General features: G+C 37.4%; 22 protein-coding genes and 3 long non-coding RNA genes across 43 annotated transcripts; 12 read left to right on the forward strand and 13 right to left on the reverse strand.

The window, feature by feature from the left end:
* Positions 1-7,833: 7,833 nt before the first annotated feature.
* LOC103980415 (calcium permeable stress-gated cation channel 1) lies at positions 7,834-29,682 on the reverse strand. Of its 4 annotated transcripts, none has more exons than XM_065149116.1 (13): positions 29,542-29,682; positions 28,939-29,400; positions 27,649-28,002; positions 26,765-26,914; positions 25,029-25,164; positions 22,543-22,644; positions 20,836-20,955; positions 20,634-20,714; positions 18,777-19,117; positions 14,577-14,822; positions 11,474-11,798; positions 9,383-9,616; positions 7,834-8,373 (listed from the first exon to the last, which is right to left on the reverse strand). In XM_065149116.1, exons 3-13 carry the CDS (start codon positions 27,960-27,962, stop codon positions 8,116-8,118), a joined length of 2,307 nt encoding a protein of 768 aa, XP_065005188.1. In that variant the 5' UTR covers positions 27,963-28,002; positions 28,939-29,400; positions 29,542-29,682; the 3' UTR covers positions 7,834-8,115. The 4 variants fall into 4 exon arrangements, with proteins under 4 accessions (XP_065005188.1, XP_009395094.2, XP_009395095.2 ...); XM_009396819.3 differs by having other exon boundaries at positions 28,939-29,071; positions 29,542-29,681; XM_009396820.3 differs by lacking the exon at positions 28,939-29,400 and having other exon boundaries at positions 29,542-29,681.
* Positions 29,683-34,326: 4,644 nt separating this feature from the next.
* On the forward strand, positions 34,327-35,682 carry LOC103980414 (protein MIZU-KUSSEI 1-like). The gene has a single exon (XM_009396816.3). It carries the CDS (start codon positions 34,605-34,607, stop codon positions 35,385-35,387), a length of 783 nt encoding a protein of 260 aa, XP_009395091.2. The 5' UTR covers positions 34,327-34,604; the 3' UTR covers positions 35,388-35,682.
* A 3,428-nt stretch (positions 35,683-39,110) lies between these two features.
* On the forward strand, positions 39,111-49,802 carry LOC135634572 (uncharacterized). Its single transcript, XM_065144949.1, has 7 exons — positions 39,111-39,293; positions 39,416-39,596; positions 41,365-41,488; positions 42,078-42,436; positions 47,510-48,806; positions 48,989-49,188; positions 49,299-49,802. Exons 1-7 carry the CDS (start codon positions 39,208-39,210, stop codon positions 49,371-49,373), a joined length of 2,322 nt encoding a protein of 773 aa, XP_065001021.1. The 5' UTR covers positions 39,111-39,207; the 3' UTR covers positions 49,374-49,802.
* Positions 49,803-51,822: 2,020 nt separating this feature from the next.
* On the reverse strand, positions 51,823-74,570 carry LOC135636275 (DNA ligase 6-like). Of its 9 annotated transcripts, none has more exons than XM_065147920.1 (20): positions 71,999-74,567; positions 71,780-71,897; positions 71,615-71,696; positions 68,815-68,917; positions 68,643-68,730; positions 66,086-66,188; positions 65,254-65,382; positions 63,113-63,160; positions 61,976-62,073; positions 61,834-61,899; positions 57,022-57,181; positions 56,825-56,932; positions 55,012-55,061; positions 54,737-54,771; positions 54,552-54,613; positions 54,162-54,323; positions 53,973-54,061; positions 53,760-53,859; positions 52,309-52,426; positions 51,823-52,233 (listed from the first exon to the last, which is right to left on the reverse strand). In XM_065147920.1, the coding sequence occupies exons 1-20, from the start codon at positions 74,247-74,249 to the stop codon at positions 52,043-52,045; spliced, it is 4,161 nt and encodes a 1,386-aa protein (XP_065003992.1). In that variant the 5' UTR covers positions 74,250-74,567; the 3' UTR covers positions 51,823-52,042. The 9 variants fall into 9 exon arrangements, 6 of the variants coding, with proteins under 6 accessions (XP_065003992.1, XP_065003991.1, XP_065003993.1 ...); XM_065147919.1 differs by having other exon boundaries at positions 68,643-68,739; positions 71,999-74,566; XR_010495852.1 differs by having other exon boundaries at positions 52,203-52,233; positions 52,309-52,445; positions 68,643-68,739; positions 71,999-74,569.
* Positions 74,571-77,760: 3,190 nt separating this feature from the next.
* Positions 77,761-83,735, reverse strand: LOC135636277 (threonine synthase, chloroplastic-like). 3 transcript variants are annotated; one of them, XM_065147926.1, is made up of 2 exons: positions 81,958-83,735; positions 77,761-78,137 (listed from the first exon to the last, which is right to left on the reverse strand). In XM_065147926.1, the coding sequence occupies exons 1-2, from the start codon at positions 83,579-83,581 to the stop codon at positions 78,118-78,120; spliced, it is 1,644 nt and encodes a 547-aa protein (XP_065003998.1). In that variant the 5' UTR covers positions 83,582-83,735; the 3' UTR covers positions 77,761-78,117. The 3 variants fall into 3 exon arrangements, with proteins under 3 accessions (XP_065003998.1, XP_065004000.1, XP_065003999.1); XM_065147928.1 differs by lacking the exon at positions 77,761-78,137 and adding an exon at positions 80,214-80,511; XM_065147927.1 differs by lacking the exon at positions 77,761-78,137 and adding an exon at positions 80,214-80,511 and having other exon boundaries at positions 81,936-83,735.
* Positions 83,736-85,083: 1,348 nt separating this feature from the next.
* LOC135634892 (NRR repressor homolog 1-like) lies at positions 85,084-85,440 on the reverse strand. The gene has a single exon (XM_065145607.1). The coding sequence runs from the start codon at positions 85,438-85,440 to the stop codon at positions 85,084-85,086; it is 357 nt and encodes a 118-aa protein (XP_065001679.1).
* A 4,068-nt stretch (positions 85,441-89,508) lies between these two features.
* LOC135636278 (uncharacterized) lies at positions 89,509-90,743 on the reverse strand. Its single transcript, XM_065147929.1, has 3 exons — positions 90,350-90,743; positions 90,204-90,249; positions 89,509-90,111 (listed from the first exon to the last, which is right to left on the reverse strand). Exons 1-3 carry the CDS (start codon positions 90,430-90,432, stop codon positions 89,845-89,847), a joined length of 396 nt encoding a protein of 131 aa, XP_065004001.1. The 5' UTR covers positions 90,433-90,743; the 3' UTR covers positions 89,509-89,844.
* A 9,272-nt stretch (positions 90,744-100,015) lies between these two features.
* Positions 100,016-105,128, reverse strand: LOC135636270 (endoglucanase 10-like). The gene is made up of 6 exons (XM_065147911.1): positions 104,570-105,128; positions 103,796-104,103; positions 103,032-103,490; positions 101,652-101,787; positions 101,400-101,572; positions 100,016-100,679 (listed from the first exon to the last, which is right to left on the reverse strand). Exons 1-6 carry the CDS (start codon positions 104,952-104,954, stop codon positions 100,281-100,283), a joined length of 1,860 nt encoding a protein of 619 aa, XP_065003983.1. The 5' UTR covers positions 104,955-105,128; the 3' UTR covers positions 100,016-100,280.
* Positions 105,129-110,121: 4,993 nt separating this feature from the next.
* Positions 110,122-113,456, reverse strand: LOC135635883 (uncharacterized). The gene is made up of 3 exons (XM_065147306.1): positions 113,434-113,456; positions 112,351-112,873; positions 110,122-112,214 (listed from the first exon to the last, which is right to left on the reverse strand). Exon 3 carries the CDS (start codon positions 112,151-112,153, stop codon positions 110,453-110,455), a length of 1,701 nt encoding a protein of 566 aa, XP_065003378.1. The 5' UTR covers positions 112,154-112,214; positions 112,351-112,873; positions 113,434-113,456; the 3' UTR covers positions 110,122-110,452.
* Positions 113,457-120,008: 6,552 nt separating this feature from the next.
* LOC135634894 (chaperone protein dnaJ 49-like) lies at positions 120,009-121,115 on the reverse strand. The gene has a single exon (XM_065145610.1). The coding sequence runs from the start codon at positions 121,113-121,115 to the stop codon at positions 120,009-120,011; it is 1,107 nt and encodes a 368-aa protein (XP_065001682.1).
* A 4,053-nt stretch (positions 121,116-125,168) lies between these two features.
* LOC135582544 (GTP-binding nuclear protein Ran1B-like) lies at positions 125,169-129,012 on the reverse strand. The gene is made up of 8 exons (XM_065145700.1): positions 128,873-129,012; positions 128,715-128,784; positions 128,058-128,114; positions 127,854-127,971; positions 126,549-126,638; positions 126,275-126,454; positions 126,112-126,189; positions 125,169-125,472 (listed from the first exon to the last, which is right to left on the reverse strand). Exons 1-8 carry the CDS (start codon positions 128,873-128,875, stop codon positions 125,403-125,405), a joined length of 666 nt encoding a protein of 221 aa, XP_065001772.1. The 5' UTR covers positions 128,876-129,012; the 3' UTR covers positions 125,169-125,402.
* A 794-nt stretch (positions 129,013-129,806) lies between these two features.
* LOC103980404 (uncharacterized) lies at positions 129,807-134,982 on the forward strand. Its single transcript, XM_065146302.1, has 7 exons — positions 129,807-129,964; positions 130,053-130,231; positions 132,057-132,142; positions 132,951-133,097; positions 133,585-133,708; positions 134,274-134,560; positions 134,652-134,982. Exons 1-7 carry the CDS (start codon positions 129,831-129,833, stop codon positions 134,742-134,744), a joined length of 1,050 nt encoding a protein of 349 aa, XP_065002374.1. The 5' UTR covers positions 129,807-129,830; the 3' UTR covers positions 134,745-134,982.
* A 1,587-nt stretch (positions 134,983-136,569) lies between these two features.
* On the forward strand, positions 136,570-137,938 carry LOC103980403 (probable 2-oxoglutarate-dependent dioxygenase AOP1). The gene is made up of 3 exons (XM_009396802.3): positions 136,570-136,952; positions 137,030-137,366; positions 137,475-137,938. The coding sequence occupies exons 1-3, from the start codon at positions 136,588-136,590 to the stop codon at positions 137,751-137,753; spliced, it is 981 nt and encodes a 326-aa protein (XP_009395077.3). The 5' UTR covers positions 136,570-136,587; the 3' UTR covers positions 137,754-137,938.
* Positions 137,939-138,224: 286 nt separating this feature from the next.
* On the reverse strand, positions 138,225-145,899 carry LOC135637159 (katanin p60 ATPase-containing subunit A1-like). The gene is made up of 7 exons (XM_065149639.1): positions 145,697-145,899; positions 143,315-143,774; positions 142,146-142,343; positions 139,955-140,199; positions 139,559-139,717; positions 139,310-139,397; positions 138,225-138,852 (listed from the first exon to the last, which is right to left on the reverse strand). Exons 1-7 carry the CDS (start codon positions 145,813-145,815, stop codon positions 138,571-138,573), a joined length of 1,551 nt encoding a protein of 516 aa, XP_065005711.1. The 5' UTR covers positions 145,816-145,899; the 3' UTR covers positions 138,225-138,570.
* Positions 145,900-149,381: 3,482 nt separating this feature from the next.
* LOC135637066 (tryptophan aminotransferase-related protein 4-like) lies at positions 149,382-152,547 on the reverse strand. Its single transcript, XM_065149431.1, has 5 exons — positions 152,200-152,547; positions 150,600-150,897; positions 150,218-150,507; positions 149,865-150,151; positions 149,382-149,786 (listed from the first exon to the last, which is right to left on the reverse strand). The coding sequence occupies exons 1-5, from the start codon at positions 152,487-152,489 to the stop codon at positions 149,578-149,580; spliced, it is 1,374 nt and encodes a 457-aa protein (XP_065005503.1). The 5' UTR covers positions 152,490-152,547; the 3' UTR covers positions 149,382-149,577.
* A 4,594-nt stretch (positions 152,548-157,141) lies between these two features.
* On the forward strand, positions 157,142-159,585 carry LOC135636621 (uncharacterized). Of its 2 annotated transcripts, XR_010495976.1 has the most exons (3): positions 157,142-157,349; positions 157,428-157,928; positions 159,350-159,585. XR_010495976.1 is itself a non-coding variant. In XM_065148488.1 (2 exons), exons 1-2 carry the CDS (start codon positions 157,239-157,241, stop codon positions 157,869-157,871), a joined length of 555 nt encoding a protein of 184 aa, XP_065004560.1. In that variant the 5' UTR covers positions 157,142-157,238; the 3' UTR covers positions 157,872-158,047. The 2 variants fall into 2 exon arrangements, 1 of the variants encoding a protein (XP_065004560.1); XM_065148488.1 differs by lacking the exon at positions 159,350-159,585 and having other exon boundaries at positions 157,428-158,047.
* Positions 159,586-163,105: 3,520 nt separating this feature from the next.
* On the forward strand, positions 163,106-165,983 carry LOC103980540 (polyadenylate-binding protein 7-like). Its single transcript, XM_065145614.1, has 9 exons — positions 163,106-163,383; positions 163,540-163,658; positions 163,766-163,965; positions 164,461-164,720; positions 164,798-164,904; positions 164,995-165,184; positions 165,261-165,506; positions 165,603-165,769; positions 165,879-165,983. Exons 1-9 carry the CDS (start codon positions 163,131-163,133, stop codon positions 165,981-165,983), a joined length of 1,647 nt encoding a protein of 548 aa, XP_065001686.1. The 5' UTR covers positions 163,106-163,130.
* A 781-nt stretch (positions 165,984-166,764) lies between these two features.
* LOC103980399 (uncharacterized) lies at positions 166,765-179,559 on the forward strand. 3 transcript variants are annotated; one of them, XR_010495977.1, is made up of 10 exons: positions 166,765-166,892; positions 167,190-167,308; positions 174,843-174,925; positions 175,096-175,217; positions 175,943-176,107; positions 177,265-177,358; positions 178,395-178,569; positions 178,733-178,859; positions 178,987-179,243; positions 179,331-179,559. XR_010495977.1 is itself a non-coding variant. In XM_009396797.3 (8 exons), exons 1-8 carry the CDS (start codon positions 166,865-166,867, stop codon positions 178,763-178,765), a joined length of 819 nt encoding a protein of 272 aa, XP_009395072.2. In that variant the 5' UTR covers positions 166,765-166,864; the 3' UTR covers positions 178,766-178,948. The 3 variants fall into 3 exon arrangements, 2 of the variants coding, with proteins under 2 accessions (XP_009395072.2, XP_009395071.2); XM_009396797.3 differs by lacking the exons at positions 178,987-179,243; positions 179,331-179,559 and having other exon boundaries at positions 178,733-178,948; XM_009396796.3 differs by lacking the exons at positions 178,733-178,859; positions 178,987-179,243; positions 179,331-179,559 and having other exon boundaries at positions 178,395-178,632.
* A 133-nt stretch (positions 179,560-179,692) lies between these two features.
* Positions 179,693-185,080, forward strand: LOC135636622 (probable ADP,ATP carrier protein At5g56450). Its single transcript, XM_065148489.1, has 2 exons — positions 179,693-180,187; positions 184,220-185,080. The coding sequence occupies exons 1-2, from the start codon at positions 179,846-179,848 to the stop codon at positions 184,835-184,837; spliced, it is 960 nt and encodes a 319-aa protein (XP_065004561.1). The 5' UTR covers positions 179,693-179,845; the 3' UTR covers positions 184,838-185,080.
* Positions 185,081-185,781: 701 nt separating this feature from the next.
* LOC135635006 (small ribosomal subunit protein eS30z/eS30y/eS30x-like) lies at positions 185,782-186,413 on the forward strand. The gene is made up of 3 exons (XM_065145792.1): positions 185,782-185,888; positions 185,974-186,111; positions 186,193-186,413. Exons 1-3 carry the CDS (start codon positions 185,885-185,887, stop codon positions 186,237-186,239), a joined length of 189 nt encoding a protein of 62 aa, XP_065001864.1. The 5' UTR covers positions 185,782-185,884; the 3' UTR covers positions 186,240-186,413.
* Positions 186,414-189,523: 3,110 nt separating this feature from the next.
* LOC135635111 (uncharacterized) lies at positions 189,524-192,792 on the forward strand. Its single transcript, XR_010495553.1, has 3 exons — positions 189,524-189,613; positions 189,722-189,841; positions 189,931-192,792. It is a non-coding gene; the product is annotated as an uncharacterized LOC135635111 (long non-coding RNA).
* Positions 192,793-194,622: 1,830 nt separating this feature from the next.
* On the reverse strand, positions 194,623-196,543 carry LOC135634717 (uncharacterized). The gene is made up of 3 exons (XR_010495427.1): positions 196,406-196,543; positions 196,285-196,337; positions 194,623-195,096 (listed from the first exon to the last, which is right to left on the reverse strand). It is a non-coding gene; the product is annotated as an uncharacterized LOC135634717 (long non-coding RNA).
* Positions 196,544-196,568: 25 nt separating this feature from the next.
* Positions 196,569-197,900, forward strand: LOC108952679 (uncharacterized). The gene is made up of 3 exons (XR_001977767.2): positions 196,569-196,706; positions 196,814-197,141; positions 197,239-197,900. It is a non-coding gene; the product is annotated as an uncharacterized LOC108952679 (long non-coding RNA).
* A 1,543-nt stretch (positions 197,901-199,443) lies between these two features.
* On the forward strand, positions 199,444-206,877 carry LOC135582720 (uncharacterized). Of its 3 annotated transcripts, none has more exons than XM_065149004.1 (9): positions 199,444-199,604; positions 201,506-201,607; positions 202,334-202,749; positions 202,874-202,926; positions 203,035-203,072; positions 203,232-203,661; positions 204,035-204,323; positions 205,382-205,618; positions 206,453-206,877. In XM_065149004.1, exons 2-7 carry the CDS (start codon positions 201,576-201,578, stop codon positions 204,266-204,268), a joined length of 1,203 nt encoding a protein of 400 aa, XP_065005076.1. In that variant the 5' UTR covers positions 199,444-199,604; positions 201,506-201,575; the 3' UTR covers positions 204,269-204,323; positions 205,382-205,618; positions 206,453-206,877. The 3 variants fall into 3 exon arrangements, with proteins under 3 accessions (XP_065005076.1, XP_065005074.1, XP_065005075.1); XM_065149002.1 differs by having other exon boundaries at positions 205,387-205,618; XM_065149003.1 differs by having other exon boundaries at positions 205,387-205,618; positions 206,477-206,877.
* A 74-nt stretch (positions 206,878-206,951) lies between these two features.
* LOC135636878 (isocitrate dehydrogenase [NADP]-like) lies at positions 206,952-214,242 on the reverse strand. The gene is made up of 16 exons (XM_065149001.1): positions 214,091-214,242; positions 210,930-210,973; positions 210,693-210,802; positions 209,863-209,900; positions 209,698-209,775; positions 209,563-209,616; positions 209,385-209,486; positions 209,194-209,279; positions 208,979-209,082; positions 208,811-208,879; positions 208,621-208,736; positions 208,426-208,460; positions 207,791-207,933; positions 207,401-207,523; positions 207,209-207,294; positions 206,952-207,091 (listed from the first exon to the last, which is right to left on the reverse strand). Exons 1-15 carry the CDS (start codon positions 214,137-214,139, stop codon positions 207,213-207,215), a joined length of 1,233 nt encoding a protein of 410 aa, XP_065005073.1. The 5' UTR covers positions 214,140-214,242; the 3' UTR covers positions 206,952-207,091; positions 207,209-207,212.
* Between the last annotated feature and the right edge of the window lie 11,750 nt (positions 214,243-225,992).

Consider the following 225,992-nt stretch of genomic DNA (forward strand, 5'->3'; position numbering starts at 1 on the left):
GTGTGTTTGGAAATATATTTTGTATAAAATGATCCAATATATATTTTAAATATGAATTAATATTTAATATATTTTTTAACAAAAAAAATCATATCTAGCCTAGATCAGCATTTCAACATTTGTAAGAAGTAATGTAATTTTTAAATTATAAAATATATAATAACTAACTTTATCTAAAATTACAACATTGTCAAATTGATTTAGTGAGAAATTAATATGATTTATATTTTCTACAAAGGTAGAATTTTATTTATTTATTTTTAAAAACTATTATATATATATATATATATATATATATATTTGGGTCATATGAAATTTTTTATAACATTGCATGCATTCATTTATTTAATTTATTGTTTATTTATTCATTTAAATAAAAATATAATCACTTTTGAATAAATATTAAAAATATTATAATGGTAAAATTGTCATAAAATATTCAATGGAATTTGAAAATAAAATTTTACCAAACAACACTTTAATGTATCTTTAAAAAATAATTTTTATTTATTATTTATCAAATACTCAAAACATTTCACAATTTCATAGTCACTTTGTAATCAAATCTCTCAATTTAAGTACAATTATTTTATTTTTTTCTTGCTAATAAAATTTAAGAAATAAATATTCAATATTCTAAATTGGTGATGTTATTTTTGTCAGTAAATTAAATAAATATAAAATTTTAAAAATTATTATCTTATACGTAGAGCTCATCTATTCCTATTTAAGGGGAGAGAATCTCTCATTTTTTTCTCACTTATATCGGGTTGAGAAGAGATGGGTTCCCCGTTCTTTCCTAAAAAATAAATTTTTTATTCCTTTAAATGTCTAAATTTTTATTTTTTTATTAAAATATATTATAATTATTTATGCTATATGTAGTTTCTAAAAATTTTTTCTATTCCTTCAAGCATTTAAAATTTTATTTTGAAATTAAAATATATTATAATTATTCATGATATATATAGTTTTTAAAATTTTTACCTTATATGCATGAGTAATATTTGATTTCTATTAGATTAATATAATATTTAATTAAAAATATTCTTTTCTTATGTAATTTTATTTTTAATCTACTATTATTTATGATGTTGTAATGACTTAATGTTAATGATTAAATATTTTGATTATAATTCCATGATGTTAAAACTTAGATTTACAAGAATTGGTTAATATTTAGGCCGATATTAGTTTGTTGGCTAGACATAGCTTTAGAGGCCTAACTAATAGGCCAGACTTGGTCACCATATTAAAAACCAACCCGTAGGTTAACTTGGCTTAATCCAATATAGGTAGATATATGCGATGCATATACTAGTCCACGAGCTATGGATTGACCTAACTTAGCATAATTCATGTATAATTATGTGCAATGCATATGACCAATACATGGGTTGGCTTAGTGCTATACAATCTAGGTCATTGTCCTTATTTTCTTTTATTTGGATCCAAACATTGATTGAACTAAATGAGATTTGACTAGTTTATATCACGTAGGATGATTCTAGATTGATTTGACTTATTTAAATATATTTAACAAAAAATAAATTTAATCTAGTCTAAATTATATTAGTGATTTCAGAGTAGTTAAATAAGGATTAAAGACAAATACAATTAAGTTATAGTTAAATCTAGTTTAATCGGACCGATTGAGTTAAGATTTAAGTCAACTGAGGGCTAATTGATATTATTTGATATTAATAATATTTAAAAGATAAATTAAGATATTTTAATATATTATTTTATCCCTATATGGACATGACTAATATGAGATGATTTTATTTTTCTTCCAAGGGTAAGTAGGGTGGTTCTCTTTGGGAATTAGTAGGTCGTCGGATGTGGTAGGCAGTTAGATGATTATCTATTTGGTATTGGAGGAATATGTTCTCACTTTAGTGGGTGAGATACTGGTCTCGTTTTCATCTATTCTCGTAGAATATTATCAAGATGTATATCCAATAAAACTCTTTGAATGGTTAACTCAATATCGATTTGTTGTGGATGAAAATGGGTTCGTAGGAAGTTTCACCTGTTAGTTCAAAATGTTGATGTGGGATTTAGTCTTGTTAGTTCAAAATGAAAACATTTATTGAAAAACTTCTTCGTAAGGTATTAGTCTTATAACCATTTTTAGTTACAAAACATTAAGTGGATTAAGGAGAGAATATTTCTTTTAACTTTCATGTTGATGTGGCATATCTGGCACTTGGTAATCTCCTTGAGCTAGCATGACACGTAGATACCATGCTTTCTCGACTATGTTCCACATGTCAAAGTCTTCATTAGTAGAGAATAGTTATGTATGATATGATTGGAGGAGTTCAACTACAACTTAAGAATTTATATTATTGATGATAATGGAGATGATTTATTAACCTTTAAAAACTTATTAAGAGAATAAAAAGAAAAAAAAAAAAAACTATGGATAAAACTATGCATAAGTACAACTCTCGAAGGCCACAAGATAATTGGTGTTAAACAAGTATTCAAAACAAAAGAAATGAAAAAGAAGAATCCAACTCCATTCCAACCATTAATTCAAGCAACTCCCTTTTTTATTTGGCTAACTCAGCTGGTTGTAATAATGTTATAAAGAGTAAATAATAATTGGATTTCAACAAATGCAAATGAAAAGATTAAATAATTTTAAGGAGAGAGAATATTAAATGATAATTGTCATGATCTAAGTTTAAAATCACTGATCAAAATGATTAAGTTGATGTTAATAATAATATACTCATCGAACCCTTTTAAGTCAATCTTAATCTTGTCGACTTCCTATGTGGGACTAACTAGGAGTGTTACAATAATAATTTTATTATATAATAGGCTTTCGAGAAAAGTTTTTTTGTGAGGCATGTTTTACGCAAAGAAAATTTAAAAACTCGAAAAACTATAGTTTCAATACGCGTAACAAAAAAGAAGAAGAAAATATTGGAATCGGCTAATCAATTAGATCAATTATTGTCTTATTAATAACTTACGGTGAATCTTGTCTTATATAAAACAATAGTCTCTTAATTTTACCTTTATTAATGACTTACATTTGTACACTGGAATAATCAAACCAAACCAAAAGCTACATCATCATAAACTAGAAAAAAAAGAAAAAAATCTTCCGAAATTCCAAATTAAGAGAGAGAAAAAAAGTTTTTAGCTTTGCAGAGTTCATGTAAAGAAAGGTTCACGATGACCTCTTTTAACCTTTTCCTCCTCGAGAACACCAGTCTCCCTCATCCACCTGAGAATTCGCATGATGCCCACGCAAAACGCCCCGCCCTCGACCTCTACGAGGCGTTGAAAGCCAGAAAGATAGATTCTTCCTCAGATGGCGAGCTGTCTTACACCCTCCGTCGTGCATTAAAGAGCATATTACAATTCCCATGCATACGTGGAGGACGTCAACTCCTAGTCCAATAAATAGGTACAGTTTCTGAATTCTTTCCTCTTCTTTCTTTTCTTGCTCCACTTTGTTTCCTCAAGATAAAGAGCAGAATAAATCACTACATTCACACCCCTCTTCTCATTGGCAACAAGGAGAAGATGCAGTTCATCATCATTCATGTCGTAGCTACAATGCACGCATTGCTTAATAAAACCCACCCAAACCCTCCGTAGCGACCGACTTCTTCTCTTGATCTACTTCATCTCTTGCAGCATGAATGGCGGTGGTGGTGTGCCCCATGGCAGCTCCACTGCTGCGCCGGCACTCGGCACTGAGCCTCGGCTCGCGTCACATGTCTGCTCCTTCTGCAGGAAGCACTTTGGAAGCCTGCAATCCTTGGGAGGTCATATGACCATGCACCGGCGCGAGATGGAGGAGCTGCGGCGGCAGCATGAGGCGTACATGGCGAGCCATCGCCAGCCAAGGCCTGCAGTACCAACGCCCGCGGCGCGTTCGAGCATGCGGATGCTACGACCTCGCCATTGTCGCCTGCAGGAAGCTCGTGGGATATACATGACGCCGCTCGCCGCCAACCATGCCTTCTGGGCGGCGTACCGGAGCACCGATCGGCTTCCCCCTTTTATCAACTTTATGGGGGTGATGGAACCCGAGGCGGCGGCGGCGGCGGCGGCGCCACCGCTCCTGCAGCTTCCTCAACAAGAGGTTCGCCAGGTTGAGTCATCCGAGGATACCCTCAGTGATCCATTGGTTGCTCCTTTGAGAGAAGAAGAGGGTGACGAAGCGAACTCCTGAGTCTCGATCCGATCTCCTCCATGCTCTCAACTAAAAAGGTCTGGTGATTAGCGTCCTAAGAATAAGCAAAAACCGGCATTGGATATGGTATTGTGCTGTTCGTGTTGTTTGTCGATCTCAGTTTCGAGTTTGTGTGTTCATTCAATCTAATTCGTCTTGAAAACACATCTAAATACTCTCAAATTTGCATCATATTGCAGGTGATATGATCAAACATTTCTATCAAAACAATTATGCTCTAACTTTTGTGCACGCAATACAACTACTGACTCAACCAATCAGTGCTCTGAGTTGGAAACATTGTTCTTTTAGCAGAAATTCTTCTTGGCAAACCCTAGCAGATGATCAAAACCACCGATGTTCAAAAAGACCTTATAAATTGCAGCAGGAAAAGTCTTGCGGCCATTTGTCTTCCGCAGACCTCTCCTGTAATATGACATTGAATGATGATGCTTATTATTCTTGTTTTGCCAGTAACATCTGTCATTTGCCACTATCAGCATGCGACAGACGAGTGTGGATTACACGTTGGGTCACATGATCTAAGAGGTTTAGGACAAGAACGATCAAGAATCTATATTATGATGTAACCTGAAGAATTGGTGCATTATGAAGATGACCTTATTATTGTTGTTGTAGTAATTTATGATCCATTAGTCTTTAAAGCAGATTAGAAAGAAGATAAAAATGTGAAAAGCTATGCATAAAACTCTAAATGAGAGATTCACTACAACTCTCGAAGAACACAAGATGATCATTGGTGTCAAACAATTCCTCAAATCAAAATCAAGGAAATGTAAAAAGAAAAAAGAAATCCAATTTCATTCCAAGCATCAATTCAACTCCATCAAGATAATATAGTGACTAAAAATGAGCTACAAAGAAAAAGCATGTTACAACAAAAGTTCAAAGATTCCAACCGCAAAAGAAGAAACTTGACATATTAGATTAAATAAGTTTAAGATGAGAAAATATTGGAAATTACACATGTTCAATTCTCATCATTATTGTCATCGGCTAGAGCACTTGTGTCGTTCGTTAACTTTGCTCAATTCCATTGTTAATAACTTACAAAGTGACTCGTCTTATATAAAACAATTGCCTCTTAATTTTAGCTTTGTTGTTGTTACTACTTAATCATGGTACATTTTGTAGCTTGTTTGATCCACTTCAATGCTATGCGCATCCTTCCGAATAAAAAATCCAAATGTTTATGTTTTTCGTGTCCATGTATGTAGATTACTTGAATTGAAATGGTAACGATATGGAAGGACCAAAGAGAGCTATTTATAGTCTATGGTTGAGTTAGAAAGATAGAAATATGCTTCTGTTTAATGGGTAAGTGATAATTATGGATATCCTAAGTAGAAAAACACTTCATGATGACTTCTTTTAACCTTTTCTTCCTCCTCGAGTATGTCATGTCTCATGTCTCTTCTCCAAATAGATTCTCATGCCGCCAAATAGATTCTCACCTTCTTCCTCAGTTGGCAAGCTGTCTTATACCCTCTGTCGCCCATTAAAAAGCATATACTCAAACCCAATGTAGTATTAGAATCACAAATGCAGGTAACCATTTCTTATTCTTTCTTTCTTTCTTTCCTACGAGCAAACTAAATCACTACATTAACACCCCGAAGGTTACACAGTTCATCATTCATACTCACTATGTATAGCAACAGAACTCTCCGTTCCCTAAGTCTACTTCATCCCCTTGCAGGCTTCCATCGTGAGCCATCATCCGCGAAGACCTGCACCGGAGCCTGAGGTGGTCGCGAGAATGACAGCGCCCCAACAGCTTCTGCAGCCTCCTCGTCAAAACTATAGCAACAACAATAGCAGCAGCGTGCTCTTGCCCTACTCATGAAGCCTCTGGCTCGTAAATCATTCTTTGCGTCGATCCAAGATTGATATCCTTGACGGGAGTACCATCTTGCGGGGGCATGATAGAAGATAATATTTCCCTCAACAAAATAGAGAGATTTTCTCATATAGTTGGGGAAATATTATCTTCTATCATGCCCCCGCAAGATGGTACTCCTGTCAAGGATACCAATCTTGGATCGACGCAAAGAATGATTTACGAGCTAGAGGCTTCATGAGTAGGGCAAGAGCACGCTGCCGCTGTTGTTGCTGTTGCGATGGCGACGACTGCAGTAGAGGAGAAAGCAAGTTGTAGTGATGTTACAGTGATACTATAGCAGAGGAGGAAGCTACAGCATGCAATAGAGGTACCAGTAAAGGAGGAAGCTGCAATAGAGGTACAGCAGAGGAGGAAGCTACAAAAGAGGAGGAAGCTGCAACGATGCTACAATAGAGAAGAAGGCTACAGCAAAGGAGGAAAAGTGGGGTAGTGGTGGTGAGCGTAGCACTAGAGACGCCACAACATAGAGACGCCAGCGGAAAAAGATAGTTGTCGTTCGCCGCGCTCTAGGTAAGTGGCTCTGATATTAGCATATCCCTCTCCTATTTATAGGGATTAAGAGGGAGGATTTTTCTCAATAGAATAGAGGATTTTCCTCAACAGAATAGATAGATTTTAGAGGATTTCCCTCAACAAAATAGAGAGATTTTCTCATATCTGAACCATCGATTCATATCTTGGAATTACTAATGTATCGATAATAAATCTTCAAGGTTTTGCATAATATAGAAGGCGATCCTAACGTTTGTAAGAACTTGGTTCTCCTCGCTCGACATAAGACTAAGTATATTTATCACGCAACATGCATTTTTATACATTTGCGATATAAAATGTATCGGCCGGCAGGCTGATTTGGGATTTAGGATTCGATGACACTAGGTTGACCATGAACTCCAAAGTCCATAGTCCTACCATAGCTCCTTGGCCTTTGGGCTAAGGGGGAGATCTTATTGGCGAGCGAACAAATCTCCTTGTGCCTAATTCGCCAATAGCTACTTGAGTTATGACGGTGTCCAGGATGATGGATTGATTGCATCACTCTCACCTGGATTTTTTTTACCTGTTAGGCCGCCAACTGATAAAACATCTCAGTTAATATAAAAAGACTAGTAGATAAAGTTTAATGATGTTTACATATCAGACTCTACTATATAAAGAGTATATATACAATAGCGGTGTCGTTTCGAGTGTTCTCCTCATCAGGAATGCAACAATTTGAGTATAGATGATGTTTCACATAGTGCTTTCTTCACCATCTTTTGGCATCAATTTGATGAGGTCAAGTTCTAATTGTCCATCCGGTAAAAGGGGATGGAGACTATGAAAAAATCTATGTACCTATGACTCTCAAAGAATTTCTTCTAATATGTATGAAAAGATAGAAAAAAAATATGACTAAATAAACAAAATGGATGCTGGTATAAAATTATTTCCTTTAAACACCAAGACGCATTCCAATAACGCAACTATCATCACCATGGTAACTAATTTCAGCCGGAGTAAGACATTTCATGAGATAATAGGAAAGCTTGGTTTCATCTAGTAGAGTATCCACAGCATTAGCTGCACAAGAAATGATGAACATGACAAATGATTTATCAGGCATGTGACCAACAACGAACTCCATAGAATCAATCAATTTGGAATGCTTTCACTCTGTTCACTATATACATACAAAAGGAACATGCAAGGAATAAGAAATATATAATGGAATCTTGGAACAGTTTAGCCTCCGCACATTTTCAAATATCTCGAAAAAAATTGACATTGTTAATTTTGCTACCGAAACTAAGTGCATTGGATTGTACAACATGACATGAGTTCGCGTGGATCTGTCTTCAGCACTTGCTGATGCCTTCTAAATACATCACACGTCTCGTAGTCTCGGTGAAGGACAAGACAGATTTAACAACATGGGATATCCCGCTCCTTATGGTACCTAATTTACAGGGGAATTCACATCACCGAGCACATGACCATGCATGCTACATTATAACTGTTCTTTGACAATGTCAGGAAGAGAAGGTGATGATGAACCGTTGTATTTACTGGGCACTGGTGTGTTCTTCCGGGACTGGCGCTTCGTGGGTACTAGTTTAGTTTCATACTCTTGCTCCCCACCACCCGAAAAGCTATCATCGTCATCGTCATCTTTGAATAGTGGGTGTACATATGCATTCAGGAGGTATGCTCTCAAGTCCAGGTTAGGTTCCGTGGCATGCTCTAATGTGTCTTTCATCATTGCTTCCTGCAAGTGAAAAAGCATAAGATCAAATTTTTATCAAGAGAAAAATCATACTCAACAGATATGTAACTACTTCTCATTTCAAAACACCTCTAGCAGCATCTTAGTAAACGGAAAGCATATCTAAGCAAGTTAATGTTGAGGACTCATACAATAATATCAACTAGCTCCCAGTAATGGATGCAGACGATGCTACGATTCAGATTTGGCCACTGCTGACAAAGGCTATCGAAGATGCATGCCAATATAAGACATGATTTGAGCAGTAATATGATGAGCCATTTTTTGGAACTGATTACCTATTTGATTTAGTTTTGCAGAGAAGCAATTATAGTTATAGTGAAGGCTACGATGTAACAATCATATGACGGATAACAGCAGCAGCAGTTGTCCGCATTTGATTTATCAATGTTGTCGTTATTCAAGTGCAAATAGCTACAAGACCTACATCCTTGCAGTATCTCTATTGTGATGATGAAAATAGCAACACGTAACATCACAATTTTTGAGGAAGATATGTGATACTCCAGCTATTACTGATTACAATTATAGGAAGAAACTGAAACTTTGAGACTCTAGGTATAGAAATAGAAAAAAAGAGGAAACCTACTCCAGACCATTCAATAGGTAACAGAGTAAGAAAGCATCTGATCAACTTTTTTTGCTGCCACAATAAACATGCAGAATATTTTGGAAAATCTTCCATTTTTTCTTTATTTACTGAATTATGAGGAACTACCAACATTTCAAGCACACATTATGCTTTAAGTTGACCTTAGAATTAAATCTGATTACTGACGAAAACAATAGAAATTTCAGTACAATATCCTATGTGACTCGTGAAAATCTGACAAGCAATCATGCAGACAAGTCTATCATTTAAATAAAATGAATATGAAATTAATAATAATATAGACTTACAATTTCAATATAAAATTAAAAAAATTGAAATAGCATTCATATATTTAGTCTTTTTGTTAATCTTTCTAACTCATCTTTAATAAAACATTACCTGAAGTGGATATTTAACAAATGCAGGTTCATAACGGTTCTTGCAAAACCTATGAAATGATATGGTCAATACAGGAAGAACTAGTAGCAAAGGCGTCGAGTTTGCAGCATGCTTTGTACTTAGAAGTCCAAGTAGAAGCAGCTGGGAAATAATCAGAGCAGTGATGATACGACCATGGACATCTGGCCAAAATGCTGCTCCACTTTCGTATTCTTGATTGTAGACATTAATAATCTGAATCATGAGAAAAACTGGATCAGCAAAAAATACTAGATTTGTTAGATGCAAGTTGTTTGATGGTTAACAGAGAAGTGACAAACATGAATCGAGTATTCCAGCATTATGTTGCCGTTATCCTTTATTACATGCAAATTATTTGATGGACAAGGAAGTAAGCATATAATATAAATTATTATTCCACAAGTAATTTTAGCTATTATTAACCTGAAATAAGCTAGCACAAGAGAATACAAGTTATCTGATGGACAAAGAAGTGAATAATATGCAATATGATTATTCCACAGTAGGCCACTTCAAATAAGCCAGCACAGACGTGGTAGTATGGAAACCTAATTTGGAGACTCTATGTCTTAATTCCTTTTTGTTTCAATGCAATGTCTCTTTCACTAAGTTTACTTCCCTAATTATTTATCTCCACAGGCATAGAAGTCATCCACCACAAACGGCACAAAGTATTATCCTCCATTTAGAAATAGATGAGAATATAACAAAAAGCTTGAGGAAAGAGAAGTCAAGTGCTTCATAAATGATAAAACTAATAAACTCTCACTCTAGCCTTTTAGGACCACTATTCATACTAATGAACATGATTGCGAAATTCAAGGAAATTTAATAGACTTTGTATGTATAGGTTTCTTTGAAGTTCATGAACAAATATTTGAGATCTTCAGTTATTATGTTTGTGCAATTCTCTAGCAATTTCTTCATTTCTATTTTTATTAAAAGAGAGAATTCAGTTTTCCAGTTTGATTAAGCAATATATAAAAGATGCTTCCCTTGATCTATAAAAAAATATAGGAAAAGGAAATCATGGATGCCTCCTAAGGACCTTGAAAAAGTAATCTCTTCTTTAGGCTATTTAGACACTAACATTTCCAAGAAAGGATTTAAATCTTGGTTTGATGTTGCTTTCAGTAACTGGTTGGATCAGCCTGTTTTCAACAGACTAACATGTATCACCCAGTATCACCAGAAATTTTTTTTTGAAAAAACTTATTATGAATAGTACCAACCTATATGATACTGGTCCTTAGTCATACTAGTAAATAAGAGTCCATATTGCCTGGTACGCCCAGTCCATAATGTAGGAACAACTAGATGTTACACAATATCATGACTTAACAGGAAACTATTCACACACCACCAAGGAAAGCAGTATTTCACTGCATCATACTTGTCATTTCTCCCATCAAAAGATAATCAAGAAGAAGATAGTAGTAACATAGAAGGGATTGAGAAGTATTAATATATTTGATCAACTAGATCTTACTTCTACAATGTGATTAGACCTTAGTTCTCATTCATATTTGCAATAACAAGGGGGCAAAGCAAAGATTCTCTCTTTCAGCAATGAGACAAGAAATAGGGATATAGGAGAAAAAAGAGCAGAAGACATGACAGATGAGTCCTCAACCTCGCCAAAGGCCAACTTCCCGATCACAATTAACAGATGAAATGGCCCTAAATAGCCAACAAGAAGCATTAATGCAAGTAGTTATAATTCATGGATAACAAACTATCATTTAACCACATTTTCTCCTTTTCCAACATAAGACTCATTCTCTAAAGATCAACTTGTTATTCCCAATATATCAGGTGTTTAGCAAACAAGTACCTCATTTCGTTGGGTTTACCACAACAAATAACTACTAGCATAGCCTAGATGGGCTTATACTGTTGGAACTACATAGAAGGGTAAGAAAGAATATACTCCACATAACCAAGCTCAAGGCAACTATCACATGTTATTCATTGAATCAGACATGGAAATGTATCAACATAACACAATCTTTTTATAAAATATATGGCAACTCTGAATGATCAGGATCATTAAATTCCTGAGGTTCTTACCTGATGACGAAAGACAGCATAAGCCAAGGCAAAGAAAATTATTATGAAAGGGAGTAAGAATGGTGTGACCACTGCATATACAAGACCAAGCAGAAAGTAAAGCTGTATTTGAGGTTCTGATGAGGCAAAATCAATGCTTCCAGGATCCATTGCCTCTTCCCTGTCTTTTTCAGTCTTCACCAAGAAAAAATTCTTCAAATGGTAGATTATTAAAGGCTTCAATCTTAAGATCTCTCCAGCAATTCCAGCCCAACCATCAACCATGACGTAAGTGATAAAGAATGTTGCTTTCTGGGGAATGGATACACCTATTGTCTTTGGAATTCTACATAACAGGACAAATTTCAAAGTATAAAGACTTTATTACATAACTTACTAAATTGATGAACAATTAATTATACAAGTTAGATATAGATAAATGATCATACGGAAATATTCAACCTTGTACAATTGACTAGTCATGTTAACTATAAGATATCTCATTTAATGTTAATTTCTAGCACAAAAGAATAATAAATAAAATGCAAGACAATTAGTATACTATATAGTTATAAAGAATAAAACCAATTATGTAAAAATGTTTATGTTGTGTTTCACCCAAGGTGAGTTGTCATGTAATCCTTTTCCAGCAGGTCATTAATCTGGTACTGCTACTACGATGCCACACCATGCATTGTTACGAGGTGTGTGAATTTATTTTATATGCTAGCATGAAAACCGGCATTCATCTTTGTAGCATGCTTGTTAATCTTCAAGGCAGTATGTACTTGTGGTATGTACTTGTGAATTAGTTTTGCTACAAAGATTGAAAAGTACTTATAAACTATGCTTGACAAGTACTTGTGGTATGCTTGTGAATTTAGTTTTGCATTATGGCCTATTCACAAGTATTTTAACAAGTACTATCATAGCCTAGATGGACTTATAAATGGTGGTATGTCCTGAAAAGATTAAAGTATGGCCAGCAAAACTAAATTCTTGGTCTTACCACAAGAAGACAACTGTTAATTTTTCAAAAGCATAAATGTATAATGAGAAAATTCTAGAAGTATAAGGGCATAAAATAGATACAATAAAAGTGGAAATGAATAAAAACCAATAATTTATGATAAGATGAAGCCAAGATTAATGGACCAGAAAGACTATAAATTTTAATCATTGTTACATAATCAAATAAACATTATAATGGATAAGTAACAAACTAAATGTTGATTTGAGGAGTAAATGAGTAGACAAAATATTGGCAATTTAGTTCTATTCAAATGTGAAAAACCCTAAGATGTCATAAAGCTTGAAGTAATGGTGAATTAAGAGCCCAAACATAACCAGAAGACAACTGTCTGAAAGAACTAAAGGAGTCTCATAACCTAGTACAAAAGAGGAGAATAACTAGTGACAGGAGGTTGAAGTTGAGCACTTGAAAGTTGAAAGTACAGGAGTTAAAAATAAATTATTATTGTATGCTCACATGCAACCATATAACCAATACTTTGGGAGGTTCCAGCAAAGGGACTATTTTAATCTTTAGAGGGTAGACAAATAACAGGCAGTATCAAATAGGAGGTATCTATTAACTTGCTGTCATGTTAACAGAATTGTGTGAATGATGACAAAAGGGAAAAAACAAGACGAAGAGGGAAAAGGATGAGAGAGTTTGTGGGTGTGTGAAAATATCCCATCAACCCTTCAGTTTGGCAGTGTCAAATGACATAAATACAAGAACTCTTCCCCTCTCCTAAAACCTCCCACCCAGAATAGATAAATAAATGAAAATAATGCATATCCCAACGATGTCATGTTGTCCACATGGATTGTTTCCCACCATTGGTTACTCTTGAAACCAACATCACAAGTAAAACTAACAGCAACTAATTTTTTTTTCTTAGTTATACTTAATTTGTTAAAAGACACTTCTACAGTATATCAAATATTCTCTTCTCCCCTTTCGAGGCAAATCTATATGAGATGTTAATAAACTGCAAAAGTTATTATTACTATATCTCTCATCCCATATATATTTATTAAATGACTTGATGGATCTCTTTCTTTTTCATCATTGCAATTTGCAACAAAGTTTACTTGTCGGCATCAGCACCATGCCGAAATCGTACTGGACTAATTCATATTGGTTGGTATAACATGGTTTGCCTTGGTACATCAATGAAAAGACACTAAAAATTACTTAAGATATTGGAACCAACCAATATGTTGGCACACTAATATACAAGTACACAATTGGATAGGTACAGCCAGTAAACCATAAACTTTGGAACTAGGTTTGAAGTACACTGCCTATTTTATGTGTTCATTTTTTTTCCCAACCACTACATCAAATTTACCATCTAATACATAATTTTAGGTTGAATCTCACAATAATTTATTTAGAAATCAATAGAACTGTTGCCCATCTGATCATACGTAACTACAACTTCTTTCAGTCAATCATACTCCTTTACGACTCTTGTGAAAAGATTTAGTTGAGAAAAACTCCTGATTTGAATGTTACATTTATAATTCACCTTTTAGACTTGCTTTACTATTTTCCTAGGAGAACATTTAGCTATTTAATTTATATTTAAGAATTCGTTCCACATCTAACAGCAAATAACTGTCAGCACAGCTTGAAAATTGTAACAGGCGATATATTATTTCATTAGGTTTACAGATAAAAATAGTAAGAAATATTTCATTGAATGCTGATGTCCATAATAAACCAAAGAGCTCAGAATTGCTCAGTATACCACTTCTTTTATTAGTTTTTTCAGTGATATTGGGTGATATAGGCCTATATATGGTTTGGTATCTCTAATTATGCCAGACTAACATGTAATCAAAATCAATATAGGACCAGTATTTAAAATCTTGTTCCCCAAAAATTTGATGTTTAGCTGATATTGATAAAAACATGGATCAAGATTCATGCATAAAACATGGTGTCGACATAGATGTATGAATTTCTGAGCCAATGGATTCATCAACCATTATGCACATCCATGCCCAGATGTTGGTATCAACAATTTGTAAATAAGTGAATTGGTTAAAACTCTGAAATAATTATTCTGCATAATTACTTTCAGAAATCAGGATAAGTTGCAAGACATACTCCGTTGCTGACTGGTGAATGAAAGAATTGAGTTGTTGGAATGCTGTTCCAGTGATTATGCTCCCTAGAAATACATTAACAAGTATGAAGAGGTAATATTTAGATGCAGATCTCCTCTGCAAAACCGATAAGGATGTAAATCCTTCAAACTTCGACATAAGCATCAATATTGTTGGGAGCAATATAAGAAATATCTTCAGAGCGATTCCAGGAAGAAAACCTTGGATGAATGCCTTAATAGTTTTTCTGTAGAATTATATGACTGCTTGTCAGTAAAAAGGCAAAAGAATGCTTAGTGTAACTGCAAAAATCCCCAAAAAGTAATGTCATAACATTATGACACACTGATAGTTCTTTTTCAAATAACTTTCACTTTGGCAATTCTCTGGGACAATCTGAATTTTATATTAGATAAAAATACAGATCCATGATATTTCATTTTCAATTACATCAGATATCTAAAAAAGCTTCATCAAATGAAGTGACTAATAAATTTAAATTTTTCAATAATTCATTTTCAAGTTTCCTATTTCTGATTTAAGATTACAATACATTCTCTAATTGATGTAGCATAAGAAAACACATTCTTAGCCACAATATTTGAAATAATCCTTCAATTCCTGGTTATATGAATTCAGGCCCTATTTTTTCCAGAATTCCAATGGTATAAGGTCTGATGATTGATACAATGCTGATAATTATTTTTTTATTATACTTCTATTAGATTAAGCACTTTGTTACTATGAAAGATTTTAAACAAACAAAGCATGGTTTAGCCATAAGAGCAGTCTAGGTCTCAATATTAAGTGTTTTGAGATATTTATGGAAAATGCAAGGACAGGAGTGGGGATAAAATATCAAAAATTTGTTTCTTTTAATATAAGGATTTCATAATATTGCTCTATATCATAACTATAAAGAAAAATATTGCAGAAGATGTTTTATAATTTAGACTCTTAATCAGAACTAATTTTTATCTGACTGTAAATTGTCATTCAAAGAATTTGAAGGATTAATAGGATATTTATGTTCTAGATATATGCACGAAGAATGACAAGCAATTACTACCTTGTTTTTCACCAAGTACTTTTATTAAGCAAGGGCATTATATCATCTTTTTAATCAAAGATATCAATAAGATGTGCATTTTTAATACTTCAAACTTCAAAGTTCAAACTTCCTTCCAATTTAGCTAATATCTTTAATATATGGTTAGAAGTTTTGTTCTATGCCACAGTCACCAACAAGATGTACAACCATAATGTAGAAACTGCTCCAAGAACTGCCAGTTCAAGGATACATTACTGGTACTAGCAGTGTTGTTTTTTACTCTCATTTGTACTAATACACTCATTTTCATTAGTTTGTTGCAAACATCTAATAAAAAGAATAAGAAAACACACCAGTTATCTATATAAGACCAATTAAAAAAAAAACAAAAAAGCCTCGAGACCAGTCAACTGGAGAATCTCATGCCAAAGACCCAAGGAGGCTGCATGTAGCCCAATCAATCTCATTGATACTACCCGTTTATCTTATAGTTCTTTGGATAAGTTTTTGGAATATTAAAGGAAATATATCAGTTGGTTCGCTAGCTAACTTTAGTAGGCTTCATGGGGCTAGCAATTGTTCAAGAGGGGATTGGCCCCTTGAACTGAATGTTTTGCTGAGCTCCAATAAAGGGTCATTTTTAATACTTGTCTGACAAATTAATACATTTTAGTTGGAAAAAATATTCATAATATCCATGCTTAGTGAACCAATAGATTAATCAGGTATAGTTGGGACATTACAACTTGTTATTTTTGGTATAATAATCACACTGGCTAGCGCAAATCAGTTTGTTGACCATATGTGATTCACCGTGTTTTCAATGGTATTTAGCAAATCCTTCTCTATTATACTTTGAAGTGAAACGGTGTTATTTACAAGAATTTAAATGTCAACTTGATATTGATTTCAGTAATCTATCATACCAGTTTGATCCCCATACATAGGAAGGTACACTTACCTAAATGAATAAAACAACAAAAATCAAAATGAATTATATTTTTGCACTAAGATTGAGTTACATTTTCTGATATCATTATTTAGTTGGACCAGTAAATACAGGTGGAATTGGTTTGCAATTTCATCATTTCATGTATCAGTACTGTATCAGTCAGGGCTCAGACCAGTATTGTACAGGTCCATACTGTCATTTCGAGTGCTGCTACACCAGTACATTCTGAGTTTCCAAAAAAGCCCAAAATGGGATGGAAAAACAGAAAAAAGAAGAAATTGCTCAATACATAGTCTGTAGACTTTGTACCACCATGTATTGGTCTGGTACATGCCCTGTATAGCTCGGTACAGATCCAGTATCGAACTTACCACCTAGTTTACCTTGGTTTATGTACTGGTAACCTTTCGGACTGGTAAATACCATCCATACTGAACCGTAACATGAATCAGTTAGGTGTTCTGTTATAAAATTATCCACCTATATTTGGTTTCTACCAATTTTGGTTAAAAGCTAACTTAATGACACAATATACCTGGAGCGATACCAGAGAAGAACAAAAAGAGAAAAAACAAAGAACATCAAGAAAAGGAGAAGAGGAGGCTCAATGACTTAGACTAAGTTGAATGGTATGCCATTGTCTGTGTTGTATCATTTAACTTTTCAATAGTTCCTATATATACATATATATATGTACATATATATATACATATATATATATATATGTACGTATATATGTACATATGTATATATATGTATAGAATATATGTATATGTATATATATATATATATATATATATATATATATATATATATATATATATTTACATATACATACATATATATATATACACATACATATATATATATATATATATATACACACATACACACACACACACACACACACACACATATATATATATATGATTGGTACCAGCTGCCAAACCAGTCTTGTGCCTAAGATTCTACATTCATGTATAAGTACTTTTCTATATTGGAGACTTGGAAAAAATATCAATAATTTATCCTACAAATTTTATGATTTCTTCAGTAAAGGCACTTTATCCACCCAAAAATCCCCTTTGGCCATCATTTAGACCGACCCAACCACCCTAGAAACATAGGTAGTCAGAAGTTTACTTTTTTAAATCAAGTAATGAGCTATTTACCATACTATATCATAGTGCATGTTTGCTATGGGACAATTCGTGTGTTCTTTTATAGCTCAAACTAAACAATGTTGATCAAGCTTCTTACTTCTTGTCCTCATTTCTTCCCACCCTATGCAACAGCTATAACCCTCTTGTTTGTGAGAATTCTACACCATTTAATAATTGAAAACACCTCATTCCTCGTTAGAATACCTACTAAGGCAAGGTGTGGCTTTCAGCCTCCATGAATACTAAAATCCAGAGGTTTCATCGAAAATGGCACATAAAACAAATAAAAGAGACCAGAAGTCAACAATTTTCTTTTATACAGTACTTTTTTCTAGCATAAAATGAGAGGAAGTTCTCTTGTTCATTTGTTCAAAATTTTGAAGGGAGTAGGTAAAATTGGTTAGATATATGATCTATCCATTCAAATTATAGCAATAGTTGAGATTTGAAATATAAAATTGAAAAATATGTTTGGACATTTTTTAGTGTTGTTATGATGTGCACTACCTGCCAGCATGGAATGTACCATGCTCACAGTTACCAGTTCAACCCCATGTTAAAGAAAATCCATGGATGCAACAAAGCTATTGGAACTAAGAATATGTTACTTTCTCTTTGATCTAGATTGGGCTCAAACACAAACTTACAGATTACATAAAACAATGCAAAAGAACTAGTTCATCTCCCTATGTTTTTTCTATAATATTTCACACTCTAAGAGTCATCTGATGGTCTAACATATAATCAATCTTATAGGTAATCCTAACTTATTACCGAACATGTTTTATGTAAAAGTTTTAGGAAGACTAAATGAATCTATAAGTGAAATCAAGTTCATTATTACTTGCAATAAAAATATTTTGAGCCTGCAACAATGTCTTGTCAACAATTTGGTACAAGCATGAAATATATAGAAAAGAAAGCATAATCCAAAGATGATAAAGGAAACTTTAATTAAACAATTCACGCATAATTAGAAACAAAATAATGAATAGTTGTAATAAAGTAGAACCGGAGATATTGTATAAAACTTACTCTTCAATTATGGGCTTCAAAAATGGAACCACCTTTTCAATTCCCTCAATGTTAGCAAGAGATTGTACAAATGCGATTGGTATCATAAAGAAGAATGTAAGAAAGAAGACGGCAACTGCTACAATCAACCGTCTGACTGTGAGGGAAACAAATGGAATAGCCAAATTCTGCCAATATACATCACGAGGTTCTGGAGCCCACTCAGTCAACCATAAAGTTGGGTTTTGAGTTTGTTGTGTTTGAGCACATACGGCTGCTCCCCACCGTGTTCGAAAGGAAACAAATGCAGCTGGCATGATGGATTTCGAATTATTTTTTATCATTTCACGTTCTGTAGCCTCCTAAAATATATTTATCCACACAAGAGCATACTTATTTTAGCATGAAAAATATTTCTTCCGAAAGAAAAGTGAAACTAGAAAAGTGAACAACAAGAGTCCAATAAGAATTTCATATACCATCAGAAATAGGAATTCATGACATGATACAAAAAAACATGTAAAAAACTAATGCAGTTATGCGAAATCAACGCTAGCAATGCTGACCATTAGGCTACATTTATTAGGCATACGCAAGAGTGCTTTACAGGAATTTCATATGGACTATGAATGTCATCACATGTCTAAAATCGAAATAGCTTTAGTGTTCAAGGACCTGATATAGTTGTCTCATCAGACAATTAGAAGAAAGAAAAAAAAGCTAATAAAAAGTTATGGATGATGTAAAATGAAACAGGTGATGATAGAGGTGAAAATATATGGGAAAAAATGGTCTGATCAATATTATATAATACATGGATGTCCATGGACATATATTCAGACTTGCAAGCTTGTTCTTTTCTGACCAATAAGAGTACGAAAGAATAACTGATAGTTCAAGGACAATTATGATATTAACTGACTTCCACCATCTTTGCAAGTCGTAAATCAAAATCTTGGAGCATATACTTTTCTCACAATCACAACCAAGTTCTGAAAGAAAAAGGTTTTGGCTGCATTCAGTTTCTCCAAGTCACTTGTTAGGATTTACTCAGAATATGGCTACTGCATGGTTGAAAATTATTCTTGATTCTATGAGGTGACTATGTAGTTGTGAAATGAACCTCTCGTAGATTGGAATATACAAAGATGTTTTGACATAGAAAAGTGTAACTCAGTGCAATATTAACCAAGGATTGTTGTTTTGCAGGATGAAGAAGACATGCCAATATCTTTTTCACATGGTATGGCACTATGTTGTGCAAGTTGTCATGCCCTTGTGCTGACAGGCACAAGCCAATTATTAGCCTATGAATGCATCAACATTGTTGACAACTTGACATTACTACACAAAATGAAGAGAGATATTGGTTTTGCACCGCTAATGTCATCCCATGTCAACTGGCACAGCAAACCTTGTTCTCAACTTCACACCTAAATTTTACTACTATAAAGAAAGTATCATCAATACCTTTTTAAAATTAAAACAGCACATGTTATTTAAGTTTTAAACTAAAAGCATAAATGAAATGACATGGAAAATTAAGGCTAGCCATGATCAACATTCTAGATCTATTGATTGTTAGTCAGTGACAATAATGCATTTACTAGATGTTCATTTGAAACATATTTAATTAATCTTCCAAAATTTTGATTTTAAACTTAGATAATACCATAATCAAACCTAAAGAATGACAGAGAGTAACTCCCAAAAGTCACGAGCAACTCGACCTTTTTAAATGTATATAAGTTTGTATGCACTATACAGTTCCAATATCTTACAAAAAAAACTAAAATGTTTTCATTGAATAAAATGATTAATTGCTATGGTTAAAATTGGAATTGACTATTACACAAAGTATGAGTAAGTAGCACATACTTTTTCAGAGAGCTCATCAATCTTAGATGTGTAAAATTCAATAGCATCCACCTCATCACCACAAAGTCCAAGAAATCCAGTCTGTTAAAACAAAGAAATCCATCATAACATGATTTTTTGAGAGGAATGACAAAAGACATCACAAAAAAGATTAAATTTTTTTTATCACAAAACAAAGTTAAGGTACAGAGTTCAAAGTAACCTTTCGAGTAGGTCTATTAGATGGATCCCTATCATATTTTAATTGATAGTAATCATGCCAATTCTGCATCTGCTTCTTTGTTTTGACCAGCTTAGCAAGTTTGTTTGCATTACAAACAACCTACAAAACATTTGCAAACCAAAAATTGTGAGAATGCAGATGTTGAACCTACAATTAAAAACATGCACTCTCCTCATGAATCTGAAGTCAATGGTTATGATATATTTCAAGGTTCACCATATCGTAATGTATTGCTCGGTATAGACAGTACATGCCGGTCCAATAGAAGATTGGTACAGGCAATCCATATCGATATATTGGTATATCCCAGTATACCATATGTCGGTACGTCAATACGGCTCAGTTTATATCATATCGATAGCCAGTCGGTATACCGATACAGACTGATAAGGCGAACCTTGATTTATTCGATAGCCTATTTATGACTTTTCTAAAAAGAATTTCTTTCAAGGAAAATTTACAACAGAGTTCATTTTACAACTGAGTATTTTACAAAAATGAAGAGAAAATACCAATAGAGAAAAAGAAAAACTAAACTACTTGAATATAAGAAATAATATCATATGGCTGTATGGCCCACTATTACTGTATACATTCATAGATTAATTACAAAAAAAAATTATATCACCTAGATTTGAAATCTAATCATTCCAGGCAGACTGCAATCAAAACAGTGATCAATCAGTATGAAGTAGGGGCATATTCTAAAACACTGGGCATATAGATTTGCCTGCATTTTGATAATCCCCCAATCCCTCTATGGTTGAAACATGAAAGTTTTTATAATACTAATTAATGATTTTTGTATCATATAAAAGGGATATAGCCTCTAAATGTTATCTTGTAAAAGAGATACTTGTTACTCGTAACTAAAAGAAAAAAAAAAGAAGACTCCTATGATAGGAACTTCTGGCAAACTTATAATGCAGTGAGATGAATACTTAGATCAAACTTTTCCCACAAGAGAGAGGACCACCCAAAATTGGGCAGTCCACATGCCAGTTCATGCTTAGACCAGTACAAACAAGGGAGCAGAATTTGCAATCCATGCCTTCAATTACACAGATGTGATCCCATCATTTCTTCAAGTTTTTATATTCTTCCCTTGTGTGAATGTAAAAGGAATTCATGATTTCTCACTATATCAGTAAGATCTCATTGAATCATCCTGGTGCATATCACCTTCACCATCACTCACCACCATCCTATATCTATCTATCTATCCATCTACATGTACACTGGAATTGAAAGACTTCATCATGGTTAAAAATGGAAGTACATGTATCAGACCTCGTTATTGGAAGGTATGCTGATGTAATAATCAACATCATCAAAATCAGATACTCCTCTATACCTCCCTTACTCTTTCATTGACGATCAACCTAACACAAATAGGTAGTGAAACCATACAGGCCTAATGTTTTGTTGATTTGTTACTCAACATTACTCTAGAGCATCATAACAAGGATTCAGATGAAGAGTAAATAAATATCCTCGGAGTAGTTTTACATGAGAACTCATGAATAGAGCATGCATAGTTACGCACTTAAGCATATTATTAAGATCACATTCAACATACTATCAGTCAGTCATTGAACATTAAAATAACAAATTAATCTTATGAACATAAGTCCTTTTAAACTGTCATAAAGCTACATATCATGAGATCAACAGAAGGAGAAAAACCTGATGAGTTAAATAGTGATCACGATGATTGACAAGGAAAAAATGTTCAACAAGCTCACTGACTGATTCATCGGGATCAGGTGGCACATTCCTAACAAGGACCTGAAATAAATAAAAAACATGTGTTAGTTTGACACAAGTCAACAGATATAGGACAGTCAACAAGCGTATTAGTCTGATCATCCCAATTTTATTAGTAATCACTGTCTATAATCTGTAAGTCAAGATGATGTCCGTGCTTGCATATACATCATTACATACATAAATACTATGACCTTTTCTGTGAAGGAAACTGTCTAGATAAGCATGTATGATCTAAAATATGAAACCTTCCCATTAAGCCAATTAGTTGGTGTAAAAGATCACTGACAAATGCAGCATGTCCATCATCATCAAATCCTGTATTCCTCTATTATAAGATCACTGAGGAATGCAGCAAGTCCATCTTCAAATTACACCCGAGTTCCTCCATTATATGGATATTTTAAATTATATCATCACTAACGAGTAACAACACTGATAAAATAAAGGATATGTGTTCCGGTCCTAGACTCGATGCCTGTCCTGATCAAACTGATTCAATAATAGAAGTACTGGTACCAACTGAAATATGTAGGGACCTCACAAACAGCCAACTGGACAAAAGTAGGTCTAGGTTTTGGAGAAAGAGGGACTGGTGGCTATCCGGACTCTGGGTGATGTTGTGGTGGGAGAGAGGGGGTAGAGGACAAAACTGAGAGAAACAGAGAGGGGGCCCTTGTGGTATCACAAAGTAGAGGTATGATTAGCCATCAAGGCTTAAAGACTTGAGGTGGATGTTTTAGATATTTAGTTTGACTAAAACTAGGTAAAATCCCATAATATTAGTTGGTTCCAACCATGGATTAAAATCTCAGTCTAATACCCATACCAATCAATAGCTAGAGTGGTACGATATCAGTATTGATCGGTAGTCGTATCCGAACAGCACCAACACTCGGTACGAGTAGATAAAGATGGGAATGGACAAAAGAGAAGATGAGATAGAAGAGGGGAGGAGGTGCCAATGTGTACTGGTAGGAGGAGGCTGGCGACACAAACAAGGAGGAGAAGACAACAGCAATGTAAAAGAGGTGGTGGGGGAGGAGAAGAAAAGGCATAGGCGATGGCAGAGAAGGAAGAGGAAAAAGAAGCAGCAATGGAAGATGAGAAAGACAAGAGAAAGAAAAATAAAAACAATTGCCAATAGCTGTTAGCAGATTATAAGAACAGAGAAAAAAATGACCCACTAATCATACCACACACACTTATCACTTGGTATAGCTCTCTATCAATCAGCTTACCATCTGATAAACCTGACACAATGAGCTTCCTGGGACAATATGAACAGTTCCGAATTCCACCTGATCCGTGTATCATTCAGCCATTAAATTAGTATATATCGATCCATACCAACCAGTACAACCAAAATTAAAATCCATGGTTTCAACTTTAAATAAAACCCAAACAAAATGTTGGGAAACAATTAGTATCATCATGTCTTCCCTTTAATGTTTAAGTATCCAATTTAGAACAAAAGAGGGTCCAATTACCAGTCTATGTAAAGAGAGCTCGGTGGAACGACATTAATGGCTTGTTGGACCTTTTTTGCCGACTCTCATGTCTGTTCTCCTCAAACTGCAAGCTTTTTCTTCTAATCAGCATTATGACATCCCATGCTTCTTGCCCTTTCACTAAGACCCTATTGCCATCTATAATGTTAGTTGAAGCATCGCATTCTGACCTTTAAATTGTTTTATATTACTTGCTTTGGAATTATGCTGCCAGGAATACAAAAGAGACTCACCTACACTTTGGCAATCCCTATCTACCTACCAACCATGGCAACTGGTTTGATCAATAAGAGGTCATGAGATACAGTGCCTACAGAATAGTTATATACCTTGAGATTGTATGACATTGTATTGTTCAAGTTATTTTGTACTAAAATGACAGGAAAAGATCAATGTAGCAACCCTTAACAATTGGGTTTTCATGTTTTGTTGTTGTTGCCATTATTATTATTGTTGTTTTAAACTTTTAAATTCTTCTATTCTAATAATTGTTTCCTGAAAAAAACTACTAAATTTAAGGATAACAATCAATTCCAGAAGTTACCAATAAAAAAAACAAAACAAAACAAGTAATCATTATTTGGATATAAAAATTAACAAGGTACAATTTGAATCTTGTATATTTTTCCTAACCATATAAAATGCAAGATATCATGAACCCCGATGATTATTCAATTCTCAGATAGAAAATCATGAAGATGCAAAAAAAAAAAAGGATCATGTCCTTTGCAATCATTTAGGAAATTCAGATTGCAACAAGCACGAACATTAGAAAATCAAACTATTTCAAATTCCAATAAATTAGAAGATATTAGCAGGTTTACAAATATGACATCACAAGAATTTGGTAAAATTTCTTTCAATGCCAGTTTGACAAGATCAAAGAAAGCTTACTGTAAATTGATCAGGACGGCGTTTCTCAGATGCAAGAAAATGCAGCCTCATTGATGCAACAATTTCATATTCCTTAAGAAGCACATAGCATGTCCAAAATGTAAAGGCATATGCCACAACCAAATGGGCCCAGAACCTACAAACATAAAAAAGCAACTAATGCTCATGAACACAGAGAACCTACAACAAGAACTAACATATTCAACTAGCAAAACAATTGTTGTTGTATTATTAACAAGGAATGCAAAGACGGTGAGAAAGATTTCAAGCCTAGAGAAAATTAAATAATGCATTAGGTCTAAAGCAGCACCGATGCTAATGTTCATTAAATAAATTTACCAGCAAAGATGAACTCCAATTGAACAGGTAACATAAATAATTCTAGGTTCAAACATGACAGTAACAACTCATCTAAATATCTAGTATTAAACTTATAACCCACAAATATACTAAAGATCCGATAAGCCAAACACATTTTCCAGTAAAATTGTCCATGAACTCTTCAACAAGGAACAATTTTGTTTCTCAAATGCTCCACTTTCATTTGTGCAATCAGAGTAATCTTAAGGTTTCCAACTTCCCGTTACATATGTATCTCATTCAGTTGTTAAGCATCTAATGCTGAGTCGGACTACCACCTATACGTCAATATTCAGACAAACTTTTCCCCATTTATTATAATTGATCTGTGTTTAGATGCTATTTATTTCTCTACACACTAATAAATGTTATATTTGTCTTGGTTTAACTTTTGGTGACTTAGTTTAAATTTTTAGGGAAAAAAAAAAGGCTTGTTTCAAATTTCAAACACATGCAAAGAAGAACAGTCATATTGTCATATGGACTTTAACGAAAACAAAAAAATTATCGAAAAATCAATCTCACAGGTAAAGAAGGTTTGAAAGCAAAGCACCATATAGCAGCATCAGAAACTCAGAGCCAATATATCATACTGATACTGTATGAATATATAGATAAGATCATCCTCAGAAAGTTCAATTCCTATGCCAAAACAGGTGAATAAGTGGCCATAATATCAATCATCTGGATAACTAATGGTACTTTGAGCATACCGTCTAGTTCGGATAGGTTTTGGCTGATCTGACAAGGGACTGACACATGGACTGGTCCAGTCCAAGATAAGTTGTCTTTCCCAGTGAGCTCATTGTGTGGAAGTTAACTGGCGGTAAAGTAACTGATACCAATGGTTACTGGGTAGTAAGCCTACTGCCTGGTACTAGTATCACTTTATTTTATTTATGACTGCTGTCGCAGCTGTCAATATTTTTTTATACTTCTCTCTCTCTCCCATTGTTGATCCATCTCTTTGTATCTCCAACTCTTACTCTTTTTCCCCCCTCCGCTTGTTTCCCCTCTTCCCTCCACCCTCCTCTTCATACCAAAACTTTAAACCTTAGCCAAACTGGTTAAGTCTAAAGTGAAGTGCCATTTTTCTTTTCATTTCCATTAAAAGCTTATGTCAATGGCTTTAAGGCTCCTTCCTTTAAGGCAGAGATATTACAGAAATCAATAGACCAATAGCAATGAACCAAAAACCAAATGGTGATGCTTGATCTGTCTAATTACTATCTACATGCTGGATCTTCATAAGCTTGCCCTCAAAAAAGTTCGAAATTTCAGAAATTTACAACAAGCATTACGTGAAGGCTAATAAACAGAAATTACAAATTAATCAATCCAGTAAGCAGTCTAATTATAAAATTCTTACAGCTTACCTTTGTGAACCTGAAGGAATATTTGAAATAGAAAGCTTGTCTATGTCACTGTACTCCACTTTTGAATTTTCCAAAGTACCACTATTCGTCCAGTTGACCGGCACCAAGATTGCAAAGGAGAGGATTGCCATTGGAACAAAGAGCTTGAGTCTAGTAAGAAAAAGAACAAATATACATCACTAAAGTATAAATTTAAAAACATCAATCGATACTTGTTATGGAACAAAATTAAACAACTAATACCATTGGTTCAAGGTTACCATTTAATGGAGAACTATTAACGATAAACACAATCTAATGCATGACGCATACATTTGTTCTGTGAGACGATCTGCAGCTTCCAAGCTAGACTGTTGCACCTTGAAAATATGTACATGCTTCAAAAGAACAAGTTGAAAAATTACAGAGAACTCTTTTTTTTTCCCTTTATCTCATCTGAAAGCAAACTTGACTTTACCAATTGGATTAAGAGCCTTATGAAAATGAACATCCTAATGTCTTGCCAATAAGAGGAATATAAATCCCACTTGATCAAAAATTGCATATTGTTGTCTCAGGATGTTAACAAACATAAGCAAACTATTACTTGAAGCTTCAGCATCTTTAACTACCTTGTTGGATAATCACCTAAATCCTAAAAGAATAAAGTTCAAAAACTGAGAGTGAAGAGATAGTGTTTGATATGAACATACAGTCCCATCCTATAAATTAATTCTAAGTAAAACCATTTATTGCTTCTCTGGATTTACCAGTGCTTCTCAAAAGATAGTTTGTTCAGGTTCTGCATTGCCCTCTTCAACAAAAGTTGTGACTATAGTAAATGTGCACAAGAGAAAGAAGCAGAATGATTAATGAATTGAGCTTCAGATACAGTGGTAGAATACCCAATCAAGTATATCCTCAAGTAAACAGCAGAATCAAGTCCTGCATGGTCTATCAGCTCAGGTTCTGGCATTCTGAGAGCAGCTGGCATCCATTCCAGAAATCTCAAATATGACCTCAAATTTAAGTTCACAAACTTGTGTACAAACGTCCCTGAGCGTGTTGGACTGCCTCTCACACCTTTAAGATACCATTTTGGAAAATAAACTCTGTCGTTTATTGGTTGTAGTCTTAGGACAGCAAATGCTATTAAGAATGCAATGGCACTTAATATGTTGATGGCTGCAGCAAGCCCTATGTCAGTAAGCGTAGCCATAACTGCCTCTTATAACATAAAAGTTTTCCAAATGTTGACCCTGCACAAAAGCAGGCTTATAAGAGAATAATAAAGCTGAACACAAAACAATTGAAAAAAGAAAAACGAATTAATAGAGCCGATACAAATAATCTAGGGAAACAAAATGCAATTATCACATAGATCTTCCACATTTACAAGAAAGTTACCATTTTGAGGTGCATCAAGAATACAAAACCAAAATTTCAAAAACTGACATGGTAAGTTAGCAAAATTTGGAGCAGCATAATTGTCAGAGACAATGAAACTTATTTGCATTGGTATACTGGTAAAGTAAACATAAAAATAGTGCATTTTGCGACCAAGGAGCCTAGAGAACAAATGAAGCAGATATCGAGCTATCATCACCACCATCAGACGTTCAGATTTACTTTTCAATGTTCTGGGAACATCTCAAGCATCTTATGATCCATTTTTGCTAAGTTAGTGAAGCTAAAAATGCAAAATCGCGGAAGCAAGTAGGTGGTTTGAGGGCCAAGCAAAACCACGTCTGGTTGTCACATCAACTTTTAGAGCACTAACGGTTGATCATGCACTAGACAAGATGCAGTAAAGGGAAGCACAAACAAATTGACATGTCATGTAGTTCTTTATCTAGTCCCTAAATTGGTCGATCAAAGCCCTATGGCTTTTTGGATTAGATTTAGCTTTTGCATCATTATTAGGATTTTCACTCAACTCCTGCCTTATTTCTAGGAGACATTGGGGGTAATTTCAACTTCTAAGAAAGATAAAGTTAGAAGACCAAAGTTTGGGGGTGTATTAAGAAGTGGAAATTTGCAGAGCCAAAAAGAACACAACGGACTAGGACTGATCAAAATCCAAAAAATGAGAAAATCAATTTTTGCCTCGCCCTTCAAGGAAGGATAAGAGAGAAAAAGAGAATCCGATAAAAAAGAAAACAAAACGAGAGCAGACTCAAATGGCTACGAATTACCTTTGGAGAAGCAGCAGGAACACCAACCAACCAAAGCAGCAAGCGATCAGTGTTCAATCCGATGAAAGAACATACAAAGTCTTGATGTTGGGTCGATTCCTGGGTCACAGGGTAAGGAAGAAAGCGGAGTAGGCTGGAATATGGAGAGAGAGAGAGAGAGAGAGAGAGAGGAGCAGAGCTGTCAGAGATCCAATGATCGGATTATCACTAAACAAAACAGAGGACATGTGTAAAGAAATGCTTCACTATTATATCAGTTAAAAGAAGTAAAACCCAAACTGGGCTGCGTAAATAAATGTATGCAGATGAACGTGGAGTAGATTAGATTGAACGCCGAAGCTTTGGGATGTCGATGAATGGACGGCGAAAAGGCAGCAGATCACTGCAGGACATATCATTATTCCTGCACACCGTTCACAGCGTTGAATGCCACCATGTGATCTGGTCATATCGGTGGGAGAGCTATCCCGAGTAGATTCAGCAATAAGATGCATGTTTTCAAGAAATTGATATTAATAGCACGAGGAATGGATCAATCTGTGGCGATAATTATGGGAGAAGACAGAACAGTAATAGAAGCGAGTGAAGGTTGGCTAATCATACCAAAGCGCAGGCACTGTGCTGCCTGTCGGCGAGGACGGCGAAGAAAGCCACTCCAAAGCTAGTGGGTAAAGGAAGACATTTTTGGTCTCTGTGGGTGGGTGGGTAGATGCCGTCATGTGAGCGTCCGCCATCCTCTCTCTCTCTCTCTCTCTCTCTCTCTCTCTCTCTCTCGCTTTCGCGTCGTGCTGCTTCTGTCGTCGTCTTCTCGCGCTCTATCATACGCATGCGTCTTTTCTTTGAGACGGGAGGGATAAGGTGAAGTAAGCCTGACAGCGAAGGCTGTCCACAAATGCGGAGGACCCCACCGCCCAAACTGCATTGTATTTGTGGTGCGTGTATCAATCAGCACTGCAACATCAGATGCTGCAGTCTCCTCCTCCTCCTTCATTCACATGTGTGGAAATTCCTCAGCCACACAAAAAAAAAAGAAAAAGAAAAAGAAATTTGAATGCTTCGTTATAATATCACTCGATATTTAAATAACCCGTGAAGCACATCTTGCATGTGATGTGTCGAGATCTTCCGCCCACTTCTATACCGGACAATCATTTTCATTGGATTGATTAAAGCCCTTTCAAACTGTAAATGTCATCACACGTCGAAACCCTTATATTCTATTCTAAAGTTGCCTACATCGCTATCCTTACGTGTTAGCCTCGATCTACGTCAAATTTAAGTTGATGCTGCTGATCGAGCAACCAACTCGCCCGCATGTCAAATTCATTCGCATTTGTTAATTTTAATTTTGAATATTGATCCGTAATTGCCTCGAGATTAGGAAAAAAGTACGATTCTGATTTAGCTAAATTGATCCATGACCAAAGAAAGATCCAATGAGTTCAATTCTTATTTATGGAGTTAAAAAAACGAAAAAATCAAATCAAATCAAAAATTAAAAATTAAAAATTAAAAATAAAATCAGTAATCTTATCAAAAATATGCCAAAACTAACTTGGAAGGACATTATTATATACCGAATTATTTGAATGAAGCCTCAATTTCGTTTCCCAATCTTAATCTTTCATCCGAGTACAATGAAAGTCTTCTCGAAATTTATGTTGGAACTCAAGGAATCTAATTGTTATTTTATCTCATCATGAGATGCAGCAAAAATCAGTCGCAAGAATATGTTGCATTCGAGAAGGGAAAACTCAAATTTTCCCTTTCCTTTACTCCATCTACTTTGCTTAGCTTTTGATCAGTTCTCTTACCATTTGAAACATAATTTCACTTGACTAATCGATTGAATGTTTTAGCCATTTTTTGAATTTATTGGTCAGGTGCATTTTGTAATATATTTGAAATGTACATTAAAAGTTAAATGCATATTTTAAATATAAATAGATATTTGATAATTTTTTTGACTTAGATGTTATATTGCAAATGCTCTGATGCTATAGCATGAGCAGAATGCTACTGTAGTTTTTCAAAAATTTAAAATATCTTATGATATTATCCATGATCATAATATTATAAATATGACTTGGTGAAAAAACTACATGATTTATGTTTTTTTATAAGGTAAAATTTTATTTATAAGATTATTTTATATTTATGTATATAATTATATATAAATAAAAGACTCCATAGCGATGCTAAATAATTGACTTGTAGAATAAGATGATCTTATCGTGACCATAACTTATGATCGAGATTTATCATGGGAATAGATTCTCTTGATATTTAGATCTTGTTTGGTGGACAATTAAAAGAGTATCATATTCAAATAAGAGATTAGTGAATTGTACTAGATACAAAATTACTATATTTAGAGAGCTTGAAAAGAATTAGAGTTATTGTACCGATAGATATAAGTCCTATAGGTTGAGATGAACTTTAGGAAATAATAATTGAAGCATTAGATGTAGAGAATGAAGACATGCTAAGAAGATGTTGTAATGCAATAAAAAAATTCCAGAATTAATTTATGATTTAGTTTGGATACATAAATGGTAGAGATCTAATCTCTCGGATGAGATCAGAAATGAAAAATGCAAAGGGGAGGATCTGATCTAAGATGTGTTAATGAAAACAATATATTTCCTCCTCTCCTGAGTCCTTCTCTCGATCATAAGTGTTGATGACACGATCAATAGAAAGATGGAAAGTAATAGACTATTATCGAGAGGTCGATCATGGATCCGAGATGCTAGTGAGTTTGACGATTAACGAGAAGGGGACAAAAACACCAATGAAGATGTTGGGTAGTAGGTATCGATACGGGCAGAGGGAATGCACACCAAGTAGAACTGAATAGCGATGGAGGATCCTTGGAGAAGTGCATCGATCACAATATGAGGTTGATAAGATCAGCAAAGTAGAGTAGATTTGCTACAGAGCATATCGCGTTAAGAGATTGATAGGGAGAAGTTGCACGTCTTCACCTTTGATGTAACGTCAAAATCCAAAAACAAAAACAGAAATCAAAGTTATAAAGCAACAATAAAATAGACTAGAAAAAGGAATAACTGTCACAAAAAATTTATCAAGATAGTGAAGAGGAGTTTTGCTTAAAATAAGAAAGCTATGATACGATGAAGAAGTAAAAAATAAAATTATGAAATGGATAATATCATTCATTCATTGTGTATTTATACAGATTTTTTAGGAGAGATTTTTCTTAATCATATAATCAAATCATATATTGATTGATCCTAAGTCCTAAATTGATCGAAGATTAAAATATGTAAAAAATTTAAAATTACTTTTCATATTAATCTCTATCATAAATTTTTATCAATTAGATTCATAATTAAATAGCACAACTAGCTTGAATAACTGTAACATGTCGGACAGGAATAATTACAAGTAATAGGGTGCTTGTAGATGGAGTTAGATTGATCTGTGCCCAATTGGTAAAAGTAATCAACTCAATCCGTGTAGCCAATGTACCATTATGAGTGAGATAAGAGAGGCGTGCGATAGATTGGCATAATAATGGTTTCCAACTTCGGGTGCAGGCGAATTAAATTCACGAGTATCAGCTAGTGAGAAGAATGGATTGCCTCTGAGTCCTACAAACTGTATCGTCGAGCAATCAATCATACATAAATCGACCAACATCCCAGCATAAGTTCTTCTGATGCTGAGGCTCTTGCAAGTTGGAGGATCTGTATATTTAGTTGCCATCTAATCTCAGACCAACTGGGAATTTTAGTTAGTATTGTGTCAACTAAATATCACCGATTTGCCAATAATATATTAGTATTTGCAATGCCGACGACGTCCTTTGACCGGATAATATGAGGCCTGCATGGCTTTTCCGTGCCGTAATCGTTCGACTCGGGAACAATTACCACCTGCTTCGCGGGTGCCTCGAGCGTCACTTGCCTTTCACTTTCTCATCATGCTTGTGTCACTGTTTGGTCAGACACTGACCCTCCTCGGCTCCACCGCTGGTTCCACCATTTTTGTTTTTTTGGGTCTGCAAATGTATCACCTTGTCCTGTGAGACATATTTTGGTATTTGTTGGTATAAACAACTTTATGTCGTGGTCTCGGAGTCGACGCGACTTGGTCGGGGGTCCGAATGACGGAGATCTCACGCGACATCCCTCGAGATCTCTCAGTGGCCGATCACGGTGGTCCGGTCGGGATGTCGCGTCGGGGGGAAAGCTTTTGCCCCGGCACCGGGAAGAGGTGACCCCGTTCTCGCACCTGCACACAGGTCGGGTCGGAAGCTCGACCCGACCCCTCCGACGATCAAGTCAGTGGATGTGAAGGGGATTTTTGTATGAAGATATGCCCCTATTCATTTAGAACTCTGGGGTATTTATAGGTAAGTTTAGTGTTACCTGATGTGCCCGCCTGTAGGAGCAGGACCGTACCTCTGATGGTGTCTGACGTCGTCGTTGGCGTTGTGTGGAGAACCGAACCGCCGTAGGGTATGGGCGAGCCTCGGTCGTCGTCCTCCTCTGTCTCGGCCAAGCGTGCGGGGTCAGGCAACAATGAAGTCGTTATCTGAGAACGGGTGACGTCGAAGCATGTCGAGTCGATATTATTGCCCTCTTCCTCGAGCATAGTGTCGTCCAGGCGTGGCTGACGTCGTGACGCGTCATATCGTCATTATTACCCTCATAAGTAATAGCAAGAAAAAGTCATGCCATCCTCTAATCATCAACGCCCTTAATTTGACTGTCAGTCTTTTCTACAAATACATAGCTCCATGTTTTATGAAAATGTTATGTTATTTAGTTTAATTTAAAGATCAATTAGAAGTCCAAGAATTGTTGAGTAATACTCTACAATTTAAAGACTAGAAACCATCTCTTGAATTGTTCGAAATCATTGCGGATAGCTCTACTCTTTGCAGGATGATGGCTCGATATTGATTTATCATTAGAGATCATGATTGATTGACGATGTATGATTACGAGATATTAGTATAAAATAATCTTTCAATCCGAAATCTTAGCTGTGAAAAGATATGTGCATTAGACATCAGATATGTTCCTCATGCGTTAACATCAGACTGCCACTACCGTGTCAAACAAACGGAAGGGGGTCAGTGGTACCGGCGGTGCTTTGTCTCCCCGACCCTGGTGGTCTACGTCCCTGTTGTGTCCTTCCCTTCCCTGCAACCTCAACTCTTTCCCATGCACCCTTCACCCGGTCAAAGCTTCTCCTGTTAAGTTCTTCTCGTCTGCCTGTCCCCACACCACGCCTCTCCCCCCATCCCAAGGCTTCCGCACCAACGGTCTCATCTCCCTTTCACTCACCTTTCTTTTCCTTGTCCATCTCTCTCTCTCTCTCTATTTTTGTTCATCGTATTCTGTATTTTCCTTCTCTGTTTTTCTCCGGAACAAAACAGTTTGCTGGGCTTTATCCTCGGCCATTCCCAGTGTGCTCCAGTCATCCCTCAGGTATTAAAAATATGGAGGCAGCGGCTGACACAAGGACTATAAACATGGAATAAATGCGCCCATCGCTCGAAAGCAGCCACAACAACAACAAGTGAATCTCTACTCTCTTCCATAATTACCATCGGAGGTCTTCCTGTTACTCCAGTCCCTTTTGTCTTCACCCGTCCGCCCTCTCTCGCACTCTGCTTCCCTCTCCCACAGATGCGGACCATCATGGCCAGAAGCCCCAGCGAGTCCTTCTCCTTCTCTAAGAGGCACTTCCAGTGGATAGCTGGCAAGGGTGGTGACGACAAAAGGCAAGAAGGAGGGAAGGCGGAGGAGGAGACGTTTACTTTCTCCACCATCGCCTCGTCTTGCGATGATAATGCGCCCATGAAGGTAGAGGTAGCTCCGCCTCCCGCGAGGAAGAAGGGGCCGTCACCGTCCGCGGCAGCGGCGGCAGTCTCTAGGTTGCGGTCGGTGCTGGCAGCGGCAATCGCCGGCAGACATCGACCGGTGGGCATCGGACCCCGCGTGACGGGCACGCTATTCGGGCACCGCCGCGGCCACGTCTACTTCGCATTCCAAGTCGATCCGCGCGCTTGCCCGGCGGTGCTGATCGAGCTCACCACGCCCACGAGCACGCTGGTCAGGGAGATGGCCTCCGGGCTGGTGCGGATCGCGCTGGAGTGCGAGCGGCGGGCCGGCGGCGGAAAGAAGCTGCTGGAGGAGCCACTGTGGCGTGCGTACTTCAACGGCAAGAAGTGCGGCTACGCGGTGCGCCGAGAGTGCGGCCCGGCGGAATGGAGGGTCTTGCGGGCGGTTGAGCCGGTGTCGACGGGCGCCGGCGTGCTCCCTGGCGACGGCGGAGCCTACGGGGAGATGATGTACATGAGGGCAAGGTTCGAGCGGGTGGTAGGTTCCAAGGACTCCGAGGCCTTCTACATGATGAATCCCGATAACAGCGCCGGCCGCGAGCTCAGCATATACCTGCTCAGAGTCTAAACAAGCTATTTCTTTCTCGGGAGGATCTTCTTGTCACTTCATTCATTGTCTTCCTCGATCTCCTTCTCACCTTCGTCTCCTACTAGTAATAATTAAGTCCTTTGTGGTTGCTCTCATCCTGGTCTGCTTATTTTCCTTCTCTTCTTCTGCTGGCAATGCTTCAGAGCATATCGGTTACGTATTTTTATCGTACGCATGTATAGGCTTTGTAATTTCACGTTCTTGGAGAAGAGGTTCGACGTAATAGAAACTCTTCATTATTATTATTATTATGGTCATTCACAATGTAATTCCATTAACCCCTGTGACTATGATGTTTTCCTATCACTGTAGTGATCATGCCTGTTGTTATAACTCGAGCATTGCTTGCAATGGCCGAGTACGGAACGATGACGCAGTGGAACACGCAAAAACCGGGAGGTGCCATGCGAGTTGTCTTTTCTAGTAGCCCAGCCTCACATAACGGGTGTGGAAGTGACAGTGGGTGACCGAGAGGAGGTACCACTCTTCCCAGTGGATGATGCCGTGATGGAACTTGAAGTGATGTGCGTGCATATTGTTTAGGGTCCATAGCTCTCCTACAGGACGAGTCAGGAAAACATTCTGCTTTGCTCTTATCTTTTTCTTTAGATTAAAGCATGCTTGGCCATCGCGTGACTACTCTCAGTATAATATTAATACCCTTAGGAGGATCGATCGGGAAACATAAGCGTTGTTGCTTGGGAATTGGAACTATCTAAATGAGTCTGTGGGTCTCTCATAATTGATGAATCTGGCAACAGGAAGCTTTGAGTGATCTCAAGGAACAATGTTTAGCTTTTGGTAAATCCCAGAAGAGAGATCTTACAAGGTGGCTTTTCACTTTAATTTGTCTCGAGAGATCCTCTCCATCTTCGATCCTTTACTTTCTGGCTTGCTCCCAGACTTTGCCTTTAAAAAATTCAGCTTTCAGGCTTAAGAAGGTCTCAATTGGCTCTTGGTGGGGAGAGAAAACCAAGAACTACTACTAAATTTGATTCTGGTGCCGGAGCAGATCCAGGAACTGCCATATTTAGACGCACAACTGACAGAAGATTAAGAAATAAGATCTATAAGGACAATGGAAAGATTGTGATGCAAATTAAAGGGAATGAAACCTTGATGATTAAGAATGGAAAGACCTCCGGATACAGGGACTACTCCAAGCTCTCTGGATCCGAAGCAATGGAATGTAGTTCTGCCACACAAGTAGAACTATGCAACTTGTGTGCACCGCAAACCCATTTCCCAAGGGAAGAGAAGACAGCAAGCACCAAAGAAACACTGCATCTGGGACCAGAGTCCTGGTTGCTTAAATCCTTAGGAGGGAGCCCCTAGACCCGGTCAAGGAAAGCGGAAAAGCTAAAGGCAAGGGGACACGATCTCTGTTGCTTTGGGAATTTGAGCTCTCGTTCAGGGTTGTCATCCCGAGGAGAGAGAGAGAGAGATTGCAGAGAGTGTTGGTGACAGCTGGGACATGGAAATTTTGGTCCGATTGCCGCATCGATCGCCGAGCCTCGGGGGGTGTGGGGGGAGGAGGAAGTCCATGAGGCTCACCTCGTCGGCTGCTGTGGTTCAAAGCTAAAGAATAAAGAGGCTTGTGATGGGAACCCTTTTCAATCTTGGCATCATGAAACTCCTATCATCGTCATTATTATCACGACAACCTTAGGAAGGAGCTTTCGCCATTAATGGCCAAACGAGATCTTGTACTGCAGTGACTTGACTTGTTTGTTGCATCCACGGCAGCAGTGTGTCAGAATGGTGTAAGAACGATGGAGACGTTAACATGAGCATGCATGAACAACGGGATATCTTGTGAAATAAAATTCATACAAAACAATGTCGTCAAATACCTATTTTGTGAGCATTTACAAATAGGAGTCATTAATCGGCCCACCTCATACCATTTATTGTACCATCGATGAATCAGACGTCTCCCGACCCAGTGGAGCATAATAATGAATTGGCATTCTCTCGCCAATCCCTTCGCCTACTGCACATTCAGTAGTTTCATACTCACAATCTCATCGCCATGTTTTTCTTTGTTAGTGTCGAAAATAATTCTTAATTTCATGTGATATTGATTTGATTCTTCATTCTAATCTTGCTTTCTTAGAAACAAACTCCACAGCAACAAGACAAAAAGAAAATGAATCAAATTCAAAGAGATTAGATGCAAATGCGTTCGTTCTTGGAGATGCCCTTCTCATCATCTTGTGCTAGAAGGATTGATTACATGAGTGATTGCCCACTGAATTTAGTCATATCACTCGAACTCTTTAAGCTTGAACTTGTTACACGCGTAGATCCGATGCTTAGTGGAAAGACAAGAGCCAAGTCAGCTCCATCAACCTCTGCTACGCAGATGAACAAAATGATGCATCATCATTGTGACATTGGACGAAGGGTCCTTTCCTAAAGCAATAGAAAATGCACCAAAGTAAAACTATTCTGCACATTTAAGTATTGGAAATGGATAAAAGATTATAACACCATGATTAGTTTCACATCGAAAATGAATAAGATTAAGATTGACTTATAAGAATTTGATGAATGTATTATTATTAATTTCAGTTTAAACATTTTGGTCAATGGTTTGGACCAAATAAAATTGATAGACCAGTTAAACCATCATGACATTGCATGATGAGGGAACGGACTACCCAACCTTTGAGTAGGAGTGAGTGTAATACCTTTGATTAGTCTCATATGGAAAGTGGACAAGATTAAGATTGATTTATAAAGGTTTGATGAGTGTACTATTATTAACTTTAGCTTAAATATTTTGATCAATGATTTAGATCAAATAAAATTAATAAGCCAATTAGCTTATGCCCGATAAAAAAATATAACTCATATACATGGAATTTCTTTAACAATCTAAAAATATTTTTGTGAAAAAGGAGTCATGAAGGCAAACTACCACCGTTTCCAAATAATAAAATAAAAAAAGCTAGCCGGAATGACTAGCTTACCTCTCGTTACAATACAATCTAGTTGTATGACGTGTGGGTTAGGTTCGGAATTACTCGATATTTATATTTGGGTTCATGTTAGGCTGACGTGTTAAGAAGTTGGAGGATTCAAATCAAGATCCTATAAATAACTTATTATTAAATAACTTAAATTTTAGGTGTAGATTTAAAATCAATTAATGTCCTTTTATGAGGACATACCTAACAAGACTTACAAAAACTATACCATGACATACCTAACAAGACTTGTATGATTCTTAAGTTAATTTGAATTCAAATGATTTAGTCAAGTACCGAATATAAAAAATGTAACTTATATTAAATAAAGTTCAATGATCAATAAATATCTTGGGGCTTTTTTTCATAGTGTATATGTGATTATTGAATCTAATATCATGGTTAATTGTCGAAATGGCTGCATACATCACTCGATCATAGGAGGATTATGGAGTCATGTGTCAAACTCAACGAATACAAGAAATGTATATATATATATATATATATATATATATATATATATATATATATATATATACATATAAATAAAAATATATATACATATATATTGTCCTAAGTTTTAATTTTCACATCCCTCACAAATGAGTTTGTTATACGTGCTAATCATGTTTAGAGTCGGAATCAGGTCGGGTTTACGGATGAGTCGATCCGGGCCAAATCATCATATTTATATCCGCTATCGGACCCGAACCCTGGCGACCTCTGTGCCCACGGCGTCGCCTGGAAGGAAGAGGAAGAAGATAGAAGAGCGTCAAAGAGGGGATCCTTCGGTCGTTCTCTTTCTGGTCTCTTCCGAGCGAGCATCGATGACGGCGGGCGATCCCGAGAAGCGGCTTCAAAATGTCATGGACAAGCTCTACCGTGCGCCCAAACCCAAACCCTCTCTCCCCAGGTCTCTTCCACCCGAAACCCTAGAAAAGATCTTACAATTTTTTTTTCCTTATGTTTATTGAAATACTAGTGAGTCGATCCTGATCGGGGTTTTGCTTGTGGTGTGGTGGCGGTGGGAGCCAGTGGCAAGAGAGCGGAATCGGGTTGGACAGGGAGCTTCGAGAAGGGAATGAGGGTTCCGGCCGTGGCGGCAGCGTCGATGGGGCCCCTCGGGCCGGCTCCGCCATGCCGGCCGTGGGATCGAGGGGATCTCATGAGGAGATTGGCTACGTTCAAGGCCATGACTTGGTTCGGAAAGCCCAAGGTTTGGATTTTCTGTTTTTTTTATTCTCTTCCCGATGAAAACTATTTCTTTTTAGTTTTATACATTACACTGGTCATATTTGCTGCTAATGATGTTTTATTTGAGCACATTTACAATTACATAAGTAATGGATAAGTGGAAGTTTGGGGCTTAATTTTCTCTTCGCTACTTTTGGATTTCTGCATATTAAATTTCGAATTTTAGAGACAGATATGCTATTTTAGTTTCTTGATGATTCCTTGTATAAGGAAAAAAATCATTTTATATGGCTAGGAAGTGGATTTTTCTTCTTGAAAAACTAGGAAATCATTTCGTGTAGTTATGGAATTATTGTAAGAAAAAAGATGTCTATAATTTGAGTTGAAAAATAAAAAAAAACAATGGACAAGGAACAATGATTTTCCTGTTTAGGAATCTAAAGTTTTAGGTTTGACATTTAAGAAATAGAATTGGCATCTTCCTTTTTTATTGAAAAATTCTCATTTGACTTCTTTTATTTGGATGGATTGTGCATTTTGATTCTGACACTATTGATGATTCTTAATTGAGTCTGAAATTTCAAACAAGTAATGACCTTGTGCTGTTGGAAAATCAGGGGCTTAAATGCCTCAACTAAATAATATGATGTCAAAAAGTGGATGTATATGAACAGATGTCTAGCACTGTAGAAACAAGGGTTAGATGTGGAAATCTTTTTGGGAAGTTTACTAACATGACACCCTACTTTAGTCCCACATCAGAAGTGAGAGGAAATTCGAGTTGATTTATGCGATTGGAGTGGGTCCATTATCATAACACTTGGGTTTAAGTATTTTGGTTTAGTGATTTAGGCTCATCAAGTTAATGTGTTAGGCATGGGCTGTCATATCGTGTCAACTGGTGCTATCGATCATTGTGCAAATTGGTACAAACCAATCGGTCTTGACATATGTATGTCGGTACACTGTGTTGGTACGTTGATACATATCAATTTTTGAAAAGATTGAAAATGATTGAAAATTAAAACAAATAATTTTTAGTGTTCTCAATCCTAGTTTAATGGTTTTTTATTATATTTAAATGAGAATAGAGTAGATATAAGGCATAAAGGAATAGAAATTCTAGATTACACAGATGAGAAAGACACTAATCATCCTTAACAAGCTCTGATTAGGCCTGAATTATGAAAACCACTATTCTTCAGTCTTAACAGTCTATGAAAATCAAATAAGAACTTCTCTCAATTTTTTGAATTGGACTTAAAATTTGTAGGAAAGAAAGGTATATTGACGGACTTATACGTATCGTCTGGTACGGACGGTATTATTTGAAATTAAAATCCTTGGTATATACTGTAGTATCTTCGAAGTTGTACTACTGGAGTTTTGGTGGAATTGTTAATGGGTCGTTACATTTAATACAAGCAATGAGACATATATTCTATATCTCTTTTTATTGATTCTAATAGCATTAAGAAAATAAAAGAAAAATAAATTACTTACCAAAAGAAAAAGGAGGTGTGCATTATAGTTGTTAGAAGCAGTTTCTTTCATGTATTGCCTGTGCTTTCAAAATTCAGTTTTAATTTTTGAAGCAACCAGATATACATGGTGGCTAAATCATATTGGACTTGTGCACATTTCTTTGATTTGAAAAGTCTGGAAGCTTGTAGGTTTAGCAGCTTTCACAAGATATTTCTCATCTTTTATTTACATGTAATTTGTTTTCTACATTCTCTTTTATTACCTTTATTAGTTGAATCTTTATTGAAACTTTTTCTCTTCTCCAGGCAATTAGTCCTGTAAATTGTGCAAGGAGAGGTTGGATAAATGTGGAAATGGATGTCATAGCATGTGAGGCATGTGGAGCACGACTCCTCTTTGCAACTCCTTCTTCATGGCCATTGCAACAAGGTTTGTATGCTTTCTATTATCATTCCATGGTTTACAATTGCAGTAATGCATCTTGGCATGGGTTTTAAATCTCGGCTCAGTACTAATGTTGGTCCTTGGTTGACCAGTGTGATATCAGTATATATGATGGTGTCCTGAACTTTACTGCTTGATATTATTGAAGAAAAAAATTTTTAATGAAAAAATATGAATACTGAGGAGCACGATAGTATAATAAGGTTTTGGTCAGATAAGAAAATATTGACTGGTACATACTAGTTCAACTGATATTTGAAACTATGCATCCTGGACTGTAATAATAATTGAGTCAGTTTCAAAATCTTCATGCTTTAATCTTTCCCTTAACAAATTAAAAGATCACTGAGGTGAATCTTTTGACTCGCAATTCTAGATTTACAGTTTATGTCCATGTTGTTCTTTATTTTGGTTATTAGACATGTATGGTATGTCTTGTGGAACTCTCATTATTGTTGAAATATCATGTCTAGCAGGTATAAATATTATATATAGTCATCAAAATATTGATTTCTATAGTGTTCTTTTTCACTCCCAAATTTTCTGATGGTGTTTCAACTACTTGTTAATCTAGTTGAGAAGGCTGCTGCTGTATTCAGCTTGAAACTTGATAATGGGCATAAGCTTTTGTGTCCCTGGATCGACAATGCATGTGATGAGGCATTAACTCTGTTCCCTCCTTCACCTCCTCATGCTTTATTGGAGAGCTATCGTGAACGTTCTCTTGCACTCCTGAAGCTCTCTGCCCTCCCTGTGATTTCATCCTCAGCCATTAATTACATGAAAACGAAAAGTCCTCAGTTAGAAAACTTCCTCTCAGAGTCATCTGATTACCCAATTAACTTGAGCAAGGGTATTAAGATTGTTGATAGTTCAATATGCAAGGACATGGATGGTGGCTATGGAACTGTTACAGCTGATTTATTTGACCAGGTTTGCTTCCTTGTACAGTTTCCTTTACGGCTCAAACTAAGAGCATCTTATTCTGCAATTGTTCTTTTTATATGCTACATGTCTGATAGTTGCAGTTCTAGAACTTTGAAGCTTTTATTTTCTTTTACTAACTTCGCTTAGCTAAATCTTATGCTTGCTATGATAACATCTTAAATTATTTTGATTTTGGACATTGCTATAAGATCTCTAATGAGAACATATGGATTATTTTGTTTGAAAACCAATTTATACCTCAAATAACAAAAGTTTGTTTGGAACCTACCTCATCTAGTGGTGTACTAATATTAAGATGTGTTGCCTTTTTAGATGGAATGTTTAAGAAGATGGAATAGACAAATTTTGCACGCTTGAAGGGAAATTTTATTGTTAAAGATATTAAAATGAATGTGAAATTAGCCATATTTGGTTACTTAGTTTCATAGAAATGTATTTTGCCATAAATATTAATTTTGTAATTCTCAAAGGATCATAATTGGATTTAAGACTAACAGTGGTCCATATTGGTTGAATTTGCTGAATTGTATTGTGCAATTGGTTTTTCTCTCTCACTCCCTATAGACAATCAAAACTTGACCCAAATAGGTGGACTCTGAATATTGAACAGAAATCGGCTAGAAATTGAATCAACTTAATTAGTTGAACACTTCCATGGATCAGTGGGGTTTTGTAAAAAGTTGGCCCATATTGGTAGGATATATAATTCACTGTAGGATTGGTCAATTCTGATTGTTCAGCTGACCTAACTTCAAATAGACTTGGGATATGCTAATCACAAACCATTTTTTGGAATCATATTAGCAAAACATAGGCTAGCTAGCCTGATTAATAGTACTTGGGTTTTTTGAACACTATCTTGATTTTCTATAAAGTAAATATTAGTGGCCAAATGGATGAGGCTCACTCCACTCAAGAAGCTGGGAATGTTCGAACATCAGAAGCCTTACCAACATCTAGGAGGCTTTTTCCATGATTTGATGGCCTAATGTCCAGTAGTGATGGAAGGCCAGGGAGCCATCTTACTGTTTCACCAACCATCAACCTTAAACTGAAGTATGAAAGACGAAAAGGTGCTATGATTTCTCAAGTGCTTTTTTTTTGGTAAATTTGAAATCATGATTTATACCTTTGGCATCCATTATGTGAGACTAGTGTATTCATTAATTTTTACTAACAAGATAGATATAGTGTGTGTATTCCTTGTTGATTGTTCATCACTTCATCGTGGGAGAGTTCACATGCCTTTTGAAACAAATGCAGTAATTCAAAGGGTTTAGACTTTTATCAGTTTATGTGAGGTTTTTCGTTGGTGCATGCTTATGAGTAAAATTGTTCAGCTATAGATTATTATTTTATTCTGTGGTGTACTGCACTTTTTTGTTATTTTGCATTTTTTATTCAAGTTTGTCTAGTTTTGTTTCCTTAAAATGAAACAAAATTACTTGTTTGCATTATATGAAAGAGCTTGTTTTATCTTGTTTCAAGTCAGCTTTTTCTTTTTTAGATGTTATTTTGTGAGATAAAATATATCTGTCTTGTAAAACAAAGATATCACTTGTGTTATTTGGATTTTGCAAGCAAAGGGGGTGGTAGTTTTAGATAGTACATATTCGACCCAGGATGTGTGCAAGTCGTTTAAATTATAGCAGAGAGAATTTCAATTTTTCGAAATAAAAGTAGTTGTTGGATGGAGAATATAATCCTGAACTATAAATATCTTGATTTTGTTCAACTGACATGATTTACTTTTAAGTACTTATTTGTAGTCTTATTTCATTGGCTTATCTACTATTTATTTATTATTTTTCTTACCACAGTTGTTACTTGCTTCTTCTGCCAGCAAAGTGTTCAAGTATAAAAACATTTGTTGTGAAAGCCTAAAATTATGTTGATATCTGCTCTTTGAGCTTAGTCTATTGTCATTGACTTGGATATGTTATTACTCTGGCTGAAACAAATGGAATTCCTCAGTTTTTGGGTTTTCATCAGTTTGTGTGATATCAATTTTTTAGTGTCTGATGCAAAGTTTCAACCTGGTCTATTCAAATTTGTAGTTTTCTCTTATGTACATCAATTATTTTAGACAAGGTCTGCCATACCAAAATGTACCATCCGGTACCGCTACAGTGCTACTGTAGTGCTGCTGTAGCACTGTAGCAGTACTACAGTATAAAAATATAAAATTATTCGGCACACCAGGGTGTACCGCTCGGTACACCCTGATGTACCGCCCGATACACTGGTACCGTACCATACCGAGCTCGGGTCGAAACGCTGGTACGGTACGATATGGCGAACCTTGATTTTAGATTTAGAAAGTCACTGTATGATGTTGATGAGAAAAACCAAATCTTAACTCATTAGAGCATTAGAGTTGTCATTTGGCATTGAAAAAATTACTTATTTTTTCTAGAAACTGAGGCTTTTAGTGGTTATTAACTTGAAACAGCTATGTTGGCCTATTACATGATAGACTTTCTAGATAACCATTTGATTCAAATTGTTCCGACTTTGAGCAACAAAACACATGTATAACATAGATGTTAAAGAGCATAAATTAGAATATCAATAATTCAACATGTATATAAATACAAATTAAAATTTGGCAAAACACAACTATAATTGGGATAAATACATGATTTTTATATTATTAGAACTTATATAATGTAATTGGAAACTTATTATGAAGAAGATATATAAGACAAATAAAAATTTTTGAAGCTATAATTAAGATGATTGATACACAAGGAAATAATCTAAAGTATTAGAAGAAGAATCAAATTGTAAGCAAGGTCTGCAATTTCGTACCGTATCAGAGTTTCGACGTTCGCTCGGTACGGTACGAAACTCAGCGAACGTCGAAACTGTATACCGAGCGGTATACCGCTCGCTGTGTATATATATATATGTATATATGTATATATGTATATAAGATTATATATTTATATATATATTATTTAAAAGGCGATGTCGCATCGCCTTGGCGACGTCACCTTTTCCTTCCCCACGTGGGGCGACGTCGCCTCGTTTATATATATTTATATAATATGAAAAAGGCGACGTCGTCGAACGTCGCCGTTTTCTAAAATATTTGTATATATATATATATATATATATTATTATTATTATTATTTTTTTTTCCGCCCGGTAGCGGGCGGTCTGCGTACCGGTATGTCGTCGGACCAGTACGTACCGACATACCGGGTGATATCATTCGGTATTGCCTACCTTGATTGTAAGCATCAAATTATAGGAGAATACTAAGATTAACTTGTATACAAAAATATGCTAGGTAGCTTAGCCGATAAATACTCTTAGATCTAAGGTTTTTAATTTCGATGTGTACCGCCCGGTACGAGCGGTATGTATCGATCCGAGAGCTTCTCGGCACGTGGACCACCTGTTATTGGGCGGCACCAAAGTTTTGACCCCGTATCGGCGAAAGCCGAAAGCTTGGTCTTCCAGCATGCAAATGCAGGGAACACCGATGCAAGCATAGTCCTGTCGTCAAATTCTCGACCCAAATTGCAATGGCGGAGAATATTAATTGCAAGAAAAAGGGGATCAAATCCAAGGTAGAGAAAGAAGACCGAGGTTGAGGAGAGATTGTTGCGGCAACGTCGGAAGGAGCCCCATCGATCGACTATAGGGTGTGGAGATGCTGTCGCACGACGACGATGACGAGAAGTGGTTGGCAGAGGGCATCGTCGGCATCCAGCACAATGCCTTCTACATGCACCGTGCCTTGGTTGGAACCCAATCCCATTACGATGCCCTAATTGCTAAACCTAACCTTCACTATTTGCCCAACGTTGTTCTGCTTCTCGTCTGACCTCTATCTCCTATCCTGTGCTAGGATTCCAATGACTTGAAGAATACGCTTAGGTACTCGGTGCAGATGCTATCAGAGCTACAGACCTCTTTGCTCTCCCCGTACAAATACTATGAGCTCTGTGAGTTGGGATATCTATTTGATCTTGCTTGTAGTGAATGTTGCTTGTGTAGAAGCTAGATCTTAATATGTTTCTTTTCCAGGGACTAGGAAGATATGTGGGCCTTTCAAGTATTTTCAAAGGGTTTTCAGCTATTTTAGGCGTACCGGTATGCCCTAACATACCGTTGGTACGTACCATACCGAGCAAGGCTCGGTACGGACCGAAATTGTGCACCTTGCTTGGATCATTGCAAGATCGTGGGTTAGAAATTTGCCTTCACCACCTATCATTTGCACTATATATATATATATATATATATAAACAAAATATATGATTTGATAAACAAATGGCAAAGGCAAAATATGATTTGGAGCTGAGGTCCCTGTTTTAAACTATTATACTAAAACAGTGGTTTCATGATGGATGCATAGCCTCCTATACATACTTTTAATTCATAGGCAACTAAATTTCATGCACATCTGTCACAGTTTTTTGGTTCATTATGTTAGGTACATTACTTCTGTGATCCTATTCAGATTAATCATCTAAAAACTAGTTAACAAGACTGATTGCAAGTAAACCTAGTAGATCAATATTAATAAGGCTGCATGCGTTGATCCTGCCTATACACCAGATTGGCAAGAGTCTCATGCATTGCTTCACCCTTTAAGTGGCAATTCATGTTTCTCTCAACCTCGAGGTCATGGGTCAATACCTAACAAGGCAGTTTAGGGTGAGCACATTGAATCCAAAGGAAGATATGTACTTTTTGTTGCCAAGTCAGCAGGGGCATGTACCCATCCAGGCCCTCGTGACTCTGCCAACGGTGATAGGCATGATAACTTATATTTAACAACCTTGTTTTGGGACAACTTTTCGAAGTTCATTTAAAATAGTCCCATGGGTTATAAAGCGTTCAATTCCTTGGTTCAAAGCTCATTGTTTTTCTTTGCATTTAGAGAGTAAGAGGTATTAAGGTTTTCTATTGCTTTCTGGTTTCTTCTGTGTTTCATTTTGCTTTCTGAATCCTTTATCACTGGCTTGTTAGGCTTTAGACAAATACATGAAATTTCTGGGTCTTCAAATGCTGAGATTTAGATGTGTTCACATAAAATTGCAGGTTTGGAAAATTATTTGCCTGTGTGGGTGGGAACCTAGGCTACTTCCATATGTTGTTGACTGTGAAGACCGATCAGATCTGTTGGGAGAAAATTCTCCTCCATCAAAATCATCACCACCGATACACCATGAACAGAAAGATGGTCTAACCATTTACTCGAGTGGAATTGGTGATATTGTGTCGAGAAGTACTGGTGTTACTAATGATGACTATGATCCTGCATCTGTTGTCTTAGACTGCAGATTTTGTGGTGCTTGTGTGGCATTATGGGCTTTTGCAACTGTTCGACGCCCTTTAGAACTTTACACCATAGTTTCAGATTCCAGTAATCAAAATGAAGCAACCACTTCCAGAGTTCTAGTTTGTAAAACGGAAGCTTCTGGAGCTGTTAATTTGGACTTGGGGACTTATGATTCTAGTAAAGGAGATACTGATACTTGCCATGGTGGTTCAGCAATGAAAGAAAAATCACTAGGTTCGAATTTGTCAATTGCCGGTGGTCCTCCACCAAGAAGACAAAATTTCCAACCACGAGTTTCTTTTCCCATTGTTAGCCGACATTTAAGAACTGAACTCAGTTCACACAGAAACTGTGTATCACTTGAATATTCATGCGAGAACCAAGTAAATAATGAGTGTTTACAAGTAGAAAGTGATCCATCTTGGCTTCAAAATGATACAGGTGGGGCTCTTGTTAGATCACATAGTCGAGGATTGTTGAAGCGCAAAAGAAGTGAAAATGAAAGTTTGTTTAGAGATGGTGATGCTAATGCTCTATCCCAACTGGACAAAGATATTCATGGTGCAAGCATTACTGGTGGTGGCAGTGCCTCCATGGGTGGGAAGGAAATCATTGAGCATGAAGCTAACTTGCTGCGTCAGGACAGTAATCTTCAAAACCAAGAAGTTGACACTCAAAATACATTAGAGGTTACCCATGGAGATAAAAAGGATGCTGAGAGAGGAGAGGTATCCCATGAGATAGCAGAGGGTGGAGGGGAAACTACAACTACAAATGCTCTCCTCACCATTAAGAATCTTGATGACACAGAAACTAAATCTGCCACTGAAAAAGCAGACATCTGCAGTAAATCCAGCAATGAGACAATACATCATGGTGGAATATCAAACAACCATGGTGACTCTACTACCTCTGCTTCAGATATTGATGCAGTTTTATCTATTAATTGTGTAAATGCAGAAAAAGGTGAAAAGGATTGTGATGTTAAGATGAATATAGACAATCTAACTAGCAAAGGATTATGTTTCAAAAATGGAGATGCAAATGACACAGTTGGTGAGAATCTTTTTTCATATTATTAATATTATTTTTATTTAAATTGTTTCAAGTTATTTAATCATTTGTTAGATAACTACTAAATCATTTCTTCCTCCTATGACAATTTGTGTTGGTGCTGATTTTGTATTTGTGATGCTTCTTAAGCATGAATTTAAATGGTGTTTTTTTGTGTGATTTAGAGAAGGAATCGACACGAATGCTGTATAATAGAACCAGCCAGTTTGATCCAATCAGGCGACACAGGCCCTACTGCCCCTGGGTTGCTCCGGATGATGGTGAAGCTGTGCCTGGGTGGAAACTGACTCTCTCTGCTGTGGTTCATCACAAGAAGGATTCTTCTCTTGCAAGTTTAGAGACCTCATCAACCCTGCTTGATGACGTAATACATTTGTTTTTTTTTAGTGTTAATTAATCAATGCTTTGCATATTGTTTTCTGGGTATAGAAGCTGAAGACAATTGCATACTCATACTTATTTTACATATTGCAGATGGATGATCCCATTGTTTCAGTGCGGAAGCTATTTTCATCCCCATCCCCAAAAAGGTTGAAGGGTAGCCGTTGATAGCTTAAAGAGGCATGAGCCCAAACATATGAACTGAAAACTGCACTACTAGCAGAATGAGGATGCACTTAATGACTTCCAATCAGAGCTGCTCAAGTTGCCAGTGCAAGTACTTATGTCAACCTATGTGCCAATATCATTTTGATATCTCACACACACACTCTCTCTCTCTCTCTCTCTCAAGATGAAAATAAGCTTCAGATGAGAGGGATGTTGTAGTAGAATTGAAGGTGTGGTTTCTGAACCAGTGAAGAACATTCTTCGAGGTGAGATGAGCTTGGAGGATGCATGTACAGAGAATGTAGGTAATGAAGTCTCTTACATTGAAACAGTGTTTGTCACCCTTTGGACCATAAAGGATACTTATTTTTCGGCGCTCGTTTCAGCAACTGCTTTAATGATTATGTATATAACCAGCATAGTTTTTTTGTTCTGCTGTTAGCTACTTGTTTTGTTTGTGAGCTTTCTGAGATTCTCTTGGGAGTCTTCCCTCGGTACGGGTTTGTGTGCCCTCAGATCAGGAGGAATTGTGGACATGCAACAATTCAAGAATTTGTAGGTCATTTTGTTTATTATCAGTAAAAAATTGAGGAAAATTGTGTGAAATCTCGAACAGGAGCTAGTGATGAGTTGTTGAGCATTTTGAATGGATGATCTTAATATTCGAATCCGTAAACATTTTTAAGCTAATTCTTTGCATTTGATCCAAAGGGTTATTCGTATCATTTCAGTTGCAGTTCTGAGTTAGAGATTTTGGGACAATCTTATATTACTTTCGGGAGTTAGATTTTTTAGTATCTCGATTTTTAGATTTAAAAAATTTATATTAATATTTTTATAAATATAAAAAAATATTTGATTTTATTTATTCTTAATTTTATCGATGAAAATAAGATGATTGATTTTGTCCATGATAAAATGTTAAATGTCGAGGAAACCAACGGAACCCAAAGTTCTCTTTCTTTCCCGACTGCAAGCAGCTGTTGTCACGATCTCCAGGTTGAATTCCCTTCTCCAAGAAAGCAGTCCTGTTGATTGCTTGTTTTCCATCAGACAGGCAATCCCAACGGCAACAGATAAGCAACCCCAACATCATCAACAGCACGATGCAAAAGCTGAACTCGATCTCCGTCAGTAGCAACCCTGTACTTAGCTGGTCGCCGCATCCTTCACCTGGATCCCCCTCAGGTACCCTACCAACTCCCGTGTGCAGTCCTTCACGCAGCTCGCCATATCCGTGATAGGATATTCACGATCCTATCACGTGTAATCCATCCGGTTTGACTTGACATGTCATGAACTTAGTTGGAATTATCTAAGTCGTAAGGTACCCTCATAGCAAAATCATAAACTTAACTGAAGTTGCCTAAGTGATGAGGCACCCTTGCTTCAACTCCTCGGACTTAGCAGAGATTACTTAAGTCATGAGGCGCCCTTGTGACATATGCGTCTGCAAAGGTTTACCCTAGTTGCATATGCGTCCGCAAAGGTTCAGCATAGTTGCAATCGTGTATAAGTCCCGAAAGACCTATAAAAATAAAAAATTAATTAGATTGAAAACGAGCGACGGACAAGTCCCAACGTCTTGCGAAGAGGGAAGCTTTATAAACAATTCAGTAAACACCTTAAGTGCAAGAGAGAAAAGAGGAAGGAGAAAACAATGACTTTAGAAGGTAGAACGAATAGTTGTAAGTCTATAAACAACTGCTCACTGGGTGCCAGGTGCCAAGGCAAATTTTCGTCAAATTAACGTGCAAATTTGTGAAGATTGTTCAACGCCTGACAATATATCGAAGCCCCATCCAGCCCTGTGCCACCCGTTCAGAGTGCTGAGATGACTGACATTTCACATGCAATTGTGATGTGCAAAAAACAAGTTGTGACACACGAAAACAAAACTATTTTTGGACAGTTTAGCTTGGCATAACGAGTGATCGCATTACAATACTGCAAATTATCGTTGCTTACATTTTCTAAGCAAAAACACATAAAACCAAGTCAAAACATATTACCATGTCTTTGTACAAGTATGCAAAAGCGATAAATGATTCATTGAACGAAATTGTTATGGATGCGCGCCAACCGTTTGTGACAGGACAACCATCGCCTCATGAAAACACTTGTACAGCCATGAGGCGATGGTTGGTCAAGATGATGCTAAAACCACTCGCAAAGAGAATTACTGCAGCCGCCACAAAGATGACGAAGCCAATCAGGAACCACACCAGGCTGGTCAAGATGATGATGGTGCGAAAGATGAGGGTGAGAAAGCCGACGACATGGAGGTGGACCACTGAGAAAGCCGAAGCTGTTCAGGAATCTGATGTCTAAGTTTCTTCAGAGCGTCAATAGTCTGATGGCAAACACATCTAAATGTGATTAGATCCTGAACTGAGAAACTGCATGTTCAAGCAAAACACATCACACGCAGAAAAGGCCATAGTGAAGGTGCAGCAAAAAAAAACTTTACAACATTTATATCTCATTTACATAGGTTCATAAAAAGAAAAGTTCACAGTAATATCATCGATTATAAATGGAAACCAAAGAAGGTCGGGTACTCATATTGCTTACAGAATTAACTGAGGGGCAAAGCTATTTACACAACTAAATGCTCAGATCATCACCATGCTGTACAAAATACAAGCTGCATGATCTTCCGAAGATCCCTAATCTTCCTTGAACACCTCCATCTTTCTCGTTTGAGCCTTGTACATGCAAGCGATATCAGCTGCAGTGCTGCAGTCTTCGGATTTCCTGTCCGACAAAGAACGTATGTATCTTGGAAGTCTCACTGAGATACCTCGAGAAGGGTGGACTAAGCCAACAGCAGCATGGTGAACTGGTGAGATTGTGAGGTCTGCCAAATATTTTTCGATTGTCATCAGAACATACAACTCCATAAAGTTCTATAGACCTTGAAGTACAGACATACCCGCGCCTCGTATTTCCCACACAAGCTCAGGGGGAAACCATAGATCAGGTGACTCGTCTGTTCGATAGTAAGATGGCTTCTTGAGCAATAATCTTTCGCCAGAAAAGAATTCCTTCATCTGTAAGTCAGTTAGGAGACTGACATACAGTCAACATCAATTACCAAAGTATCAAACAAATAGGATCATCAGAAATGGTCCCATTAGATATCTCGTAGATGTTTCATCACCAGATGACTTAGCATGTAACCCTAGGTTTTTACTCAAAATGTTATTTGGACATCTTCTACTTGTCTGGACTAGTAACAATGTGGATCCAATAAATTATATTACAGTAACATGAAAGTCAAACCTTGCAAACCACATCTAGACCTATTGTTGGGAAAAACAGGTCATGTCCAACATAGTCTCATGAAATAAGATTAGTTTTGTGCATAATGCAAGTCTAATGTTAGTATAAAAAGATTAATATGCAATGATACAATTAAAGGACAGTGAAAAATGCTGCCAAGGCAACAGTGGCAGTGCAACAGTTCTATTTAGAAATTGTAAAAGGCCCTGGCATCTCTCGTATGAGATCAGATGAAACATGCGACTTTGAGAACTTGACATTCATATCAAATACGGTGCAAAAAATCATAATCTATATGAATCAAATGATAGCATATATATGAGATTTTCATAATAAGGGTCTCAAGGACACAAAGCAATTGGGAAAAACACAAAAACCAAGAACATAGAAACACTCCAATATGATTGAATCTAAAAAAATGCACAAAAAACTCATTAACAGTGGACATAGGAACTCGTTTATGCAACCTATACATAGGAAGGAGAAGCTTAGTTCATTAATACATCTTTGCTTAGTCCATATTTGTTTAAGGTGGATGCTAATGAGATGATTTAAAGTACTTATTTTTCACTTTAGACCTGTGTTTCTCCTTATCTGCAATTAAGCACCATAAATTGTTTTCCAAATGACCAAATAATTCAAGAAATGCATTTAGTACAGTATTCATGAAAGCCAAATATGAGGAAATCTCAGCTAACATAGGATGTTCAAATGTATGCAAGGAACAAAATCAAGTGACCCCCACTTAATTAAAAGAGTAAAACTGTAAAAGACAATCAAAGATCTTTTATCTCAACACAAAATAAGCTCCGCCATACTTGCAATGTCTGCCATCACAAGTGATCCAGTAAACTACAGCTTCATTATAATTTTTAGTAGAAAAGCTAGCTCTATCAACTGGTGTGCAAAAGTAATGGAAGACAGACTTTGAACATTTGAAATGTTTAAATCATACCGACACTGATCTGAATATGTCGAATCAAATTTCAAAGTGCTATTTTGTGTTGGAATAGGTTAGCCATAGGAACAGACGGTAAGCAGACCAAAATACCAACAAGATTGGTTATCTATATTTCTATGATCGAGCATTTGGACAAATACCTCTAAATAGAAGGAATCCGAAAAACCAGACATAACACGGCAGATACTTTGATATTCTTCCGTATCAGGATTGTAGCATGCCATAAGGAAAGGACTGTACCTGAATTATGATATTAAAAAAGGATACATAATTATCCTCCTGCGAATTGGTGAAATATCATATATTGTTGCAACAAATTAACAAAATAGACATAAAAGCTCTACAATTCATACCATCCAGCTTTTCTACCATTTCCATACCAAGCACCAATAGGAACAAGATCAAAACTGTCACCTAATCCTTCAATATAATCACGTTTTACCTGTAGCAGTTGGTAGAGATGAAAAAAAAAAGAAGGGCAAAACAGATATATCTCCTATTCCTATATTTAAAACCCATGACTCAGAATATAATTTAAATACCTTTAACCATGCCTCACTACGTTTTGATGCAGAATATCCAGCATCAATATCCAAAGTCTTCACCATTATTCCTTCACAAGAAGATTTACATGCATCTTTGAAAAATAAGTTTATTCTAGACAATGTGTTTTGATTATTCAGACATGCTTCATCTGCTTCCACCTATAAAATAGCAGCATTATAGATAAATGTGTTACAATAGTTAGTGACTCAGCCTGATCGAAGAAGAATAAACAAAAAATGTTGTCTAAAAGAGGACTAACAGAGGGAACAGCAGAAACTATATGCATATGTCTATACATGTAAGCACTCTGGGAGATACATGTATACACATTTGTGAAAGTAGAGAATGGAGAAAGTGGAAAAATAAGGAAAGGTGGGATATTTTACAGTTATTTCCTTAGCAAACTCCAAGTAACCCATCTTTTCCTTATAAAACAAATCCTTCACATCTGTTATGTTGCAATTCAGACAGAAAATTAGAGTGACTTAATATGAAATAAGATGTGATTTCATATGTTCTTAAGGACATGGTAGATGTAAGAGAGAGAGATGTAGACTAAAATGACACATACACTTCCTCCTTTGACGAAGTGGAAAATCCAACAACCTGGAAAACAGAAAATAACTTAAAGACCTGATGCTGAAATTAATAATATCATGCTTCAGAATTCAAATAAACAATGACTAAATACTGAAAGAAATATTCATCAATGCAAGTTGTTGGTGCTAAGCAACTATAGCAATAAAATATACAAATGCCAGTATTTGCTAGGTCCTAGCTACCTGTGGAGTTGTTAATCTTGAAAGGTTTAAGAGAATTTAAATCTGCTGGAAGGTTGGGAAGTACCGTTCTCCATTGCAAAACATGATATCAAAGATGAACACGCAAATATCAACCTGTAAAACCATGTCTAATGTAGGAGAATGAGGACAATGATTCAAACTCCAAAAAGCATTAATAACAGAAAATTCATATGTAATGCTCAGTTAACAATCTTCATCTAATGATGGAGAATATATAATTTAGGTTGCAACAGTCACCAGCCAAAAATAACATAATGGGTTTACAAATTGGTACTCGTCAGCACATAATCAAATGTACAGTACAAGAGGTACCTACAAAAATCATGGCAACCCATGCAGAAGGTGCATGAATATCTTAAAAAAGGACTTATTAAATAACCACCATGAATATCTCAAAATCTCTAAAAGAAAAAAAAGATCCATTATATTTCATCACTTGATAGTAGACATTATATTCCACTGAATGACAACACAAGACTTTAGAGTCAGCAACACAAGTATTTCAAATCTAGACCTACATCTAATAAAAAATGCAAAAGCAAGGTTTCCCATCTGGTGCCAGCCCTGGCCTGGACTGGTATGTATCGACAAACACAAAAAAACCTTAAAAAATACCTGAAAATTCAAAAACCATATTTTAAGCCTTTTAATTATAATTTAATGCAATTTCAATTAAATTTCAATAAGAATAAGAGTAAAATTAAGAATTAGATATCAAATTTATTTTCGTTGTAGAACTAGAGGTCAAAGGGATCAATCTTTGGCTCCTTTAATTGAAGAGATCTTCCACCAAATGACATGTTTGATCGCTTTAATCCCTCCAAAGAACCTCTAATCACCAATGAGAATGAGAGGGGAGTTGTGTGAGTGAGGAGTGAAAGAGGGGAGTGAGGAATGATTTAGAGAGTAGAACCAGCCCCAAAACGGGATCCAACGATCAAATTGACCGTCAGACCAAGTTTAATCTCAGCCATTCATTTGGTACGATCGAGATCCAACCGTTACTGACCAAAACATTTTGGTAACGACCATGTTTCAACAGTATTGCCAGAGATTTGAGAAGTATCTGGCGGTACACCCTGCCTGCTATATGTCATCTGAAACGGGACGGTCCACATGTCAATCACTGGGTGGATTGGTATGTACCACATGTGCCATACCATATCAGGTGAAATTGCATTCCTTGAGCAAAATTATCCAGAAAATAGAATCAGTTTACTGTTCAGGTATAGTATTCACAATAGCATATTATTTATACAAGTACATTCAATATTTGAGATTTTAGTGCATCTTTGGCACCTAATGTCATCATACAGTGGATATGCCTTTTCTTTACTCCTAATCATACAGTTACTTTCTCTTCTAGTTTCTCTTTTTGTCAAATGATCCTGGTAATCACAGTGTAAGAGTATGGTGTAGGAGAGATATAGCAGACTAGGTATAAGTTGAACGAAGTTTCAAGTCATGTTAAATTGGAATTTTCTATTCCAAAATATTCTTATGATAATTTATATCATTAATTTGTTTTAGGAAGCATTTAGTTTGACATTTATTAGTATAAGATTATAAATACTTATGTATCAAAAATTTCTAGAAGCCTTTCTAGATGTACTATTGTAGATTACAGGTTTTCTAAAGAGGAAAACTCATCTCACATGTTTGACTAGTATAGTAAAAGTGTAGGTATAAAAAATCTAAGAGGATTAATGACCCTACTAAAATTGGTGCTGATGAATTTAACAATGAATAGTTGGAATTAAAAATTAAGGCACATAATCATAGAAACAAATTAAGTATACTCCAGCATCCTAAACAAAGTGAAAAAAAAGAGAACAAAGAAGAAACAAATCACATACTCTGATGTTATCAATTTTTATCGAGGAATCTTTATTTCCTCTCTCCCGTGAAGATAGTTCTTGAAAAGACATGAGTTTCCCACCATTCTTTCTATCCACAGCAACAACCTGCAGAAATAATCTTTACAACTAAGAATCTGTGTAACAATAAAATAATATATTTCTTTAGTAAAAAAGTTTTTGGTTGTAAAAATTACCTCTGCATCCAATATAAAAGTAGAAACTTCATGTTTACATGATTCTTTAATTGTATCTATTAAATCCGGGAATCTAGACGTTGTTTCCTTCATTTGTCGGGAAAAAACTCGTATAGATCCATCAGCTGCTCTGTGAATTTGAGCCCTTTGACCATCATATCTGAAATTAGAAGTTATTCATCAATAAATTCTTCTATTCCTTAATCAGGTCAAAAAAGCAAAAGATACTAAGATTGTTAAAAGGGAAAATGTCCTGACAAATAAGGCTTTTTTGGTAATATCCAAGTGACGGAGAACCATCGAGTTTTACAAAGGATTCAAAAAAGTTTATTCAGGACAAAGAAATCAACAAAAAGTTATCGATTAGTTGGCCTAGAAATTCTAAGAGTTGTGTTGAAAATTAAAAAGTTTTTTGGTCTTTGTAGAGACTCTTGTATTAAGTGCACTCATTTACTATTCAAGTATTCTAGAAGTCACATTTTGGATTTCTAAAAGGCATACTAATTCCTTAGGAGATTATACTTGGGAATCATTGTCTTTATTGACTATACTAAGGCTCCTAAACCCCTATAAATAATGGAGTTTATCAATGGATGACTTACTTTATATTTAAATGAAAAGAATCACATTTTCTCTGGTCTCTTACTCTCCTCTCTTATCTCACACTTCTCTTTCTTTCTAGTTTCCTACTTTGTTCTACATTAATTTGGTCTCAGAGCTCATCAAGAAACATTTCCTATACCTCATTGGGCCCCAACTAGTAGCTTCAATCAACAGTGATGTCACTCATAGATCCTTGCACCTCCAATGTCAACCCCTTGCATGTGGAGTTGGATTTTGGGGCGACTATTCCTACGAAATTGGTGGACCACATAGCTCTCAATGCTAGGTAAATTTTTGAAAACTTTACTAATATTTTTTTGATCGAAAAGAAAATTCATATATCTTATTAGATCATGGTTTTCATCGCTTCTCCCCTTGTTTTCTCCTCTCTTTTTTTTCTTCTATTTTTCACCCTCTCTCCCCCCTTTAGCTACAACTATAGTACAACTAAAATTTGAACCCTTGAAAGTTATCCCAAAAACCAAAACAAAAAGTACGAAAAAAAAAAGTAAACTATTTGAAACATTGCATTTCTACCTTGTACATCGCAACAATTAACAACCTCATTACCAAAAAGTAATTTGTTGATAGCATTAGAATCATGACTCGATGAGGTGAAAACCCAATCAATCTTGATGAATCCCTAAAGGGACCCTTAGGACCAAACTAGCAGATCATGACACAATGTTGAATCAGTTATGTGAACAAATGACCGAAGTCCAAAGAGTTTTCCAACACATTGAAAAATGACCCATGAATGAGGAAGTTGATAAGTCGATTATGTAACATATCCATTCTCCACAATCCATAGCTTCAAATCAAGGAATTTTACCTACTCCCGAAGCCTACTCAAGTGACCAAAACAAACTAGAAATTGAAAATGCTTATGTTACTGTTGTCCTCATTATTTTCTCTACTGCTAGTAATTCCAATGAATGGAAGAGGACAAGTATCTTCCATATTTTTATCCGAAGTAGAGAAAGAACTTGCAAATTGGGTATTGATGGGGTAGCACTATAAACATAGTCTCAAAATCTGCTATCAAAAGACTAAACCTTAGGCAAAGTCATATCCGATCCCATTCAAAGTAGCCTAGGTTGACAAGACCACTCTACCCGTGGCCGAGAGATGTTTGGTACCAATCAAAATGGCCGATTACCAGAATAATATTTACTATGACATCCTACCAATGAATGTTGCTTCTTTTAGGTCGGCCTTGGTAGTATGACCTTGATGTTACCAATCATAGGAGAGAAAACACGTGTGCCTTCGATATAAAGGCAAAAACATTATCCTATGACCAGCAAAACTATCAGAAAATGACAAAACAAGAACTCCCAAGTCTTTTCCACAAGTCCCAACCACCAAAGGATACTTATTGAATCCTAAATCTTTTGAAATAAAGAGCCTAAACAATAAATTTTGTGTGACCATCATTGCTAGAGAGATTCCTAGTCCTTGCACTATTCCTAACCTAACTACTGAGGCTAAATCTTTATTAGATAAATTTTCTGATGCCATACCCTTGGAATTACCTAGTGAGCTGCCACCCTGACGAGAAATCCAGCATGCCATTGACCTCCCAAGATCGCAACTCCCTAATCTCCCATATTATAGAATGAATCCTAAGGAGTGAGTCGAGTTAAACAAACAAATTGAAAAACTTTTGGCTAAAGGCTTTGTATGAGATGGTCTTAATCCTTGCGCTATTCCTGTCCTGTTAACCCCTAAGAAAGATGGGTCGTGGAGGATGTGTGGATAGCCGAGCAATTAACAAAATAACAATCAAATATCCCTTCCTGATTCCTTGACTTGAGGATATGCTAGACCTTCTCGCTAGTTCTAATTGGTTTTCGAAACTTGACTTGAGAAGCGGATACCACCAAATTCCTATTAAACCGGGTGACAAATGGAAAATAGCATTCAAAATGGAGAGTGGGGAGGGAAGAGGGAGAGAGAAGATAGATGAGAGATGATGGCAATGGAGGACAGTATAAGATAAAAAAAGAGTGGGATGATAATAGTGATGACTATCATTGGCTTGGGATAGCAGACTGAGAAGAGGGCAACAATAGTTGTTGTTGGTGTTGGCCATAGAGAGAGGTGAGCGTAGCGGGGAGAGGGCGAGAGGAACAGGGAAGAGAGAGAATGGGCTGAATGGAAAAGGTGGAAGAAAAATGAGAGAAAAAGAAGAGAACAGGAGAGGAGTGTAGGAATGTAGGTGTGAGACGATGCACATGTAGGGAAGACCAATTGGGTTGCATGGGAGATAAGTCTGTGTTATGGAAGAATTGGATTTGGACCAAGTTGAGGGTTTTGGGTCAAGTTGGATGTTTGGGTCATCCATATCAGCCCAAGAGAGCACTTGGGATGTCCGGCACCTTAGTTGAAGTGCTCAACTAGGTGGCCAAGTTGAAGGCATCCTTGCCCAAGGACCATGAAGTTGCTTGGGCCTTGCCTCACCTTTGCTGATCTAGGCAAGTGCCCAAGCACCTCTTGACATCGCTAATCTTTTGTATGTATAAATATAATACTTATCTAAAGTGATTAAGAATTAGTATGATGAACCATGGTTTGTCTTACTAGTCTGTACCGGTGTACCGACTAGTTATCGATACGGTACGCACCGAGCTGCACTGAGCCATACCTAGCATATCGACACACGACACATGGAGGCATATCGATGTACCGCCCGTACCAGTCCCTCATTGAATCGGTACATACTACCCATACCGAGCAGTATGCTACGGTATGATGAACCTCAGATGAACCTTAACCAATAAACGAAGACAGACTTTGGGATATGCAGTGAAGTAGTTCAAAAAAATCAAGTAGGGAACATGAAAAGGTCTCACCACGTGCAAGGACTAATCTACATCCATCCCCAAAATTCTGTGATCAATTGAGTCTAGGGTAATAGGCTGCCCCTCTATTGCCATGCAGCTAACACTATGATAATTAGTGATACAAGGCACCTTTAGTTGCCAATTATACACAATATATCCAACCCACATAGAGAACTCAACTCATCATGTTCTTATGCTTCATGTCCATAAGCAAAGGTACTTGTGAGTTACGACAAGTTGCAATCCAATTGGTCCCTGGTATTACTTTGGAACCATCATGCTGAAACATAATATCTATGAGCATTGTTGTTGACAGAAACAAGTTTCTATAGTTCAAATTTTCTACCAACATTAAACCTACAATACCTGACATATCAAATAAGATCCAAATGTCAGATGACTAACTTTATCACCAAGGATTCACATGATTTTGGGAAAAATATTTGTGTATCATATGCAAGTTAAAAAGGATAATGGTTTGTGCAGCCTCATGAGCATCTTGACATGTCAATGATTAAGCTATTGTTATACCCATGCTGAAAATGATAACAAGCTAGATCATGCCATACAGAGCTGCACCATACATGCCTCGTAAACATATGCAAATGTGCACACTCGAAAGGAATGAACGATGCTGGAGAAGCTACATTTTAAATATCGAGACAAACAAATGTAACAAATCATGCAAAATAATAGACAGGAAGATGGAAAGTGGGGAAGCCCTCAGGCTCTACAAACCCATTCAATATTCTAGGAAACAAGTTCACGACAAGTCAATCTACATAAAATAAGAGCAAGAAGAAGAGCATCTGTTGCCAGATTTAACAGTGAGCTGGCATTGATGGTGGAAGGACAAGGTTTTTAGTTGAATTTGAACAGAGAGACCAACTACAAAAAATTGAGTTTCACTGATATTAAGAACATAGCCCAACTTATTTTAGCAGGTTTAAATAGGTTCATGTTAAGAACTGCCACCCTAGGTCGTTACACTAGTTCAGAGTCCCACTGTTTCACGTTACATTCGAAATTGTATGAAACACTAGTACAGGTCCATCCATGGACTGATACCACCAGTCGGCATGGTAAGGTGGTCCATGGTTTAGACAATTTCACAATATCACTTACAGTAACTTCCCAATTCCTCCCATCTCTTACAAATATAAAAAATGTGCCTTGCAAGTAAACAAGTGTTCTCAATTTGAAGCCCTTACACCTAACTTTAGCATTTGAAATGTGCTAGGAAAGACTTCATTTATATTATCACTGTACTATCAGTCATCCAATATCTTGTGCCACAAATTTTATCACTGAAATGTTAAATTACTTAAGAAGACAAGAACAGGCTTATCACATGACAACATACTTATATTCACAGGTGAAAGCTCTACCCTCAAACAATTTCAGCACTTGCATAGCACCATTGGTAATTCTGCCAAATTTTAAAGAAAACCATTTAGGCAAATGTGAAGAAAAGAAATATGAGAAGGACAAAGTAATGGATTTACCTGGCAAGCATAGGTGGAATAGGTGTGCCAGGTGTCATTTGCAGTGAAGCTGCAGAAAAATCTATGCCTTTGCTCAAAAGAGAAGGAATAAGCAAATCCTGTTTGACCAACAGAAAAGGTGAAATGTTGACGCATAAGCGAGGATCTAACATCTGTAAGCTTGTCACGAACACCTTAAATAAATTTTATATACAACAAAAAAATTTCCCAATTTCAGCTGGTTGAGAGTACTTGCACCATATTTTTTGGTCCTGTGCCTCTATTAATCCAAAGTGCAGAGGACAAATGCCCAAGGGCATCACAGAATAACACATTTACCTTATTATTTCATTACATTCCTTTTCTGAACTTCAACTTGGCTTATAGAGAGTGATAGGCAGCCTACCCGGTTTCAGCCAATTTAGACAAAAAACAGACTATTCAAACCAAAGTAAGATAATTTTGGAATATTTCAATGACTCAGAAAAAACATGCTTCATTGATACAAAACTACAGGATGCTCCAAAGATCCAACAGGAGCATATTCAAGTAACCACAAGATGAGCAACCTCCAAGTTTCAGGGACAACTCCATATTTGATAACTAGTAAACAGGAAATAAACAAATCCTACAAAACAAAAAAGGAAATGAATGACTAGTTCCATGAAAAAAATAACACTGACCAACTTCCTCCAAAAGAAAAACACCTTTGTAGACAGAGGCAACCATAAGACCTTGTTTTTGTAGTGGCAGATCAGTTCATGGTTCTAACCAAATGGTCACTCACTTGAAACTTTTGCTTCTTGGATATGAAATCTAAGGTTTTGTTTCTATGGTGGAGTATCATTTACTTTTACGATGTCTTTTATATCATATGAAACAAAGTCAAATACCAACATATAGTTTATCTAAGGACATTTGTTTCTTGTTTTCTTATTTTATAAAAAATCATCTAACTGTTGCTCCTGCACTGTGGTTACCAGTAATTGAGCATAATTTGAGATACAGTCTTAATCTACCGACTAGTTGGAGCCCATGCTATTGTTCAGTAGAGCTACTTAAGCCAATGCCATTCTATAACATGCAATATATATGTTGCTGAAATGAGGAAAATAAATTTACCAACAAAAACAATTAATCAATAGTCAAAGAAATTACCAAATTCGGAAGCACATTGTATGCCTCAGCAACTGCTGCAGAAATACCCTGAAAAAAAAAAGGCCATCACCTTGAAAATTTGCCCTTATACACAAGGTTTGCTGTACCGTGGCATACCGATATATACCGGTTTGATAGGGAACCGATATAAGTGGTACATTGGTACACTCTCATGTACCGTGTGTTGGTATACTCAATATGGCTCAATACAATTCGGTACGTACCATACCAATAGTTGATCGGTACACCGGTATGGACCGGTAAGGCGAACCATAATTATGCATACAGTGATAACCATGGCTAAATAGCAATTTCCAAATACTGACAAAAGCAAACAGTAATGCAACCATCAAATATCTTTCTCATATCAGAAAACGCTGTTAAATAATTATAAGAAGTAGAAGAACTGAATATAATTTGATTGATACCAATCATAGTAACAATGTTCACGAATTGTTATTTCGTGTAGGACCATATCATTACCATTTTGGCAATGTGGAATAGTTCCGGAATTAGCCTGGGAATGTCAACATCATTCACATGACTCAACACAAGCATATTGATAGGACGGCGCATGCCGACCTGTGCAGACATGTGTTTAGCAGCAAAGCAGTTCCACTAGGCCATTAAATTTGTTTTAAGCAAATGAAGAAACATGTGCATGTTAGTAACAAAGACAACTAGCAAAAGTGACAATTAAATGATATCAAAAGTTTAGTTATAGTGGCTATTGACTAACAGCACATGTGAAATCCAAGGTTTCAAATTTCCACCATATCGATCAATATGGGCCAGTATTTACTAGTTCAACCAAGCACTGGTATAGAAACATATAGTTTGATACCAATATAATATAATTCACTTTTGAATTATTTTATTCAATGATGTTAGGAGGTAATAGTCTGGTATACTGGTACCATATAGGTCCGGTAGATCACAGAAACCAGTATCAGATCCAGATTTAATACATAGTAAATCAATCAAAGATAAGTTAAATCTGCATTAAATTAGGCAAATATCACCTTTTAACCATTAGCTATTTTAAGCATCATAAGAAGCCAGCTGTGGATACAAATATTTCTTAGCCACATTCATGACCAATTTGAAATCATAAAAATAATCAAGGAATAGATAATAAGATGCATATACAACCAATGGTGTTTGCTCAAAAAAATATGCCTCAGTAATGTAGTCATATTGTGATGAGCATCTCTAGCAGACATGCACATTCACAAATCACAGAGTGTCTCGAGACAGGCACATAACATGCATGTCTTTCACATGGCACATGTCCAATATTATATTATACAATATCTCCAGTGATTCTACAAAAAAACCTTTATAGTGGCAGAGCACACATGGAGACCAGCATGATTGTGAAAATATGATATTCAAGCTAACATGCAAGTATAAGTGTTCAAATTGAACCCCATGAGCCCCAAATGTCCTGTAGGATGAGATTCTGGATTGTATGTGGACCCTGATAAATCATCATTTAAGTGGGAGAGATTAATAACCCACAAAAATGGTAGGCCATAGAATGAGATAGTACATAAGTCACTAACCACTCCCAAAAGGCAGCTTCTCAATAATTCTTGAAAATAAAGCCCATATGATTTCACACATGATGGTAGGCTTTCCACGTGGAAAACCCACGGAAGTTTCAAGACTATATTTGGGACATCAGCCAAACTCTAGTGGAAGATAATGCGATCAATAAATAATTCCACATTAGGACTTCACAGCAGAGAACTTAGAAATGGGAAAGCATAAACCTGCTAGCAAAAGTCAATAGTGTCATCATACAATTCTGACAATATTGACACAATTTTAATTCTATTTTATAGGATCTTTGATTCATTATTCTTTTAAACTAACAACTATAAATTCCCACCTAAATTATAGAGAAGACAATGCTAATATTGTGCTTTAATCCCTATTTAAGAACTAATTCATATTCCATAAAAACCATTCCAAAAATGTAGTAGTGTTTGTCTGTGCAGATGATATAAAGTTTACACTTTACAATACTAGATTTCTATAACAAACTGTGAAGCTAGAAGCCTAGAACAAAAAACATATATATTCAAAAGCTTGAAAAAAATTCAAAGCTAGGCTTCTGAAGAGACAAAAGATCAAACCTGAAGCTGCAATCTAGTGGTCTCAGAAATTCTCACACATTGTAAGGGGGAGTGACTGTTCAGAACCACTGCTTGTGCTAGTGCTGGCAAAATGGTCTTCATCATGGCTCCAATACGCAGATTACGAACCTGTACAAGCAAATAAAAGTGAGAAGTAGGACAAAAGGAGGAAAAGGAGAAAAGAGAAAACATAAAAGAGAGAAGAAAACAGAGGTGAAAAACTCAATTTTCCATACGAGTGTTTCATAGTTGACAATGGTAAAAGTTCCATAATAATCATTTAACACGGTGATTTCAAATGGCCAGTCAAAAGCTACATGACAACTTCTGTTTCTAAATACTTCCATGTGCCACTAGTACATTATATGATAAAAAGTTGCTTTTTAAAGATATTTAAAAAATTATACAATCTAAGTTCTATGACATTCCCTTCAAACCTGATTGATTAATCTCAAGCTAGTAGGAAACGCCAAGGTTCAAAACAATCAGACCGGTACCTACTGACCAGTATTTTATCAGTCGGATCAGGAATCCACACTAATTTTTAATTTTTTTTAATCTGAATATTTGTTGAAAGCTGCCAAAAGCTGTTGGCTGTCAACAGCCCTACTGTCCTTTTCCTTCTCCTCTCCTCTTCTCTTCTCTCCCACTTTCCCTTTATTACATGTTGACCAGTAAGCCGGCATACCCTATGCCAGTACACGGGCATGTACCAAAACTGTGCAGACCAGTATGGATTACAAAATGAAACTTGAAACCTTGAGAAACATGCAAGTTAGATAAACAAATATTATGAAACATAAAACTAGAAAAACAAAGATAACAATCTCACCAAGGTTCTGACAAGAAATTTTATTTCCATTTCTCTACAAGAACGCATGAGATTTACAATAAGGTTTTTCCTCCGGACAGCACTTCCAGTACCTGTGATCATACTAATCAAGGCAGGAACAAACATGGAAATTATTCAGTTGCTGTTTTGGAAGTAAACCTAATAAATATGGATACAAAATTAAAAATGTAAGTTAATATGCATCCAAAGATTACAATATCACAAAAGCAATAAAAAAAGTTTCTAATTTTAATTTGTGAACCAGTAGAGATGGAAAATCAATAGACCACAAATTTTGACCCAACAGTTCTCAATCATCAGATGTAAGAGGCAAAAGTTTTCAGTACCAAAACTTCTGATCACAACTTCAAACTTGAATAGTTGCACTATGAACTTAAGTTTAAGATAAGGGACAAAAGGTAAAAATGACTATTAATAATTGAAGTGACAATATGATGTACTAGGTGAAAAATTAACAGCCATGGAGCCAGTAAATATGATCAAAATAAGCAATTTAACCACTCTTAAAAGGTACATTCCTGAATAATTTCAAGGTAAGTAGTCTATCAAATCCACCCAAGGAGGGCCTTGAAAATTTAGGTAGTATGGGTAAGCCATTCTTTTATCCAAGTATTGCACAAGTGATCTTTGCAATACAAGTAATCATGAATATCAACTCAATAGCCTACTATACCAGGCTCCTGCAAGTGCAGGATATTGAATAGTCAATGTACATAGCCTACACCTGCATGTAAAAAGACTACTTCTATCTCCAATGCTGATCAGCCAAGAAGAAAAGGAACAACCTCACCATGATGACAAGCCTTGCCCTCAAAAGCAAAACCAACAAAAAATAACTTAAGCAAGGATTTACAGACAAAACCATACAGCACCCAGTACAAGGTACACTGACCATACTGAGCCAGACAAGTTCAACAATTGAGTACTATTTGTTAGAGACAAATATTCAAAACTTTCATTTAAATGTAAATAGAATATATACTGGTATGATACCAGTTTTGATATTTGATTGAACTGATATGTTACCAAAATATCTAGCATACCCACTTACAACATTCAGTATCACTTAAAAATGGAGTATAAAGCAGTATGAAACCATATTACTGTTATGGTGTTTTAAACCATAGTAAATAGTTCATATTGTATTTTGGTCCCTGTTTGGTATCAAGGTCTGTAGCAGGGTCTGCAGTACCGAACTGTACCGCCCGGTACGGGCGGTACGTATCGGTCCGATCGGTTGTCGGTACGTGGACTGCCTGTTACCGGTTCGAGTGCACTGTAGTACTGTAGCACTGTAGTGGTGCTACAATACTCGGCACACCTGAGTGTACCGCTTGGTACACATGGATGTACCGCTCGGTATACCGTACCGTACCGGTACCGAGCCCAGATCGAAATATCGGTACGGTACGGTATTGCGAACTGGTTTGGTTTAAGTCCATCGAGGGCTTGATCTCATAAACCTAAACATCTATTTAGTCTCTTCTATTGTGACTCCATCAAATCCTTTAGCATACTTATGCTAGATCTAAATACTGGGTTATATATGAATGTTGTATAACACAAAAATGTTCAAGCAAAGAACATATGGTAACTAAGTCTAATATTAATTTCTTTCATGGTTATGAGTGAAACCAACTTTTAGAAGTTTCAGTGATTTTTACTAAACATGGATATGAATGAACAACTTAGTCTTCAAAATTTCTCTAGTGTTGTTAGCTTACCCTCTAGATTGTCATAATCTCCATGTTATGTTCTTGATGCTTCAAAATTCTCACGGGCATCAAGACAAATGGCATGCATTCACAGGTGTTGAATTCCAAAAGTTCCTCTATAACTTAATCATTGATCTGTTTAAACAGGATTTGTTAAACAGTTGAGTTCAGGTCAAACAACAGAAAATCATGGTCTACCTATAATTTTAACTTTCACTTATCCTAGCCAGGCCATAAATATTTCACCAAGTCATACTTAGACTATTCAAGTGGCACTGATGAATTTGACTTGCATTTATTACCAACCAACCCATAAATGAAAGCAACATTTCATTCATGCTGGATTACCAACAAAAGAATGATAAATAGCTAAGTTTTGCCATAGATGATCACAAATAAATGGTGTTAATATGAAGTCATGTTCAGAAAAGGTAACCCAAAAAGTTGAACATATAATGATTGTTATCACCAAAATGTACTAAATCTTACAGATTAAAACACTTTTGCATACTACGAGGAGGATGCTTTTGTCTCCTTCCTTCAGGGACTTAGCTATGAATCCTAAGCACATATTTTGCTAGACCCTACCTGTAATTTGACCACAGAAAGACCTGGCAATGGCCAGTAATATAGCCAAAGAAATATCTACAATATTTCCAGAAAGACACACATAAAAAGGTGAGTAAATACAAATGTTATCAAAATTAAATAGTGGCAAAAGATTTATTCATTGGAAAGATTATTATAACTGAAAACAAAAAGCTTTCCTGAGCTACAAAGGCCAGATCAGCAAACTGAAATTGAATTCACCAGACTGATACCTGATCTCTCGAAGCATACAAAATAAATGATGAATTGAAAGTGTACGAGGAGCAGCAAGTAAAGACTGAGTTTGCCGGATTTCTTGTGCTACATCACCTTTAAAATATTCTATCAATCAATACAGCAAAAGATCATAAGTTGATAATTACCAATATATAGCAATGATCTTACCAAGATCACCTAATGTGTTGTACATTTCTTTGATTCTGGACCTGTTCATGCCACAAGCCTCTTCCAGTGCAGTTACAACCAAACTTCCACCAACATTCAGTTCCTAGGTTCATAAATTTATACTCCATTACTTGTTAAAGGCAGCAACAAGAATGAAACAATACAGCATATAGAAATTTACAAGTCATGAACATAAATAAACAGATAATATTTAACAATGACATCAGTGTTGAAACTTATTTCATATTCAAATGTTTTAAATTGATATAAGAAGGGAAAACAATTCTTGTCAAAATTTGAATAAAATTTTGGAAAGTTGTAAAGTATTCGGCTTAGCAAGTTCCTTAGAGAGAAGATAAGACAACACTGTCCAAAGATTCTAAAGCTGACAGAAGACACTACCCTGTTCATTCCAACATTATCAACTCAAAGCAGGCATCGAGCATTTTGTCAACCCAATAATCTTAAATGGCATTTAACCAATATTGCAAGTGTAATTCAAATAACATAGTCAAGATGCAAGGTGTTAATCTAGGCACTCATCCGAGCAAAGAAAAACACACACATTATGAAAATATAAAAATTATAATTAAGGATAACAGATAATAACTCAAACAACAAGGAGTGGAAGACAACAGGCAGAGGAGAAAAGAATAAGAGGAAAGAGGGTAAGAATGAGGAAGAGGGAAGGGCAGCTGAGAAAGAAGAGGAAAGAGGGACGGAAGAAAAGAGGATAGGGAGAGAAGAAGAAAGGAGGTTTGGTTTGGATTGGGTTTGGATGAAACACAATACTAAGACATGACACTCGCCTAGGCAACATCCAATACAGGCACTTTGCTCAGATTCCATCAAGGTTCTCATGTGAGTTCACATGATATCACCGATAGAATCCATCCCTAAAACCATAAAAGGGTCTCCCTGATACACGACAATTTTTTTTAGTGAAATGACAGATCATTGTGAAAGACTACTTGACGTCAACAACTTCACTAAAGCCCTTCCAATAGGGAACCAAGATGAACAAACCTTGAACTAAAGCATCATAGACTCAATAAGGTGTTCTAAAGTCATATAGTCAAAGCTAGTTTAAAAGAAAATCAAATTTAACCCATTGTTAATGAGCATAAAAAAAGTCTGCCCATCAAAATTTGATAAATTGGTCATTTCTGGACTGGTTCTTGAAATGTGCAATTTCAGCGAAATACACTAACCCAAGGACCTGGAGTTGATCAAGATAGACAATCCTAAGAGATACCTGTCCACTAAGAGGTAATGGTCCAGAGGCAGAGAGGTGCTGCCAGATTAATGACACGTGAATACTGCCGGTGCTGGTCACAAGCCTCAATGAGAAAGACAGAGGGTTGTATTAGGTCATTGACAACCAACATAAAACTACATTAGGTCTGATAATCATGACTTATGGTTTTGTTGTTGTTGTAATAGTATTTTATTATAATATTATGGATACACATGTATTGTTGACTTTGTAGCATTCTTTAGCTAGATCCTTTTTGTTTCATGAATTTCTCAGTTTTCTTTTTTTTTTTTCTGTGTCATTTATTTTTACCCTCTTTTGACAGAAACAGCAATCTAACAATCAGATTAAATCCGTTAATGATGAGCCAGAAAAAGGGAAATTATTCCCAAACATAAATTATTGTACAAGCTTCAATCTCTTCAAACTATGCTGCCTACTGCTTCCCTTGTTGCTTATAATTGGAACAACTACCACCCATCCTCCCACCCCTCAACAAATTCACAATTATTCCTTCCGTAAGCACCAACAATGAGGAGGATGCATATTGAGTTTCTATGACAGCTAATTTTCTAATCTAATACTAAAATCCATTCATAAATGGACATCACCAAACTTACCTATCATGATTGGAACTTTGTTGTGCTCGTTTAACTTAAAGGAAGACTTTTATCCACTTAAACTCCATACCTACAATTCTTGAAAACATGCAACTTGGAACTTTCTAACATCATCAAATAAATCAAATCAGGACAACAATGATAATAAACAGGGCATAATGTCTCAACTATTTAAGATCAGCTACAGAGATTTTTTCCTTCCAATGAGCTTCACACAATTACCTAAAATAAATTCCCAAAATAAAATTAAAAAATCAAAATTGAACTGAGATCACTAAGATCACTAAGAAAAAAACTGATTAATTGCGTGCATATGCGCTACATATGAAGTCTAAACTAATCCTCTAGATTGATTGTTTGCTTACGGTGGTTTAGAACATCGGGTATTGGTGAAATCATTTTTAACCCTTATGAGATGGCAATGTTTCAGTACATGATATTCAACTAAGTTATTGATAAGGACGGCTTTGGCTGCCCTTCAACATCTTCACAACAAATTCAGGAGACAGATTTCTATCTTCCATCTACAATTAGTTGAAACAATTTGCCTCGAAATTCACCCTATATATCCAATACATTTGCATCTTTAGTAATCAGTACATCATGTTGCTTTTTGTATGGTTGTTCCAACGAATAAACAAGGAAAACACCTTCCATCTTTATATCCACTTGTTTAAGCTTGAAGCCCACTCCGAACCCAACGTGTGCATGGTAGCATAAAATGCACCACACCATCTCTCCGTGGTCCTATAACTGCCCTAAATAGAACTTTTGTACTGTCAATCAATCATAAAGCAACCTAAATCGCTTGCCATTCTAGAACAGTTAAAGGAAATATAGAGTGCAAAATGAGGATATTTTTTTTACAAGAAAACCATTCGTCCGAGTAGTCCAAAAAATACTAGGCCCTAGAATAAAAACTCACCATGTTTTCATGGTCAGCAGCAATCTTGTTTGTGCACAGATATAAAGCAGGCAGCACATCACCAGGAGACAAAGCAAGCAAGCTGCAAGAAATAAGTTAGTAGCCCACCAACTGCTTGAACACTGGTTCATTCCAAGACCGACCGAGAGGAAATATCAAGTGCACCTTCTGAACATATTACTCAGCATAGATGTGGTCTTTATCTTGCCTCTTACTTGTTCCACTAAATCAAAAGTCAGTGCCAGGTGCAAGTAGGGAGCAGGTTCTCCAGCTTTCCAGCATGCTGAAATAAAATTGCAACACTTGTCATGTAGTTATGCATGCCACCAGATGCAATATAAAGATGGCTCCCAACTGACTTCATTAAGAAAATGCAATACAAACCATGCTCAATTGGAGAATATTTTTCAATAGGTAATGATACATTAGCTGGAGTTTTGTCTTCTCTTGAACTTCCCTGTAGATACAATGTTGGCAAGCTTATTTTGTCTTCAGAAGAATTGCTTACCTTTTTGGTACACTTATTTACAAGAACACCTGAGACAAGAACTTCCGAGAGTAAATTCCCCTCATTCTCTAATATATTACTGGAACCACTATAATACATATCAACTGCTACGTCAATATTTCCTCTAACCTTCTCCAGCAATAAGGCAGCAGATTTTCTTGGCATGCCATTATTTATGATCTGGAGAAACTGATCCAACTCTTCTTTATGTGTTTCAATAGTAATCTGCTGATTAGAAGTAACAGCACAAGTATCACTGGAAGAAGCACCCGATGCAACTCTTCTGAAAAAATTTGTGATGGTAGATTGTTTGCCTCCACTTGATTCTAGATTTGAGCAACCTTTTGCTTTCTTTTTTTTCTTGTTTCCACCACCTAAACCCCTTTTTTTGGCCAGAGATGGAGTAAGCAGGCGTAAATTTTGGTTGGTTGACTGTTTCACTTGATCAAGGAAATTCTTTCTACCAGATTCAGGGGCTTCACCGACAGACTTCAAAGGAAGCAACGGCTCGAGGTTAGTGTTAATGCTTTTACAAGAGCTAGCAATAGAAATGTTACCAGCATTTGCTTGCTTATAGAATTCTGTTTCATGCTCAAAAAATTCTGAAACTGCACTAACAAGATCCCCATTTGACCTTTTCAGCAGATCTAAAACTTGATCCTGTTTCACCCAAGACGGCAAGCAATCTTGAAGGTCCTCAACTACTCCTTCCATTTCTTCATCATTCACCATATGCAGATCCTGTGAATCAGATTGCTGGCATGACCTTATTGATGTTGCAGTTGGATTGTCCACCATGTCCACATCCTCTTGCTGGTTTCTGTTACTTGTCATGTCATTCCCAGCACTTGTATCAGCACCCTCTGACTTCCGGTGGAAAGCCATTAGAAAATCATGCTTGTTTGCTGTCTCATCAACCAGCCCTGCAAAATGCTTCCTCATGGCTAAAGCATGCTTGCTGTCTAGCTTTTCAACATCCATTCCCACAGTTGGGATGACCCGTTTTGGCCTCAAGAACCTCACGTATTCTCTTAATTCATTATAGTTTGAATGTTCGCTGTATGGAACTAGATGAATCTCGAGTAGATCTTTAACCCTCACTGCAAATCCATCCCTCTTTGTCTCGTTCAGCCACCCTGTTGAAATGAAACCCACCGCCTTGTTGTATCCTCTCTCAGCCATGATCTCGTTCATCTTCACAAAATTAGGCCTGAAGTAAGGCCAAGTCTCACCCAACACATTCCAACCAATCACGTGGATGTCACTGGCTGAAGCATCCTCCGTAAAAACGCCTGAACCAGCAAACCCCAGAACAGACAAAACCTGCATCTTCCTGTTATCCACTTGCAGTAGGCAACCACACCGACGAGAAATCTCAAGCAAAATCTTCTCTTTCCCGATGACATAAGTTGCGATCAAGAAGAGAACCGATTCACCTGATCCCTCATTTTGTTCCTTAAATCTTTTGACTGTGTTGACAATGTATTCCACTGACTCCTCTTGTGAGGGGAAGACAAATTTGGGGTTGCAATACGTTGTGTCAAGGAAAACAGCATCCGCGCCAACAAAATCGCATAAAACAGGGTCCAATCTCATCTGTTCATGGAAACGGAAATCGCCTGTGTGGATAAACCTCTCCGGTCGCTGCCCTTCGCAGACACGGGTCCTGAAAAGGAACTGGACAGCGCCGGGGCAGTGATTGGCGTCGACGGCGGCCACCTCCCATCCGTCGATCTCCGTGAACTCGCCTAAGGACAGGGAGACGACGAAGAAAGGCGACACATTGAGGATCTCGACGAGGAGGCGAGCGGTGGTGGCGGAGCAAAAGATAAGGCCTTTGCACCAGGCACTGCCGAGGCCGGCGTAGTGGTCGGAGTGGAAGTGGGTGAGCAAGTAGGAGACGGAGAAGTCACCGGCGGAGCGGAAGCCGTCGACGACGAAACGGGTCCGGGGGATTAGCTTCGAGAGCGGGAAGTCAGAGGGGACCGGAGGGAGCTGGGAGCCATCGGAGAGGAGGCGGAAGGCGAGGGGAGGGGAGGGTGGAGGGGAAGGGAGAGCGGCGGAAAAGGAGCGGTAGGAGGAGAGGAAGAGGGAGGATGTGGAGAAAGGAGGAGGGGGAGTGGCCATGGGATCATTCGTGGAAGAGGGTTCAAGAAGGAAACAGAACGGAAATCGGCACCAAACACGCGAAAGATTTGAAGACTCGAATAAAGCGAAGGATGAGAAGGCTTATATATTCGAGCTCTATTTGCATATCAACCCTTGAATTCCAGTCTTGCCTTCTCTGCTGCTGCTTCCTTCTCTGCTCTAAAACCACATCGAATAACTACATGTCTATAATAAAAAATAAGCCAACTCTGGGAATGATACAATCCTTCTATATATCTAAAGCTGCTCTAAAATCACATTGAATCGCTGCATGTCTGTTGTCTATATGAATAAATAAGCCAACACTGGGAATGATACGATCCCTCTATATATCTAATGCATGTCAAATTTCTTGGATCACACATCTGATTCAGAAAGACCCAAAGTTGTCTGAGAATGTAACCCAACAGCAAAAATGTGTTGTAAAGCAAATAGTATTTTAAAGCAAACACTGTTTACGGATAGTTTCTCCATATCAAACCTGTTTGGTGAACTCTCACAGTGAATTGACGAGTTAGTAGCGACCTTGATGTTTTTAAACCTGCTGAACATCAATATAATGATGCAATTGCTGAACATCAATATGTAGACAATCCCTCTATATATCTATCAATTAGACGAAAAAAATACACAGAAACATATTGTTTCAATGAGATAGATATAGTGCCATATGGTTGCGAAGAATTAATTAGATCTCAACATGGCAAAGAGAAAAGGCACTCGTTAAGTGTAGCATAAATGAACGGTGTGTACAACAAGTCCACTGGACATATGCTTCCGGTTAACAAAACTTAAAATTGTTTTATAGCTCAAAACAGTTGAGATTGCAACACTCAGAATGGTGTTTATCAATTCCATGTATGACATCCTTTCCCAAAAGAACATTAATTATGTAGCAACCGATTTTAACTTGTTTCAAAGACATTACCATTCCATAACAAATAGGACAGACAAGAAATGCATAGAGCAAGTGAAGATGATCACTCAACAATGACGGTCAAAACTCCTGTACACAGCATACCATCGGAAAACATGAAAATTGGGATATCAAGAATGGATTGGTATCATGTTGAGCTTATTTCTCTAACACAAATAAGATTGGCTATTACAAATTCCAAGAAGTTTTTGAGAGTCAGAAACATCAAACGCTCCAGTACAAAGTTCTGCAGCACGCAATGCACATCACTGATCCAGTCACTTCTGCTTTGCAATATTTGATCATCATGAAGTGAGTGAATCAACAATCAGGAAATGTTGTCTCCGAATGACAGTGACATGGGACTCGGATATGCCAATTAACAAAAGCTCGAGAAAATGGAGCATCTAAGGCAACCCCAACCTTAGTTCCATAACCAAATAGATCCAATAATTGGAGAGGCAAATTTTAAGAAGTCAAAACCATCCATTCTTTTCAGATGTTAAGAATCTCTTGTTGGTCTCATATCAACATGTAAAAATTGCTGAAAGAGCAACTAAAAGTGCTAGAATTAATCCTTCAAATAAGGTTTTCTCCAAGTCGATGAGTAGAAAGACCTCACATGGATCTCAAATAAAGAGAAAATTGAATTGCCTAATATAATAGATATAAAATGACCAAAGTGATCAAAAAAGGAATTGCAATCATCTACTTGTCGTTTAGGGGGTGGACTACACAAGGCTCTCGATAATGTGTGAAAGGACGGTCAATGTAAATAGTCTTACACTCTTACTCCTACAAGTAGAGTAGAGAGTTCCTTTTCTATAACATGAACCGGGTCACCTAGATATCAATGAAACAACCCTATCATGACACCAATGCTCACCCTCCATCTGTTATACAACAGTCTTATTCCTACAAGCAGAGAGTTTCTTTTCTATAACATGAACCTGGTCACCTGGACATCAATGAAACAACCCTATCATGACACCAATGCTCACCCTCCATCTCTATTTATACACTATCAATATACAGTCTTACTCCTACAAGCAGAGAGTTTCTTTTCTATAACATGAACCTGATCACCTGGACATCAATGAAACAACCCTATCATGACACCAATGCTCACCCTCCATCTATTTATACGCTATCAATATACAGTCTTACTCCTACAAGCAGAGTTTCTTTTCTATAACATGAACCTGGTCACCTGGACATCAATGAAACAACCCTATCATGACACCAATGCTCACCCTCCATCTATTTATACACTATCAATATACAGTCTTACTCCTACAAGCAGAGAGTTTCTTTTCTATAACATGAACCTGGTCACCTGGACATCAATGAAACAACCCTATCATGACACCAATGCTCACCCTCCATCTATTTATACACTATCAATATACAGTCTTACTCCTACAAGCAGAGAGTTTCTTTTCTATAACATGAACCTGGTCACCTAGATATCAATGAAACAGCCTTATCATGACACCAATGCTCACCCTCCATCTGTTTATACACTATCAATACACAAATCCTAACTACTATAGTCAAATTTATCTAGCACTTGAAATCCTCTTCTTTTTATCCTGCTCCTAATTCCTTTTTAATAGCTAAACAACACTAAAGTTTCTTTTAGTGTTGGTGGACAACATTCAGAGTCAAACAGGAGTTACTCAAGCCTATGGGCCATGAAAACCTTGGTTAGATAGCGATCACAATCCCTATCTTGATAGGGACCTAGGACTCCTGGGCTATGTTTCCCTATTCTGCCTGAGTCCTCCTGCTGGACCTGATGAGTAAACAAGGAAGAGGGCCCAGTTCCTGAATTGTAGCCACAACATGGTAAAACTATATAAAGATGTATTGCACAGAATGCAGCATTGCTCAGCTCCTGATGACCAGCATAAGATTTTGACTTTGCTGTAGGGTTATTTCATATACCAGGTAAAGAGAAAATAATGAGTCATGAACTCAGCTTACTAAGGTGTGTTTTTTCATGTGTTGAACGAGTCCTACAACTCTACTTGTCTCCAGATGTTCAAGGTTGATGATATGCACAAAAATCCAACTTGAGAAAGCAACAAAAATATCACAATCTTTTTTAGCAGATAGAACATTGCGGAAAAGATAAACATGGGACAACAGCCAGCAGAAAATAGATGGCAGATAGAACAACTTAATGATGAAAGATGATTCCACTAATTTCCTACAGCTAAAAAGTTTTAGCATTAATTTCTGGATCAAAATACCACAAAAGGAATTGACATAGATGCTTCTGTATAGTCAAAATCATGACCAATTCCCAGAAAATTTTCTGCTGCAAATTTATATTCTTTCATCCTAAAAACACAACAGGGAAACAAGAAAGATGTTTCCCAAACTTCACACTATTAAGCAGAAATCACTACATTGGACTAGGAGGATCAGAGACTTCAATATTGCATCTGCCTTTTCTTTTGAGGCTGCTTCTAGCCAGCAACATGAACGATGGTCCAACTGGTCAAGAGCCGAACATAATTTCAACAGATTCAACCTCAATAAGAAAGTTAATCATATCTAATCAGTGAATTTTGCACCAATTGTCAAAAAATCACATTGAATCTCTACATGTCTATATGAATAAATAAGCCAACACTCGGAATGATACGATCCCTCTATATATCTAATGCATGTCAAATTTCTTGGATCAGACACCTGATTTAGAAAGGTCCAATTATAAACCGATGCAAAGTTGTTTAAGAATGAAACCAAACAGCAAATTGTGTTGTAAAGCAAATAATATTTTAAAGCAAATACTGTTTATTGAAAGAGAATATAGTCTCTCCATATCAAACCTGTTTAGTGAACTCTCGATGAATTGACGACTTACTAGCAACCTTGATGTTTATAAACCTGCTGAACATCAATATAATGATCCAATTGCTCTTACCGAGTCCAAGGGAACACTATCAATTAGACAAAAAAAGTACACAGAAACATATTGTTTCAATGAGATATAGTGCCATATGGTTGTGAAGAATTAATTAGATCTCAACACAACAAAAACAAGAAAGCAGCAATAAATCAGCAGTCAGACGAGGCACTCGTTAAGTGTAGCATAAATGAATGGTGTGTCCAAGTCCACTGGACATATGCTTTCGTTAACAAAACTTAAAATTGTTTTATAGCTCAAAACAGTTGAGATTGCAACACTCAGAATGGTGTTTATCAATTCCATGTATGTAATTTTAAATCTGTAAAAACTAATTTTATATCAAAACAGAAAAATAATTTTAAATCAAAACAACTTATTATATTAATAAACAGAAAAAAAATGAGAAAAAAAACTGTAATTTTAAAGCAAAACTAATCAAATCAATCATCTCACCTTTCATTTCTAAATGATCTTTAGTTCTATTTTTGCTTCAAGGGATTATCAACCTTATTAACATAAACTGTAATTCGGATTTGTTCCCATCGTTATAAAGTATATCTTCTTAAATTAACAAAATCTCCAATTGGAATTCTTTTCCATCCTTATAAAGCATCTTCAAACAAAGATATTTTCAAATATGTTTTCAGCTCAACTTCCTTTTTTATTCTTAAACAACCTTAGTAGCTAAAAAAAGAATTCATAAGATGATTCCAGGTGACAACTTATTATATTAATAAAAACTCTTGAAATATGAACTTACTTTTAAAATAAATTAAACTAAATAAGTTCCTGCATCATAAGTTTATGATGCATGGGAACCCATCTTGAGTTCATATGACCAATTTTGGACCAATCTCAATAGGACATCTTCGATAAATTAGAAGCTCAGGTACCAATTTGATAGGATGAATTGTTTTAATGACAATATAATGTAGAACAGTTTACTCCAATACCAACATGTTATAGGACAAAAACATAGATAGGCAAAGGGATTCATATGCAAGGCCCTAAATCCGTAGGCTATATATACATCACTGACCCTAGAGAATGAATGTGGCAAATGTGCATAGATTTTTTGACATGTTCTTAACAGGACAACAATTAAATATAAATCCTTGCTTCTAGTCTTGATGCAATCCTCAATATCAGCGCTTGGTTGGTCATTGGTGGCATTTTCTGAAATATGTAGTCACCACAACATAATTTCATTAAGAGGACAACAAATAATTTGTACCAAGGGTGAGACACTACTAATCAGTCATAGTCGCAACTCGCAAGCACATTTTTTGTTTGAAGGTGTAAGCAGCTGCATTTAAACATACAGTGCTAAATTGTATCCTTGAGTGGTTATTACACATTTTTACTAAACATGCATTTAAATCATGATGTTTAAGAAACAAGTTTAATGCCCTATTATAGACAGTTATCTAGTTGTCTATCTCAACTACTTTCTTGTCCAAACAGGTCTAGATAAAGCAACCTATTACATTGCTTCGGATGTTTAAGGTACTCCACAATAATTTCTAGAAATGAAGCCATATGCAGGATGCCTAAATATATACATGCTGACACATAAATGAAACATAGGTGGCCCCTCTTTATAAAAAAAACTTTACAGAAGGTCACTAAAAACCAAAAAAATATTGGAAATAAATTAAAAATGAAAAGAATAAAGAAAACTTCATATCTAACTATCAGTATTATAACATTATTAGACAAATTATTTGTCATGAACAAACATATAATATGATGAATTCAGTGAAGAGGCAAGTCAAAAAGTACAGATGAAAAGGCTAAGAAAAACACAGATGAAGAAATAAAAAATAAAAATAATTATAATATGTAAATTAAGATATTTATTTATTACGGTAATTTGTTCCTCGATAGAGGCAAGGTTGAATAGTGCATACATTGTTCGTCAATAAAGGTAAGGCTACTTCCATTATTAGGTAAGGTTGCGTACATTGTTCCTCAATAGAGGTAAGGCTGTATACATCGACTCTTCCCAAACCCCACAATGGGACCAAGGTTTTATTTGGTTAGTAGGTAATTGAATAAAGATGAGCCAAAACACATTATGGAGGCACATTTGGTTAGTAGATAATAATAAATGGAACCAAGATTTTATTTCAGTACCAGCACCTGAATCAGTCCCAGGTCAGCATGGTATGCAACTAGCAAACCACAAGTTTGCCACCAAGTTCCCATATGAACCAGTACATACCGCCAGTATACTGTGAGATTGCATTCCACGGGCATGCATGCACACACACAGACACACAAAAGAAAAAAGAAGATATGAACTGAACATTGAAGGATCTGGGATAGTTTTTGCTTAGGATCAGACACTTCTGCACCCCAATATAAATGCATGGCAGACTAGGATATCAACTATTCGCCCATTCCTGAAACAAGAGAAGTAATGAATCACATATCAATGTGCTTGCTATTTCAAGATTTTTTCCTTTCCATTGAAAGAACTCTGAAGATGATAATCTGATATTGATACTAGGTGTTATGATATATTCCTGAAAGAGTACAAAAAATTCTTGAATCAAAAATTCAATTAGAATGGCATCATAACAGATCAAGAGAAGCTCAAAGGAATTTAGCAGAGTTGTTACTGTCTCCTGTACATGAATTTCCTATGACAGAATGAACCTGCAAGTCTAGGCAAATTTTAAGCCTACAACAAACACTTGATATTAGTTCAGTCAAAGTTTGAATAAAGGCTTAGGAACCAACTTGGAGTGATCTTGAATGGCAAAATACATGCATCTAAAGAGATTAAAATGGGCATAAAGCCTTTCGTGTCCAATGCAATGACCCTGGACCCACAACAGAAAACCATACATATATTTTATTGTAACTATTTTAAATAAGTTTAAAAATATAGCCCTATAAATGCAGGAGACCGAATCAATCTCTATTCAACAAAGTCAAGCCACATTACACAAGTGCTAAAGAGATTGCAATGTATAGCATGAGTCACTCATCGATCATATAAATCCCATCCAATCCACAAAATTGAAACCTTCCCAAAGACCATTAAATTCATTTGATAATAGGTAACTATTTGAGACCTAAACCACCTAACAAAAACCACTAGAAGTCCAAGTTGGTCAGGGACTTCTGAAATGAGAGAACTGAAAATTTAAGATACCAATCCAATAAGCATATTTATAATACAGTGCCCATTTAACAAACAATAATGTCAAACGTCATTCATACTGTGACAATTTACACTCTAGTTTCACAAAACAAGTAAAAGTCACATCCCAATATTAATATAACCCAGTAAGACAATATATAATATGGAAATCTAATGCAGTTAGTCAGATCGTACTAAGTTTAAGTTGGTACTAGGTTTAAGTTGGCCGACCGATATTTGTTTCCTATTTTTGTACGGAGTTTCGGTTTATTTCTGTAATATTCTTAGGCAATTTTTGCATAATCCTAAAAGCGCTAGGAATACTTGTTTTAGCTACTTAGGAAACCATGATCATGTCTATTTAGAAAACTCTATTGGTCTTGAGCTGAGTTTTAAATTGTTTCAAAGTCCTATTTTTGGGTCAACATCTCTCAACAATAGCCAAAAAGTTATTATTGGAAAGCACAAATACCTTTAAGTGTGTAGTTTTTACAATAGAAAGTAGCTAGCGTGCACTGATTTCTACGTGCAACAATCCAATTCCTTGCCTTGCCAGCTAGGAAATAAAGAAAGATCTGAATGCATCAAATGCCTTGGATTATTTTGTCTCGTTCAAAAACATGACCAGAGGCATAACAGAGTCAAATCAAACTGAGATTTGAGGGCGAGTAGGCTTACATTGATCACAGGCTAAGCTTACCTTCCAGCTTCTTCTTCAGAACATCCATCACGGCACCGAAATTAGCCTTCACATGTACGGGTGGGTTCGCGTACTGGCAAGCCATGTTGGCTATCTCCTTCGAGTGATAGGCCACTTTTGATTGGCTGAATTTGAGCCCATGAGCGGTGCTGACTACTATGGTGCGGTCATTCGACTTGATCACCCCCCTCTCCCTTAGCTTGAACAGTGCAGCAAGAGCAACCCCGGTGTGTGGGCAGGCAAACATGCCCGTGCGGTCAGCAAGAGACATGGCATCCATGAGCTCCTCCTCGGTGGCCTCCTCGACAATGCCGTCCGTGGCCTTGAGAGCAAATACAGCACGGTCAATGGAGACAGGGTCGCCGATTTGGATGGCGGAGGCAAACGTGTCTGCCGCCACCATGGGCTTGAAGTCAGCCCAGCCAGACTTGTAGTAGAGGTAAAGGGGATTGGCATTGGCTGCCTGTGCGCAGACAAGGCGTGGCACGCGGTCGACCAGCTCGAGCTCGCGGCACATCTCGAAGCCCTTGTAGAAGGCGTAGATGTTGCCCAGGTTGCCACCAGGGACGATGACCCAGTCGGGCACCTCCCAGTCGAACTGCTGCAGGATTTCTATGGCGGCAGTCTTCTGACCCTCAAGGCGGAGGGAGTTGAGGGAGTTGGCCAGGTAGATGGGGAGTTCGGCGGTAACCTCGCGGATGAGGCGCATGCAACCGTCGAAGTCAGTGTCGATGGAGAGAACGGTGGCGCCGTTAGCAATGGGCTGGACGAGCTGAGCGAGGGAGATGCGGTCAGTGGGAAGGAATACGATAGCGGGGATGCCGGCGGCAGCGCAGTAGGCGGAGAGCGCGGCGGAGGTGTCGCCGGTGGAGGCGCACCCGACGCCGGCGATGGGGCGGTTGAGGGGGGCGCTGCGGAGGCGGTTGACCTGGCTGACAAGGACGGTCATGCCGAGGTCCTTGAAGGAGCCGGTGTGCGAGATGCCGCAGTGTTTGACCCAGAGGTCGGGCATGCCACCGAGGTGGTCGCGACCGAGGCGCTCGGCCCAGAAGAGGTTGGAGTTGCCCTCAAAGAGAGACACAATGTGGTCGGGGTCGATCTCCGGGAGGACAAACTCCTTCTTGGACCAGACGCCGGAACCGTAGGGCCAGGTGGTGCGGCCAACGCGGGAGTCGAACAGGGCGCGCCAGTGGGAGCCGGGGAAGCGCTTCAGGGCGGAGAGATTGTGGCGGACGTCAAGGAGACCGCCGGAGCGACTCCGGTACACCACGTCATCGAGCGAGTAGGTCTCCGCAGTGTCTGCGGGAGCATCAAAGGGCACGTAGCACGCCGAGAAGCCGTGCGACGCGTTCGCCTCGTCGCGCCGGCACGCCTCCTCGCGGATGTTCTCCTCCGGCGGCCTCCGGCTCTTCAATTGCTGGTGGTGGTGGACACCGGTGGGGTCCGAAGCGGTGGATGAGCAGGAGATCCGGGCCCCTCGGCAATGGCGGAGGAGGAGAAGGGAGCCAGGGTTGCGGAAGCGGTTTAAAGTCGAGATCACATTATCATTCTTGCCCTCAGAGTCTGTGATGGAGGAGAGGGAGAAGAAGAATGAAGGACAGAACGCGGCGGCGGCGGCGGCCATGGCGGTGTCGGGGGCGGCGACGACGACGAGAGAGCACGGATAGAGCAGCAGATTTGGGTGATTGTATTGTTGGATGGATTACCACTGCAACAAGAGAGAGAGAGAGAGCTACATGAATAGCGAATGGCGAATACAGAGGCAGACCCAAGTAGTTTCGGTCGAGCTTGTTGGTTTCGCATTGGTCTGTTGTCCGCTGAATCTAAAGTCCAACCATTCGGAATCCTTTTTATGATTCAAAATTATTATAAATAAAATATGATTATCTTGTAATCTTGGTTTTTTTATATCGTAAAACGTCAAACATGGTCAACGATGTCAAAATCATCTTGCACGAATCTTAAGGATGCAGGAGCCATCCATCAAAATTGATTGATGGCCATGTGTGCGCGTAATTTATGTTATTTCATCGCTATACTTTTTATTGTCGATTGGATCAGCTTCAACGCGATTGACCGGAGGCCTTCATGGGGCCCACATAGTGGGGCAGACCGCCGCCGCCTTCCATGGGCTTTCCTTGTCCAAATAATTAATTAGGTCCGATTTAAAATTCCTCTGATAATAGAAATTTTATTGGGAAAAGCTGTCTTTGTTGACCCATTATTCGTTTTTACTTCGGGTAGGATTTTTTATAAATAATAAAAAAAAACTTATGAATCAAATCCAATTGAATCATGGCTTATGAACCATTGAAAAATGAATTGATGTTGAATTAGTTCTATCAAATCTCCTTTGCTTCCTTTTATTTTTCATCTTTTCGTTCTTTCTCTTTGTTCATTGTCTTTGTATTATTTTCTTCAATTATCTTTTCATCTATTTTTATTTCTCCTCCTTCTCCTTATATCTATGTTATTTAAGTATAATTTACATGATATTGATTCTCGAATAATTATTTTTAATTATATGATTTTATTATAATTATATCGATGCTGAAGACTCGGGTTGTGGGCATCTAAGTGCATTTTTCTTCGTGAAAGATCATATAAACGATTAGGCTGATTCAAATGAGTACTTTTTATCCGACCTAATCCTCTGTGTATTATCATCATCTTTATGTACTCGTGTAATATCTACGGTTGGCTAAAGATACTTGCGAAAAAGAAAGTGAGGAAGTCATCCACATTTTTTTTTTTTTTTGGGTCTTATCTCTTTTTTTTTTCGAAAGCAAAAAAGCAAAAAACTTTACTTCAAATCTACGCCGTTTGGGAACCAAAAATGAAGACCAAATAGAATTGATATATTTAGCAATTATCAAAAAAATATGTTCCGTTACCTAAAAGACACAAAGTTGTCTTTATTCTTTTTCTCCTTTATTTAAAGTCAGTCCAACTCGTACTACACACTCCGAGGGTCAAAATTACTGATATGCCAATTAAGAATCCATTTACATTGACTTGTAGCAACAGTCTTCAATTGTAAGAATCCATTTACATGAACAGTATTCGAACACAAGGAAACACGGTGAAGAAGAAGGTAGGAAATGGAAGCCCAACCGCAATGGCTAGCTAGAGGGAGAGGGAGAGGGAGAGGGAGAGATCCAAACTGCTCTTCTCCTCTCTCTCCTCTTCCTCCTTCCCATGCCTTCTCTCCCCATCCTTGGGTGGTGGATTCGACGTCACGCTGATCGCCGAGCTGCAGACTCCAGCCTCCTCCTTGAAGTCCTCCATCTCAAACCTCGGCTTCCAAACAGGCTTTGCTGCTTCCTTCTTCATCCTCTTATGCCTGCTCCTCCTCAGGTAGTCTCTCATCGCTCTAATGTTCTCCAGCAAAGCGTAGAATTTCTCCATCTCTTCCTCTCCTTGCTTATCTTCTTCCCTATCTGCACTCGCTGGTCTCTTCGACTCCCTCCTCTCTTCCTCCATCGTCCTACAGATGAGAGACAAGAGAGGAAATGACTCGGTATTTATAGCTCTCTCTGTCTCTAGGAGTCAATCTCCACTTCATATGTGTCGTCAGCGTACTGACGTATTGACGCTGCCATACACGACGGGAACGTGCGTCGTCGCATCCAAGGATCCACGTTCATCACGCTCCACTGATAGAAACTGGATTACCTCACAGAAAGCTTGTTTGCGAAGGAAGAAGAAAACACGAGGAGACAACATGGAGCTGATGCGAGACCAAAGAAGCAGATCGCCACCTGATTCTTCTTCTGCTCTTGCAAGTGCCTCTCTGATGAGTAATGCGGCAGAAAAGAATTCAAAGCGGTGACAAGGAAAAGTACTGTGATGATCCAAATTAATCATACATGTGTCCTCGTGATTATGATGTGTGCGAGTCAATATTTCACCTACTTCTTTTGTGATTGGTGGAAGACCATCCCTTCCCTCTACCTACATTTCCCATAGGCATTCCAAATAAAATTGTGATGCATGATTTGCACGCAGTCCACGTAAAATCGTCTATGCATCTTTTAATATCACAGATGTATATTAATATTATTGGTCAGATACATTAACATTATTGTTTGACAAACATGTGTTTAGGGCAAGACATTAGTCATATTAAAATAATCCACTTGTGTTGCTTTATTTCTTTTCATCCTGTCAATATCAACTGGTCTTATTTCACTTTGACCTGCCATAACATTTTTAACAGTATATATTCTCTCCTTTTTTTTATCTTCATTGAATTACCACTTAATATTTTGCTTCATGAACATAAACATTTTATAATAAGATGACTCATCTAATGGTATTAACGCTCTCAATTAAAATGAAGAATAAAAATAAATGTATACGTATAGATTTTCAATTGGAATTTCGATTCTGGGTATGGAACTCTTTGATTCTTATTTTGATTTGAATACCGAATGATTCCTTTCCTGATCTCAATGTCAAAACAAATTTTCTTCCATAAGAAAAATCTTCGTGTATATAAATGTATTTACGTTCCAAATATTTTTGAGTTATCGATTGACCCCTTCTACCAAATGTCTTCAGTGTCATGTTCCACTATTGTACTCAACAAAAAGCACAATTGCGTGGACCTGCAAACCTAACTTGGTCCGCCATTCGAGGTTGCAAGTGCATTATATATTTGCTTGAACTTAATGAACTTGCTTTACGTGAAAATAAATGTAATAATCATCCCAAATTATGTTTTATACTTATCTCAAAATGCTTATATCTTATGTACGTCACAAACTGATGTAATAGGATAACTAACATGCTGGCTTATTATAATTCTACCGTTGGCCCGAGTTAAGCATGTCCAAATTAATAATAATACAATATTTTTTTCTTATAAATAAATTTAAATATTAATTTACTTTTGATACAGTACTAAATTATACGACAAACACACTGACATGAATATATATATATATATATATATATATATATATATATATATATATATATATATTGATGTAGGTGATTAAAGATTAATATTGTTTGATAAAGAGATGCAGTGGCGAGCTCATGGAAAGAATCCCTCCTCCAGGTTCCAAACTGAACGAACTTGGCATTTGTTCGATTCCTTCCTTGTAACTCACAGATTCTATACTGTGCATCTTGTCAAGTGGAGTAGTAGATAAGCGTTCCAAAGAAATTAGAAATGGCATAGACTTTTCTTCTTTTTCCTAGTATACACACAAAGGCACGAGTCTCTACGATATATGATATATTATAGATATAATTAAATTATGAGTATAACTATTAGTCAATAAAATAGAGATTCAATTATAATAATTTTTTTTAATGAGATAATATTGATTGGAGTGATTTTTTTAATTATTTATTTGACCATTTGCTCTCACATATAAAATGATAGGACCTCATATGAATAAAATATACAGAAATATGATAAGGAGCTATAGCCTTAGGATTACATAATATATTATTGAAAGATTACATATTTTATATCATATTCTCTTTGTCCCTAAATCATTGCTCATAGCGGTCCAGGGTAGAAAAAAAAGGAAAAGACAAGTCTAATTCTCCTTATATTCAAGGATAAATAAGATATTTTAGGTTATCGGCATTTAGATATTAAAGGATAAATCTCAAGAATTATTATGACTATCTCAAAAAAAGATATGGTTTTGACCTAATATTATTATGTTTATTGGACTTGTTAGCTTATTTTATAAAATTCATGTGCATGTGTAAAATATTTTTTTTAAGTTTTAAAATCTAAGTAAGTAAAATTATTTTTAAATAAAATTTTATTTTATTTATTTTATATTTTATCAATTAATGGGTCAAACGAGAGAATGTTAGATTATATGATCCTATCTAATTAGGTAAAATATATTATACTTGTAAATTCGACGTCGATATACTTATAGATCAAATAAGAACTTTATGGTGAAATAGACATAGTATATTTGACTTATTGTTATTTGATTTTAATTTTTAATATTAAATTTTTTTATTATAATAATAATATATTATAATTTTTATACTTAATTTTTATATTATTATTATAATATTATATTTCATTACATAGACACTAAGAGTATATATTAATCACGTAAATACGATTATGTTATGTTTAAAATATATATTAAACACAGGAACATTCCCATCTCTAAACGATGGCCATGGGAGTTGTAGACGTGCTCGAAACTATAACCCAACAAGAGGGAAGGCCACGATGTAGTTGACTATGAACAACTTTGATTAATGGTACGTGTAATTAAGGCTACACATGGAGGGAGATGCATATAAGATAAGAGAGGCGGATATGATAGAAATAGAGAAAAAATGGTGGTGGAAGTATATTGGAAGAGAGCTCTCGTAATTATATATATATATATATATATTTCCTGACATCAACAGTACTACTCTATGTTAGGTTTTTTGCATTAGTTTTTTCGCCTCAACTAGTGATTTTTTTTTTAGTTAGTTAAGCTTTCACTTGTCGAAGGGTCTCTCTCGGTAATCATGATTGGTCCATTGTACTCGAAGCATTTATGTATACCAACTTGTCATTTGCATCGCATTAATACATCGCATTAATACATGCACTACATTCTTCGTTCTTCGAACCACTGATATCTAAGCCTTGACTGACTTTAGACTATTTATGGCATCCCGATTAATCAATTTAATATGATTGTTAATACCTGCATGAAGTTCCAAATGACTCTACATGTAAAACTTAGTCACAAGGTTTGTCATCAATATAATATCTAAAATGAACAAAGTATGTATCTCCTAACTAGCGATAATATAACATTCAATTCATTTTTTTTATCTTCTGACTGATTCTAAACTCTCCAATTCCTTAAGAATGTTTTTATCGATCTTACCCAATGCAAGTTATATAAAGAGTGAATCATTTTTGTATTTCTGAAGAAATTTCTCCTCCAACTTAATAATAGTCTAACAATAACTTATTAGATTATGTAGTCCTTTACGATTGGATAAAATATATAATAGAATTAATTAGATTTTGATGATAGATATTGGTTAATAGAAAAGAAATTCATATTATAGTAAAATTTCTTAAGGGATGCCCTTAAGGGGATTCCTTAAGGGATGCCCAGGATTATTTCAATGATATGCATAAAAAGGGATTCCTCCATACTTTTTAGATGACATCAAAAAGATACGTATCGTAAAATTAGATCTAATATTAATTTGATTTTAATCCTGAGATAAAAAATTATTTTCGTATTTTATATAATATATTACAGATTTTATGTTAACATAATCTTTCTTTGGATCATTCAAGTTGACAATAAATTAAACATTGATAAGTAAATTTAAAATAATTTTGAAGGAGATATGTAACATTAGTTACAATAATAATGTCAACTTCTTTCGAAATCAGTTCATAAGTGACGAGCCAATCTTGACAACAAGCATATCCATCCATAATGACGAGAAAAGGCAAAGCTGGTAGATAATTAATGGAGAAACAACCGCTTAACAATCAACATCTCCTCGTAAGAAAACTTGCTGACATCACAAACATGGAAGAACAAAGCCACGAAGGACACTGGATTGCACAGATACGTAATACAAATCTTACGACACAAAAAAGAATCTTTTTGGTTCTTTCCCGATCCACAAACCTCCAATATCTAACTCCAACGAACCCAAAACCAAGACATCATTGACTCATCTCCTACCGACAAGACTCCAAAAATATACAACAAGAAGAAAAGAGATGGAGAAGAGGAGGAAAAGATTGTCTCGCACTCACTCTTCCCTTATTCCATCCACTCAAAAAGGACAACTTTAAGACGACGATATGTACAGTAACTAGGGTCTCGAAAGATGACTCGAGGAGCTCATGGTGTTTTGGAGGATCCTTCAGGCAATGGCGGCGATGCCATGGCCTCTTCTTCGGTCTCGATCGAGGCACTCGAAGCCCTCGACTCTCATGGCGGCAGGCTGGAGACGGAACTTGGCGGGCGCCTCCAAAGCCACTGAAGGCGGCGCAGGATGTAGCAGGAAAGGAAGCACCAGCTTGTCGTCGCCGAAGCAGGCGTCATGGATCAGTGGGTTTGTGGATCGCACCGGTGGAGATCCAGCGAAGAATGGTGGTGACGACGATGACATTTGATTAGCTTCCCCGTCCTGTTCGGTAGCCACGAGTCATCAGAACAATTCTGGCGAAGAAAACGATGAGTATAACAAAATCGATAGAAAAATTGGGAAAAGGTTTTCACCTCTGAAAGGAAAATATCAGAAAGCGCAGAAGGTTTTGCCTGATTACTGCATCCAACACAAGAATCAGTAACAACTCCTCATAAATATCCAAAAGTCTTGGAAACGAACGGAGAAGAAGAAGAAGTAAATCTCAGCGGCAGATTACCGTGTTTGCCATGGCCGGTTCGGGTTGATCCACCGCGGCTTGGGGCAAACCACCGCGTTTCTCCCGTTTGCTGCCACCTCCATCTCCTCGAAACCAGCGAGATAGCTTTGTTCTATCACACAAAGATTCAGTTGTCCGCAAGATCTAAACTTTTAGATTCCAGCCTCCGTCCAAGTGAATGCTTGGTTAGGGTGGAGGGCAATTTATCGAGGGAGACGGAGGAGAAAGAGAACGAAAAGATGTGAGCGGACGAAAGGAAAGCGCAGGGAGCGTGTGAGGACAGGGAATCGGTATCTGTAGCAATTTATAGCTGATTTGCTAGCAGATCTACTGACGTAAATGCCTTTTTGTTTGTAGGCGACCTGAATACTGCCGCTCCAGAAAAAGGAAACAAAGTATCTAATTGCGGAAACTGACTATTATTGTTCGATGTTATCAATATATAGATCGATCGATTTCTTCGCCTCGTTGCCGACCGCTCGTTTGTTCCGCTCTCCTCTCCGTAGGAGACGACCATTTCAATAACCACGTGCTTACACGCACGTGTGTGAATAAATATATTTCAAAAGACAGCATATACACGTGTCATACGTTGCGCATTCGGATATATATGCACGTGCGCAAATCCAATAATTGTGTTTATTCGGGGATCTTAAAGTGGTGACACCTGCGAACCATTGAGAATTGGATATCAGCCATTCTTGCAGAGCCAACAATTTTGAGTACAGATCCTCCTTTACATCAAGTTGACATTTCGTTAGATTAATCTTCTGTTATTACTTTCGTTGAGAGTGACTCAAGAAATTTGTACGAATAAATTTTGATTCATTTTACAAGATAACATTGAAGATGAAGACATATAAATTAGAGATTTGCTTTATATTACTGTATGTTCAAGCGAGTTAAGTACATATATCATATCTTTGTAGTATTCGTGGCATATATGAATACTATGAAATATAAAAAAATAAATCAGTGGATCGCTTAGAAGGGCGATAGGAATTACTCGTCTAAACCTAAAATTAACATAGGTCAACCTCTCGAGATGCCTACAGGAGAAGATTGATGTCAAGTTTTTTTAACTTGATCTCTTCAATGATTAAGTTAATATAGTTTCGAGAAGGGGAGTAAGGATAATCTTAAAAGAGGTGAGAGAAAATAATATATTATTTATAGTCCATACTTTCTAACTACACGTGGCTAGAAAAATATTCTCTAAATTAAGGAATGAATATTTTTATTAGTGAATGACATGGTAGATTTGATGCAATAATTTTTATCATTATTATCGATATCCAATTGTTAAGTTGTTAAAAGATATTATGCATATCACTTATCCTACCATTGTGCTTTGACACGAGGATCTTCTCAGACGAAGTATAATACTTGTGTGGACTTGGCACGAAATGTTGCTTGGAGGGTGATCAAATTGAGGATCTTAGGCTTTTGGATAAGATACTCAATGGAAAAATATGTGTTGGCTATGAGAGGCATCTCAAGTTACTTTATTCAAGAAGGGCACTCGAGAGAGGAACCGTTACCCATGAAGGACACTGAGTGAGGGAGGAGATTCTTCTTTGTATCGATGCCTTAAGTACAAGGAACCCTTGCCTGATGTGTTTGCCGTGGTTGAAAGGAGCTTTAATATAAGGTGGGCACCTGGAGTGTCGGAGCTCTTGTCTAAGGTGGTCACCTTAAGTGAATGGAGCTTACACACTTAAGGTGGACATCTTCGGTGAAGTGAGCTTTGGATGTTTATGGTTATGTTATGCTCGGAGATACTCTTGGCTGGGAGAATCGGATACTTAGCGATACTCTTGGCTGGGAGATACTCTTGGAAGTGAGCTTTGGATGTTTATGGTTATGTTTGGAGATACTCTTGGCCGCGAGAATCGGATACTTAGCGATGTTTATGGTTATGTTATGCTTACAAGGATCCTAAAATAATGATACCTCTAATTACTGAGATTTGGATGTGATGCATACTTATCGATCGAGTACTATTAATTAAATATTCTCTTTTATATTTTTGTTATAGACTTTGGTTGTCTGACGTGTTAGGAGATTCAAAACTAGCTTGGGTCTAACATCCGAACTTATCACAAGAGCATGCTATTAGGATGCAGTCTAGTTAGATTTCTTCCAAAACTGCATTAACATGCCCAATAAAGTACCTTCAGGGGTTTCAAAAGGTTCAAAAGTTTAATTATATTATTAGTAAGAAAGAGAGAGTCCAAATGGTCCACCTAAGATATTTTATAATAGTTTTTAGTAATAGCTAAGAGTAAGTAGGTGTTTAATTCATGTGACAATTGCATGAAATCATTGGGCGTTACTTGGATGTGAAAAATTAATCGAACCGTCAGACATTATGGTTTACATTATGGTTTGCATAGTCATGCATCATATTACTTTTGGTGGGTCATTTATGGATGAATTTGACAACGAATATACTTTATTATCAAGTTTATGATCGAATTCAACTGTATCATGTGTTAACAGATGTTTCATGATCGGATTCAACCATGTCATGGGATAGTCAATGCTTTATGGCTAGATTCGATAGCATGAAGATGACATATGCTTTAAGATTTAACATCAAAAGATAATGGATGCTTTATGTACAACCATGTTGATAAGAAATGCTTCATGATCATATTTGATCACGTTAGCAGATAACAAATGCTTTATAATCAGATTCAACTATGTCAGGAGATAATAGATGCTTTATGGTTAGATTTAGTCATGTTAGAAGATAACAAATACTTCATGTTTAGATTTGGGTTCATCAAAAGATAATGGACATTCGATGGGATGATTCGATTGCAACAAAAGATAACGAAGGTTTCATTGATGGAGTTAAGTTCAATTGTATTGAGAGACAACAAATGCTACATAGTCGAGTTAAATCATATTAGGAGATAAAAGATACTCGATGACTAGATTTGATTACGTAGAAAAGAAATATGTACTTAGTGGCAAGATTCAGATATGTTAGTTGATAACATACTTCAAGACTAAACATAATCATGTCAATTATAGTTGAGATACTTTATGACTAGATTCAATCATATTAGCTGATGTTGGAAATGCTTCTTAGGTAGATTCATTTATGTCAATTGAGACAATGATCCACATGTGCGATTCGTCCTTATCGTTTTAAGTGATAGTATGCATAATTACCCTGTAGCACTTGGCTTATGGTGTTAGATTACATTTGATTTTTTGATGTTCCATAATCATTGCCTAACATTTGATCTTACTTATCTAGTGAAGGTCTTCCATGCCATCATTCAGTCGAACCACCACTGATCTCTCTTGGCCAATTATGTCTCAGCTGTCTATCAAACTATCGATCAGATGAACGGTCCAATGGTGGATGCCAAAAGTCGCTTGATCCCTATAAAAGGGGATAAGCTTTTGTTCCCCTCTCATAGTCACTAGGAACTTTATAACATCTAGATCTAGAGTTTTTTTCTTGAATGCTCCTTTTTGAAGGTTTATAATGGCTTCCTATCCTTTCACAGGATCACTTAGATTGATGGTTCAGAGACGTTGAGAGATAAACCGTAATCTTTCGACTGTCTCCTCTATGAGATGCGTCATTTAGATCCTAGAGGTTCTATCTATTTATAGGCAAGAGCAGAGGATCTAGAATAAGTTATTAGAATAATTCTCTTATCAAGGGCATCCCCTAAGAAATCCTAGTATAAAATGGACTTCTTTTCTATTGACCAGTATCTATCATCAAAATCTAATTAGTTCTATTATATATCTTATCTAATTATAAAGAGTCATATAATCTAGCAAAACCATCAATGCTGATGACAACCGTATTGACATCTCACAAGGCCAACGAGGGTGCTCTGATGCTTACAGTTGTTCAAATTCTAGACTTTAACGATGTAGTCTTAGGACGTTGGTGGGCTGAAAAAAGTTGGGGCTAAAGCGAACGTAGTTGACCCAATTAGTATGGGTGTCGACATCCTGGATGGTGTACTTACATTCAATGGAGAATGAGACGATGAGGGTGTCCTTGGTGTGCCCAACGAAACGTCGAGTGGTGGCGTCGATGGAGAGGTCCCAGAGGCATAGATTGCCATCCTAGGAGCCAAAGACGACGAACTATCCATCTAAGGAAAGAAACACGTCATGAGTGATCGACAAGATGACGACGATGGACATCGTAGAAGCCGATGACATCCTTGATGAGAGGCTCCAAAAACGAACTAAACACAAGAGGAAGAGATGATCATGTCGGAGTTGTCAATAGAGGCGACGATAACCATCACTGTGTCTATGTGACCTCACATCGTGCCATAAAAGACCAAGGTGTCAACCATCTTAGGATTGACACGCCACATCGAGGCTCAACGAAGAGGAGACCGACTCGGGTCCACCAGAAGACGAAAGGAGATATGTGACGAAGGTATGGCTCGACTAATTATGAAAATAATTATTTTTTATAATGAATTATCTTTGAACATCTCAATCTCTATACAAATTTTATATTTTAAAAAATAAACCATTTAATTTTATTATTTTAATAAAACTTTAACATTTTACTTTCATAAATATAAACAACTTTATTATTTTAATAAAACTGTAACATTTTACTTTCGTAAATATAAAAAAAAAAACTCAATATAAATTTTAAAAATATAATAATTAAGATATTAAAAAATAATAATTATAAAAATATAATATGTAATTAACCCCTTATCAGATGACTTGGGAACTGGGTGCGAGATGCTGCTAGGTTTCAGAAATTGGGAACTGGGTCTTCAATAGTGCGTTGGGAAGTAACGGACGGGCGCTTCGTAAGCCAGCTTTTAGCGATCATTTCCTACTACACATTAAAGTTATAAAGCTCATGAAAGATTTGGCTTGTTACACTTCTATCCTGCAACGAAAAGCAAACACAAAGGGGATGAGAGAACCAATGGAGGTCAAGATCAGATATTGATTCTTATCCATATATATAGCTTCGTTTATACGGCATATAGAAGTGATCATTTCATAATGCACATTTAAGTTATAAAGCTAATGCAAGATTTGGTTTGTTTCACTTGAACACTGCAACGTAAAGCAAACATAAAGGATGACAGTAACCAATGGAGGTCAAGATCAAATCTTGATTTCTATCCAAATATATGGCTTCTTCTACATTGCATAATGGACATTAAGATCAGCTTTTGCCGTTTTTCTTACACGCCTTATATTTTATTAGCACCATAACCTTCCACACTCGCAGGACAAAACACAGAAAAAGATCCACTTGTAATGTATTGCGGACAAGAACACATTTATTTTGCATAAGCATCACCACCTCGGTGTCAGAATCCAACCGTGTAATTCTTGCAGACATTGTTTAGATTGTAAAGGATCACAGCTGCAGTTTAAGAACTCAAAGAAAACAACACCTTAGAAGATCTCAGAAGAAACCTAAACATTAATGGTCCTATATAACTAAATCTAACCCATTTAGACAGGCTTATCATCTCAGGATTAGCCTGGCTATCTCCTGCGAGTGGAAGCACAGAAACAAAATAATAGGCAGCAGCGAGTTACAAAGAATAAAGGTCCTCGACATCGTGCTTTCATGTTCCGAAGACATTTACGTGATCAATTCTCGGCATGACAGAAAATTCTGTGGAGTTCGCAGTCTTCGATGTTCTGAATCTTCAGTAATAATTAAATATTAAACTGGAATATAATCTGAAATTACTATATCAAAATCTACATAAGCTAGTTAGATTTCGTTTACTAGACTTCTCGCTCTGGAAATGATTGGAGGAATAAAAAGTTATCCCCAGGCACATCATCATGGAAGGTCCAAGTACAAGAAATAAAGATGCATCATTGAAGAACATCAAATATGAAGGAAGAAACTTGGGCCTCATGCAGCTGCAACCCTTGTCTCCAAATGAATCACTAGCAGCGTATGTAGTAGAAGACAAACTCGATAAAGAACTATTCTGAGAAACTATAATGATTGAAGAACCATTGAGAACATCTTGAACGGGAAATCTAGAAGAAATTACTCGCAAGGAGAAGCTGTAAGCAAGGTGACAAAGACATAGAGCTCCCTTCATTCCAAAAAAGGATCACATTGGGTTAACGCAGCTCCTGTGTTTTGCAACCACAAGCCTATCCCAGAACAAGGATCATATCAACTGCGTATGAGCTGCATGCAACCATGCTGGTTAGCCGCAAGGACTCGTGGAATAGGATGGTGGAATCCATAACCTAGCAGCTCAATCCACCCATTCAAGGCCCTCTTTTGGACCTCAAGGAGCTCCACCCAGAATCCCTTCACCCAACTAATACCACCAGATCTAAAGATACGTGTGTAACAGAGTTGGAAGTAGACACATAGTCACGAGCTCTTGCACCCGACAGATATCAAGAACACCAAAACTAAAACTTTGATATACACGTACGGGGGTGTCCGCTAACGAAGGATCTGCTGTGTTGACCAGGCGCGTATACGCCTCTGTAGGCGCGCCAGGACAGGATCCTCTTCTCGGTTGACCGGTCAAAAGAGTGTGGCACTGAACTCGTCAGCTACGGTCCACCCAACGTGCGGTGAGATTTCGCGCGACTCCTGCTCCGTCACAGCTGTCTCGGAGTATATATATACTTTCCTCCTTTGAATGGTTGAATGAGTTATGATCCACCTCTGTAAAAGAGTTTGAAGCAGACAGATAGTCACGAACGAGCTCAAAGTTAGGCAAATAAGCACTTCGACGACGTACAGCTTATGAGTTGCATTTACATTTTTTGACACAACCTACGAGGCAAGGTGTATTTCGATGAAATGTAACCTACAGATCGAATATGCATTTCAACGATGGATAACTTACAGGTGAAACGTGTATTTCGATAACACGGAATCGAAAAGACCAAAGTGCTTTTAACTCGATAATCCTATGATCTATCGACCCAAAAGTGGGGAGGTTAATGATAAGTGAAGAGTAACTTGTTAGATACCATGCTACCACGTGACAACACATGACTACCGCGCTTCACCATCGTCTCACGCTATTAATCCCCCAGTCTTAGGCTAGTCCCCTCATCATCACAGTAGCAAAAGGATGGCTCTACGACACTACTCATCAGAGTTGCTGCTTCTCATCCTCCTGATATCGAGCGTCGTCGGTCCTCCTGCTACTGCGAAGCCGCTGAAGGGAGGACGGGCAGAGCACGGCAGCATGATGTCTGAGGTCTTGAGGAAAGTTCCGGTGCCGCCTTCGTGTCGGTCATGCTCCACTTACAGTCCCAATAAACCTTGTTCCCGTTGCCCTCCACCCTCTAGGTAAGCAAGGATGATGATGATGAGTCATGTTTCGAACAAGTATAAGCACAAGGAAATGCTAGCACTTTGTTTTCTCAAAAATAAACTCTCTTCTTTTCTGTTCTGTTGTGTTCTGTTGTGTTCCTAGAAAGAAAACTAGTGCGTTCATGGCACTCTACTCGAATGTAATGGTGGGAAGTACTAGTGCGAAATGCATCACAGCATTTGCTTTGTCTTCTTTGTAAACCGAGGGAGAAATCTGTGCACCTATTGTTTTTGACATAATTGCTTTGTGTATACATACATCTTATTCATGGAACATTGGTCTACTACAGTTTGGATGCATCTATACCTCCAAAGCAAAGCTTCAGTATCATCATTGTTGCCTTCCTTGACTTTGATGTGAACATGTCGTCGAAGAAATCGGAAACCATGTGCCGGGGATACTACGCGAATTTCCCAAAGATGTTTGTATGAGATTTCTTAACACGCAAGTAGACGGAGGTTGAGCTTCAAGGTGCATTCATGTGAGCCGTCATGCATCTTGCACTCGCTTCCTTGATGGTTCGTGGGAGGTTGAGTGCGCAGGCAAGCTTCGGGAGCAGCCCTTCAGATCGAACGAAAGCTTCGTGAGAAATTTACCTGGGAAAGTTTCAGGCTTCTCTATTGACAGATTAATTACTCGGTGCTAAAATATTATTATTATTATTATTATTATTATTATTATTATCATTATCATTATCATTATCATTATCATTATCATTATCATTATTATCATTATTATTATTATTATTATTATTATTATAAATAATATGATATTATTTTTAATTATTTGATATATGAATATTTTATTAACAGACACACACCGTGAAGGGGTGGAGTTCACTGTGCTGGCAATTCTTTGTGTGCACCCACCTAATAAATGGTGTAATTGTACTAATAGAGTGCTGTGGTTAACCAGTTTTTATGGATACATGGTTTCAGTTGTTCCTTACCGGAGGGATCATCGGTGGTCCGTCAGCTTGCAAATGTGTTATGTATTCGGGTCATGATCAACTTTCATACGATAGGCCATTTATAATTTCGACAGGATATATGGAGGATGTGAAGGGTGCTTTTGAAGAGAAAAGCGGATTTAATTGATCACGACCACAAACACAATATGTCTTCTTCCAAACTAGTCTAGTCCTGAAGGTGAGAAAAGGGGGGACACCGATGGTTCTTGCAGGTACTGCGACTGATAATACTATACAACCTATGTACTTGTTCCATGGACCAGTTCAGAACCTCTTTCCTGATGAGCTTGTAATTGTTATTACGGTCAAATACTTGCTTCACATGTTGCGTGGAGTGTTGCAGGACAAATTCATCCATTCGAGTGCAAAAGGTCGTAAAGACAGGAGGGATGGGGAAGAACCAAAACGGAGAGTGCAACTTTGAACGACAAAGGTGGGGCGACTTTTGAACTTCCAAGTCGGTGTTCTATTTCCAAGCATGTCGACTTTTGAACTTCCAAGTCGGTGTTCTATTTCCAAGGAAGGATCATTAGACTTGCTTGTTTTTGATATCACTACATGGTGTTGAGTCGGTGGTTATTGATAGAAGATAAGATTTCTCAAGAAAATCTTATCGGAAAATCCTCCCACTTAATCCTATAAATAGGAGAGGAACATGTTAATGTATTCAAGCTAAGCTACTTCACATTTTCAATAAAACTTCTTTCATTATTGTTCTTATATTCTATTATTTCTATCATAGTATCAAAGCAGTGAGAATGAAGCTGAGATGAAGCTTCATTCATTATTCTTTATCTTCTATTATTTCTATCGGTTATGATATCTGAATACCACGCGAATCTATCAAAGTCCGTCGTATCTTTGGAGTTCCAACATGGATGCGTTCGTGTAACCTATCGTGCGGCCTGCACATTCTTTATGATTCGTGAGAAGTTGCATGCACTGCGGACGTAGGCAAGCATCCGAAGCAGCGCATCAGAAATAACAAAAGCTTCATTGGTCAAAAAGCTCCATGAGCACTCGGAGAGGATTACTTATTCGACTAGACAACACGATCGTTAGCCAATGGATGCAGCATGAAGACGAGCGGAGCAGAGGACGACTTGGGCTCTCGTTGGCCTAAGCGAACGGCATCATCAGATTCTTGCTGGGCCTTCTTTCAGGATCCAATCACATCACCACCATATCTTAAAGTCCTACTAATTTGGAGTTTAACAACTTAAAAAAAAATCATTTTTGCCAACTAGAATCTTATATATATATATATATATAGTCCTTCCTGGGACAGAATGACAAGGTAATCATCAGCTCAATTGGCATGGTCTAAGAGGCATTTACAAGATCACATTCATGTATCCAAACAAACAATAAATAAGCACTCAAAAGACGAAAGATTCATGTTCATGTTGTTGTGTTCATCTCAGTCTCAGCTTTATGCATTATGCACAGAACAACCTTGTGATATAACAGATAACTAGAGAAATCACCACAAAAAAAATGCATGTCTGATGAGATCAAACAAGTTGAAGAGGCCTTCAATCTACCTCCTGGTGTTCATTTTTTCATGTCATCAATCCTATTTGCTGTGTAACATCGAACGTTTTGATTCTGTATCCAACTATGGCTTCCAAGCTGATGGTGGAGGTGGAGGAGTAGGAAACATTGGAGGAACTGCAGAGAAGATAGTGTTCTTATCAATGCCGGTCGTTACTCCAGACAAAGAAACCAGTGCTGCAACCAGACCAGCATTTCCTGCTAGTGTTGGCTCTGTGTAGTTATAGTTTGTCCGAACGTCTTTGAATCCATCGTGCCTGTCAGGACCGGCGACCATGGCACCAACGATGGTGTTAGGATTCGGCTTTTTGGTGTCTCTCCACTTCCATCCTCCTTTGCAACTGTACTTCACCCCGTTCTTGGGAATCGATGCACCTCGGTGATGAACATGCTTAGGATAACGTTTGCCATATCCAACAACGTAGCTCATCTTCTGAGGATTGTTGCCCAGGATGTAATCAATCTGCCAACATCAAGTAAAGATTTTAGCTCATGGTGGCTACGGCAAGTATTTTGTTTTGTATTGTTATTTTCGCAGAAATGTTTTCTCTGAAAACACTGGCTGAATGAGGATGCTTAGATACCGAAAGAAAATTATGCAAGCTCAAGAGTTGATGTTTCCAGTTTAGCTAGTAAATGTTAAATGGAAAGAGTTCCTTAATCATTGAACAAAATTATTGGAGAACATGTGTAAGCAAATGTAATAAAAATGATCATTGGTTAGCACCTTAAGGAATATATGGATGCTAAAGTACTAGTGGAATTGAGAGAAAATACTATTGGTGTTCATAATTATTGCAGCATCATGGCATGGCTTCTTTCTAAATGCCAATTTGTGCCTTAACAGTGTCTTTATGTGGATTTTTCAAAGATGCATTTAGCTTCCAAAATTTTGTTATGATGCAATATCATAGCTAAATAACGGAGCAGAAGCCTTTTCTTTTTCTTCTTTTTATTTTATTTTGGGGGAAGGGCAAGGTTATAGACTGAGACAGAGGAGTATTGTGTTAGCATTTGTACTTGTCGGAGACATCCAGCATATTTGCCAGTTAAATTTTGAGATTTGGAGGAAATATCATTAAATTAGAACATAAGAGACTTCGATACATCATAAGTTTAAATTTACTTAGTATATCTTAATGAATAAATATTAAATCTTTGATCGTTAAATCTCAAGCCATACCTGGGTCTTGGCAAAATCACGGAGGACATCGGTCGAGTAGAAATTAGGTCCACAATACCATCCTGGTGTATCTGCAGCATCAAGATAATCACTATATACTGAGGCAAGGAAAGCTGCATTGACAACATATTGGAGTGGTTGAGGTCTTCCATGGTTCAGTTGTATCAGACCACCTGCATGGTTCGAGATCTGAGCTTGATTTGAAGACAATATATATACATATATAAAAGGAGCTAAAAGATGTTGGCAAACCTTTGGTTCGATTAAATGATGCAAAATACGGCAAGTATGAGCACATAATATTGCCTGTCTGATTGTGGAATGTCCTCAATATTTCTTCATACGGATAACCTGGACTCAGGAACAGCCGCAACCTGCTGAGAAGAACCTGAAATGTCATAAGCAGAGATCAAAAGAATCAGATGTTTAATCAATAAATGCTTACAACTTAGGTATGCTGATATTTGTAGCTTATGCTTCATGATACGCGTGTGTGTGTGTATATATATATCGTAATCAACAAGAAGAAAGGAGCCATAGAATGCCTTTAATGACAGTGTCTTTCAAACAGGCAGAAAATCACCTGATATGAATGTCAATTCATATGCAATCATGTAAAATAAAATTATCACAATCTAATTATGTTAAAAACTCAGTGCAGAAGATAGCTGAAATTAATTTGGTCTTATTTTGGTGAAGCAAGAAGCACATCAAGACCAAAATAGCAGGTTTCAGTAGGTGTTAAAACTTATTTTGGTCTTCGTAAGGAGGTCGAATCATCTCAAATATCACATCTGGCAGATTGAATGGTTAAACTTTTCAGTACCTCTCTCTATCTGATTGTTTCTGAAAAACTCAAATCAGCTAATAATTTCAGATCTGAACATGTACGGTGAAGTTCGAATCATCAGCTAATATTTTTGGAAACAATATAGATTTGTAAACCTTTACACTGCGATCACATGTAACTGCTGCTATATTTTTCCATGATACTCTTGAAACATCAGTTGGGGCTAAAACATAAAAAGAGTTTTCCACATCAAATTCAAAGATATGGCTTCCAAAGTTCAGATACCTGTTTTTATTAATCTAGAAATGACTTAGTAGTTACAAACCTAATACAGAATTAATTAGGGAATCCCGAGTCTAATACGAGTCGAAAACTGTACTGTATGTCCTAAGACAACCAACATTTGTCAAAGATTTTTAATCTAGAAATGACTTTGTAGTTACAATCCTAATACAGAATTAATTAAATAGGGGAATCCTGAGTCTAACACGAGTCGAAAACTGCACTGTATGTCCTAAGACAGCCAACATTTGTCAAAGATCTATTGGACTTCTTTAATCAATTTTGACTTTTTTTTCTTGAATTGGATGAACACTGCTTTGCCAGTGGTATCATGCACAAAATTACACTTCATCCTACCATCAGTCAGTTCACTAAACGATTGTGTGACCTAGGAATTTTAAAGGCGACTATGCAGGATTATTGACGGTCGAACTCCAGAAAAAGCTAGAGTGTAACCAAGATCCAATTCTGTAAAGAAAATGTGTATATATAGCAATTCTAGATCATGTTAGTGCCACTTGATCAGATTTCAGTGAACTATTCATTGAAGTTCAACTTACTTGAGAACCTGCAAGCTTGTTGTCCCAGCTGAATACTCCATAATCCGGGCCACCCCAGAAGGCACCTGCATGTTTGGCTAAGCCTGGAGCAGTAGCAAGTTGGAGATAGGAGGAGTTGCCGGTGGCAAAATACAACCATGCACCGCCCCACACATACTCATCCCAGTAACTAGTGGAGTTATAGAAGAGCGAAGGATCGGAGCCTCCTGGGCTATATCTACCCCTTTGGTCTCTCCCATACTTGAACAGAGTCCTGGCACCATGAGCAAGCTTCTCGGAATAAGTCTTGCTGTCCTTGAACACGATCGAAGCTGCAGCCAATGCAGCTGCCATCTCTCCTGCAAGATCAGAGCAACTGTGGCATTCGTACACCGGGCGGGGGTAGTCAATGTCTTCAGGTCTCACCCAGCAGTAATGGTCATTCGGACCCGGTCCCTTTGAAGTATCCCCTTGACCAACCTGTTATGTAAACATCATTTCAGATGCAATCACTGATCATTGTTCCTTCGTAGGCCGGGATTTCCTTCTTCCTCTAATACTATGAACGTAATCATTCTTTAAATTTGCTTGAGATGGATTTCTTGTAGCATCAAGAGTTTTAAATAAATCAAATTATGTGAAGGATTTTAGCTTGCTTGGAATTGAATTCATATCCAAGTTGAGGAGAGACAAAATTTCACTGTTATGCAGGATTGACTCAAACATCTTCTTCTGCATTTAAACTAAGCTACAATCATGGATTCTAAAGCCAGACAATGGCATACCTGAGCAACGACACGATCGATAGTGTCAGCAGAGGAATTAAAGGTTTTGAGGAGGTAGTCAGTGCCCCACTTGATGATATTTTTGACATGATCGAGTTCCCCAGCAGCCTCATACTTAGCACTGTACTCGATCACGCTCCAGCTGAGCATTGTCATGGCGAAGGACATGGGGAAGTTGAACTTGATCGCATCCCCGGCGTCGTAGTATCCTCCCACCAGATTCTTTTTGACAGAGTCGTCCGAGAGACCATCCTTCATGCCGGAGTTCCCCCTCCAACTCACGTTGTTATGCTTCGGCAGAGGCCCAGCTGAGAAATCAGAGACACCAGATCAGAATCCTTCGTTGTCTGTTTTGATCTGTTCAAATAAGATCTGGTGCTTTTTTTTTTTTCCCCTTTCTGTTCATCAATCTTTTGTGTGGCCTAACTCACATATAGATCTTGCGAATTATAGCTCAAAAGATTCGACATGAGTAACACTTGAGCAATTGGATCACTGAAAGGAATTGGATTAAGTGGGCTATAAGAGTGACATTCTATAGATCTGAATGTGCATTTACAGCTGAAGACACCAGTAAAGTGGATCCGATTGCAAGATTACAATTCAAAGAACTAAAAAAGCATTGAAGAAAACAACATGTTTAGAGTTAGATTAAATGGAGAGATTGATGGGGAAAATTGTGACGGTAATTTGATCGTGACTAAGAAAAATGTCGATCAACACGCAGTTGCTATATTACTTGCGGAGACGGGGATGATGACAGTGAATGCTTACAGCGCTGGGCGTTGAAGAACATAAGGGCCTTGTGAAGCGCCTGCGTGTACTCGTCGGGGGGCGGCGGGGGGCGGTGGTGGTGGGGCACCGTCTTAATGATGAGCATGATGAAGCCGATAAGTAGGCCGATGCCGAGCACGGATCCGACGGTCCAGAGGAAGAGCTTGCGGCTGACTACGACGCAGCCGAGGTCGACGTAGCGCTTCTTCTTCTTGCCGGAGGGGTCACCGGGCGCCGCGAGGAGCCAGCTCTGCTGCGTCTCGTCCAGCTGCCGCGACAGCGCCGCCCGGTCGTAGTCCTGCAGGTTCCGGCTCCGGTCGTCGTCCGTCGCCGAGTCCGCATTCGATATCTCCAGCGATCCACCCCATGGATCCCTCCCAAACATCTTCTCCTCCCCTCTTCTCGCCTCTCCTCTCCTCCTCCTTGTTCACAGCAACAGAATTATCTTCCTCTCTCTTCTATGAAGAGGAGAAGGAGGAGGAGGAATGGAAGAGGGAGGAGGGTGCATATGGAGGAGGAGGTGTGGTTGATGCTATGTGGCTCTCGGTGGTGTTTTGGAGTGTAGTGCTGGTTGGAGTGTCTCTTTCTTCAACTTTGAGAGCTCACCTTATTCTTCAACAACATGTGCGTCGGGTGGGGAAATGAGAGAGAGAGAGTATTCGCCGGGCACTACCGGTGGATGTGACTGTGGCTAACGCACTGGATCATTACTTCAACACAAAGTGAGGAATAAAGATAAATGGATTGGCATCAGGAGATGGAGATGATTGATTAGCTAGCTAGATATGCTTGTCTCTCTTTGGTAACACCACACATGAGGGTTGACAGTAAGTAGAACAGGATTCTACATCTAATGCTGCAGCTATGGTCGATTCAATCATATCGGCACAGTAAATGAACCTAAATAGCAACTAAACCATCATCAGATACTATACTATTGCAAATCTCCGACCATTCTTATTCTTTAAGCTGTGTTCGATTGTCGCGAGCTTGTCATGTCAGCTCCAACTCATTTCCATGAGGACACTGACACCTTAAGTTACGGTAGGTCGAGGGGGGGTAAAAAGAAGAGGTGGAAGGAGGACAAGCTGACGGTGCACGAGACGGAAAAGGAGAGAAGGTTTGGTGTTCCATCATGTTAATTATTGTTTTCCCTAAGACGAAGATAAAGAAGCCGGAAGAGGGACAAGGACGCAGCACCTTTGCTCCCCAAGAATTATTTATTCTTTAGTCTCATCTTGGGCGGCCTCTGCAGAACGTGGAGATGCCAGTGATGCGTGTCCCAAAACTTATGCGAAGGGGAATAGGGGGAGAGATGTCGGTGGAGGACTGCTGTCGGTGGAGTTGGAAGGAGACTTGGTCTCCAGAGACTCGGTCGCCACGCCCATCACACTGCATCACACGGACTTCATCCTACAACTCTTCTCCCACAGCGAGTGGAGAGTATTGTTCATCACATCATTGTGGTAATTGATTGAAGGAAGGATGGATGGATGGATGGATGAGCTTGTAACGAGACTGAAGCCAAGATTCAAAAGAAAAGGAAAGGGAGATAAAGTTTCATAATTTTTTTGGATGATTTCTCTAAATAAAAAAATCAATCTCATTTTTATTTCTTTTTCAAAAGCACCCCCCTATTTTCGTTTTTTCAAAATATTTATCCTTTATTTTTTTTTATAATTCTAATAATTGTCCCCTTCTCTTTCCTTCCCCACCTATCACTTTCACCCACCCATTGACCCCACTCTCTCACCTGTCCCGCCTTTAACTTTGCTCCCACTATGAGTTCATCTCCTGTTGCTTCCGCTCCAGCCTCATTTATATTTTATCTATGTTTTTATATTTTAATTTTCCAAATTTTAAATTTTCAAATTTTAAGATTATTTTAGGGCGAATTTCTTAAAAAAACCTTTTTTTTTTTTTGCTTTTTCTGTGAAGCATCCCCTTTTTTTTTGACCTAATACATGAAATATCCTTACCACCTACCCCCTCTTCCTTCTTGAAAAGTCCATAAGGTGAGTCGGTCTATAGTGTTTTTTAGACTATAAAAATATTATAATATTTTATATAATGTTATAATATTTTTTAGACTATAAATATAGTATAAAACAATATAAATATAATATTTTTATAAGATTTGTTAAAAAAAAAATACTATTGAGATACAGAATTTTTGTGTTATGCTGTATTATTTTCCAAGTATTATTGAAAATATTATAATATAGTATAAAAACATTATAGATATCAAATCATGGATATTTAGTTATGCAAAATAGAGATGTTATTTCCCAGGAAAAACTGAAATGGAAGATTTTTTAAAAAAGAATTTGCCCATTATTCTTTATCATTTTATTTATTCTTATTTAAATATATTATTAATTAATATTATATTAATTATTTTAAACTGGTCTGAAATCATGAGTTGAATCGTTCTAATTGAATGGATTATTAAATCGGTTCAACTGGAGCAAATAAAGAAAAAGGAAAATTGGTCTTAACAAGAGAGGGTTTTATACCCTTTTTCTCAGTATATTAATTACCACACTCCCAATTCTAAAAATCTTAATGCTCTTAGAAATTGATCTAAACTGATTGTCTTCTATGAGGCTTTAAAAGTTTCTTTCTTATACTTGTCTTCTATGAGAAAGAAAAATGTCATATGAATTTTAGAAATTTTACTTGGATAAACTGTCTCTTTAGAAGAGACAAGGAGGAGAAAAGAAAGCCAAAGGTTCACTTACACTTGAAACCCTGATCTCCCATCACAATTTTGCACAGACATGGGCAAAATGTAGCTACCACTAGAAATTTACTTTAGAAATGATACATTACATAAGACCTACTTGGTGGAAATGCACAGGTACAACCATGCATTATAAGCACTATAAATCTTCCTCACAAAAAAACTGACAGTAGCATGTATTATTTATGTATGACAAACAGTGCACCAACTGGCACAATAATAATTAGTGCTCAACAAAAACAACGGGGGTTTGCCACTAGAAAGGTGTTGACAGAACAAATTGGAACTTCTGTATATCCATTAAAAAATTTAAGCATTGTATCCAAGAACAAACTTATATCTTCTTAGCTGAATTTGCTGTTTAAAAGTTAAAAGCATACTTTTAAACTTACTGAAAACCAAATCACTATGCCACAAACAAATTCCTTGCTTACCAGCATGTACAATTATCTAGTCTGCAATACAAAATAGCTCCATCAAAATAAAACCTTTAAGAGAGAGATCCTAAACAATCAAATCCTCCAAAAAAACTTGTGAATTCAAGCATGCTTATCTCATATGACTGACACAATGGATATAAGATTCAGCACATCCATTTAATTTCTCAAACTGGTGGTTTATGTATTTCTGGCAAAAGGAACCAACATTAGTGCATTAATCATGTACACTAGAGACGACAAATATCACACGGATTGATTTGGCTCTATTAAGCTTTGTGATCAAGCACCACATATCAAATGAACAAAGACCCACTGTCTGAAATTAGCAGATCCAGACACATTGGAAACAAATAAAAGTGCAAATCAAGCCCATCAAGTAACTAGGAGCTGTGGCAGAAATGACAGAGCTTCTTCTAGATCAACATCAATACCTATTACCGATCTGGTATTTAAGGAGCTATTTGGAGAGATCTGTAAACCATCCATGACGATGATCCTTTATTTATGAAAAAACTCCAACATGTAAACTAGCATTATGCTAATAAGTATGAAGAATATCAGTTCAGACTTTGTAACACAGGAAACACTCCAATAAAACTATGTAGCTCGTTACTTCCTTGGTAATTAAAAAGTAAGCAAGCAAGCAAATTTAGACTTCTTTCATGCTTCCAAACAATCCTTAAGATTTACTTCATAATTCAAATATCAAGCAACTTCATATGTTAAGTTGATAACAAGAACTTATATGTTTGATAAACACATTTGATAATCATTGTACAAACAAATGAAGAATGATATAAATGCCATAATGTCATGAAATAAGCTTCATTGTCTATGCTGGAAAAGGCTAATTTCAGTTAAGCTGATTACTTGTCTGTTCCTGTAATGCATTCATATTTCACTGAAGTTGAACACATGATCCAATACTTGATTGCGAGATAACATTTCCTCGAGATTCCTTTTCATCATATGCCTTGGGTTCTTGTTCCACTAAAGTGAATCAGGATTTTATAACTTTGACTTCTGTATATCCCTCTTTTAGTTAGTATGATTTGGTCAGGAGAGAAGCTGGCAGCTCCTAGTATCATGAGCCAAGTTCATAATTATTTGAAATTTAACTCTAATTTTTATCTCATGTAGCATTCAAGGCTTTGCCTTTACATTGTCAGTATTTACCTCTTCATTCTCTCTATCCATCTCATGATCTCATATAAGGCTTGACGTATTTACTTCATACCATACGCATGCAAACAACCATTCAAGAAGGATTGTGAAGGATGGATCAGTGCATGATGGCCCTACCAATGAGAGATCCGAGAAGGGTTAGTAGCCTTACAAGTAGAGATTACTTCTGTACCTTTGATCATGGTCACCAAGTCATACAGGAGCAACCTCACCAGAATATTAGGGCTCACCCACACTATCCAAGAAGAGTAGTGCATAAATATTTTCCAACTTGCTAGGAGATAAATGTACCCTTAGGTAACCAGTGGTTACAAAAATTTTGCTCTGATCATAGGGTGATTTCATCTTTGACATGAAAGAATCATGACCCTGACTGCAAAATCTTTTGTTGTAAATCTCAAACTGGTCGGTGCTTGATGCACTATGTCCATTTGTAAAAATAGGGGATACACCTTGAATTGACACATTGCATTTAAAAATCACAGAAGATACCTCAATATATGCCACACCAATTGATAGTCAGAAAGAGCCCAACATACAGTACTATGATCCATGTTTAAAACGTTAAAAACTTATTATGCTTGAGTAAAGGTTCTAAAGGAGAAATGTAGGTTGGTTTGTTTTCTGGTAATTTATATATATCATTAGTCAGATCAGCATGCTATGTCATGTGACCATGTCCAAACTAATATCCAAAATACACTTTACGTCAACTATGACTATCTAGAACCTACCTTGGTCAATTAACTTTAATGTCTTATCCAAGGATTTAAATTTCTGTCTGATATTGGTCTCAATAGCTCGATGGACCGATATGATACCAGTATACAAAATGATATACCAACTTATACAGTCTGGTGTTCGTTCAATAAAATAATAAAATCATAAAAATAAATGGCACATATCAGTATTCAGTATCAAGCTATTTGTTTCAATATTGGTACTTGACCGAACCATTGAACACCAATCCATGCCAACTAGTATAGTTGAGATTTGAAACCTTGGTCATATTAAGGTGAAAAAAAGCAAAGGTAGGCTGCTCTTAACTGAGCCAAAATCAGGTTTCAGTTAATGCAAACTTCAACTGCACTAGAAACAAAATTACTTTTAGGCTGTAATTTAATGACCCACTTAGAAATTCAATGTCATAATAGCTTTTGCATTAACCAAATTGGACCCTCCACTAAGAAAGAACAACAAAAGTTTCCATTCAGGGCTTCTTAGTAGATCAAACAAAATAGAAGGAGAAAAAAATATGTGAATATTTCAAAATGTCATAGGACAGTAACAGGACACTCACTGATATATGTATTACCAAAAAATGAGATACCCTATGACAAGGAAGCTAAAGGGAAAAAAAGATAGAACAAGATAGAAATAGAAACTGCTGAATATCTCAACTCCAAATTAAAATGGACAATGCAGGAACCTCAACACTTACCTGACTATGAACTCACACAAAAATGGAGAATATCCACATCCTTCTCGGCCTCCAAACTTTTTACCATATCATTACTAGCATGTGTTAATACCATCCTTACAGTCCCTTGTTAGATTATTGAATGTTTCCACCCGATTCTTTGCCCTATGGAGCACCTCCGTATCCACTGCAACCCTCATGTACCCATCAAACTCCACAGGGTGGCCATTGTTTAGAGCCATCGTCTCATTATACCACTCGCTTGTGTTTCCCCACATCTCCTTGTAATCGTCAAGCAAATGCACCTTATAGTGTGATCTCAGTTTATCAAAGTAGTTATAGAATGGCTCATTCGTGGCAATATAGAGATTCCTCCATTGATGTATCACCTTTGTTAGCTTCTGCACCAGGGCCTCAGGAGAAGTATCTGCATCCAAATTAGGCCACAGTTCCTTGTTCCTGGCCTTCTCGCCACGGACCACATGGATGCCATCATACTCCCAGTCCATCTGTCCTGCGATCTCTGACACAATGTTCATCAGCCGCTTGGATTTCCAAATGGCTTGCCATGGCCGCTGAATGTACTTAGCAGACCGACCCTCACACACACGGTACCAGTAATTCTCGGGCTCTGGCCCGTCAAACTGCCTCCAGATGATGGTGCTTGGGTCCTTCTTGAGCTGCATTGGCGTGACCTTGTACGTCGGCACCTTGAGGACGGTGATCTTGCCACCAGCCTTTCGGCTTGTGGCACGATCCCATTGTTGCCAGTCCCTCAAGAATTCACTCTCCTCCACCACCGATGCCGACTCCTTGAGGTGCTCGAAATCGAAGTAGTATCGGAAATCCTTACCCTCCTCATCCCGGCCACTGGGATTGTAAGTGGCAGCCAAACAGACGTTGAGATCCATCACAAACGTCCGGTTCAAGAACTGGGCCTCGCCGAGGGCGCAAAGGAAGCTCCACAGGTACTGATTCATCCCCTTGCAGTAATCGCCACCGCGCGTGTAGTAGAGATATTTCCCTTTTCGGAAGTTTGATTCAGATCCGAGCGTCGGGATCGTGTCGTTGATCTCGGCATCCGCGATTTGGGAGGGAGGGGCCCGGGACGAAGACTGGAGCCGCAGTGGAGGCTTGGGGGCCGCGTTGACGCCGGAGCGAAATTTTCCGGCGGAGACAACCTCGTAGGTGCAGTTGTCAGCGGGGGCGAGGCGGAAGCGGCGGTAGTCCTTGTAGCGTCGCCAGGACTTCTCGCGGTGGTTGCGGAAGCGCCAGGCAGCGTCGCACTCCCAGGGGGCGGATCCAGATACGGGCGTCTCATAGCTGAGGAATATGATAGAGCGATGAAAGATACGGGTATTGAAGCGCTGGATCGCAGCGAGGACGCGGGGGTCGGAGCAATTAAGCGGAGCGTCGGGGTCGCAGTCCGGCGCCAGAGATGGGAGGACTATGGCAGCGGAGGAGGCATTGTCGGCATCAGCTATGGCAGTAGTCGAGTTATCGGCAGCCGTAAGGGGGGCGAGGTCCTCGCCGGTTTGGAGGACGGAGTCGTCGGTGCGGAATGTAGCGTTGGGGAGGGTGGCGGCGAGGGACTTCGAGATGATGGCCTTGGGGGAGTCGAACCAGGGGTCGGGGGGTTGGTAGGTGATGGAGACGATGGTGAAGATGAGCACGGAGAGCACGAAGAGCGAGAAGCACACGTTCCCGACTAATTTGACCGCCTTCTGACTCAGCGGCACCTCCCGATCTGCCGCCGTTGCCTCGGTTGCGCTGCCCCCACCCCGAGAACGCTTCATCGTCGTCCCGAGGGAGGAGGCTCCGTTCCCCTTCGCTTAAAAGAAGGTTAAAAAGAGGATACTGTACACGTTGACAGTGGAGACGACGGTAAGAAGGAAGAAACGGACTAACCAACCATCAAACAGAAAATGGCACTCTTGCATTGGCCGACAACCAGGGACCCACAGTTTCATTATCGCCGGTACCAATGACCTACCTCAGCTCGTGGCCCATCCGTAACACGAGATAAGCTCTAATGAACAAACTCAAGAAGGATAGGAGTATTCAGGTGTAAACACGACTCGAGTTCGGCCATGGTCGAAGTCGAGATCATTTATGGTTGGATCAAATTCTTCGTCTTAATGTTCTTATCGAGATGTGTTGAAACAAGAAGCTCGAACCACCTGCATGTCTCAGAAGAAACAAGGGCAAAGGGCAGAGTTACATTTAGCTAGTTTAAGATAATAAAGAGCAGGAATAAGTTTCACGTCAGACTTCAAAACTTTGGACACGCTAAAATAATGTCGAGTAGGAAGAGGTTTTCAATCCATCACACTTACTATTCAAGCGCGGTCTGTATGCCATATACAATAAATTCCGCAAGGCATAATATTTGGGACTGGTAATATATATCTAATTTATACTGCAGACTCAAAAAACACAATATTTAAGGATCCATCCGCATCCTATGGAAAAGCCAAAGCCTTGAAGGACCAACACAATGTCTTGGCCACATCCATCTGGAAGGGAAGAACCAGCCATGTTATAGATGGTCGTCACAAGATAATACATGCAACAGTTATCAGAAACAACAATTACTAGTAATTAAGTAACAACAATTACTGCTCAAACGAAACACATGGGTGAACAACGATATAAAGCAGATGACAAAATTTTTTGGAGCCTAATAACATCTCCAACTAATTCTCTAAGACGATATTAAACCAGTTTGGGTCTTTGTAATGTAATAATTTATGCCATAAGCACCATGATGGTGCTCGTCCTTGATGCAACCAGAACTAGCAGCAGCACATTGGCAATAAAAACTGATAGAGAACACATGGGTGAACAACGATATAAAGCAGATGACAAAATTTTTTGGAGCCTAATAACATCTCCAACTAATTCTCTAAGACGATATTAAACCAGTTTGGGTCTTTGTAATGTAATAATTTATGCCATAAGCACCATGATGGTGCTCGTCCTTGATGCAACCAGAACTAGCAGCAGCACATTGGCAATAAAAACTGATAGAGAATACTAAAATTCGACTTATGCCATCCATGAAAAGCATACTTACATATCAGTCTGAAACCTCTGCATAAAGTTCAATTTTCAAGAGAAGGAGAATCAGCTGCTTGCTCAAGGTTTATTGATTTTGTCCAATTCAAGAGAGAAAATCCGAAAGATACTAAAATTAAGACACAAAGAAACACAGGTGAAGGAAATTAATAGAAGCAAATCAGACAACATAATAAAACACTGGCACTGCATGTTAATAGTTTTATGCAGGAAAAGAAGTCTTGAGAAATCACAATGTGCAATTCTCTAAAAACATCATTTTCTCCATATTGTCAGTACCATACGGCTTAAGTGTTGGTCCTCAAAATATGCAACATACATGGTTGGTTAACAAATAAGTATGAGTTTGAAGATACGAAGTATGACAATTGACCAGAGAAAGAACCTACAGTAAACACGTAAAAGATTGCAAAAGTTAATCAAGCTGTCCAACAAAGTATGATTTATGTGTGAGAATCAAAACAACGAAAGAGACACAAAGACATTACTACAAGAAAGGAAGATGTTGTAAGCTACTTTTAAGTATCAGAACAATGTAGATATTTTTTTTAAGAACAATGTAGATATCTAAATATTAACTGGCTACAAAGAAGCTAAAGCAGTTGGCGAGATAAAATTCTAGCCGAGAGAGTATAAACTTGCTTTAATGAAGAAAAATGGAAGAAAAAAAACTTCAAAAAGTTATTTTACAAAAATAATGCAGCTTATTTAATTTTTAAATTAGAAAATAAGGAGCAAAAGGGTTGAAATACCCTATAAAGAATGCAATTTTATGCAAGACAGCCACCTGATGGACTATCAAAATTACACTGAAAAGTGTAAATTTGACTGATTAACTTGTTAACTAAATTCTCGGCAAACTGACAGATAGTAGAAATAAAGGAGATACTGAGTTGCATAAATATAAGGATTCGATCAAAATCACACTGCAAAGTCTGGGAAAGAGCAACTATACAAATATTAAAATATAAAATAAGAATTTTTGAGAGCAACGTGATTTTGTGCGAGAAAGATCATTGGTTAAGGCTATTTACTCAAGTAACTGAGATGCTCAGAAAGAAAAAACAGAAACTTTGACATATTAATGTGGCTAAGAGAATTTTGGTGGGTGCAGTAAATTAGGGCTCGAGTAAGATATGAATGATCCAACAAAAGGCTAATTATATATGTGTGATTGAGTCAAATTGACCCAAGATTATAGAAAAAAATCCTCAGTGCAGTTGTATCACTTTAGTTTGATTCTAAACTTGCATTAATGATTTAGTTCAAGTTCTTAAGGTCAGATCCTGGTTCCGACAACATTGCGTAAACCCCACAATAACGGCAGCATGGTGCTAAATTTCACTCGCTGACAATGTGTGGTTCCACAAGTCCATGTGCATTGGAGTGCTCGTGCAAATTGCAAAATGGGAGAACCAATTTAATTAAATCTTTCATTCTTAGGAGCAAGCATCTATTTATAGTATTCCTCTAAGTAAATTAATTGGCATTAAAGTTTCAATCACCAAATAGATAATTTTGATGGTTGTAAATAGGCAAGTAGGCTAAGGTCGGAACACATGAAACAAGAGTAACTAATCTTTTGAAAAGGCATGAATTTTGAGATTACTCAACCATAATTTCCACTATGACCACTATATTAAAACAACATGTTAACAAGGATAAGAGAAAGCAACAGACCATAGGACAAGTTGAAACGAAAGCCTTAACATACAGAAACTTCTCAAAATCTACAAAGGACAGACACAGGATCAATATACAAAATGTTTTAGCAACAGAAAACCAAAACAAATAATAAACTAACCTACACAAGAAGCGAGCCTTACAAAACCAGTTATTAATCAAAATGGAAATGCATCAGGTGTGTTCACCAAAGTAGAAAAAATTAAAAGAATGAAATGGAGAGAAGTGTTTATCCACTGGAATGAATATACACATAAGCAACCAAAATTGAAGAAAAGTAGGTATTAGATTTAAGATATGAACATGAGATCTCAGTTGAAAGCCTCCCCATCGGTTTCACTGACCTCAAGAATGGGCTGGCACATAGATGGGATATCTAAACTATTAAATTCATTGAGCCTAATCACTGGTTAGGCCCAATCACTAGTTAACCTTCTAAGCAAATCAAATTTTTTGCTCACTTTCGATGTGAAACTAATTGATGTGTTATAATCTCCCCCACTTGAGGGCTTGACATCCTCGTCAAATCCCAACATAAATTAGAATCTGACCCTAGCATGGCATGGGAAGCTTAGCCCAATGGTAGCTTCATGCCATAATGCCCTCTGGCCCCGTCCATGAGTAGCCCTTTCATACTTGAGCATCTCACCAAATCTCAATACTAGGTCGGGATACCAATTGTGATTATCCGTTTGATGGGATGATTGACCTATTAACTTTGTTGAGTCTAAACCACTAATTCAAGATACTTAAGTCTAAATTAGCAATGGAACACTCATCATACCTTTATAAATAAATCTAAATCCTTGTTCACTTCTAATGTGGGACGAATTGGGATGTTATAATGGAAATAACTCAATATGATAAAAAAACTATTGGATCAAAAAAAGAAAACGACGGGTTACGATGTGAATGTCTAACAGAAAGTCCATTGATTTTGGTAGCTCCAAAGTAAAACGTCAAAAAATTTAGCTAAAAACTTTTAGTTCCACTATTAACTTCGTTGAGTCTGAACCACTAATCTAAAATGCGTAAGTCTAAGTTAGCAATAGAACACTCATCATACCTTTATAAGTAAATCTAAATCTTTCATCACTTCTGATGTGGAACTAATCAGGATATTATAAGGGAATTAACTCAATGTGATCAAAAAATTATTGGACCAAAAAAAGAAAACGACATGGGTTAGGATGTGAATGTCTAACAGAAAGTCCATTGATTTTGCTAACTCTAAAGTAAAATGTCAAAAATTTAGCAAAAAACTTCAAGTTTCATCAGGACAGATGTTGTACTTTTTGGTTTTGGTGTATGATTGGACTCAAAACTTTTGTGACCAAGAGCCAACAAGAAAATAATTTCAGCTATCTTGTTGTACTAGCTCAATCAATTATATATGCCGAAACTAGATGCGTAGTCGGTCTCAATTAGGACCTGTAACTCACTGAAATTTAGACTCTTCAGATCATGAACATATTCAGAAGTAAATCATATTATTTTGGAAAAAACATCCAAGAATATTGACAGAATTTCCTAAAAGAAAGATCAATAATGCATTACAAGTTGACAACATAGCATGATAAATTTAATTATGCTTTACGTGACAAAGAAACAATGTGGGTTATCCAAGCACGCAATAATGGCAGTGAGATAAAAAGGCACCTAACACAAGGCTCTGACCATTGTGGCATCTCAGGATGGTCAGATATATGCAGATACCCACCTCTGGTGCACACACAGATACTCATATAATATAAGAACTTCTGAACAAAGGAAAAATCTACAATATGATATGTGACACAAGAAACTAAAAGAAATTCAAAAGAGAAATTCCTATGTGCTAGCAATAAAAATTCTGCCCATGATTGCATGATTTCCAAAAACATAACCTGCAACAGAATGGTTCAATCTTTGAGGCAATCATCAAACACAACATCAAGCTGATTTAATGATGCAAATATATTCTAAGCCTTCAAAAACCAGCAGGTAAATTTCCTACCCGATTCAGCTCTGTGCACAATAGGGACTATAGCTGACGCAAATCAACAGTCAGTGTGTTATTGTTGACTCAGTTAACAAAAAGTCAGTATATGACATTAATTTGAAAGTTTTGGGACTCGATGCAGCAGCGTTGCAGTTTATAATACACGAAAGAATTGTTGCTGAGCACTGGACTTCACCACACAGAACATGATCAGCACAAAGTTTAGCTTTGAATGCTGGCATTGGAATTCTCAAGTTGCTTGCATGGATGACTTACAGGGAGATAGATGGAAGTTGTGCACTTAATCAGTCTTTTACAAGGCTATATTTAGAGCAATTTGATTTTGGTAGATGGCTTGTTCAAGTCTAATAATTGTTGGGAGATAGATGGAGGTTGTGCACTTAATCAGTCTTTTACAAGGCTATATTTAGAGCACTTTGATTTTGATAGATGGCTTGGTCAAGTCTAATAATAGTTGGGTTATGAAGGCCGTAACATGCCAGGCAGTTGACTTTGGTTGATCTGTGTTGGCAATGGAGCTGTAGTGTTTCGGGTGAGAAAAAGAGTGTCAGCCACATTAAAGAACCATATAAGTAAAGATGGATAGCTGAAGCAATTAGGCAATGAGAAAGAGAAAGAAAGAAAGCATAAAGAAAGTGGGGATAAAGAGAGAGAACCACCGAAATGACATTAGAATAGATACTAAACAATCAACACACCTCCTGCATGTGAAGGAGAACCATGAAGCATATTCTCAAACGTGGTAATGACCACTTCTTAACACTTCCACTTTCACAAATGTGTTCACAAAAGACTCACTTTTTGAATCCTCCAAATAACCATCTCATATTAAACCAATAAGAAACAGACCAAATGTATCTCAAAGTCAACAATATCTCATAGAAATGAAACTAGCAACTAAAAGATCTACAAAATGGCCAAAATACATCCAAATTGATCCAAACAAGAAACAGCACTTTTCAAATCCTTAAATAACCTTGACAGAATCCAAAATATCCTGAATTTATCTTAAAGAAAATGAAAAATCCTCAATCTTAGACTTATCTAGATTATTATCATCCTTCTCAAAGCTCATTGAGATTTGACGACACCAATGAACATAGTATTGAGCTTCCTTTGGTCTCTATCAACCATCACCAGCTAAAACAACCAATTTTAATAAATGAAGGCTGATATAGAGCTAATAATCTCATAAAAGTTCCACCTAGAACTTTTCTGACGAGAATGAACAATAAGCCATCATCCACAAATCTATCTCTTACTAAGAACATCATGTGTCCTCTTGATAATCAAGGCAATGCAATCATCCAGGATATCATCCATTTTCTTCCCCTTTACTTCCCCTTTACAGAAAAGACAATATAGGTTGTAAAGCTGGGACTTTGTACAGAAATAGAATTTGGTTACTGGAACAAGATAAAATCATGGATTTTAGATCCAAATTTTGATCTGATCTAGGGAATGCAAATCCAGGAGGCAGTCATTTTGTTACTAAGTAGAATGTTTGCATGGTTAAACCCATAGAAGCAAGAATGATACATTGAGCTCAAAGTAGTTCATGTTTGATCCCAAGAAAATTCCATGATTGACTAAACAATAAATAAAAGATTCATCTTTAAAATGTTGCTTCAGCTTAATCAGTTCTACCAGTTATCATCATTCAATATTATCTGATTATTATTAAAATTAGTCATTAACACTTTAATTTTAAACCCCGTGCATCACATGGGTTTCCAAATTGTAGGTGAATGATTGTGTGACCCTAAAGGATTGAACCAAATGAAGGACCCGTGTCCAGTCAGCTGACAGAGAAGCATAATGAATCAATACAGACTCGCATACAATGACATACTACCAGAAAAAAGGAAATGGAGGAAAAAAGTAGCATCTTGTTTATTCCTCTTCATTTTACAAAAACCTGAAGGTCATATTCAATGACTATGGTAACGCATGTGCTTCAAGCTACATACCTAGATTTGGGATCTTTCCACAGCATGATGGTTTTTTTTCTTCTCTATTTATTTGGTTATTTGTTGGATTCATTTCACGTTTTAGCCTCTTCTGCAGCATGAGGTCATAAATCAAATAATCCATGATATTGCTTGATTACGATATTTTCTTTCCTTTCTCAATTATGACCTTTCTTTCTTTCATTTCTTTCCTTATTCAGCCAAATATTTCATTGAACTATTCATCCAATTTTCTGTCTTCTGTTTATGACTCCTAAATTCTTCCAATAGTTTGGTTAAAGAACAACAACAGCAACAATAACAAGATGTAAAGTTCCAATTATAAAGGGTCAACTAAATGAATTGTTTTCTACAATCAAACCTTCTATAAAGCAGAATCCCTATTAAACCAAGAGCAACATAATCTCTTCTACCATAGTAACTATTCTTAGATCTCCCTCTACCTATCCAAAGCATCTATAGGTCGTTCTTAAACATATTTATATCATCGTAAACAATCTTCCAGATTATTTAGGAATGTAACATCTGAAAAAATCATAAAAGCAAGGTCACTAGTTCTCTATAGTTTCTACCCAAGAAATTAAATAAGAAGACATCTAAAAGAAAAAGTTTCTACTGACAAACAGACATCTGATACAAGCCCAACATGAATAGATACAGTAGGCATGAACAATCAGTTGACAACAGAAAATCATCTTTGTTGTGATCTTGTCCTACCTGGACTTTGTGTTACATATATGTGACCACCTAAAACTAGATTCATCATAGACAAGTAAAAATATCACATAAAATATTCGAATATTAATTTTGAGTAGACAATATAACATGCTCAAATGTTCTACTGTTGCAAAACTAGTTGCATTGTAAAACTAAGAATAAGGTAACATGTAATAGCAAACCCACCTTGAGTTGATGGCATCAAGCTGCTGCCTCAAACTTCTGAAGCCTATCGCAATGTGGTGTTTGGTATGACAGTCCCCAGTGTTGTCTCTGCAACTCAACCCGGCAATTCTGTTCAAGGATCCCAACATAGTCACTCTCCACATGTTCCTCCAAAGCAATGCGTTTTGGGCTCTCATAAGGATATTCCTCTTCAAATTTCACTGACTTAACAAAGTATGCCACACCCCTTGATGTTTCTAGCTTGTGCTCATAAGGATAGGATCGGAACAGCATATATATTGGTTCAGAAGATGGAAGGAAGTTCAGCAAGAACAGGATAATGATAGGCAAGATCTGTATGAGCATCCGGAGATTATGATTGACAGAACCATGCATCTCATGAGCACTCGCCCCACCCGTGCCACCAGTTCTAAAGCGGAAAGTGCGAAAATGAGTGGCAACCGGAGGCCCTCCACCAAAAAAGAAGTTCCTGAAGATCTCATCAGCATCAAAGTCCTCGTCATAAAAGCCACTGAAACCATGATTGCCACGCTGTGCCACCGGCCGATCAGGCTCATCTGAACCGAGAAGATCATACCTTTTCCTGCTCTCATTGTCGCTCAAGCACTGGAAGGCCTTAGATACAGCCTTAAAGGCTTCATCAGCACCAGGCGCCTTGTTCTTGTCAGGATGCACCTTCAAAGAGAGCTTCCGGTAGGCCTTCCTAACTTCCTCCACAGTGCATCCTTTTTCAACCCCCAAGATCTGATAGTAATCATTCAGCTTCTTAATCTGACTGATGACGGTCACCTGCTCCTCAGTGTAGTCCCTCGAAGACCCAGGACCATCCGAGGAAATCCTAACCTTGGAAGCAGAAGAGACGGATGCAGCGGCAGCACGGGAAGAAGTACCGCTCGATGGCTCGTCAGGCTGGGAAGCGTTCGACGACGCAGCGGAATCAGCGGGACCGCCGGATTTGCCATCAGAGTCAGCAGCGGCGGAGAGGAGGCCGTCGATCGGCAAAGTGGGATCTAGACGGCGAGCCTTGGAGAGAAATTTGACGGCGCGAGTCCGATCACCGGACTGCAATGCGTCCTTACCGATCCGGAGGCACTTCAAAGCATCATCTTTGTTCCCCTCCATCGCCGTATCCGACTCGATCAAAGAGATGTATCCCAAACGGATCGAGAGATCCCTAGGACCTAAGGACGAGAAAGACTAAAACCATCAGTCAAAGCTGGGATGCAAATTCCCAAACGATCGGTCTGTCGATAAAGAAAACAATAGATCTACCATAAATCGTTAGGGATCGAGATGACCTTCCGCTCCCGGGAACGGGAGGGCACGTCGCGAAGACGTGCGCCGAGGGTTTGCTCGAGCGGCGGCGATCACCACGAAGAAAGCCGATAGTGTTTGGGAGAAAGGGAGAGGGGAGGGAGGACGAAGAGGGAGAGGATTTCGGTCTCTCCCCGCACCGAGGAAACGAAGTTTTGACCCAATCCCTGAAGTAGAAATAGCAGTAAATATAATTATAATAATATTAGGGCAAACCTTAAAAAAAAAAAAAAAACTCCGTATTTTTTATTTTTATTTTTTCCACTCATTTTTTTTCATTTATTCTTGAATAGTATTTTTATTTTCTAGAATATTTTCTAATTATCTTTGTACGATAAACTCAATTAAATGGAACAAAGAATCAAATCGATTCTAGTTAAAATCTATGCACTTATCCGTCACCTTCTTGATCGAAAACGATGCAACCTCTTATTCTCATTCATGTCAAGCGTTTTCATTTAAAGCCTTAGTTCAATATCAATCGTTTTCGTTCACCTTCAATACTAATATCTTACTTCCAATAACCTCTTGGTTTCAACGCTTACATGTCACTTCCATTATCATGATCTACGGTTTGAAAACCCTAATATATTCTCTTTCCACATAACTCCCCACTCGATGTAACAACGGGTTCTACGATCTCAAGTTCTTTCTTGTTCTATGATACGATAAGATTTTTAAGTTTTTTTCTATTTCCTCTTCTCTACTTAGTGGTTAATCTAAATCAGGTTTGATACTTTTGCAAATTATTATTAGCTTGAAATAATGAATTTGTCTACTCTATTAAGTATATATTTTATGCTTAAATAGTTAAAGCTATTACTTGCTTTTAGGGCTACTCTAATATGCAGTATGCCACAGCTATAATATGAAAATGGCCCTAAACTTTGTTTAAAAATTTATTTTTAAATTTGATAAAAATAGTTGTCTCATTAAGCTGGGTAATCTTTTTTTTTTTTGGTCCTATTAAAAAATAATGCTACTTAGCTTAATGGCTCAAAATTTTTTGTAAAACTATAAAGGATACATTGTAAATGAATTGATAAGCACCCAATGATTACTTTTTTATAAATTTTGTATACTTAAATCATCTTTTTTAATGGGCTGATTTTTTTTCTTCTATTTTCTCTAATTTTCACCTTTTTGGGTTTGAATGTATCTCCCATCTGACCACAAATTCAGTTGTATATTATCAAAGAAGGCATTTATTTTTTTTAAGAAAATAAAAAAACTTTCCAAGAGGGTTACACTATTTTTGAAGTCATATTAAAAAACAATATAACTCAGTTGGCACTCTGCTTAAAAACTTTACAAAACATACGTACCCCCATTAAAATGAATTGAGAAGCATCCATTAACCATTTTTTTCTAATTTTGAAGTTTTAAATGACCTTTATTTTCAATATTTAAGGCCCTTAATAGATTGTAATTTTTCATTATTGGGTACATTAGGTTGAATCCATCTCCCATTTATCCACACATTCCATCTATGAAAGTTTTTAAGAAAGTTACATATTTTCTTAACTAAGTTATACTGTTTTTGGGACTTATTCAAAAACAATTATAACTCAGTTAACAAACACTACCTTAAAACCTTCTTAAACTTTCCTGGCCCTTACAAATAAATTAAAAAGCAGATCACCTTTTTTATCTTTGGGATTTTAAATGGCCTTTTTTTTAATTAATAGTTCTGTTTAAGTATTTTTTTAATCAATTAATGATGGATTTTCTTGTTTATGAGATGCACATTTGTATTCATCCTTATTGGATTCCCATGTCTAATTTTTATTAGTTTATACATAAAAAAAGTCATCATGGAACACTTACTATAAACATAAGAATCTTTCTATAAACATAGGTAAGTTTTTTGATATATTTATATATAATTATGTCAATTTAATTTTTTTTTTATTAATTTATTAATTTATTAATTTCATCCTTGTAGTTTCATATATTTTGATGATGAAAAGAATAACCAAATATTATCAAACTGAATGGTTACGAATATCAACGGGGGTAGGGAATGCTTCCTCGTCCCCATCCCCATCCCTCATCTTTTTTATGAGGAATCCTTACTGGGAGTGATAAACCTGCGTGTTCTCGGTAGTATTCTAATTAATTCATTCAATTTTAAAAAAAATTATTATCAAGTCTTATTAACAATACTAAAATTTACATGTAACAAAAGATAAATACATTTAAATATAAATAGAATTAAAATTATCATAACTCATGAAAGAGGTAGAGAGAAGATGGAGAAAAATCGAGGAAAGGACGGGGGGGTGGTGCGGGGGAGTTACAATGGCTAACAAGGTGGGGGCGTAAGGTGTGCAAAGATGGTTGCGATAAAGGGGCGGGAGGCTACGAAGCGATGAGTGGGCTGGGGTTTTAGGATAAAAGGGGAAGCCAAGAGGAGAGAGAATGAAGTATGTGATGAAAAAAGAAAAAGAAAGAAGAATATCAAAGAATCATCGTGCTCCTTCGCTAATTGTCATTTGCCATTGATCAGAAGAGGAATTATCATTTGCCAAATGGAGAGAGAAGGAGGACCAATAAAACCATGAGGAAATATTTTATTTGATTCAATTAAACCAAATAGCACTATTAGAATTTATAAGTACTTTTATCCTAAAACTATTTTTATAGTTATATATGACAATTTCAACAAAGTCACTATACAATGAACATTTACCAGATTGACAATTATATTTAAATTGTTGGCATCTTAAATATTTTTTTTTTTGTCACTATGTATTGATTCAATCCTTGCTTTTTATTTATTTCAGCCCTTTATAAATATTAAATTAGGTTCTTTTTTATTTAGGTAAATTCACCACAATTTTGATCTAAAAACCACTTGAATATATTTATAGAATGTTTTTTAATATTTTAAAGTATCAATTTTTTTAAAAGATTTGAGTTACACTGTTTTTGAATGGGATTACATGGGGATCTATTAAACAAAAAAAAAGTATAACTCCATTAAAAAAAAAGTATAATTTTATCTATCTTTATCCAAAAAATCAAAATTTTCTTTGAAACATTAAAAATGTTTAGTGAAGCCAAAATTTGCAAAATTTTCTATTTTAGAAATTACAATATTTAATGTTTGATTAAATTAGCTCTTAAAAGGTTAAAATTTATATTTTTGATAGATTTAAGATGAAACTAAAAGGTTGTCATAATTTTATTGTTTTATAATATTATATTTATAATTTTTAGATAATCTTTATTTTTTTTATATTATTAAAACAATATATCAATATTATTTATTTGGACCAGTTCAAGTCGTTTTGTCGGTTCAATACAATGGTCTGATTCAATATAATGAATTTGAAAAGGGAGAGAGGGAGGAGGAAAATATAAAAGAATGTTTGAGGGTCACTTTTATCATTTTAAAAATTAAGGACTCTTCCCTAAAAAAAAAGAAAAAAGGAAAATAGGGGCGAAATATTTAGGGAGAAAGAAAATAAAGTAAGTTTAGGGATTTTTCTAGAGAATTTACCCTACATTCAAAGTCACTAAGAAAATTAAGTCTGACTTGAGACAAATATCATTGACGATATATAAGGCTATCAATGTATACACCTTATGAATTATTATATAAATTCAAAATCTCCTTCATATAAGAAACTACGAAGAGTACTCTTTAAAAAATAAAAATAAAAAATCAAGTTTTTCTGTACCATTAAAGCTCATAGTTTTAGAAACCAGGCAGCTTTCAATACAACCACCACCAACAGATTTATCGTCAGAAAACTATTTTATCCTGTTAGACATCATGGGAAAGAGAAGTGATAAGCAATAGCATCATGGGGTTATTGAAGAAACTTGATTCAGATGGCACACGTACTCCAAACGAAAGCAAAGGAAACAGGTTGCTCGCAGCAACACAGAACAACACCATCACCACCACCCCCAAAAAAACCCAATGCAGAACCAGCCTTACAGAACAACTCCCGATATTTTCTTATCAACATCAACAGAGAAAAATGATGCAACTAACCCGCTAAGTAGATAAAAGCATCAATTCCAGCGCAAGACCCATCGACAGATTCCATTAGCTGCACTGCACATAGACTTGAGTAGAAAGTTCTAATCAAATACATCATCGTCGTCGTCAGGAAGAGGTTGGGCAGCAGCTGCAGCCAGTTCAGCTTCATGCCTGAAAAACCAAAGATAGGCAGGCAGGCACAATTAGATCAACTATATGTAATGTTATTCGTTTAAAATTAATCTCTCATGGATACGGTGAGATTTTTGAATTTGCAATGAACATAAAACACAACAAATTGGCTTTAAAAAAAAAAATTCAGGATGACATTTTTCTCACTATAGCTCACAACAACTAATTGTCATATAAAGAACTAACAAGATCAATAAATGGGCACAAAAGGGGACACGACAGCTCGTTCCTCATATACAACAATAAGGTTCTTCTTACTATATATATAAAATACAAGAATAAACAACGAATTAAAAGTTTTTAGGCAATTAGAACATGAAATTTTAATTCATTATAACCAGTAAAAGGTCTAAAAGAGCCCTCTAATGCATCTCTTTATCAATCAAAAGTTCAACATTTAATTCGTTGATATTCAAAACAAAAATATATCCAGTTTTTTATTAACTTTTCAAAAACATAGAGTGAATGATATCCAGAAGGTAACAAAATCTGAGAAGCATCTAATATAAATATTGAAAGGGCTTTGACATCATAAATTGTGAACAAAGAGCTTTTGAAACCATATGGTGGAAAATGATACATGTTTCAAATTAGTGAACAGGGCTTTAAATCACTTACTGTTGCTGTGCAGCCAGGTCAATCTGGACTTCAGGAGGTGCAAGAGCCGGTGATTCAACAAAGTGAAGATTTGGGTCCCTAACATGAAAATTGTCAACAATTTGATGTCATTCAGATAATTTCTATATGATTCTACGACCAAAATGACACTTATTTTCCTTACCCTGCAAGTTTTCTAGCAAGGTAAAGGAAAGGCTTCTCAAAGTTGTAATTGCTCTTTGCAGAAATCTCATAGTATTGGAGGTTCTTCTTCCTGTGGAATGTAACTTGCTTAGCTTTGACCTGCCTGTTCTTCACATCGACCTTGTTACCACAAAGGACGATCGGAATATTCTCACAAACCCTGGTTTCAATACAAAAAGGATAATTAGACTTTTTTTATGTCCACGAGGAGGACAACTTGTACAAATTATGTTACAACCAGCTTGTCAAATAACCTGCAAAGATCCCGGTGCCATGTTGGAACATTTTTGTAAGTCAACCTGGCAGTGACATCGAACATGATAATCGCACATTGACCATGGATACTGTGAACAAAAGATAGCAAGTTAATAACAATAGATATCTTTGCATGAATATTAACTGTAATAGATCACCAATGTGACTCATCACGTTGGTGGCTACACAAAGAAAAACTGTGTATCCCCCAGAAACAATAATGAAGATAAGATCTTTAGTTGAAAAGGTTCAATTAGCAATGTTGCTACAACACAGGAACCAGAGAAAATAATTTGAACAAGGACATCATCTTTCCTAATCCAACAATTTCTCATAACCATAATTCACCAGTCAAACTCATTAATGTATTGCCACAATAAATAATCTGCACCATCTGATTGGTCACACTCTAGGCTGTATTAGAACATGATTCATCCCATCTGTTCTACCCATGATTGTAAAAATAATGATCAATTATTGAGACGATCAGAACAGTGAAGTGATCAAAATGCTTCTACTAATCTGACAACATGCAAATAAATAAACAATAAACAAGACCATGTGCAGCCTTTAGACAAGAATATAAAGGTTCAGCATAGGCACTATGAATATGACAAACATTTTGAGGTCTGAGCATCAAAGGAAGAAAGAACCTAAAGACTTCTGTCAGATATGTAAACAAAATTTTGTTTCATTTGAGAAATCAATTGAACAAATATATTCTCAAAAATAAAAGTCAGTTTCTTTTTGTAAATTTGCTTAATTAGAAGAGTACCATTTAAATAGTTGCAACCTTAGTTAGCCTTCTGGCCACGAAAAGATATTCCTCTCATTCCTGACCTCTTTTATGCACCTAGTCACAGTCAAAGCAACTTATATAACTAATTATTCTCTATTGTCTTGTGGCACATTTTCACTTATCTTCAATATTCTAAAACAATGCATTGACTCCACTATCTCACAAGTAGTCAAGAAAGAAGTTATGTAACAGAGCCATTTGTAATAAATTAAGCTTCTATAAAACAATTTCTAACTGCCTAATGAACCTGAATTGCGTACATGATATGACAATATACACATAATGCCTAATGCAAGAGTCTATAACAATTACTGAATTTAACATCTTATGTTGTAATCCAGCATCCCATGTAAGCTTAGAGAAAATAAACCATGAGACCCTGGTGTTATGTCCATACTCTAAAAAGTACCAAAACACCAATTAACAGCTGTATTACAGCAAGTCAAACAATAAATCCATGCCTAAAACACTGTGATCAAAATAGAAAGAAAGGACAAAAAGGTACTAGTATCCATCCCGAAGACCACCAAATTTCTCTTGACCAGCCGTATCCCAGCAATAGAACCGGATCTTCCCACAGTTTGTGAAGAAATCCAAAGGATGGACCTCAACACCAATAGTAGCTGAAAAATAAAATCCATGATATTTCAATACATATTGAGCAAATGGAAAGTAAAACACATGTATGAAACTTGACATTGACACTTACGTTCGTACTTCTTCTCGAATTCACCAGTAAGGTGCCTCTTCACAAACGTAGTTTTTCCTATACCATAAGTACAAAAGCAGATGAGTAAGTGGCTAGGAATGCATGAAAGAACTATATTCTTGCTTTTCTTTTCTTTTCTTTTCTCAAAAGAATAAGAAAGATGCAAAATTTAAGAGCCCCGTTGGACCGCAACAAAAATAAATAAATAAAAAAGGTCTCAGACGTTTAGGGAAAATGAAGGTTCTGATCAAGAAACGGACTCATATTGAGGAACGGAGCTACCAAGGCCAGTGTATTTTCCCGGACAACAATACCAACCACGATTGCTATCGATGAAGGCCGAAACACGATACATGGGATGACAGAACCACCAATAAGCAAACTGTCGGGTGAAGTGACAGCATGAACCAGAAATGAGATCGACACAGAAGACACCAATGGAGAAACGTAAGATTAAGTAGCAATCATCAAATGCAATACAGAAATCTGGATCCTCCAGAAGATTTTGATCGCAGTAGCAATCTATCGGAAACCCCAAAAACATCAGGAATTCGTGTGCGAGAACGATCAAACAAGATCTCCACTAAGAAAGATCCCGATCGAATCAACACGACCATCATCCCAAGACTAAAAAATTGATATAGATATGGATCTTACCAGTCCCTCCATCGCCGACGAGAACGAGCTTGAAGCTCGGGTAATCGACGGTTTGCTGATTCGGCAACGCCTGCAGACAGTATCAGATGCGATCATATAAGAGGAAAAAAAAACCCCTGAATCGCTTCCGCAATGAGAAGATGAAGCAGATCAGATACCATATCATCCGATCACTTCCGCAAGGGGGAGAGAGGAGAGGAGCGATCGCAGGCGGAAGAGAAGGGAGAGAGCGGGGCGTATATATGGCGATCGAAAGGGAACCCTAAAATGTACAGTCTATCTCTCTCTCTCTCTTTTCTCGCACTCTGTTCCCGCACGCTCCTCAGCTTCATTTGAACGCGACTCTCCCAGCCGTTGGATCTCTTGATCATCGCTCATCGCCGTGATAGACAAATATCCGAGCTCAGTGACATGCGTTGATCGCGCTCTCCGCGAAATTTTCACATTGGTGCATATATATCCTAAAAAGATTTAAAGATAACATACGTGTCATCTAAATTTCTGGTATAAAATATACCTTATAATTATTAAAATCTTCGAAAATAATCCAAATTAACTACTTTTAATTCTACTTTAAAATAAAAAATACTTTTAACTATATTATATTATATTATATTATATTATATTTAATATGAATAAAAATATAAAAATCTAAGATTCTCTTAATAATTTGGTATAAGGATAAAATTTTAAATTAATATGAGAATATTTGTCTTTGTTTGGATCTCATTAAGTGGTTGTCATGTCATAAAAATGACAAAAAATCAATCAATAGACATGTCATCACGTTAGTAAAATTAAAATAATAAATATTTTTTAAAAAATATTTTATATTATATGAAATATTTTTTTATTTGTAAACGAAGGATCAACAACTATAAAGAGAGAATTCGAATATGATTTTTTAAATGTTTCTTTTAATATTCTTTTTACCCCTTCAATATTTATCTCGACATAATGACTTCAAAATTTGGAGGTTTAAATACGTACGTAATCAATGAGGCGTTAGAGATGAATACGTGAGACACGTTAACGACGCGCGGCCATGCCGAAGTCATCCCGTGGGCCGTGCTACTGCAACTCGATCCGAAGGCACGTGACTGACACGTGCGTTGAATGACCTTTTTCCTGAGGACGACTTGGAACCCGTCGACCTCGCCCGGTGATTTCTTCATATCATCCTACGGCCGATTCCAAGGTCGCTTGAGGTTCTGCACCTGTTGCTCGTCGGTTTGTTGCTCCTCCCGGAGGTGCGATGACCCGGAAGACCCTCGCTTTACGGAATTTATGGTCATTTTTAGTGCAATTTGATGATGATACTTGCTATTTCTTTTTTAGGGCTGAGTTGCAGATGGATCTGGACGAAGAGAAGAACCCGAACGATTCCGATCCCCTTATCTCGAGACAGACCGAATCTTCTCGGTCGCCGGATGGTTTGGACGAGATCAAGGACGACGAGGCGGATGCTAATTCATCTGCGTGCTGCCGCATCTGCCTCGAGAGCGATACCTTCCCAGGTGATCTCATCTTAGCGATTGAACTTTTCTTGCCGTTTTGTTTGCGGAGCTTTCTCGTCAATCTTTCCTTTCTTGTAAATTCATGCTACATTTAGTGTGATATTGTTCTGTTATCGAGAGATGCATCTACAAGCTTTCAAACTAATTATGGTTAGTCCATGGAGATAAACAAAATCCTCAGGGTTTTCCAAATGCAAATTAAGGCCATCAAGTGAATTATACCTTTCATCTCTTTTCCTTTTCATGGAATTTCATGTTGAAAAATATTACCATTCTTATGACTCATCACAGTATAACTACTGTGGTGACTTAACTATAGGAGTTCCAAACAAGAATGGAACCCATGCTCAGCTAAGAGTAACATAGCACAACTGAGTTATTCTTAAAGATTCTCCATGATATCATTCGATGCGATATAAGAAATTAAATGCTGAGAGAGCAGAAATGGTTTATTGTACATTAAATTCATGCTCGGATGTCATGTTAATGTTGGGCCTTTTTAATTTCTTCATATTACCTATAACCTAATAATTTAATTGTGAAAAACACTCTATCCAATGACCTATCTGATCATTTGGATCAACAAGTTATACTTTTTAACCTGCCCCATATTTGTGGGCTCAGTTTTACAGAAAAATTGACATGGAGAATTTTTATGATGGACTCACTAACAGGCCAAGACCTTGATACTGCTGTCAAGTTCTAAAAATAGCCTCTGTTTGCAGCTGAGATGACTATCAGTAGGATTATATTAATCATGTTACATTAGTATATAATAACTTCTAAGAAATGCAATTGATAGTGGGATTGATTTTATGTTCTTGATTATGACTCAATGGAGAGAAGGTTGTATGCTGGCCTTAGATAGCAACTATATGTTGCTGTTACCTCGTGTAAGTTTTATCTGAATTAGACTTGTGATTGTGACTTAGATGAAAATATATGACGGGCTTGGTTAACAACTATGTGTTTCCACACATAGTCGCCAATGAATGGGTAACATCGCAATGAGCAGGGCAATCAGCCACAGTGGACAAAAATTGGGAACCCTGGGACTGATCAAAATTTGCCAGTGAATGGGTAACAAAATTACTGGCCCTAGAAAAAAAGAAAAATAACTGACCCTAGGAATGTGACTAATGTTCACGACTCTGAGCTTTAGAATAAGAGGAAATATGTCCTGAAAAAGGGTCCTAAAAAACCAGGGATCAGGCGAGATTTCCTTGACAAAATTTACAATTTCCTGTAAATTTACAATTTACACAATGGCTAACAGCTATGTTTTGTTGCTACCTTTGTAGGTATTATCTGACTTAGACTTGTGATTGTAACTAAAGACGAAGACGAAATGAGATTCTAAGTTGTAGTACTTTCAGAAGTTGGTTAGATTATGATGATGATTAGATTGTCAAACAGACAGAATCAAGGACATTTGTAATTGGGAGATCGCCACTCTAACTAGCAACGAATAGTATGTTAGAAATATAACTTAATGTGCTGACATTCTGTCCGTTGTTTTGTAAATTCAAACCTAAGGCTTCGTCTGTTGACTCAAACCTAAGTCTTCATTAAGTTTATGTACACATTTTAATAACATAAGTATGTTTTATACTTATAAATGAACCTAGATAAGCTCAAACCTAAAAGTTTGTGCATATAGCATATTCTGGGCTGTTATTTGTTTTTGTGATAAGCATGTGCCATTTTTGCCATAAGCATGTTTCATCTGCTTGTTAAATGATTTCCTTGCTGGTTGACAGACCTTTGTAAATTGGCAATTTGTATTCATCAGCAAAGGATTACCTTTATTGTTGTTTTATTGTAGGTGATGAGTTGATATCTCCATGCATGTGCAAAGGCACTCAGCAGTTTGTCCACCGGTCATGTCTTGATCATTGGCGTTCAGTGAAGGCAAACTTTATTCCTTATGCTGTTATCACATTTAATAATTTTGTTTATCTACAAATGCAAATTGTCAATGGCATGCCATATCATTTTTATACTTGGTTGTTATTTAAAAACAACGGGCAAATAAATGTGACATCACACCAGATTAGCTACTGTAAGTATTGAGATAGCTTAAACAAACTTGGTTAAACTGTTTTTGTGGGTTTCAGTTTAGTGAAACAGATTGCGGCAGCCCATTAGCTGAACCAAAGGTCTGGTACATTGTGAGTCTTGCCAAGTTTCACTCGGCATATGCTTATGGAAAGCAAACACGAAAAGTGTATCAGCAAATTATTAAAGGAATATGTTCACGGGAAGAATTCTGATATTTAGATGTAGCAACTGAAAATTATACAATCAATCTGGTTTTTGAAAAATTTCAAAGCATTGTGACAATGGGTAAATATATTTGATGATAACAAAACTACCAGCAGCATAACAGTTTCTTGGAGAAGTTTGAGTTCTGAATGCATGTACTGTCTGTTCATAGGGACAAGGTTATTTGAAGTTGGTTTTATTTGCATTCAAGAACTGAGATAGTCCAGTCCTATTATGATTTTGAAGCCTTAGAAGTCGAATTAAGTTTTTTATTTTTTTGAGATTTATTTTTATCATTATCATCCTGGAGAATCATACAAATTCCTTATAGTTTGCAGTCACTCTATATTACTCATTCGCAGATTAATCTTGCCATATAGAGAAAGAAACATTAAACTATTTTCCCTTTCAATTTAGAGGATACATTGTTGATTTTTTTATTTGTTATTTACAGGAAGGATTTGCCTTTTCACACTGCACAACATGTAAGGCTCGGTTCCATCTGCGAGTGGAATTTCTGGAGGACTATTCATGGCGCAAAATAAAGTTCCGGATTTTCGTAGCTAGAGATGTTCTCCTTGTCTTCCTTGCTGTACAAACTGTAAGGGAAAATTTTTTATGCATATATGTCATCCCTGTTGGATTCAAGAATTCACGTTTCTATTTTTGCTTTCCTTTAAATGGCTGAAAAGTTTGACTAAACGTTCTTTTATAGTATGCTTCAGATCCATTTTGTCCTTTTTGTCCTTCATAGAAGTTTTGGCATGCCATATCTTATGCTATATTTTTCTTCAATAAATACGGGAACAGATTACAGTTATGTAATGGTTGTTTCTTGGGTTTTTGATAGTTAATAAATTTAGGTTTTTGTTGATATGTTTCACCTTAATCCTAGAGGATTGCATGTAAAACTTTATCGTTCATCTAACATGATATAGTGGCATTCAAGGAGTATGGACTTTGGTGCTTTAATCATCTCTCGGTCATGGATAGCTAAATGACTGCTCTTTGTGAGTCTTGGTCTAGGTATCTATTGATCAGTTTTCTAGGGTGACAATCCTGTGATTAATCCTCTTGTCAATCTACAGGTCATTGCTACCATTGGTGGTTTTTCATACTTCTTAGACAAAAATGGGAGCTTCAGGAATTCCTTCAGCGATGGTTGGGACCGCATACTGTCGAAGCATCCAATACCCTTCTATTACTGCATAGGTGATTTTAACATGGTTTGGTCTTAGCAATTAGCAGTTCCTGCAAGATATGTTTTGGAATGTTAGGCAGCATGAAATTGTTCTTGTTCATGAAGGGTTTGCACTTAGATCTTTAAAGTTGAAATTGTGTGATAGATTTAAAAGCTTTTGATCTGACCTTGGTATCATGCCCCTGATCATGTGGGGGCTGCTTTAAGTTGCGACAAATGGATCTTCCATCTTGCAAGGGGCAAATTTAGAGATATCATGGGAAGGTACTTTGCATTTTGGAACACTTGGAGTGTCAGGTTGTAGCCAAAGTCTCTCATTTATAGTGTAGACAGATAGCCGCATCACGTATTCTCAAGTATTTGATCTTTGATGTATCTAGTTATACCTTTCTGATCATTCTGTTAAAAAATGGTTTGCCGCCCAAGTGTGCTGAATTGATTTCAACTATTTTGTAGAGTGTCCGTTGACAGATAGTAGGATGCATCCCTGAGATGCTGTTACTAATGCTTATTTCGCAAATGTTTATTTTTTTATACATCATGTTAATTTTAATGACATGCTTTTGGATCTTGCAGGTGTCTTGGCATTCTTTGTGCTTCTTGGGTTTTTTGGGCTTATACTGCACTGCTCATCCTTCAACAGCAATGGTCCCTGCATGACTGGTTGTCGAAACTGCTGCTATGGCTGGGGAATACTGGATTGCTTCCCTGCTTCCATGGAGGCTTGCTTTGCATTGGTGGTCATCTTTGTCATTGTATTTGCTATCCTAGGCATCGCCTACGGCTTCCTGGCAGCTACCATGGCCATCCAAAGGATTTGGCAGAGGCATTATCACATCCTCACAAAGAGGGAGCTCACCAAGGCAAGAATACTGCTCTGCTGTTAATTTTGATGGTGTAATAATCAATTCGGTGTTTCATTTCTTTATTTGAATCCATCGCATCCTGATCCAGGAATATGTGGTAGAGGACCTTCACGGGTGTTATGCGCCACCGAAAATGGATCCCGAGCATGAAGAACGGTTGAGAGTGCTAAAGCTCCTGTAGGTAGCACCATTACTGTGATTCCACTTGTGCTCCAATAAGAAGAACAAGGGTGTGAAATGTGCTGTTAACACTGGAAAACTTCTCTCTCTCTCTCTCTCTTCAACTTTTATGGGCGTGCATGTGGTGTACATGATGATGTTTGGTTGTGCGCATATCCGAGTGTAGTTTTCCTTATATTGCACACATGTATATCTGAACTTGTGACAGGATGGTACGAACGAATTGATCATGTTTCTCACGGTTTTTAGTGGTTTATGGTCTCTGTCTTCGAGCCATAATGGAAGCTCTGCATTCTCCTGGCGTTTGGATCCATCACCCCCTAGTTTACTAAGTGATCATATTTTCACCGTGTCTCATCTTCTGATTCAGATTCTTAATAATCTTTTTTTTAATAATTTTATTTTATTTATTTGAAGGAAACTTGAGTTTTTTTATGGGGGATTGTTGAAACTTAAAAAAGAGAAAAACTTCATTTCTCCTTTTTACTGTTTGGAGACTTTACACGGACAGATAGAGGAACTTTTTCCTCAACTCTTTTACTCTCTCCTCATAATTATTATTAAAAAAAAATAAAGAAGTAATGTTAGTCTAAATTTTTTTACCTGCATTTAGATTTGATAAGTCAAATATATGTTAATATTACTATTCCAACACACTATACTTGAGACCTTATATTCAATTGAGTATCAGAAGAATCTAATTGAGAATTCCCAACATCAATCTTCTACAAATGTTTATATGATATCTGAAAATAATAGTTCTAAAACAACTACTCAGATTCATAATGATCGAGTTGCCCTCAACAGCTTCTCGATATTTTTAAGTCATATTGATTTGCTTGCAACTCGGAATCTTACTAGGTTAGATAGAACGTCCTCCAGTTTTATGACCAACTTTGAGAATAACACCTTATATTATCATAACTTAATTCATATTCAAGATAGTACTAATGACATCAAGAAATTAATTTTTTTTTTTATCTTTATATATTACACTAACTATAATATCTTTCTGGATTTTGCTTGTTATGTTCGAGGATGAAAATTGCCCTCATGTTGGTTGTGTGTTAGGAATCTAGCTAAGAGAATCCTAATTAAGAGGGATATTAATGTAAAATCAATCTAAGTCGACCTCTATTAAAGAGGTGAAGATGTAGGTTAAGGTTAAGAGGTTATTTCTTAGATAAGAATTAGGAGTTGTTAAGGAATAAAAGTCTTGAGTATGAGTATGAATGAGTTGGTTAGAAGTAGAAGTCTTGAGTAGAAGTCTTATTAGTGTATTCCTCATCTTTTTATAAACAATTGATGAATCTTTTCTGTAGTATCTACAAGGGTTCTAATATCGTGATATACTCACTTGGACTCCCTTAGCAATATTACGAGAGATAGGATGAGAAAATTTTAAGTGTTTTTTTTGCGCCTTTGAATGTGTGTCAAATCACACTGTACCACAAGTCGTTTCATCCAACTATGCTCGCAAAATTTGGTGCTCCTTCCACTTTCAATCAAATCCAAATAGATTGGTGCTCTATCCACTTTCAATTAAATACAAATAGATGGAATTATTTGCGTGTTGATGAGGCCCGATAACCCGAAATAATAAGCCGGAGTCTTCTTATCTCAAACAGGTTGGGTTTGATTTCCGGATCCGTACTCGATAACAAATCTAATACTCGAAATGCCAAGCACGAATCGCTATTAATACAAATAAACTTATTGGATCCGAATTCTATACAAAATCCAACCCGATAACACCCTACCGTAGTCGGGTTCGGTATATCTCGATGGAATTAGTAGCAGGAGAGAGAGAGAGAGAGAGAGAGAGAGAGAGAAGAGAGAGAGTCATGCGACGGCATCTCCCTATGATCGATTTCTCCGGTGTCGGCATGGCTTGCGCGGGAACGCCGGCCTGGGACGCCGTTCAGGAGCAGGTGATGCCGGCTCTCCAATTCCACGGCTGCTTCGAGGCCGTGTACAACCGGGTCGCCTCCGAGCTCCGCCTTTCCCTCCTGGAGATCGCCAAGGATCTCTTGTCCCTCCCTCTTCAGACCAAACTCAGGAATGCCTCCGATGTGCCCTACGGCGGCTACCTCGGCCACTTTCCAGGCCTCGCCTACGAGAGCCTCGCCATCAGGGACGCTACCCTTCCCCACGCCATCCCAAACTTCGCCAGCCTCATGTGGCCCAGCGGATCAAACCCCAATTTCTGGTACCGTCTTCTTCTTCTTCTTCCTTCATCGATCGATGTCTCCTGCTGAGCGATGCGATCTCCGACGTGTTGGGTAGCGAGAAGGCGCGGTCGTTCACCAAGCAAGTGGCGGAGTTGGAGGAGATGGTGAGGAGGATGGTGTTGGAGAGCCTGGGCGTGGCGAAGTACGCGGAGGAGCAGATGCAGTCGACGTACTACCTGCTGCGGTTCACGGAGTACGGGGCGGCCGGCGAGTGGGAGGAGGAGAAGAGGAAGCTGGCTCACATGGCGCACCGGGACACGAACATGCTGTCGATCGTGTGCCAGTTGAACGTGGTGGACGGGCTGCAGGTGGAGGCCATGGACGGGGAGTGGCACCTGGCCGCGCCCAGATCGGTCGCTTCCTTCTTCGTCATCGCAGGAGAGGCTTTCCACGTACGGTCAATGATTCCTTGACCTGTTTTGATAATACAAGTTGTCATATTTAAGCTGAAAACATTCTTCTTCTTCATCAACGCACGTATATTAATTACGTTGGAGTAGGCATGGAGTAACGGGAGGGTGTACGCCCCCATGCACGGCGTCGCCATGGACGGCACAGTAGCGAGATACTCCGCCATCCTATTTTCGAGGCCTATAAGCGAGCAAACGATCCAAGCCCCAGCGGAGCTCGTGGACGGTGACCATCCCTCTCTCTTCCGACCTTTCGAGTACGGCGACTTCTTGCACTTCTGCGTCTCTGCGGAGGGCAGAAAGCTAAAGAAGTGCAGACTGAGCGCTTATCGCAGGGAGGAGGACATCACCAAAGAAGATGAAGCATGACGAAGGGCGCATAAACTTGCTTGCGATTTGGCTGCTGAAAGTATTAGAATTATACCATACGTGTTGGTTTCCAGGTCTGCCTTAGATTTAAATTGGGGGAGTCCCGTTGCTGTAGGGAGGAGAAATATGTTCTGGATCTCAGAAAGCCTGTTAGTGGGCAGTAATCTAATGTGTTTCAAAACCAATATCTACGTTTTCTTTTTAATCTTTTAGGTCAAAAACATTTAAAAGCAATATATGAAGTAACAGCCATATGAGTTATCAGCAATTATTTTGAATTGCATCAGAGCAAGATTCAAGAACACCATCTGATTTCCCGAAACTTTAAACAGATATAAGATGTTTTGATGCACATTTTTCTGAAGAAGAAACAAATTTCAGTGCCATGTATTATATCACACGTGAGATTTGAAATTATGATAAGAGCAATGCTTTCCAAAAGAAAAGTCTTGACTTTGTGACCGTATTCACTGAGAAAAAAAGTATTTTAACAATAATATAATTGAAACACAACATTGTACTTGTTATGAATAGTACAACATCAAACCACCACCACGACACAACTAAAGATTTCCAACACAAGTCTGGTATTTCTACAACAACTTGAGGAAGCTTAGACGTAGCAGCCGTTAAACAGATCAGCTGACAATTTATATACCCCAAGCACACAACCACTAGAACAGCCAAAGAACGACAATTCTTTTTTTTTTTCTCTGTAGTTGCACAGCTGATGAGTGGAAGTATATTTGTTTACAAGGAAACATAGTGGTGCCAATGAGAAAGAATGATCGATATTAACTCGACCATTTCGATACCTCTAGGCCGACCCAAACTCCGAAAACCACTTCTCGTGGCGTTCTATATCAGCACTAGAAACACTCCTCTGGACTTTTGTCAGAGCTTCTTCGAAGTCACACATAGCCACAGGGTCCTTTGAGATCTCTTCTTTTGCCATGTTCTTGATCTCATCCCTTGTCTTGCCAGCAATTTTGCGCCTCATACCATTCAATGAAGCATCACGACAAACGTTCGTGAGATCATCTCCACTGTAACCTTCTGTTCGACGGGCTACTTCATCGATGTCTACATCTGGAGCTACCTATGGTAGTAGTTAAAGAGAAATAAAGGTGAAAAACAAGCATAACTAACTAGAATCAAGCATGATTTCAGTCTATATTAAGTCATCAGACTCAATAACTTCAGTTTCTTTGAACACCCTAAATTGGACTCTTAATTTTTCCTTCAGTAGTGGAAGCATTCAGACAATTGCTATCGTCCCTCAATGATAAGGGAAAGAAAATAGTAAACTAAAGGCAAAGTCAACTAGCATGTCATTGCTTGCTAGTCACCTAACTATGTCTCAGCATTGCTGGCACAGTTTGGCACATGCCAACTATCATGGACAGAGAAAGTGAGACCAACCAGACCACACGAGCTCATATTCTTAAATTCTAACTAGGATAATATAGTCCCTAAATGAGTAATATAAATGGTGTGTACATAGACTCATAATAGGCAATGAGACGAGAAATTATGAACATTCCAGATAACCATACCTCAACAGTTCTTAAATTGATCTTTATAAGCTCCTTTCGACTTTCAAAATTAGGAAGAGGTATATAAATCCTCTTTTCCAGCCGCCTCCTGCATTAGTCCAACGAAAGAAAGATCAGGAAGGGAAGGTAGAAGGTAGTTTGTCAAGGGCTATATATTCAGCAAGATAAATAAGATGGTAGAAACAGTATGCAGATTATCAAATGAGAGCTACAGAACAAAATCTTCAGGAATATGCAAGTATGCCTCACCTAAGTGCCTCATCTATGTCCCAGGGGAAATTGGTAGCCGCCAAAACCATCACTATTTTCTTTTGACCATCTTCACCAGTAGAGCTATTGTTGACACCATCAATTTGAACTAGGAGTTCAGACTTCACTCTTCTAGATGACTCATGTTCACCTGAAGCCCTGGAAAAAAATGAGTTTAAAATTGGCATGCCTCTATTGCATTTAAAAAATTAAGATTGAACCCAAAATGTCATCATTAGACCATTTGTCACAGCAGAGAACTTCAAAATGTAAAACAAAGCAAGAATATGTATCAATCTCTCTCTTTCATCAGCATGTTATTATCAAAATTAATAACAAAATAATGTCAAGTTTAACATAATAGCACAGAGAATTGCACAGATGAGGCATACATACCCCCGAGAATTGCACAGAGAATCAATTTCATCGATAAAAATTGTACTTGGAGCGTAGGCTCTTGCAAGATCAAACAGGCAACGCACCATCCTCTCACTCTCTCCACGCCATTTTGAAGCCAGTGTAGCAGAAGAAACATTGAAGAATGTTGTACCGCATTCTGTAGCTACAGCCTTTGCCAAAAGTGTCTTTCCGGTACCGGGTGGACCAAACATAAGGACACCTTTCCAAGGCCGTCGAATCCCCTAGAGATGACAGGACAATTTGGATAACCTTGCACATGGCATTCTCTTAATAGCATAATTCAGCAGCACTACACAACATTTTACTGAACTGTGATGTTAATGAACTACACATCAAAACTTCAAATGCCATGGAACACTTTGAACACTATGATCGCTGATGTCACAAAGAGTTGGGACTATCGCAGTTTTATGAGTCTACTGTAAGATAAGCTATGATGCTGTACACATGAACCAGCTGGCCTTCCAGCTTTTCTTGGCCATCCCCACTTCACAGAGTTGCCAATATTTTGGAACCAACCAGCTCAATTGTCAATTTGGGAGTACAGAATACAGATCTCAAACCTGACTCTTTACTAAAGGATTCACCATAACAACTAATGTTCTTGTTCTCTTTTATTTTTTATTTTTTGGTCTCTTGTTTTTTCAAGTAAAGATTTATGTTATGAACTTTACAAGAACAAAAGCATCCAGTCTTACACCTCCACAACAGAAAAGAAGGTTCGAAAAATAGTGTTCTTCGGACCAACTACTGTTATCGAACAAGATGAAACGAGAAAATTGGATGAACAACTGGAAGGGAAAATGGTGATCAACAAACTTCTTAAAAGAAAGGAAAACATAAACAAAAACTTGTATGTTTCTATCTTTAGAAGTACAAAAAAAAAAAATGCCAAACACACCCTAACTTATCATGGCTCCCGAATGGAAGTATACACATTCCAGAAAATACACTTGATAGTTGGTTTCAAGCACAATGTTAGCACAGGGACTCAAAGAAATATTCCCTCTTAGATATCATTATTTGGGCATATCAGGGCATAGACAAGCAGGAAGGTTGTCCAACTCAGGCATGTCACCTATAGAAAAGCATGTTTTTTAAAAATATATTGGCCCCTAGGGAAATTATAGGAGTTAGAATAAGGAACTTGGAAGTTATCTCTATCAGATATCTGTGTCAAAGCTAGTTCTTTTTTTCTTTTCTTTTTTTGTGAAAAGAATGTTGAATATAAAACAGAGCTCCAGAAAACAAACTGAACTTAAGGCAGTGGTTTGTTTCTCATGGCATCAAAATCTTGCATAATCCACTTTCCAATATGTAACACTTCTGTAAATTGCAAAATTAAACAGGACCAATGGAACTCAGCAGTTCCAGAGAAGCATTTGCTGGGAGGTTTGTCAGAGATGGAAGCTTTGTAAGGTCACAACTGATCAATATTTTTGTTGAAGCTAGGAGGGGCTTTTCTTCTTTTAAAAGAATGTTGAATCTGGAAGGTTGAACATAAAGCAAGCAAAAGTCCAGAATATTAACCAAACTGAAGCTAATTGTTTGTTTCTCATGGTGTCAACCATGCAAGATCCACTTTCCATTGTGTAACAATTTTGTAAAACACAGTTGAATACGACACATGAAACTTGATAGTTCCAAAAAAGCATTTTTGCTGGAAGGTCTGTAAGATGGATAATTTGGGAGGTCAAATTTGAACAGTATTGGTCAAGAGTAGCCAAAATCATGAGCAATAACATCTCAAAATGTGAGGTAAGTCACCCTTTCCAAGAATCAAACAGACATTCATTACTCTAGTAACAAGGCAAGGGCAACAGCTAAAGAATAGCTTTATGAACAATCCTCATGACTTATGACCTCTATGATGATGCTTTTGGTTCTTTTTATTCTGTGGAACAATGATTGAAATTAACCACAAGCTATATACTTCATAAATGAATTAGTTAGCAGAATGATACGAATTTATAGGTGAAAACATCATCCCGAAAAGAGCACATATACGAAACTGGATTATGCATAAATATTTCATAGGTAGCATTAGCCAGTTATTAAATATTTAAGTAGCATAAATATGCTTCCCACCATAACAACTTCCTTAGGATAAAGGATAGGAGGAAATTTTAGATCAAACACTCTTATAGTTAGTATTGGTTAGAAGTACCTGAAAATACTCGGGCATCCATAGAGGAAGAACTACAGCTTCCTCTAGGAGTCTTTTGGCTTCGCTGAGTCCTGCAACATCATCCCATCTCACACCAGGACTAGTCTCCAAGACATCCCTTTCAAGCATTGCAGCCAAGTCTGCATCAGGTCCTTCATACTGTCCCTTTTTTGGCTTTGCTTCTTCTGCATCACCATTCTGTAATGATTTAAGGTAATCAATGACAAAAAATAAGACAAGCCTAACACAAGTCACAGAACCACAGCAATGATTTCTCATGCATTTGTAGTCTAGTAAAATAATTGACAACTTATGAAAACAGAAAAAAAAAAAAAAAACAAATTATGGGTGTTTTCAAAAGCTAACAGGCACTCAACTAAAACATAAACACGAGATAGAACTTGAATTTTCTTACATTTTAATGAAAATTTCTTAGCCAAAGCAGTTGAATAAAATTAAAATGAATTATGTTTTAACTTGCTAGCTTAGTTAAACTGTTATCGTCCATGCAATACATTATGGCTTCTCAGTCTAATGGTGTAGCAATACCCAAGAGATATACATATCTCAATACTCAAAATGAGCAAGAATTTCATCTGTTTGTTCACATACGTTACTAAAGAATGTTACAATGGCACACTAAATGAGGATAATGATTTAGAATACTTAGGTTTAAGTCAATGTCACACTATCAAGTACATGCAGAAATAAAAAATAAGCAATATATTGAGTCCCTAATTTTGCTATGGCATGCATATGCATTTTCTACTAGCTGCTATTATCCCAGTGTCCCATCACAAAAAACCCTATAGAAGGCTATCATTTTGCTGGCAGGAAGTATAAAGCTAATTTTTAAATCTGGAACTTCTAAGATCGAAAAATAGATGCTTGTGAAATGCACACAGAATAGAGAGATAAATGGACATACAATCAGGTTGATTTTAAAATGACATTTATTTCTTATCAAAGAAATTTGGATGGGTTCCTAAGAATGACAAACCAGAAGGAAAACATTATCTTATGTAAGATGAATGACATATTTCACTTTTATTGAACATGTAAATCATCAAGAATTTTGTGATTTCTAAGAAGCATTTTCAGGACAAGGACGCTACCAATTAGAAGCTATCATGAATATAAGATAAGAGGTACAACCTATTTACTCATACCTGTGCATCTGGCTTGCTAGAGCTGGATTTTCCTTTCTTTCCACTGGCAGCTGATGATCTGGCAGTTGAACTACTTTTACCCGAGCTGGCCTTAGCACCACGCCCAACAGTTCCTGCCCTGGAAGAACCACGTGCCCAAGTACCATCTTGAGAGGACTTCCTCATGCCAGTTTGGGTGGTCCTTGTGGGCCTTCTGTTCTGAGTGTCTCGGCTTGGTGGTCTCCAAACATCTGGATCATCCGAGGCACCTGAAGAAGCTGGGTACTCATCCAGTGGTTGGAAAACAAAGGAGGATTTAACAGATATCGGGGGTGAAGAGGACCTCCTGGTCCCTGGAATTTCCTTGAAAGCCCTTAATTCAGCATCCAATTGTTTGACAATGCCAACCTCCTCGGAAATAGCCTTCTTACAATTCATCCATTTTGCACGAATTTCAGTGTCATCCAGAGTGCTCAGATGCCTGTAAGCAAAGATTAGGAAGACTGTATATTGGAAGGTAGGCATCAAAAGTTTCAAAAACTAATATCTTATTCATTCTAAAGGAGGGAACCAGTATAGCTGACTTGATATTTTTGGTGATAGTGATGATAATGACCTCCATCCAGTAATACGAATAAAGCACAAGGACAGACAATGTACTTTCCTAATTCTAAACTGGAAGCTCAATCACAGCCTCCCTTCTATAAAAATCCCCCATTCTCCAAAATGTTTCATTGTGAAAACATTTTGTGAGGCTTACAGTTTCCATGAAGGCTTGAAACTGTCAAAGAATGACATGCCAAGCTTGATGTAAATTAGTGATCAGTTGTGACCTAAATGTGCGACCGGTCTTCTTCCGATAGTTTCATCCCAACGTGAGAGATCATAGAATAATTAATATTTTCCTAATTCTAAACTGGAAGCTCAATCACAGCCGCCCTTATATAAAGATCCCACATAATTCACCAAAATGTTTTCATTGTGAAAACATTTTGTGAGGCTTACAGTTTCCATGCAGGCTTGAAACTGTCAAAGAATCACATGCCAAGCTTGACATAAATTAGTGATCAGTTGTGACCCAAATGTGTGACCAGTTTTCTTCCAATAGTTTCATCCCAAAGTGACAGAGCATAGAAGAATTTAGTTAAAATCAAAATGGTATGCCACTATATTATTTATGCCAAACCTCATTAATAAGCAAGAAACATACTGTTGAAAAGGGTGAAAAGAAGGCCTATAAATGCACGGAACACTATTTTGTGGACTGAGATGGTAATTGAGGTCCGCCTAAGCTTCAGGAACATAATCAGTGGCTTCGAGTAAGTCGAAGCAAAAGATAGTTTATAAACACAAATTACATGTTTTAGTAAGAATAAAAAAAATCATATCTGTTAAATTTATATTTGTTAAATCATATCTGTTAAAAATATTTATAAATATATTGTTAACTTGAATAGTATTTTTTTGAAAAAAATATTAAACATGTAAACACAACTACGCTTTATGGATAATAATGTTTAGAAAATAGGAAAAACATAAACAAAATATTAGTTTCATTGATATAAGAATGCTGAGATGGCCATGGCGAGTTACCAGAAAACATTTTATAAAAACAAGAAATATTAACATTCATGAACAGTTGGGAGTAATTGTAATCGAGGATAAATTGTGAAATATGGTTTATGATGGAATAGACATGACCGAAGAAGATCAATAGATGACTAGTTATGATTGATGTGCCAATTAAATTGGCCATGAGGGGTGAGTTAGAGGAAGACCTAAGGAACAATTAAATGATTCGATTACCCTCAGTTTGACTAGTGAAGTATTGATACTGCCCTCGATATAGATTAATGTTGAAAAAGATCTATATAGCTAACTCAAAAACTTGGGACCTTATGTCTATGGAAGTAATTCATTCAAGCAATTGAATATGTGGCCTTTGCCTCATAAACCAATTATGGTTAAACCAAAAATTGAAGTTTAGAAGTCTCAAAATTAATTTGATTTTACACATAAAAGTTGTTTTTGTCTCATTTCGGTGAATCATAGAACTCACTGCTAATAGGTTTAATGATAATACGATTGCTTTTTATTATTTAATGATCTAGAAATGGGATGATCAATCTGACCATGATCCTCTTCAAACTAGGGACAATAAGACAAACCTAAGATGTTCGATGGTCACGCATTCATTAAACGAGTAAAAGACAACGTAGAACCAACAAACGTAACTTGAACAGGTTCAATTCAAGATGGAGATTGGGTAACTTTCTGAAATTAAAAGTTTACGAACGGTGAGGGAAATACATTGCGATGGGAAGGGAAAGATTCAACATCAAGTCCTCGGATCGCGCTTGACAGGGCAGAAATTGGAAGGCGGGAGGAGGAGAAGCTGCTTACTTGTTGATCTGGGCGATGGCACCGTCGAAGAAGATGATGGAGGTGTCATAGAGGCCCTCAAGAGCGTACTCCCGCGCGAGCTTGAGGTGATCTTGGAGCCCCGCTAGGGTTCCGGCCATCGTCGAGATCTACCTTCCTTAGGGCTGGGGAAAGAAGGAGAAGAGAAGAGAGTCTTTCATTCGTACTCTCGCCTGTTTAAAATGAAGTTTGGGATAATAAATAAATGGATATGGTTAAGAGTCTCGAGCCCCCGAAAAAATGAATCTTTTCTTTTTTTCTTCTTTTTATTATCACAAAATTTTGTTATGATAAAAATAATAAAAAATATTATTTATAATCTTATTTTTTTTTTAAAAAAAAAATACTCCTAAACTATTCCTTTTTTTTATTTATTTAAGAACCTATACAACCAAATAGGAAGGATCTATGTCAATTATAATATTTTTTATACCTCCACAAAAACACTATAAGTCTATTAAAAAAATAACGTACCACTTTACTCCCTTTGATCTTATATATATATATATATCCACGTATCGCCGTCTTCCCCAATGACAAAATAAAACTGTCCTTCATTGTTGATAGATATACAATTTTGCGTTATAATTGTTGATAGATATACAATTACAAACTTGAGTGGATGATTGGTGTTACAGAATCTATCATCAATTTTGCGTACATCAATTTTGTAGTTATAATTGTTGGAACAATCCTCTGTGTTTGTTGTTCTAGATTAGATATGAAACCCATCCACCATACAAGCAAAGTATTTAAGACACGACGTTGTTGTTATCATCATTATTGTTTTTATTTAAATCTCTTGTTGAATCATTGATCCTAAACTCGCCAACTTCCAAAAATTTCGAGGCAGATGTGTTGTCTAAAACTGTTAAACCTAGAATTTAGCATCATACTAATGCAGCAAAACGAAGATCGCTATATTATACAACAGCTCGTGCGAGCTCGAGAGCTCTCTTCCCAAGCAAAACTGAGCGCCCGCTCCTCTCGATGAACACCAATCATCTAATATGTCGGTGCGGCCACCACCTTCTTCATGGTTATCTTTGCTCTCGTGATCACTTGTCGCCACGAGCTCATCGTCGTCTACGTCGTGTTGCTCCCAGTTGTTCTCATAAACTATAGAATGATAATATTTACGCGTGATCATCAGCTTCATAAATCATATATCTCATTGTTCACTCTTTAGTTGTAACTCTAACCGATGTGTGACATCATCGTCTTGGTCATTCCTCGTCTTCTATTTAACAAAAATTATTTTTTCATTATTCTCTTCCAAACTTTCAAAATAAATAGTATTATAACTCATTATGATGTTTGTCTTAGCAGTAGAAGTCATAGACTACCTTTTAGAACATCTTCCATATCCTGCTCTAAACAATTTGAAATTATTTACACCGATGTTTAGGGTATTTCCCTAACTACTTCTTTTAATAATTTTAGATTTTATGTCATTATCATAGATTATTTTACTAAGTACATATATTATATCCTCTCAATCATAAATCTAAAGTTTTCACAATCTTTACACACTTTAAAAAGTTAGTTGAGAACTAATTCCGATCTACAATTAAAATAGTTTACTTTGATGACAGAGGTGAATATCAAGTCCTAACATTCTGTCTCTCATCTGTGGTATACAACATCTCAAGTCACTCCCATATACTCCTTAACTAGTTGGCTCTACCGAACGCAAATATCGATATATAGTTAAAACTGATCCCACCCTTCTATACCAAGCCTCCATACCATCAACCTTTTGGTCAGCAACCTTTCATAATGGAGTCTGCCTTATTAATTACATACTCACTCTAGTCCTACAATATCAGTTACAATTTGTAAAACTATTTCACAAAATCTTAAACTTTCAAAAACTCAAAAACTCTAGTCCTACCCTATGCTTCATCTAAGATAACATCAAGATCCAAGCCTTACATCTTCGTAAGGTACTATATTGAACATAATTCTTTCCGATGTCATGATCTCCAAATTCAAAAAGTTTTTATATCATACCATATCATTTTTGTGGAGTCTACTTTTCCCTTCCAAAATCATGGGTCTCTAGTCATGTAAGCCATTCCAACAATCATACATCACTGGAGTATACCTCAGACACTGTCAAACAAATCTCTCATAACACCATTCAGTCCTTCCCATTAGGATACACACTCTTTTATTACTCCAATTCAGCAGCTTCTCACTCTCATCACTACTTCTCCACTTACTTCTTCATAAGTTCACCCTATTGATGAAACACTACCCTCAGAGGACCTAGTGACATTGAAGTGCCTCAACCTAACTAGGTACATGTCAGTGACTCTCTATCAATACTTATACCTACCATATAACCTAACAATTTTATCGCACTTGGACATCTCATGACACAATACTCCAAAAATAACATTTTCATACTACGTCAAGTCATTGACCTTCATGTTATCACAAACTCTCCACCTGAGCCCATTGAACTCGACACCATCACTCAAGCTCAAAAATTTCTACAATGGTGCAAAGCCATGTATGAAGAATATGATGTCATACTCCATAATTGTGTTAGGACCGTGATGACACTAAAGGGGGGGGGGGGTGAATTAATGCTTACGTAAAAACGTCGGTTCGAAAATTCTCGTTCGATGAAAATTGATCGGAAAGATAAGTTTAACTTGAAAGTGTACAAAAGCGTAGTGAAAGTAAGAAATCAGTTTGTAATGAAAATGAAATGCTTAAAGTAAATGCAAACCGGAGTACACCAGATTTATAGTGGTTTGGTCATCGTGACTTACGTTCATTCTCGATTCCTCTTCACTCGAGACCACCGGCTTCCACTATCGACTTTCTTTCCAATAGGTGAATATCAACTACCCTTACACTCTTTCTTCATTTCACAGGTTTACGAGAGAACCTTTACACCCCTCTTTTACATGTGTTCCCTCACACACCTCCCTTAGGACTATCACTAAGCGCTTAAGGAGGGACTCTAAACTTAAAAGAGTTTACAACTTTGGAATCACAGAGTTTTTGCTCTATTTTCATGTGTATTCCAAGTAGGAATTTGTGGGGTATTTATAGACCCCAAATGACTTCAAAACTTGGAACCAAAATTCAAATTCTTAGCTTTTCAGGGTACTGGTGGTACGTCGCCAAAACTGGGTGGTACCACTGTCTGCTAGTCTGACATTGGGCGATACCACCGCTTAGTCTGACGATACTACCACTTGACACCTTGACACTGGGTGGTACCACCGCCTAGTCTGACGATATCATCATCTGACATAGTCTTGAAGACTGTGTCTGGGTAGTATCAACATTAGACCTTGTTTCAAGACACTGAATGGGACAAACATGTCCAATTCAATCCTGATTCAAGCTCAATTGGCTCTAATTGAATTAGCATTATTTCATCGCAATACCAAATCTAAACTAACTCAATTTAGATAATTATTACAAGCATTGATCACTTGTTGTCCGACATATCATTGGTCAACTAGCAAACTCTCTCACGAAGCTTCTCGCCCATAAAATATTTTTATTGCATCGATTCAAGATCATCATCCTTGACAATAACTTAATCTTGTGGGAGCATGATAGAAAATAAGATTTTTATAATTAATTAATAAAATCTCTCTTAATTAATTGATCTTGATAAAAAAAAATTCTCTAAAGTATATAAATATAATTCACGTCAATAAAACTTAATAAGTCTTTCTTGAACAACAAAAACAAAGGACCGATACACACACGAGAATGAGCTCGTGCAATTACCGAGTCTTTATTGACATGTTCGGAGAATTATTCTTTCACGCATCACGATCTTGTGTTGTCAACACGTCGTCAATGATGCCACCTTGAAATCAAACGATGGCTCACGAGGAGGCCATCTCCTCGTGGGAGACGAGAGGCTGCATCCGTTTCAGGAGCAGATCGAAGTCGTCTTGCGTCTTGATGAGGCTGAGGCGCGTGTAGCGGCTATCTGCTTCGAACAGTGCGCCGGAGCGTGAGATGATGCTCCCCTTCCTGAGCGCTTCATGGCAGTCGTCCTCTTCCTTCCACTCGCACTTCAACCAAGCATAAGCTGCATAAAAGATCCAATGTTAGTGAACTTCGAGGATACTGTGATCTTCTTCCTCGTTCGCTCGAGAGGGGGCATTGCCTGGAGAAGGGTCTCGGATCGTTCTGAAGTAGTTGCAGTAGCGAGCAGAGTGTTGCTGAAGCGAGAAGCGGCTCGAGGAGGAGACGAGATCATTCAGCTTGCTCCACCTCGCCTTCAGCGTCCTGTAACCGAACTCGAAGATGTCACCTTTTCCTCCCTTCTCCGCTATCATGACCTTGATCAGCTTCAGGACTCTCAGGTGGGTGTCGCGAGAGACGCCCATGGTGTTCAACGACAAGTAATTTGCGGTCCTCTCGTAGACTCCCTCGTCCTTGATCACCGCCCACCTGCGTTCAAGATTTGGAGTTCAGCAAGCGTCTTGGCGTTGCTGATAAGAGAAGGGACGTGCATACCCAAACCTACTTCCGGCATGGCCGGAGATCTTGGAGTTGGTGAAGAGCATCACGTCTTCATCTGCCGGGTCCAGAATTGGCGAGTAATGAGGCCAGTAGTAGGCGTAATCGAAGATGACGGCTGAGCTCCCGAGAACTGGCTGCTTGAACAGCCCATCGGGATTGTTTGGCGAAGTGACGAATTCGATAAAGTTCGTCGCCGACGAGACCGATGCGTTCGCCCAGCTAGACGTCGTCCCTCCCCATCCATACGCTCTCGTTTCGAACAGGTTGGTCTGCTTCTTGTAGAACTGACAACGAAAGCCATGACATCGATCGTCGAGAAGTAAGAGAAGGGTTCCAAGCAATCAGCCCGCATCAACAGATGGAAATGTATACTGACCGGGTAGTAGGGAACCGAAGCGACGACGCTGGCGGGGGAGGAGGAGGCGTTGCTCGGAGAGAGCGCGTAGACCAGAGCGTTGATGAGCTGGGCCGATCCCGATCCGAAGACGATGAACTTGCCGTCGGTGACGGCGTTGCCCACCACCTGATGGAGGATGCGGATGTGCTTCTCGAGCTCGATGGAGAGGTAGTCTTTGCCGTCGGTGGAGTAACTCATGCGATGCCACCCTGAGATCACCACCGCGCTGCTCGCAGCTTGCTGCTGCCAGTATGCTTCCAAGAACATCGGATCCCCGCTGAAAAGGAAGACACAGGTCAACTACCGATCGCCTCATGACCAAGTAAAACTCATTGAGAAAAAGAATTCATCAAGATATGAGTTGGATTTTCTCGTTCCGCTGCAGACAATTCTATGCATATAATAAAAGGTTAAATTCTTTGTATCATTTCATCCACTAATTTAATTTAATCGTTGGAGGAACATAGTCGACGACATCTCTTCTAAATTTAGGTCCTCATGAGATATTAGAACATGAGAGCCATTGCTTCAGATATTTACCAACATATTGGACAGAATAATCAATCACCTCGATGATGATCACCACTATCACAAACTAACAACGGTATACATCCAATATAATAACGGATAATCCAATCGAAGTACTTATCAGATGTCTAACGTCACCAATGGAAGAATTCCCACGTGTCCTTTTCTTTCCTCGAGAAAAGTTTTTGGTCACGTTGGCATCGCTTGCACGACACTTACACTTGGTTGCTTGACAGCCAAGTATTCCAAAGCAAAGGACAATTATTCCGACATAGCGGAGTCAAGAAAATAGACATTGTACTCGATAGAAATAAATATAAAATAATAATAATAATAATAATAATAATAATATTATTATTATTATTATTATTATTATTATTATATATATATATATATATATATATCATTTGAACATATAATTAAAAATAAAATCTTTAAAGCACACCTTACTGAACATGGCTTCGCTCAATCATATACCAGGGCCTTATGACCCGGGATGCAAAGAATCCACACCACACATCAGAGTGTGATGCGAATCTAAAGAAGAGTGAGGCCCCACAATTCAGGTTAGATTAATCACTACTCAAACTTGATAACATCCCAAGAACACTAGAGAGTAATCCATTTAGCAGCCACATAGTATAAGAATTACTAACATCATACTGCACCTAAACCTTAATTAACTGATGAACAAGAAATCAAAACTTTGTGCTCTCCGCTGTCACAAGCTACAAGTCATGAAACGACTCAAATCCGATAGAAATCTCGCACCAACAGACAGAAATCCTTCCGCTGTCGACAGATTTCACTCTCTTCGTTTCTCACTCAATTGGACGAGGCATTGATTCTTCTCCACTTTAAACTTTATCTCTCTAGTGTTCGAATTATTGTGTGGGGTGAAACATAAGCTATTGTGTGGAGTGAAACATAAGCGGCGCAGTCACCGTAATCCACATGCCATCAAAAGCGCCTTAACTTAGTCTCTCCAGCGATACTACTACGTGGGACCGACATAGATATTTATTGGATCAGCCACGGAGAGATGGTTTACCTGTCGACGTCGGCAGGGCAGTCGTCCAGCAGCTGGGAGCAGTCGCTGCCGTAGTAGCACTTGTTGCATTCGCAGACAGGGAGTCCGCCGCCGGCCAGTACGCCATCCAGGAAGGCCCGGCCGTGGCCGGAGCAGTTGATGGCGGCGACCGCCTCGGCCTCCGTGGCTGCCGAACCGGTCCACCCGAGAGACGGCGGCCGCTGGTGGTCGTGGTGGTGGTGGAGGAAGAGGCAGAAGTAGAAGTAGGCGTTTAGGAAGAGGGAAGAGAAGAGAACGAGCAGGAGCTTCATCCCTGCAGGCTTCCCTTCTCTTGGCTCTTCCGTATGACTCTCTCTTTCCCCTCAACGAAAGATAATAGGAAGTCGGGCACATGGTCTTCTTGATATGTCTAATCTACATAGAGGCGATAGGTTGATCGGTCGCCAATTAATGTGGACCACTGTAGTTTCTTGATTGCTCGAGGAGAAATATGGTTACACCCCAGCAAATCAAACCCTTTACTCGTAAGTGGTAGCATAAAGATATATTATTATTAAAAACAAAAAAAATTAATATTAAAATCTAAAATTAAATAATAATATATCTAAATATTACATATTTTGATATTATTTAGAAAATCTTTTCTCTGATCTATCGTTGATGTTAATATATAATGACGATCTACGATGAGAATTAGACTCGTCTTCTCTTCTCTTTTTATTCTTCACAAAGAGAGAAGATATATAATATTTTAATTATATCATGTATTTTCACTACTAACATATTTATATATTTAATTATTATATATTTATTATATCATCGTCATTAGTTCATAAAAGATCTTGTTTATTTATAGACGAGAACATAATGTAATAAGGAGAGTTTCTCCCATCATATTAAAATCAATACGATCATTTATTATATGATCAAGACTACATTTACAGCATTATCAATCGCAATCAGAAAAAATATATGAAACAATCTCTCTTCGGCCCTCACCGACAAAGGAATTCATGTGCTGCTCACCAGTTGAACAGCAAATGAAGTTAAAAGTCTGCTGTAGTCGCTACCTTCTGATGCTTTGTGTTTGATGAAACAAGAGGGAGGATTCGGTGTTGCTTGTTAATCAAGCAAGAAAAGTGTCGCTCAAGGAACAGATGCTAAAGAAAATTGTGAACTAAAAATCTCGGGCGAATAGATACTAAAGATTTTTGTGGAGAAGTGTTGCTCATTGTCAGAATTCCTTAATAGCGTCTTTATTTTTGGCTATTACTTCAAAATAACTTTGATTTAACGGTTAATCACTTACCCTTGTTTTCTCTTTCTTTTTTCATACATTATGTTCATCATACATTATGTTGTTAGAATATTTTAATATTATCATTATAATATTTATAAACTATGCTATAATGTTTACTGTAATAAAATGTAAAAGTACTGTAACAATATCAGTTCATAAAAAAAATTTGAACTTAAGAATCTTGTAACTATTCTTAGTTGATAAATAATTTATTTATTTTTTCATGAATATAAGTAAGAAGTTACCGAGCTATGTTAATCTTATGCCAATTTTTTTTATTTGTTAATTTTTATAATTTTTTTTTTATTGTTTGGTTTTGGAATTCTTCTACCTCACCGACATTAGGGCATGTGTTTCTCGATGGAATTCATAGCCGACACAATCCATGTGGGTTGATGGGGATATTAGTTTTGTTATGACTATATGACAAATGAAAATAGTTGGAATGACAATGGAGAGCTCTCATTAACCAGCAATCTTCTGTATCTTTTGCTTGCGCGTGGATATATCTTAATCATAACTTTAGATGGTCGACGGAAGTACGCTTTGTTAGTGAACAAATATGTCGTTAGTAATGAGTCAGCATGGTTTGGTCCATGAGTCAATGTCGAGAGTCTTCTGTTGGTCGAGCTGGATGCCGAGGTCGATTGAGCCCTCGCGACGGGATGTTGATCAGCGTTCCTCGATCCGGGTGCTAGCTGGTGGCTCGTCGTGAGGACGTCAGTCGGCAACTTTGGAGGTTGGGACACTCACGGGCCGTGGGTAGCCACTTTCATGTAAAAATGACATTCGTCGGGTGATTCTCGACTTTGGCCCCTCCGACGAGCAAGTTAGTGGAGTGTTCAATTAATTTTTTTTACCCCCCCTTGGCCGAATGTCGGCCAGGGGCTTTTATACCATTGTACGAAGGTCGGTTGCACACTAATCCTCGAGGGATAAGACGACACTTCTGATCGGTCGTCGTCTCTGGACACGCGGAGCGACGTTGGACGTCGCTGCCCCGAGTTTTCGGGACGGGACATGTCGAACAGTGTCTCGATATGAATTCTGACTTGGCGTGTGGAGATGTTCCCTTAGCTGATTCTCGGGTTAGCGTGGTGGTACGCGGGTCGAATAACACCTTGGTACATATTTTGACCCGGCGTGTGGCATCGAATGTGACATGAGCCCAAAATATATTTTATCACAATTGATGACGAGTGATCAACGGACACCACCCATTAAACACTAGCCAGCTGGAAAAGAAGAGATGCTATGGAAGGATAAACACCGTTGACCGAATCCGTCAATCTCTAAAATAGAAGTTATCGTATTAAAAGTCTACCCTTGCGGTCGGTCTGTACCATGTGCAAAAATTGTTGTACTTGTAAACTAACGCTTCATGATATTTGATAGGGTGATATTTAATTCCAACATTGTACTTGTAAACTAACGCTTCTTCTCTCTTAGAACGCCTTTTGGAATTAAAATCGTATGACACTGACCTCAGAGTAAATAATTTCTGCTTTAAAAAATTGCACCGGTGAAGACCAGTAATGAACCTTGTGAGATGCTGTTTAGTATAAAAATCGAAGATGCCTTTGCTACGATGAAGCTTACGATAGGAGCAATGAATACTTGGTTTGCCAATTATAGGATTTGAATAGGAATATATATGTATATATATATTAAAATTTTTATTATTTGATTAGATTATGTTAAAATTATTTATATGTATTAAATATTTGATTTCTAATTCTTATTTAATTAAGAATATTATAAGTTTATCTTTTAATTTTATATTTTAATGTATTATTATTAATTAATATATGATATCACAATTCGAGATTGATGAAATTTGATATGAATTGAGTTGAAACAATCCACAAGCCTAACTTGTAGGTCAAACCTTACTCATAGGCTAGCTCAACGCGGTCTAATATGGATAGTCACATGTGCACATGATCAGGGCCAAGAGTTGGCCCAGCCTAGTGGGGTTTATGCATAGTCATATGCAATGCATATGACCAGAATATGGGCTTATCCAATTTAACTCAATATCATGCAATTGCTAAATTTAAATCTGAACATCGATTGAACTAAATCAGAATTGATTAGTTTATATCAATTTAGGGTGATTTCGAATTAGTTTAACTTATTCAAGCTTGTTTAACTCTAATTAAATCTAATATAGTCCAAAGTATACTAATATGATTCTAAACTAGTTAAATGAAAATTAAAAATTGATTTGGTTAGGTTTTAGTTAAATATGATTTTACTGGATTGATTAAACTAGAGTTTAAGTAAATAGAGAGCTAAGTGGTATTATTTGATAATATTTGAAAGAAATATTTTAATATTTTATTTTATCTCGATATGACTAGTATGAGATGTTGCTATTTCCTCGTCGAGAGCAAATAGGATGATTTCCTTCAAAGATTAGTAGGTCATTAGACGTGACGGCTAGATAGTTCTTCCCTCCGCTATTAAGAGGAACGTGTTTTCACCTTGATGAGTGAGAGATTTCACTCTATTCGTTGTTAGGAGTACGATATGGGTTTGTCTCCACCCGTTATTGGGAGAACACAAACTCATCTCGTATGATAAAGTCTCTTCATCTATTGCTAGAAAAGTGCTCCTTTATGTATTTGATATACATCTATGGATAATTGATTTTTGATCATGTATTCACTTTCAGTTGATACAGGGGTTCTTACTTAGCGTTGTTAAAATTTTATTATTTTATATTTTTAGAGCAACTTCTCACTAGTAATAGATCGGATTCTAATGAAAAGCATACTTTCCTTCCGCTAGATAGAGCTAGTTAGATGTTTCTTTGAGTTAATATCGTTATGTCCTATATTAAAACCTAGGATTACTTTCAACTTATGATTTGATAAATAAATAAATTATAATAAATATTTATAAGTTAACTAATAAAATAATATTTATTTATTTGGCTCTGAATATTCTTGTGGAAAGATGCTGTGATCATGTGTAAAAGAAAAAAAACATAAATGTGACACTCGATACTTGTTTCAAACCATATAATATTTTTGTCCAACTCATACAGTTTATCTTCCTACACTTTTGATTTCAAAGCCTTGTAACCAACTACTCGATAGAAACTCTCTTGTAACTTTTCATTCAAGGTTATTGATTTAATATTGAATTAATAAATCTAACATTTTTTCTTAGTTACCAATGCTAGTGGTATTCTAATTGCATCAATTCTAATAGTCTTTTCTTTCAATTCTAATTGCGCCATTGGCTGTGACCATTTCACTAAAAGCTGTCAATCTTTTCTTTCAAGATTGCATGTCTTTTGGTGGTTTCATATCGTAGCAGAAGTTCTGAGGCGATTCTTGGGTGTGATCGATAGCCAAAAGCTCAATAGAATTCTTTCTTCCAAAGTGGATCCTCCAATCCTTCCTTGGATGACTACAGTAATTTAGTCAAGCTGATGAAGTGAGAGGCAAAATTCTACCATTAGAACCTAAAAAGAGATCTTGCAAAACAACGTCTTTCTTTCTTTAGAGCCAAATCTACCAGCCAAATTCATTCTCTTCTCTGTGGTGTTGTGCTTATGGATAAGCCTCGGCCACCTCTATTGGTCCGAGTTAGATTCTCCCATATCTGACTGACAAATATTGGCGAGGATAATAAACAGATAACAAGAGAGGGAAATCGAACAAAAATAGACCACAACTCCATTTGATGAAGTAGTAGTAGTAGTCGTGGAAGAAGGAGAAGAAGAAGAGAACTCGAACCTCTCGAAGCGATGGCGGCGCCGACGATCGCCTCCGCTTGCTTGTCTTCTCTCTCCCCTTTATCTCCCCGCTTCTCCAATGGAAGACCCTCGCGAATCCTCGCCATGGCGCCCAAACAGAAGGCACCTTTCCTTTCGTTTCGTTTCCTTTCCTCTTCTGACCCTCCAATCTTTCATCTCTCTGATGGTGCGCTGTTGCAGGTCAACCGATACGACGACAACTGGAAGAAGCAATGGTACGGAGCGGGTCTCTTCGCGGAGGGAAGCGAGGAGTTGTCCGTCGACGTCGTGAAGAAGCTGGAGACGCGCAAGGTGCTATCCGGCGTGGAGAAATCCGGGCTGCTCTCCAAGGCGGAGGAGCTCGGCATCACGCTCTCCTCCATCGAGAGGCTGGGCTTCCTGTCCAAGGCGGAGGAGCTCGGCCTTCTCAGCCTCCTGGAGCGCGCCGCTGGGTTCTCCCCCTCTGCTCTCGCCTCCGTCTCCCTCCCTCTCCTCGTCGCCGCCGTCGCCGCCATCGTCCTCATCCCGGACGACTCCGCCGCGCTAGTAGCCGCGCAGGCCTTTCTTTCCGCAGCTCTCGGCGTCGTTGCCGCTGGTCTCTTCGTCGGCTCCCTCGTCCTGGGCGGGTTGCAGGAATCGGACTGAGTGATGGACGAGTTTGGCTTTTGTATACCGAGTTCAACTCGCGTGGATCGGAGGGAGGTACTCGTGTATTTTTTATTTGTAGAAAAGAAAAAGGAGAATTAGGATTATTATTGTAGTTGTACTAATGCAAATTACTTCCATTTAAATCCTGAAAGAAAATAATGATGTTAATCTCTCATGCATTGTCAAATTAATGTTGAGAAAGAACAACAAAATTTCGTCCCATTTTGGGATGAAAAAGTCACAAAAAAAGAAAGAAATATATATATATATATGATCACTGTGATCCATTTATGTTGCACGGAATCAATTTAAGCTATCAGTCTAAAATCGAATGGGAGTTGACTTCATGATTTTGATTAGTATGTTAAGACTCCCCAAGTATATTGAGCTTTTATTTTAGTAGGAAAAAAAATAAAAAATGGAAAGATTTGTATCAAAATGGTGCTTATATTTTCTTCTAAAAATCTTCGACTTTGACTCCCCAACTCAGCACACTCACCTCACCTTGAACTCATCCACCTCAACATTTTCGGAGATCGTGACGTGTTTCTTACGAGCAAGACAAACCAAACCAAATCGATTTCTAGACTCTACTCATTTCTTGAATAGATGACATGTTAATACATTTAAGCTTCTTCACTTCTTCAATAAAGCTTATTCAATAATTATTCTTTATCTTTTATTCTTTTCAACACTTATCACTATAAAATAAAAAAAATTACAAAAGATAGATAAATTAGGAAAACAAGATTTGAGACAAAATCTTTAAAACCTAAGATAGTCAGTATCGAAAAGATTGCATGAAATGAATCTATCAAACAAGAGAAACTATGAGATGTGCCTTTGAGATTGCTGCTATATATCTAATTGAATTGCTAATATATATATATGAGCGGGAACTGAGCTGTAGATAATGCACAAAGTTAACTATAGAAATGCAGGCACTTACGATTTTGATTTTAAGAAAATAAATCAGTTATCTAATAATAAATAAAATACACTCCCTGATTATAAGCACAGAATCAGATTTGAAAGAAACACAATTCAAAACTCAAATTGAAAGACAAAAAGTAATCCACATGGTCAATTCATATGATGGAAGACAGAAGAACCAACATGCATGAGAATAAACTACCAAGTAATCTACAAGCCATGTATATGTATGATGGAAGACAAACTCAACATACATAAGAAGAAACTAACAAGTAATCCACAAGGTATATATATATGTTTGATGGAAGACAAACTCAACATACAAAGGAAGAAACTGCCACTTAATCCACAAGGTCTTGAAATATGACAAAGCCTCTTGCCCAGGTAACTATACATTATTGGTTCAGTGCTTACAGAAGCTGTGTCAAGATCTACCAAGAAACAAAACTAACATGACTGACTATATATAGATTCAAACTCTTATCTAGTAGCATCTCACTGCCTGGTTCTTCTGACAAAACACATCATAGCTATTTCTGCAGGTGACAGCCCAGACTACTTACTGCATGGTGGCACCCTCTGAAGATCCGATAGTAAACAACTAATGAACCACAATCCTCACATCAACATGCCCCAGTTAGCACCGGGAGAATTTAAGATCAGCTGTCATTCAATTTACAGTGATCAGTCATTGTTGCAAAGAAATGTAACGAAGTAGGACAACCAAAAGTCTGTAATCAGACAGTGCAATCGGTTATACTGTTCATGTTGTTGCTTCTTTTTTTTCTCAATCAGATAGTAATAAGGCTCTAAGAATATGCCTTAGGATACAGAATCTATGTCTTTGGATTTTCTTTTCTTTTTTTTATTCTATGTATAAATTATTTAATTACTCTTTATCAATATATGTCTATAGTTGTTATTGTTCAAACAATTATAATCCATAATTCTAATTAAGTATATAATAACAAGTCTCTATATATTTTTGTTGGAATGATTTTGAGATGACCTATTCATTATCAAGAGTTTGAAAGATCTTCACTATTTTTTGATTTTATTCTTTTATCAGCTTCTCACCTTTGTTAAATCTTCGGGGTTTTAGCGTATTGCGACCTTCTCTTCGACCTATCGGATCCTTTCACTATCAAGGATGTTAGGGAGATGATATGAATTTTTGACATTTACAAGAAGTGGGTTTGCAAAGCCCAAAGTGTTAGAAATTTCATTAGTTCGTGCTTATTAATGGAACGGTGTTTTTCATTTCTCTATGAAAAATAGTTGCATATCCTCTTGTCTATTTATATTTTCCTTTCTCGATTGAGAAGTAGCTCTGTCCTTTTTACCGACATATATTATTTTCATGATGGTTGCGAAGTTTTATATGTGATTCCTTATGTTCTTGTCCTTATATTTTCTTTTGTTGTGGCTATGGGTTTGATGCTTGGTGTCATTTTCCTTGTGATTCATTTACACAGAGATATGACACCTTCAAGGAGAAATCTATCTCCTCGTCGATTAGTGACTTCATATTATTCTTTTTTCTATCAAAATGAAGTCACATTCTTAAAAAAAAAACAAAAAAAAAACAAATGTGAACTTGTTTGTTGATTTCTTAATTTTCTTAACTATTTTGATTTCTATCAAAATGAACTCACATTCTAAATTTTCTCAACTATTTCTTTCTTATAAATTTGATGTTGATTTCCATTGGTTTTCAACCATCTTTATTATCATTTTCATAAGAGATTAATTTTTCGATTGTATCCTTCTTAATCAAACATGCACCTTAGAATCATGAACCATGCCTTTGAGTTTCTTTAAATATTTTTTTTTTTTAATTTTATTCATAAATTATTTGATTATATTCTTTATTGAAATATGTTTATAGTTGCTATTGTTCTAACACATTATCCATCTAAGCCTCCCAAAGTTTGACTTTCGCCCTATTTAACAAACTCTACTTATGCTCATGCTTGTTGTCCGAAGTCAAAAGATAAAATCTTTCTTTACTATTGTTCTCTCAACTATTTCTAGTTCTTGAGAGTCACAGTTATAAAGGGGTTAAAGATTTTAAAGAGAAAACACCTTCTTCTTATTATTCTTTTTCTATACTTGTTAGTGAATCTTTATGTCAACATGGCTTGGTCTAATTTCGAATACGTAAGGTTGCCTACACGGATGTTCGGGTGGTGGAAGCGAGGGTCAGGTTGAGTTTGAGCCTCGTCTCTTGAGTGCGGTCTTCTCCCTTGACGAGTGTCCTGTTTCTTCATCGCCAGGCTTCTGCATACAACCCCTAGTCGGGAGAGGGATTTCCCGACTCGACTCCTCCGAAAGTTAAGTTAGTGTTGAGTGAAGTAAGAGAGAGTTGAATGCTCGAAGTTATTCCCCTGACGCTAGTCAAAAGGGTTGGCTTTTATACCCACGAGCGAGAATCGATTGTACATTATCTATTAATGATGATCGACTCCTCAAGCAGCCGGCTTGTACCACATGTGCAAGTGCCGATCGACCAATATGGATCCACGCTGCGCAGCGCCATTCCAAGCTTTCTGGAGTAGCTTTATGCTATGCAACGTCATCTCGTACGACCTTGGACAGCTAGGGAATAGGCGATTGTCCCATCCGAGTTCGAGGTGTCACATCGACGTAATGCACTATATCAACTTTGAGGCTCCATGTTGGCACTAACATGGCTACTGATTGTAATCGCAAGGGTGATATCAGAATATGTCCTATCAATCCTTAAATAGATTTGATCCTTTTTTTCAAAAAAATAAATCCAATCATCTTGAAGTCTAAGGGAGTGCCCTCACGAGGAATTGTCATATGAAAAATAAAAAGGCATTAAGACGATAAAATATTAAAGAGGTAAGATAATGCTAATCAGAAATGGCAATATAACTCTATGCCGAACCAGAGTTCATGCAGAGAAATTACTCGATCGCTTCAGAGTTCCGAAGCACTCCGTTCTCGTCGACTCTACTGCCCCTCCTTCGCAGTAAAGGAACCTCGTAGTAGAACAAGGTTCCTCTTGATAAGGTATATTTTGGGCCCTGACCATATCACAACCAATGTCGCATCACGCCATCGCCAGGTCAGCAGGATACTCTCACGCACCGAGCCGGGATCCGTACCAAGGCACTCCTTGGTACATCCCGTCCCGGAAAGCTCGGGACGGTGCCATATGGCACCGTTCCATGCGTTCTTAGACGATGGCTGCATAAAGGTACCTCCTGGCATCGCGAGGATTGGCCACTACGTCGAACCCGCATATGGCCGACCCTCGTATGGTAGTATAAAATCCCCTAGTCGACATCTAGCCAGAGGGAGGTAAAAATAGAGAACCAAGCACTAACTTGCTTGTTGAAGGGCCAAAGTCAGTCACCACCCGACAAGGGCCTTCTGTGCAAGGGAGCAGCCACCCACTGAGGCACGATCATCCCAATCAAGAGGCGTCTTCCTCCAAGCGGATCCGACATCCCAGTCGACGCCCAGGGCCTTCTGTCCAGGAGAGCGGATACTCCCTGAGGCACGACCGTCCTGATCGAGAGACACCAACCAACATCCCGACGTGATCGAGAGACACCAACCAACATCCCGACGCCAACATCCCGTCCATCAATCTTGGTAACCTGTTCGGCCAACCAAAACATCCCATGCTGACTCACCAACCATGGCGCATCAATTCACCAACACCTCTTATATGGTTTTTGGTGGGCATTGCCAAGAATGTTAGGAGATTAGGATTTGGATAGCGACAAGCACGAAGAGGATCGGGAAGGCGGTGAAAGAGGAGGAGGGAGAAGGAGGTCGGTTTCGTCACTTACAGATTAGGCCTACGTGGCAGTACATGATTGGATATTAGGTCAATACATTTCTCTTTTCTTCTTCTTTTTTCCCCATCAGTGAAATGCCTTATTTGCGCTTATGTGAACGAACGGCTTTGGAGGTTCCTGGGGCAGCTTGTGGTGGATAAGATGCGTCGGTTCGATACCAAGTGGATGTCGGATCCTCACCGTTCATTACCTATTTCGAACTCAAAATGAACGGCGATGAGTAAGCGTTCACGGGAGCCCGTAGAGTCACCCGTGCAATCTCCTACTCTTGCCGTGAAACTCATCTCGTCCGTTCAACGTTTTCAAGGTGAACGGTGTAGATTTGTACCGCATATATTTTTACATGCAATGGTTCGTAAGCGCTCTATGAGGCGGTTATTGCCTATATAAAAATAGCGTTCACCACACTGCTCCTTCCCGCTCAAGTCTTTCCCGTCTTCCTTTCTTCTTCTCCGGCGAGAAAGAGACGCGACGCTCTCCAAGCGCAATGGGAGATACGGCAGCTGCGGCCACGACCTTGCATCCGGATGAAATGAATGCGGCAGCGGCTCCCACGTCCCTCCATCTTCCGCCATTCCCGACTCTGTACATCGGCGACCTTCACCCGGCCGTCACTGACGCGGAACTCATCTACGCTTTCACTCGCTTCGGCACCGTCGCCTCCGCCCGCGTATGCCGCGATCGCGCCTCTGGCACTTCCCTCGGATATGCCTACCTCAACTACCTCTCTTTCTCTGATGGTTTAAACCCTATTCCTCTCTCTCTCTCTCTCTCTCTCTCTCTCTCTCTCTCTCTCTCTCTCTCTACATTTCTCTCAGTTCTGGTGATTTGGTTCTCTTGATCCATTGGTTTCGTGTGCATTTCTTTGAACCTTTGATTTGGATGTTTTCTTGAAGCCGAGAAAGCCCTCAAGGCGATGAATCACTCCCTTCTGCACGGTAGACCTATGCGGATCATGTGGTCACAACGGAACCCAATGTCTCGGAAGAACGGCATTGGCAATCTCTTCGTGAAGGTGAAACCCTGATGCTTCTTTCCCTTCAATTCGTAAGCGTCATCTAAGTTTTGTTCCTGACGTGGGTTCTGTTCTTTTCCGGGGACGGATCATTTGCGACTCTAAAGAATTTGGAGATATCGGTGAGCGGGACGGTGCTTGAGGATCTGTTCGCGGTTTATGGAACAGTGGAGTCGTGCAAGGTAGCAATAGATGGGTCTGGGAGGAGTAGGGGATTCGGTTTCGTTCAGATGGACTCAGAGGAAGCGGCTCAGTTGGCCATTAAAGCTCTCAATGGCGTCATCCTCCCTGGTTCAAGCAAGAAGCTGTTAGCATTCCTGTTCTTTATGTTTTCTTTAGTCTCGATTGTTCCTCCTTGCAATGTGACGTCATTCTTTTTGTGGAATGATCTTAGTCTTGTTTTCTTGTTTCTTTGACCGTCGGCTCATTCATTCCCTGACACCGATTTTTTTTTTAGTATCGAATGCTCTGTTTACCGTTTGGCGATTCCTCTTTCCTCTACTCATCGCTTTTTGTCCTATTCCCCCATAAGATGTGCTTTTTCTGCTTGTTCTGTTTGTGTTTTGATAACATTGTTTCCCAAAATGATGGTTTATCTTTGTTGTATTTATACGATAGTCTCTGCTTGGATTCTTTAGTTTGTTTAGGAACTACTGGGCCATTTTATGAGTTGTTTTAGGATTTAGTGGCGTTCAATTACAGTGATTTCTTAGCTTCCCTGTTCTTTTCTATACTTGTTTTTTCCTTTTATAAATGTTTAAAGTGTCGTTCATGGAATTTTTATTCTAATTTGTGGAATAAGGTGTGTAACAAAGTTTGTTAAGAAGAGCGAGAGGCAAGCACTGACTGAAGGACCAAGAGACACTAACCTGTACATCAAGAATCTGGACTGGGACATCACAGATGATGTTTTACGGCAAAGGTTTTCTGCATATGGCAACATCAGTAGTGCTGTTGTAATGAAAGATAGAGATGGAAAATCCAGAGGATTTGGATTCGTCGACTTTGAGTCACCGGAGGCTGCTAAGAACGCTTTGGAAAATCTGAATGGCTCAGATCTAGGTAATATTTCTTCTTTTCATATTATTCTTCGTTTGTTTCCTTGCACATTGTTCTTATTGCACGATATTTTGTGTCAGGATCGAAATCTTTATACGTTGGATATGCTCAGAAAAGAAGTGAGCGTGATAAATTGCTAAGACTTCGTTTCGCTGGTAGACCTGAGCACAAATTTACAAAGATTCAGGTAATCAACCACAACTGCATTAAAAAGTACATTCTACTTTGTTGTATGTAAAGGGACAGATTGCTTAGGATATTTCTTTCTTTAAATCAGGGTTCAACTGTCTTCGTGAAGAACCTTGAAAGATCAATTGATAATGCTGCCTTGAGAAGATTATTTTCTGAATCTGGCATGGTATTGTCGACAAAAGTGATATATGATAAAAATGGACTGAGCAGGGGATTTGGATTTGTATGCTTCTCCTCGGCTGAAGAAGCAAATGAGGCTGTTCAGAGATTCAATGGTATTTAACTTTAGGTTAAATCTAAATTATGTTTCTTTTCACTGTTAGTCTGAGCCGGTAGTTGCCATTTTTCCAGGGAATATGTTCTATAGCAGACGCCTTTATGTGACAATTGCTCAGAACAAGGAGGATCGTCAGAAAAATTTGCAACTTCAGTTTGCTAATTTCAAGATAGTCCCAGTGCAGCATGCAGTATCTCATGATAGTATTCCAGCAGCATACCATGTGCCAAATTATGACTGGTTTCAAAATCAGATGCACGTAAATCCAGTCTATCTTTGTCAGCAGAATGGGATGGTTCATTTCCTTGGGACCCAAGCTTGCTCCTCCAATGCACCTACAGTAAGCAAAATATTTCTTGTTCTGTTTTTTTTTTTGTTATCAATCCTCTTAAAACATTTGCAACTCAACAAAAAAGTGTTATTTCAGATCCCTCATCAATGGAGGCAGCTGGATCATAGAAGTTCTAGCTCTGTGAACAAGTTTACTCAGCCTGTGCAAACAAGCAATACTTCATTTTTTTCTCAATTCCTTTATCCTCTTCACAAAATGTATCATCCTCTGCCAAGCGCACAATATATGGAGGTACATCCCGACTCGTTATTATGTTTGTAGTCTGGGTGTTCTCTGAAGCACAATCTGCATTGCGTAATCTGCATATGACAATCCGATGCTCATTTATCTTCTACTGCAGATAAATGGAAATGGGCATTACGGAAACGTGAATGACGGTTCTAATTCTTCAAGGGGGTCACGGAAGACTTTGTATTATAATGATCGGTCTGTCATCAACCAATAGAAACGTGCACGCCAGACCTGTTCAATGGAGCCTATTGTTGTTGATCTACCTTAGTAGCTGTTATCAAGATCGGCGGGGGTTAGGATGATATGCAGTGTTAGGTGATGCGGATTTGGGATTACTTGACTTCTAGAAAGGTGTAAAGGCCTGCAGAAACAATAACTGTATCTTGTATTTTCTCTATGTGCATGGAATGGTGGTAGTTTAGTAGTTAGCCGATTGACACTAAATGTGCAACGTAAGAAGAATAGACACTAAATGAGGAACATCGTTTCTGTCTCAATCTGTTGGACGTATAAGTGTGTTTTTTTTATACGTTCTCCAATTTTCCTTTTTACATTTTGTTTGACGATGTTCTGAAATTATTTTTGGGATCCGTCGTTGGGATTTATGGTATTCGTCTTCTGTGGGTATAAACTTCCGAGGTTATTTTTGGGTGTCGAAAAGAAGAGGTTTGAACAACTTTCTGTTTGAGTGCTCAACACGAACAGCAGATCATATTCAGTGAAATCGTCATATGTATCAAAAACATTGGTAAAAATAATAAAAAAAACTAAGATTATTCACGAGAATCACAATACACGATGTGCATGTCGATAATCTATTATTACAAGAACCGAATATACAGAAGATAAAATCTAAAAATTAAAAAAGAGTGAGCAGTGTCCGATGTTTAAAAGCTGGTGGCTCTCGTGATGACTCGGTGACGAAGACGCCGATTCGATCAATTATCTGCCTAACAAGTTTGATGGCGAAAATGAACGGCGGATCTCACCCCAGTGGAAGAAGGCAATATTTAGCTAATTTTGCCCCCAACCATTCTTCGTCCCATTACCGCGGTGGCAGAGAATCCCACTCGCTGTCGTCGTCTCGTGCTGAGGATGGCAGAGCGGCTTCCTTCCGCAAAAGGTAACATGCTGTTCCCCCGTTCCTTACGAATGTTGGTGATTTAGTGATTCTGATCACATATCAATGCTCCCTTGAATAAATTTTACTAGAAAATTTCTGGAGAGCCCCAATTGACTAAAGGAAACCCTAGCATATGCGGATACACTCATTACGAGGATGCTTTTGTGTTCCATTCGTTTACACGTAGATTATCTTTGGTTTGTGGTCTTGATATCCCTTCGATCATCCATCTTGGTTGCATCTTCCCACCGAATCTGCTCTTCCATGTGCTTATCGCAAGGTGCTCTCGTGTTGCAGAGGCATCGCAAGCAAGAGTAGAGATTCTGAACAAATACGGAGAAAAGCTTGTTGGGGTGCTACACGATGCTGGATCCAAGAAGCTTGTGATTTTGTGCCATGGATTTCGGTCTTCGAAGGTAGAATTTATGCGTCTGCTAATCTTATTTTGGGTCAACTTATTAGCTTCCGATGTTGGTGAAGACGCACTAATGAAAAACATATTCCCATCTTACTTTTGGCAACATGGCTAATTTACGTTGTCAAATAGATCCTGGTTCTCATTTTTATTTAATTTGTTTTCAAGTCTTGACCATACAGATCTCTTGTTTCGATGGTACCAAGTTTTGCAGATAAGTGGCTTAATCACCATAAGATCAAACACAAGCATAGTTTTGGGACCATATTCACCGATCTGGAAGCACTTTCTTTTATGCTTTGTTTTTCTTAATCTTTCTCACAACTTCCATCTATATTGGCCTTTTTCTTGCCTGCCTTTGCTTGTGATCATCTAGACATAAGGGACACCTTTCTTTATTAAGTGCTTCCTCATGTTTTCTCTTCAGAGTCCATACATCTCAAATTTGTTCTTCTTCATGACATGGTTAATTAATTTCATTTTACATTCTCTACATCTTTTACCATTCTAATGCTTGCTTTATCTGCCAAGATTTTACTGTGTATCCATTGTCTACTTTTCATATGTATCTTGTTTGTTTGGTCAGTATGGTTGCCCACCATTTAGACCATGCTTACCTTGAGCCTGACCCTGCTGAAGGTTCAGCAGTCAACATTTGTCTTCTATTCCTTGTTTATTCAATTTATCCCTCTCAGCATCCATGGTAGGAACCGGAGAATTCAGAAGGCAATGGTTGACTATCGATGTGACATCTTGAGGCAGACCCCTCATGGTTATCACGTGATCTTGCTTGCACGTTGGTAGCCTAAACCAATCACTCCGCCTTATTCACTGGCACAAGCAAATCCCTAGTGAATTTTTTTTTTCCACTAAACTCCAACCTACAATCCCCCTGAACCTAATTGAAGCCTTCTTTCTCCGGAATAGGTTACTCAGGAAGGTTAGAAATCCTTATTTTCTCCAATGGTGAGCTCATCATCATATTGCTTTTAGGACACACTCACTAATCCTGTGACCTATGCGACCACAATTGAAGCAAACAGAGGGTGACTTTCCATATAAACCATCTAAATAATACCTTATTGAGGTCTACCAATCCATATCCCCTGCTAACACACTTTGTTAGGTCCATCTCAGTGCAGATTCTCACAAACTTGCCTCTTTCATGGAAAAAAAAGACCAATTATCCAGCCTTAAGGGATGTCCTAATATGGAAGCAATACCGAAAATAGACTCACTGTTCTAGTATTTGAAAAGTAAACCTGGAAGATGGTCCAAACTGGGCAGAGCTAAGGTTTTTAAGCAACAGTTGGAAATCTGATTCCCAAAGAATCAAATAAAGAGTATTTCCCCTTATCACTGCACTCTCATAGCATCATCCTTAGTGTTAAACCGAAAGAGAAACAAGTTTTTGGCCATATCCAAGACCAAAGGAGGGGATGACCAAAGAGAAACAAGACATCATAGCTTGAATCACCTCCAATGGTGGGTGGGGGTTTCTACAGGAATCTACCAACAAGGGAGAAGGCCCATGGTTTTCTCCATTTCTTATGTTTCTCATCTTCAAAAACTACAAAACCCTTGGAGGTATTATGAATCTCTTAGACAGAAGGAAGTCATACCCATCTGTGGAGAGAACCAATTACCAGATATCATTTGTGCCCAGGAGTTGTGCCCATTTGTGTTTCTCCAACAAAAACTAGAAGTGGCTGCATACTCCTTGTTATGATCAAGAGGACATGTGAGTTGCTTTGAGAAGGATCGAGGAAGGTAATTTATTGTACTCCTTCACTGCCTGTCACTAGTACAGAGGAGAAGCCATTTGCAAATTTGTGCAGGGCAACAGTCTTATGATTGCAAATATCATAGACTGATTTTAATAAAGTTGTCAAATTGTTTGGAAGTGGAGCAAGGGTGACTAAGATTATGGTATTGAGGAGATAGAAGGTTACAAATAGAAAAAAGATAGATGAGAAGGGAACAATCAGCTGAGAACTTTAGTTTTTTTTGCTTCGTTGATTAATTTTCATGCCATGATTTTTATCAGTTACATAATCTAATTAAACTCAATATGAAGCTAAATCTTGATCAGGTCATATTGATAAGAGTACAAATTTTGTACTAATAAGGTGCTTATTATGTGAAAGATATTGTTGGTTTGCAGGTTATGTAACTCAGTCATTATGCATTATATTTTGTTCACATGATATATACTATTGTTCAAGGTCCGCAATATCGTATCGTACCGGAGTTTCGACCTAGGCTCGGTACCGGCACGGTACGGTATACCGAGCGGTACACCCAGGTGTACCGCTCTGACATGGACTTAGCTGGTTTTGCCTAAGTCGTGCGGCACCCTTGCGCGTCCGTCCGCAAAGGTCAGCCTCCCCGAAGCCTCCCATTGTCCCTTAGGACCAACAAAAGAGAGAACGGGTTAAAGAGAACGCCTCAAACGGGATCCACAAGCAAACATGTCCGAAAAACACTTCATAGACAAAGCAAATTACAAACAGACTTTACAAGCTCTGAACAGTGGCACAACAAAGGGTAAAATGGTCCATTACAGACCGAAAAGCTCTCGAGCGTGTCCACATGACACAACCTTTATTTACAAGCCTAAAGAGGCCACCAACCCAACTAAAATGGGACTATTAAGCCTTCGGCCGCCCCTCTACATTCTGTACAAGGCAAGAACATGCCGAACGACACGGACATACATAAGCATTACATCAAACACCTTGTTTAGAAGTTTGTCCGTGACATTCTCCCCCACTTATCCCTTCGACGTCCTCGTCGAAGCCTTTGTGAACACTGCAACTCTTCGCCTTTGCTGAGTCTTCAATCTTCTGCTCCAGCTGCAATGCGCCTCCTGGCTCCCAGCTGCTCTCCGCTGCTGTTTCTGAGTAGTCGAACCTTTGATCCGCCATGCTGCTTCAACTCGCCAATGACTCTGACTCTGGTGTGGGGTTGGCTGAGTTGTGTTGATCCTCGTTGATTCCTGCGGATCCACCAAATGAAGGAAAAGACCATCCTTACTGCGCCAGTCTCTCAAAATTTCCACATGCTGCTTGAACTGGGTGGATGCTTGTTGGAGCTTTAACGAGCATCGCCTCGCAAACTTCTGAAGTTTTGGGTCCTTCCTCCACAAAATCTGCTCATTGACTCTTCTTTCAGTTAGTTGTCACATCCAAGTAGGTTCGTATCACTTCCGCTTTCGATTGGCATTTCGTTGGGAAATGAAGCGGACAATCTACTCTCAGTAGCACTGATCACCGTTGGTGAGGATTTGACAACTATTGTCTTCCATTATCTTCGAAGGGTCTTTGAACTTGTGCAGAGCTCCTCTGCTGGATAGATAAGAGAACTGGGGTACTCGGTTTCGCCCATTCTCTTAAGAGTTGAGAAGGCAAAGGTTATTTGACTTCGCCCGCCTCCTCGAGGTTGTACTTCATGCATCGAGCTGGTTACTGGCCTTCGCCTGCTCTTTGCTCACACTTCTGAAGCACTTGAAGTGTTTGCACTCCTTGCGTTGAGTTAGCTACTGTGATTCACCTTCTCAATGCCATTGAACTTCTGGAATGCAGTAAGTTTTCACCCCAACTTGGAGTAATTCTCTGATAGATGAGGTCGCCTCTGGGATTGTACCGTCTTCTCCATCAACCCTGCCGCCTACTCCACTGAGTAGCAAAGGTACAGCACCGCGTACTGCCTGCTTCGTTCCTTGGTCGTGCACTCTTGCATGACCCGAAGTCCTTCACTTACGGCTATCTTGATGAGAAACTTGTTGACACCGGTCTTACGAAGTTTCTTGGCCTCTGCCCTTCAGCCTTGTCTCGGTACTTGAAGATTGCCTCTGCATTCTCCACCTCCTCGGCCCCTTTCACGACCAAGCGCTCTCCCTCCATGAGAGCAAGGGATCAATGACTTTCACGGAAGTCCCGCCTCTGCGGTACCATGGCGCTGCCATGCCCATGGTCCTACTATCCGTCTCCTCGCATCTGTATCCCTTTTCTTCACGATCAGTAGATATGTCTCCGTGGCACTCCTCTGAGTCCACCTCCATTCTGACTGATGCTTGATTTTGGGTAGCTAAGTCCCGCTGGACTCGTCGTCGCTTCCTCGCCCCTTTCGACCCCCTGCTTTAACACCTCTGTGTTCTCTAAGCAGTCTGTTTGGTCGATGGAAAGACAGACTGCAACTCCCATGCCTGGCCTCTGCCATCACGTTGTAGAGTTTGCATCGATTCTGTTCTCCTTAGCTTCCTTGGTAGCAACGTTCGCTTACTCGACCTTGTCCTCTGACTTGTCGGGCTCCCTTAAGCGAATATGAGCTCTGGAGCAGTCCAACTCTCCAGCTGTTTCGATCATACCTCTGCATGATCAAGTCCCTCCCATGGAACTCACTGGTACTTGCCTTCGAACTTTTCCCTTAGTGGAACACAGCCCCCATATGCTGATGACCAAGGTTTTCGTCCGATGCAAAATTCGATGCACGCACGGAAGACCCGCCTTTGCGGTACCATGGCCTTCACTCCTTGAATCCATAGCCCTTCTTGCCGTCGTGTTGTTCACCAAAGCGGAGCTCCCAGTAGCTCCCGATCATACCTCCATATGATCTCATCCCTCACGGGACTATGTCGTGTGTGTCGCATTGCCACGAACTGTTCCACCACGATCCGCTGCACCATGTCGCCTCCTGGTGACATCTCCATTGCATTCTGATCCTTGTGGAATAAACTCGAATTGTGAACCCTCCATGTGTGGCCTCTGCCAATACATCGCAGGGTCTCCACCACCTTCGATTTTGTTCGCTCCTTTGGCAATCGACCTTCATCCACCCACTCTTGGGTCACACTTAGATGAAGCACCGCTCTAGGACAGTCCGTCGCCTAGTAGCTCCCGAAGTCCACCGACTTCACTGTAATTTGTGCACCATTGTCTGGATCCTGGGCCTCTGCCCCTACCAGCACAATCTCCGCTGCGCACTGCTTCTTTCATGGCAACTTGAATGGCAACACTGTGGCATATTCTTCAAGAGTACCCGCCTCTGCGTCCTCTTGCCCCGTGCTAAGGCCTTCTGAACCCAACTTCGCCTCCGTAAATTGAGTCGCCTTAGTTCCTCCATCAAATGCTCCTCCGAGATAAGGTGCATGTGCCCAAAAGCTCCCTTCGTCTTTGGCACCATGCAAGATGAGTCCACTCCGTCAGAATGGAGGACCCATGGAACAACATGATCCTGCTCTTGCCTCTACAAGAGTTCATGTCCTTGACCTCTGTCTAAGGAAAGCACTGTGCCTCTGCTCCATGTTCCAACTTCTCCGCTGGCTCCCTTCATGCGGCTTGGGTACTTCGCCAAGTTACACCCAAATTGCTCCGCTCCTCGTTTTTGCATTGAGTCGATGGTGGCCCTCGTGCCCACCATTCCACGGGTCAGCCCTCCCTTGAGTCCGATCTCCATATCGACTCTAAGTGTGCCTTCATTTAAGTTGCTTCAGGTCGCTCCCCCACTTGATCTCGCAATGCATCCACCCATGCATTCTCTCGAGCGAGATCATGTGACAACTCCTCGCTGCTTACTCGGTCCATTGAGCTTCGTGGAGTTGTTGTTTGTGAGGTACTCCTCCTCAACATGTGAAGTCCGTCTCACATGATTCTCCCTCTGGAGAGCTAAGACTTATCCCTCCTGGATAACTGTCCCGTTGGAGCAACATCTCTCTTCGTTTCGGAGATCACCATCCCCTTGGACTACTCCGATCTGCTGAACGAACTATGCATTGTTCTGCCTCCTGCAAACGCACTTGCTAGATTGCGCCTCCACGTCAATACAGCCACCACTGCACCCCTCAAGGCCTAGCAACATGCTGAACTCGTTGCACACTTCAGCCTCTTCCGGACGTATCCTTCGCATGCCGAAGAGAAAGTTTCAATGCTCCATGGCGCCGAGTCTCGACCGCCTTGGGATGGCCACGAACAATCCATCGTCCGCATACAAGCCCATGCATGAGTACCGAATTCTTCGAGTTAGCAATTCCCCTCACCTCTGTGAGCTTTGCACAACTCTTTCGGTCGCTGAGCAACTCATTCCACTTTGCATGGTCTCGTCCTTTGCCAAGCTCCTCGCTTGCCTTGAGCACCATCAAGTAAAGTTGTCAACATTGAGCCGTAGCTCAAACTCAGCCATCCCAACCTTTGTGCGCTCCGCATTCTTCCAAGCTTGCCTGTTCTCGTGGTGCCTCTTGCGCGAAGGGTTGGCCATTCCTCTGAATGCCAATGTTAGATGCCCGCTCCTCTGAGCGACTCTTTTCCCTACATCTCCATGCCCGTTTTCCCTCAAACGGTCGCGCGTGTGCTGACTGCCCTCAATGCAGCCCCGCTAGGTCCCCCACGTTTGCATGTCAAGTGTTTCTATGAGTGCTTGTCCCGCTCTGATACCATATGACATGGACTTAGCTGGTTTTGCCTAAGTCGTGCGGCACCCTTGCGCGTCCGTCCGCAAAGGTCAGCCTCCCCGAAGCCTCCCATTGTCCCTTAGGACCAACAAAAGAGAGAACGGGTTAAAGAGAACGCCTCAAACGGGATCCACAAGCAAACATGTCCGAAAAACACTTCATAGACAAAGCAAATTACAAACAGACTTTACAAGCTCTGAACAGTGGCACAACAAAGGGTAAAATGGTCCATTACAGACCGAAAAGCTCTCGAGCGTGTCCACATGACACAACCTTTATTTACAAGCCTAAAGAGGCCACCAACCCAACTAAAATGGGACTATTAAGCCTTCGGCCGCCCCTCTACATTCTGTACAAGGCAAGAACATGCCGAACGACACGGACATACATAAGCATTACATCAAACACCTTGTTTAGAAGTTTGTCCGTGACAGCTCGGTATATTTAGGCGTGACGAGCACTGTAGCACTACTACAGTGTTGCTACAGGAAGCCTGTCGGACCGGTAACATATGGTCCGCGTACCGGAAGCCTGTCGGACCGGTACATACTGCCCGTACCGGGCGGTACGGTCCGGTACTGCAGACCATGCTATTGTTATCCATCTGTTGTTAAGTACTTCTGAATAGAGTATCGTATACTATCTTTGTAACTGATAATAGTTTATCACCTAGGTGCAAGATTAAAACCTTCATAACTGTTTCTCTGTTGTGGGATCTGGACATGATTCTTCATTGTTAATTTAGTTTGAAATACTGAAGCTTTTATAAGCTGAATTATTTGCAATAAGCAAATCTATCATCTTTTAGCAGCCTTAGCTGTTTAAAAAGGTGGTACCACCCCTTGTTTTGCTTCCAAGAAAATGAATTTTTTTAGCTGATAATATGATCTGAAGTTATTCATTTGATTGTTTTGTATTGTTCAAATAACATGCACATATTTTCTGATTGGTTTCAAATTTGTATTATGCTTTACACATAACTCTGCATTTAGTCCATGGATCTAGTTATACTTCTGTTTTTTCCACTTGTATGCAAGCAAGTATAATAGTTTCATAATGAAATTGATTTGCTTTCAATTATTGTCAGGATGAGAGTATCTTTCTTAACCTTACTTCTGCATTGACAAGTCAAGGGATCAGTGTGTTTCGCTTTGATTTTGCCGGAAATGGGTATGTAAAGGTAGCTCCAGAGCAATGTAGTCGGAAGCTTAAATCCTGTTTCTCATGTTTCCAAGTGTACTTGGCTATTCTGGGAGTTACATTTTCTCTTCATTACAAGTGAACTTAAAATATTGTAGTCGGAGTTAAGAGTTATTTAGGCATATAATGATGAATTCCAGGGAAAGTGATGGTATCTTCCGATATGGCAACTACCGGAGGGAGGCCGAAGACTTGCGTTCTGTGATCTTATATTTTTCGGAGCAAAAGTATGAAATATGTGCTATTCTTGGGCACAGTAAAGGTAAATGTACTTTTTGCATATACTGGTATCTGAGTTTTTTTTGGTGTAGATTGGACTTCCCTTTTGTTTGATTTTGTTTTTCATGCAAGTTCATGTGCACTTAAGTGTGTCGGTACTTGACCCTATGGCTCCAACATGTGAGCAGCAGAACATCTCTACAACCCAGCTGTTGAGTGGAGACTGCATCAGTTACACTTGATATGAGTTTCCTTATTGCTTACACAAAATCAGGTTATCCATTCTGATGTCATTCCTGTAAAGATCTCCGAATTGAAAGTTAAAGAGTATAGTGTAATAAGGCCAGATGGTATTCAAATATTATTGTTGAGGATCTAGTATGCACATCATTGCTTTCAAGGGCAAGCCTTGGCGCCATAGAAAGATGCTTCTGTGCAACCATGATGACTAAGGTCTCAGTCATAGAAACGGCCTTTCTATCAGTGGGAGTAAGCTTGTATGCTTTGACAGGAGCCTCGTTCAATGGGCGATCCTTTTTATTTGCATTTCTGCTCAAAATTTATGCAAAATTTGCAATTTACTGGGATGAAAACCTTTCTACTTTATGTTGGAAATATTCCACATATATTGGATAAACTTAATAAGCTTCATTAGTGTTTACACATATGTTTTATTCTTTCGAGAATAGAGCATCATGTAAGATGAGATAGATGTTCATTCCCTTATGTGTCATGTAAATCTTTACTTACCTAAAATTGTTCTTACAGGGGGTAATGTGGTGCTCTTATATGCTTCTGTGTATCATGATGTCCATACAGTCATAAATCTTTCTGGTCGCTTTGCCTTGGATAGAGGAATCGAAGGTCGCTTAGGGAGAGACTTTATGCAAAGAATCGAGAAAGATGGTTTTATTGATGTGAAAGATAGGACAGGTATGCTAAAAAGTAAAATAAAAAACTTTAATTGGGTTGTGAGTATAGTTCTGAACCATATTTCTTTCACAAACTTTATTTTTTTTATTCTCCTATTAATGCTGCTTTCTGCTATATTTTTTATCATTGCTTGGAGGAAAGAAAACAATGAGTCCCTTGTATGCCTTGTTGTTATGTGTGGTTTCAACAATTATAATTATAAATTTCTACCTAAAGATAGGAACAACTCCTATGCATAAAGCATCTTGAGATTTATGCAGATGATACCAGATAATGATAATGAAAAGCTTTTTTGTGAAGTTTGTTTATGTCACTCTAACTAATTAATGTTTGAGAAATCAGATAAAAGTTGTTTAGGCATTATAAGCTTCAAATCATGAAAATTTGTTTTGGAAAAAAAAAAAATCATATATTTGAATCCTATTGTTACATGATCCAAGTTATGCAATATAGGGCTACATGTCAAGCTTGTTCTAGAGTCTAATATTCATTAATGAGGTAACTTGAATTTTCTTTCTCCAGGTTGATCAATTAAAGCTTTTAGAGACTTGTTATCTGATTTACAACTCGTCTTTGTATAACTTTCTTACTGCATTTATCTGAACTGGCACCAGAAAAATGTCATATGCCTAGTGCCATGTCTCATCTGCTTAAAGATTACTGTGTTGCGTTCTTTATATTTTTTGCATTTTGTAAAAAGTCAAGAGAGACACAACAGTGACACAAGAATTGATATAATGGTTTGTTAACTACATGAACGCTTTGTAGGGTTTAGGAGAGAGAAACCTTGTGAGAGAGAAGAAATGCAAAATGTGAATGGAAACAAATTTGTGGATGTGTGAGATTCATAAAAGAAATTGGTAATGTCTAGCAGTTGTTTGCTTCAAAGATATCTGGTGTAGGCTTTCCAAGGGATAAATAAGAAGTTAATGATTGAATTTGTATTTACAGAACAACACTTTTTTTCTTCTAGAACTCTGAGTTTAGATAGCTACTAGATCCTGATTATTGAGATTTTTGTAGTTATTTTGTTCTTTTTTTCTTTGCTTCACCTCTATCAATTAGCTTAAGTATTGTGGTAATCATGTAGATCTAAGTTATGTATTTGTTGTCAATGATTGGTTATATTTATGGATTCATATTTGAGCATACTGCAGGAAAAGTTGAGTATCGGGTTACTGAAGAAAGTCTAAAAGATAGACTAGACACTGATATGCATGCAGCATGCCATTCCATTGACAAAGAATGCAGGTTAGATATGTTTCCTTAATGCTCTTTTTACGTTTTCTAAATAAGGGGGAAAAGTTCTACCTCCTAACATATATTTTTTATTGAAATCATTTTTTGATCATCTCTAAGATGTGATTTTAAGGGAAGGCTATCATGGAGTAGTTGTACCATGTGAGGTTTTCGACAAATTGATGCAGTTAGGTTAGCTTTTCTAATATTGCAGTGGTTGAGATCAACGTTTGTTGTACCACTCAAGTTGGTACGGTATAGGCGATATGTATCGGTCTAACAGGCGACCAAGACACGGATCGCCCGAGTCCCCATTGGCATGTGTTGATGTATCACGTGCCATACCACCACCAATCGGCACGAGAAGTCAAACCTTGGTTGAGATCCAGCACCTGCTTTGACCTGCACTACGAGATATCTTAAGGTTTATAATAAAATCTTGCTCTCCAAGATGTAGCACCACCTCTAACAAGTCATCCCTCACAGTTCTTACAGACTTATTTTATGGTTTACCTTTTTCTCTTCTTTTCTCCTATATCCTTTTATGAGTATGGATTGTGTTGCCGAAGACCCTATAAAATGTTGGTTTGGTGAGCCCTGGTGTCATAAAGTAAGGTCACATTTTCTGATCTGGACTACCAGAGTTTTAATCTAGGAAAATACATATGTTGATCCTCCTGGACCCTGAGTCTTGTGCAACACATTTTACTATACTTATATACCACATTTTACTCTACTCATATGAATGTAATTATGTAACATCCAAAAATAAGCAGGTGTCCGTTTTCATCGATGACTAAATATAATGCTGTTACAGTCCTTTTTGAGGGTCTAAAGAAGAACGTAGGTAAAACAAGTCATTAACATGACTGAAAAAGTAGTCTTCCAAATTGCAAGATTGCACCATCTAATTTTATCTTGCAAGTATGTCAGGTTGTATCATATAACAGGTTCCAGAAACTCCTTGACCTTTTAATTGGAGTTTCTTTAGTTTTCACACTAAAATATTTAGTCTTTCATATATTGTAACAGTCAATGTTTCTTTCAGAGTCTTGACTATTCATGGTTCAAAAGATGAAATTGTTCCATCGGAAGATGCAATGGAGTTTGCGAAGCTCATTCCTAACCACAAGCTATATATTATGGAAGGTGCCAACCATTCTTATGCTGCACATCAGGGAGGACTGGCTTCAGTTGTTCTGGACTTCCTAAAATCCAATCAGGTATTCTTAGGCATGAGTGAAAATAGAACTGTATTTTCTAGATTATAAAGTACACATACCAACTTTATGAAGCTTTTATCTATAGCAGCTTATAAATAATTCAGAATAATATGTTACCACACTTGATAGCGTGCTTATTGTGACAAAGAGTTAATCAATACAGGTGGAAGACGCTGACACAATGAGAAGTATATAAATTTCTGTTGGATTTGTGCAAGAGATTAATCCGCCATGATAATGTTTGGTATTTAATTCTAGTTTCCAGCATGTTGCTATTGGCTTTAGCTGAGGTTTGTGGACTTCTAACCTTTCTTGCTAAAACCTTAAATGCATAATCTAAAAATTCAAGGTGCATGAGACACTTAAAAATTCTTTTTTATTTATTTCATGTATGGGTTTTCTTTTTCTGTCCATTAGCTCGGATCCTGCTACTGCTTTGGGTTGGTCAGCCAACCTTCTTTTATCAAAGAGAGAAGAGTGATAACGATGGATGTCGTCATCGTATTGGTGGCATCAAGCAGGGAGGGAGTTGCCTGTCGGCCTCAGAATAGCAGGGTTGCTGTTCGCTCACGTATCGGACATGGAAAGGAGAAAGAAACTTAAGGAACGCAGCGAGCGGAAACGTACACGGTCCTCTTTATTCCGATCATCCCGTCTCCTTCCCCACGTAATGTGTAATGTTCTCACTTTTCCTCTTTATTCTGGCTTTCCTGTTTCGTCTCTCTTCCGCCGTTCCTTTACTTTTTGGCTACTCTTTATAGGATCAAATACCTTCATCACGTAAAGCTCACAAACAAACATGAGCCGCTCGTCCCAAAAAGAATGCTCACGGTAAGAAGGAACAACCCAGGGAATCAATTCCATATCGGAACACGACCGCCGATACGACATTCTCGCATCTACCAAAATTGAAGTTCCCAGACCAAATTTATGGAAAGCGAATTACAACCACGTGTAATACCCAATTAGTTGAGGGTTGATTACACTGAATTCTCCATAGTGTTTGCGTGCTTCGTGTTCCAACCAAGTGCAGGTAGCGGCCTTTTAACACCATGTTCCAACTACTTCGCGTGCATGCCACGTGATAGCCACCTCCTCCCTCTCTATATAACCACTGGAGAACGTAGAATGGTAGCCGCCTCAAGAAAGAGAGTAGAGAGGACACGCTTCCTCTCGGTCGCCCGCTGAAGAATTAGAGCGAGGTAGGAGAGAAGTGAACAAAGCTTCCGCGAAAAAGTACCAGACAGAGAGAGTATATATAAGGTGGCGATGATTGATGGCGTCGACCAGTGGTAGTTGTGGTGACGGCGATGGGGGAGGGCGGAAGAGAGGGTGGGCGTGGCAGTTCCAGAGGGACGTGGTGGCGGGAGCGGTGATGGGAGGGTTCGTGCACACCGTGGTGGCGCCGATCGAGCGGGCGAAGCTGCTGCTCCAGACTCAGGAGAGCAACGCCGCCCTCCTCCTCCACGATGCCGGTGGGCCCGGGCGCCGCTTCCGGGGCATGCTTGACTGCATCTCCCGCACCGCCCGCGAGGAAGGCGTCCTCTCCCTCTGGCGCGGGAACGGCACCGGCGTCCTTCGTTACTACCCCTCCGTCGCTCTCAACTTCTCCCTCAAGGTAGGTACACCCTCCTCCTCCACCTCAACCCCAACAACCCCCCAAACCCCAAACCGATGGGATAGGGTAATAGTTGCCGATTTGGGGCGATGGGTGTAAATGCCTTACTGTAATTGATTTCATTTGGTCAACTTTTGACGTGTCATGATGGAGCGAATCTGTGGTGCTGATGCTTGATCGCATCTTTTCGCCGAGTGGATGCTGTTGAACCACATCATTAGAACTGTTGTTATAGTTAAGAAGGGCACGAAAGATTCTTAGGTTGCATGCGAAGAGATAAACCAAAACCATGATCCACAGATGCATGTCAAACCTGAAGCTCTAAGTGCACATCCAGAAAGACACCAAAAGTTTTCTTGCCTTCAGCTACATGTAATGAGTAACAGACTGAAGATAGATTGAACGATTGAGGCATATAATGAGGGTTTCTATACTAGGAAATTGACAAGGAATTGCTAACTGGTTGTTGATGAATACATTTGAGACTACAATGTAGAGACCTAGATGGTGTTTGTTAAATGTACTTCCAGTAAGGCATTAAAAACTTTTGACTGTACTCCAATACTGCCTATCTCAGTTTCTCTCAGCAAAGACTGAATGTAATGTGCATTGTGTGAGTGATCCAATGTACTCTTTAAACCTGGTCTTTGATATACTTTAGCCTTAGGATAAAGGCAGTAGATTGCAGCTATATAACTTATGGTAGGATACTATCCACATGAATGCTTTCATACTTGTTGACAACACTAAGCCCCATCATGACTATTCATTCACTCTAAAATTGCATCTTATGTTCCAGCTTAGCCAAACAGAGGCAGAAAATGTCTTGTAAACTATGGAAGGAAATGGCACAACTGTTATTTCCAGGGATGCATGCCAAATTGGGATTAATAAGATGAACATGCATGAACACATGATGGATTTTATTGCCATTATACGAAACAATGAATAATAAACAGAGGCAAGACTGATTTTGGGGGGCAAAGAATGGTAAAAGTTTAGCCAAGGAAGATAATAGTGTCTCTGCTAAGAAAGTATAACCAGGATCCACTAAGTAGGTGTTATTTGTATACTCCATTTAAGTAGCCACCTGACTTTAGGTTAAGAATCATAGATCAAAGTGTCTATCAGTTGGTCCTTGAAACTCACAAGAAGCAGCCATACTACTTATCATTGAGTCCTCTTTGGAAATAATGAATGTATGCACTTTGTATAACACCTACAAAGGTGTTATTTGTAGACTTAATTTAAGTAGCCATCTGACTTCAGTATGTACACTGTAGGACTTGGCCGATATGGCAAATGTTGCGTGCCATAGATGGCAATCCTATTAATTAAGTTGGGTACCATCCATGTAAATGCTTTGATGATTCTATTTTGGCTTTACAAATTACAGTAAGATACTATCCACATAAATACTTTCATGATGCGATGCCATGTTTTCTATTTTACCTAATAATGGCACCAAACCAATTTTGAGTGTAATATTGTTTCCCAATTGAAATTGGACATTGCTATCTGTGTTTTGACCCATTTGCCACCCATTACCTACATTATTCGTTTACAGCTTCTCCTGGTTCTGTTACTTTCACATAAAAGACCAAAATGATGTCATGAACAGATGAGTCCTAGTCTATTGAATCTTGATTTTGTTATCTTTCACCTATTGCGATGATTCATTAGTCTTTTCAAGTGTAAGGTGGAGAATGAGATACTAGGAAAATGAAGGAGCTAAAAGCAGGTAGTTCATTGGTATTAAAAATAACAGTGTACAGTGTGGTTTACTGACTCATACCGCTTTTTATAGGTGAGTAAAGTAATAAAATTTAGAAATGAATTGTACATCCACCATTATCAGGCTATATTTGTTTGGGTATTGATGACCAGATCGAAAAATATTGGCCAATACATAACAGTTTGTCTGGTATTTAAAACCTTGCATATGATTGTTGTATCTCAGATCAAAATTTCAATCTCTATATTTTAAATATGTATCTAAATTCTGCATAGGATTATCTGCCTGACCAACTTTAAAGTTTGGTAGAGGTAGAGATATTCCTGAACCATCTGTAAACAAATTGTATTTTTGCAACTACTGTTATCAAGCTAAGTGTAATTGTTACATTTCTTAAATCTAGACCAGATCTTATTGCTCATTATCGCATATTTCTTGGACCTAGAGCAGTTGCTCATTCTTTCACACTGACAAAATTATGCTTGAGAAATCTAAGAATCTTGATCTTACCCTTCAAACATAATACATTCTGAAGTAGCTGCTCTCCATTCCTCGTTAGTGATACTTCCCTGTTCTATGGTCTATCACCAGTTATTCCTTGTCTTCTGCATTTACAAATGTTTGATAACATAACTGTGGCATGCTTCCATTTTAGCTTCTTTCAGAATCAATAGTCAAATTTGTCATGGTTATGCATCCGTCTCAATGCTCAGCTTCCTTCAGGTTCAGTAGTCAGGCTTAATGGTTCCAATGACTTCACTGATGTGCTAACTTAGTGTGTTATATCATATTTTAGTAAGACCATCTGCTAGTGAGCTAGCTTCATGTAACATGAACATGACCATATAAGAAAGAATGCTAGAACCGGAGTTCATCGTTTCCATCAGAAACTTCTGTATGTGTTAGTTTTTGTTGCCCACCAGGCTTCTCAATTTAGTTGATGCCTTGATCTATAATTCTTTTGTAATGCCTTGATCTATAATTCTTTTGTAATGCCTTGATCTACAATTTGGCTTCTCAATTTAGGTAAATTGTTTTATGCCTAAGTGTGATTGTAGTTGAGGAGATTGCTGTTCTGATTTAGGAGACTAGATACCTACAAGTGCCACAGTCAAGTTAAGGCTACTAAGTTTATCCAATTTGTCTTTGAGCTTCCATCGGGGTCTATTCCAATACAACTGAATTGCAAAATTATATGCCCTTTTAACTTAACAACAATGATTGTTGGTAATCCATATTATCATTAGATGTTTTTGAGGTGTAGATATTCTTCATAATTGAACCTTAAGATTAATATTCTGAGTGGTTGATTTCATGGTTTGAAATCTTCATATCGGACTCAGGGATCGGTACGGTCCATATGTACCAACAATCAGGTGAAGGAGAAGTAGGAGAATAAGAAGCGAGGAGGCTGAGGAGTAGGAAGGGCTGCTGTTGACATACAAAACATGTGTGAACAAGAGGTTGACGATGTTAGAGGAGGAGGAGAATGAGAAGCAGAAGGAGAGGAGGAAATGGAGAATGAGATGGAGAGGAGGAAGAGGAGGAGGAGGAGGCTGAGGAGTGGGAAGGTCTGCTGTTGACAGTTAAAACATTAAAGGAATGAGAGAGTAACAATTTTTTTTTCTCTTGTATCCTTTTAATTAAAACGCTTGAATGCCCATGCCAAATTTAGATATATTTGACAATAAATAAAGAGTTGATGGTATTCCAATAGTTCAAATAGTCTAATTAGTAAATTGGACTGGTTAAGGGTCTGATTATTGATTTTTTTTAGTCATTTTGGCCGGTCCATTCTAGTCTGGGTTTTATCTCTATGATATAGAGGTACACAGTATACACATTGAATCAAAGTATGCTGGTAAACTGAAAATTTTTATTCTTTGTTTCAATACTAGATTGTGTATATATTGTATCATATTGAAGTACCCCCATAGATCTTGAACCAAATAGTAGGGTTGCATGCAAAGATAAATAGTATGTTTATATACAAAATAATGAAGTGTATTTGTTGTCACCTACCATACAAAGTTGGTGATATACTAACTACTGCAATATTCTGAAATCATGCGTTATCATTCTATATGTAGCTACAGAGAAGTGCATTTCATGTTCTGAAGGTTCTATGGATCGATTCCATAAGAATGAGAGCTTAGTCATTCTCTATGTTCTCAAAGTATCTGCTTACTTTCTCCATATTTTCTTGTGCTGTTTAGCTTAAAAGATACGGTCTATTGTCAGAAAGTATATATACCGGCTGATGGTTTCTCATGTTTCCCAACATATTACTCTTTCAGGATGCTTACAGGACAATATTGAAGGGAAGAGAGGCAGATCGGTTTGTGTCTATTGCAGCTTCCAACTTCATGGCAGGGGCTGCGGCAGGCTGCACAACTTTGGTCATCATCTACCCACTGGACATAGCCCATACCCGGCTTGCAGCTGATGTTGGCAGGAGGGACTCCCGGCAATTTAGAGGCATCTCCCATTTCCTCCAAACCACGTACAAGAAAGAAGGCATTCGAGGCATCTACAGAGGCCTACCTGCCTCAATTCATGGAATGATCGTCCATCGGGGACTATACTTTGGTGGTTTTGACACGGCCAAGGATTTTCTCGTCCCAGAAGATTCTGCCTTGTGGAAGCGATGGGTGACAGCCCAAGCTGTAACGACGATGGCAGGTCTCATATCGTATCCACTTGATACCATAAGGAGGAGGTTGATGATGCAATCTGGATTGGAGAAACCAATGTATCATAGCACTCTAGACTGTTGGAGGAAGATTTATAGGTTTGAGGGTTTAACTTCATTTTACCGTGGAGCAATCTCTAACATGTTCAGGAGTACTGGTGCAGCTGCTATATTGGTGTTGTATGATGAGGTAAAGAAGTTGATGAAATGGGGTGGGTTTTGACAGGGAAGGCTGTAAGTTTACCACATTTTTCACATCAAAGAGTACAGAAAAAGCAGAAGATAAAACACATCGACACCGACACTTGCTTTTGACAGCTCGAAGATTTCGATATTAGATTGACGTGTTAATAGTGATCCCCTAAAAAAATATAATTAGTACATTCTTTCTTATAGATTGGTGCCATACTTCACGATGTCCGAGGTATTTTAACATGAAAGATGTGCACAATCTATCTTTAATTTATGATATTTTGATTTTAGTCCTAATATTAAATTTTTTTATCGTATAGTTTTATTCTTATAATTAGTACGAAAGCCTATTTGCTTAGATCATAAAAATATTTATATTTAATAAAAAAATATAAGATGTTGACATATAATTATTAGGGTTAAGATCTATTTTGATCATGTACCACCAGGTTCTTATGATTTATTCGTATCTAAAATAATTTATATATTTTTAAAAATATAATATATAAGTTCCTTCCGTCAAGTTTGATTTAACGAATATTAGAGTTTGTTTATGTGATATATTGATTCATAATAAACTATTAATACAATGATATATAATTTAAATTAAAAAATATTTTAATCCATATGATTTTGATCATAAATCACAAGAATCATTATATTTTTAAAAATATAATATATAAGTCTCTATTTTCAAGTTTGTTAAATGTATATACGATGACTCGTAATAAATTATTAATATAATAATATATATATTATTTAAATTAAAAAATTTGAAACAACCATTACATCTTAATCAATCTCCGCCGTCCATCTGAAGTTTGGGCACGACACTTCCCATCACACCTCGTTGGCTATTGGTGGACAAACCCCTGAACCCTGCTCGAAACGATACAGGAGATCCTTCCGACGAGTTGACCAGAATATCACACGTGCATCTCACGTGATAGATGCCACGAATCTATAAATTCGTTTGCCTTTGCAATAGAACCCTAATCGGAGTTGCCTCGTCTCGATATCTCTGCCTCGTTCTCCTGTGCGCCGGAAGCCCCTAGACGGAGAGGCCAATTCATCCACCATGGGTTAGCTATCCTTCCTCCTCGTCCTCTTCTCCTTTTCTTCTTCGTATATGTGCCGTGCCGATTCCTGCTCCTTGGTTAAGTTCAGGTAAGGTGCACGGATCTCTCGCTCGCGCCGGCAAGGTGAGAGGGCAAACGCCCAAACAGGCGAAGACGGATAAGCCGAAGAAACCGAGGGGCAGAGCCTACAAGCGGATGCAGCACAACCGGCGGTTCGTCACCGCAGGTGCGCTTCTTCCTTCTTTCCCTGTAGAACAACGTTTTTGTTACCGCTTTGTAGTTACTTATCTATTGTTATTTTGATTAGTGGTTGGATTCGGCAAGAAGAGGGGACCCAACTCGTCGGAGAAGTAAAGACCGAAGAATCCGAAACGAAGGCGTTCGGAAGCAATTTTGATTTTGGTGTCGTAAGAATGTAGGGTTTGTTGGTTTACATGATCCCCTTTTTTGCATTCGGTGGGTTGACGATGACTGATGGGAACCTAATTTTATTTGTTATGGTGAAATCAGATTAATCTTTTGTGGTTTTGGGAATTAATCTTTGTTGTTTTGCCTATGATGACATGATCGATGAAAGACAGACGGCTCCTTTCCGTTTGTCATAGTTGGGGTTACGCATGTGTTAATTAATACACAGATTTTAGGCACGTTTATCATTGTCGTCAAAAGCTGCCACTGTCGGAATGAATTGAGTTAGTTTTCTAGTTCCACCGACCCGTATTTTTATTGTTATTTTACATTGACATTATGAGAGTGCAATACTAAAATCGTAGAGTTATGCTAGAGTTTAAATAGTTATTCTAAAAGAAATACTTTGGGTGTGTTTGAAAACATATTTATATTTTTAATGTGTATTTAGAGAAATAGATTTATGTGAATGTGCAGTTGTGGAATGAGTGTTTAATAAACAATATATGAAAACTATATTTTAAATATGCATTGACGTAATTATCTTTTAATAAAATTATATTTCAAAATCACATTAAATATTTTGTAATCAATTTACCCTTCATACATTTTAATATTTATTCAAAAGTGAATATAATAACCATATGACCCAGCTATATAATAAATATAAAAATATAATCATATAAATAAATATAAAATATTTTTTAAAAATAAATAAATAAAATTTTATTTAATAGAAGATATAAATCAGATTGGTTTCTCACTAAGTCAACATTTAATAGAATGATAGCATCAATACATCATTTGTAATGCAGCATCCAGGCCAGATATGATATGCAAAAAATTATCAACCGAGATGTGCATTGGGCCCTCGATGCATACTTCAAAATTGCATCTTACATACCCAGACCCCATTATGGGAAATCAAGGTAAGATTGTTCTCCCATTACACAATTATCTATAGAGAAAACCACACGATCTAATATGTGCCAAAGATATCTTGTAAGTCTTCTTATCATCTAATATACGGATCCAAAAGATTCTAGATTCTTGAATCAGTTCTGTTGCGACTATAGTTGGAACTTGTGAAGTCAAGAACAATTCGGCTTCAAGAAATTAATTCGTGATGAATTCAGCAAAGAAAGCATTGTACACTCCTCAAACGAATAATCTCGGCATTGGATCAGCAATGAAATGTAGCAAAATAGAGGAAACAATTAGATTAGCTTATACGTTATATGCTATCATGCAACAACACCCGACATGGGACCAAATGAATCAAACAAAACAAAAACGACCAAATGAAGACATGTCACACCAAAAAAAACCAAAGGAACAAAAGGAAGGATCATGTGCTCATATCGACTAGCATTAGCTGTCACAGTCCAATAAATCTTCCGATTGTAATTTTTGTGAAGATTTACACATGGATTCTTTGTCTAATATCAATAATAACTGAGAAAGGCATACATGAAGTATCAAAGGTAGCGAAGATTACAAGGAACCCAACTTGACTCTTAATATCAATAATAACAACAAATTCTCTATGGAGAAAACCTAATTTTATGAAAAGAATTAGAGAAGAAATTATTTCGGGTTAAATCAAAGAGACAAATAAGGATAAATTAATCCACGCGGAAGCAAAGAACCACAAAAGAAAGTGAAAACGATTAGGAGATCGAAGAAGATGGAAAAGGGGGGTTTCACCTACCTGATGGGGTACTTGTAGTAACCATTGGTTCCGGCGAAGAGGACGGCTCACCACCTCCCCGCAGAGTCATCCCCGATCCGCAGGCCCGCGGCGCGATCAGACGGCGGCCTGAGCGGGTTGCGGCTGGCGTTGGGTGAGCGGTAGCTGTAGGAGGAGGAGGAGGCAGGCGAGGACCGTTACGCCACCGTCACTACGGAAAGGGGAAGAAAAGACTTGAATGTGGAATTTTCACTAGGCTCGACTATCCACGTGGCTTATTACTGTCCGTTGGTTTTGGTCGCGAAGAGCGAATCGGAGCGGTTCGTGGCTCGCATGGGACCCCCTGAAACAGGGCTGTCGTCACAAAATGGACCCGCGGAGCAGCACGGATATCGTGGGCCCATGGGGTTCATTCTGCTTTAATTTTCATGTTTATCACTTTATTTTATTTTATTTCAGTGTCTAATTGGTTTATTTTATTTTTTATTCCATTTTAGTTGGTCATTGAGGGAAGAAAACTACTGTTTGGTAGATCTGATCTCTTAAATCCACCTAAATAGCTTTTACCTTCTCAAGTATATATGAATTGATGATGATATCAAACATTCCATGTCATTTTCACCCAAGAAAAAGAGAACATAGGGACTTGTACATATTATAATGAAAATGGTTACAATAAAAAAATAACTTCAGATATCCGAGAAATCAACGTCATATTCTTTTTTGTTTCCCTTAAACTATATAGAGATTTATATTGTAGACTAACATAAGATCTCAGCAAAAGTCTATGAGAGGCATCCATGCAAATGTATTTTGGGAGGAATTATGATAAATGCAAAAAAAAGTGAGAAATAGACAATAAAAATTAATTTTCAAAGAATGAAAAATAAATTTAACGAAAAATAACATTCTTTTTTTTTCCTGAGAAAAAATATATTAAATTATTTTTAATTGTATATAAAAAAATAAAATAAAAAGTGAATTAAAAAAATCTTAATTTTGATTTTTTTTGTAAAATAATTTTTTTCAAAAATAATCATTTTATCTTTGTTGATCATCGTCTCAGTCTTATGCCTAGTAGCTCTACCGACTCAGCATGATCGAATGTGGTTCTTGTCGATCATCCCCTTCCTCTCTCCTGTCTATCTAGGTCTTCACATGTGAGTTAGCAAATAACATCGGTCATCCTCCTCCTCCCCCTCTTCTATTCATTTGTGTTTCTGCACATGAGTTAGTAGTGTTGGTCATCGTTCTCTTCTTCTGTGATTGCAACACAAGCTAACGATCATGCTTCTCGCCCTCTTCATTTTCCATGATCACTTATACCTTCACAAGCTAACGGTCATGCTTGAGTTTAATTTTTTAAAATTATGAAGATAAAATAATATTTTTCATAAAAAAAAAACACTTAGAATTTACAGTTTCTTGTTAGAAAATTCGCTCAAAAATAAAGAAAAACTAAATTAATTTATAAAGACTTGACATGTATAATATAAATGTCATAGGTTCAACCACAGCTGGATCAGTTTGCAGCTACATGAAAGAACGCGGTCTAGCTCACCTCGTTTGGAGGTCAGCTGCTCCTGTTGTTTCACCGCGGAGTGCGTGTGGTATTTGGTTGCAGACGCAGGTACAGAGCACAGCCCATTGGTTCTCCTTTGCCTCTTCTACTCTTCTTCTATCCTCTCCTTGATTTGGTCTTCCCTGGAAGTCATAGCATATTCTTGCTTTTCTTCAGCTCCCTTGTTAGGTTTGCAGAACCGGTTGCAGCTTATCAGGTTCCAGGGATAAAGAAGGTGATACCTCTTCATTTGGTATCATCTTGGAGAGGTCTCAGCACAGGACAGGAGAGGAGAATGTAGGAATGTTCTTCTTGATGTTCTTTTTGTCATATACTTTTTTTCTTTTGTCTGGGGATGTCAAGTGATGTCGTGATTGTGCTGGCAGGAGAAAAATTAAGATAGCAGCTACTGTTTCTCTCATCAATGGAGACCACTTCTCCATCTACTTCTGGTGATGCCTAACCAGCAGTAGTGATCAGACTTCGATGAGCTCTCAGTGGAATAAAGCCTCTAGGTCTTCTAGATAGCTTCGATGTGCTCTTTCTGCCTCATAATTACATTTATAAGATAAGTCATTTAATTTCCATGTGAATGAAACTTCTGTATCGGTCTTGCTGCTTATCTTATATTTACTTAAGTCAGTCCTAATATCCATTGCTGATGAGGATACTATTTGCTTGTTGTCTCAAGAAGATTACAGGATAGAAAGCCACTTTATGTAAGTTCTGGAATCAAATATCTAAGTAGAATGTGAAATTACTAACAAATTATCTGACTTCATAAAATAGGGCCTTAAGACCTTGAAAATGTTCTGATCTTGCATCATTACTGTTAAACTGATCATAATTTTTCTATTGATCAACTGGTTTCATTTGTTTTTTATTTCACTTGTTTCTTCCTAAGAGCATGCTCTGTATCTCCTTGAAAAATGCATACTCCAATGCTTGGAGTAATGCATTGGATATTTTGATTACAGCGTTTGGCTTAAAAACTGTTTTCAGTTATTTTATCCAATTTTCCTTTTCATGCTATGGAAGAAAAGCACAATTTTATATGTCCAGATGATGTCTGGTAACATGCATCACAATATACTTTGACCTCTTCAATTGTATATCTTTCTGGCAAAGGAAGACCAATGAATTACTTATGATCTTTTCGACCTACTTTAAAGTGTTTGTACTTCATACTGAAGGCATAGAAGAGAGAACCATTGTTAAGTGTGTACAAACCTTCTATGAATCTATCTGTATCATTAATCATGTTTTCTGGTTGCTCTTTAACATTATCAAAATTGTTAAAATGATTTCCTAAGTTCCTGACTGAAGCTGATGTTCCAGTGCCTAAATAATAGTCTAACACCCTACTCCTAGTTCCACCCATACTCTACATGTAAGACTAAAGTAGGATGCCATAAATAGACACCGGATGGTGATGAAACTATGAGAGACTGATACCCATAACTGAGTAGCATTAACTATCACAAATGCTACAATTGTCTAATATGTTAAGATGTATATGAAGCTTAAACTATCATGATAGCACAAGTCTTTAGCACATCTGGAAAAGATAAACAGCCCATAACATGCATAGATTTTTTTTTTCTATGCAGTATTCTGATCAAACAACTGTCATTGTGCATCAGTGTTTGGTTACATTGATTTTAAATTTTACTTTTGAGATTAACAAAAAAAGTTACCTTCTAAGCTTTTATTTTGCAGTACTCTTCACCAGCTAAAGAATCATCATCCTTTGCTTGCTTTCTGGAATGAATGGCCAAAACTATTGTTAGCAGAACAGAAGCAATTCTGAAGTCGCTGTATAGTGGCCACATATCAAGGAAAGATAACTTGCTCTGTATTTATCTGGATTAATAATGAGACATAACCTTGGAGAATCTCAGAGAGTGAAATAAATTGTTCAGACCTCCACTTATCTTATTATCTATTTTGAATTTTTTACTTCTATCTCATTCACTATTTGTTGCACATACAAAAAGCTGCATGGTGTAACACAACAGATACAAAGAGGAAGGAATGGTGAACCATACTCGTATGCCTTAACACTGTGTTACATGGTGTCATTGTTATTACAAGATTGTTATCATCCTATTGCAAGATTGTATTAATAGACTACTATAAAAAAATTTCTGTTTCACGTATGAAAATATCTGTCATCTTATTTCAAGATCACCATGAATAGTGCCCGTAACTAGTTGTCAGGTGTACTATGGCATATACATTTTTAGATCAATATTTGTATTTTCCCGTTCTTTGCCTTTCTATTTAATACAATTTATACAATGGATTTGCAGTTTGAGCTTTTCCATTTGGTTGGCGATTTCTTGCAATAACCAAATTACAATCTTCAGCTTGCAAATTGAAAAAAGATAAATTTTTAAATGAATGACGCATGATTGAAATAACTACAGAGGTATAACTATATTGTCTGTCCAACATTTCTCAAAACACAATTGGCATCACTTGTAGAAATACCATCAATGAGGTAGATCAGAAAAGAGATGTCAGGAGTTTGTGCTTAGACTTCTTTTGGTGATAAGGAAGTATTTGATTGTTTGAATCTTCATACAATTTTGCCACAGGAATTGTTAGATCTACAGGACCATTGATTGTCAGATCTAGAGATCCATTGAACCATGTGTTGGTGGTGCCATTGTAGTGTCAGTGTTGATGAATAATGCAAGCACACCAAGGATAGTCAAAATGATTAAGATCACTTACAAAGGTGTTCCAAATTCGATAACTGCTAAGCAGATCATGAGAGAATCTGGCATGAGTGCTAAGAGGAGTCAACATAAAGGACCACAAGATACAGATGGGACAAATAGAATAATCCCAGATTTTGATAAATAATATTCCTGTTCTGAATAGTTAATATAGCCCATGACATACCTTTCATAGATTCAGGACTCTCTTAGATTCCATGCTAGAGTGGATTTTCCTATTTCCAACAGGAAGTAAACAAGACACCTAATTAATTTTGCCTCCATATGTGTTCGTTTGTCTTCTCTCTAAATTCTTCATTTTGATGCTTGTTATTGGACTTTCATTCCCATACTGTTGTTTTAGCTTGTGTATTTTTCAACGACAATTAAATGGAAAAAGCATTTGAATTACTAAAAGAAATTGCCTCTGACATTGTTTATGTTCGTTCATTCCTTTTATATGTTGGTTTGACTTGTAGGATGGGAAATTAGCATAGCACCCAGTTTGAGAAACTTGCTTTCTATACAAAGGTAACTATTTCTCTCTCTTGACCCCTCAAGTTGTTATATATGCATATGTAGCTCTACAGTAATCTAGACACTAATCTCATCTTCTTTTATAACATAAAAAGATTTTTTTCCTGTTCATAATATCATCCATTTCCCTTCATGAGTAATTGACCAAGACATGCTTCTCTAGTAAAGTCTTTTTTTTTGTTTGCTTCTCATCATGGTTCTCACTGTAGCACCCTCTGTGATGGTTAAACAATGCATAAGCTTGTAACCCAAAAAGTGAAAAAAACAAACACATATATTGGTCCATTGCATATTTAAGCATCTAGGATGTTTAAACTTTCCTTGTAGGTGTAGATCAAAACAAGTAAAATTTCTTACCCTTATTTTTTATAAAATATACATCATACAGATATAATAGGATATGTCGCTTATTCCGATTCTAAATCAAATACATATAAATCAATGAGCTCCAAGATCAGCAAGGCGATTTCTGTTTACTCAAAAACCATGGTGTTCGCAGAGCCTTTTGAGGGAATATAAGGGTATTGTCAAGGTCATTATGGAAGGGAAAAGATAAGCCTGATTTGTATAAATGAATCATAAAACAGCAATTTAGGGCTTCAAAAATTTTCTGTTTTGTGAAGGTGCTCTAACTATGTTCAATGAATCAATGCTGGCAAAGTTGTGAATCGTTTGGCCAGTTTCTCTAGGTCCTTTACCTCCTCGTCTTTTTGAAGCCACAATGAGCTACGCATCGAGGTTTCAGATTGTCATCTTTTTGACCTCCTAGGCTTCTTGCTCTCAACGATGTGTATAATTAGCTAATATATTGTGTAATAAAACAATTTCCAAAACAAAAAGATATATTGTTACTTTAGCCACCATGATATGAACCTATGAAGTTCTTTAAAATAATTTGTACATAGACAATACAAGGTATTTGTTTATAGAATTCTGGTTATCTCAGGAGTCTTTTGTCCTCATCATTATCTGGTGATTCATACTCTTACAAATTAGCTGCCACTGTAGAAATGCATATAAATCTTGGTGTTTCCAGCATCCCCTTTTTTTCTCAGAAGTAAGATGCTAAAAAGTTGGCTATAGGCCCTCAGTAACATTGAACAACACTTTGGTGCATGTTTCAATCAGTTGGCAGATGCTGATCTGATTCTGGTTGTTCTGAGTTTGTTCCACATGCAGATGATGGTAATAGATAACAAACCTCAAGAAGAAGACGATGACCTTGGTCATGATCGTAATAGAGGGCGCTAGCTAATAGATAAGATGCTTCCACATAGATGTTGACTAACCTACAGGTTCATAGGCAACTTGCCTACAGAAGTTATCCATCGAAGTTTCCTTTTACTTAAATATCTTAAATTCAACTCCATTCGTTTCCATGTTTTTATCCCTTTTCAGAAATGGAGATCAAGATTATCTCAATTCATTTTATTGAAAAGATTCCAAAGAACAAGAAAGAGGAGAAAATAATGAATAGAAAATAAATTTTATGAGATTGATTTTACTTTATCATTTTAAATTCAACTCCATAATTTTTCGTGTTTTGTCTTCTTTTTGAAATCAAAATGAAGCTCGGTTGATTTTGTTGAAATGATGTGAAAAAAATTAAGGCACATGGAGCTAAAGAAAAGGCAAGAAAAGAAATATTATGAGATTTGGTTTTACTTTATCATTTCAACTCCATGTTTTTCCAAGTTTTATTTTCTTTATGAAATAGGGATCAGGATTACTTCAACTCATTTCATCGAAATGATTTGAGAAGACAAGCCCATAGAGTAATAAAAGGCAAGAAAAGTAATATTTTGAGAGGCATTGCCATGGTCAACAGTTGTAATGCATGATATCTCTAAAATAAGATCATAATATGTTTCCATTAAGGACTGTTACATCAAATACTAAATTGCAAATCTACTTCAGTTCTGGATTCAACGGCTCGTCAGATTCAAACTAGTACACAACCACACATATAGTTCAGCAGCACAGAACGATCTAACAGAGCAGCCCCTACCCTAATAAAAACCACATGAACAGTGCAATCTCCATATTGCCAAACAGTCGAGGCTCATCTCTATAGAATGGTGTCCTGGTGCAGATAGGTGTGTCAAGAAGAAAACAGTAGGAGGAGATTAGTCCAGTTGGGACTTTTGGATGCATATATCTCCTAGAAAAGGCATCGAGCTAGGGCTTGCCACCGATCCCTGGTTTTCCTTTCACAGTAGGGTCATGTTTAATGTTGGGTCTTCCATAGTCATAATCTAGTGTAGTCTCCAATAATGCCTTTCTGATGTATATCTGCCATTAAGAACATCAGAAATACATGTATCACAGAACCTCATGAAATACATATTAGTAAGTTATCAGTACTTGTTCCCGACAAAAGGAATAATCAAGTAAAGAACTCCTGATATTATACTGATTTCATGCTCATCAGTTGTCATTTATATAAAAGAATGCTGTTTAATAACTTTTGAAGGAATTAGCACTGTCAACTAGTAAAGACTCTTATGAGATTCAGATCTTGAGATCAAATTCCACCTTTCGCTGAAAAATTAACTTTGCACAAAAACAAACAGTTGGACAACTGTATCAGTTATGTTAGAGGTCAAAAAGAACAAGGTTCACTTGTATAGTATGGTTATGAAAACAGGATCAACTTGGTCAGTTCAATTGGAAAAATCATGTAGTGTGGTCTTGACTTATATCTAACATGTTTAAGTATGGGATTAGATCAAGTGCAACAGGTTAGTTTTTGGCAAACCAGAAATACCGACTGGTGCAATTCACACAAAGCCATTATGGAATGTCATCCATAAATGATCAAAAGCTCCTCTCTGCCCTTAGACCGCAATTATTTCTATCCTTTAAAAGTCAACAACAGAAAGGAAAAGAAAGTCTAAAAGGGCCTGGAGACTTTGGAATTAATCCCTTAGTTACTACCTTATACCTTTGTATAAATATAATATTATCCTTTTACCAATCATCTAGTCTGAAAGACTAATTTACTAGTCCGACTAAATATCTCAATGATCCAAGGCCTCACCAGGTTGTTACTGGTCCAGTTTTGATAACTAGGCTTTAAAAGTGGTATTGTATAGCATGGGAGCTGCATATAAGTGAGATCCATCTTAAATCACTTTTTGAGTCTTTCAGATTTTTGCTACATCTCATGAACCATCAACAGTTTGTTTTGTTAGATAATGAAAGGTCGTCTTGAGTAGATGGATTGAACAACTACTACGGAGTCTTAAAATGGTTATTGATTACTCTTAGAGTCAAATGTTCTCTCCAATTGTACAATCAAGTTTTAGCAGCAAGATTGGGCCTTGTCTAATTATGTTCATGGCTTCTGGGGAGCATACTTCTAACGTAGCTTACCTCGACTTCTCATTTTTTTCGAGAAAAAAAACATTTTCATCGTTAAAGTCATGGTGGAACAAAACTCTATCTCACTAACATGTAAATGATTAACTTGCAGAATACCTTGGTCACCAGGCATACAGATTCTTTTCCATCCTGATTTCCTCCAGCTTGACCTGTGAAGGAAATTAAACTACAGTTCACAGGAGAAAGCAACAACGAATAGGACAATGAAACTACTTACATGAAGATGATTCAGAGAGAAGGATCAGAAAAAGAACAATGAGGAACGTTTTGAGTCTTGGCATGATTGCTGCTATTCTTGATTCTCTCATGTTGTTTGTGGGAGCTTGGCAGGGAACCAAGGCCCCTTTTATGGTTGATTAATGGCAGCTGGAAAAGAATTTGCCATGGTCCATCATTCATGATATCTTCATAGAATGATGATGAAATCCATTAGCCCACCAGAAATAAGTCAACTACACTAGCTTCAGTAACTCCTGCATTCCTACTTGCCTTCTCTCCACCGAAAGCTACTGAATGCTGTAAGTGCAAAACAACAGGTCTTGTGTATGGCCCCAAATTTTCTACTTTCTTTTACTAGGGTTGAACATAGTTCTTTTTTACTTGCAAGCTCTTTGATTGTTTACAGGGCATGTTTAGATCCATAGCTACAAATTGAAGGTCCACAACTTAAGGGTTAACCCCCAAGCAATCTGTTGCTTGTTATGGTTCTTGACTGCATGTCAGTGGCGGCAGACAAGCATAGAGATGTTTTATAGTACAGCTATAAGGAAAACTGTGTGAAAGAACTCCATGGAGTGCGGTAAGTACTGGTTAAGATCTCCAGCAGCCCCATGGAATACAAGAGAGAGAGAGAGAGATTAACAACTTGTTTACATGACATCAGATCACGAAATTACTAGTTCAAATTATGCTCTTAGAAGCAGAAAGTTCACAGGCTGTGTACGAGGACACAGGTAACAATTGTCCTTTTTTTTGTTTTCTTTTGTCATGTGGAAGCTGTATGAGCTGCATCAATCATAATGCATTTTGACTTGCAAACACGAGCTGCAGGATGCAAGAGATACGTTGGCACCATCGTGACTGGGGGGCAGTACAAGCAACAAAATGCCATCACGGCCTACCTAAACTGAGCCATGGTGAGTGGATGGATAAGCATGTTCACCTTGAGCAAGTGCATGTGGCTGCAAAAAGGTGGCCAGGGAAAGAAGTGGAAGCAATAGTGCGCCCAAGAGGGAGTCAAACCGAAATCACTGGTTGATACTCTGGTGCTGCTTACTGTTTACGTGCTTGTGCAGCTCTGCTCTCATATCCTTTTCATCTTGGTGGTCTGGTTGGACCTGTTGCTTTATAAAATCAGGACCAAGATTTCAATAGTGTCAATCTTATCATTCAGGCCAACTTATAGACCAAGTTGACTTGCTATCCATGTCACTTGCTCTATTGCCATGCCATCGAACAGTGCATTAGGATTAGAGACAATAATGCACTTTTTTCCATGTAATTGATCTTGATCTTGATCTTGTTAATGTTGGTAGTAATTTTTTTTTACTCCTTAATAGGAAAGGGTTTATTCGGGGAATCGAGACAAGAAATTCAAGTATGAAAAGAAACTCTTAGAAATTAAGGTTTGCTGTTCTATGAATGCACCAGATATCTTTAAGGTCTTGAAAAGGCAAGGAGTGATGTAGAACAAGGAACATTTGAAGTACTCAGCATATTTTTCTCTGAAAAAGGATGTACAAAGAAGTCTTCTTGAATGTAAGTTCTGGTTTGTAATTTGAATTTTTCTCTACTATATTCATACCAACAATATCGAATCACAGAAGGCTTGTCTTCGTTCTAAGTTTTCTTTTTATCAAAGTCTTCTTTCCCATGTTGCTAAGACAAAAATGTGTTTGTTCCATTTAGATCTTGTTTGTGTTGGTAAGTAGAAAAAAGAGTGGCTTGGGGATTCAAAGATCTTTAGAGGATAAGAGATTCAGATACAAAAAGAAACATTTTATATCAATCTCAAGGTCTCAGTACAAGAACAGTGTTGAAGAAAAAAAAAATACTTTTAGTGCTTGTAAAATTTACTCTAATAGATGAGGTCTTTTTCTCCTCTTTATATCTTAGTGGTAAAATACATAATGAAGAATTTATATATTTTTTTTCTCTACATGTGAAGAACATTCAGTAACGAAATCTTGCTAGTTTTTGAGGTTCTATTTAATTGTTGATTCTCTTAATTTCCTATAAATCCAAAAGCATATTAGGTTGTAAATATGACATGAGAAAAATGATGCTTGGGGCAATCGATCAAAGCATAGGATGGTTGACATTGCTGTTGATTCCTACGTACGCTACCTGACTACCATGCCAAGTCAAATTAACAGTTCCTTGATTCATGATGATGTGAAAAGATGATGACTGGCATTTTCTTCGCTACTTTAGATCCAAATGTCAATATCAATCAGCCAATAACTCACACTATTTGCACCAATAGCAGTCCACTCCTTTTCTTTTCTTGTTGGCATGAGATACTTGTAAGATATGATATATATTGACTAAACCCAAGGTCACTATGACAATCATATGGACACAAAATTAATTATATATATAACAACTTCAATTCCACGATCCTTATCCTATCCTAGTTTTGATGAGTTCCACTATATCATGTATCATGGTCTGTAGTACCGAATTGTACCGCTCGTCCCGGTCTGATAGGTTGTCGCCCGTATTGTAGCGGTGTTACGGTACTCGACACACTTGGGTGTACCGCTCGGTACACCTAGGTGTATCGCTCGATATACCGTATCATACCGGTACCGAGCCCAGGTCGAAACACCGGTACAATACGGTATTGTGAACCTTGTTATATACATATATTTCAGATACAGAACACTAAAAAACTAATCATATGTCTATCGCTCGTGAATTTTATGTTTTCCTTATTGAAATATCTATCACATATATGGATATATTTTTATTTTTATTTTATATTAAATTTCCTCAAATATATTTTCTTATTAGTTTAACATGTTGTTTTTTTAATAGGATTATCAAGAAGACAGTTAATCATTTGATGGACAAGTCAGGAGTATTTTTTTTTTTATTTAACTCTTCTATATGTCATAAACATTTTGGGATATAGAAAAAAGTGTGGCGGGAAAAAGAAAAAGAATAATGGAAGATTTTTTTTTCAAAAATTCACCAAATACAATTAATATATTTATTAACCTTTGACACTATTTCATTTTTGTTTGAAAAATCTTGTCATCTTCCGCTATTCATCTTTGCGCCTCAAAAGGCTTATCTCTCTCTCTCTCAGGGTTTCCCGACTCCAGCTGCTCGACGGCCGCCCAATCCCCCGTCCTCCGACTCCGGTCGGCACCGGAAGCCTCTTCCGGTCCCGAACCCTTCCGGTAACTCGCGTAAGTGGTGATCTCGAGATCCTCTTTTCCCTCTCGGTTTTGTTCTTGGATTGTGAATCCTCGCTGGATGGGGCAAACCGAGTTTTTCTTTCATTTATCTCTCTGTGCTCCCGATCCGGATCTCTTTTAGTAAGAGCTACTAGCAGGGGCACTTAATCTCATCTGAGTTTGACGGATTTCTTACCGTTTGTGCTGCTACGTCGTCTGACGTGATTTGGAAGATTTGGAATCGGAGAGTTGTTTTAGTTTAGATTTTTTTTGGGAATCTTGATCAATGGTTCTCTATTTTTTGCATGCATTGGGCGTTATAGGGAATCATGGATAATTTATTGCTATCGGCAGAGTTTATTCACAGCTGGTCCGGCATTGTGAACGTATACAATATCATGTTTGTGATTGTCTTACTCGGATCTGCTGATGATGTTGTTCATCATATATCAATAACATCAAGCACTCATGTTTCCTGACCGTGAATGGGGTAATATGTAAAATTTCAGTTCCTGGATTGATTGGTTGATGAATGATGCATCACCATCCCAATGACAAACGGATGTTCTACTCACAATTTTCGTCCTGACAATTTTTGGACTCAAGTGATTACCTCTTTATCAAATCTGTTCAAACTCATTTGGATGGTTATTTTCCTTCGCGTATCCGTTCCGTCCGATTGATAGTACCCTATAGTCTGGCTTAAGGAAGTCATATACTTGTGTTCACATTAGAAAAAAATTGGAACCTGTTGCCATCCCTGGTGAAGATTTGTTCTTGTGAAAAAATTGTTCATCCATTCATTTGAAATGGATTTGTTTGAGTTAATTTCTTTTCTTTTCCAGTCATTCATAATCATCCATCATCATCCTTTTGTGCACTTAATTCTGTATAAGGTATCACTGGTGGAGTTTGATGGTAGTAAATCTGCATTGTCATGTTTCTTTTGCTCGGGTAACCTGTTGGTAACTTCAGTATTGCCAGTCTTCTGATACGTTCAGTGGATTAAGGTTCATGTTTGTTGGTGGTTGAGGTGATTGAAGCATGCTCTTTGGGTTTTCAGCGATTCTCAGTATTTTCTCTTTGCATCAAAGGACTCGGGGCTTTCTAGTCTGGGTTTGAAATCATTGGACTATGGTCTGGCATTAACTTGCTAAATCATTTCCGACTACCCGAATGGTATTTCCAACCAAACAAGAGATTTTAGAGGCGCTATTTGAGCATTTATTATTATTTTTATTGGTTACTTGGTAAGCTGAGTAAGATGGATATTCTCATCTAAAAACCAGAATCTTGGTTCAAGTATTTGATAAAAGAAGCAAATCATCTAGACCCAATGTTGAAATTAATTTGAATAGGCTATAAACATGACGTCATAGAGGAATACTGGAACTGAAAATTTGCATGGTATCATATATTTGGTCATGAAATTTGGGTAAATGATCTTAGTCATACTGGAACAAGAACAATAGTTAGATTGTACTTATAATAGTCAGAGAATTTCAAAAATAATGTTGGTAAGCAAAAAGAGTAACAGCTTATTGAAAATATTCTACTAGGCAACTTTGAGAGCCTTTCACTAAAGAAGAATGGCTATGAAAACTATTGGCAACCCTTTAGCAATGAAGTCTTGTTTTTCTGGAAAGCTTGTTATTTGGCTCCCACACATGTTAATATTTTAGCATTATCACTTTAAACGGTTGCATGACTTGTAACGGCCTATCTTCTGGAGTTGAAACTTTAAATTGACCTGCCATAGTCTCTAGATATTCTTCGTACTTCGAATAAATTATCTATATAGGTAGGGCCAGACTTCATATTATGCCTTAGTGCTTTTCTATTTTTCCTTTTTTTTATCGCAATACACACTTATTTTTTATGTCATATCCATTTGATTGTCTGAAACTCTGTAGGGCATAACTTTCGGTTGTCATCTCAAGAAGATCTTTCCTACGATGTGAATGGTTGGCCATAATTTGGAACATGAAGAGCATAAATTTTGGTGGAGGACTCAGGTACCTACTTTTGTGAGGCCAATTTTTCCAGTTGTACTTTGATAAAAGAATTTTTCTTGTTATGAGTGAATGTTATGAATTAAGAAACCCTTATTCAAATTAGAGAAATGGAAACTCTCTTTGGGGATCGATGATTGTTTGGACATTTAGTTGCAAAGAAGGTGCATATTGTGTATTCACATATTTAATGGGTGTTAGAGTCAATATCTTGGGATTTTGATTGAATTATTAAAATTACATCCATTTTTATGGAATTGTTGAGTTTTAAACGCTCTTTTTTCTAATAAAACATGTTTAAACTTGTGGACATCTATGCATTTTATGTGCATATCTGTGGCACGCAAAAAGGTAGCATATACCTGACATGTAAGGGATGTTGAAGTCTATAATCATCATCCTTAGTTGGTGAGTAGGGTAAAAGAGGCAGAAAATAGGACCTACATAAAAACTCAGAAGTTTTTGAGTAAATTTACATATTTTACATTGACCCTGGAGGTACAACCTCTTGGTGAAAGATGCAACTTTGTTATTTTTTGCTAAATACTTTGTTTCTATCAGTGCATCTAATTTGAGGTGGTTTCAATGATCAAATTGGACTTCAAGCTCAATTGATTATGACTTGATAACTCTTTTGGTTTATTTGGATGCTCCATCAATGAGATGAATTCACTGTATCTGGCTATTGCTTTTAAGTGCACCATACTAATCTGTTTATTCTCCCACCAGTATTTCTTCAGTATTCTTCACCTATGGCTTGCATTACTTACAAACTCCACGTCCATCCAAGTTGTCGACTATTCATATTGCTATCTTGAGGAATGCACCTCATGCATTGATGGCTTTTTGTTCCAATCCAAAAGATCTTCATGGGGGAACTTTGCAACTAATGTTTGATGGATCACCATCTGGAATCAGTTCTTCATTCTTGGATTTAGGTTTCGTGACCGAGCAGTGTGAGCATAAGAATATCACACGAAATGAAATTCAGTTTCATGAATTTGATGGTGAGCAATCTGAGAAAACTGATGGTGCTTGTAAAAGTGCTCAAGAGGTTTCTGACAGGGAAATCCAGAGAAGGCAAAAGATTGGAGCAGCAAACAGAGGCAAGATACCTTGGAACAAAGGAAGGAAACATAGTGAAGGTATAATTATACTTTCCTATTTCATCCTTGTGATCTTTGTTGTAGTGAGATGATCTTTTCTTTATTTGCATTGTTATCTGATTTTGACTTGCTGTGTATTAATCTCACACTATTTTGATTGTAGAGACTCGAGAGCGCATCAAGAAAAGAACTATAGAGGCCTTAAGTGATCCCAAGGTGATGTCATGTAAGAATCAATTTCATACAATTGTCAATGGCTAATGTTATATTATTTGTTGGTGATGTTGCGTTCTGAGTTTTGCTAATTTGTATGAATTTTGTCAGGTCAGGAAGAAGATGTCTGAAAGTCCTCGTTCGCATAGGTATGCTCATATTCAAGTTCTCATTCTCCTAGCTAGACTCTCCCAGTTAGCAAAAGTCATGTTATTAATGTTAGTTTAATCTACTGACCCACAATAAAGTTGCTTTACAATAGCTTAATAGCTTCTAGAACTTATGACTTTACAAGTAATCTGCTGCAGTGATCAGAGTAAGTCTAAAATAAGTGCTTCTCTGACAAAGATTTGGGAAGAACGTCTGAAACAGAAAAGGCTGCAAGAGAAATGCTATTTGTTTTGGGCCAGAACTATTGCGGAGGCAGCAAAAATAGGCAGTCTTGATCAAGAGAAATTGGAGTGGGACAGCTATGAGAAAATGAAGGCTGATATGGTATCTGAACAAATAAAATTAAAAGAAGAAAAAGCAAGGGCCAAAGAAATTGCAAAGCTAAGAGCAGAAAGTGTTGCAAAAGATAAGGCCGAAAAAGTTGCAAAGCTTGCTGAGCAGAGGAAATTACAGAAGGAGAAGGCTAAGGCTAGAAAGTTAGAGGCATTGTCTCGGAAAAAATCTGTTGATGAGAGAAAGAAGACAGAGCTGTCTAAGGGTTTAAAACTTAAGGCAATATTGACTAAGGTAATACTCATAAATGATATTTGTGTTTTCTCAACCTTTTACTGAATGTTTGCACAAAAAGTATTTGTCATTATTAAATAATCAAATTGTTTACCAGACTTTTCTTAATGTTCACTGCCTATACTTGGTTTCTAGTATTGCTGTAGAAGTAGCTATGAATCTTCAGATTGGCATGCACAAATTTCTTGAATAAAATGGACAGGTAGAAGTGTGTCTACTTTTTCATCCACTAAACATAGATAAAGCTAAGGATCTATTTATGCTTGCTTTGTAATAGGGTTTCAAGCAATTTCTGCAGCTTGTCAAAAGTCTTATATTGACAATTTTTCTGTTCTCCAAGTCTGATGGTAATATTCTTATTCTTATTCTGAAGTTCCACCATCGTAAGAGACAGTTGGAGACTCTTCAAACAGAGATAGTAGCTAAACCTGGGCCAGACTTGACATTGGATATAGAACTGGTTAAGAATGAGAGAATGCAAAGAAGAATCTCACTTGCTGATCAAATTAAAGCTGTTAAGAACAAAAAAGCAGAATTTGCTGTACAAAGAGTTCGAGCAAATGCATTGTTGGATTCTGCATATGAACAAAGAGCAGGAGATCATTGATTTCATGGCATTTACTGAACACACAAAGAGCGACACATTATATGGGATGCAGTAGGTAATATTACTGTTTTTTTTTTTATTTACAAAGGTTTATGCTTCACATGCTATCTAATTATTTTCATTGCAATTTTTTAATAATAATAAACAGGCCCTAAATAATTGTTCAAAGTTACCTGCTTTCTTATGTTACTATTTTTTAGTTGCCTCAACTGCCCATGCATATCTTTTCTGTGAATAATCAGCTGAATGCTGCTGTATTATGAGGATATATACTCCACCACACCTTGCCACATTTTAGTATTTAGTCACAGTAATTTTGTGTTCTTCATGCATAAAATACCACTGATTTGTCTTTCTATGATGCATGTTTGAATTAGAATTTACTGAATATCTGTGTGCTTTCACAAACAATATTGCCTTGTCTGGAAAAGTAGGTGCTTTTTTTTCTGCAAGGAACCACCATTTGGACCTGGTTGTGGTGTTTCTTTTGCACTATCCACAAAATTTTTGCATATTAATTATACATGGCATATATTCTATTACATAAACAGTGATAAGAAAAGATGTTACTCCAACGGATTTCGCAAGGCATTCGTAAGTTCTTGGTTTGATATATTTTTTTACGGAGCTATCCTTTTCATCAATTTTCACCTTCCAGAATGCATGTCTGGTTATTATAGAAATGAGAATTTCAGTCTCCATCAGGACTCTATAATGTCTTAGATTCTGGCATGTAAACACATTGATTTTTAATCATAGCTGCTTTGATCACTGTGAGTTGGAACTAATGCCAACTTTCCTCTGTTTCTCTTGGAAAAGTTGTCTAATTGGAGGCACTCAATAGTTAAGGCACTAAGACGATCCCTAACCTTGCGGTGGGAGTACCAATCGTAAAGATGCTATAAAGTGCTTTAGTTCAATGTGGTCTTCATTCCTGTGGATGGTATTTTTGAAAGAAAGTAGTACCTCGGGAAGCGACCTAAATGCTTGGAATGCAACTATTTAGTTTCGTTTGAGGGGAAAAAAAAAGAAAATTTCATTTAAAATTTCAATATTTGTGGAGATTTGGTAATATACTCGGTTGTCTAATTCACTGTTTGTTGCCTTCTGAAGGGCAGATCATGATGTTGGTCAAAGATCCTACTAGACGACAAAGAAGATCTTGCTACCAGTGTAATATTCTGCAAGGAAATGGGATAAAGACTCAAAAGGTCATTTTTCGGCAGATGAGAAGCTTGACTTTCTAGAGATTGTAGAAAGACTTGGGTGGCCTCCTGCTCTATGATTTCCTTTTGTTCGCGAAACAGCAATGTAATCCTTTGGATCACAAGTTGTTCAAATTCTTTTCAGGTGACATACTAACTTACTGGTTTCATTCGTATATTAATCTTGATGAAATTTGTTTCGTCTTTCTGTAGTTTAGAATCATGGGATAGAAGCGTTACATTTGCGCACTTGATCCAAAGAAATTAACAGTAATTACAGTAAACATTTTGAGTTTTGTTCGATAAATGTCAACACTTTTATTTTGAGAGATGTACGAGGGTAATCTAAATGACGAGTCAGCTATTTCCACTATTTGAAAGACGAGTGGCCTACTCGTCTCGTCTTGCGTCGGTCAAGGTGATTGGAGATATCAATGGGCCCACCTGATTTTCCAATTACCATGCAGGTAGTTCGTTGGGTTATGACCCAACTGGTAGGTAAATTACTTTTGTGACAGCCGTATCCAGCAGGATTAAATATAGATTAACTCTTATATTTGGACTATTTTAGTATCATCATCTGGTACTTAAAAAAATAATATTAAAATCTTTATAATTTTAAAAATAAGAATAAATAATTTTATTTGTTTGGATAAAGTGATGAGCATAACGATAATTTTAATATTTTTTTGTTTTCAATGACTTTAAACAAAAGAGATTTTGATTTTTTTTTTTGTTCATCACTCAAGATATCATATGTTGTGTTTTTCATGAATGCAGTTGACGACGTTGTTATGTTTTTTGTTAATACAGTTGATGACGTTAAATTTTTCGTTAATACAGTTGACGATATTAGATTAGAGCAAACGAGATCATTTGTTTCACTTTTGTTAATTTGAAAGGTTGAAAATGAGGTGGTTTCCAAGACTAACACTTAGATCTATGTTCTAACAAACAATATCTTGCACTGTTTCTTCAGAGGTGCAATATTTCTTATTCGTAGGAAGGAGAATGTTGGAACAAGGAGAGGCTTTACCGTGCAAGCTAGGAAGGACTGAACAGGATTGTAGTGGAGGTCGATGCAGAGAATTCCAAATCCTGAACAAAAGATGACTCCACCATAGCGATGCTAAATCTAATTAGGGATATGATGTACATGTTGGGATATATATACCAACTGGTTTGTAGATTTTGTTAGAACTTCAGCAAACAAAAAGGGGAAAACAATGGCTTAGGCTATTCATCTCTCCTAGGTTTGGAAGATGCAGAAGTTCTTTTGGAAAACAAAAAGAGTTACCGTCACATCACACCAACTTGTTCAAAATTATATAAGAATCTTAATGTTTGTACATCTATCCATGCAGATGATGTAGCAATAATGCCGAATATTCTTGAGTTTGCTGCCGTTCCTACTTTTAATAGTTCACTGATTTATGACTCAGTTTGATAACACTAGTCCCTAAATTTTGACACAGGCGTAAAACACAACACAATTCTCAAAATAATTAACAGTGCATGACGATCGAAATATCGGTTTCTTTTCGATGACAAAAAAATACCAAATTAGAAGTACACTCATCTGCAAGCCCACCCTTCTGAAACTCCAAGCTACACGAACCTGCAAATTCAGCTCCCAAAGGATGCCGATAACTATTAATTAGCACATCACAAAGTACCAAACATTAGAATAGAAATGGGAACTCCTTCGAGCTGTTCCTGAAGGGGCTGGGCTTACGGGTTTAGGTAGAAAGTCTTGCTCTCAGCTCAGATGCCACCGCATCAATGAACTCTTCAGTGTTCAGGTACTGGGCTCGAGTAACGCTGAGGTTTGAAAGATTTGCAAGTAATTAATCAAATTTCTTGGATTAGAACACACAAAATTAGTTGGCACTCAAGTGACAATAGGTCTGAGAGGGCTGGAGAATACCTGGATCCGTGTAGGAGAAGTGCAAGATCTTTGGTCATTTTCCCAGACTCAACAGTTCCAACACAAGCTGCTTCCAATTTCTCAGTAAAATCAAGGAGCCTGGCATTGTCATCTAGCTTTGCCCTATCAAATCACCAAGCATATAAGAGCTTCAGCATGGACTTTTGTAACAATTAAACAAGCTGGTTTCTCAATAATTCATCTTCATGTATAGAATAATCATATGAGCAAGATTTGTGATACTTTTGAACTCCGACCCACGGAAAACAAGACCTATGGCATATTCATAAATTGCAAATTAAAAACCGATGCCAAAGCTGATGTTTCCAGTTAATGCTTGTCTTATAACAATGCTGTTGATCATAAAAGATATGTCCAATAAAACCACACCTGTGAGCAAGCCCTCTTGACCAGGCAAAGATGGAAGCTATACTGTTTGTACTGGTTTCACCACCTTTTTGGTGAACCCGGTAATGGCGGGTTACTGTTCCATGTGCAGCTTCAGCTTCAATGGTTTTCCCATCAGGGCACACCTAGAATGAATGCAGATTTTTTTTTGTTTGTATGAATTAGTATTGCTTTACAGGAATCTTTACAGAAGGAAATAACTTAAACCTTATTATTCATCATACGTAGAAACATGCATAAACCTTTTTGTTTTAGCATTGACTAGTGAGGGGGAACATTGTAATCAGGCATAGAACAAGCATAACTCGTAACAGTTGATATAGGAAGTGTTCAGATTTGTAAGAGTTTGTTACATGCTAAACTAGGCTGTCCTCATGACAAAACAAGCTGCCTTTAACCCAAAAAAAGCAAAATAAGTTTTTTTTATTACTATAAAATTATCATTTTCAACTGCAATTATCATTTATCAAAAAGAGCATAAAGTCCTACTTACAAGTTCAAATAAAAGGATTTTACTCCAGGAATGTAAGTTAGAAGTTCCATTAATTTGAGAGATGAACATATATGAGTCAAATTTCCATCATGAAACACGTTTTATTTGCTATATGTGTACATACCAACACTGATGTCATCAGGCCAAGAGACCCAAAACCTGCAAAATTGATAAGGTTTGTCTGATGGTTAGAAAATTGCCTTAAATTAGCTTTCTGCAAGCATCAGGAATTCAACAAAAGGTTCAAAACTAATCTTTTCTAAGTATGCAACAAAAAGAGGACATGAAACTTGATGCATAAAGCTGGCAGAGTTCAAACCTTGAGCTAAGAAATCACTTTGTACATCTCCGTCATAGTTTTTGCAAGCCCAAACATAACCACCTTCACTCTTAAGTGCATAAGCAACCATGTCATCAATTAGACGATGTTCATACCTGTCAGAAAATGGGATGAGACAGACAGAACTCCCAACCAAGAAAACATTATAGAGCGGTTGAAGAATGCTAACCAAATTCCTGCAGCCTCAAACTTGGATTTCCATTCAGTTTCATAGACCTCTTGGAATATATCCTTGAACCTGCAGGATTTAATAGTATGCAAGATAAAGCTAGTAACAAGTACAAAGTCATATGAAACGTATCAATGTTGTGATACAATCTGAGAGTAAACTGTTTACCTTCCATCATATTTTTTCAAAATTGTATTTTTGGTGCTAAGATAAAGGGGCCATTTCTTTTGGTAAGCAGTAGCCATGGAAGCATCCGCAAATGCATGAATTGACTGTATACAAACATACACAAAAAGAGAAAAAAGATAACTATCACATCATGTGATTCACATGTATTAGCGAGCATGTACTGTAAATGTCACAAATGGGTGAAGGTTCCAGACCTCATCAGTGTTGTACATTGATAAGGCAACTCCACCTGCGCCAGTGAAGTTGAAAACCTCTAGTTCAACTTCCTCATCTTTTCCCTCTGAAAGTGATAAGCAAGCAAGAAAAATTTAGCACACATCAACAAAGAAACAATGCAGAAAAGAAATGCCTGCTGTGAACAAGCATAAATTATTACTTATCGTACCGAAAACTAATTTAAGCTTTCCAGGCCCTTTAATTACTGTATCAGTTGCACGGTACTGATCACCAAAAGCATGTCTCCCAATGCATATTGGCTTTGTCCATCCTGAGAATGTGACATATCAGATTGGCAGGTAAACGATGGCAGTCACACAAATCTAGAACATCTTTCATTTGAGTACCTGGAACAAGCCGTGGGATGTTTTTACAGATAATTGGCTCTCTAAATACAGTGCCTGCAAGAAAAGGATGTGTAAGTCCAAGTGGTATAATCATCAGGGATTAGTTATACGATTCCGACACTCAAGACAGCTGACCATTCAAAATATTCCTGATTGTTCCATTGGGGCTCTTCCACATGGATTTCAGGTTGAACTCCTTAACCCGAGCTTCATCTGTCATTATTCACAAGTGTCCATATATGATTATCACAAAAATTTATTGCATATAGTTTAATGTGTTAAATTCAATTGCAGCTTTACCTGGAGTTATTGTTGCACATTTGATTGCTACATTATAACTGCAGCCACATCACACTGGTGTTAGCATACAGTCAAAGATATAATATATGGCATGACAATTCAAAATTCAGAAGAATATTTGCCAATTTAAGATACCAATAAGCAATCAAGAAACTGGCCAACATCTAGCAATTACCTAAGCAATTGCAGGGTCAAAACACTGTACTAGTCCATTTCAGCTCAGTTATTCCTTAAAATTCAAATTGGTTTCAGATTCTATATTTTGGTCACATTTTGGTTGACTTGTATAAAAATCCTTAACCTGAACTCAACTTCTGAATATACATCAACTTCTGAATATACATCATTGGATATGAATTACCTGATTAGATCTAGCAAATGTAGATAAGTATCCACATAGGTGCCTTATTTTCTGAACCCCAATGTCTTGCCCTCAGTTAAGCACTAACTGGAAAATTTGAGAAAACCAATTCCACCCTCCACCCCAAATATATATTAAAAAAAAAAGAAAATTCAGTTTCTCTGTCATCTTGGTTCAGTTCTGATTCAGCTAACTAAAATCTTAATTAGTTATCTTTAATTTGAACTTTTGATTAATATATGTTGAAAACTGTAAAAAACCAAACTATGAGAGTAACATTCATTAAAATAAAAGAAAGCCCAAGGTGCCAAAGGAAAATATAGTTCATGCAAAATCAGAGTTTCATCTCAGTAAAGCCAAATGCCAAAAAAGATGCAGCATACATCTGTTATCATTCAAATATATAGTAGTACTATTAGAGAAAAAAACTGAATATGAAAGGATACACTGGTATAGAGGTGAAACCTACTTAAGAGTAGCTTCTGCACTTTCTATTGTGACTTTATCATCTCTAGCATCACGGTTAGGTAGTCCCAAGTCAAAGTACTTGATATCCAGGTCCAAGAATGGAAAAATGAGCTGCATTATCAATTGAATCATAAGTCCCACATAATATAGCATTAAAAGCTCTATTACATTGTATCCTATAAGGATAACGATAGAGAAAATTTTAGCAAGCAAAGTAGGCAAGAAAACCAACAGTCACCTTTTCTTTGATTGATTTCCAAAAGACTCGAGTCATTTCATCCCCTGCCACAATGCAAAGACATATAGCTGATAAGTGATCTAGAATTATATTCAAGCATTTATATATAAACATCTGATGAGATATAAATGAACTGCAATGGTGTTATATTAAGGTATGACCAAGAATTACACAATGAGACAGTTTAAAGAAATTGAACTCTGATTTAATCAATAGTAAAGATATATCCATTGGAAAGACTGCCTTTAATCTATATACACCATGTCATTTAAAAGGTGCCAATATCAGCACCTAGTGGAGCAGAAATCTACATAGCAAGGAAGAAAAGGGCAAGCACAACAAGTTTAGTACTAAAACAACTCAAAGGAAAAGAGAAAGAGACAATTGCACAAATCAACCACAACCAAGGATTTGTTTGCATTAGCAAAAAAGAAAAAAAAAATGCTTTTCATGTTTGCTTCTAACTTGATTTAGTTCAGTACTCACTAGATTTAGAGCAGTGCTGATGAAGGATGAGCAGCAGTGGATTTCTTTTGATAATAGATGAACCAAAAAGAGATGAATAAAAAGATAGTAATTGAAAGATAATAGAAAAACATAACGAGATAACTACCAAACTGGCTCTGGCCTAAAGAGCAAACTCCTAGGATGAAGGCTTCATACCTCCGTATGTCTCGCATATGAACGATGGGATCATACCATCGGAAACATAAATGTGGCCTCGCACCACTCTCACATAAGGTGAGAACGAACTCAATTCATTGTTTCATATTTGATTGATGCATTACAATGTTCTGGCCCCCTTTTATAGGCTCTAGTACAAGAATAAAAAGAAAATTATAGAAATAAAGAATATTATAATTGCATCAAATCAAATACATGATATCCTCTTTCCTTTGAAGAATGTAATATTTCTGACTTGATTTGATAAATAATCTTTCTTTCTTGATGATAATCTTGACTGATAGATTTTCTCATCTTTGTAAAGACAATCTTCAAATAGGATTCATAATCTTCAATAAAAAACAAATCTGATTTCTGCCATCTTTTATGCATTTGCTTCCTTGTCTCCTCGTTGAGTAAATGTCGATATATGACAACTTATTACATATGCAAAATACCACAAAACTAATTAAATTTATTTAAATAAAAGATAAACTAATTGGTTCCACATCAAGTGCGAATGTCCCAAAATGGCTTTATGAACTACAAAGTTGAAGAGGAGTCTTGAAACATCCTATATGTTTTCAGTGGTTTCATGAGATGAAAGAGTAATTAATCCTTAAAAAATATAATTTTGCAAGTGTTGTCAACTACATAGAGAATTCACCATTTATTAGAATGTTAAATGGCCAGAATTTGTCCATGACATGCATGCTTTAGCATTCAATGGAAAATGATAAACTGGCAAGAGCTCTATAAGTTTATCACATTAAAATTTTACATGAACTTTCACTGCAATGTCTCATGCAACAGCTTAACCATGAACTATAATACTGTCTTGGTTCATATGTCAGAAGAAATGTTCATGGTTAGGTACATCTGCATTAAACAGCAGAGCTTATGGTCCAACTTTCAGATGCTGGTCATTCTTTGAATGGTCCTAAGCTAGAAATATTTAATCAATAAATCTCTGGTTTGCCTGTATTTGATTGTTCAAATGAGTATAAATAAATAAATCATCCTATTTAGTATTCTCCTAATTTTAATTTGATTTGAATCTTCCAGGGGGATAACTATCCATATATACATCATTTAAGGAACTTGAACCCAAGAATGACTGACCTTTATCTACAAAAGCAGACATTTTCCAATATGGCCACTTCTTTGTTACAGTGTGATATTCTCTCTTGTTGTAGTGATGGCTAGAATGGTTAATGTAGTGGATATAGTAAGAACAAAAATTCCACATAGGAACCAGAAAAAAAGGTAAGTGAATCTTTCCATGACTTCAGAGGAAGTTCGAAAACTCTTTGGCAGGTCTTGGTGGAACTGGGGTGCTGTTTTAACTGTAAGGATAGTACCTAGATTGGGAGCCCTTCCAATCAGAAGTACTCGAGTGGTGGTCGGAGAAGAAAGGAATCCTAATGGCTCCTGGGAATTATATGGCAGAAAGAAGGAAACTCTTCACGAGAAATAATTCTTTTTCCATGAACAGGGATGCACTAATATTTCCAAACCCATAGAAAGTACTCATTATTTGAGTGATTTGCAACTTTGCCAGTATAGGTGATTTCGTACTTGATTTTGCCCATTCCTCCTGTTTTCAGTGTTCATATCTTCATTTTCTTAGGGCACTGATATTGCTTCACCTGTTTCTTGGATTGTACTATTTACTGGAAGGTGACAGTAATTTTTTTACTACTAGAAATTTGTCCCAACTCCTGAATTCCCAAGTTTTAGAGGCAAACATTTCTAGAGTCGTAGAAAAGACATTATAACAGTTTAAATAGCACATATACCCTACTGGGCACAAACTCCTGAGCGGGGGAACTCTCTACACGTGTGGTATTACTTTTCAAGAAAAAGAAAGTCCAAAATCCCAGATACCAGAAGGTGGGTTTTCGTTACGGCTAATAGAAAAGCAACAAGAAAACACCAAGTGGATCATAGTTCTTAAGACATAAATATCACGAAGACCTTATATTCAATCAACACAAACAAATTTGCATCAACTAAAACATGACATGTAACTTCTCGAAAAAATTGTCTACACAGGAGAAGCAATGAACAACGAAATCCGAATCTCATAAACCAAATGGTTGTTTTTAGTTAGGATTAATCCACAAGCAACAAAGAAACACCAAATAGCCCACAGATCTTGAGAGCTACATATCTCAACTAAACATCAATACATTCTACACTATCAAACGCACATATCTGCATCAACTAACATACGACACAGAAGTAAGATCCACAAACAAGGCGAAGCCGATCGAACAGTAAAAGATGGCAATGTATGAGTACATCCATCAGGATCGCGCCGTAAAGATCGTGGATCGGCCCACGACGACGGAAACAACTAATCATGAGGCACCGAAACAGTCAGAAACAGAACGGATCTGGGAATACGGAGACCACCAAAGGTTGACGGGAAAAGAAGTCGATCGACGGGGCAGACGGATAAAACGAGCGGGCAACGAAAAAAAGGCGTTGCTCACCGTCCATCTCGACGATGGGGTTGAAGACCTTGATCTTCTCGAACGCCATTTCTTGGGCGCGGCGCCGCGAAATCGGATGGAGTTCGACGACGAGTGGAGTGGGGGAACGAGAAGTGGAACTAGAATAGAGCGAGAGAGCGAGTGCGGGGTGCTGATGCCGCCCCCCTTAAATGGAGTCACAAGATTGATAAAAGGAATTACAACGCTATTTCTCGTCGCTGTAGCTCACCCGCTTATGATTGTAGGAGACATTTGGGTCCCACATAAAAGACCCATTCACAGGAGGCTATAGGATCGGGTAACGTACCAGCAGGGACAAAAAAGTCTTGCTAAAAATGTGAAAATTAGCACAATTTTTCTTACCTTGTACTTCTACCCGCTTTCCGATAGATGAACGTACAAGAAGAGGACCCACAATTGTACCCAATAAAGATAGGTGAGACGGGGTATTAGCAGCGGGTAACAGACGTATATGTGATGAAGGGGAGACGCAGTGCAGACATGCGCTCGCTTTTAGCTACTCCTGCGGCGGATTGCTGTCGAATCACTAATCGACCCTTTCTTTTGCCACCATTTTACTTTAAGATTTTTTTATTATTTAAAAGGAAGAGTATTTTAGCTTTTTATATATATATATATATATATATATATATATATATATATATATATATATATATATATACATGAAAATTTACACTCCTCATAAAATGACTCTACTTATTAAATAATCAATTTTATTTAACTATAAAAGAACAATACTTCCTCAGAAGGTCTGTCACCACTGACCCTTGACCGGCAGCTCGGATTCCCTGCTCACCTAACACAACGCCACCCACCAACTTCACCTTCCCACCGGTCTCCGGTGGACCACTGGCTGTGATCATCCATCCGTCCGATGTCAATCGACCGGTCCTCGTTGCGATTGGCTGGCGTGTGTGGCACCAAGAAGTTGATCATCTTCCTGATTCCACGAGTCGTCTTCGGAAGAGCAGTCGCGTGTCAGCAACTCTTCAAACGACTCACCGATCTATTAATAGTGGATTTAGTCAATTATGTAGTCAAATAATTCGAGACCATCATCATCATCTTCTCTTATTTACTAATCTCGGTATGATTTCTAATTTTCTACTTTACCGAGGATGATGGCATGAGATCGATCGAATAGGTATTGACATCAGAAATAGATCTATCGAAAGCGAATGTGGACATGCTTATGAGTCGATATAACATGATCAATTATGATTAAATTGACATGATTTTTATGACCATCAAATTTTAGTGCAATATAACGAAAAAAAAGAGTAAATTTTTCTCCCACTGTAAAAGGGATTTTTTGCTTTTTTAGGTATTATTTTCTTTAAAATAATACCTAAAAAAGAGTCGAAACAAACTTTTTTTCCTCTTTAAAATAAAATAACACTAGCTAGCTCGAATTAATTTTGTACCATAATACAACCCAAATAGTCATAATATCTCTTTTGTAGGCAATATATTTTCTCTAGTTAAAAAATATATTTCGAGCAACTTAATATAATCGACATGGCCAAAGCATCCCCATTCGCTTTTGCCTAAAACTAAAAAAAGAAAAAAAAAATCTCGAAGTGCCTAATGATTAACACATCTTATCATTCCCTTATATTTGATGCATTCATCCAAAATTAAAATAAAATATTCAAAGTGCATGATGTATTTAATAGGGCCAATGTATCTCCTTTGGATACAATGAATCTATTTAGGATAAAAAAAATATTTCTAAATTATTTAATGTAATTAATGTGATTTAAAGTATATCTCTTGCATCCACCTATACAAAAAGATTGGAGTGTCTAACTTAACTAATGTGACCTATACAAAAGGATTGGAGTGTTTAACATAACTAGTTTGGTCTAAAATATACCTTGTGATGTATCTATTTGAAACAATAATTGAAACATCGTTTAATAGTCTTTTATAAAGATAATTATTATAGAAGTCTTGAGTTGGACATTATACTCTTATCTTGAAGAATGATGGAGCAATTGATATGATCATTATTTTCACTCAATTGTGACTAGACATTTGGAGTCTATTCCATCCGAAAATAATGTATTAGTTGAACATGTCATATTCATATTTCATTTTATATATATATATATATATATATATATATATATATATATATATATATATATATATATATATATATATATATATATAAACTTGATCATGAGAAGGAACAAGGGATATATCTTTTTTGTCTCATAAAAATTTTGCTTGATTGAGTCATCCTTCAAGAACTTTTTTCCTAATCCATTTAGATGCATGATAATACTTCGATAGGTCAATCAATCTTACTATTTTAGGTTAATTATCGATATTAACTGTATCATCTTAGATATATATATATATATATATATATATATATATATATGATCATATAAGTTAATAAGGATATAAAAATATTTATATAGTGATACCTATTTGGATATCATAATAATTAAATCAACATCCAATTTTATAGTAAATGATCCATTTAATTTGAGATAAAAGCATATGATTCAACACATAAATGATGTTCCCATAAAACAGTTTGACGTTTGATGATGGACTCAAGAGGTACCCAACACTTATCTCTCGTTAGATAACACTTTTTTTTTTTTTTTTGGGTTTGGTTCTCCTATTCTTCAACTAATATATAATTAAATAATACTTATCAATGTTTCACTATAGGAGAACTTGTGCCTCTACTACAAGACATCTTGTAGATGTCACTATATTATTTTGTTCCTTTAAAGTCTCAATCCTTTACTATCGTGAGTCCTCTTAGTTGTAAAGAATTATTCATTATGATAAGAATCTCACACAGTTTTATTTTTTTCAAAATAGATCCTAAAAAGTATTTTTATTAGATGAGCCTATCTTTGTATCTCACGTCTCACGTCATAAGGTTTGGGTCCTTTGGGAGATCTACATAGTATGATTTAGGAATGAAAAAAAAAACATGTTAGTATGGATATCTTTTAGAATCTATCCAAAAAAAAAACACTAAAATTAGTGTCCATCCTATCTAACCAACTTATTTTAAAAAATAAAAATATTAAAATCCTCCAAAAGATAATAATTTAAATTTTAACACTCCCCTTTAAAGTAGTAATCTTCGAGTTACCCTTTAAAGAGAGATTTTATAAAAATATCTATAACATTATCTTTGCTTTTGATCTCTCATACATCAATAACTCTTCGAAGCATATTTTTTCAAATGAAATAATATTTAATTTTGATATAAATTAGTTTTGTTATCAATTTTACGGTATTTTGATTGTTATATCGTAAAATAGTTAGTTTACTAATTTGATAACAAACATCCTTGATCAAACGTTTTAGTCATATACATTCTTGAACATATAGTATGTGAAGAAGGCTTAGAGTTAAGCATAATCATATAAAAAGATAGTCGAAAGTTGATCTACGATTATCTAAATCACCTCCTAGATTAGCATCTATATAATAATATAATTCAAGATGAATACCCTTCTCTGATCACAAACTAAAAATAGGATCCATTTATTTTAAAGTTTTCTTTCTTGTATTCCTTAGAGATCATATAAAACAACTAATAAGATCAATTAAAAATATAATAATACAAAAATACTAAGGGCCAGAGAGAACCTTGTCATTATTACAATTTAACATAATATTTACATCAGTGGAGAAAAACTATCTAACTTTTGTTAATTCTAAACCTTTCAGAAAAAAAAAAAATACTTTTTTTTATTCATTATCTTTATATTATTAAACTCTCCCAGGACTTTTATTTTAGACCGAAGAGAAAGATTATGATGAAGTTTTGAAATCACTATTTCATTATTATTGGTGACGATCATATCTTCCACATATAGAGTTACAATAATACGTAAAAAAGAAAAATAATCACAGACACAATCGATTACTATGTGTGTTCTTTTTCGTGGAAGTTTGACTTGATATCAGCACTTAGAATTTGTGCGCGTATCAGTATAAATCATTTGTGATGGAGGTTTAGTATCAGAACAAAATGAACAAAGATTTGAAATTAATTTGACTTGAAGTATTTAGATCAATGGCTTAGTTATAACATTATTATATTTTAGGGTTCAGACTATTTATTATTGATTAAAGAATGAATGGTGCTGTGGCCAGTGTTCCTGTTTACTTCCCCTCCTCATCTTTTGGATGTGAGCAGATGAGGACCGACGAACCACTTACTAAATTGTCACTTGGAGATAGGTCTTAATCCAACCCAACCCAACCAGTAGAATGCATTTCCTTTTTATTCATTTGGTTTGGTCCCATATCTTTTATAAACATAAGTCATAACAAGGAATACATATATATATATATATATATATATATATATATATATACACAACAAGTTATCAATATCTCACGATTGCTTGTTAGTCAAGACATCTTAATAATCGAGCGAACATTAAGCCGCTCGAGTTTAGCTCAACATGCAACTTTAGTCCCACATCGCCAATTTAGAAGTAGATCAATATTATAAGAGCATAGGTGGAGTGATTGGGTCTGTTGACCCTGGAAAGTCCCCGGGCCTCCATCCGCAGAGATGCGGTCACGTAATTGGTGTCTCGACGAGCTTCAGGCCCAAACCAGAGAGAGAGCTTCAGGCCCAAACGGGACAGTTGTATTATCAAATGGTATATTTGACGTCTTTATATGACATGTATTGTTAGCAACAAACAAAGCTAAAGTGATTTGTTATGTCTATGGTTTGAATCAAGATTATGGTTAACAAGGAAATGTTTTCTTTGTATTGAGAATAATCTCATTTATTTATCCTGGAAATGTTGACCCTGGAAAGTCCCCGGGCCTCCATCCGCAGAGATGCGGTCACGTAATTGGTGTCTCGACGAGCTTCAGGCCCAAACCAGAGAGAGAGCTTCAGGCCCAAACGGGACAGTTGTATTATCAAATGGTATATTTGACGTCTTTATATGACATGTATTGTTAGCAACAAACAAAGCTAAAGTGATTTGTTATGTCTATGGTTTGAATCAAGATTATGGTTAACAAGGAAATGTTTTCTTTGTATTGAGAATAATCTCATTTATTTATCCAAAATCGATAACTATGATAAACTTTGCAATAAATAGGTGCTCAAATCATTCACTTGAAAAAAATTTGAACTCTTTTATTGGATAAACAATAATGCCGAGATATAGATTAATCATGACCGTTGAAAACAGTTATTCAGAGCTTCAGGCCCAAACGGGACAGTTGTATTATCAAATGGTATATTTGACGTCTTTATATGACATGTATTGTTAGCAACAAACAAAGCTAAAGTGATTTGTTATGTCTATGGTTTGAATCAAGATTATGGTTAACAAGGAAATGTTTTCTTTGTATTGAGAATAATCTCATTTATTTATCCAAAATCGATAACTATGATAAACTTTGCAATAAATAGGTGCTCAAATCATTCACTTGAAAAAAATTTGAACTCTTTTATTGGATAAACAATAATGCCGAGATATAGATTAATCATGACCGTTGAAAACAGTTATTCAGAGATGCGGTCACGTAATTGGTGTCTCGACGAGCTTCAGGCCCAAACCAGAGAGAGAGCTTCAGGCCCAAACGGGACAGTTGTATTATCAAATGGTATATTTGACGTCTTTATATGACATGTATTGTTAGCAACAAACAAAGCTAAAGTGATTTGTTATGTCTATGGTTTGAATCAAGATTATGGTTAACAAGGAAATGTTTTCTTTGTATTGAGAATAATCTCATTTATTTATCCAAAATCGATAACTATGATAAACTTTGCAATAAATAGGTGCTCAAATCATTCACTTGAAAAAAATTTGAACTCTTTTATTGGATAAACAATAATGCCGAGATATAGATTAATCATGACCGTTGAAAACAGTTATTCACTTGATCCGTAACAGTTGGATCAACGGAACGGGACAGTTGTATTATCAAATGGTCAGAGAGTCCTAACAATTAAAATATTTGACGTCTTTATATGACATGTATTGTTAGCAACAAACAAAGCTAAAGTGATTTGTTATGTCTATGGTTTGAATCAAGATTATGGTTAACAAGGAAATGTTTTCTTTGTATTGAGAATAATCTCATTTATTTATCCAAAATCGATAACTATGATAAACTTTGCAATAAATAGGTGCTCAAATCATTCACTTGAAAAAAATTTGAACTCTTTTATTGGATAAACAATAATGCCGAGATATAGATTAATCATGACCGTTGAAAACAGTTATTCACTTGATCCGTAACAGTTGGATCAACAGAACGGGACAGTTGTATTATCAAATGGTCAGAGAGTCCTAACAATTAAAATATTTGACGTCTTTATATGACATGTATTGTTAGCAACAAACAAAGCTAAAGTGATTTGTTATGTCTATGGTTTGAATCAAGATTATGGTTAACAAGGAAATGTTTTCTTTGTATTGAGAATAATCTCATTTATTTATCCAAAATCGATAACTATGATAAACTTTGCAATAAATAGGTGCTCAAATCATTCACTTGAAAAAAATTTGAACTCTTTTATTGGATAAACAATAATGCCGAGATATAGATTTACTCATTTCCATGCTCAAAATAGTCTAGCAAATTATTCGATAACATGAAATTTTATTCTTGGATGAAATTATTCGATAACATGAAATTTTATTCTTGGATGATATTCCTTCGTGATGAACAATTGTTTTATCAAATGGTCAGAGAGTCCTAACAATTAAAATATTTGACGTCTTTATATGACATGTATTGTTAGCAACAAACAAAGCTAAAGTGATTTGTTATGTGTATGGTTTGAATCAAGATTATGGTTAACAAGGAAATGTTTTCTTTGTATTGAGAATAATCTCATTTATTTATCCAAAATCGATAACTATGATAAACTTTGCAATAAATAGGTGCTCAAATCATTCACTTGAAAAAAATTTGAACTCTTTTATTGGATAAACAATAATTCCGAGATATAGATTTACTCATTTCCATGCTCAAAATAGTCTAGCAAAATTATTCGATAACATGAAATTTTATTCTTGGATGATATTCCTTCGTGATGAACAATTGTACCCGTGAAACTATTTCAAATATTATTCTTTTATTCATTTGGATTGGTCCCATATCTTTTATAAACATAAGTCATAACAAGGAATATATATATATATATATATATATATATATATATATATATATATATATATATATATATATATATACACAACAAGTTATCAACATCTCACGATTGCTTGTTAGTCAAGACATCTTAATAATCGAGCGAACATTAAGCCGCTCGAGTTTAGCTCAACATGCAACTTTAGTCCCACATCGCCAATTTAGAAGTAGATCAATATTATAAGAGCATAGGTCTCCGGTCTTCGTTTGCGCCACAGGACGGAGTGATTGAGTCTGTTGACCTTGGAAAGTCCCCGTGGTGTCTCAACGAGCTTCGGGCCAGTATGGCTGAGACACGTGAGGAGCCTGATAGGCCCGAACCAGAGAGATTAATCATGGCCGTTGAAAACAATTATTCACTCGATCCGTAACCATTGGATCAACAGAACGGGGCTTATGATCCTGTGGCGCTCTTTTTCTATCATCAAAATTGTATTATCAAATGGTCAGAGTCCTAACAATTAAAATATATGACATGTATTGTTAGCAAGTTTGAATCAAGATTGAGTCTGTTGACCTTGGAAAGTCCCCGTGGTGTCTCAACGAGCTTCGGGCCAGTATGGCTGAGACACGTGAGGAGCCTGATAGGCCCGAACCAGAGAGATTAATCATGGCCGTTGAAAACAATTATTCACTCGATCCGTAACCATTGGATCAACAGAACGGGGCTTATGATCCTGTGGCGCTCTTTTTCTATCATCAAAATTGTATTATCAAATGGTCAGAGTCCTAACAATTAAAATATATGACATGTATTGTTAGCAAGTTTGAATCAAGATTGAGTCTGTTGACCTTGGAAAGTCCCCGTGGTGTCTCAACGAGCTTCGGGCCAGTATGGCTGAGACACGTGAGGAGCCTGATAGGCCCGAACCAGAGAGATTAATCATGGCCGTTGAAAACAATTATTCACTCGATCCGTAACCATTGGATCAACAGAACGGGGCTTATGATCCTGTGGCGCTCTTTTTCTATCATCAAAATTGTATTATCAAATGGTCAGAGTCCTAACAATTAAAATATATGACATGTATTGTTAGCAAGTTTGAATCAAGATTGAGTCTGTTGACCTTGGAAAGTCCCCGTGGTGTCTCAACGAGCTTCGGGCCAGTTGAGTCTGTTGACCTTGGAAAGTCCCCGTGGTGTCTCAACGAGCTTCGGGCCAGTATGGCTGAGACACGTGAGGAGCCTGATAGGCCCGAACCAGAGAGATTAATCATGGCCGTTGAAAACAATTATTCACTCGATCCGTAACCATTGGATCAACAGAACGGGGCTTATGATCCTGTGGCGCTCTTTTTCTATCATCAAAATTGTATTATCAAATGGTCAGAGTCCTAACAATTAAAATATATGACATGTATTGTTAGCAAGTTTGAATCAAGATTGAGTCTGTTGACCTTGGAAAGTCCCCGTGGTGTCTCAACGAGCTTCGGGCCAGTATGGCTGAGACACGTGAGGAGCCTGATAGGCCCGAACCAGAGAGATTAATCATGGCCGTTGAAAACAATTATTCACTCGATCCGTAACCATTGGATCAACAGAACGGGGCTTATGATCCTGTGGCGCTCTTTTTCTATCATCAAAATTGTATTATCAAATGGTCAGAGTCCTAACAATTAAAATATATGACATGTATTGTTAGCAAGTTTGAATCAAGATTGAGTCTGTTGACCTTGGAAAGTCCCCGTGGTGTCTCAACGAGCTTCGGGCCAGTTGAGTCTGTTGACCTTGGAAAGTCCCCGTGGTGTCTCAACGAGCTTCGGGCCAGTATGGCTGAGACACGTGAGGAGCCTGATAGGCCCGAACCAGAGAGATTAATCATGGCCGTTGAAAACAATTATTCACTCGATCCGTAACCATTGGATCAACAGAACGGGGCTTATGATCCTGTGGCGCTCTTTTTCTATCATCAAAATTGTATTATCAAATGGTCAGAGTCCTAACAATTAAAATATATGACATGTATTGTTAGCAAGTTTGAATCAAGATTGAGTCTGTTGACCTTGGAAAATCCCCGTGGTGGGCTTATGATCCTGTGGCGCTCTTTTTCTATCATCAAAATTGTATTATCAAATGGTCAGAGTCCTAACAATTAAAATATATGACATGTATTGTTAGCAAGTTTGAATCAAGATTGAGTCTGTTGACCTTGGAAAATCCCCGTGGTGTCTCAACGAGCTTCGGGCCAGTATGGCTGAGACACGTGAGGAGCCTGATAGGCCCGAACCAGAGAGATTAATCATGGCCGTTGAAAACAATTATTCACTCGATCCGTAACCATTGGATCAACAGAACGGGGCTTATGATCCTGTGGCGCTCTTTTTCTATCATCAAAATTGTATTATCAAATGGTCAGAGTCCTAACAATTAAAATATATGACATGTATTGTTAGCAAGTTTGAATCAAGATTGAGTCTGTTGACCTTGGAAAGTCCCCGTGGTGTCTCAACGAGCTTCGGGCCAGTATGGCTGAGACACGTGTGGAGCCTGATAGGCCCGAACCAGAGAGATTAATCATGACCGTTGAAAACAATTATTCACTCGATCCGTAACCATTGGATCAACAGAACGGGGCTTATGATCCTGTGGCGCTCTTTTTCTATCATCAAAATTGTATTATCAAATGGTCAGAGTCCTAACAATTAAAATATATGACATGTATTGTTAGCAACAAACAAAGCTAAAGTGATTTGTTATGTGTATGGTTTGAATCAAGATTATGGTTAACAAGGAATTGTTTTCTTTGTATTGAGAATAATCTCATTTATTTATCCAAAATCGATAACTATGATAAACTTTGCAATAAATAGTTGCTCAAATCATTCACTTGAAAAAAATTTGAACTCTTTTATTGGATAAACAATAATTCCGAGATATAGATTTACTCATTTCCATGCTCAAAATAGTCTAGCAAATTATTCGATAACATGAAATTTTATTCTTGGATGATATTCCTTCGTGATGAACAATTGTACCCGTGAAACTATTTCAAATTTTATTCTTTTATTCATTTGGTTTGGTCCCATATCTTTTATAAACATAAGTCATAACAAGGAATATATATATATATATATAAATATATATATATATATACAACAAGTTATCAACATCTCACGATTGCTTGTTAGTCAAGACATCTTAATAATCGAGCGAACATTAAGCCGCTCGAGTTTAGCTCAACATGCAACTTTAGTCCCACATCGCCAATTTAGAAGTAGATCAATATTATAAGAGCATAGGTCTCCGGTCATTGTTTGAGTCTGTTGACCTTGGAAAGTCCCCGTGGTGTCTCAACGAGCTTCGGGCCAGTATGGCTGAGACACGTGAGGAGCCTGATAGGCCCGAACCAGAGAGATTAATCATGGCCGTTGAAAACAATTATTCACTCGATCCGTAACCATTGGATCAACAGAACGGGGCTTATGATCCTGTGGCGCTCTTTTTCTATCATCAAAATTGTATTATCAAATGGTCAGAGTCCTAACAATTAAAATATATGACATGTATTGTTAGCAAGTTTGAATCAAGATTGAGTCTGTTAACCTTGGAAAGTCCCCGTGGTGTCTCAACGAGCTTCGGGCCAGTATGGCTGAGACACGTGTGGAGCCTGATAGGCCCGAACCAGAGAGATTAATCATGACCGTTGAAAACAATTATTCACTCGATCCGTAACCATTGGATCAACAGAACGGGGCTTATGATCCTGTGGCGGTCAGAGTCCTAACAATTAAAATATATGACATGTATTGTTAGCAACAAACAAAGCTAAAGTGATTTGTTATGTGTATGGTTTGAATCAAGATTATGGTTAACAAGGAATTGTTTTCTTTGTATTGAGAATAATCTCATTTATTTATCCAAAATCGATAACTATGATAAACTTTGCAATAAATAGTTGCTCAAATCATTCACTTGAAAAAAATTTGAACTCTTTTATTGGATAAACAATAATTCCGAGATATAGATTTACTCATTTCCATGCTCAAAATAGTCTAGCAAATTATTCGATAACATGAAATTTTATTCTTGGATGATATTCCTTCGTGATGAACAATTGTACCCGTGAAACTATTTCAAATTTTATTCTTTTATTCATTTGGTTTGGTCCCATATCTTTTATAAACATAAGTCATAACAAGGAATATATATATATATATATAAATATATATATATATATACAACAAGTTATCAACATCTCACGATTGCTTGTTAGTCAAGACATCTTAATAATCGAGCGAACATTAAGCCGCTCGAGTTTAGCTCAACATGCAACTTTAGTCCCACATCGCCAATTTAGAAGTAGATCAATATTATAAGAGCATAGGTCTCCGGTCATTGTTTGCACCACAGGATGGAGTGATTGGGTCTGTTGACCTTGGAAAGTCCCCGGGCCTCCATCTGCAGAGTTGCGTTCACATAATTGGTGTCTCGACGAGCTTCGGGCCAGTATGGCTGAGACACGTGTGGAGCCTAACAGGCCCGAACCAGAGAGATTAATCATGGCCGTTGAAAATAGTTATTCAATCGATCCGTAACCGTTGGATCAACAGAACGGGGCTTATGATCCGATGGCACTCTTTTTCTATCATCAAAATTGTATAATCAAATGGTCAGAGAGTCCATCACGCCACAGGATGGAGTGATTGGGTCTGTTGACCTTGGAAAGTCCCCGGGCCTCCATCTGCAGAGTTGCGTTCACATA

The sequence above is a fragment of the Musa acuminata genome, chromosome BXJ3-4, assembly GCF_036884655.1.
Source record: "Musa acuminata AAA Group cultivar baxijiao chromosome BXJ3-4, Cavendish_Baxijiao_AAA, whole genome shotgun sequence".
NCBI lineage: Eukaryota > Viridiplantae > Streptophyta > Magnoliopsida > Zingiberales > Musaceae > Musa > Musa acuminata.

Bases quoted from the DNA above. Each gene is read 5' to 3' on its own strand.
- LOC103980415 (XM_065149116.1), bottom strand. From the start codon at position 27,962: ATGGCTACGCTTACTGACATAGGGCTTGCTGCAGCCATCAACATATTA. The intron at 14,823-18,776 runs GTAAGTTTTATA...ATAATTCTACAG, and splicing joins TTGAAGCCCATAATTGAAGA to AAAAACTATTAAGGCATTCA. The intron at 8,374-9,382 runs GTAATGTTTTAT...TTTCACTTGCAG, and splicing joins TTGTTAAATATCCACTTCAG to GAAGCAATGATGAAAGACAC.
- LOC103980414 (XM_009396816.3), top strand. From the start codon at position 34,605: ATGCGGACCATCATGGCCAGAAGCCCCAGCGAGTCCTTCTCCTTCTCT.
- LOC135634572 (XM_065144949.1), top strand. From the start codon at position 39,208: ATGACGGCGGGCGATCCCGAGAAGCGGCTTCAAAATGTCATGGACAAG. The intron at 39,294-39,415 runs GTCTCTTCCACC...GGTGGGAGCCAG, and splicing joins CCCAAACCCTCTCTCCCCAG to TGGCAAGAGAGCGGAATCGG. The intron at 39,597-41,364 runs GTTTGGATTTTC...TCTCTTCTCCAG, and splicing joins CTTGGTTCGGAAAGCCCAAG to GCAATTAGTCCTGTAAATTG.
- LOC135636275 (XM_065147919.1), bottom strand. From the start codon at position 74,249: ATGGCCACTCCCCCTCCTCCTTTCTCCACATCCTCCCTCTTCCTCTCC. The intron at 56,933-57,021 runs GTAATTTTTACA...TTATTTCTGCAG, and splicing joins CTTTTATATTGGATGCAGAG to GTTGTTGCTGTGGATAGAAA. The intron at 52,234-52,308 runs GTATGTCTGTAC...AATATTTGGCAG, and splicing joins GTGGGAAATACGAGGCGCGG to ACCTCACAATCTCACCAGTT.
- LOC135636277 (XM_065147926.1), bottom strand. From the start codon at position 83,581: ATGGCCGCCGCCGCCGCCGCGTTCTGTCCTTCATTCTTCTTCTCCCTC. The intron at 78,138-81,957 runs GTAAGCTTAGCC...TCTAATTGATAG, and splicing joins TCTGAAGAAGAAGCTGGAAG to TGTTCCCTTGGACTCGGTAA.
- LOC135634892 (XM_065145607.1), bottom strand. From the start codon at position 85,440: ATGGAGGAAGAGAGGAGGGAGTCGAAGAGACCAGCGAGTGCAGATAGG.
- LOC135636278 (XM_065147929.1), bottom strand. From the start codon at position 90,432: ATGGAGGTGGCAGCAAACGGGAGAAACGCGGTGGTTTGCCCCAAGCCG. The intron at 90,250-90,349 runs GTAATCTGCCGC...TGTTGGATGCAG, and splicing joins AACCGGCCATGGCAAACACG to TAATCAGGCAAAACCTTCTG. The intron at 90,112-90,203 runs GTGAAAACCTTT...GCTACCGAACAG, and splicing joins CTGATATTTTCCTTTCAGAG to GACGGGGAAGCTAATCAAAT.
- LOC135636270 (XM_065147911.1), bottom strand. From the start codon at position 104,954: ATGTTTGGGAGGGATCCATGGGGTGGATCGCTGGAGATATCGAATGCG. The intron at 101,788-103,031 runs GTAAGTTGAACT...ATGACATTTCAG, and splicing joins ACAAGCTTGCAGGTTCTCAA to GTTCTTCTCAGCAGGTTGCG. The intron at 100,680-101,399 runs GTATGGCTTGAG...TGATGTTGGCAG, and splicing joins GTGATTTTGCCAAGACCCAG to ATTGATTACATCCTGGGCAA.
- LOC135635883 (XM_065147306.1), bottom strand. From the start codon at position 112,153: ATGAAGCGTTCTCGGGGTGGGGGCAGCGCAACCGAGGCAACGGCGGCA.
- LOC135634894 (XM_065145610.1), bottom strand. From the start codon at position 121,115: ATGGAGGGGAACAAAGATGATGCTTTGAAGTGCCTCCGGATCGGTAAG.
- LOC135582544 (XM_065145700.1), bottom strand. The intron at 128,115-128,714 runs GTAAGATCCATA...CTTATGGTATAG, and splicing joins CGTCGGCGATGGAGGGACTG to GAAAAACTACGTTTGTGAAG. The intron at 126,455-126,548 runs GTTATTTGACAA...TATTGAAACCAG, and splicing joins TGGCACCGGGATCTTTGCAG to GGTTTGTGAGAATATTCCGA.
- LOC103980404 (XM_065146302.1), top strand. From the start codon at position 129,831: ATGACCTTTTTCCTGAGGACGACTTGGAACCCGTCGACCTCGCCCGGT. The intron at 129,965-130,052 runs GTGCGATGACCC...TTTCTTTTTTAG, and splicing joins GTTTGTTGCTCCTCCCGGAG to GGCTGAGTTGCAGATGGATC. The intron at 133,709-134,273 runs GTGATTTTAACA...TGGATCTTGCAG, and splicing joins ACCCTTCTATTACTGCATAG to GTGTCTTGGCATTCTTTGTG.
- LOC103980403 (XM_009396802.3), top strand. From the start codon at position 136,588: ATGCGACGGCATCTCCCTATGATCGATTTCTCCGGTGTCGGCATGGCT. The intron at 136,953-137,029 runs GTACCGTCTTCT...CGTGTTGGGTAG, and splicing joins GGATCAAACCCCAATTTCTG to CGAGAAGGCGCGGTCGTTCA. The intron at 137,367-137,474 runs GTACGGTCAATG...ACGTTGGAGTAG, and splicing joins TCGCAGGAGAGGCTTTCCAC to GCATGGAGTAACGGGAGGGT.
- LOC135637159 (XM_065149639.1), bottom strand. From the start codon at position 145,815: ATGGCCGGAACCCTAGCGGGGCTCCAAGATCACCTCAAGCTCGCGCGG. The intron at 139,398-139,558 runs GTGAGGCATACT...GGACTAATGCAG, and splicing joins GACATAGATGAGGCACTTAG to GAGGCGGCTGGAAAAGAGGA. The intron at 138,853-139,309 runs GTATGGTTATCT...CTACTACCATAG, and splicing joins TCAATTTAAGAACTGTTGAG to GTAGCTCCAGATGTAGACAT.
- LOC135637066 (XM_065149431.1), bottom strand. From the start codon at position 152,489: ATGAAGCTCCTGCTCGTTCTCTTCTCTTCCCTCTTCCTAAACGCCTAC. The intron at 150,508-150,599 runs GTCAGTATACAT...TTTCGTTGTCAG, and splicing joins CTTCGGTTCCCTACTACCCG to TTCTACAAGAAGCAGACCAA. The intron at 149,787-149,864 runs GCAATGCCCCCT...TCTTTTATGCAG, and splicing joins GATCCGAGACCCTTCTCCAG to CTTATGCTTGGTTGAAGTGC.
- LOC135636621 (XM_065148488.1), top strand. From the start codon at position 157,239: ATGGCGGCGCCGACGATCGCCTCCGCTTGCTTGTCTTCTCTCTCCCCT. The intron at 157,350-157,427 runs GCACCTTTCCTT...GCGCTGTTGCAG, and splicing joins CCATGGCGCCCAAACAGAAG to GTCAACCGATACGACGACAA.
- LOC103980540 (XM_065145614.1), top strand. From the start codon at position 163,131: ATGGGAGATACGGCAGCTGCGGCCACGACCTTGCATCCGGATGAAATG. The intron at 163,659-163,765 runs GTGAAACCCTGA...GCGACTCTAAAG, and splicing joins TTGGCAATCTCTTCGTGAAG to AATTTGGAGATATCGGTGAG. The intron at 164,721-164,797 runs GTAATATTTCTT...ATTTTGTGTCAG, and splicing joins TCTGAATGGCTCAGATCTAG to GATCGAAATCTTTATACGTT.
- LOC103980399 (XM_009396796.3), top strand. From the start codon at position 166,865: ATGGCAGAGCGGCTTCCTTCCGCAAAAG. The intron at 166,893-167,189 runs GTAACATGCTGT...CTCGTGTTGCAG, and splicing joins GCGGCTTCCTTCCGCAAAAG to AGGCATCGCAAGCAAGAGTA. The intron at 176,108-177,264 runs GTATGCTAAAAA...AGCATACTGCAG, and splicing joins TGATGTGAAAGATAGGACAG to GAAAAGTTGAGTATCGGGTT.
- LOC135636622 (XM_065148489.1), top strand. From the start codon at position 179,846: ATGGCGTCGACCAGTGGTAGTTGTGGTGACGGCGATGGGGGAGGGCGG. The intron at 180,188-184,219 runs GTAGGTACACCC...TTACTCTTTCAG, and splicing joins CTCTCAACTTCTCCCTCAAG to GATGCTTACAGGACAATATT.
- LOC135635006 (XM_065145792.1), top strand. The intron at 186,112-186,192 runs GTGCGCTTCTTC...TATTTTGATTAG, and splicing joins CCGGCGGTTCGTCACCGCAG to TGGTTGGATTCGGCAAGAAG.
- LOC135582720 (XM_065149004.1), top strand. From the start codon at position 201,576: ATGAAGAGCATAAATTTTGGTGGAGGACTCAG. The intron at 201,608-202,333 runs GTACCTACTTTT...TTCTCCCACCAG, and splicing joins AATTTTGGTGGAGGACTCAG to TATTTCTTCAGTATTCTTCA. The intron at 202,927-203,034 runs GTGATGTCATGT...GAATTTTGTCAG, and splicing joins AGGCCTTAAGTGATCCCAAG to GTCAGGAAGAAGATGTCTGA.
- LOC135636878 (XM_065149001.1), bottom strand. From the start codon at position 214,139: ATGGCGTTCGAGAAGATCAAGGTCTTCAACCCCATCGTCGAGATGGAC. The intron at 209,617-209,697 runs GTCAGCTGTCTT...CTTTTCTTGCAG, and splicing joins AATCAGGAATATTTTGAATG to GCACTGTATTTAGAGAGCCA. The intron at 207,934-208,425 runs GTATGTACACAT...CATTCATTCTAG, and splicing joins GCCTGATGACATCAGTGTTG to GTGTGCCCTGATGGGAAAAC.